The 288358-nt window shown below is 40.9% G+C and overlaps 9 protein-coding genes across 21 annotated transcripts in view; 5 read left to right on the top strand and 4 right to left on the bottom strand.

Moving 5' to 3' along the window:
• Positions 1 to 8279: 8279 nt before the first annotated feature.
• Positions 8280 to 15223, bottom strand: hay (ATP-dependent DNA helicase hay). Its single transcript, XM_071671044.1, has 3 exons — positions 15174 to 15223; positions 13467 to 13602; positions 8280 to 11006 (listed from the first exon to the last, which is right to left on the bottom strand). The coding sequence occupies exons 2-3, from the start codon at positions 13587 to 13589 to the stop codon at positions 8757 to 8759; spliced, it is 2373 nt and encodes a 790-aa protein (XP_071527145.1). The 5' UTR covers positions 13590 to 13602; positions 15174 to 15223; the 3' UTR covers positions 8280 to 8756.
• A 163-nt stretch (positions 15224 to 15386) lies between these two features.
• Positions 15387 to 27537, top strand: LOC139754047 (nischarin-like). The gene is made up of 5 exons (XM_071671045.1): positions 15387 to 15447; positions 19910 to 20179; positions 21306 to 21473; positions 22954 to 23093; positions 25817 to 27537. The coding sequence occupies exons 2-5, from the start codon at positions 19910 to 19912 to the stop codon at positions 26685 to 26687; spliced, it is 1449 nt and encodes a 482-aa protein (XP_071527146.1). The 5' UTR covers positions 15387 to 15447; the 3' UTR covers positions 26688 to 27537.
• Positions 27538 to 50535: 22998 nt separating this feature from the next.
• LOC139754048 (E3 ubiquitin-protein ligase MARCHF8-like) lies at positions 50536 to 144041 on the top strand. 3 transcript variants are annotated; one of them, XM_071671048.1, is made up of 8 exons: positions 50536 to 50831; positions 95679 to 95770; positions 118935 to 119115; positions 127269 to 127400; positions 128369 to 128533; positions 128720 to 129050; positions 136031 to 136109; positions 138745 to 138882. In XM_071671048.1, the coding sequence occupies exons 1-7, from the start codon at positions 50742 to 50744 to the stop codon at positions 136063 to 136065; spliced, it is 1026 nt and encodes a 341-aa protein (XP_071527149.1). In that variant the 5' UTR covers positions 50536 to 50741; the 3' UTR covers positions 136066 to 136109; positions 138745 to 138882. The 3 variants fall into 3 exon arrangements, with proteins under 3 accessions (XP_071527149.1, XP_071527147.1, XP_071527148.1); XM_071671046.1 differs by lacking the exon at positions 136031 to 136109 and having other exon boundaries at positions 138745 to 144041; XM_071671047.1 differs by lacking the exon at positions 136031 to 136109 and having other exon boundaries at positions 128720 to 128843; positions 138745 to 144041.
• l(2)k10201 (lethal (2) k10201) lies at positions 143880 to 150768 on the bottom strand. 3 transcript variants are annotated; one of them, XM_071671050.1, is made up of 4 exons: positions 150619 to 150768; positions 147388 to 147561; positions 146225 to 146426; positions 143880 to 145398 (listed from the first exon to the last, which is right to left on the bottom strand). In XM_071671050.1, exons 2-4 carry the CDS (start codon positions 147540 to 147542, stop codon positions 144892 to 144894), a joined length of 864 nt encoding a protein of 287 aa, XP_071527151.1. In that variant the 5' UTR covers positions 147543 to 147561; positions 150619 to 150768; the 3' UTR covers positions 143880 to 144891. The 3 variants fall into 3 exon arrangements, with proteins under 3 accessions (XP_071527151.1, XP_071527152.1, XP_071527153.1); XM_071671051.1 differs by lacking the exon at positions 150619 to 150768 and adding an exon at positions 150176 to 150464; XM_071671052.1 differs by lacking the exon at positions 150619 to 150768 and adding an exon at positions 149857 to 150131.
• A 2074-nt stretch (positions 150769 to 152842) lies between these two features.
• Positions 152843 to 162550, bottom strand: LOC139754051 (transcription initiation factor TFIID subunit 13-like). 6 transcript variants are annotated; one of them, XM_071671057.1, is made up of 4 exons: positions 162530 to 162550; positions 160929 to 161161; positions 154939 to 155148; positions 152843 to 153683 (listed from the first exon to the last, which is right to left on the bottom strand). In XM_071671057.1, exons 2-4 carry the CDS (start codon positions 160956 to 160958, stop codon positions 153510 to 153512), a joined length of 414 nt encoding a protein of 137 aa, XP_071527158.1. In that variant the 5' UTR covers positions 160959 to 161161; positions 162530 to 162550; the 3' UTR covers positions 152843 to 153509. The 6 variants fall into 6 exon arrangements, with proteins under 6 accessions (XP_071527158.1, XP_071527161.1, XP_071527160.1 ...); XM_071671060.1 differs by having other exon boundaries at positions 154939 to 155124; positions 162530 to 162549; XM_071671059.1 differs by having other exon boundaries at positions 154939 to 155124; positions 162406 to 162544.
• Positions 162551 to 163029: 479 nt separating this feature from the next.
• Positions 163030 to 173339, top strand: RfC4 (replication factor C subunit RfC4). The gene is made up of 8 exons (XM_071671053.1): positions 163030 to 163159; positions 164663 to 164774; positions 165284 to 165492; positions 166517 to 166673; positions 167355 to 167522; positions 168502 to 168582; positions 170546 to 170659; positions 172025 to 173339. The coding sequence occupies exons 1-8, from the start codon at positions 163068 to 163070 to the stop codon at positions 172133 to 172135; spliced, it is 1044 nt and encodes a 347-aa protein (XP_071527154.1). The 5' UTR covers positions 163030 to 163067; the 3' UTR covers positions 172136 to 173339.
• A 4123-nt stretch (positions 173340 to 177462) lies between these two features.
• On the bottom strand, positions 177463 to 229456 carry dyl (transmembrane protein dusky-like). The gene is made up of 7 exons (XM_071671061.1): positions 229203 to 229456; positions 198260 to 198320; positions 182009 to 182194; positions 181456 to 181541; positions 180625 to 180805; positions 180204 to 180281; positions 177463 to 179899 (listed from the first exon to the last, which is right to left on the bottom strand). Exons 2-7 carry the CDS (start codon positions 198311 to 198313, stop codon positions 178757 to 178759), a joined length of 1728 nt encoding a protein of 575 aa, XP_071527162.1. The 5' UTR covers positions 198314 to 198320; positions 229203 to 229456; the 3' UTR covers positions 177463 to 178756.
• A 38414-nt stretch (positions 229457 to 267870) lies between these two features.
• Positions 267871 to 275253, top strand: LOC139753944 (bone morphogenetic protein 1-like). The gene is made up of 13 exons (XM_071670904.1): positions 267871 to 268272; positions 268672 to 269023; positions 269165 to 269271; positions 269463 to 269559; positions 269899 to 270051; positions 270355 to 270496; positions 271523 to 271644; positions 272345 to 272456; positions 272833 to 272939; positions 273114 to 273248; positions 273396 to 273538; positions 274067 to 274199; positions 274336 to 275253. Exons 1-13 carry the CDS (start codon positions 268222 to 268224, stop codon positions 274488 to 274490), a joined length of 1809 nt encoding a protein of 602 aa, XP_071527005.1. The 5' UTR covers positions 267871 to 268221; the 3' UTR covers positions 274491 to 275253.
• A 3712-nt stretch (positions 275254 to 278965) lies between these two features.
• LOC139754053 (protein Wnt-7b-like) overlaps positions 278966 to 288358 on the top strand; it is a 57610-nt gene continuing 48217 nt past the window's right edge. For 2 of the 4 annotated variants that reach the window (XM_071671062.1, XM_071671065.1), the window contains exon 1: positions 285344 to 285441. The gene's annotated coding sequence lies outside the window, so the exon portion shown is untranslated. Of the gene's footprint in view, positions 279080 to 285332; positions 285442 to 288358 lie in introns of those variants that run through there. The other 2 variants (XM_071671063.1, XM_071671064.1) reach the window with 2 other exon arrangements.

Consider the following 288358-nt stretch of genomic DNA (forward strand, 5'->3'; position numbering starts at 1 on the left):
CGCGTCTCCTGAGAAATTTTGCTTCTCAAGGCGAAACTTTTACGACATATTCGGCATTGTAGATGCAACAGCCGCTCCCCAGTGTCCATGGTTGCCTAATCTTAAACAGGCACGTCATTAAGTCTGAATAATTCCTCTGGATTTCCTCTAGATTATGATTTCAAATAAGAATTACCTAAACATTTCTGGCCAGTTATAACCAATATGGATCATTTTATGGGCAGTTTCATACTTATAACTTGTTATTTTTTAGTGAAAGTAATATCAAAATATTTTCACTTGGTCGTCTAAGGTAAACATATGTGTATGACGTCCACCAAAACAATAACAAAAAATAACCTGCACGTTAGATAGCATTTAAAGATCAAAATGAGACAAATGGTATGAAGGCTATCAACTTTTATCGGCCCATAGATCATTAATGCTGAGGCAACACACACATAAACCTAAGAACAAATACTGAGTGATATAGTAATGGCTGATGAAATCTGTCCTCATCGTAAAATGAACAATGAAAAAATGTCTAATCCGTGAAATGAATCTAAAATCTGTCATCGCCGCGAAAAGAAATAATGAACTTCGTCCTCATCTTGAAATAAATCATGAAACCTCTCGTCGCCATGAGCAAGGGTAAATAAAAACGTCTCTTGCACGCTTAAGAAATCTTTCCCACAACACCGGCACTTCCTTACGGGGAAATTCTTCAGAGACAAGTGTCTGAAAAATATGCAGAGGGTACGTGATCAACGTGGTAGCCGTTAAATTCACATCTTGGGGAAAATTTCGGCTAAGCTGACTTCATATCATGGAATAATGGTTCACTTCCCAAGGTTAAGCGGTGTCTTGTTTGTTTCCCTGCTTATATATAAGTCGCGTTCCCTGGGGTCACAAGCTTTTAAGAGATCACAATATGTAAGTACAGTCTCGACAAAAAAACTCACTCCAAAGGAACTTGAATTTCTCTGTTACTGGAAGTGGCGCAGCCATGGGCAACTGGAGCCTTCAGAAAGGACCTGGACAATATCAGGACACTTTCATGAGAAGTGGTCCTGGAGTAACTATAAATAAATAAAGACATAAATTTGAGTATACATCCCGGTATGCGTGCACTTGTGGGAATGATTTTATACCACCTCATAGAGGGAAAAGTAATTCGAGCAAATTATTTCTCTACAAAGTTGGAATAACTCGAAACCTTCATCTGAATCAGGGAAACGTAAATTATTAGCCTGCCACTTTCTATTAACGTCGCCACTATCCCATGGGTTATAAACAACTTGATCAATTCTGAATAGTGAAATTGCTACGCTAATGGTCCGTGGTCGCACTTTATATTTCGCTGAACAAAGCTTTGCCGCTAAGCTTCACTGAGCTTCTAAAGTTTAGGAAAAAATGCAATATACAGCATAAAGCTGCTAGGCGGACGACGCTCCCAGAAACCTGAGAAGTGATGTGTGTAAAGGTGAGCCGTTGTCTTGGTGAATCTCTCTCTCTCTCTCTCTCTCTCTCTCTCTCTCTCTCTCTCTCTCTCTCTCTCTCTCTCTCTCTCTCTCTCAATATGTTTCAGGAGAGCAAATAAGACTGCCTTTGATATCAATTTAAGCAAAGTTCTTCTTCAGAATAATTGCTAAAAGGCGTAGCAACATGTAATGTGAAACTTCAAAGCTTCGCTTCAAAATACGAAAGTAAATTTGCTAGGTAAAAGTTTTTTACACGATGGATCCAGCACTCTTTTTCCACGGGAAGACAGAACTGCAAGAAGTTAATAGAAAGAAGGAATGGATGGCGTTTAATGAGTGTAATCGTATTAGCGCTTCTTCATGTGAATATCGAACCGTTTGTTGAAAATGAGCAAGGCTGAAGTGAAGGAATACTTCGGTACAGCGCAAAAGAAAACAAGAATACATATAAAACAAGAAAAACAACATTACCTAGGGTAGTTTAGAACTGGTCTACTTTGACTCATATACATGAAAACATGGATGACAAACAGAACCAGACTTGTGTCTACTTTCCTGTCAGTTTCAGCAAGCGAGACAATTTACTTGAAGTGTTCAAGGCTAACAACTCAGTCCCCAACTTATCAAAAGAAAGGAAAAGAAAACCCGAATATACAATTAAGCAGTTTGCGGCAAAGTTCAGTATTGCTTGCATAATTGACATCTTTTTATAGTTAACAGGGCAATATTACAAACCTGACAGAGCAATGTAGAGGGACTTCAAAGTTGAATAAAACTGTGAGGTTAAGAATAACAAATGTTAAGTAAAATATTTACTATAACAGTGATATTCTACTTCCCTTGCGTCACTCTGAAGATTTATCAACTTACCCTATGAAAGAAAATTTGTTGCAGACATTGACATTCCTTCAAATTTTCATTCGGAAGGTCGGACAAAGGAAGAAGAAAATTCCTGGCAAGATAACCGTTCGAATAGGTTAGGTTTCATTCATGATCCTTTTCAGGTGAGATTAGCCAACCTAACAAACCTAACCTAACCTAACGTAATTGATTTTACCCGGAAAAAATAAAATGTAATTCGAAGTTTTAGATTCTTATTTACTTACCTGTTAATCAATTCAATGAACTATCCATTTACTTAATTAGAATCTACATTACTGTACTTGATTTTTCACTTGTAAGTCGACGAATCTAAGAAACAAACATAAGAACGTACACAATTCTAAAAATACAACTAGGACGAAATTATCTTGTTTTTGGTACATCGACAAAGCTTGGTCAAGAGTTATACAGTCTATACAAATGGAAATGTAAGATTTGATCTAACCTGTCGAGGATCTGAGATTTCTAACGTTACCTGAAAACTTTAACAGATGAACTGGAAAATACGCTTGTTAAACTGCCTTATTCATATTCTCTCAATGTCATTTACGATTTATTTCTCTCTTTAAGCCATCATTCTTCTTGATAGAAGTATCTCCTATATATATATATATATATATATATATATATATATATATATATATATATATATATATATATATATATATATATATATATATTGAGTGTACATCCTTGAGGTCGACAGGTCTGGACACTAATCAACCAGCCAACTACCGAAGCATTACCCTCAAGTCGAGTGGTTATCACACACAAAATATAACGGAGACATATCAACCATTCATTATTAGGCGTCAATCTAATTTAAAACAAGAAATCACAAAAACGTACACTGTTTTTGCCACCGGAGGTACTGGACCCAACTACTTAATAATCTGTATCTACTGATGGTCATTAAATACAACATAAATACAAGTACATAATGGCAGACTATATATATATATAAGACTTACCATTATTTACTTACCCGTATTTACGGTGTCCTGATTTACAAGCAAGGCGACTGACTCTCACATGAAAACACTTGCTATTGCACTAGGTAAAGTACCACTGCGCTGTGTAAGAAAACATGTATCGATAGTCTTTTTTCTGATTTCATTCAAGGGCCAAAAAGTCAAATCACAGCCATAACAAACATTTCTGGTGGGAGTTTTGTTATAGAAACATTCGAAGATATAGCGCGACGTGATGGTATCAATGGTATGGAAAGTTACGAACACAAAACATATTGCCCTCTTTTGTTATTTTGCTTTTGCAAAATATATTAGCCAATTGATAACGATATATCACCCTGACGAGTGATATTATACTTTTATTGTTATGTTTTATTTACCTTCATTCGTATACGTAAAAGTATGTTCTACTTTTTAGTTTACATTTCGTTACACTGGCTAGTGCATCGCTCTCCCAGTCCTTTGATAAATAAGGATGAAATTCAATTCAAGTTGTAAGATTTAAAGACGTGTCAAGTATTAGGTGAATGAAGTGCACATTACTACAGGGCTACTCTCTCTCTCTCTCTCTCTCTCTCTCTCTCTCGTACTTGCCAGTAACTATTTTATCAGTTCTTTTTCTTCTTTCTATCGGTTATGTTCTACGTGAAACTACAAATAAGAATTAATCAATCAGATTCGTCAGCTTCGGTTAGGAAGTGGATGGGGAATGAGTATAACGACCTACTAGGCCGACCGTCGCCAGTGAACGTCACACCCAGGGTAGCCGTCACACTTACGGGTTGCCGTCACACTTGGCAGGCCGTCACAGATTCTCAGACTTTCGGAAATTCATTCATTCATGTATCTGTGACAGTTTCCCCTCCGTATTCAATATCCATAGTCAGTGATATCCTTCTCCCTTTGCAGTCAACAAATTCCCTCCAATAGTCCTTAGAATGTAAATTTTAAATATCGTTTCCAATATGTATCGAAGAAATGCCTGCCGGGGATGCATGCAAATGACAATGATTACAGAAACACTCAATACTTGGTAATTATACCGTAATTTACATATATATAACTGACAATTATATTAATGAAAATTGTCATTATTTCCTTTATTGTATGTGTCGGCGAAAAGGTCCTTCGCATTCCAGCAGAAACTAAAGATTATTTCTAAATTCTAGTGATTTTTACTTATATGATCGCGAAAGCGATGTTCATTTCTGACATCCTTGTCCTCCTCACCTGCCTGACGTTCACTTTGACTATGGGAAGTAATCACGTCGAATGTCCACAAAAATTCGTCCTCCTAAGGTAACACGTCCGAATTTTACAATGGATGTGACTAGGATGACGTATGGAAAAAGCAGACAGACAGACGAAAATTCCTTGTAACGCCGTGACGAGAGTAATACTGTTCCTTATATAAGACAAACACTTTAAACCTTATGAATATTGGGAATGAAGATATTGGAAAGTGATGGGATTTATCTGGTCTCGAATGCGTGTTGTAATTGCTTCCAAAATACTGTCAGCTTTCCATGTGTGATTTACATGTTGACCTGAATTGACGTTGACACTGAGAGCGAAGGTGGACGTGTTAATTAATCCATGAAATCCCAGAAGAGGCAAATTATAAATTGATTCCCGAGTGTCAATATTTAGAGAACTATATGGTATGAAACATTTCATATATACGTCAAAATCTTGGAGTAAACGCCATACGTTTTGTAGTTTGAAGGGCTTTATTGTATGATGCGGATTCTGGCCTAATGACCTTTAGCTGGTGATTCATAATGGAAAAACATACATAAACACATACAAACTTATAATCGGGTACACCATCTTTACATCTGGTACATCTTTACATCTGGTATGTGTATAAACTTCAAAAGAGTTTTAAGTATACGAAGGAAAACTTAATTTTTTTCAGTATTCACTTGGGTTTGAATTCTGAACGAGGAAATTATTAACTACGAAATAAATTATTTGCGAGTTTATTCCATCTCGTGATTATAAAGAACTATGTTTAAAAGATGGAAAGAAACTGGAGCAATAAACTTCAAAGAGCGTTTAATTAGGCAACATTTTAATCTGTGACATTTTCCCAGCAGGCTTGCTGGCACACGGACTTACACGCTAATTACACCTTTTGGTCGACAAACTCCCAAACACTGTACATTATTTGCGCAGGTTCTGATCTCATCCAATGGCGATATGGTTGAAGAATCACTCCAATAAAATGATCCTTCAAACTTCACATTTTGAGGATATGGAATGACAAAGTTATTCCATATTCCTCATTCGTAAGGCAAGAAAAATAAATAGCAACGGCAACATGTTACCATCGGCAAGAAGGTACTCACCCACTTCCTTGTACCTAGATCTAATCCAGTTAAAGAGATTCACCATTTCTGAAATGTTTAAAGGACTGGTTAATTTACCTGTCAGAGGAAGTGGACGACGAGAGGAAGAAAATATTCCTTTCATCATACATTTACTAGCGCAACAGTAATTTTCCATCGATTTTCAGGTCATATGAAGCATTAGCTTTTCATCTGATCAAACCAAAACACACGTAAGCTAACTTTAGCTAATCTAACTTCACTGACCCAAATTAAAACCTCGTGCAAATTGTCCCATCGTGCTGCCATTTGCCTCCGATGAACACGTCATGTTTTCCTTTTATAAAATCAGAGAGGGAGAGAAGCATTCTTTCCTTACATCAAACTGCTTGTTTGTGCCTGTGTCACTTGGAGGAGCCAGCGAGAGGAAGACTATATTAGGGAGAATGTAGGGATGAGGGCCGGGCCGTGGCCGTCACCTGGCGCAAAACAAAGAGTGGCCCATCCACTCGTATACACGTATATATACATGAACGCCCATATACATATATGTATCAACATATACATACACATACACAGACATATACATATAAACACATGTATATATTCACACTTGCTTGCCTTCATCCATTTCTGTCGCTCCCTGCCCCACAGGAAACTATCGCTGCCCCTTGCTTCAGCGAGGTGGCACCAGGAAACAGACAAAGAAAGGCCACATTTGTTCACAATGTCTCTTTCTGTTACGCGTAATGCACCCAAACCACAGCTCCCTATCTAGGGCCCACAGACCTTTCCATGATTTACACCAGACGCTTCACATACCCTGGTTCAGTCCATTGACATCACGTCGACCCCGGTATACCACATCGTTCCAATTCACTCTATTCCTTGCGCGCCTCTCGCCCTCCTGTATGTTCAGCTCCATCGCTCAAAATCTTTTTCGCTCCATCCTTCCACCTCCAAGGGGGTAAGAGATGTGTGGTTGAGAGAACGCACCCGTCCTACATTCGGGTGTCACTTGTTTACCAAATACCGTCCTAGCAACGCTTTTCGTTGTATATCAAATGACATTTCTATCTTGTATCTCCCCTGATGATGTGATTACACGAAAGTACACTTAGGAACTTGTGTTTCATTTCCCCGTGGACTTATACGAATATATATATATATATATATATATATATATATATATATATATATATATATATATATATATATATATATATTTTTTTTTTTTTTTTTCATACTATTCGCTATTTCCCGCGATAGCGAGGTAGCGTTAAGAACAGAGGACTGGGCCTTTGAGGGAATATCCTCACCTGGCCCTCTTCTCTGTTCCTTCTTTTGGAAAAAAAAAAAAAAAAAAAAAAAATATATATATATATATATATATTTTTTTTTTCTTTGTCGCTGTCTCCCGCGTTTGCGAGGTAGCGCAAGGAAACAGACGAAAGAAATGGCCCAACCCACCCCCATACACATGTATATACATACGTCCACACACGCAAATATACATACCTACACAGCTTTCCATGGTTTACCCCATGATTATATATATATATATATATATATATATATATATATATATATATATATATATAATCAGCAAAACAAATGTACAACAAAACTTGTGAAAGGAAGATACCTATTGCTTGAGGAAATTTACATCCTCAATGAGATGAATGAACCTAATCATATTCATAAGGTCTTTATGAAGAGAAACTGCTCTGCCTTTATTTCATATTCAACAAACCATCTACATTTTTAAAGTTTTTGACTCCTAAAATCATATCAACCCCTTGTAAAGTTCCATCAACCCCTGGGATCTATTACAACTACTTTGGGAACCTTAATTACTTTGCATTCCCATATGTTGAACTTTAATGGCAATACATCTGAATAGTCTTGAATTCAGGAGTCCCTTTTTGAAGTGGTGCTTTTATTGTCATTCCTAATTTCTTTCAATCACATGAAAACATTCTGGGGGTTAATCCAATCCTTAACATAGCTGTTGTATTACCAGTCTCAATCCTACAGTCAATGGATTTTCACACACTATCTTTCCATTACATGACCATGTAACTGGTTCTATAAACAAGGAATGAAGATTGAAAGATACACTATATCCAAACTTTTATTGCAATATATATATATATCCCTGGGGATAGGGGAGAAAGAATACTTCCCACGTATTCCCTGCGTGTCGTAGAAGGCGACTAAAAGGGAAGGGAGCGGGGGGCTGGAAATCCTCCCCTCTCATTTTTTTAATTTTCCAAAAGAAGGAACAGAGAAGGGGGCCAGGTGAGGATATTTCCTTAAAGGCCCAGTCCTCTGTTCTTAACGCTACCTCGCTAATGTGGGAAATGGCGAAAAGTATGAAAGAAAGAAAAAAAAATATATATATATATATATATATATATATATATATATATATATATATATATATATATATATATACAAATCAAAGACCCTCTCCCTCTCTTTCAAGTATCATTATACAACAAAAAGACCCTTTACTGGGTCTTCTTCAGCTACTAGACCTGTGATCCTGCCAGAAGGATGTGATTATTTTCCACAGAATAAAAGAAGCCCCAAATATGGAATTCTTGGGACAGGAAGGGAAGGTAAAGACAGAATTTACTGTTAACAGTATTAAAATATTTGACTGCAGTAAAATATTCTTTTTTATAAGTGACATTTACAATACATTGAGAATATATACATATATATAAATATATAAAGGTAGGACCATACATAAAAATATCATATTATGCACACTTGCAGTAACTAGCCTCATGGCATATGCAAATGGATAACAGAAGGACCAAACAGAAAACACTACATACTTATTTGTGTTCTTCAGGTGATTTGTTATCATAAAAGTATAATGCTTCACAGCATAACAGGTACTTTCTTGCCATAATGTCTTCCATAATGTTAACAAAATAGTCTTAAGAAATCAATATTAAATAAATAATAACTGGCATAGTATGCCAAGTATTATAAACAGAAACCAAACATATCTTTAAAATGTATGAAGAAAATCTTACACAACACAAATATCACCTAAAAACATAGATAAATGTCAACAAATGCATGCCAATGCATTTTCTTCATGACCTGAACTTTTTGAAGAGATAATGCTGATGATCTTTTTTTGATCCCTTTCTCTTTTCTCCATATATTGAATCATCTGCACCAGACATGGAACTCATGTTACCCATTCGACGCTGTGAGCCAGAACCTCCTCGCTCGCTAGAAACACCTTCCTCATATAAGTCAGCCTCAGAAGCGGCTAAGATTTGCTCCAAGAGCTGTACTTTCTCTTCACGTGAGGTATAGTGAAGCTGTTCCTCCTCCATGCCTATCATCTGAGCTGGGGTAATTACCTGGTATGCATAACCTTGGTTAATAAGGAAACTCTGTCTCTTACGTGAGTACCCCATTTCTCGAGTGTCTTGAGAAAGAAGAGCATAGAAAAAGGCATTAAACTCCTCTGCAACGGCACTCTTCTTAGCTCTGAGAATACGGCCTAATCTCTGAGCTTCCTGGCGACGAGATCCACCCTGAGAGGATATTTCAATCAAAACATTTGCCTCTGGAATGTCAAAGGAAGTGTCTGCTACTCGACTAAAAAAGATTGTGTTAACTTTTGGATTTAATTTGAAGTTCTGAATGATAGTCATTCTCTCCTTCTGTCCAGTCTTTCCACAAATATAAGGCTTTTGCATGGTTTTGGCATAATGAATCAATGCAAAAACCTCATCGATAAAAACAATTATCTTGTCATTACGGTTCTCATGATACTTAATGAGAAATTCACAAGTTCTAAATTTGTTAGGATTCATAGCACAAAGTAGCTTAATTTTCTGATCTGAAACCTTTCCCATAAGATACTCTCTGTAAAATTCAGGGGTCATTGGGCACCATACCTCAGCACACTGTACCTTTGCAATGAATCCCTCTTTCTGTAACTCTAGCCAATTTGCTTCATACAATTTAGGACCAATTAAGAAATTGAGGTCAGCAATCTTATCATCCTCCCTTACAAGTGTTGCAGTTAATCCTAGTTTACAGTGTGACTGAACAATAGTAAGAACTCTTCTAAACATCTTTGCTGGTATAGTATGCACCTCATCCAAAACCATTATACCCCATTCTTGTTCCTTTAGCCAGTTCATGGTTTGCTCTGCTTCATAAGCTCGCTTCTGGTTGTGAGAAATCATAGCATATGTTGTCACTAAAATACTTGCATTGAAAGGTTTATCTTTGGCATCAGAGGTGAATCTGCAAATCATATCATCTGTGGCTGTGGACCACATCTTAAACTGTTGTTTCCACTGTTCTACTGACACACCAGAATTGCAAAGAACAATAGCTTTTTTATTAACTGTACAACAAGCTGTGACGCCAACTAAACTTTTTCCAGCACCACATGGTAGTACAATTATGCCTGATCTAGCACGACCATTTCCAAACATTTTCCGTAAACTCTTTTCCTGATAAGGCCTTAACACTGCTGAAGGCTTGAGATCAATTTTAATATCCTCATTCACTGTATCATTCTTGAAATCATATTCTGCTAATAAAGGAAAGTCTAGACCTATGCAAGACTTTTGCAACAATTCAATTTTGTCTTGATTTACCTCAAAGGAAAGTGTCTTTAGATTTTTCTCCTCCTCTTCCTCTTCATCTGCTTTGTCAATTTTATCATAAAAGTCAGTTATATCTTCTGGCACATTTTTTTCTTCCTTATTTTCTCCATTTGGGGTGTCTGCTTCAGTTTTCTTTTCAGACTTCTGGTCCTCTGTGACACCTGCCATTTGAGCTTGATGACTTGTGAACATGATGGCTTGAGATTTCTGTTTCTCTGTACTCACTATCCCTTCATTAGGACTTAGCATACACTCCTGAATTGTTGGGTGTTTGATGAGCTTTTGAATGACATCTGGGAAGTCACTTTCAACATAATAACGATTTTTCTTCAAGACCAACTTAACCTTACCATATGAGAGTGTACAACTTTGTATAAATTGGCAAATGCCAGAGGGTAAAGATGTCTTACATAGTCTCTTCAGATATTCAATAATGTCATGAGTCTGTAAACCAACACTAACTGCAGCATACAGTGAGTATGCAGTCAATTTATATTCATGTATGTGCTCTGGTCGACAAACAGGTTCAGCTATAGTAATCAGGAAATCTTTTGCATGTTTATACACTGGAGAGAAAGATTCTAGAAAGATGTGGCCATTAGTAGCTATCCAAAGGGGGCGAGACTCATGATCTTCCCTCAGTTCCATTTCAGCTCGATAATCAAAAGCTCCAAAGTGATCTTTTGGAGTTATCAAATCTCCACGTTCCTGAAAAAATAAATGCAAGAGCATATATATTTTAACCTGATTCAACTAAACAGATAAATTCAGATAGTAACAAAAAAGAAGCTTATTATGAGAAACAACCAAGATACTAAAGAGAAATAGAAACAGCTATGCATTACACTGACTTCAAGAATATGTAGATGTTCATGAGAAAACCAAGACAGAAACACGCACATATATAAGTTATCTCTAACTTCCTACCAGTTTGTGCTATGATAATGCTGCTACAGAAAACCAAAAATATTCTTCTATGGTAGTTGCAATGCCAAAGGCAACTGAAAACCATAATCATGGTCATTTCATATGTACCAAACACACACACACACACACACACACCCATTCATCTTTTTCCTTGTGCTACCTAGCTGTCGCGGGAAACAGCAGTTAAGTATAATAAATAAATATACATATACATTTATTATACTTAATCGCCGTCTCCCGCGTTAGCGAGGTAGCGCAAGGAAACAGACGAAAGAATGACTCAACCCACTCACATACACATGTATATACATAAATGCTCACACACGCACATATACACACCTATACATTTCCTTGGGGATAGGGGAGAAACAATACTTCCTACATATTCCCTGCGTGTCATAGAAGGTGTCTAAAAGGGTAGGTAGAGGGAGGGCTGGAAATCCTCCCCTCCCGTTTTACTTTTTCCAAAAGAAGGAACAGACAAGGGGGCCAAGTGAGGATATTCCCTCAAAGGCTCAGTCCTCTGTTCTTAACGCTACCTTGCTAACACGGGAAATGGCGAATAGTATGAAAAAATATTTCGACGTATACATACATATACATGCACAGACATATACATATATACACATGTACATATTCATACTTGCTGCCTTCATCCATTCCCGTTGCCACCCTGCCACACATGAAATGGCACACACCCTTCCCCCCTTTAAGGTAGCGCTAGGAAAAGACAAAACAGGCCACATTCGTTCACACTCAGTCTCCAGCTGTCATGTGTAATGCACCAAAACCACAGACACCTTTCACATCCAAGCCCCACAGACCTTTCCATGGTTTACTCCAGATGTTTCACATGCCCTGGTTCAGTCCATAGACAGCACATGATAACATTCTCTCCTTCCATTCACCCTTCATCGCTCCCTAAACCTTTGCCCCCTCCCCCACCCTGTGACTCACTTCCGCTTCCATGGTTCCATTCGCTGCAAAGTCCACTCCCAGATATCTAAAACACTTCTCTTCCTCCAATTATTCTCCATTCAAACTTACATTCCAATTTACTTGTCCTTCAACCCTATTGAACCTAATAACTTTGCTCTTATTCACATTTTCTCTCAACTTACTCTTTTCACACTTTTCCAAACTCAGTCACCAACTTCTGCATTTCCTCAATGGAATCAGCCACCAGAGCTGTATCATTGGCGAACAACAACTGACTCACTTCCCAGGCCCTCTCATCCCCAACAGACTGCAAACTCACCCCTCTCTCCAAAACTCTTGCATTTACCTCCCTAACGATCCCATCCATAAACATATTAAATAACCATGGAGACATCACACACCGCTGCCAAAAAACAACCTACACTGGGAACCAATCACTTTCCTCTCTTCCTACTTATGCACATGCCTTATACCCTCGGTAAAACTTTTCACTGATCCTAGAAGTTTACCTCCAACACTATATACTCTTAAGACTTTCCACAAAGCATCTCTGTCAACTCTGTCATATGCCCTCTCCAGATCCATACATGCTACATAAAAATCAATCTGTTCTTCTAAGTATTTCTCACAAACATTCTACAAAGCAAAAACCTGATCCACACATCCTCTACCACTTCTGAAACCCCACTGCTCTTCCCCAATCTGATGTTCTGTACATGCCTTCACCCCCTCAATCAATACCCTCCCATATAATTTCCCAGGAATACTCAACAAACTTATGCCCCTGCAGTTTGAACACTCATCTTTATCCCCTTTGCCTTTGCACAATGGCACTATGCATGCATTCTGTCAATCTTCAGGCACTTCACCATGATCCATACATACAATGAATATCCTTACCAATCAAACCATTCTTCCTAACCCTCTCACTTTGCACACCACCCTGACCAAAGCACCCTACATCTGCCACTCAATCATTAAACACATTCAACAAACCTTTAAAATACCCACCCCATCTCCTTCTAACTCCATCACTAACTGTTATTACTTGACCACCGTTTCCTGCCTCAGTTGGGTAGCAACAGGAACACACGAAGAAAGGCCATATCTACTCATATACATTCTCTAGCTGTCATGTGTCATGCACCAAAACCACAGCTCCTTATCCACAGCAATGCCCCACAGAACTTTCCATGGCTTACCAGGAAGCCTCACCTCTGGATCATCACGTTCATATTAAGCCTTGTACTAACATGTAACAATTGAAATGATTATTTCAACTACATCAGTTCTTTTACTAACCTCAACATTTTGTTTTGATGCTTGTGGGACACCTTCTAGTTCCAAGTTTTCTTCTTCATCAGAGAAGCCATCTTCTCTCCGGCGCTTTTTTCCTTTATCATAAAATTTGTGTCTTTTACCCATGATTCCAGCAAGACTGAAATATCAAAACATCATTGTCATAAACATTCACAACTGTCAAACTCTAAGAAGTGGGATTTACACCTGCAGACCTCTAGTAACAATAAAAGTTCCTAACCTCTGGTAATAATATAAGTTCTTATCCCTGTCTCATTACTCCCTACAAAACTGTTGACCCTTTCATCTCTCCCACAGAAAACAGGAACCTTCCACACAAAGAATATCCTGACAATGGGAATAATTTCAGGGGTTTATATCTCACCAAGATGATCTCCAAATCACCAGTTGAAAACACACCTACACAAACCTTTAGATATGCCCCTATGTAGCCAACTGTTTCTTTAAGGAAAAAAAATAATGAAAACTAAAAACTGCTGAAAAATGCAGGCCATGGATAAGAAAAGATGAAACCTTATAGCAATATAAATAATATGTTAGGGATGGTCAATGCAGAACATTAATTAAATCATATTTCATATAAGTAAATAAATCTAAATCTGCCAGAGTATTGTTTCTGATATCTTCTACCATTTCAACTTCTAAGTAAGAAAACCTGTCAACAGAAGTGAAAATCATATGAGAATAACCAACAGAAAAGTATCATTATCAGTATAACATATTCCCTAACAAAGAGAAAATTTAGATACAACTGGGTATATTCTAAGATGGATTTTTCATATACTGTATCCGATGAATTCCATATAATATCCACAAAATTCTGTTCCAATTTAATATATATCTGATGTCACTGCAAATTATAGCTTGGAATGTTACCGGATAGAAAAATGCTTTACTTGAAAATCTTATGACATCACAGTACTACAATGTTTCATGAGGAACATCTGAATGATCTATCATTCGTTTTTATCATGAATTCTATACGAAAAAACAATCTAGGGAAACCAAATTTACAAGCCGAGACTGAAGAGCAAAAATAATGTTGAAATCTGTATGCTGTATAAGGACTGCTGTTACTTCAAGTGATGTTTGTATTCCTAAAGCACAACAGTACATATTCTTATGTGTTTAAGGTAAAAGTATCTTACAAGGTCAAGAACATTCATCATGCGGCAATTATGAAGCCTAAGGGCAGGAGAATAATGAAAAATATCAGGTATATTTCCATTTTACTGTACCACCGAAAGTTAGGGTTACACCGACCATTACAAGGATTTTCCAAAGGTTTCCTGGTTTTCATAGCCCTCCCTACTATGATATTACTTAAATAATTTCATCTGATACAACCCTTGAACACGAAGTTATGACCCTTCAGCACGATGGTACGACTCAAGCACGACGTTACAAATTATAATGGCCTAAACTTCAAACGTAAGATATCAAAATTGCACGCAATAGGTCAATATCACAATTACTTGACTAAAATGATGAAACCAGTTCCACACAATTATGGAACGCAAGGCATATTAAGACTGCAGGAGGACCTTGACTGAAAATCAATTATAAAAAGCCTTGGTAGAGCGGACAACATAACCATAGATCAATGATTCATACATTTAGGAGGCTTTGGTTTTCTAATATACAAATTTCTTTGATGAAACAAGGAGAGAAATTTTGTAAACAACTAACCTTCCAACAACTCACATACACAGTGACGTCACTTCGATTTCGTTAAGTATATCTGGGTCTGTATATATGTATGTACAGTTCTCTATATATTAAGATAAAAATATAATTAAATTGTATCAAACTAAATATCTGAAAATAAATAAGACACTCTTATTAATATCAAACATTAGAAAATAAATCTAATTTCTTATGTAGAATCGTAAGTTTGTTTACTTCACTTCCACCTAATGAGGATCATAAAATAGACGAATATTATCTACATAATTATTACCAGGTAATTACTTTTAGAGTTGTTTAAGGCGCTTAATACTATGGTAGTCATGTGTGGAAACTGCTATCGAGATATATTGTTGAAGATGTGATTATATTTCTAAACAAGGCTCCACACCTACTATATCATCATTTTTATAAATAGCCATGGGAAGTAATTTATAACGTTAAAACTCAAACAGATGTGAAGAAAGGTTGTGAAACACAGGAAAAGTGAGAGAATGAACTAAAGGAAATACGAAATACCCAATCGGATAAACCTCTTAACCAGTAGGGCATAGCTTGGACCACACCTCATTGAATATTGTGACATTCATAGATTTGTGCTTTCGTTATCACCAATTTCCTGTAAGTTAACATATGATAGATACAAAATTACTTAATCATCAAAATTCATTATACCACCTTAAAGGATTAAGGACAACGCCAGTGACTGAAACCAAATTGTAAGGGGAAGTGGTATAGGTCTGTCTTAGATCTGCATTGCTAGTGTACATTTGGATGTGGCATGATGTTCATCTGAAGTGCTAGTGTAGCTTTTAGGGAATGCATTAACAGAGCACTAACCTGAGCATTACATTTATCGAATATTATTGATTGAATAGACAGTGACGAGGATTATGCATATTAGGAAAAACTTGGTGCCATTCAAAGTAGGAAATACACATGCAAAACATCAACAGAAACTATAAAAAGTCTGTCAAAATAATTGTCGAAGTATTCGAATATAGATTGATATATCTTGGCTGTTTGGGGGGTATGTGAGTTGTAAATAGGCTCCATTGATTTCTTACAAGTTTACTACTTACCTTTACATTAATTAACACCACATATTCCCTCATATGCCATCATTGCCCTATAGATTATCTTTCAGTAAGGTATAATTTTCAGATTCTTACTTTGCACCGGTATTTTTATCCTCAGAACACCACAATGGCATTGCAGAACACTTATCACCCTATACCCAGAGCTCATAGTGGTGCAGAGTTATACCAGACTCTTGCTCTCTTACTGAATTATGAGACTGAAAGAACTTAGTTTGGTTTGGATCATTTAACTGGCTGTTATTATGTCAACAGAGGCCTTGGACACTTTTACCACATTTAAGATTTTGAAGTCCAGTGTATGTCAGTGACATTGCTTTTTCATTTCTTCTTTTGTTCCACAATTTAACTAGTCTGTAAATTGAAGTCTAAGTGGATCATTCTATTATATCTTTGTAAGAGTATTTACATGTATATATGTTTATTGGTGATTGTTGATTGTTGATTTGCTGTACTTCTCTTCCTCTTATTCTACTGTAATCTTATTAGACAAATCTAAATGCAGAAGGCTTGAAAGCTAGGGAGAATGTCAGGTTACCCATAATGAATTTCTTACACAAATGACAACCAACCTATGCTTCTGCCATGCTACAATTATGTAGCAGCATCTGTTTGAGGTGATGGTGAGAAAGGAATCCATATGATTGAATGAACAACTGGTACAAAGCTCTGACATTTGTAACTGAAGGCTAAAAAGCAAAAGCAGAGCACCACAAAGAAAATGACATTTGTGCAGAGAAACAAGATTTCCTCTGATGCCTTATTTTATGATTATTTTGTAGTATCAAAATTTTGAACAACAAACCCAAATGGTAAGTAATGTATATAAAGTTAGTTACTCATACAGCAAGCAAACATGAATGAGAGGGCCTGGGAAGTGAGTCAATTATTGTTTGCCAGTGATACAGTACTGGTGGCCGATTCGAGTGAGATACTGCAGAAGTTCGTGACTGAGTTTGGAAAAGTGTGTGAAAGGAGAAAACTGAGAGTAAATTTGAATAAGAGCAAGGTTATTAGGTTCAGCAGGGTTGAGGGTCAAGTTAGTTGGCATGTAAGTTTGAATGGAGAAAATTGGAGGAAATGAAGTGTTTTCGATGTCTGGGAGTGGACTTGGCAGCAAATGGAACTGTGGAAGCAGAAGTGAATTATAGGGTGGGGGAGGGGGCAAAGGTTCTGGGAGTGAAGAAGAATGTGTGGAAAGAAAGTTATTTTGGAATGGAAAAATGGGTATGTTTGAAGGAATAGTAGCTCCAACCATATTATATGGTTGTGAGGCATGGGCTATAGATAGGGTTGTATGGAGGAGGGAGGGCGTGTTGTAAGTGAAGTGTTTAAGGACAGCATATATGGTGTGAGATGGTTTGATCAAGTAAGTAATGAAAGGGTAAGAGAACGTGTAGTAATATAGAGAGTGTGGTTGAGAGAGCAGAAGAGGATGTGTGGAAATGTTTTGGACATATGGAGAGAATAAGTGAGGAAAGGTTTAGAAAGATGATGTATGTGTCAGAGGTGGAGCGAACAGAGAGAAGCTGGAGACCAAATTGGAAATGGAAGGATGCAGTGAAAAGATTTTGAGTGATTGGGGCGTGAACATGCATAAGGGTAAAGGCATGCATAGAATAGAGTGAATTGGAACACAGTGGTATACTGGGGTTGATGCGCTGTCAGTTGACTGAACCAGGGCATGTGAAACATCTTGGGTAAACCATGGAAAGGTCTGTGAGGCCTGGATGTGGATAGGGAGCTTATGTATATGTGCATGTATGGGTGTTTATGTATATATGCATATATGAGTGGATGGGCCATTCTTCGTTTGTTTCCTGGTGCTACCTCGCTGACACGGGAAACAGTGATTAGGTATGATAGATAAGTAAATAGGTAAATAAATAAACAATGTTATATGGTTGCGAGGCATGGGCTATAGATAGGGTTGTGCAGAGGAAGGTGGATGTGATGGAAATGAGATGTTTGAGGACAATATGTGGTGTGAGGTGATTTAATCGAGTATGTAATGAAAGGATAAGAGTGATGTGTGGTAGAAAAAAAAAAGTGTGGTTGAGAGAACAGAAGAGGGTGTATTGAAATGGTTTGGTCACTTGGAGATAATGAGTGAGGAAAGATTGACAAAGAGGATATGTGTCAGAGGTGGAGGGGACGAGGAGAAGTGGGAGACCAAATTGGTGGTGGAAGGATGGAGTGAAAAAGATTTTGAGCATTTGGGGCCTGAACATACAGTGGGGTGAAAGGCGTGCAAGGAATAGAGTGAATTGGAATGATGTGGTATACCGGGGTCGATGTGCTGTCAGTGGATTGAACCAGGGCATGTGAAGTGTCTGGGGTAAACGATGGAAAGTTTTGTGAGGCCTGGATGTGGAAAGGGAGCTGTGGTTTCAGTGCATTATGCATGACAGCTAGAGACTGAGTGTGAACGAATGTGGCCTTTGTCTTTTCCTAGCGCTACCTCGCGTGCGTGCGCAGGGAGAGGGGTGCCATTCTATGTGTGGCGGGGTGGCGACGGGAATGGATGAAGGCAGCATGTATGAATATGTACATGTGTATGTATACATTGAAATGTATAGGTATGTATATGTGCGTGTGTGGGCGTTTATGTATATACATGTGTATGTGGGTGGGTTGAGCCATTCTTTCGTCTATTTCCTTGTTCTACCTCACTAAAGTGGGAGACAGTGACAAAGTATGATATATAAATAAATAATTAAATATATATTTAAATATATATATATATATATACATTATCTCGGAAAGCAAAAATGGGTATGTTTGAAGGAATAGTGGTTCCAACAATGTTGTATGGTTGCGAGGCGTGGGCTATGGATAGAGTTGTGCGCAGGAGGATGGATGTGCTGGAAATGAGATGTTTGAGGACAATGTGTGGTGTGAGGTGGTTTGATCGAGTAAGTAACGTAAGGGTAAGAGAGATGTGTGGAAATAAAAAGAGCGTGGTTGAGAGAGCAGAAGAGGGTGTTTTGAAATGGTTTGGGTACATGGAGAGAATGAGTGAGGAAAGATTGACCAAGAAGATATATGTGTCTGAGGTGGAGGGAACGAGGAGAAGAGGGAGACCAAATTGGAGGTGGAAAGATGGAGTGAAAAAGATTTTGTGTGATCGGGGCCTGAACATGCAGGAGGGTGAAAGGAGGGCAAGGAAGAGAGTGAATTGGAGCGATGTGGTATACCGGGGTTGACGTGCTGTCAGTGGATTGAATCAAGGCATGTGAAGCGTCTGGGGTAAACCATGGAAAGCTGTGTAGGTATGTATATTTGCGTGTGTGGACGTATGTATATACATGTGTGTGGTGAGGTGGCGATGGGAATGAATAAAGGCAGACAGTGTGAATTGTGTGCATGGGTATATATGTATGCGTCTGTGTGTGTATATATATGTGTACATTGAGATGTATAGGTATGTATATTTGCGTGTGTGGACGTGTATGTATATACATTGTGTATGGGGCTGGGTTGGGCCATTTCTTTCGTCTGTTTCCTTGCACTACCTCGCAAACGCGGGAGACAGCGACAAAGCAAAATAAATAAATAATAAAATATATATATATATGTATATGTAGGCCCTATCCCCCTTTTGTTCAAAGTACTATTTTAAAGCAATGTAAATCTCTACAGATGGCATCAGTGAGTCGTGAGCATTATGTGGAAGCAAGTATTCGAAGCACAGAACAGGTAGATGGTGTCACACTGTATAACATTATACTGAAAGTGGGCCCTGTTCAATGGTCTGTCAAGCAGCGTTATAATGCCTTCTCAGAGCTTCATGACAAATTAGTAAGCAATCATGGAATTGCACGTGACCTTCTTCCCCCAAAGAAAATTATAGGAAACAAGGACCCTGCTTTTATAGAGAGAAGAAGAGTTGATTTAGAACTCTACTTACAGGTTTGTAATATATACACAGCTGTTATATATGTAGTGAAGTAGGTGGCAAAAGAAACTAACTTTTACTGAAGACCAACACTGGAAGATGACTAAAAAGGAGTGAACTAGGTTGATAGTATCTGTTATGCTACCAGTTTATCAGAAATGTACTTTGTCCTTTGCATCTGCTAACATATCCCATGTCTGGCTAAAGTACACAGAAACCACTGTACATGAAAGACTTAGATTTTGATAACTTTACGATATGCTTTTTTAGATGCATTAGTTCCAGATTGGCATGACAGGTGTAAGACTATATGAGATATTGCCACTGAGATCAAATGGTGCTTTTAGTTTTATTAGAGGTAACAGAATGAATATCCGGGGCATGAAACTGTTTAATACATTGCCTGCAGTTAGAAACACTGTAAACTATGTAGTGGAAACATAACAAATTGCATAGTTGTTTATAAAGTATAGCAGACTAGCCATGTTGAGGTGGCTATGTGGACCTCCAATGGTTGATTGGCCTTCAGTTACCTTAGTTAGCAGAAGAGCAAGATGGCAACTTGGTCAAAGACCAAGCTATGGAAGACCTACAAAATTATTGTAAGGTATATGAAAGGTAAGGTACAGTAATATAGGGTATGACCTTAGTCAATTTTTGAAATGTTTCCACCAGGAACTACCAAATTATAGTTTGATATTAGGATTCTTTTTCTCAGTTTATTACCATTAATTACATTTTTATTTTATACCTGTTAATGTCATGTTAAATGCTGCTTAGGAAATCTTATGGTGTGAGGGTAGTAAGTCTTCCCAAAGGACTTGAGTATCCTTGCCCTTTGCCATTTTTAGAGTGGTAGGGACCCTAGTTCTGCTATAATGAAGCCCGCAGAAGGTGCATATAGCTATGAAGCTGATCTTTTCCCATAGAAATGGATTTAGTGATAATTGAATGAATAGATAGATATCCAGTCTGTAGTCAGCAGAGTTCAGCTAATAATGAGACTGGAGGTGTATTGAAATGTAGATAAGTTCATTAAGTAGGTAGTGCAGACTCATAACAATACTGTATTTGTAGTGTAATGTATAAGTGAGTATGAATTTGTGTTTTGCTTATGACCTTTTCCATGATTTCTTTCAGACCATCATTAACTTTATGCATCATGCACTGCCTCGAGAATTGGCAGAATTTTTGAGCTTTCACCATTATGAACTTACACACCTGCTTCAGTCCTTAGCTAGACACTTCTTCCATGAAGGTGATCAACTTTTGCAAGATGACCAACCAGTCTGCTTCACACCATTACAGGTATGCTGTGTACTTTACACTGTACAAATTTCATTTCTTAAACTAAAAGCAAAATTAACTGATTGACATTTAACAACTGCACAGGCATACAGAATTTTAAGCATTGATGTTTTGATTGTTTACATAAGTATAAGGGTAATCATTGACAGGTGCACATGAAAGATATCAGTGTAGAAAGGGACTATGTGACATCGATATATGTATACTTGTTAGTATTATATAACCCCAGGATCCCTTTTAAAAGGCTCCTGTAGTACTCTAAGCAGGAGCAGGGAAATGACTGATAAATTTGGAGCAAGATGGTCCTCAGTGAGACTATCCATGAGTGTTATTGGTATGAATAATTTGTAGATAGATTCAGTAATTGGTATGTCTAGAGAAAAATGTACAAGGATTAATTGACATTAGACAGATCAGTTGTCAAATGCCTCCTGTAGAATGATATCTTAAAGAAAATAGCAAATCTTAGATTCCTTTACCTCGAACACGAGTAAGAGATGGGTAAAACTCCTTCCTTCTCCTTTACTGATAGCTGACTTACGATAGAACTATTTCTTGGTTTTTGCAAGCAGATGATATGTTTTTCACTAAATGAGAGTCATATGGAATGATAGCCTCTTTGCTGAAGAATTTAGGAGGATGTGAATGAAAGTAGAAGGTTAGTTTTTGAAAGGGAAGGGAGGTTAGATGGTATGAACAGATTACATGATGAATAACTAGTTGTTGTAAATGAATATTTGGGAGTAAAGCCTAATGATGATAAGTCATGCAAGGGACAAGAAGTGGAGTATTGAAAGCTGTGGTACTTGGAAAAATTTTCAGCATAAAGTGTGCAAGAAGCTTGGAAGAAGCCCATATTCCATTGCTGATGTAAGGCTGTGAAACCTAAGGGTATATACATGAGGATAAATAGAAAATAAGAGCAGTAGAAATGGATAATTTGTGTTGTGTATTTCAAATAACAGATATAATGAAAAATATGTTTGTTTTGTGTAACATTATTAGTGTACAGGTCCATGTTTCACTTAAACACACTGTGCATGGGTAGAGTATATGTGTGTGTTAATGTAGGAACTTTATGAACCTGATCCACTCCATAAGATTGGGAATGGAGTAATAATTTATTTATTCATAAGTACTCCAGGACCATTTTTTGATGAGAGAGTTTTGGTGCTCTGATAAGATATGATTATAGATAAAGCTAGAGTTTTTAAAATAATTCATGTTGGTAGGAGAGAAACAATACTAACCATTTAACACCTGAATGTTGTTGAAGGCAATTAAGAAGGGCCAGAAATCCTCCACTTCTTTATTACCAGTGTCCTAAAGTAGGAACAGAAGGAGCAAAGCCAGAATTTTTCCTTAAAGGCTCAATTACTGTCTCACTGAGGTGAGAAGGGTGAGCACATTTATGGTGGAAAAGAAAATTTTGGTATTGGAATTCATGGGTTTTCTTTACATCACATTTTTTATTCCACAGCTTCATGCCATTTCATACCGACTCAAGCATCCTCTTCCCACGAATGTGGCATCAGAGCAAGAAACAGATTTCAGTCATGTGGTTGACTTTGCCTCTCATGTTCGACATTTGGTCATTGAGGGGAGCAATCAATCTTACAGGTACATACACAAAATTGCCATTCCTTATCTTAGACATTTTTTTCACAGGTTTCTCCATCTTTGTAAGTGTGAGTTTTGTGATTTAAGCACCCATCTTAAATAACTAATTTTAGCAGTTTCTTTTTATATACAGACATTCGTCTTATAAACTGGCCTGAAATTTGAATTCCCACTTGAGATACTGTCAGGGGTTTTCAAACTTTGTTAATTAATTCATTTTATATACTGTAGATGTAATATGCTGTTTCCGGCTATAGAACATAATGACCAATGTAGAATCATATCCATATGTAATTGGTCATGGCTAATCTTCTCAAATTCCTTTATATTTAATCTCCATATGCTCCCGAGTTTTAAAGAAATTCGTAACTTACTAGTTTGGTAAATGTCCATTGATATTATAGACAAATTCGTCAGTAAGCTTGATTTCCTAAAGGATCAACAAAACTTCCATTTCCATATATTACTTATAAGAAAGTTAACTCTTAAATGCTGGAAGGTGTACACAGCTGTCTTTCAGGTGAGCTACAGGAGTCGTAATAGTAGCCTTCATCTTTGCAGACATTTTTTAAGCTGTGCTCCAGTTTTATGACACTTATATGGTTAACCACGGTGATAGATACTGCCTTGGTGTTTGCCTTATGTGGGTAGCATACAAAGTGACTTGGTGATACCTCAGACTCTGATACACATCATCCTCCACCATTTATCCATCATTTCTGTGGGGGATTTCCATGTTAACTTCATCATTATACCATGGCCATATGGAATATGCTAGCTCACTTTTTTTGTAAATGTCTTTCACTTTTACATGAGTCTCTTTTATTTCTTAATATGGAACAGAAAATTTGAATGCTGCACACCTTTCAAAAACCCTTCTTTCACCACTACCTTAGGAATCTACTTGTTAACTTCAGCTATATACCACAGGCATACAAAATGTGAAAGGTCACGTTTTTGTACATATCCTTTACATTTACATGTAATTTTTTCATTAGATGATAGGAAACAGAAAACTTTGAATGCTGCACACCCTTCAAAATCTTTCTCCACTATTTCCCCATTTCCCTGGGGGATCTGTTCATGTGTTCCTGGTGCTACATTGCAAACAACAAACAAGTATGAAAGACTATTAAAAGTGTCTCTAATCCTTTTTAGCATTTTTGAAATGCTGATGTTTCATCACATAGCTTTGTGTGATGATGCAAGTTAAGTTTGTGAACTAAGAATTGGAGTGAGTGCTGTGGGTGGATAGGCACCACCATATAAAAGGAGGGTAAAGATAAAGAAAAGAATGTTTTGGAAGAGTGTGGTAAATTTATAGTAACCCTTTTTTTGAGTCAGCCTGTGGTGGAAATTTCCCCCTGTCACTGGCTGTTGACTCATGTCCTGTAGATTTAGCCCCATCATTAGCCAATGATGCTCTATGTGTTATCGAGAAAGGTTATTAGTAATCTTTATTTGATTATGTGTAGAAGGAGGCCTTGGAGAATAATTGAGGGTACATGCTGTACAAAGCATCTTGCCCACCAATTTTGGAAGATATATCTCTCTCTTCATGTAGGCTGAGTGGGGTTGTCAAGGGATGTGCAGCATCCTGTGCTCCCAGCATCTCATAGCTTGCAGATTCTGGATGACACATTATGCTGCTTGACTAGCAGATCAGTATATAAAGGACATGAATGTGGAAATAAGAAATACAAGCTTGCTCCTGCAATATGGTTGAAGTCATAAGTAGATTGAGTGGTAATGCTGAATGGAAGAATTATAGAGGCATTAATATATTTAGCACATGAGGAAGGATATTGGATTTGATAAGTGACAGAGAGGCAGAATGACTACAAGCCATAAAGTGAAAGATGATTAGGGTGGAGGGGATGTTGTATTGTTTATGGGATGTCTACATGAGAATGATCCTGGAGAAAGTGTAGAATAGATAAATTTGGTGGTGGGAGGAAAAGGGAAATAATTGTTAACATTTTACTGTATAACATACATTTCAGGCCAGTTGATTATTTTCCAAAGAAAATCAGGAATTATGCCTTCCTTAATTTTCCCTATGTAAATTTTGATATACAGTATTTTACCTGCATGTTGCCCCAAGAGTATAGCCTTAGGGTTTTCAATCATTCTCACTAGTTTCACAGATTAAGTGCAGGCTTTAAAAGATCTCTGCATATTTTCTAACCTTTTGTCTTTACCAGCTTTAATTATAGAAAAATGGAAGATATTGAATTATAAAGTTAAATATGTATTACTTTAAGCAGTCAGAGACTGAACATGCAGGAGGATGAAGAGTCATGCATGGAATAGAGTGAATTGGACTGGTGTGGCATCTTAAGGTCAACCTGCTGTCAGTTTACTGAGACAGGGCATGTGAAAAAGCCTGTTGGGTCTAATTGTAGATAGGGAGCTATGGTTTTGGTGCATTACATGTGACAGCTAGAGAATGGATGTGTGGATGCAGCCTTTCTTCATCTGTTCCTGGCACTGCCTTACTAATGAGGGAAACAGCAATCAAGGATGAAAAATTACTTGGCTTTATGTTACATTAATAATGTAAAAGTGAATATAATGTAAGTGCAGATGAAGAAAAGAATCATCTTTAGGAGATGCAGCACTCCTATCTAGAGACTCTTCTGTGAACAACCAAGCCAACCAGTATGTTAGCTGTTGTAATTTTAATTGTTCTCAATGTAAGATGAACTCTTGTATTTTTGCAGGACAAGTAACATCATCCAAAATAATCTCTCCTACACTCTGAACACATTCAAGAATGTTGAAATCTTAACAGTGAAGAATGCCAATGTCTCTCAAATTGGTCATCTTGGAGCAGTCAGAAGAACTACCAAATCATTGAATGTGAAGAACAGTGGCATGGTACAGATGTCTGACATACTACTTTGTGATGCAATTTACAAGGAAACTGTTGAAGGTATTGATCCCCATAAATGGCTCCTGCTTACTGATGTTGATGTCAGTTGCAATCAGATTACACAAATTGATGACTCAGTTACTTTGGCACCTAATATTGAAAAGTTAAACATAAGCTGTAATAAGTTATCATCAGTGCAGAGCTTAACAAAGCTTCCACATTTGATATCTCTTAACCTATCCAATAATCTCTTCAATACCTTGGAGAATATGCACACGAAGCTTGGAAATGTAATTGAATTAGATCTATCACAAAATAATCTTTCTTCTCTGAAAGGTCTTAGTAAGCTTTACTCTTTAGCATCATTGAATGTTTCAACTAACAACTTATGTGAAATCTCAGAGGTCACTCATATATCACATCTCCCTTGCCTAGAAACACTTATTATTACAGGCAATCCTGTTGCAACAGTAGTAGATTATCGCACCAAAGTACTTGAGCTTTTTGGTCAGAGAGCCTCAGAGATTTGTTTGGACAATGAATTACCAACACAGAGAGAGTTAGAATTTGTTGCAGTCCTCCAAGCCATCAGGGCATCAAGGGAGGGGCGTGTACCTACCCTCAGTATATCTAATCCACTTCTTGTCACCACAACCACTCTTTCTTTTAACCGCCCAGATATTGCCACGGCTGTCAGTGAAACTCCTAGTAATGAATGAGAATTATCGGATCATTTGTTTGTGAGAGTTTATTTATCAGCACGAAAGATCCTGTGGTTTCTTACAAACAAAGCCTTACTCTTTCACACAATTTTGTACAAAGGTTATCATTTTTACCTCACATTTATTTTCTATATAAGCTCAGTATTCCTTAATGATATTAACAGTTGAGACACAAATAACTGTGAGGTCATAACCTGAACAGATGATTAACCCCTTTCACTGTGGCAGACTTGTTATCCAAAGTCCACTCCGTGTGCAGGATACTTTACAAATATTTTGAAGAAAAATATCTTGAATAACTTGTTATTATGAGCAACTAGAACATCATTTTCTGAATGAAATGATATACAGCTCTGTCTTGAAGACATTGGTTATGTGTGCTACATGACCGTTACATTTAACTTATGCTGCACTGCTGCCAGGCATGTGAGGTACTCTTGAGAGAAATTTTAGGCATACATAGTGAGATGTGTAGAAATTTTGAAAGTGGTTTTGTCACAATATATGATTGCTAAGGTTTTTCATTGGTAACATCCGTTATCTTGGAAGAGTGTCAAAGGTTCACAAATTATTTCATACTGTAGAGGTAAGAATGTCACAGCTTCACAAATAATTACAAACTATGTATTTTTTTTTCATACTATTCGCCATCTCCCGCGTTAGCGAGGTAGCGTTAAGAACAGAGGACTGGGCCTTTGAGGGAATATCCTCACTTGGCCCCCTTCCTTGTTTCTTCTTTTGGAAAATTAAAAAAACGAGAGGGGAGGATTTCCAGCCCCCCGCTCCCTCCCCTTTTAGTCGCCTTCTACGACACGCAGGGAATACGTGGGAAGTATTCTTAATCCCCTATCCCCAGGGATATATATATATATATATATATATATATATATATATATATATATATATATATATATATATATATATATATATATATGTATATATTTCTGATGCCTGTTCCCTTCTAGAACTCCCTCAAGGGAGTAGCCACAGCAATGGTCTCCATAACTAGTGAATTACAAACTTAAGGGCATAGATTTTTTGTAGGTTTCCTTGCCATACTTCACATAAAACAGCATGTGTATTGAAAAAAAAACTTTTAAGTTGTGATGTCTAGAAACAGTGCATGGATGCCACTACAAGTTTGAATGGCTCCATATATATACCCCAGCTGCAGTGAATAGAAAAAGAAACAAAGAGGCTTTTGTGCTGTAAGTGAATAGAGAATTTTTTTTTTTTAGGGCTTAAATGCTGAGCGGCAGTGGACAGAAAAGAATTATTGGGGTATATACTTGAATGCTCAAGCCACAGTGAAAGGGGTAGATGCCAAACTTTAATATTTCTCCTTATACAGAAATATTTTGGGACTGAAACCTTTAGCTGAAAAAAACAAGTTGATTACAGTTTATATCTACTGTAGTACAATCCAGATAATGGATAGAAAGTACTCCTCATGAAAAAGGCTTTGGATGTGAAATAGCCAAGACTTTTTTTTTTCAACTGGATATGTAGATGATTATCATTGCAGTGAGTTATCTCATTGCTTTTCTGTGATTAAAAAATGCTTATAGGAATCAGATAACTTTTCTGTCGGAATGATTCATTTCTTTACTGTTCAGCTTTAATAATTGTTTTGGTATCTATTTATGCTGATTTTTGTGTTGATGGTGTGAATGAGTATTTCTAATCACGAAAAGGGCTAGATGTGATAAGTGCATAATTTATTTATTGTACATACAGAACTAAGAATTTTATATATTTTGCCTATTTCTAACAAACTTGATCAATATTCATCTGCCGTAAGCTTTTAAGCATGAGTATCTTTGAATTTCATACTTATTTTTACATAGGATTATAGACATTATAACTAGTATCAAAACATTATATGAAAGAAATAGGAATATTGAATATGTGGGAAATCAGCCTTGTATATTTTGATTACAGCATTCTCCAAACTACCTTTGCATCACATATTTCTACATTGTAAGAGTGGTTAAAAAATCCTCTCATTACAGTGTATTGGTTAAGTGATTCTGTGCATTCAGATCCTAACTGATCCCCTTCTCAAGTTGACAACCAATTAATTCTTTTTCCTGTGTCATTGGTCTTCCACTTCCTCTTTACCCACTCTACTCTTTTTTTTATTATATAATTCCAGGATCCCATTAATGGGACTCCTATAGCTTCAAGGCTGTGTTGCAATCAGTATCAGGTAAAAGAAGAACTCTTTGAGAGTGAGAAGGTTCTCGACAAGATTGTACTCCTTTTTGTAAATTTACGATGACATGACCTTGCCAAAGGTGACTTTAGTGTAACTACATGCAGTTAGTCTGGGAAGTATTTTTCTCTTTTCATCCAAATATACTTTTTACTTATTCTTTTTACATTATGGATTATTTGAAATCCCATCTATGAAATTATTTAGTCTGCCATATCTTGCTCATATTTCTTTAGTCCTTTCTCTGTTAGATCTCATAGCTCTACATCCAGCTCTTAGAATATATTTTCCTTTTGCCTACATCCAACTAAATCTCTTCATGAAACAGTTCTGTGTTTAACCCTTTGAAAACAATCAGTACATCCCTCAGTGTTGCCCTCGAGACAACAGTATTTTCAGGTCTTCAAGAATAATTGAAAATATATCAGTCTTGTCTGTGAAAATGAAATATCAAACAAGTTAAAAAATGGAAGGGAAATTTACTGTATTTGTTTTTGTGCAGAGATTTAAATTTGGTGCTTCACACGCACATGGCTTATTGCATGTTGTTGATTTTTGCAGACTCAACCATCATCGTATTGCATGTTGACTTTTGCAGATTCAACCATCTTCATCTCATCACCACCTGAGTTGATCACTGTTACACACAGAACTTTTCCCAGTGCTAACAGTTCACCCTCCGCAGTGCTAAAGGTTCACCATCCACCAAATCATTACTACCTTAGTTAATACCCAAAGATAGTTACTAATTAGCCACTAATTAACATAGGGTATTTAAGTGCACATGCCATGGCTTTACCTTCCCCCCACATATTATACGAGTAACTTTTTCCATCACTTTCCATGTAAATTTATGTCATGGGACAAAATGCAGAACCTGCAGTAATTGGTAGGTACTTTCATAAAGGCAAATGCTATGATGATCATTGTTGAAAAATTAAAATAAGCTGTATCTCATCTTCAAACAGTCCTTGCCTTACGTACAAATTTATATTATTTCCTTCCTTATTTCCTCTAAAGTCTCAGCTTTTACTCCATCTTTGACTTCCCTTAGATATCTCAGGCATCATTCAATCATTAATTCATTTCCAGGATGTTTACATTGTTGAATCCTCTCCATCCATATCAGATATGCAGTTTTCACATTCCAGATGCCTCATGCATAACCACTTACCTTTATTTGTATTCAGATTCATCTTATTTTTACTCTTCTGAATTCCATTGTTATACCCTGGAAATCTTTTTTCAGCTCCTTTCAAAGCCACAAAGCAGAAACTCCACATCAATGATCACTCATTATCTCTGAATTCATCTGTATGTCCGTCCATCATGTCTGTTTTCCAGGTTCCCTTTGGTGGTAAAGTATTTTACAAAGAGGTTTTCTCGGATTGATGCAATCAAACTTTTCCACAGTTATCAGCAGTTCCCATCAACCCATCTTCAGCTCTTTTTCAGTAATTATTAAACCATCATCTGTAAGTTTATCTGTAATCCATCTCACTTTATCATCATGAAAAATACTGAATAGCAACTGTGATAAAACTTATTCCCCTTTTATCCTTATCGCTTAGTTATCTCTTTGTTATACTTTCTGTACCCTGCATTACTTCAATTAGGTTTTCCCCAGTTTTATTAATTCTTATGACATTTTGTAATCCTATATTATCTGCTTCAAAAACATTTGCATCCAAAATTAACTTGGATGGAAAGTTGTACCATAATTTGGAAAGATATACCATCTGATTAAAGTACAACAGTAACTCATCACGGAGCAACTAGTTAAAGTTTTTTTTGAAGACCAACATAGTGATTAAACCCCTTCCCCTGGAGGGTCATGTCTTGTTCACAGTCACATTACCATCTGTTGTTTCAGTTGTTGGTCTGCCAGAAAGCTAAGTAGCTTGTGTTGAATAGATCAAAACTGCTGAATGCATAGTTGCTAGCTGCAAGCAGTTGATGGAGAGCAATTTTTACTGATTTGAGATTGACCACGATGTCTAAAGGAAATTAAATTGCCTTGATTTTAGTGATAAGTTCAGCTTTTTAGTGATATTGTTATGCGCTCAGTCATACAGCAATGAAGGGAAGCCTTAAGGTGATGGCATATATAAAATCATGAAGACTCTGAAGCTGAAAATAAAATCAGCCAGTGCATACACCACCTCATTTGTTCTTGGCTCAAAGACTGGAATCTCAGTAGAGCATAAGCAGTAGTAAGTAATGAAATTATCCATGATTTCGATTTTGATGTAAGTGTAGAGGTTATGCTTCTTCATCAGTCACACATTTCCAGTGATCAGGGAGGTTTGTCATCAAAAAGTGATGAGCATATTGTGTACAGTATAATGTATGTTCCAATCTGGATTTCCTATGTATGTTATAGATTAACTTCATTGAGAGGAAGAGTGTGAATCTAGTTTTCTTAAAAAAAAAAAAAAAAGATTAAGCATGTGTATATCAGAGAGGATACCGGGTTCACCCAACAGATATTAACCAATTTTGCCGGATATCTGATTTGAATATTTGTATTAATGTATCTGATCCATAATTGGGACTGTGCTATATAAAGATACATGTATGGGGTCAAGAGATGTGGATAAACATTTGCATATGTGTTGATATTGCCTACTTCCCTTAGATTGAGCTGTTTGCTATTGATCAGCACAGGAAATTAATTTAGATTGGATATTTGTTTTTGTAGTCTTACAGTGTACGTTTCAAAGATACATGCATGTTTCACCTACTGACTTCTTGGTGAGCTAACTATAACTGAAATGGTAGTTGGCATGCTTGGCTGTAAAAGGCACATGATCCTTGATGTGATAGGAGTGTGATTATTTATGTGGGTTTTCTGTATGGTATGAAGGGCTGTTTCAAATAAAGCAACTGTGAGGTTGACTTGGGTAGGTTTCATTAGTTTAACTTAATGAGATATGGTCCAGCTGTTCAGCAATGTGAATAAGGAAGTGACTTTTTGTTATATCTAGTTAATGTGCGGAAACAAAGCCTCAACTGTGGACTAAAGCTTTGCAGTGTGATAAGGGCTGCATGCAAACTCTCTTTTTCCTTATTCAGAATCATCATTGTCATCATTCCTGCTGTGAGCTTCAGGTCCTGACAACCACATCCTTCCTGAAATCCTTTTTAGCTGATCTTTCACTGTACTATTAGTGATTTTTTTTCCTGTCTTTTTACAACTATTGTTCCACTGCCATCTTTACCACGAAGCTATCAACTGTTTTGTTGCCAAGATTGGTGACCAATGTGTTTTGTACATTCCATTCATGAATTATATGGGATTGCTGTCTTTGTTCAGGATATGCACTTTTGGTAACTTTTGTTTTTCATTATTACATAAACTAAAGTATGATGATATATTGATGACAAAATAATTGGCCATCTTTTATATAACAAGAGAATGTGTAGGGGTTATACAGTAGTTACATATATAGGTAACAGAATAATGTAGAAGATTATTTTCTGTATATACGGTAAATGATTTCCTGTATTAGACTAATGTGAGCTACCAATGGATGCCTTTTGTTATTTACTGGATGTCAGTTATCCAAAACTTTACTCAAAATCAAGAAAAGAATTGACTAGTATTTCGTTGCTAAATGTTAAATATACTTATTTGGCATGATGCAGCTAGCAACCACCTCTAGCAGAATGCCTGCTCTCAGTAAACTCATATCCAAGGCTTTATAAATGCATTTGTTTTGATTCTGAAAATTTTTTTTAGTCCAGGAAGCATGCAAATAGGTGTTTTATGTTACATCATAAGTGCCTTAAGTTTAGCTCAAACTAATCAGAAATGCAGTCAACCAGGTAAATAGGCCATAACTAGAAAAAAAATCCTTTAGTGAGTATCAGTTTGGATTGTTTTTCCTACCCTTGTTGCAACTATATTTGGGCTTGTGCTGCTGTAGTACATTGATATGATTTTGCATTACTTAGTACCTTGATTATTTTGCTTGTTCAGTGTTTAGTAGGGCAGAGAGAGGTTGGAAATTGGTAACCTTGGTGAACCATTTAACCTATTTGTTGAGGACAAAGAAGACTTGGTTTACAAAAGAAAAAAGAATCCAGACATAATACAAAATTGACAGAATGACTTTATGTTACTCTTTCAACTAGGTCTTATATTTAAGTCAGTCTTAAATGCCCAACAGTAACTGCTTATGGTACTAGCAAAGAAAAGGAAGGGCCAGAGTGGAGCATATTAGCATAAGTATTAGACAGTGTCCTAGTAATACTTGTTACTGATGTGGTTTTGCAGCCTACTTGTGATAAAGTGTGCTTGTATGTCTCTTTGAGGAAGAAGCCATTTTGATATTGATCCACTCCCATATTTTTTGGATAGATTGATGAAGAATTTATATTTGTTATAAAATTGCATCATAGGTGCAAATTGTTAATACAAGGCACCATTTTTAAGGACACTGGTTTTAAGAATAAAGGTAACATATTACCTTTCACATTATCATATTTCAGTTTGTAGCAAAAATGTTGTGGGCTCTCCACCCTAAATCTAAACCCTGGTCTCATTTATCTTTGAATCCAATCCTATTCTCATGTGGTGTGCATGCACCTTTTGTGCAGTCTTGAACTGGGCATGAGAACTTGAGCCAAGTGAGGAGCACTGGAAATAATTTGATCTCCAAGATTCCCTGGCTATGTCTCATTAAATTTAGATAGCACCAGAGTATTGAATACTGATGTGGTATTCTATCATGCTTCTTTTAATTAAGAAGTACTTTGTGTTGCATACTTAACGTGTCCTTTGATAATATATGTTGCTCTAAAATCTCATGAGAAGGTTAAAGTTTGTTTGACAATTAGCAGTTTCTTCATCATAATTATTTGACAGATAGCAGTGTCTTCAACAGCTCAGGGAATTATTTCAGTAACATTAGATTTATGGGATATGAAGTTCATTTCTCTAAGTAATTTTCTTTACTATATTAGTATCCTGTGATTTGTTTCAGTGCCTCTGTTCCCCACTTGATGTTAATGTTATGACGTGATGATTAAGAATGGTGAAATCATTGGTAAAGAGAGGCTTCTCCAGTGAAAAGACTTTCCATCTTTCCTGTCAAAGAGAGTATCTGTTACATTCAGGAGGCAGTAGTTTAGTAACTCAAATCTGTTCAGTGCAGAAAAGCAGCTTTGTTAAGGGATTATTTTTGTGCACTGTGACATGATGTGAGGTACTACTAAACAGCATTTGACTGTTGGGCTGTATAATGATTGTTCTAGCTTGGCAATCTGTTTTACGCTTCCACCTTTAATCATGCTCCTTGGACATGACCAGGGCAGCAGTTTGGTAGTTCATATCTCGACTCAATATGGGAACTACCCATCTCCCTCTTTTTACTTGTTATTATCACACATATATTTTTCAACAATATAAAGAGCTGTGATAAATCTGTAGTATTGGCTATAGAGATTAGCCCCATGACAATAACCTATAAAATTCTATGGTTAAGACTAGAAGTTTAGCAACATGCTTCTGTGTTAAGCGCTCCCAAAGCAGAAGAGAAAGCATTTGGTTTTTTCATTTGAATAACCAAGAGAGCACTTTCTGATTATTCTTATATTGCAGAAACTTATTTCATTTGCATTTAGAATACTTCGAATAAAGATAACCAGATTGGTCTGCACATACTTGAATTTAAGTAATATTTAGAGCATAAGGTGAAAGATTGAAAGAACTGTAAATGAGCAAATGATGGTAGAAAAAAATTATGAAAGGATTGTTTCATTTGAGGCTTGACCACAATGAGAGTTTCTTTCCATGACTGAGCTTATGACAGAAAGGGCAATATTTAAAGAATGATTGAGATGGCATTCAAGCAGAGATCATTAGCTGCATATACAATCTGTGTAATGCATACAAGTACCTATATACTTGTGTATAGTTTGAATTTTTAAGACCAAATTTTTAGACAGAAAATTAGCATGTAATAGTATTGTTAGATTGAAATCTGTGCATGATGGAAAGGGCTAGGACCAACTTCTAGCTTCAGACACGAGAAATATTTACCAGTTACTGTCAGTAAACATGGAAATGTAAAATAAACAAGAAAGATGCTATTGGGCTATTTTTGGTAGGGTTGAGGGAGAGAGTACCAGCTGTTTGGTCTTTTTCGGAGGGAGAGTCACACAAATACCTTTATTGGTATTTGTTTGGTGTCTTATGTATTTTCAAAAATGAACACTTGTAAATTAAAAGGACTATAACATTGTATTATATACAGACTTGTCATATTTCTGGAAAGTAAGAAGCAAGACAATAAGAGTATAAACAATTTCAATGTAATTTCAATTTAAGATAATATTAAAGGCTGCTTAGGAAGGGCCAATGCAAAGGCAAAGCCTCTGCAACTAGGGCTTTGCCATATCAGTTAGACTTTTTGTTAGTTTTTTGAATAATTTTCAGTTAAAAACTGTAACACCGTAAGTATATTTTACCTTAACTGTGCCTGAATGAATAATTCTCAGAAATAAATAGTAGTTTTGCTGAAACATGATGTATTTCAGTGTAAAATAGGATATAATACATAACGAAAACAAAAGGCTTAACCTAACCCTCTGATGTTCAGATGTTACTCTCCTTTTTAATAGCTTTTGGTTAAAATACTATTATATTACAATGATACTCTATTCGTACTGTGCTTGATAGAATTCATTCAAGGAAATGTAACATTTTTGCCAAAATGACATATGTATTACAATGGAAAATGGAATGAAATCATGATGAAAACAATTGACTCGCTCTCTTTGTTGTTCAAAAGATGTTACAGTAATCACTTTTTGAATTATTTTCAGCTAAAAAACCTGCATTACAATAATATTCCATCCTAATTAACTTGAATAGATGAATGGAAATATACAATATTTTTGCTGAAACTGCCCGTGTTTTAATGTAAAGTGCCATAATAATAAGTGGTAAACAATTTGCCTTCAGCACTTAGTGTTTCAGGCTCATCAAACCTTGGTTTACAGGCAGTATTTTGTAGTGAGGATTTTCTGAAATGAGTTTTATATGCCATAAGATATGTTTTTTTATCGCCCTAATTTGTTGCTCCATTACCTTCAAAAACTTGGGTCGACATATATGTGAGGCATATCATAAATTAATGACTTTTTGTCCAAAGATCAAGGGTCGACCTATACATGAGGTAGACTTATAGACGATTATATATGGTATATGTGATTTGCTTGTCATGCATTGAGATTATGATGGACTGTGAAGGCTGTTCCTCAAGGTTGACTCATAGACAAGGAGATACTGTATATATGATTTGCTTGTCTTGCATTGGGATTATGATGGACTGTGGAAGCTGTTTATAAGTCATTATGAGTTACGTTGTTATATTTATTTTAATGAATATTACGTTAATGTTGGTAACTGGCACTGCTTTGTGCATGCAGGATCCATTAGATATCTTGTTGGTAATGTTGTTAATGAACAATTACAAAGGTTTATGTAAGATGTATTGCTTTGAACAGTTGGCATTTACATATCAAACACAAGTGGAATACATATATCAGAATATGTAGTATGTGCTGAGTCAATCTTAGTTACTGAGATCCAAAAATGATTAGATTTAAAGGAAAATTGGGAACCTCTAGCTTTGACTGTGATTCATTATACTCATGTAATATTAATGAGTTATAGGGATTAAGTATAAATGTATTGTGAAATGAAATGATTATTAGATGAAGTAAATTTTTACATACGATAATTCAAAGAGAGATGAAAAGGTATTCATTTAAGATGCTTAAGTTTGAGAGAACCAAAGTTTTCATATGGACTTAAAAAAGAAATTGATACTTGATACTTTGTTACAACTTCATTGAAATAGTCCTTCCTCATTTGTTATTTATTTGTTTGATTTTTAAGATGTTTTAGTATAAACAGGTTGTAAGCAAGGTGCTATACTCTTGATTTAGGGCAAGGATGCTGACTTCCCATAGTAAGTAATAAGGTGAATGTGGGTTGGAGTGAAAATCCCTCAGCTTATGTAATAAGTAATGCTCAGTCGTACAGAAGTAGAAGCAATCTTTGTAGAATTCTGCTGGAGATCTGATCTTCAGAAGTTGTTTAATATTGTGATGTGACTGATCCTCAAAAGTTCTCTTGTAACAGAGCATGGATCAGGAATTTTTACCTCATACTATAAATTACATGAAAAGTGAAGCATATGTATGTTGTTTGAGCCACTGGACTTCTCACTCTTTTGAAATGCAGCCATAGCATTTTGAATGATTTATGCATTAGGGTTCAGCTTAAGATTTGATCCAAGATCTGTGGATAATGTTTTAGACTATTATTGGGTAGCAGTCTTCTAGGCAAAAAGGTTGCCCTTTTCTAAGGCCGTAACGGTAACCATTTCTAGGCAATCTTGCCTTCTTAATAGTGAATGACCATCTTCAGCTTTAGTAGGATTTTCCATTCTGCCATCAAAATGGTAAACTTTTCTTGAAGGATATTCCTGTTATGTACTGTTGAATACAGATTATATATTTTTACTCAATAAGGCATCTCATGCACTTGAAGCATAACCATACCGTGTTTTCTCCACATGCTAGCTGTTATGTATTGTACTGGTACCAAAGCCTGCCATCCTGTAAGACTTGGCTGTGAGTGGTAGGCTCTGGTTTTACCTCATTATACATAACAGGTAGAGATTGTTTTTGTGCAAATGAGGCTGTTTGATTATTTCTAATGCTACTTTGCTAAATCAGGAGAGGCAGTTAGGTTCAAGAAAAATAAAGACTTTTTACTTGAAAATATTAGCACCTCTTAATACTTTTTCTTGGTTATGTAAATTATAAGTGCTTGAAATGTTTAATTTTTAAGTATAATAAGTACAACTCAGATTTTATGTTGTGAAATGTGTCATATGGATATTAGCCATTTGGATGTACTGTAATAGTAGTTTCTAAGATCATGCCATCATTTTGCCATTATATCATTGTGCACGTATTTACAGTGCAAGGCTTAGTGTAAGTTTGAAGTTCCATTTTGTAGCTTGTATCCTATTTTTCGTTAGTGAAGTGGCACCAACTCGAGGAGAGAGATGTTGGTCACAGGCAAAATGCGAATGTGTGACTTTTACATTAGGACACAAGAAACACATTTAATCACTTCCAGATTTAATTAGTATCAAATATATATGAATACATCATGCACACTGTTTTACCAAAGTCATCTCAGATAGGAAAGTATTGCTTGTTAGCTTTATTCTGCAGTGTTAAGGATATTGTTTTTACAAAAGTCTTCTCACATGGGAAACTCTTGCTTATTAGCTTTTCTCTGCAGTATGAGTAGATTGCTGATGTTTATTGCATTTTCATGAAAGTGTAAGCTTCTAAAGCATTATATCTTCTTCATGGGTCTCTTTCTGCATTTCTTGACAGTCTTCTGTGGTTGTATTTTCACTGTGGTTTTACTGAAGAATGAGTAAATTTTTTAAGATTCTATGCACTTTCAGAACTGATGGCATTTTCATTGCTCTTTTTCTTTCTGTTCTTGAGATGCCTCTTCTAGTGACATTTATATAAAATGCAAGAAGAAGGCAGCTGTTTTACCTCCGTTGGAGGTGAACTATCGAGTAGAATCCATCAGTACTATTGGGTCTCTGACTCTTATTTGTCAATAAGTAAAGTTAACTAGAGTGCTTGGAGAACATTCTTCTCGGAACACCACACTTTAAATCAGAAAAAAGACTTGTTAGATTTAGAAATTTGATATGACTTGAGGATATTTGCCTAGTTTTTCAGATCATACAGATCATTGATCAAGAGGTTTTTGTTACTTAGACTGAAACTTTTATTAGAAGTACCCTTGTCCCTGTCCATCCTTATATATTCAACCTGCTGAATATCATAATTTCCTGCTTGTTATAAGCCCATGTACTGTTTTCTTCACTTCAGCATTGGTTTGCATCACTTACTCTCTTTCCTAATTTGTTTATTTTGATCTATAATGGCTACAATTTGTGTTACAACTGTCTTGCACAGTAAGAAATTTGAAAGAACCTAATCAGCTTTATAAAACCACTCATTGTTTTAGGAACAATTAATGTGCATACAAATATATGATCTTATGATTAGGTATTCCAACATCATTATTTTCATGGCTAGTCGCATATTCACAAGTATGTGAATATATATAGCAAAACAAATTATTCAAGTGTTGTGTTTGAACATAAGTGAATGTTTAGTTATATCATGACCGAAATCAATGATTGTCACAGTTTTACAGTACTGAAAACATTCCTACTGATTATCTGATGAAATCAACGATTGTCACAGTTTTACAGTACTGAAAACATTCCTACTGATTATATGATGACTGTAAACTCACTTTTGCTTCATATCACACTTGTTACACTTAGATATCCATGTATAGTATGGTAGGTATGAATTTATAATTTTCATCAACTCATCTGTTTGTGGTGCTCACCTTGTACAAGCATTTGTTGTCAAATACTTTTTTCACTGTAAGTGTCTGTGGTTAAGTTTTAACTTATTATTAGGACAGTAATTAATTATGTACACTATTATAATTGTGTATTCTACTTTATATTAGCAGTTTAGATAACTGTATTTGAATATAATGTATCTATCAATGCTGGAAGTGTAAACAGACTAGTGTGAGTGTAGGTTACATTCAATGTATGAATATTTTACAAGCTTTTCCTCTATAAAGTAGATTCGTACAGAAAAAGATAGAGTGCTGAAGTAGGATAAAGATATGAAAGATGCTGTAAGTCCTGTAAGTGTGAGTGGATATAAAAAACAGTGAAAGGAAGTAGTGATCTGAGTGTTGTAACACATAAGTTGTGGGGATATCCATTAACAGTGGTTTTAGGCAAAGGCATGGATCATTGTATTTTGTTTTGGAAAACAATTGTGGATATAGACTGAAGGATCTCATCTTTAGAAAACTGTCTGCAAAAATTTAGAGCATTTTTTCCCTAATTTGATTTTGCCATAAGGTCTACACAGAAGTTTCTAAGATAACTTTAAGGTGTTTCCGGTAGATGTTTAACTGATATTAAAAATCTAGTTGGTGAGTACTGTATAAGCCTCCAACTTGGAAATGGATCCATTTGTAGGAGGCTTTAGAACTAGGATGATTAGATAATGCAGTAAGATGACCTTTTATACTAATGCAAATCAGCTCTAAACAACAAACGTGATTTATGGAATCTCATTATGCATCAAGTTACGTAATATCTTATTCCATATAATAAATTGATCTTTTAACATATATTGTGAAAGCCACAATTAGTAAACTGACCATTATTTTTCTTCAGTTTCTCTGCAATCTGTTATGGCCAGTGAGTATTTTCTTTTGGTAACAAAAAATATACTGCTTATGGTTTTGAAAATAAAATATTTAGCACAAGAAACTATATAATACTTGTTTAGGAATTATCTTGTATAAGTGTATGGGATTTACTTTGCCTACAGCTGTGATACATTACTCTGTGTAGGACTGCTCTGTATATATAGTAGGCATGTCATTATGAATTATTCAGTATATAGCTTCTTTTATATTCAAATAGCCTATCAAAATGGCTGATCACAGCCATGAACGATCGTGTGTCATGCCAAATCCAAAGTTGCCTGGGGATCTGACTGTGTTCCGGATCAACTATGGGTAACCCATAAGTTAGGGTGGGTATGGAAAAATTACTTACAACTGTTGCTTCCATGTTTTTCAGAGTGTATAGGAGGTCCTGAGGATTGTCCAACAACCTTAACCTTTATATATAAACCAAAAATAATGTTTCTATAAGCAGTTAAAGTGAGCAAGTAATACTGTATCAGAATGTCATTAAGACCCTTAATTGTTTTCAATTTTCATTTCACCTTTGAAATGAATTTTATGTGTAAGTAATGTAACAAGAAATTAATATATTAACTTTTTATACCATTAGGTAGATGATATATTTACGAGCCACACGAATGCTACTGATTAACTTTAAGATACGGGTTTTGTTTGTTGTTGTTCCCTTGAATTTGTAGCTTATACATTTGTATACGTGCAATTCATATGATCATAAGCTTATCAGGCTGTTTTTGGGGAAAGAGGATATTTGTGTCAGAAGTGGAGGGAACAAGGAGAACAGGGAGACCAAATTAGAGATGAAAAGAAGGAGTGAAAAGTATTGCGAGGGATCGGGGCCTGAACATGTAGACGAGTGAAAGATGTGCATGAGATAGAGTAAATTGATACAGTGTGGTATACTGGGGTCAGAGTGCTGTCAGTGGACAAAACTAGGGCATGTGAAGTGTCTGGGATAAACCATCGGAAGGTCTGGAAGCCCTGGTTATGGACAGGTGCATTATACATGACAGCTAGAGAAAGGATGTAAGTGGATGCAGCTTCCTTCTTGTGTTCCTGATGCTACCTTGCTAATGCAGGTAATGGCAATCAAATATGAAAAAAAAAATTTTTAGACAATTTTTCTTGCCCAAATACTTATGTAGAACTAAACATTCCATTAGACTATACCAAGTAACTCACACTTAGAAGTTTGCATAATAAGTATTATTATACACAGAAGTTCATGATAAATCAAGGTATAATGAACCTTTTGGTATCTTTAGTGTGCATGATGATGTAGGAATGTGGACAAATGATAAGTGTGCTGCAATTGCACTGGAGACCATCTTTAGATAAATGATGTAAGGTTTTACCGAGTGACTGCATGTTAATGTCTTCAGTGACTATCATACTGACAGAAATATCAATTATGATTTAAGATGAATTGTCTGTTTTAGCTTATCTTCATTGTCAGTACTCCTATAAGTAATTGTTTCTTAGTATTTTGTATTGCTAGTGTCTGATCTGATTAGTTACATGTCTTGGGTTAATTCTGATCTGATTAGTTACATGTCTTGGGTTAATTCTGATCTGATTAGTTACATGTCTTGGCAATTAACCCAAGTATTTACATAATCACTTTTTGTAGAAGTTAGGTTTATATACAAAATTGATATTGGCTGAGCCCATAATTTATAAATGAAACTGCATAATAGTCACTTCCTTATAATTAATCTCATTTTGTATGCCATGAAGTTAGAGTATTTATTGAATATACGAATGTGAGTAAAAGATATATTATTATATTGTATTTCATTTCAGAAAACCTTGTACTGTCGTATGCATATAATGTACTGAGTTTGTCACTGATCTACAGTTGTTGATTTGTACATAATTTTTTTACACTTAACTAGGAACTTGATGACAAGATGGATTCAAGTGTTTTCATATAGTTTTGAATAACTTTAGCAAATCATTGGCATACTTTGCAGGATTTTCACCCATCTGGAAAATCCGCTCTCTCATCCAAAGATCCCTGGAGTATGAAATTATGCATTAATTCGAGAAACTCACAGGAATTTAAGTGTGTCTCAAAGATAAGCACATGGGTACTTTAATATATTTATAGACTTGCTGAACTTAGATGGGGGTAGCAATTGGCAGGATAAGTTGAGAGGCTGAGAACCTAACTTTGAAAGTTTTCCCATTGATGACATTTGAAAGATCAAGTAGATTACATGTAGTAGATTGACTTAATACTGAAACACAACTACATTCCGTGTATCTAAACTGGAATAACTAAAACTAGAATTGTAAAAGTAACTGAATTATTGGGTATGTCAATGGTATGAGATGTATGAAAAAAATTTGATACAGGAAGTTTTTGTTTATAACAATGGCTCTAAAAACATTCTACTATTTAGGAAAACAAGATGCATAATATGAAGATTAACAATTTTACTATGAGATACTGTAATTCCCTTAAAACATTATTTGAAAGAAGTAAAATTTCATATTTAGATTAAAAATATATGCGTAATAGATTTTTCTTCGGGAAGCAGTGATATACCAAAAAAGTACGAAGAGGATTGACTGGAAATGCCGTATCTAGGTGTAGTTATAGATTTGCAACAAGTTTCACCGAAATATCTAAACATTTATTTGGCAGATCTATCCGGAAACATGCACCTATGCAAAACACTAGCGTGCAAATTTCTCTTTCATCATTTTAGGTAAGATGAGAGGGCTTCTCCATTCGTATAAACCAGTAAGAAACTGACGGTAACGATGGCAACTGTAAGGATTGTGTCTTGGATAATGAGTCTACACGATAATCTAATGTACCTGCAATTGATGTAATCATGATCCAGAGGGAAAGTAGAACATAATGGCCCTTTCTGCTCAGCATTATGTCGGACGAAATGAGGTATATTCCCTCTGTAAAATCTAACCATAAATTACTTATGCCCTCCCAAAATCTATGTAATTATGCTGCAGAATAGTCAAATTGTCCTGTCAAACTTTACCTTACAATTGCAATGAGTAATTTCCAATACGTTATGCATCATTTATATTTTTTCCGTTATGAATAAAGAATGGCACTATCTGAAGAACAGTTCTTTATGTAAAGATATGTGACCACTGTCAAGTTATATTTACCCATAACCCTGCTGCTTACACAAATATGATGATAAGACCTAACTAGTTGATGAGCAAACTACCGTTCTCGACCGCTAGGCTCCATCCATCCTACCAACCCTACATCGCTTGCCTCTCTATCATTAAGCTCCAACGTCTGTACATGTGAGGTGATACAAGTTTTGCGCTTAAATACTTTGACTTGATCTATAGGCACAGTGTGAGTGTGTGTTCCTAGAATTGTCTTTTAACATTGAAAAATAAGGTGATGACTTTTCGGTTGGTGGTTATAACCTGACACTGACGGCTTTAATATCATTGGCAATTTATAGGCCCATAGCACAAATAACCAACCACCCGAAGGGTAGAGATCCTGACCTTAACCTTGAACTCCTGATAGCAATCTAATCAAAGAACATGCGTATATGCAGGGTGACAGGTTGGACTTCAAATGAAGTCTTTATAAGAGTGTAATATCAGTGTGTACATCCACAGTGTCTAACTTTCCGCCAACGGTGAATGGATCTTATGAACTCCTGTCTCGCTGGTAGTAGTATGTCACCATTTTCACATTATTGTTTTGCTGTCATGTGATCTTTAGAAATTTTGTTGCTTACTTCTAATAGTTCTTATGATCATGCTATTTCATTATGCAAATTATATGGACAATGTCCCCAGCTAACTCTGATCTATCAAGATTTTCATGTTATGAATCACAATGATTCTCACTGATTATGTTACCGTGTATTTCTAGAGATCTAGTGTTGACTTTTGCCACAAAACCTCGAATTCAGGATGTTAGGTGACAGGTTACTACAGTGTTGATGCATCAGCACATTTCTGTAAAAGCCCACATTGAAGATATGCTTAATTCTAAATGATTCCATTTTAGTGGTTCAGTTGGTTAAGAGTAGATAAGAGATAATAGTAGAGATGGGGATATTTTCTGCAACCTTGGTCACTACATATGTGTATATATCTTTCTTTCTTTCAAACTATTCGCCATTTCCCGCATTAGCAAGGTAGCGTTAAGAACAGAGGACTGGGCCTCTGAGGGAATATCCTCACCTGGCCCCCTTCTCTGTTCCTTCTTTTGGAAAATTAAAAAAAAAAAAAAAAAAGAGGAGGATTTCCAGCCCCCGCTCCCTCCCCTTTTAGTCGCCTTCTACGACACGCAGGGAATACGTGGGAAGTATTCTTTCTCCCCTATCCCCAGGGATAATATATATATATATATATATATATATATATATATATATATATATATATATATATATATATATATATATACACGCCCTCTGATTCCACAGGACCTCCCTCCTTGTCCTCACTGTTTTAGTACCTTCCAAAATAGGACTGACAACATTTTCTATTATCTCTTAAAGATCCCTCCTCCTGTGATGTATCAGAATTTACTTCTGAAAATGTGTTGAAGTACATACGCTCTTTCTTTCAGAATTCATAGTGCCAAGTGACATAGCAAATTAAGGAAGTAATACCAGGGCAGCTGAAAAAGGAAAGTGAAACTCGAGGAGGTGATATGTTACACAGTTCCATTAAGGTTAGTGAGTTTGGTATAACCATTGAAATCTGTTGATAATTTGCCCATTTAACTTATACAAAAAAATTTCAAACCAATTCTGACACTGAAAAAGCCATATAATCTCTGAAAGTGCACTTTCAAGTAGTTTTCTATAGGAAACTGACAACATAGTGAACACGTATTTTGATAAGGTAGGGCGACAACACCACTATTTCTTTTACGTCGCTGTAGCAAGAGTTACGACGTTCACATAGCCACTATCGCTTACATAACACCAGCTCTCATTGTTGTACATTTCTATTGTTACTGTTCTAATAACACAGTGCCCATATATATATATATATATATATATATATATATATATATATATATATATATATATATATATATATATATATATATATATAGCTTAACAAATAGCAATTCCGTGTCCCCAAACAGGTATGTACACATACACACTCGATTCTGTCATTTATCGTTCACCATTTTCTACCACAGGGATGTAATTTGTTCAGTGTTCTGACTTAATGCATTCTTCTGCTGCCAGACCCGAATATCACTAATTGCGTCTCAGCCACGTACCTTTCCTGTATATCAACTGACTGCTTTAAGTCATATCTCATGTTTGTATCTCCCCTGACGTTGTGATCATTACACGAAGTGCGTATGGGAACTTATTGTATTTCATTTTCTTGGTATTTTGCATATACTAGATCACGCGCACCACTGCGACCTCTTGCGATATATATATATATATATATATATATATATATATATATATATATATATATATATATATATATATATATATATATATTATACTTAACCGCCGTCTCCCGCGTTAGCAAGGTAGCGCAAGGAAACAGATGAGGAATGGCCTAACCCACCTACACACACAAATATATATATACATATATATATTATATATATATATATATATATATATATATATATATATATATATATATGTATATATATATATATATATATACCCGTCGAAACCCCGCTATACATGAAACTCCCCCCCCCCCCCCCCCCCCCGCGCGAGGTAGCGCCAGGAAAAGACAAAGGCCACATTCGCTTACACTCAGTCTCTCGCTGTCATGTGTAATGCACCGAAACCACAGCTCCCTTTCCACATGCAGGCCCCACAAAAGTTTCCATGGTTTACCCCAGACGCTTCACATGCCCTGGTTCAATCCATTGACAGCACGTCGACCCCGGTATACCACATCGTTCCAATTCACTCTATTTCTTGCACGCCTTTCACTCTCTTCTATGTTCAGGACCCGATCGCTCAAAATCTTTTTCACCCTATCCTTCCACCTTCAGTTTGGCCTCTCACTTCTCGTTCCCTCCACCTCTGACACGTATATCCTCTTTGACAATCATCATTCATTCTCTCCATTTGGCCAAACCATTTCAATACACCCTTTTCTCATCTACACTCTTTTTATTACCACACACCTCTCTTACCCTTTCATTTCTTACTCGATCAAACTACCTCACACCACATATTGTCCTCAAACTTTTGATTTCCAACACATCCACCCTCCTCCGCACCGAGTATGAGAAAGTATGAGGTGCACATATGTATATATGTATATGTCTGTGTATGTATATGTATCTATACGTTGAAATGTATAGGTATGATTATGTGCGTGTGTGGGCGTTTAAGTATATACATACATGTGTATGTGGGTGGGTTGGGCCATTTTTTCGTGTTTCCTTGCGCTACCTCTCAAACGCGGGAGACAGCGAATAAGTATAATGAAAACATAATATATATATATATATATATATATATATATATATATATATATATATATATATATATATATATATCATGCGTACAGACGCGAATGTTTAACATTCTTTGTTCTTCATAATACGATCCACTCACAGAGTTATCTCGTGTTTGTGAGCTAGAAGGTACCTTCGGTGCTTCAAGTTCAAAGGGGTAAATGAAAAGGTTAAGGTAGACATGTTAACACCGACATGAATCACAGCGCATGATGCCGCGGCTGGCCGGTACCTTCTTCCAGTTAAAACTATCGTACAGTGTCCATACGAAGCAAACTATTTCCTCACTTTACCTCACCTGGCTAACAATATTCCCTCCTATTAATGATAGAAATTCTGGAGACATGCTCAGTGGCTTGTGTGAGAACGAAAACCACACGTAACTGTACGTTAGTGTCTATATTTTTTCGATCAGTTACTTATTTTTTCTGAAAATCCGGTAAAAGTCCCTATTGTGAAACCTGTAAACTCCACAAGCAATGAGTTTACTTATATACTTTGCCAAATGTCAACAAACAAGAACAGATTTTATATTTACACTCTCTTCTCTCCCTCCCTCCACCCCGACCAATGCAGTATCCCGTGGTATAACTCTGCTGCCTTGGCTTTCTTTTCTGTTTTCCCTTTAACCAAGCTTGAGCCTACTATTCATTTTCATTTTTAGAAGACAAGATGCAGGTCTATGCTAGTGATATTTTTCAGTCTTTCTCACTCCTTGTTACTGTGATATTGTAAATGACTTTTCGAACCGCTTTGTCAGTAGCCTTGGAACTTTGTGTCTCCCAATCTCCAACTTTACGTTGCCAATAGCATTATGGAAGCAAGTTGATAAAGCTCCTAAGGTTTCCGAAGATAACAGCGTTGCCAGTAGTACGTATCAGACCTTGGGGAGGCGGGATGGGGGGATATCATAAGAGAATGATGCCATAAATCTTTGTTTTTCTCTGTTCTCGACTCTAGAAACACTGGCCACATGGTATGTCATTGTCTGCGCAAGGCCACACAGCCCTGGAACCATTGTCGTCACGCCTTAGTAAAAATATTTCCTAGTAATCCCCCTTCCCCCTCCCCCCCCCCCAACTCCTGGATTACATAAGAGCCTGCACAAGGATGACGTGTGAAAACGCGACTGACGCAACTTAAGGCCATTCATGTTTTTTTTTCTTTACTACTTCTTGAGGGTTGTGTGCCATAGTGAATATGTAAACATCCACACATGCTTCAGAGGGATTGATTCTTTGTTAATGATTTATGATGTGTTGTTGAAGCTTCATCCCCCTAAGTACGACGGTACGACCTTAAGACACGGCGGTATGACCTTTGAGCATGTTTTTACGACTCTTGAATACAGTGACGCTCGATGGTAAGATCTTTGACCTCGGTGGTATGACCTTTGAGGTCGACGATAGGGAGAACGACGGTACCACTGTTGAACACATCGGTACGACCCTTGAAGAATGAAGGCACGACCCTTGACCTCGACGGTAAGACCCTTAGTTTGAACATAACTACGACCTTTAGGTATGATTGTTAAAGGTCAGGCCACCACATCCAAGGGTCGTATGGTCGTGTTCAAGGGGTTAAATTCCACGAATTTAATTAGTAAATCTACGAAGAAAAATTAATAAAAACTTAACATGGGTGGTTGCATGTGACACATCTCTCCTAAGAATTTTCTCAACATTATAACTGAACCTAATACTGGCGTTGGCCTTGAACTGCTTACGTATGCTGTACGCAGTCAATTAGGATCAAATAAATCAAGTGAATTTTTAGGTATAATCGTTCCAGTGTTAAACAATAGGATGAATTTTGGCTTTGCTATTAAAAGAATAGTTGACAGAAATTGGTAGTTTGTCACCTTACCGCTGGATGCGGAGGGAAGGAGGAGCCTAAGTTAGGTATTCGATGCGGAGGGATAGAAAGGATCCAAGGGCGACCAAGGACAAGGATAGATGGGGTTGAGGGAGCCTAGGAGACAGAGGACGTCTGGGAAGAATAGAGAATACAGACAGAGGTAACTGAGGGCTAAGACCTAGTTAGGAGAGGTTAGATTAGGTCCTCAGGGCGGGCCGTTTCAGTGACGCTTCCCTGAAGGGGGTTAAGAAAGTGTTACCCAACAAGGTAAGACACGACTGGTATCTGTGTTTCAGATAGGCTCTATAATTGATTTGGAGTTAGATGAAAATAAGAGAAGTAAAGCCAGTCTCTGGTACTTTACAAATATTGGATGACAGTGACATCAACAAGTGAGGGCAGACGGGACGCCATTCCAAAGGCTGGACTTTGGTGGCACACGATCATTGAGATCCTCAGCAACCCTGCTGCTGCTGATGCTCATCTTTTTCATAACGATTGATCGGGTATTAAGCCAAGACGATGCCGCTGATACTGAAACACATTAACGTGTGAGTGGCTTCAGCGAATGCGACTGAGAAAGATGATATAGAATGGACGATATTAGGATTATATCATAGTGGATTTTTTGAGATAGCTTCAGGTTTTTTTCATTTGGGTTTTCGTTATGTTAAAATAAGTTCGGTTAGGTTAGGTTAGTTTGGCTTAGGGTTTGTTTAAGTTTCAAGTCTCTCCTCAGCGTAAAGTCGTATGTAGAATTATAGAGAAGCCTTCACATCATATGCAGTTAAGACTTTGACCATTAGTGCACCAATTTGATGTGTGAACTCATGCAAATTCTGTAGTTCTCTTGGTTACATATTTCATGATATTGTGAAAATTGGTTATCAGAAATAAACCAAATATCAAAAAATGGATTATGTGTCTTGATGTTTCGTAAATCTTGAAAAATGATGTCCTGGTAACCGAAATTATAGATTACCTGCATAAATGAAAGGGCATCAGAGGAGCGAGGAAATGTATATAACGTATTTGTGGCAAACATTCAGCATCAAAGCTTTGGTCCGTCAGCTCGTCTGAGGAAATGGAAACCGGCGGGAAACTTGAACTTCCTGTCAGCTATTGGGCAATCCAGCTGAGCAGAAGACGAGGAATGCTGAGCTTGTAACCAACTAACAGTTGTTCTTGTATCTTATTTATCTTTGGAAATGACGAACAATAACTTCCGCACGACGTAAATGAACATAGTGTCCATGTATAATGAATAGGACACGTGATATGCAGAAAAGCAAACTAAATTGATTACTCTTTGATTGCACCAGCTCACTGCTGCTTACAGGAGACGGCGAGAAATGAAATGATAATTATATTCAACACTACTTAAAGCTTCATAATTCCCTTCAGAATAATCATATATTAAAGAATAAATACGCTTTATAATTTCTTTCAGACATGAATGAACAGTTGATCGTTACAACGTTGTTTTGTCTACGAAAAAGTGTAAACATTATTATCATATTTCATAATTGATAACGTTCGACAACTGAAATTCAAACTGAAATTCAAATTCGCATAATGCGTCATAAATCCCAGGGAAATGGTGTTCATTTCACTGACACTAGCTATTTCCGTATAACATTCTTCATATAATTTGACAGTATCTTTAAAATCTTGAATCGAGACATCATGTGGTGAAAAGATGTGTCTGCTTTGGAGACTAAGAATTACTTAATTCGTATGATATTCGTCTCCTATTTAAACTGTTGCGTGAGGGAATGACCCAGAATACGTATCCACATGTGTGTATATCTCTCCAGCCATCTATGTACGTCTCCATCGTATTATGTGGAGGGAGTTGTGTGGGCGGGAGGGAGGTTGGGGAAGGCTGGCGGGTCTGGGAGGTTGGGGAAGGCTGGCGGGTCTGCCAGCCAGCTGGGTGGGTTGCCATAGCGAGGCGGGCGCTGGTGTCGCGCGCGGGAGCCTCCAGTGATCAATAGACAAGTGCTTCGGTGTGTCGTGTAGCGCGCGGCATGTGTGGCTCCGTCGGGCGGCCGCTGGTTGTGGTGACGGTGTGCTGGTGACCCCCCCCCCAACAGTGACCTAGGATGTGTGTGTGGTGAGGTGGTTGAGGCCAGGCGGCCGAGGATGACCCTGTCGGAGCTGGGTGTGTGTGTCTCCTCAGCGGCCAACAGCAAGCGCACCGCGTCCGCTCCACTCCCACCCGTCCACACTCAGGTAAGGCGGGTCTACCGTCCCAAGCACTCTTACACGCCCCGGGGGAGAGTCCCTCTCTCTCACTCTCCGTCCCACACTCACCCACACCACACTCATCCTCTCTATCACACACACACACACACACACACACACACACACACACACACACACCTCCATTACTAAGTGAAATACCATTTAGTGAATAGAAATTGCTTGTGCACATTCGTCAGAATCAAATGGTTCGTTGCTTTGACGTCAGACGAAGAGCTTGGAGCTTGGAGCTCTGGACAAAATTATATATAAGAAATTTACGAAGTACGTATATGTCAAACTTCCGTTTACGTTGTAGAAAGATACGTAAGGTTTTACAAGCGTGTCTCAAACTAGTGTTGCTACATTCACAGTGACAATATGTAGACATTTCATTGTTCATATACATTAAAAAAAAATTTAACCTAACAAAGGTCACCGTTTCATGCCGCAAAGATCAGATCGTGGTTATACATAACGATATCCTAGAGTGATTTAAAAGTATTTTGCTTTTGGTAATTTCAGAGTCACGCATTATGCAAAGGATCCCTTAAAATCCATGTGAAGGCTAGATTACAAATGTATCTGCTCAACCTAGTGTTCACTCAGGGAGCCTACTAAGCCATCAACATATATTATTCGCAAGTATTTTGACACATTACAAATGCGTCTACGCAATCTACCACACATAGCTACCTGTATCTAGGCTACAATGCCCCATTCACCACGTAAAGCCACTGCATGACCACACAAAGAAACTAACTTTTAAGAGCACAAAAACAACCCTGCGTATTAGGCAAAGCCGCCTGGAGTTATCACAAAGGCACCTCCACATATCCCGAAATCACGTTAGTTATCATACAGAACCACATTCATCTATCACAGAGCCACACCCATCTATCACAAAGCCATAATCAGTTATCACTAAGCCTTATCCAGATACCAGACAAAGCCACATCCTGTTATCATAGCCGATTTCAGTAGTTACATAGCAATTATCTCATAAAGCTACGTTCATTTATCACATAACCATGCCCGGGTATCACTCGAAGCCGAGACTAATTATCATACAAAGCCTTGTCCAGTTATTACACAGAGCCACTTCCAGTTATCGCATAACCATGTCCCATTATCACACAAAGCCATAACCAGTTATCTCAAAAAGACATCCGTAGATCACAAAGTCATACTCAGTAACTAGACGAGGCTGTCCTCATCCTCACTACATGAAAAATGAAGTATAAGGAACACATCATAAAGTTGCCTACAGTTACCACACGAAACAAACTACATGAAATCTCGCAAAACGGTTCACACTTCCAAAACCATCTCCACTTACCACACAAAGCCGCCTTGATATACCAACACAAGACCTCTTAATCTACCGCACAAAACCATCTCCACTTACCACACAAAGCCATTTAGCCTTACCCTCCACCCAAGCATCTGTTTACACCTTAAACACCCAACAGTCGTCTACATAACAACAAAACTACCTACACATGGCTTCCACCTCCATCTAAACTCTCTTTTCACAATGCCGTTTGTCCTGTTGATCTAAGATGTTTTAGGTTCAGCATAATCATTTCTACACCTTTACCCCACAGCGCCAGTTTCATATAAGCAGAGTGTTGCAACCACACACACGCACACTGCAAAACAATATCCACCCACGTCAACTCACCGAACACTATCCGTGCCCACGTCAGTAAAAGGTGACGGCCTGTATGCGCTATAAGTAAAGCTGTTGGCGTAACGCAAAACAACGACACTACACAAATCCAGTCACGTGTCGGAATTATTCACCAACACATAAACCCGGCCACACTGTCTTCGCAAAGTCTATCCACACCAACCAAACTACTCCACACTAAATGAATGAAACGTTCATAAAACAGAAATCCACCCATACACACCATACGAATCCACTCTCATCGCAGACCTATCTATGCTACACAAATCTAACCACTCCCCAGGAGGAAGAAACCCATCTACACCACAGAAACTCGAAGTACAACGCACAAATCTAACTGCACACGAAGCCTTCCACACCCCGTACACTTATCCACTCCACACAAACCCATGAGAGAGAGAGAGAGAGAGAGAGAGAGAGAGAGAGAGAGAGAGAGAGAGAGAGAGAGAGAGAGAGAGAGAGAGAGAGAGAGGCGAGGCGAGCAGTTACTGCGAAATTTTGCCCAAAGACAGAGACAGGGCTTAGTGCGTTGCGCTCACCGCGGGAGAGGCGTGCGTTGCAGAGTCCTGTGTGTTGTCAGGTGCCACGTATGAGATGGAGAGATTGTGTTTATGGACTGAATGCCAGTAGCCCATATGTGGATGAGCTAGAAATAGAAGACAGCAACATAGACACAAGGAGTGATACTTGAAGGGGACTGAAGTGCGCAGCCCAGTCACTAAGCCCTTCCGATACGCCCAAGTGGGCGCAGTACCGCTAACATTCTTCCCTGGTTGGTGGTGGCTGCTCATTGAGAGTCAGGCCTAATGACCTTCCTCATTGGTCGCTGGACGTTATACTCAACAAGGTGTATGTCTGAGGGAGAGCGATACTATTTTGAAGTCCGGAGTGTGTTTACTCTCAGGTGTTTCTCAACCGACTGCAGTTCTTTTATCATAATGCATTGACCGCCAGCAGAGCACGAACAAAACGAAATATTGAAGAGAATTCGAAGTGAAACAATATCAGGCAATTAACTTTGTGGCTGAAGTAGAAAACGACGAGATTTTTACTGTAAGACGGTCAACTTACCTGCGTTGGTGGATTTATCTCGTTGTTTATTGGAAATAAACTGAAATTAAGTCAAAATACCTGCTAGAGAAAAAAACTATTTTTTTCAGTCGTAATTAATATTTAATATACTGTAGTGTAGTACGTGACAAGTGAATTAAGTCATGCTAGACGCGAATTAATTAAAATGGGGCACAATTTTTCTCTGGGAATTTAGTGGAGTTCGTTTCTCCACAGCGCATTATTAGACAAAATCTGATTTTAGAATTCTTTTTTATAAGAATAAGGAAAAAATAAAGATTCATTGATTACAAACCTGTTAGTAGTTAAAAGATATTTAAACAAGTATGATCATTATATATATATATATATATATATATATATATATATATATATATATATATATATATATATATATATATATCTTTCTTTTCTTTCATACTATTCGCCATTTCCCGCATTAGCGAGGTAGCGTTAAGAACAGAGGACTGGGCCTTTTAGGGAATATCCTCACCAGGCCCCCTTCTCTGTTCCTTCTTTTGAAAAAAAAAAAAAAAAAAAAAAAAAAAAAAAAAATATATATATATATATATATATATATATATATATATATATATATATATATATATATATATATAATGAAATGATGTTATTTTTCCTTAGAATTTTAGAGGGAACTAGAAATGTATGATATTTGTTTCCTTCAAGATTGAACAATGTATATCAGTAATGATGCTTAAAGAGTGTATCGCTTGGCTTTCCTAGATGAGAAGACGCGTGTGACAAGTCTTGGCTTGATCATCCCAGGAACATAAGATCAAACGTATATGTAAAGAAAGAAAAAGAAAACGTTGGAATATTTATTCTCTTATGCCTTTGTTGTCAGAGATTTACGTAGTTTATTTGAAGTGAACCCATAAGAAAAAGAGAAAAGCATGAAAAAATGTCAGTTTACATACAGATTTGAATGCTGAAAAGTCTTTTTTTTTCTCTCTTTATTGGTAGTGAGTGAGGCTGGACATTATTTCCTTGAGGATGTGGTGGAGGTGAGGCGGCACACAGGCTACACGCCTCACCTCCTGCAAACGTCACTTCCTTTCCCCAGGCTCCGGTTCCTAATGACGTGTGGGTATGCATTGTCATGGCCCCTGGTCAAAACTGTCCTCGCCCATCCCCAACCCTCCCATTAAGGTTGGTAATTCGGCACCCAACAGTTGGTTGAGCGCATTTACACGCACGCATCTGCTGCTACTGGCGTTGTGGGATACCATTATCATATTTTCGGGCGTAATTATATCGGGAGAACCTCGCGTCCCGTCGCAAGATTACTCTACTGCCTCAAATACGTTAAATTACTCGGGTTATGAAGGTCTGTGGCGAGGTCTTTTTTTGCTTCAGTCGTACCCTAATTTCCTCCTAATTATCTTTAACCCTTTCCTTATCTTCACAAAAGATATCATACCTCCTGATAAGTGTCTTAAAGAGTCTCATCATCCAAGATCGACCCGTCTTCATGGGACTGGGTAGTACAGTGAAACCTGTAGTACAGTACAGTGTCCCCTCGCCCCTACAGCTCTCTGCTGCTGCACCTGCTGTGTATTGACAGCACACCACCAGACGCCATCACTCCGTTGCGATGAAGCTGTGAAACAGCTGGTGTTGTAATGGTTGTCATAGTGAAGTATGGTTTGTGTGCTGTGTATGGTGGTGGGACCAGCTGTGTACGGTAGGGGTACCAGCTGCGTATGTTGGTGCTACCAGCTGGTTATGATGGTGGTACTAACGGTGTATGGTGGCGGTACCATCTGTGTATGATGAGGTAACAGCCGTGTATGATGGTGGTACCAGCAGTATTGCATATATATATATATATATATATATATATATATATATATATATATATATATATATATATATATATATATTGGAAAGGATCACAATTTTGCGCGTGATCAAGATATTCCTATGAGTCCACGTGTTTCATTTTCCCCGTGGACTCATAGGAATATATATATATATATGTATGTGTGTGTGTGTGTGTGTGTGTGTGTGTGTGTGTGTGTGTGTGTGTGTGTGTGTTAGAAGTTAAAGACAGGAACACATGTGGCCTTCAGATGAAGTATGGACGGCTGCATGTGCATGACCGAGAATGCATTTATATGCTCCGGATTATACATGCACAAATATTTACATACACATGTGAAGCACCTGCTCACATCTGAAACACGTACGTACTGCCACACACGCAAACCATGTTGGCATACACAAAACCAAACACACACACACACACACACACACACACACACACACACACACACACACATACACAAGCTCATACAGAAGGAAACAGGGCAAGACATGCATACAGGAACATAGACTTTAGGAAAACCTTGTGTGGGGAAACACATGTAGTCACACATGGAGACACCCACACACGTGCACTCACACTAACGTGCCTCAGGGCCCAGTCCTGAGTCCTTACTTATACTGAAGTCCGGGTGTGACTTGCTAGATGGACCGGACTTACACACGTGAATGTTTGCGGACGATGCTAAAATCAAGAGGGAAGAGAAAAACAGTGAGGAAGACTGCGTCAGTTTTCACAAGGAAACGATACATGGCTGAGGCTGACGACATTCAAGTTGATTAAGTGCAGGAAGTAAGCTGTGGGAATCTGTGTGTGTGTGATGGACATCGTTCTCGAGTTCATACCTAACGTGTTGCCAGGGGCCCCACTTTACGAGGACTGTAAATGAGCCAAAGTTTCTGTTGGCAATTTTTTATAATTGCATTCATGTTCATGGATGAGGAAATATCCAGCAAGCTATTCACATTCTGCAATAGACCAAAATTAGCATATGCTTTTCAGGTTTGATCGGTGCACCGTAAGAAACACAAAGAATTGATAGAGAAGGTTCAGAGGAGAACAGTAAACATAGTACCAGAATTAAGAGAGCTGAGTTACAGGGAAAGGCTAGAAGCTTTAAATTTGCACACCATGGAAGAGAGTAGAGTGAGGGGTGACCAGATCACAGTCTTCAAGAATTTTGAAGTAGACTGATGACGTAGACTGTACAGTTCTTTGAAAGATGAAGGGATAGGGCAACTAAAGGACATGACACGAAATTAAGGAGGACATTTAAACGATTTAAAAATGTCCCTCTGTAGTTAGAGTAGTGGATGAATAGATTTAACAATAAGGGTGCAGTAAACGTGGACAACATACAGAAGTTTGTAAAGTATAATAGGAGGATGCTTAAGTGATGGGACCCCACGGGAATAAAACTCCCTCCTCGTGCAATGAAAATGGGCAATTACGCGTCACTTTAAAAGTACTATGGAAGTACACGGGATAAATACACGCTCAAGACATAGTTCCAAGAATGTGATTTTTCTCTCATTATGTACAAACAAATGTGTGTGCTCATAAATACATAGGGGTAAAGATATAATACATATATTCAAGGTTGTGAGAATGGGCAATGAGTGTTGAACTCTTCCCACAACACAGTTACATGTAAACATGTATTCATGAAACTCGTGAATTGTAAGTTTTCGATAATTTGTCTAAAATCTTGGTAAGCATCCGGTAAATCTTGATTTCTTAAAGTCTAAAACTGTTGGTTCTTGACAGGTAAGGAATGAGGCGCAGTCATGCCAAGGTTGGGAAATACCGCACTGGCATCTGACGGTGGAGCCATTTTTAAATTACTGATTTCTTTCCAACGCTAATTTATAGAATCTGATTGCTTAAAGGCTTGTTTTGATACATTTCCATCTTAAACGACTGTCGAGAAGTTCACCCTTAGCTTTCTACAGATTAGATACGAATTTCATCAAGCGATCGGTAAAAGGATCGTATGGTAATATTAGATTTTTTTTTTATTTTTGGCAACACTTATGATGACGTCATCCGAGTGTTTACAGAAACAGCTGATTTGTCAGTCGGATTTGAACGTGTTTCTTTCTCCTCACTGTAGTTGTTAGTGGTACGACTTTATATATTTGTGGTGTTTGTGGATATTTCCTGTAGCGTTGCGCATGGTGAGGAATGTCCCTTACTCTAGGTACATTCTTTTAATGGAGAACAGATAAGTTCTGCCAGGTTTATGCCATGGCCGACTGTTTTGAATGACTCCAGATATAGAAGTTTTAAGATCTTATTCTCATTATTTTACCTTGGCTTTTACGGTTTGGTTTCCTTCTGAAGTTTACCCATCCATTTGGAACTTTCACAGGACTGAACAAATACTCAAGACTGAACATTTGCCAACAGATATGTAGGATTACAGTGAGAACTGAACTTTATCCCAAGGTTTAATAAGTTTCTCAAGCATGGAAGTTCGTCAAAGATCTTAAGTTTATCTCTGTATCGAAATAACTCTTCCATTTTTTAGTGTTTGTGTTCCCACTTCCCTCCAGTAGAGAACACATCACTGTTTTGTCATTAGAGATTACGTTGCTAAAGACGCAAGTCACAGCTAATGTTTATAGCACAGGTTGTTATTTGTGCCTTTACATAACTAGCATATAGACTATCTTGTGGCCAATAATGGAGGAACTCATAGTTTGTGGCTATTAATAGCCTAGAATATAGTTTGTATTTATTTATAGCGTAAACTTACAGCTTGTGAGTTTAGCGTAGTAACTTCTGTGGCTGTCTGTAGCGTAACATATAGCTTGTGGCTATTTATGGCGTAGCATTTAGCTTGAGACTATTAATGGCGTGGCATATCTATGGCCCATGTAAAATACAGTTTGTGGTAATTAATGACGTGACATAGAGCTTGCTGGAAGTCACAACATAGCATATAGCTTGCTGCTGTTTATAGCATACCACAGATGCCCTCGGGTTATTTGGTCGTTTCGGCTTTGGGTCATTAAGGGTCAAATTGTCAACAACGGACAGTTATTGAACACCTATTAATAATATGTTCAAGATAATTCTAAGACGGTACATGTTCTCTGTTGTATGAACTGCTCATGATGTGGGTCCAGCATGAATGTAGCTGCTAAGTCCCTGAGACACTTCAAAATAGGAAGTGTGAAAAAGAAAAGATCTTTGCTATTTGACTTTGCGTTCGTGGTTAAACTGAAAAAAAAAAATTGCATTTCCCTTTATATGCTTTTCTTTCGTATCATATATACAGAATTTTGCCCAGACTTTTATGATGATTTTATCCACTCAGGTGATGTTGCGGCTCACACACACACACACACACACACTCACACACACACACAAAACAGTTCCATCAAGAGTCAATCAATAATTACAGAAAAACAGTTGAAAACACAAGACAAACTTGGCGAAGATCGATCATTGCCATGCGTCGCTAGAAGTCTGGCTGCGGGCAGATGAGCTGGAAAGATAATAAAATTCTTTTAAGATAATTATGGTAAGTGGAGGGTCACTTTCTCCACGTGGGGGTTAGTGGTCAATTATTGGGAGAGGAGTAGTGGCTCTCTGCCTCTGGGGAGACGGAGGGAGCGGGAAAGAGAGTCATTATGGTGAGGAATTCGCTTCCTCGTTACACCGGCTGACCTGTTGCCATCTGGGGTAATCCTTCTGCATGACCATACGACACGTCACCACCACGACGTGACTCCAGGAGCACTCCATGTGTGACCTTACACCTGGATCATATATATATATATATATATATATATATATATATATATATATATATATATATATATATATATATATATACAGTGGCATGCTATACTTGATTATATATGTTTGTTACAACCTCTCGTCCATTCCATCTGCTGCAAGAAACCCGTCCTGTTTACCGTGGTCAGGATCCGTCACACACGGGCTCAGCTGTATGGATGGACTGGTTCAGCCACCCTCTCTCACCCGACCTGGCCCCTCGTGACACACGTCAATCCCGACGCCTGACACCAGGAAATAAACAGCTCCCAAACATCGACGCCTGTGGCAGTAGGTGACGTAAAACTGCCAACTTGTTGATCTGAGCAAATGCCAGGGTCAAGTACGGTGACCCGAGCTGACCCCTCACCCGACACCTCAGCTGTATCCCACCTCGTTACCTGTGTGTTGCCATCTCTGTACCTTCTCGTGACCTTACTTTGACCCTACATTGGATTCACCGACACCTCCATCGTTGAGACTCGAACCGTTGCTGTCATATTGAAAGGCAGACACTCTGTCAGCCAGGCCACCAGATGTCACATCTCTGGAGACCTAGGCCAGTAACCTGACACCCATTCGTCCTATTAGGCATCCTGGGGAGGGGGGAGGTGGGGGTCTTAGGTGGGGACGGTCATTCCCCAGCAACTTTGTACCTGGTGCAGCGGCTGGTGCAGCGGACCTGGGAATGTTGGAGGATATGTAGACGTTGTTGATACGTACTTATTTCATGACTGTTTTTCAGTCGTCTGCGCCGCCAAGCCAGTGAGACTCGTAAGCTATTGCTACTGATGGGTGGGTGTGGGAGGGACTGGACCCATTTGAAATCCACGATGCTAAATACAAATTTAGTGGTCACTTATAAGCAGCTCTTCCATTTGTGCTAAATTTCTGGTCTGGTTGGTAGCGTGCCAGCTGTTCCTCGTGTGAACGGATGTTCGATTCATGTTGTTGGGTTTGTGTATTATATATATATATATATATATATATATATATATATATATATATATATATATATATATATATATATATACAAGCAGATGTACCCGTCCTTTGTTCAATATATAAACTTTTCAAATAAGACTAGATCAGAGCTGGATGCCATGATGAATAGAACAAAAAATCCTGACTTTCATTTAATATTTTCATATTGGTAACATAGCTAGATATCGACCAGAACAGTTGACTGAGCCTTAGAGAATAAAAGATCCTCATTTGACTCTTTCCATCTGCTTTCCCACCCTCTTAGTCACCTACTATATATCGCTGGAGACAGGGGAGAAAAAATACTTCCCACGTATTCCCTGCGTGTCGTAGAAGGCGACTAAAAGGGGAGGGAGCGGGGGGCTGGAAATCCTCCCCTCTCGTTTTTAATTTTCCAAAAGAAGGAACAGAGAAGGAGCCTAAGGAGGATATTCCCTTTAAGGCTCAGACCTCTGTTCTTAACGCTACCTCGCTAACGCGGGAAATGGCGAATATATATATATATATATATATATATATATATATATATATATTTTTTTTTTTTTTTTTTTATACTTTGTCGCTGTCTCCCGCGTTTGCGAGGTAGCGCAAGGAAACAGACGAAAGAAATGGCCCAACCCCCCCCCCCCCATACACATGCACATACACACATCCAGACACGCAAATATACATACCTACACAGCTTTCCATGGTTTACCCCAGACGCTTCACATGCCTTGATTCAATCCACTGACAGCACGTCAACCCCTGTATACCACATGACTCCAATTCACTCTATTTCTTGCCCTCCTTTCACCCTCCTGCATGTTCAGGCCCCGATCACACAAAATCTTTTTCACTCCATCTTTCCACCTCCAATTTGGTCTCCCTCTTCTCCTCGTTCCCTCCACCTCCGACACATATATCCTCTTGGTCAATCTCTCCTCACTCATTCTCTCCATGTGCCCAAACCATTTCAAAACACCCTCTTCTGCTCTCTCGACCACGCTCTTTTTATTTCCACACATCTCTCTTACCCTTACGTTACTTACTCGATCAAACCACCTCACACCACACATTGTCCTCAAACATCTCATTTCCAGCACATCCATCCTCCTGCGCACATCTCTATCCATAGCCCACGCCTCGCAACCATACAGCATTGTTGGAACCACTATTCCCTCAAACATACCCATTTTTGCTTTCCGAGATAATGTTCTCGACTTCCACACATTTTTCAAGGCTCCCAAAATTTTCGCCCCCTCCCCCACCCTATGATCCACTTCCGCTTCCATGGTTCCATCCGCTGACAGATCCACTCCCAGATATCTAAAACACTTCACTTCCTCCAGTTTTTCTCCATTCAAACTCACCTCCCAATTGACTTGACCCTCACCCCTACTGTACCTAATAACCTTGCTCTTATTCACATTTACTCTCAACTTTCTTCTTCCACACACTTTACCAAACTCAGTCACCAGCTTCTGCAGTTTCTCACATGAATCAGCCACCAGCGCTGTATCATCAGCGAACAACAATTGACTCACTTCCCAAGCTCTCTCATCCCCAACAGACTTCATACTTGCCCCTCTTTCCAGGACTCTTGCATATATATATATATATATATATATATATATATATATATATATATATATATATTTATATATATATATATATATATATATATATATATATATATTCTATTTGTTTGTTCAATACTCATGTGAAATGATTTGAAAATAATTTATGTTCTTTGTTCTCTGCGAGCAATATGGTCGCCTTTGCTGGTTAGAACTTACGTTGTGTACAGTCCAGCGCAACACGTCCTCGGGGTTGCTAGAAGCCACCACCCACCCAGACGAAAAAAGAAATGTTGCTCAATTCGTCCTTAAGGAACTAAGTAACGGTAAACTGCACAGGTTTAAAGGGGAGGGGGCTTTAAAATGTGGGTTGCCCCTTCGTACCGGGTGTTTGGCAATGTTTACAGTGACGTAGCAGACGACACACACCACTGCGGCTGTCGCTGCCGCTCGACTTCTTGCTTCACTTTATATTTAGTTCCTCACGTGAACACACGAACACTGAATTATTTATACACGTAGCCTTGGCTGCATGATAAATCTCAAGCAGCAATATATGGGTTTTTGTGGTTAATTACGTGTGCAGTAGAGGATTTAATACCCTTAAAGATGGCGTCATTAGCAAGGCTCACGTAAGAGGTTGGAATCTAAATGTCATAACGCGGTCAGTGATATTTGAGACTGATATTTAGTCGAGCGAAAGTTCAAGGTAAAGATTTTCTTTTTATATTTTACCTTGCAGAAGTCCAGGGTAGATTGATGTCTTATTTATCGGCTAAAGTTCACCCAAAGCTGTATCTTTAATTTGTGTAGATAATAACTATGGAGGAGATTGTCCGGTGCATGTGTTGTGTAAACGAGAGAAGGTAGATTGCTTGAGTAAACAACGAGAAGACACGATTTATCATTTACTGGACGAATTTTAAGTCAGGTCTGATTTGTCATGATTGGAAAATCTAGTATAGCACGTCTTCGCTGATGCCAGTAGGGTACACTGTGAGCCACACCTTTGCTCTCTCTCTCTCTCTCTCTCTCTCTCTCTCTCTCTCTCTCTCTCTCTCTCTCTCTCTCTCTCTCTCTCTCTCTCTCTCTTACACACACACACACACACACACACACACACAGAGGCATGTATATATATTTTTCATATTTCGTACTTGATCGCCGTTTCCATCGATATCAAGGAAGCGCCAGGAACAAGTAAAAAAAAAAAAAGAAAGCCACATTTGCTTACATGCATTATCTGGTCACCGCAACCAGAGCTCCTCATCCAGAACCAGGCCCCACAGACCCTACCATGGTTTATCATATATATATATATATATATATATATATATATATATATATATATATATATATATATATATATATATATATATATATATATATCATGCTAAGCCACGCCAAGGCTGGTATAGTATAAAGATTAGCATCACTCAAAGAGCTGTGATCAAGTAAGTGGGAGGTAAAGCTCTTTAGAATTAAACCGGATTTTTATTTTTAGATAAAGTAAGCCAGCATTACGTTACGCGGTGTTAGTTTTAGTTTGTTTTCTTGGACCCATGTTGTCGGAAATAGACTGCTGGGTGATGCATCTGATGTTTATACTGGTCGAGGCAAGAAAGCGGGGTGGGAGAAATTGTTGTACCAGGCCCCGCGAAAACGCATTGCCAGCAGTGTTTGCCTCCCTCCCAGCTATGACCAGCTTTTGTTTTTTCTTTTATGCAACACTATATTTTTTTTTTTTTTAGAGGGCTTTTCTAATTCATTTTCTAGCAGATACAACTGAATATCTCATACTGTGGATATTTCTTTTTTTTGTTTTAATTGTGGATAAGCGTGTAGTTGCTTCATACGCTATTTTTTCTTTTTTTTTTTATTATAGGGAGGGAAGGAACCATGGTGGAGAGGTTTTATTTAGCATCCACGTAATACGAGGATTAATGTTCGATTCCACTGTGCTCAAGGTAGAGGTGGGAGGAGATCATTACTTGTACATATGTATAGATAATTTTCGTATTTCTCCTGTTGGGTATGTCTATACAATGAAGAATGTTTCCCTAGGGAATGATGAGCGCCTGTGGCCGGTACATTCATGATGGAATGTTATCATGAGAATGTAGCTAGAATGTGTGATTATTTAATCAAAGATCTGGGAGTGTTGTGGCTTCGTGGGGAGCCAGGTGACCAGCAAGCACTTTTCTTTTTCTTTACCTTGGAGGCTCCAGTCACGGACATGCGTCCACATCAAGGCCGGGTATTGATTGGAATATTGAAATTTGCTCTTGGGTTTATTTCGCTGCTCCTTTTCTTTCTATGGTATCTCTCTCTCTCTCTCTCTCTCTCTCTCTCTCTCTCTCTCTCTCTATATATATATATATATATATATATATATATATATATATATATATATATGTTTGTGTGTGTGTGTGTGTGTGTGTGTGCGCGTTATTCACATTCACTTATACTGTGTCCGCAAACGCTTACGGATACATACAGAAATATACTGACATACACCCAGACATATGCAAACACGCACATAAACACTTACATAGAGGCACACGTAGATGAACTTAATATTTAAGGGATGTCTTAATTATTTCCTTAATTCTCGGCACCAAATTGGGTTTAGAAAAACTTTCTCCTCTTGATGGACGCAGTACCAACACTTACCCTCCATTGCCTCACGTAAGCACCGCTCAAGTCAGTCAGCCGAGGGGACGGGCAATCAGTCGTTGAGGGAGATAGAGAGTGGAGCGAGTTGATGGACGGTGGCGGGAATCTCTGACGTTCAGGATGGCGTAGATGGCGTCTGTTTGGACAAGGTTTAGCTGAGTGGAGATGAGCCTTTGATTAGGGTGACAAGTGTTGTCATATACTCAAAGGGGGGTTAAGTCGCTAGGATTGGATTCGATTCCTCTCCGCCTATAGGTAAGTCCTCATCATCTATTCCATGTGTCCAGTATGTGTTCAGTATATATATTATATGTCGTTTAGATTAGTATTGGGGTGTGTACGTCAAACGTCTGATATATGAATTGCATTAATTGTCGTAGGATTGTTGGTTAATTGGTGATTTGGGCATAAGGCTTATCAGCTGCCAGGGTTATTAAGGCCGCCAGTGTTATCCCTAACAAATTTTTGAATACCATATTTAGGTGTTCAGTAGAATTATATTGCCATACTGTATTCTCACTTCATATATGGCCATTTTCCCCGTGGACTCATAGGAATATATATATATATATATATATATATATATATATATATATATATATATATATATATATATATATATATATATATATATATCTTTTCTTTCTTTCAAACTATTCGCCATTTCCCGCGTTAGCAAGGTAGCGTTAAGAACAGAGGACTGGGCCTCTGGGGGAATATCCTCACCTGGCCCCCTTCTCTGTTCCTTCTTTTGGAAAGTTAAAAAAAAAAAAAAAAACAAGAGGGGAGGATTTCCAGCCCCCCGCTCCCTCCCCTTTTAGTCGCCTTCTACGACACGCAGGGAATACGTGGGAAGTATTCTTTCTCCCCTATATATAAAGGTTAACGAACTTCCGTGATCTGCACTCATATATTATTTATATTGCAAACGTGAGAGTGAACTGTAATCAATAATGAATACACAACTTGCGATTTTTTCATATATTTTAGTCTTTCCTTAACATATGGCGATTTTTTTTTTTCAATCTTTAACGATTTTGTTACACATCATCAGAAAGTATATATGATTATCGGTGATCCCTTATGTTTAGTGGAGTAGATTGTTTTTTTAGTAGTTTTATTTTTCATACATTAGATTATAGGAACTTCGTAGTAGCTTTGATGCTAGAGAAAGTATGAAAAAAAGTGCCATTTCGAAAAGATTACTTCTGAAAAGTATTGGTCTCAGGATAAGACGAGAAACAATGAAGACAAAACCTTCTGGAATTTGTAACGTTTGCCTTGATGAGGTTGCCAGTTAGTGTACAGATGACGGGAGTTATGAAGTCTTATCCTTCGTTTCGTCTTCATTTCTCGCAAATCCCTGTGATGTTTGCCGTTTTCAGAAAGCAAGAAATAGACAACGAGAAAGATATCGGGAAGGAAACGAGATTGGCTGAGCAGGAGAATACAAATAGAGAAAATGTGATGTAGGACGAGAATAATATGAAGCGAGAAAATGGGATGCGAGGACCATGAGAAAACTGGTGGGGGGGTGTGCCCGGGGTCGGCACCAGCTTGGCAACCAGTGACATTTAGCGAACAACGGGTTCGACTTCCTCGACCTTGCACTGCGCTGTTCTCCTCAAGATGTCTCGCTGACAAAGAGAATGATTTTAAATCTGAAATTGCGTTGCTGAACTTATCCTGTATCAGATCTCTTACATCAGATGGAATTCAATAGCCAGATTCCGTGTTTGACTTTTGATTTTTTTTTTTCTTTTTTGCCTGGAATATTTTTCCGTGAATTTAAAGTTTTTGATAGAATTTGAAACTTTCATATTGTTTTCAGGGATGAATCCTTTAAATTTCGTGAATCTAGTATTTCTTGAATGTTTAATTCTGAATTGCTTAGTAAATCCAAAGATTATTTTTTATAATCTAGATCATATCTGAGCATTTTAAGAATTTGTGATTGGAATTTCAGGCTTCTATACACGGTGTTTCGATAATTACATAACTGTGGTTACTATCATAATTCGTAATTATTGCCTCATATTTCATCTTTGTTCCTGCCTTTGTTGTTGTTGTTGGGAGGGGGGAGTCCTATTCATGAGGTAAGCAGACTCATGAGAGGCGTGGAATGATGAGGGAAATGGTAGCCAGGTAGACACGTCTCTTGGGCTGTTAAGGAACTGGCTTGATCCAGTCGTTTACCTTACCTACACGACGGCACGACCCTTGATCACGACGGCACGACCCTTGATCACGACGGCACGACCCTTGATCACGACGGCACGACCCTTGATCACGACGGTACGACCCTTGATCACGACGGCACGACCTTAAAGTACGACTAACACGATCCATGAACACGACAGTTGGGCCATTGCGGTATGATGGACTGGCCTTTGACCTAAGTCGAGCCATCGTGGTCACAGGTCGTATATTCGTGCTTATCACAGGGTTAGAGTGTGCGGGTCATGACGACTTGTTTCGTTCCCTGATACTGATGGTTGCTCCTGAGTCGAAGCCTCCCCGCGGGCTGTTGCGTGATCTCAGGAGGTTATAGATATAGACGCTGGCTCCCAATATGGCAACAGATGTTTGGTATGCAAATGTCAGCTGAGTATCGGAAAGCTCATGGATTGGAGGAGAGTCGGTGTTTACCATAGTCCACGGATGCAGGCGGAGGGAGATAGGGACATCCTATCCTGGCACTGAGAGGCGGGAAATACACAGGAGTCGTAAAATCCTTCGAAGGGGCCTAGACTTAAGGCCGTGAACGACCGTCAGTGGAGATTTGAATTTTGGTGACGCAGCGAGGACGGGAGAGGGAGGACCCAAGCGGCGAACACGTCCGGCGATCGAATTTACCAGCGTTGCTAGGTGGGAGGGCTAAATTCATCAGTGCACATCTAAAGGTTAAGGGACACTGAGGGAAGGAGTGAGGCCGGTATAGTCAGCTGTATCAGCCGTTGCCACACGGTGTGGCATGAGGGAAACCGTGGATGACACAGTCCACGAATAGTGGCACGTCTCTGACCGGAGGCTGGCACAGGAAAGGTGTTTTTGCATCAAGACTACCAGATGCCAGCGACCCCATTTCCTGACAACAGCATCTGTCCTACATATCATTACACATTGCACACATGTTCATGCCTCCTCACCGTGTGTGTTTAGGTGTTTGCGTGTACTTGTGCACGTGTGTGTCTCATGTTGATATTGTTCATTTTTGTGGGTATTGTTGATGCCACACAAATTGCGTCGTAAATCACAGTCAGAAGTTAAAGTCTTTACTATCCAAACAACGTTTGTTGCTGGATGAGTTGTGAACAGGTTGTATCTGTGGTTGTAACAACCCGCAGCTAGGGAGTGACTGTATCTGTGTTACAGACTAAATCCTACATTCGCTGTAAAACTGTAGCCTTGGGATAAAGAAAAAACATAGTTTATTTCATAGTTATTTGCCAGAATTGTTTTGAAATGTATCCAATGTGTTTTAAGGTTAGGCTATTCTTAACCCTTCCATGAGGACGACATTACGACCTTTGAACACGACGTAACGACCTTTAGGCACTGTTGTGAGCACGACCGGTACGATATTTGAACATGACGTTACGACCTGTGAGTATGACGGGACGACAATTGGAGCACAAGAGAACGACACGAGCACGGCGCTACGACCTTTGAACACGACGATAATACGACGCTTGAAAACGATATTTCTACCGTTTGAATACTACAGTACGATATGTGACCACAACAGGTACGACCGTCGGGTATGATGGCGTCGCCTTGGGTCGTGCTGTCGAGGGTAGTGGTAGCCACGGGGTCTCCCCATCTTCATACCGTCGTGGGAAGGTCGGGAGGAGGAGGAGGAGGAGAGTGGAGACTAGATTTACCACCACAGGAAAGACGAGGCGAGACGACTGATCATGAGATGTGGCGATGGGAGGGTTGGGGGGTGAGGGGGAGAGAGAGGTAGGGGGAGTCAGACACACCTCCCTCCACCATGAACAACCTCCCCCCCCCCCCCACACCGCCCCCCACACCCCCTCGCCCACCTCAAACCCCTAACGCTCACCCTCCCCTCCTCCTCTCCCCCCGCCTCCGAGGCGCCCTGCCAGATGCTGAAGGTTAGAAATCTATTTGTGCTTGTGGTTGTGGGGGGGATGGGGTGGTGTCCGTGTTTACATGTTTAGGGGACTCGTGCGCTCCTGACTGGGGTACGTGTGTACGTATTTACGAGGGGGGGGGACCCCGATGTATGTCCGGTGTGTACGTGTTTGAGGGGGGAGGACTCGTGTGTACCCTATTTAAGTACCCATTTGTAGAGTACGGGGTAACCAACCGTTCTACGTAGACATGTAGGGCTCAGTGGCTTGAAGTTTACCATCAGGTTATCTTTTAAACATTCAGTATCATTCCTGAGTCTGTTCCAACCATCCACCAGCCTGACACTAACACGGGACGTCTGTACGTCCTTTCTGACCAGCGTCTTGCCTAGCATCATGTTATGGCCTCTGGTCACTGTGGTACGACATCTTAAGATGAACCTTTCACTGTCGACGTTCGTCCAACTGATTTAAAAACTTGAAGGTTGTGATCAGGTCACGCCTCGTCTCTTCTCTCCTCATGGTTGACAAATCTGTAGCCCCACCCCTCCCGCAGCCTCTCACTGTAGCTCAGCTCTCTTAATTCAGGTACCATCTGAGTTCCTCTTCCCTGGACCCTTTGAATTAGATCTTTGTGTTTCTGAAGGTGCGGCGATCAGTCCTCAGACGCAAAATCCAGGTTTGGTCAGAGTTATGAGTAGTGTACCAAACATATCTTTCCCCCAGGCGTTTAAATGCGAGTCTAATATTTGCCAGTAGAGTGTCTGCCTCGCTCATCTCTCCTGATGTGGAGCTCACCCCGGCTCGTGTGACAAGTCTATATAAATGTTTTCCCAACACTGACGAAATCCCTTCCCATGTGTTCCCGTAACGCACCGGCTCTTCAGCGTCCACAGACGAAATGTTTCCCTCCGGCAACTCTCTCTATATATAGTGGCTCCCGTGACGCCATGACGAAGCATCATTACTCCTCCCGACCTTCAGCAGTTCGTCCACTGGATCTGTCTGCAGTGCTGGGCCTCTCCCTTCCTCCCCCATCATCGTATTGCAGTTAGTTCTCTACGCCAGTCTCTCAGTCACATCAGCCCCGAGTGACTGCCTCACCTCATGCCTCGCTCATTTAGATTTCATATTAGTTTCCATGATTCACACACACACACACACACACACACACACACACACACACACACACACACACACACACACACACACACACACATCAACCCATAGGGACTTGCCATGCACTCCTCTCTATCTCTTGGCAGGAACAGAGTGGTATTATCCACTTGCAGTAACTTTGGACGTATCTCTTACCTCATTTACACCGTGGGTCGCCTCTAAGTCGCAAACAACCCACCTTACAGACTCTTCCTTCTGTTAAGGATATAAAAATGAAAAAAAAAAAATAAATGGAGAAAGTGCATAACCCTGCGGCACTTCATATTTATGACACCGTTTTCTGTCGCACAAACACAGCTGCCATTTTGACAACCGCTTGACATTATCGATAGTTGTAAAGTTTTCTGCTGTCCTACTGCGTTTACTTTACCTTCACAATCATCATCATTGTCATCACCGCAGTCTTCCATCACATTCATCATTATCATCACCGCAGTCTTCATTACTGATAACGCGGACACCTTCATTAGAATGTGTAATATCCATATTTGTGTTTGTCGTAACCATGTTTATTTGACTGATGAAAAAAAAAAGAAAAAAGAATTCCCCATCATCATGACCGATAAAGGCAAATAATCATAAAGAATATACGTATATGTATATAATCCTCTTCAAACATCATCACTAGGATCAATAAAACATCTCGACAAGAGCAACGCTGTCTACCAGGAGGGATGGGGCTCCCCCTGGCTGTTGCCTCCGTAACGTCTCCCCCCCTTTTATATATATATATATATATATATATATATATATATATATATATATATATATATGTTAAGTGACGACCTGACCGACCCCACCGACGCGTCAGGTCAAGAGGACCAGGCCATCATCCTACCCAAAGGCCATGCCGTCGTACTCAAGGATCGAACTGTCGTACTTAAGGGTCGTTACTGTCGTACTTATTGGTTGTACTGTCGTACTCATTGGTCGTGCTGCTTCAGATAGTAATAAAGAACTTATAGAAGTATCCTCAACTGAACTTTGAAAACAGGAAGAAAAAATAGAGAAATCTGAAAATGAAATGTGGGATACAGTACATTGGAAACTAAAATCTATTCCATCTCCGTCCTTTGTAGCCAGTGTCCTATTCCATCTCCCTTTTCTGTAGCCTGTGTATCCTATTCCATCGCCGTTTTCTGTAGCCTGTATGTCCTATTCCATCTACATTTTCTGTAGCCTGTGTGTCCTATTCCATCTACGTTTTCTGTACCCAGTGTGTCCTGTTCCATGCCCGCTTCTTCTTACCTCCTCCCCTCCCCTCACGTTTCATTTCAAAATGCCTCTTTTTACGAAGACTTCTTAAAAAAGTGTTATAGAAATCTTCCATCAAGGGGGGAGGCGTGGGAGTCGCCGTTATTGACCAGTACACTTAACGGGCTGCTCGGAATAATGGGAGACGTGGGAGGCAAGACTCCCGCCCCACATACAACTAACGAGAGGACGTGGGAGTCGCTCTACCTACCTTCCTATACACGGCTGACTTGGGCAAGTTTATAATAGTAAACTGAAGACTGACGCGTGCCGTGGACTCATAGGAAAATATATATATATATATATATATATATATATATATATATATGTATATATATATATATATATATATATATATATATATATAATATATATATATATATATATATATATATATATATATATATATATATATATATATATATATATATATATATATATATATATATGTGTGTGTGTGTGTGTATAAGGCTTAAGAAGATGGCAAGAGAGGCTTTCATTTGATGTCAGAGCGAACACACACACACACACACACACACACACACACACACACACACACACACACACACACACACACACACACACACAGAGTTCGTCGAGGGACGCAAGGAGTGAACAGCCAGAGAATATAACGTGAGATTAAGCTGGAAAATAGTAAGAAACTAACGTGTCAAGAAGCGTTATTGTGGTACAAGTGTGGTGGATGAATGGAGTAGAGCGGTTGATGAGACAGTGAGTGTGGACAGCATACACAAGATTAGAATGGTGTATGATAGTGGAGACAGTTCGAGGGATGGGGCCCCCACAAGGACACCCCCCCCCCCTCCCCGTTCAGTAAGAATTAAATGGTTACGTAATCATAATTTCTCTAATAATAGATATATTTCCTTGATGTAAACAAAAGATCTGGGTCAAGGTAAGGTTTTGTGTTTAATACATTCTTCTTGTTTCCCCCTGGGAGGTTGGGGTGGGGGATAGTAATTGTGTGTAATTACCAATCTGAACAGTTCAAGGAGGGAGGGAGATCTACTCTCTCGGAAGAGAGAGAGAGAGAGAGAGAGAGAGAGAGAGAGAGAGAGAGAGAGAGAGAGAGAGAGAGAGAGAGAGAGAGAGAGAGAGAGAGAGGTGTAGTGCAGGACCTTGGGCTGAGCTTGGTGGCAGGTGTTGTGTGAGGGAGATGGGCCAACTGGCCCAAGAGGTTTTGTTGACGTTGGCAAGGCTGGTGTGCTGTGGTGTACTGTACTCCGCTGCACTGTACACTCTCCCTGCCAACACTCCTTATTGATCCCGCTTCCTCACCTCCACCAACCAAAAGATTAACCCGTCTCTCTCTCTCTCTCTCTCTCTCTCTCTCTCTCTCTCTCTCTCTCTCTCTCTCTCTCTCTCTCTCTCTCTCTCTCTCTCTTCTCCACCTCACCCTTGATTCTAATCCCTCCTTTTAATTTCATTGGTAATCCAGTATTTCCATCTCTCCCTCCCGTGTTATTATCCTCCACAGAGGATTATGCCAAGTGTTGAGCGGAAGTAATGAACCTCCTTCAAGCGGTTCACTCTAAAAGTATTTGGACTCAACAGACTTGAGTCTGTAGCGACCACCACAAATGGCTGCCTGGCGTCACATAACTCAGGGGCTTAAGGACAGAAAGCAGCTCGTAAGAAACCTGAAACTTCACAGTCCCTTCCTGTCTACATCTTGGGGTTCTATAGTGTGGGGGGGGGGGGCGGCAGGGTCGTGGGTGTGGCTTACGAGAGGAGTGGGGGCAGGGTCGTGGGTGTGGCTTAGAGGAGTGGGGCAGGGTCGTGGGTGTGGCTTAGAGGAGTAGGGCAGGGTCGTGGGTTTGGCTTAGAGGAGTAGGGCAGGGTCGTGGGTGTGGCTTACGAGAGGAGTGGGGGCAGGGTCGTGGGTGTGGCTTAGATTGACATCTTTTCCTCTTCGTTCTCTGCCGAGGGTGATTTGGTCCCATATTGACCGCCTCCGAGGTGCAGGATGACCGAAGGTTGTCCTGCGGCAGGTTGTTGCTGACCTGGACCTCCTGTAGTGTTAGGGGAAGGGGGAAGGGGGATGTTGGTTAGTGACAGCCTCAGAAAATCACTTAACCAGAGTCGAGTCTCTTATATTCATTTCTATTTTTTCTGCAGTAAAGCATCGATCACAGGTGTGTGTGTGTGTGTGTGTGTGTGTGTGTGTGTGTGTTTACCTCACACCAGGTACACATCGACCAGACCTAAAGGGGAGGATTAACAGATGGGTTGGATGTGAGCCGGCTGCCTTATTCGGGGAGAAGCGAACATAAATCCAAACTGGCATCATCCATCCATCTCTCTCTCTCTCTCTCTCTCTCTCTCTCTCTCTCTCTCTCTCTCTCTCTCTCTGCCCTGGTTAACCCCCCCCTCTCCCCTCTTTATGGACGTCCTGACGCCAGGAGCTCAGTGTCCGATCGCTCGCTGGCCTCATATGACAGGTTAGGTCGCGTGTTGATCAGGTGTTGGTGGTGAGCGTGCTGGTGTAGGGGGTTGGGGGCGGGAGGCGCCACATCCTCCCCTCCCTCTCACTCCGGGGGATCAAAGCCGTGGCCAGGGTGCTCTTTCGGACGTGTGTCGTTTGTGTGTTGGTTTGTATGCAAGTCCATAGTGGAATTTATTCGAATTTATTCCGCGATCATGATATCTGATAAGTCATATTGGTCTGTGATGTTATTTGATATCGCTCATAGTAAGTGATCTGCTATACATATTTAACAAACGATGGTGAATCTCATTGAATTTACATAACATTTCATAGCATTATTCTCCGCATCTGTTGTCTGGTGATATGTGGCATGGATGTCAATATTGAGAGGTCACTACTGTTATGAATCTCCTAAGAGATTGCTGGACTCGTGTGTGTGTGTGTGTGTGTGTGTGTGTGTGTGTGTGTGTGTGTGTACTGCTGCATTTACCCGTGTCCTCATCGCTTAAATCTACAAATTACCATCTTTCGCAAATCCTCTTTGATATACATTTAACCTGATCGGATTACTTAGAGCAAAAATCCCTTCTTTCGCAAATCCTGTTTGAGTTGGTTCTAACACCATCCTATTATTTAGTCCTTCAGGCCTCATTTTGGTGCAATAAAAGGTCGAATCCCTCACAATACGCGTGTGAGTCCTCCCGTCTGTTATACCCTGCTGGACCGTGGGCTCTTGCAAGCAACGGTCTTGCGTATATCATTTTAGTGTTGGAGGAGACGTGATAGGATCATAGTCTCTGCGATTTTAGGATTAGCCGGTCTGGGCTTCCATGTCGTGTGACGAGCCTTTAGGTATTATCAGATAGCTCTACCTATGTGTATTTTCGTGTATCATTGTGTAAGTTTGTTCTCGTCTATTTGTCATATTCCATTTTCTGACACATTTTAATTTTTCTAAGAACTGTGAAACTCGATAATTTTTTTTTTTTTCAATTTTTCGGTTCGTGAGTGACAAAGCGACGTAAATTCTTAAGCATGACCATTTGCCATTGGAACATGTCAGTACTCTCAGTGACCACGACAATACAGCTTTTGAATGCGATATATATATATATATATATATATATATATATATATATATATATATATATATATATATATATATATATATATATATATATATCATTTCTTCATTTAGTTATGTTTCGTTCAAGAAGGGTGGAAGTAACTCTCTTTATTACTTGTTTGTGGTTTTTGGTAAATGCTCAATTATCTTGTGAGTGTCTGCTGGGAGCCTGTGTACAGATCCCTGCAGACACTAACAAGATAATAAGGGCTTTACGAAAAGACCATAAACGAGTAATGGAAAGAATTACTTCCAGGCCCATTGAAGTGGGCAGAACCATGGGTCATGGGTTGAGACCGGGGGCCAGGAGGAGCGACTTCATGAAACTTCTTCCAGATAAGCTGAATTCCAGCTTAGTCCTTCGTAGCGTCATGGTCATGTGAAATTTAGCTTGGAATGGTACAGCCTTATCTATGTCCCAGCTGGCGGTACAGCCTTTCCTCTGCTTCGGGTAGCGTTATACAACCTTCGCTCTGCCTTGGCTTAGCGATAAAGCTCTTGCTCTGCCTTAGCTAGTGATACACACCCGTGCTGTACCTTGGCTTAGCGATACACCCTTTGCTCTGCCTTGTTTTAGCGATGCCACTTTTGCTATACAACTGGAAAGCGATACACGGGTTCAATAACACTGGCGCCGTCTTCAGCCAGTGTTGTTACCTGTGAAAATAATAATATAAAAACCGACGATGATGAATGAACAATAGAGAAAGGGGGAACCGTCATTAGGCCCAGCGTTTGGCGGGAATGCGAAGCCTTGAGAATACCTCGCGCACGATTGTATTTCGATAAATTAAGTTCATGGAGCAATAAATTAGATGTGACAGTGTGATACAAGGGGGTGTTTGTGAAGGGGGGCGTGGTGTGGTCCCGCGCCTTTGTCCGGGCTGATGTCTTTTCTCCCTGCCTCTCCTACACTTGGGTTGCTGGGACACACACACACACACACACACACACACACACACACACGCGCGCGCGCAACCAGAGTTAAGGTGGACATGAGAAAAAGGACATGAGAAAAAGGACAAGTCAATGGATGATATATACCAAATGTCAAACGAGAGACTGCAGGCCTAAAAACATTGTTGATAATGCTGGAGTACGTATATAAGAATGATAGTGAAATCGAAGGAAAAAAATTATATATTATCTTTGATGATCGTATTTAGTTCTAGTTATGGAAAGGAATTTAATGATATGTTCTTGTACTGTAGTCAAGAATCAGGTTAAACGCCCATCCTTCTCTGTAATGGTGTTAGGCATGTTAACAACCCAACAAGCAACCGTTACAATTAACTCTCATAATTCTCTGCTCATTATGGAGGAATCTGTTCTTGAACTTTACTCTTGTATACATATATATGTATAAAAACTTTGTGACTCATTGCAGTCATATTGTTAAGAGTTCAGGATTTAATGTATGTGGCTTTCCAGATTCTCTGTTGTAATATGTGTACGAAAAATACGGCCTAAAGCAGCCTCGGAGTGAAATGGTTATCGCGCCTCTGGCAACACTGCCCCGCCCCGATCTCGCTACTTGGGGGTCGGGGGCTGTGGGTAATTCTCCCCTTCCACCCATCCCCCTCCAAAACCTTCCGAGAGAGGCGGACCCACTGGAAGGCCAGTCATTTGTCCTGGACATTATAACTGGCATTTACCGGAGCGAATCCAGGGGGGATTTCAGGAATGGTAAACATTGTGGACTCTCGAAGTTCTGAGTGTGTTACGTTTTCCGTGCCATTACAGAGACAGATTCGCTCATACGAATTTTTAGTTGTCGCATCAGTATTGCCTTTTTATTTTCAGTATTATTGCAATATTTTTTAGATGGTGTTACTGGAGTGTTTCCTGTAGGAAATCCTGTCTGTCTTAGGTCTTCCTGGGGCTAGATAACGAAGAGGAGATTGAGAACACTATAATACTCAAGACAGCTTAAGTGCGATTGCTGAAATGCACACTGGTAGCTTACTACTGATTTTTTTTCTACCTCTTGAGCACGAAGGGGTGATCCTTGAGCACGAAGTGGTGATCCTTGAGCACGATGGGGTGAACCTTGAGCACGACGGCATGACCGTTGAGCACGACTTCACGACCCATGAGCACGACGGTATGACCCATGAGTCCTTGTGACCTCAAGAGCTAGGTCATGGGCCAGGTTGTCATACCCAAGAGTGGTCTCCTCGTGTTCAGTGGGTTAAGCTTGATTCAAATGGATAGTAAGAGATTAATGCAAATTAATCCCCTCTTAGTGTTACTGTATATACTGACGAATTAAGTGGAATCTGAATGATTAACTCAAATGACGAACGACGTTTGACACAAATGACGAACGACGATTAACACAAATGACGAACGACAGGTATAGTGGTTCCTATACCTACGCCGTGCGACAGCATTAACTGTGGAGGGACGGCAGCAAGCTAAATGACGGCTGTGTGGCACGTAACTGCCTGCCAGGCGTACGTCCACTTAGTTTATATTTTGGTTGCAGGAGGGGAAGAAGAAGAAGGGTTTACGTAAACACCAACACTAATAAGATAATCTACGGACGGGGGAGGTTGGAGGAGCTAAAGAGGGAAGGAGTAAAACTCCAACTGCGTTTTAATTTCGGTTATTTTGCCAGTCGGCCGACACCAGTGGGTCAAGGAATTACCGACAAAATTATTTTCCATTATTTCCAACTTTTAACTTAATTTATCGGCTTTTTGTACCGAAGAAAAGATTTTGTCAATATAGATATTCTTATATTCATCAGTTGTGTTGAGGAAACAGAATACTTCTAATTGCACTCAGTCCACCAGGGTGTGGGGAAGCTCACACTCAACACCTTTCAGAAGTCTAGTTATTTTCTGTTTTTTAAGAGTAAAAACCAATCAACCTTTACCTAACCCGGGGAGGGTGTTTCCTTCGCCTCAACCCGTCCATAGCCAACCTCACTGTTTGTTACCCAGAGATGGTGCAGGAGAAAATAAACATTGGTGGAATGATTCATTTCAGCGAAAGAAACGTCTGACCCACCGTTGCCAACCAGTTGGGGGAAAATAACCACCGCGTCGCAAGGCTGGCTGGTCATGATGCGTCCGAAAAATGGAAAACGAATTAGTGCCCCAAGAAATTCTCTGACCGTTTTCTTTCCCAAGGGATATATTCATGCAAATTCAATCACCGCAGTACATTTCTCTGAGCTAATTTCTTGTTTTAAGGGGGGCTAAAGTAAATAGCGTTTGGTTGGTTGGTTGAGTGGGTCTGTAGGCCTATCAACACCCGGAGTCATTACGGCCATCATCCTTGAGTTACTTTCACCAACCGCAACATCTTTAAGACCTTTTTCAGGTATTTGGGATAATTCTACGTCCGCCAACAGTCGTGTGATGCTTACGGCTCGTTTCTTGTACAAATATCTGCCGCTACTGGCAAGATGGGTGTGTGTCTGTGTGTGTGTGTGTGTGCTATAATGTAATGGGCTCTTCGAAAGATTTGTGTGAAGTATTTAATGTTTGTAATTGTTTCATTACAAAGCGGCCTTGGTGATCAATTGCCTCGCCTACTGCAACGTTGAGACCAGGACACAATTACGTTAGAATGCTGCTGACTCAGCGACGGGCGGTCTGCTTGCTGAGCAGGATGCTGAGTTCAGCGCCTGTCCGATCAACCGAGCGGTTGAAGTGTGATACAGCGACCGCCTTTCGAGATCCTTGTTTTGTAAAGTTATCAGGTCACATGAAGACGACGGTGCGACCCTTGTGTATGATGGCTTGGCTTTTGACCTCACCCCTTGAGGGTTAGGTCAAAGGTCACGCCACCAAAGAATTTGAGAACCTTTTTTTTTTTGGTCGTAAAGTTTTGTATATTCCTTCAAGAAGACAAGAGGGAAATTCCAGTATTATGTCTTACATAAGCTTTTAAGGAGATTGCCTCTTGTTATATAATATTGTAAAATATAGATTAGTATCGTATTCATAGATATTAAATCTTATGAGAACTTCATTTTATGAATGGAATCAGTTTTTATATTTATGTATTTATATTTATATTTATATTAGTTTTTATATTATATATTTACATAAATTTGTCTCGCATAAAGACTTGCATGAAGCTGAATACTAATTTCGTATGGGAAATAAACGTAGAGCGCATAGCGTAGTCTTAGAATGATCTTTCATACCTGAAGGTGTAAGAGGATTATCAGTTGTCGTTTATATCTTGACATTAATGACCAAGATTATGATAAGTTTAGAGCCCAAATAACTGACGACCCTTTACATGTATGATGTTCGCCGGATTCATCTGGCACAGATTTTTGAAACTGTTTGCGTCTTTGAGATAAACTCGTGGTATTTTCATAGGATGAAATTATTCCAGACTTGTATTTACACTTCTGCTTAAGCCAAGTCGGGTGTACCGCCCAACCCCTCTCTCTGTCTGGTAGGGAGTAGGAAGCGACCGACCAGGGAGGTATACTACCTGTTTCGACCAAATGGCGTCCTAGCTACGTCTCTTCGTTGTATATCAACTGACTTGGACATTTCCTTCTTGGGAACTTATCGTGTTTCATTTCCCCGTGGACTCATATATATGGTGAGGTGCCTGAGGATTGGCGGAATGCGTGCATAGTGCCATTGTACAAAGGCAAAGGGGATAAGAGTGAGTGCTCAAATTACAGAGGTATAAGTTTGTTGAGTATTCCTGGTAAATTATATGGGAGGGTATTGATTGAGAGGGTGAAGGCATGTACAGAGCATCAGATTGGGGAAGAGCAGTGCGGTTTCAGAAGTGGTAGAGGATGTGTGGATCAGGTGTTTGCTTTGAAGAATGTATGTGAGAAATACTTAGAAAAGCAAATGGATTTGTATGTAGCATTTATGGATCTGGAGAAGGCATATGATAGAGTTGATAGAGATGCTCTGTGGAAGGTATTAAGATTATATGGTGTGGGAGGCAAGTTGTTAGAAGCAGTGAAAAGTTTTTATCGAGGATGTAAGGCGTGTGTACGTGTAGGAAGAGAGGAAAGTGATTGGTTCTCAGTGAATGTAGGTTTGCGGCAGGGGTGTGTGATGTCTCCATGGTTGTTTAATTTGTTTATGGATGGGGTTGTAAGGGAGGTAAATGCAAGAGTCCTGGAAAGAGGGGCAAGTATGAAGTCTGTTGGGGATGAGAGAGCTTGGGAAGTGAGTCAGTTGTTGTTCGCTGATGATACAGCGCTGGTGGCTGATTCAGGTGAGAAACTGCAGAAGCTGGTGACTGAGTTTGGTAAAGTGTGTGGAAGAAGAAAGTTGAGAGTAAATGTGAATAAGAGCAAGGTTATTAGGTACAGTAGGGGTGAGGGTCAAGTCAATTGGGAGGTGAGTTTGAATGGAGAAAAACTGGAGGAAGTGAAGTGTTTTAGATATCTGGGAGTGGATCTGTCAGCGGATGGAACCATGGAAGCGGAAGTGGATCATAGGGTGGGGGAGGGGGCGAAAATTTTGGGAGCCTTGAAAAATGTGTGGAAGTCGAGAACATTATCTCGGAAAGCAAAAATGGGTATGTTTGAGGGAATAGTGGTTCCAACAATGTTGTATGGTTGCGAGGCGTGGGCTATGGATAGAGATGTGCGCAGGAGGATGGATGTGCTGGAAATGAGATGTTTGAGGACAATGTGTGGTGTGAGGTGGTTTGATCGAGTAAGTAACGTAAGGGTAAGAGAGATGTGTGGAAATAAAAAGAGCGTGGTTGAGAGAGCAGAGGAGGGTGTTTTGAAATGGTTTGGGCACATGGAGAGAATGAGTGAGGAGAGATTGACCAAGAGGATATATGTGTCGGAGGTGGAGGGAACGAGGAGAAGAGGGAGACCAAATTGGAGGTGGAAAGATGGAGTGAAAAAGATTTTGTGTGATCGGGGCCTGAACATGCAGGAGGGTGAAAGGAGGGCAAGAAATAGAGTGAATTGGAGTCATGTGGTATACAGGGGTTGACGTGCTGTCAGTGGATTGAAGCAAGGCATGTGAAGCGTCTGGGGTAAACCATGGAAAGCTGTGTAGGTATGTATATTTGCGTGTGTGGACGTGTGTATGTACATGTGTATGGGGGGGGGGGCCATTTCTTTCGTCTGTTTCCTTGCGCTACCTCGCAAACGCGGGAGACAGCGGCAAAGTATAAAAAAAAAAAAAAAAAAAAAAAAAAAAAAAAATATATATATATATATATATATATATATATATATATATATATATATATATATATATATATATATATATATATATATATATATACACACACACACACACACACACACACACACGGGAACCCATCCACAGTACGGCGAGCTGCCTGTAGTACTATAATACCCGCTTCCATTGGATTCGCAAATCAGCACCAAACCCTGTCGGGTGAGGCATGAACCGGGGAGAAGGAGGGACTACAACAACCAGGGATTCCAGCACATGGATAATACCGAAGCTCTTCATCTGCCATCTGTACCTCAGTGCACCCGAGCCAGCCTGGATGTCCTGGTGATGGCTGCTCACCCACGCCAGCGACGACCATCAGTGGTATTTCTCTTTCTTAATGTCGTGTTTGCACGAGCCAAGTTTGTTCGGCACTTTGAATAATTAAGAGCATCGAACATGCGTGACAGGAGGAAGATGAAGTCTTGCATGCTTGAGAAGAGCATTTGATGAGGGAGGTTATAAAGGCAGTAGCTTGGATACAGGTTTTGTTTTTCGAGTTCGAAGCCAAATATTCCCTACGAATATCAGTGTCATATTTTACTTCAGTGCCCCGTCACTAGGTAGAAAGATCTCATTCTGTCAAGACTAAGTAAGGGTTTGAATCTCATTTGAAAAGTATAGGATGACATTCATCACCCCATTTGAAGATATAGCAAATGCGGCCTGGATGACGCCCATTATGTTGAAGAAAACGGGAATGAACAGAGGTTTACGACCTCTCTCGTCTCCGTTTTCTCCCAGATAATAGACACCGCCGGCGTCGTCGTATCTGCTTGATCTTAAAATGAGGTGTTGAATGTCGTACTGCACTTCCGCTCTGAACAAGCGCCATGATCTCTGTCTGAAGGGAGTGATATTGCAGGTCAATGGTGCGTGGAAACTCATTTTTGAGGGATATTACTGTCTTTGTGTTGCGATGACCGAACGTGGTTTGGAATATGTCTTTATTCTGTGGTAATAAATAGATTGCTAGTACGAGGGTTATAAAGAAATGAGAAACATTGGGGTTGATTAACGCAGAAGTGGGTGAAACAAGTTTAGAAATCAATAAAAATGATGAGAAACATGTTAAGTTTTCCTTCTCAGCCGACATGTACCATATATTCCATTGTTATTTTAAGAACTTGTGATTGTGCAGGTCCGGGGTGTTTTATGCTCTGATTTCGCGTGCGTTTAAACGTGAATTAACTACTTCCGGCTCTTATTCTTAACGTACGGCGGGAAAGAGCAGACGACATTGAGGACAATGCTAAGTGTATCGAGCCGACCAAGCGTACCACGACACGGACGTAGTTCCTGACGCGTGGAACGCTTAGTTGGTACGCAGTATTACCAACCGCTGCGACATACGTACATACCCTCCCGCCACTGGCGTCCCTCTCATACACACATCCAGGAGTTAGGATGTTATGTTATTAAAGTGAAATTATACGTCTATACAGACTTGCGATATATTTTTATGTTATGCAACTAGGGAAAAAAATGTTCCAGATTTTTTAAGCAAAGAACTGGGATTTAATTTTGTCTAAAATTGTTGTATTCGTTCATTACTTCATGTCTTTCATTTCTGTTTAGGGAAGATGGAGTAGTATGGTAATTGATCCTTAGTAGAATGACACTTTACTGAGGACAACACAGAAGTGATCGTCCTCTGGCTATTGTTTTTGTGTGGAAATGTAAAGAGGAGAATACTCAGAACAGTACCCTGTAGGAGAACTATAATTACTCGCATTGTGATAAGCATCATCTCCAGAGTGGGAATATGTCATCTTACAATAGTATACGTAACGCCTGAGGAAAGTGATAAAAGATTGGTGGAAGGTTGCTTGACGTAAACAACCCTACTGACCCTAGCTAGCAGTTGATAGGCCTAAGATCCCCTTACCAGCCAACCACCGTATTATTGTCGTTCCATTGTGCCTCGCCCATATGGTAGACCTGGCGTTAGCTACCTCAAGGCAGGAGACTGGGGGAGTGTTGTAGGTGATGGTGTAGATGGGGGAGTGATGATGTATCAGGGGGAAGGGATGTTGGTGGTGGTCGTAGAGGGGATTAGGACGTATGTGCAATGGTGTTGTACGACATTGACTAACCACAGCTTCTGCTTTTATGCTTGGGAGAGAAAAGAGGGGAGGTGGATCAGAGAGAGAGAGAGAGAGAGAGAGAGAGAGAGAGAGAGAGAGAGAGAGAGAGAGAGAGAGAGAGAGAGAGGCAAGAGGAGGAGGAGGAGGAGGAGGGTTTGGATGCCTAATCGATAGGTGTGTTGGCCACGTTCTACCCGTGGGACATTAATTTTCCCCTTGTATCGACCTTCATGGAGGCCTGATACACCTACACCGATGTACATATACCTCCCACCTACACTCGTGTACGCTGGCTACAACGGCGGCTCCCTTGTACCTACCACCTACACTCATGTACACACTGGCTACAGCAGTGGCTCCCATGTACGTTGACAACAGCGGCTCTCTATTACAGTACACTTCCCAACCAAGTACTACACCAACCAAGTGCCCCTTCCATAGCAGACACCCTAATGTATCACTCTCCGCCTACACCCCACCACAACACTGACCAAAGAATTCTTACCTAACCCATATCACCCATCGTTCGCTGAAGGACCAATCAATACTATTTTATGTATGTCAAAAAAGAGTACTAGATATTTATGTCATCGTTAATAATTGAGGGAACTTTATTTGTCATTGCTTCCTACAATATCTTGTACATAATTAGTAATTTTTTCATAAGATTTTTTTTAGAATCTTTTTTTCTTTCACTAATAAAAGCTTTTACTTTGTCTCTTACATCGAAGCCGAGCGACAGTTTAGAATGATATGAAAGGAAGTGAATGGTATGTGGCGGGAGTCTATACGGTCATATCTTGTCGCTCGAAGATGAATGAAAAAGAGAAGGTGGTTACTGGAGTGTGTTGTGTGATAGTGAGACGCCATAGGGTGGGTGGGAGGCTTGCTACCTCCCACGCCATTGTTCACCTTCGGATTCCCATTAGGAATGAGGGTTTTTTTTTTCCCCACCATGACGGTAGTGGCGCTGTTAACCTGACATATGTGCAATTCCCACATTTTACATTACGGACAATGTGTCTATCACTCGATATATATATATATATATATATATATATATATATATATATATATATATATATATATATATATATATATATATATATATGAGTCCCCTTGGACTCATAGGAATATATATGTATATACATATTCATACACATTCGCCATTTCCGGCATTTGCGAGGTAGCGTTGAGAACAAAGGACTGAGCCTTAGAGGGAATATCCTCACTAGGCCCCCTTCTCTGTTCCTTATTTTTGGAAAACTTAAAAACTGGAGGGGAGGATTTCCAGCCCCCCGCTCCCTCCCCTTCTTAGCCGCCTTCTACGACACGCAGGGAATACGTGGGAAGTATATATATGCGTTACCGGACTCCTCCTGCTTATGGTTACGCCGCGTTTGGAAAGTCACCCTTGGCGAGGCTGTACCATCGCCTGTTGACGAAAGGGAGAATAAGTTTTATCGAGGAAATTCGCACTCCAAAGGAGTACATCATTTCCCTGCTACTGGAAGTAGATCAGCTTTGAAGCTGCAGATAGTCCTTCGGAGAAAGTGGTACTGGTGTTTTATATATATATATATATATATATATATATATATATATATATATATATATATATATATATATATATATATATATGTGTGTGTGTGTGTGTGTGTGTGTGTGTGTGTGTGTGTGTGTATGTATTGTGTCAGTTTACCTTGTTAACTATAGGGAATGAAAAATACATATATATGTAGTTTGTATATTTCATATTTTATACCATTGAACTGTGTGGTGATCGTATGAAGATATATTGCACAAAGGAATAGGTTGGAGGGTTGATACATGTATGCAATAAGGACGTCAATCCCTTCAATCCTCATGACTCAAAGATTTATACGTTCGCATATGTATTTGTAATGAGACTTAGGAGCGTCGTGTCACTCGAAGAAATATATCCTTGAGCTATAGAGATGGCAGAGATTGGCTTAGATACCTAATGTATTACTGAACTTTCTAGTCGATTTAGAGATGAATTACGTCGTCGAATACGTGTTTGGTGTCTATGTGTTATCACTCAGGTACGTGTACGTGTTTCGACAGATAGATGGAGGTAGAGTTGGTGTCTTACTCCACTGAGTGTTGTCTCATGGGTGTTGGTAGAGTTCCAGTTGCGTGGAGGCATCATCCATCTTGATATACTCCACCTATGTAGATGGTTCCATCTAGGATCTACCGCTGTTGATGGTTCTACCCAGGGTCTACCGCAGTAGATGGTTCCACCCAGGGTCTATTGTAGATGGTTCCACCCAGGGTCTACCGCAGTAGATGGTTCCATCCAGGGTCTACCGCAGTAGATGGTTCCATCCAGGGTCTACTTCTGTAGATGGTTCTATCCAGGGTCTACCACTGTAGATGGCTCTATAACAGGATAGGAACCTAAGTGTATGAACTTGAGTATACCCACCTGGCTGTATCCTCTATATTATAACCACTTGAGTATATCCACCTGAGTGCATGTATCCACTCGGCTCTACCCAAGTGGGCGGTATCCTGAATTATACCCACCTTGACTCGTGATCCCGCCCGTTGGACTTGACGAACTTCCTGGGCGTTGCGGAAGAGCCCCATTAGAAGACAGAAGTGACCCTGGATCAGAGAAGAAAGATAACTTACCAGAGTGTCTGGGTGTACGGGGTTGGAAAGGATCCAATAAAATATAAAACTTTTTTCTCCTCAGTCTGGCGTCGGGACCTCTCACCTTTAAGTGGACCAGAACCTGTAATTTTGTTCATAATCGGGGGTTGGGTGTGGGTGTGGTGGAGGGAGGGATTATAAAGGTCTCTTGTGTCTACTGGAACGGTTTTATAGATTAGTGGTGATCAGGCTGGTGGGAGGGGCGTGTTACTTGTTCTTGTAGTCAGTAAATGCCTCAAGGGCAGCAACAGTATATATATATATATATATATATATATATATATATATATATATATATATATATATATATATATGAAGGCCGGATTTTGGCTTTCCTCTACAACTTATTATGACCATTGACTGTTGGAGAATTGGGGAAGTGTTGGAGAATCACTGGACGTGTTGTGTTGGAGTGGTACTTGAGCAGAGCTTGTAATGATTTGGAGGCGAAGCTGTGAGTGTGTATCATATAAGGACAAACCAGAACCCATCACCTTTGGCATTAGTCTCTAGTACTGATAACCTATTTACCACTAGACCTTGAACTTTGACCTCCAAAACCCTGCGCGGCAGGGCCATGTTACACGTTGACCTTGCTTGAGGTCATCCATTACTGAGCTTGGGGTCACAGACAGACAAACAAACGCCATCGAAGGTCCGTCCTGCCACTTGCCTCCTTTGGTGTTCTCTGTAACACGTATCAACTGACAAACTTCAGAAAAACAGTGAACTATTTATCTATTATTTTCACCTGACTCACGAACTGTTATGACTTGCCCAGATGGGGCTTAGGCAACACCATGTAGAGTTTATAGTTCAAGATTCCAATGGGATTAGCTAAACCCACAGTTGAATGTAGTGATTTACGTTAACATTTAACGTGATGGCGCGGATGAGGATGTTGAGGAGTTGGAGGAAGATAAAGACACAAACATTGATGCATCATGACAGCACTGGTCCTCACTGCTGGATTTCATAAAGGGAAATAACACAGGAAAGAAGTACATAACATTCGGCTTACCCGCTGATGCAGACCCAGTGGCAACTGCTGACCTCTCGTGGATAACAAGAGTTCCCAGGTCCTCATGCCTGGCTCCTGAGCAGGAGGAGGTGCAGGACCCATCGCTGGAACTCACCAAGATGATGATTATTTCAGCACCGTGGCACCGAAAGCCTCGTCTGTTGACGGTCTGCTAACGAGTATGGCGGTGCTGGAAATACCCGTGTCTCAAGACCCCGATCCTTCTGTTGTCTTAAGTCAGTAATTTATGGCGCAGACGCCTGCCTTTACCGGAAACCTTTTAGTCTTACCCCCAGAGGATGTGGGGCTCTGGCCAGGGGGGTGTGGGGTTTATGGTCCCTCGTGATCATCCTACCCGCATCGGAAGCTCCTTTGTCGTCATCCTACCCGCACCAGAAGCCCCTTTTGTGGGCTCTTCCAGGGAGTCCAGGAGTGCAGGTGATTATGGATTGTCGATCACGAGGTGAAGACGAGAAGGCTGGCGCATGGACGTAATGCCTTTGTTGTTGACCTATTGGATTGACATACACACACTCACTCACGCACTCAATCACTCACTCACTCACGAAAACTCGCTAACATTAACGAGGGAACAAAATATGGAAAATAAGCCTCTGAAGTTTTCAGAAGTCAGAATGATATTCGCAACTTAATAGTTTAAAAACCAAGATATTGATTAAAGATTCAAACGAATATGTAATAGAGAAAAGAAAGTTAACGTAGATATTTGATATCAGTCCCTCCATTATATATTTACCAGCGTGAATATCTTTAGTGTATTATTAGTTGTTTCCAGATACCAAGGTGATACTCAGTACCGTTAACGCTGTTCCCCCTTTGCCGAGGAGACGAGGACCCTCTGGGGTCCCTGAGCCCACTCGGGTCCACCTGAGTGAGACCCTCCAGTATCGATGTATTGTACCCAGTGAACGCTCTGGGTACCGTCTCCCACAAGAAGGCTTCTCCTCCAGATACTCAAATAAAGTATTTGTTTTAAATCTAACGAGTAAATATTGCCAAATAAGAATTGACGAGGAAGAAAATAAAGGCGCGAAGCCAATTTCCAGAGAAAGAAAACGAAGGCTGCTGCTGCTGCTGCTGCTGCTGCTCCCCCCCTCCCCCCAGCAAAAGGTAAATAAAGCAGAGATGAGCGAGCAATGGAGTGAGGATGAAGCAGCGTTATCAACACCAGCAGAGTGGACGCTCAGGGAGGCTGGTGGAAGGGATTCGTCCGTGGACTCTTCCCTCCACCCCTTAACCCCCCCCCCCCCTTCCCTTGACTGGTTGGTCGTAGGATTGTATCCAACAACCCAAGTGGCTTTGTACGGGGGGAGGGGGGGGGGGGGGGAGTCTCGTAACGCTCTTAGCAACGCGTGGGGGAACTACTCTTTCTTTTTATGCCACAGAATAAAATTCGTCGTTAATAATCTCTCTCTCTCTCTCTCTCTCTCTCTCTCTCTCTCTCTCTCTCTCTCTCTCTCTCTCTCTCTCTCTCTCTCCAAGAAATGCAAGTTAACGAAGTAACAAAATAATGGTAAACAACACAAGGAAATGTGGACATCACCCTTTGTGACGTGTGAGAAATTGCATCACACAAAGTGTCAAAATGTTAACAAGAAACTTTGTTTTTGATTTAGTAAGTTGGTTGAGTGAGATGTGGACCTGTTGGTCCTGTATACCCACACGACATCAGTTGAAATAATTTCTCTGACACGTAAACCAACGCTTTGGTGCAGCTGAATAGAAAACCTAAAATTTGCAAAATGCGAATTGAAGTAATAGTATAGGAACCCCTTCGAAAAGCAGTGATGAAATAAAAACTTGTTTGAGAAGGATGTTAACTATTTCCTCCCCTGCTCAGCACGCTGTCCTACCATTATAAACGCAGCATTGCCATTTAACGCAATCATTCACCATATTTCCCCACCATTTGCTAGCCTCATGGCTCGGGCACGATCCATTTATAATCCCTTAAAGAAGAAACATAAACTAAGAGGCAACTCCCGCCGCTCCTTCATAGGAATTTTATAACGCGTGAAACGATCGAGTTGCCAGTTAGTGTCTACATTATTTACATAATACCTTAATCAGTCGCTACACTCCGCTCTTTTGTTATGGTCAACGCACGGAGGGTAAAAAAGAAAGACAAAAAAAAAAATTGCGTCAAGAATAAAGTAAATGTATTTTTGCATTTTCTTTTACGTTCGAGCTAAAAAGTTTTTCTTGTCTTTTAACATCATCTTTTCGGGTCATATCCTCTGACGTCAATGGGTGATGACCCAAGTGATGTAGGGTCCACATACGGCTTAACTTCCCTTCATTCACGTCAATATGCAAAGTGTACTGGACAATTTTTGTCCTTTTGGGAAGTTTTATATGCTGTGTCCTGTTGGCAAAGAGTTTGCGGGAAATTGTATTAGATAAATGTTCAACTGAAAGATTTTTTTCATGTATCTAAATTTGGAGAAACATTTCCAGTTCATTCAAATGTGTCTTTTTTATGAAAAATATTTTCAAAATTATGTTAAAGTGTCTCTTGTTTTGTTAATGGAAAATGTTTCTTATTAATTTAAGTGAAATATATTTTTTAGATACTTATTTAAGGAAGATATTTTCTGTTAAGCCATGTGAAATTGTTGTCGTATATGATCGGGAATAAATCTGCTGCATTATATCCGGGTAATAGTACCTCTTGTGAGCCATGGTTGTCGGTTGTTATGAAAGGAGATGACTGACGTACTGTGTCACGCAGGGGTGGGTGGTAGCGCGGCTGAAGAAGAGGTTGGGACGGGGGAAACGATAATTTGAAATGGAAGGGGGAAGATGTGTTCAGGAGTGTTGGTGTGAGGATTGTCATGTATGTGAGGGATGGTCTGGAGGTAGGAGCCATTGCTGTGGCCTCACAGTCATTACTGTACCTTTGGTTACATTTCACTTTATGATAATATTTATCATTATTATAGTAATAATAATAATAATAATAATAATAGTAATAATAATAGTGATAATGATAATGATAATAATAATGATAATGATATTTATTATTATTATCATTGGTATTATTATTATCATTATTATTATTATTATTATTATTATTATTATTATTATTATTATTATCATCATCATGCTTGTTTTTCTGGACTCTCTGAGAGGCCTAACCCAGCCAGTCGGGGACATACTGTAAATATGTATACACACATGTAGACAGTCTATGTCATGTTTATTAAACATGTTTGCTTTAAAGCCCTGTTTACACTATGTGTTTGCCTGTCATGTTAAGCTGTTGTGTGCTCGCTCATACTTCCTTCCGAGCCGTTACTTACCTTAATTAGTGCCAGGCTCCTCCTCCTCCTCCTCTTCCATAATGCACAAACCTAATCATTCACTACGTCCATGACGGCTTCTGACCGTTTGACTCTCGCGTTAGTAACTGGTCCCTTATGGGGGGGGTGATATTTACTGCTGGGGGTTGTCATTAGGCACCTTGTTCGCAGTCTGTTACTCGCCAGTTTCTCTCTCTCTCTCTCTCTCTCTCTCTCTCTCTCTCTCTCTCTCTCTCTCTCTCTCTCTCTCTCTCTCTCTCTCTCTCTCCTTTTTTTTTTATATACCTCCAGTTGTTGTCAACCGTAGCAAGTACTCCCTTACCCTCCTGAGAAGGTCCTTCCCCGAAAGTTTTGCCCACACAACGAGGCAGACCCGCCATTAGAAACACCTGACTGACTGACCCCCTCCACCCCTTCCTCCTCGCCACGCTCAAACTGAATAAGGTACGTTCGTGCGCCCGGCCCGCTCACACTTGTCACACACGAAATTCCCTAAGCACACCTGCTGCACGAGACCAGCTCGTAGAATTATATTTTTTGTGCTCTGGGATAACGTTAGTACGTCGTGGCGCGACCAATATCATCCTTCACCGAACACTTCGTATTAAACGTTCTTTACTGCCACCGGTTTAAACAGTGGAAGGCGCTGGACTGAGAGAGAGAGGGAGAGAGAGAGAGAGAGAGAGAGAGAGAGAGAGAGAGAGAGAGAGAGAGAGAGAAAGAGAGAGAGAGAGAGAGAGAGAGAATGTGCGTGAGTGCCTGGGATTAATCTCGGGGTAGAGTATAATATGCGAGGAGAATGTTACATTGAGAGTGGCCATCTTTATCACGGTAATGGACAGAAGGGGAACATGTCTTTATAGTACAAGTTGGTCGATCACCAGTAATAGTCATCCACTGAGACTCTCGATCACGACGGTACGACCCTCGAACACGATGATGGTACGACCGTCGTGCTAAAGGATGGAATGGTTGTGCTCGAGGGACTGAATAGGATTGTTACGTCTATGTTAAATGAATGGACATCAAACACCGAAGGTCATCTCCCATGTTGTCGTAAGAGTCGAGTCCCTAGTGCCAGAGGGATATAACATCCACCTCAGTCACGTAGCCAGGTCCCTGTTGATAGAGTCGGGTCGTAACCATATTCCAAGAAGCTAAACCACTAAGAGGACGAGGCTAAAGTTATTATCTGCTAAGAGCCAGGTCACGGGACTTGAAGGGGAGGGGGTTATGGAGGAGCAGCAAGCAGTTGACGTGCAACATAAAAAGAGAACCAGGTCAATGTACTTTTGAGAGCATATAAGTTGGGTTCTCGTGAGAAGAATTCTTTTCTATGTTTTTGTCATTGTTGCAAGCAGACACGCACCTCCCTCCAAGCACTTACACTCTAATGGATCTTCATTGTCGGTTAGCAGTTGCTAATTGGTAGTTACAGTACTACAGATACAGAACAGCCAATTCTTTCAGTGGCGCGTTATATAACATTTGTCTTGTTACCTACGTTTACTAAAACAAAAAAAAAAGTGGATATGAAAAGAAAATCAAACCTTAATTTGCATATATGAATTAAAACCATAGTTTAAGTAATCTCATAAAACGGGTTAGTCAAGACGCAATTATATAAAAAAAATGATAAAGACAGCGAAAGTGAACCAGTTCTAATGCATTTGCGGCGACACAAAATGTTAAATTTATGATACCTAATTTTCTCTTGACAACTGCAATTATCACCGATGCAACAGGTGAATTGTCAGAGAAGCTGAAAAACCTGGGCAGTTCATGAAATATATAAAAAAAAAATTTATAGTCAAATTTTAGTAGATACTCGGGACTTTTAAAACCTCCATTCGCTATTTTAGGTCTCGAGGACGCAAACATAAAAGGCATTTAAAGTTATCCGACCAACCGTTACGTGGTGATCTGTTTCCTGGCATCTGCTGTTCCCTCCGTCCCACACACACACACACACACACACACCTGACCTCCTGGTCCAAAATTGAAACACGTATTCTTTAGCAGGAAGAAGTGAGTCAATATTTATGAAAAAGTCCTCGAAATTTTTTTTTTTTTCACGAAGGTGCCGGAAAACTCATGCAAAAGCCTCTTCCAATTTTCTACTGTCCACGGAGAATAGCGGGGGAACCTTTGTTGTCATATTTGCCAGTTTTGTACGTTTACTAAAGGAATATATATATATATATATATATATATATATATATATATATATATATATATATATATATATATATATATATATATATATATATATATTTCGTACGTTTCCTTGCGCTACCTCTCTAACGCGGGAAACAGCGACAAAGTATAATAAATAGATAGATAATATATATATATATATATATATATATATATATATATATATATATATATATATATATATATATATATATATATATATATATAGTAATAAAGAGATGTGTTCTTGAGTGCTGGACGTCACTGCCTGGCTGACTGGTTTGAAGCGCCATCGGCTCGTTAGGACGAACCATTATCTCCTTTGTTCCATTGATGAGCGACCTCCCTCGGGTTGACCCACCTCGGCCCCCCCATACTGTGAGCCAAAGATTTTTGGACTCTACACGATCTCGCTAATGACGACTCTTGCCCATTATACACTATTGCCTTAACCATCCCCATAACTTTCACTCAGGTCTCTGGGATTCCTAAAAGTGGACCAAAACATTGAATTTCCATAAATGAGTTTTAAGTTTTGAGCGGCGGGTCCGCTACTGTGAACGTACGAGGTTTCGCCTCGGCGACTGCTGGATGGGTGACTTTATTGAGCCATCGTCTGTGGGTCTGAGGGAACATCCCCATATCATTGGAAGACAAATGAGAATGGGAATATTTCCCTCTCTCTCAAAGAGCCAACGTTTTTAAAATTGCCTTTAAGATTAATGTTACATAAGTCCTAGATTCTCTACTTTATATTTTTTTTATGTACTTGTTGCACTCAGCGTACACGAGAACAAATATTATAAAGTAGATATCTGCTAAATTCAAGAACCAGACGTAAACAAAAGTATAGAGCAAACTTTATGATCGCGTAAAATATTTAATAGGTTCATTTTGTCAGGTTTAATGGCTATTGACCACTAAGTGGTTATTATATCAGAAATTGTCGCCTACGCGTCATATATCACAAAATTATGATAACCAAAAACTTTAGATTAACACAAAAAATTATAGATTTTTCCAAAATAGTTACATAACATTATTTCTTGTAGATGATGTAAATAAAGTCACCCTGACTATGCTAGGACTTGTCTTTTCCTATCCCATATTCAGTAGGAAAAAAATATGAATTTAATTAATGTTCATGAAATTTTAGCACCCATATGGCGCTGTTGCACAAAAAGATATTAATGTATCGTATCTATATCGACCTGTATTGGTTGGTCGGTTACTGTTTAAACCGCTCAACTTGCCAAGGTTATTAAAGTCGTCAGTCTTAAGTTATAACCACTAAATAAAAAACTTAAACCCCGTCTTCAAGTGTTCTAAATAATTTTACGACCACAGACTCACTACATAATATAGTCTTTATAGCTCTAATTACATCATAATTTTTTTTTAGTACATTTCAAAGGAATTTGTTGTAAAAACTATTTACAGATGTTACACAGTAGGATTGATACATAATTTGTATATCTAAAACAATTTATGATGTAGTTTGGATTACTGATTACAGGTTCATAAGTTCATTACATGTATATCTGGGTAGTGTACAAGTATTGTTGATTGACTGTGCATTTCTGTTCATGATAACATTTCAGTGAAGAAAATAAAATTAATGAAAGATGTTAAGTTTGCTGTCAGTTCTTGATATGTATAGAATATGATTACAGTGTTTGTTTCAAATGTTTTCTATGTGGATTTATGAAATAAACATTTATCAAACATATTATCTATCAATAGAGTGTTAGATATTTGCGTTTATAAGCAAGATTTCCCCTGAACAAATCAATGAATTGTTTGTAAGCAAATTGGTTATTTGTTGACGAACCCGTTTATTCTGGTGGTAATCATAGCTGCTGGAGGTGATGATGAACTGCCTTATATACCACTCGACAGGTGTGGGGCGTCTGTTACCTGCCACACTAACTAGATAAGGTATTGGAGGTTCTGCTTTTAGTCTCATGGTATCATTAAAACTTAAGGGGGCAGCACTTTACTTATCATGAGTCTGTTGACAACCTTCGTGTTAAAGGAAGTGAGATTAATTGACAGTCTTGTACAGTGATCCTCTGTAGAAGTGTTATGACTTGTTAAAGATTAGTTAGACCATTTAAGACTTGTAATTATCTGTCTTATAAAGTTTATTTTTTTCCCCTCTTTGTTGTGTAGTTGGAGAATATAAGGTTTCAACCTTTTAACTCTTATTACTTAGATTTGGTTTATGATTGTTTCACAATAGGACAAGTAGATGGTTCACACTAGAGCCTATAACAGAAAGATGGGTTGCAGACCTAACGACCTTCCTCATAGGTCGCTGGCTGTTAAACCCAACAAAGCAACCAGCTCGCCGGAGACAATGATGGGCTACAGTGACAACACAGGGGGTGTTAAATCTATTTTTTTTTTTTTTTTTTATACCTGAAGGTGCTAAAGATTATTCAGTTGGTACTTATTAACTTGATCATGACTGCCTTAACGACCCTTAGTGTTTTAAAATTTCTTTATTAGTTACTTGCTTAACCTTAACTGCCTTAATGGTCTTGGTAATGATGGTAGGCCTAACACATCCCCACCCCCCCAAAAAAATGAAAATGAAATCAATACTCCTGTTAATTGAGGCATTAAGAATATTTCTTTATTACGTCAATCTTGATTTTTTTTTTTATATTACATCGAAGGAAAAGAATGAATAATAGTTATGTACAAGATAATGATACGTCATATTTAAGGGGAAACTCAAATGATTAAAGTAGTTGATTTTCTTTTTTCTGCACCCATAAAGAACGCCATAGATTAAAGTTCGTCCGTCCCTCTCTTACCGTTATTGATGGAGACGGGAATCGTGTTGAAAGGGAGGTGAAGAACTGCGTTGCGTGTGACAGATTAGTCACAATGGCGTGCGTGTAACGGGGTCGTTCCAGTTTGCTGGCGTAAGAAAGATGTTACAATATGTGGCGTGGATGTTTATAAGGACATCGCTGGTAATTGAAAGTAAAGTGTGTTGGAAAGTCTAAAGGGGAATAAAGTGCGTTTAAGCCCCTTCACTACGACGGTGCGATTATTGGGTATGTTGGCACGACCCTCGAGCACGACGGTACGACCCATAGATGTGATGGCATGGTCTATGATCCTGAAGGGTCATATCCAATTGCTTCGTGGTTGAACCGTCATGCTTGAGTCGTACCGTCATACTCAAGGGTCGTACCACTTTGCTTGAATTGTCTGTTTGTGCTGAAGGGTCGTCCCGTCTTCTTGAAAAGGGTAAGAAATGTTCATGGGAGCAATTACATAGTTGTGTGTTTCAAACATTATTTTTTGTTTATAAAACTATTAGCACCAGAACTTTTAAAGTTCTCTGTATGCAGTTGAATTTGTAGTAACGTAAGACAATACTGTTTGTGAAGCCTAAAAGATGTACTGATGGTTTTCAATTGCAAAAATGGTATTGACCAGATCTTGCTATATTGAGGGAAACGGTATTAAAAAAACTGAGGTTGTGTTCAGGAGAGTTGTATGTTGTGCATGAGTGGGATACTGACCATGTATTTAGATGTTGCATAAAGCTATACGATATTAACCGAACGTTTGGTGTGTGTGTTGCAGGAGCTCTATGATGTGAAAAGTGTTCCAGCGCCACCCATGGAGAGATGCGCTTCGAACACCTCCACCTTCTCCTTCAGCCAGGACATCTGCAGGTATGCCACGTAACCCCCGTCAGCTGAAAGAGCTTTGGGTATAGTCAAACACATCTACAGGTATGCCTCACACCCTCCCATACTTGGTTATATTATGCCAAGGACTCAGCATGAAGACTACGGGACGCCGTGACGTCATCAGTAATAACATCTTTTGCCACCGTTTGGAAACAAAAGTGATACGTTGATTTTTTTTTTTCAGATTAGCGTAATAAAATGAAATAGTGTACATTTAAATTTCGGTAAAACTTATAAGGTTAATTGGTGCAAAAAAACTTATGCCATTATACCATTGGTGTTCTTCAAGTAACTAGCTAGCAGGTTAAGCTTAATAAAACATCTCAAAATTTCGTGGCCAAATATATATATATATATATATGTGTGTGTGAGAAGTGTAGACGTAGTAGGGGCATGGTGGAGGTGAGGTAGATGATTGTGGGTCTGGTAGGATGTGATAGACGCTCGCGCGCGTGTGTACGTGTGTGTGTGTGTGTGTGTGTGTGTGTGGAAGAGATGTGGCAAGGGCGTGGTATGAGTGTAGTTGAGACATGGTAGGAGCGTCGTGTGGGTGTGGTAGGGGCGTAGTGTGACTGTGGTAGGGGCGTGGTAGGAACGTGCTGTGGGCGTGGTATGGGCGGGGGTAAAGGGGGCGCGGGGGGGAGGTCGGTGCAGCTGGTATTGATTCCTGCATGGACGTCACACTCCTCCAGCCATCCTCCCTCTCCTGTGTCGCAGCCTCCACGCCCACGCCTCCTCCACACCCATGCCCGCCCCACACTCACACATCCTCCATACCCACGCCTCCGCCACACCCACACCTCCACCACGCCCACACCTTCACCACCCCCACGCCTCAGCCTTGCTCATTCCTCCATCACACTTACGCCCTCGCATCCCCCAACAGCTACGCTTCCACCACGCCCTTTCTTCACCACGCCATCTCCTCTTCCATGCCCACACCTCCTCGACGTCCGTGCCTCCACTCCTCCTCCACGCCCACGCCTTTCCCAAGCCCGCACCTCTCCCTTGCCCACACCCCTCGACACCCACGCCCATGGTTCATGGTGCCTGCTGCTGGCATCTTGAGACTCGGCAAGCTTGCCAAGCCCTTCAGGCGGAGCCTTCACCAGACTGATTGTCATCCTCTCTCTCTCTCTCTCTCTCTCTCTCTCTCTCTCTCTCTCTCTCTCTCTCTCTCTCTCTCTCTCTCTCTCTCTCTCTCTCTCTTTGGCGCCCGTCGCTGAGGGTGCCAGCAGCAGATGCAACTCTCCAAGAGCCATGGTTGGAGGGAGCAGAAGAGAGAGGCCAAGGGAGGTGGGGAAGACGGGAGTGTTAGGATGGCGTTTAGTGAGAGTGAGGAGTGAGGGTAATGGAGAGCTTGTGAGGAGTGAGGGTAATGGAGAGCTTGTGAGGAGTCAGGCTTACCAACGTACACTTACGTTATCATGATAAGTTCAGCAACATCGTTACTCATTTCGTGGCCATACACTTTCCCGGTATACCAATGCCATTAAAGGCACGATAATGACTCACTCCAGAGCGAGTGAACAGCTCGTGTTAAACGGATGAGGAAGTCATGTGCAGCAGCAGGTCAGCCGTGCATGAGAGGCGTGCACCTCTCCCGGAGCTGCCAGAACCCGTCTGTCCTCACAGTACTACGTAGCGCGTGGCGGAACGTCGACTCCGTGGTACGTCTCTTCTGTAGCCACCATTTTCTCTCCCAGGGTTCGTAGGGTCCACAAGCAAATATTTATAAGAATATTTTCGTGTATCGATTGTATGATTTTTAAACTCGACGGGTAACTTAACTGTTTTTTATTGATGAATCGAAAGGTTAAGCTATACCCTAGACGTAATCACTTTAAGTAAACTTAGATAAGTGTCTTACGATGATTCTTAGTGCCATGGAAAGGGAAACGTGTGAGTGTATATATAATTGTCGCGTCGCTGATCCCCGATCTATTGACCACCACGCGCATGTCAAGGTATTAACTCTTAAGATCTGTATAACTAGGCACGAAGTTCACTCTTCATTTTCAGATATTGTTGCCATTTAGGCAACTTTACTAGTTATTGATATACCAACTTTCGTATGAATTACATAGTTTTCACTAGACTTCGTCTTGTCAGATTTGGATATTTACGTAATGTGTCTCTCAGAACGGGGAGAATTCTATAGTATATCCTTAATACGATTATTATTATAGTATATCCTTAATACGATTATTATTATAGTATATCCTTAATACGATTATTATTATAGTGTATCCTTAATACGATTATTATTATTCTCATCAAACCGTGGAAAATGTGATGTTTTCACACCAGTTACTCCATACCTGTCGCTGTGTTGTATTCTTTACGTTTTGGTATATCATGACAAATATTGGTGCGGTCTGAGTGCTGGGAACTTGTGGATTCATATTTAGAGAAGTTATCCCATTACGGGTACCTGAGGGGCGGGTGTCCTCCTGCTCCTCACGCACACCAACAAAACTTATGTAAGTTTTTCCTCGTATCTCGAGAAACTAATAGTGGCACAGGAACCTAAGAAGGAAGAGCCAAAAATTTCGTTATTTCCTATCTTAACTCATCCGTTCTGTATTACTTTCAGTTATTATTGTAAATATTTATGTTATTTCAAGTTTTATAAGAATTTCGCTTATTGTATGTTTGTTTTTCATGCATTTACTAAATACGTGTAATTTTCTGAAGATGAGACATTTATATTAGATTCAATGTACTATAGTAAGAAAACTCTTTTCCTTAGTGTTTTCAAATGTCATGAACAGACAAAATGGCTCTAGATTTAGTATGTATGAATAATATGATGGTGATCTCTCTCCCAGAAAATACCTTGACCTCATATATGCTGACTACCGAGTATGACTTCATAATAGATGTCTGTTTGAATGATTTACACTGATAATGCCACCATCTCATGACACCACTCAAAATGTGTACATGTGACATCCTTTTTTAGTGACACGGTTATTTGAATCATCACGATGTGTAATGCTGGTTTTAACTGAGAGGTTTAACGTTACTCAGAATGTAAAAGGTTGCTTGTTTTATAGGATGACATCATTCAACGGGTTATTTAACACCTCTGTCACGTCTGAGGAGCTGGAGTGTTCGTTCCCACGGGACAATCCACGAAAGCTTTCCCGTAATTCCATGTTTTGTCATGACGTATTTGTCCTGTACAGGGAGGGAGTTCTACTCTCGTGGCGTGTCTTGAACATTTCTCTTACCATACGTCTTAGACTTAGTTGTTCTACACTCGTTGGGGGCCCCCGTCTCTTGTACGTTCACTGTCGTACATCTTAAATTTATGTATGTTGTAAGTATGAACCATGTTCTCAGAGTGTGTGTGTGAGAGAGAGAGAGAGAGAGAGAGAGAGAGAGAGAGAGAGAGAGAGAGAGAGAGAGAGAGAGAGAGAGAGAGAGAGAGAGAGAGAGAGAGATTTAGTCTCTCTCTCTCTCACAGTGTTCTAGGGAGAATTTTCGTACGCCCACAACTTTGAAGAACTAAGTTTTGTTCGCTGACGGCTGCTGCTGCTGCTGTTGCTTGCTGGCAAAGCCGTAAATCTAGCCAGGGAACGTGTGGTATTTGGGCATATGAGAGGATGACACGCGTCCTAGGCTTTTCTTGAAAGTAGGAGCCACGACTAATGGACGTGTAGAGGAGGGTGGTGGTGCTCACATTATTTCAACAACCAGAGTCTTTGAAAAGGGGACCTTGATCGCCATCTTTACCTGATATTTTCTCTCGTTTTATACAGTGGTGCAAACATGGTGGGTTCGTGACGTCACATTCATATTTACGATGGAAACTTCCCAACTCAACACATTATTGTTACTATCAAACAATTGACCCCTTATTAAAGGGCTGACATAGCTTCTAGGCTGCGCTCCACGCAGAAGCAGGGAAATGATAAACTCCTTTTGAGGTTTTTCAACTAGTCGAAAGGGACTTTTTGCTCACAGTGTAATTTCTTGTACACGGAATTCAGTAATATAACTGTTATATATATGTATATATATATATATATATATATATATATATATATATATTTTTTTTTTTTTTTTCTTTTAAACTATTTGCCATTTCCCGCGTTAGCGAGGTAGAGTTAAGAACAGAGGACTGGGCCTTTTTTGGAATATCCTCACCTGGCCCCCTCTGTTCCTTCTTTTGGAAAATTAAAAAAAAAAAAATGAGAGGGGAGGATTTCCAGCACCCCGCTCCCTCCCCTTTTAGTCGCCTTCTACGACACGCAGGGAATACGTGGGAAGTATTCTTAATCCCCTATCCCCAGGGATAATATATATATATATATATATATATATATATATATATATATATATATATATATATATATATATATATATATATATATATATGTAAAATTTTCCAAGTAAAGCCTGAGGTTCATTAGGTTGGTAATGCTATCTCCTTACAGCCGACTTGTTCCATTTTACGTGCATATTGGAGCAGCAAATGATTATCTCGGAATATCTAATTAGGATCCGGTCATTAATGGATTTTTTTTTCTCTCTCTCTCTACCCTCGCTCCCCACCAGGGGGTGGGGGGGGGGGTGGGGAGGGGAGGAGAGGTAGATGGTGTTATTATCGTCTTGGCTGAGAGAGAGAGAGAGAGAGAGAGAGAGAGAGAGAGAGAGAGAGAGAGAGAGAGAGAGAGAGAGAGAGAGAGAGAGAGAGAGAGAGAGCATTTTCTTCACGTAGATAATTGCAAAAAAAAAAAAAAAGAAATGAAGGAACAATGTAGCCATGTTTGTCGTGGTATAGATACATGGAGCGACCACCACGGGGGAACGCACTAACGAACCGGTATTGTTATTCTTTTTTTTCTCTCTCTCTGCACTGTATGGTTGGGGCGGGCGAGACACTGTTTATATCGACGAGCCTTAACGATATCGAAGGTCGATGGAGATTGGCCGTCACGCTTCAAGGAGACTAAGGCTTTGTTTCCGAGAGAGAGAGAGAGAGAGAGAGAGAGAGAGAGAGAGAGAGAGAGAGAGAGAGAGAGAGAGAGAGAGAGCCTGCCTGTATTACCACATGAACACCAAGGCACGACCCTCGAAAATGAAATCACGACTCTCGAGAACGACTGTGTATCGACCTCCCGGATGTGTGATGGTCTATCCTCCAGCCTTAACCTGTAAAGTTCAGGTTATCATAACCAAAGGCTCGTACCGTAGTTGGTTGCCGTACTCAACTGCCGTACCACCGTGTTCAGCTGCCTTACCCATGTATTCAGCGGCCGTACCGCCGTGCTCAGCTGCCGTACCGCTGTGCTCAGCTGCCGTACCGCTGTGCTCAGCTGCCGTACCACCGTGCTCAGCTGCCGTACCGCCGTGCTCAGCTGCCGTACCACCGTTCTCAGCTGCCGTACCGCCGTGCTCAGCTGCCGTACCACCGTTCTCAGCTGCCGTACCACCGTTCTCAGCTGCCGTACCACCGTGCTCAGCTGCCGTACCACCGTGCTCAGCTGCCGTACCGCCGTGCTCAGCTGCCGTACCGCAGTGTTGTAGGGGTTACTGACCTCGATTCTTTGTGTGCCTGACTGGTTTATAATCTCTCAGATCTTAGCATGATGGTGATCCAGACGTGTACACGGATGTGTGCTGTGCGCTACATTTCAAAATATGGAAACAAAATTCCTCTTAAGAAAAAAAAAATAAACTTATAATAAAAACAAAATGAAAAAAGTTTAATAAATACAAATAGTCGAGGGAGTTGATGATGAACTGAATTGACTGATTCTAAATGAGGGTGGGAGGGACGTATGTAGATTGCAAGACCATGTTTTTATTAGAAAGTCTGGCAACTCGTTCCAGTACAGTAATATTTTACAATATTTTGCAGGTTTATGTAATTATATTTTGTGTGAGACACAGCGCTTCGGACATTTTGTTTCATGTATTTTCATAATTTCGACAAAATTCACAAATTTTCATTCTGTCCTGTTGCGTTAGGGAAAGGCGCTATGGCTCTGCAACATCTTTTTAAAAATTCATATTGTTTATAGTAAGAAAATAAGAAAAGCGTTTGTACACTCAGTATCCTGGATAACCAGTTTGAGTTTACGATAATTTTCCAAGAAGGATCGTAAGCACAAATTCTATTTTTCTTCTCTTGAAATTACGTTTCATCATTTGTATTTTATTCTTCAATAACTTTCTTTTTTTTTACTTTAAGATTCATGAAGTCTTGATAATTAGAATGCTTTGGTGCGATGATGTTTAAGATACAAATCCAATTTCAAATTCAAAATCTATATTGATATACAATTAGTACATCACAGGGGACATGCAAGCATGCTACCACATCCACCCAGCAATGACTCAAACGTAAACTTTCTCATGCCAAATACAAAATCTCTTACAAAAAATGAAAATAGACATAATGAAAATTACATGATAATAGACTAATCAGATTGTAAGATATGAGAGATATTTCTAGGAATCAGTTGCCCAAAAGAACATTTTTGGTAATGATTCACCAATAATAAATTCATATTTTTTTTTTATTAAATGAAAACAGGTAAAAATACTTACATTCTCGCTGAGTGTTTTTATTTCATGGGAGTGGAGGGTAGGGGAAGGTGATAGATAGTGGTGGTAGGTGGGGGGAATGGGGTGGGGTGATGGTTCAGGTGGGAGGTGGTAATGGTGAGTGATTGGTGATGGTAAGTGGGCGATGGTTCCAGGTATCAGGCACACTAGACAATAATGGCCGGGATAATTCATTGCTGTCAATAACGTTAGCGGAAATCGTTGATTCGCAGCTAATGCTTTTAATGGCAAGCTTTGCACACCCCCAGGTTGGCTGATGCTGATGTTGCTGCTGCTGTTGTCATGTTGCTGTCTATCTCTGTTTGCAGATGCTGTCCAGTTTTGTTCTGTGCGATTGCTGCTTCCAGATGCCGCTGCTGTTACTGCCTGCTGTTGCTTCCAGGTGCTACTGTTCCTGCCTGCTGTTGTTTCCAGGTGCCGCTGTTCCTGTCTGCTGTTGCTTTCAGGTGCTGCTGTTGCTGCCTGCTGTTGTTTCCAGGTGCCGCTGTTCCTGTCTGCTGTTGCTTCCAGGTGCTGATGCTCCTGTCTGCTGTTGCAGTATTCGGGTGTAATCTCTTGTTCTATTCCTGCTGTCTGTTACCTGTCAGTGTATGGTCCTACTGTCTCTTTGATCGTCCTTTGCTTCTATCTGACGGTAGTAATTTATCAGTGACTACTGTCTGTTGTATAATAGTATTAGAATTTAGAGGAAAGATTAATCTTCATATCTAAAATTCCGGAAATGTTTTTTGCTCAGAAATTTAAGCTTGCATGAATGTAAGGGTGAGCACAACGCTACAGACACCGTAGGCCTTGATATATAGTCTGGTGTGTGTACAACTCCAGTATTATATTCAGCGTGTTTTCGTTGCCCAAATGTTGTTAGGTTAGCGCTAGGCATCAAGTCTGCAGGGGGGAATTTAACTAATGAATTAAGTAACAAAGTGTAGTTTAGTGATATACGTCTTTTTATCTGCCTACACGTGCTTACGTAAAGTATATATATATATATATATATATATATATATATATAGGGCATATTGATTATCATTTAAAATGGATAGCTTTGAATTATTTACGATTGCTACTCCATTAATGTTAATACACCGAATTTACGTATCGGTGTATCGATAAACCATAACATTCATAATAAATTTTAAGATTGTACGTTTTACCATGAGCTTGACGGCCTTAATGTTCCTTGCATTCGATAGCACCACAGCCCAACTAACCAACGAAATATCAACATGTAATTTTATATGATTATCTTGTGTTAAGAAGATTTGAGGCTTAATGATTATTCATCAGGTTGATGACCATTACATTTATATATATATATATATATATATATATATATATATATATATATATATATATATATATATATATATATATATATAATATATATATATATATATATATATATATATATATATATATATATATATATATATATATATATATATATATATATATATATATTATCCCTGGGGATAGGGGAGAAAGAATACTTCCCACGTATTCCCTGCGTGTCGTAGAAGGCGACTAAAAGGGGAGGGAGCAGGGGGGGGAGGGCTGGAAATCCTCCCCTCTCGTTTTTTTTTTCCAAAAGAAGGAACAGAGGGGGCCAGGTGAGGATATTCCAAAAAAGGCCCAGTCCTCTGTTCTTAACGCTACCTCGCTAACGCGGGAAATGGCGATTAGTTTAAAAGAAAGACTATATATATATATATATATATATATATATATATATATATATATATATATATATATATATATATATCATGTGGAATGGTATGAAAACAGTAGACTGGTGGTGTAAACCTACGACAGTCCGAGTCGTCTCCAAATGTCGAATGTGCGAAGAAAACGTTCTTGGTCCTCTGGCCTAGTTGTTCAAGGACGCGTGTGGGCAGGAAATCCGATGACCAAATTGACTTTTCAACATGAGACGTCGCTGGGCCCGCTCTTGTGTAGGGGTTCCTGGCCGACTATTGAACACTCCGTGTAGTCTTTGTAGCAGTCCAAGACCATATATATATATATATATATATATATATATATATATATATATATATATATATATATATATATATATAACGACTCCGGGTGTAGGTGGTTATACAGCGAGTGAGGTCAGCTTTGGCGGGAGTCAGATTTATATATGTAGTCAGTTGACGGAAATTATGTAGCCTCGTCCAGGATTTTCTTACTCCAAAAGAAACCATCATTTCTCTGCTCGTGAAGCTTCGGTGGCCCCGTGAAAGGGGTCTTGGGGTTATGTAATGATAATAATGATAATGAAATACATTATACATATTTTGTGTATCGTTGACGAAGTGGTTGACTTTCACACGTTCCACGAAAAATTAGAACATGTGTTATGTACCCACATTCAGAAACGAGAGATTGATTTTTTTCAATATGTGTGACATGAAATGTAAGGGCATTGCCTTAATGACAAGCTGCAGTCGATAGCCATGACAACTAGCAATAGTCACACGTCATTCAACATGCACTAGATGAATCTATAAGTTGCGTGTGGTGTACGTACGTTACCGCCATAATGTACATGCCATGCCACACGATGACGCTTGGCGACCCCAGTTAGTAGAGTATGCAACTATTTACTGACGAGCCTTGGATAGGTTCATGTCCAGGTGGCTGGAGACAAAACTTCTGTATGAATAATCTGTTAGGAACTTATGACTTTGTTTGGGGTTTGTTAGAGAGTATTTGCGGGTGTTGACTAATAGCAGTGCTTTTGGGAATTTTAGAATAAGGAAGGGGATCGTTAAAGGGTTCTTCAGAGTTTGGTTAAGAAGATGAAAGGGAAAAAATGCAGAACTAGAGTCTTTGACTCAATCCATGATGGTTGATTGGTTATTTGGCCTAAAGGTATATCAGCTGTTGGGGTTATTTAAAGGCCGTCAGTCTCAAATAATAACCACTAACCGAAAATTCTTGAACACTCTCATATATATATATATATATATATATATATATATATATATATATATATATATATTATTTTATTATATTTATTTTGCTTTGTCGCTGTCTCCCGCGTTTGCGAGGTAGCGTTAAGAACAGAGAACTGGGCCTCACCTGGCCCCCTTCTCTGTTCCTTCTTTTGGAAAATTAAATATATATATATATATATATATATATATATATATATATATATATATATTTATTTATTTATACTGCGAACGTGTTACCAGACTCCGCTTGCTCGCGGTTTCACTGCGAGTGTAATGTCATGTTTAATGAGGCTGTATCTTTTTGAATATAGTTTCGTCAAATAACTCTCTCCAAAGGACTTTACATTTCCCTACCATTGGAAGTAGCGCAGCCTTAGGCTGAAAGAGTCTTTAGAAAAGTCCTGGATAAGACCGGACTTCTTTCATAGAAATTGGTCAACTGGTCCTGTGGTAATTATCAACTGATAAATAAATTATATTCTGCGTACCATTTGATATACGATTTTCTTTTCTTGGTAACGATTTAAGGTGAACATTGTCCTCCTTTATTCAGGAGGAATTCCATGTTTATTGTTACGACGTGTCATAAAGCTTGCGTCCGCGGTGGAAATATTACGTTGGTGGCAGCAGCGAGGCTATTGGTCAACACGCTTTGTATTGTTGATGTATAGTGATCAACTACCCGGCCGCTCGTATATTGTGAGCGACCGTTACACACACACACACTAAGGCAAGACACACTAGAATAGACGTGACGTACTTTTATAGATAACATCAGTGTTGTGGATGAATGGCATATAATGATGAGACTGTGAGATAACTCACTTCAGTATTAATACCATGAAAACAGCTAAAATGTTCTATGATTTTAAAGAAAGTTTAAGAGGTGGGGCCCCACCAGTATAAAACTCCCTCCCTTCAAGTGTAGTACTGTACAATTAGGTAATTGCAGTTAAGCAATTATGTTGTATACTGTGGTGTACTGATCCGTCTTTTACAATTCTGGTATCGATCTTTCGTTGAAGTTGGGCCATGGCGACCTCTTTAAGATTATCCCCACCCAGAACTTTGACCATAAAGTCTTCACATATTTCTTCTCGACATTCAAATTGTAGCTCCCTTCCCAGAATGTTTCTGAATGTTTAATGTTTTCCTAGGCAGTAGCCGCAAAACCATTTCGTTTGTCGAGATATGGGGTCAGATTTGAACTATAATGAGAGAGTGTTTGGGGTAAAGTGGAGTCATATGGCACCTGGCCTGATCTGAGCTCTGTTTAAATCCCCTTTAAATCCACTATAGATGGTGATTAGTGTGTACATTGGTGAATGGGAGTGGGGCTCTATCGCACCGTAACGGTGAAGATTGTGACTAAGTGAGGGAGGGAGCAAATCCTGGAGAAGGCGGGCGCTAACGACGGTTGACACAAAACTACCAACAAACCGAATTCCAGACACAACTCCCGCCACCAAGAACAACACATTCGCCCATCACACATCTTATCATTCTACTGCACTGCCGCATTGCCAGGTGATATATACATGTATAAATCAAATCTGTGATGATGTCGTAACGATTAATATTTAGTGATAAGTTTTTTAAAGTGTGCATTCTTGGAGTTGGCAATGTTGCCAACACTGTCATGACAGGAATATACAGTTGGTTTTATATATACGTTTTTTGTGCGTGGAAGATACATTTTGCAGATTTGTTACTGTTAAATAATGTTTGTGTGATTTATTCTGACACTTCATTGGTAAAAAAAAATAGATTTATCATTCTGCTGGACAATATCCATGGTAAGAAGGCTCCTGGGGGAATTGGGGGCAAACCTGAATAATATGGATCTGGAAATGACAATCCATTTGAGGTTAGTATTTTTGCTAGTGTCTAGTGGTCAGCGTTACTGACCATCAGTCGACATGGGCCACCTTGGTGTAGAGTCAACTTGCATGGGTTCGAATCCTTAGCGCGGCATTCGGCCCACACTCAAACCATGTTTATTTCTTCCCCACGAGGCTGCTCGATGAACGGCTACATGGTGTATATGTGTTTGTTTATACAGTAGTAAACACATGGTAAATATATAGGTTAAGAGACGGGGTAAAAACTCACCCATAACTCACAAACAGTAATCACACACACACACACACACACACACCAGCCAAAGCCTGGTGTGTGTGTTTGTGTGTGTGTGTGTGTGGGTGTGGATGTAAAGATTCACCATGTAAAGCCTGGTTCAGGTTCTTGTCAATAACAGCCCGTTTTCTGGGCACAGGTTGGGTGTATGTTCTGTGGGTGCCATTACCGGCTTTGGTCAAGTGTATATCCCCAGATGTGTGTCTATGAGTGCATGGACGCTTTAAACTGTGTGTGTGTGTGTGTGTGTGTGTGTGTGTTATGCAAGATATGATGTGCACCTAAACCAGCTGTTCTTAGATACTTCTACATACCGGTACTGAATACGTTAGTGTTTTAGTTGTAATATTTATGTTTCTAGGCTGTAAGGATGAAGTGTGTAGACTGCGATCGCCAAGTCAGTGGGAGTCCTATGCAATCATTTCCGTATTATTTTCGTTCAAACTACAATGAAAAGAGTGTTAAAGTGATTACAAAAGCAACATATTTAAGGTTTAGTTCTGTAACAATATCTAGGATGTATACTTTAGAAGTTTTTCGGGTGAATCCACACGGGAATGTTGTCAAACAGACGCTTCAAAATCAGTTAACGTGAGGGTAGTGCAACTCGTGTAGTCATGAAGTGTTCGTGTGGTTCCCAAATGACAAAGGCATAATGGCAACTACTTTACTTCCACGTATAATTTGAGGCTATGGACTTACTTCAGAGGGCCTTGTACTACATATTTTGGGTTCTTTAGTTTGTAGGGATAGTAGCCCATCATTATCAAAGAGACTATTTGATAGTAATGCAAATTCCACGTTTGAGAGAATTGTGTGGACTCGTCCGAGAGTGGTCGCTCTCAGGTTGATTGCTGGTGCGTGTTTTGTTGTTGCTTCAGCTGTACGTTCTTCTGTAAACAGTCGTGAGGAAGTGTTGTGTGAAGTGCTGTATTCCAGATTCCTGGTGAAAACATCGGCTAAGGATTGACAGGGATATAACCCGAACATCGTAACACCCAGCAGATGGTAAGAATAACGACATGTAGTGTGAATCATGTGACTAAATTAGCAGCGGGATGGCAAGAGTTATACGGTTAATGGAGAGATGCAAAATGTGTTCAAGGCTTAGCAGTAACGTAGACAAAGAGGAAGATAACTGTGGGTCAAAGTAGCAGGTAATAGAAAAAGAAGAGAGCTAGATGTTGAATAGTACTAGACTGATTTCGTAAGGAGGGACTCAGTTTTCAGTCGCTGTTTTTCCCACAAAAATGGCAGCCATCGATACCTTGATAATCGTGTGGAGTGTGAGGGTGACGACATACCCAACCCACACCAGTAAGTCTTGGTAGGTCTCTCGCTATTGTCATCAGTCTTCGCCCACCCTGTTCTTTGAGCCACACCCACATGGGAGTGGTCGGCGGCAGAATAGCCTACCTTTTGAGATACGTCGTTGTCGTTGCTATGCATCAAGTGACGAAGTTCCTGGACTACTGTCGTTTTTGCCCGGAAGAGTGAATGATTTATTCATTAATGTCACACTTCATTACGAAGTTTGTTACCCTCAACTGCACACACTGGTACTTGGCTGTGGGTGTTTATAGGCGCTTAACTCGAGGTAAACTTGTGTTTAAGGACGTGTATCTGATGTAGAGTTCGTTTGTAGTCTGGGAAGGGAATACAACGTCTCGCACAGAACCCGCGTCGAACTTCTATTTTCCTTCCATAAACGTTAAAGTTTAGGTGAAATAGCTGTATATAATTTGTTAGGTTTCGTTAGATTCCGGAGGAATATCTCGGTCGTGCCCTTCATACTTTTTATCAACTGGTAGGGTGTAAAACGCATCGAACAATATCCGCTGCCTAATGTAAACTTCGAGGAAAACAAGCCAAGGGCAGTGTTGCCGACCTCTGGATCTCTAGCGCTCCCCATTGTTACTCTTTGCACGGCGAATTTAAAAACCTCATATTTTCATGTGTAGATGCATGTGAGAACGATACATTGAATGTGAAGAGAAATAAGATCAGAGGTGATAGAAGATAAAACCTTCAGAAAACTAATTAAGCTGAGCACAAAGTGAATAAAGACCAGGAGTGAATAGAATTCAAGCCGAGCCACGCAGAATTTAAAAACTTTCCCCTCTAAGCGCCACATGAACAGTAAAAGGGTGTAAATTTCCTAGAACCTGTCTTGTCATCATAAAGCTAGTTGTTCCCCTCATCACAGTGGCATCACTCCCACGAACCCATTTATATAATTAATTCCTCAGTGTAAGAGGGAGAATGCTATGTTTTTGGTGTGGTGTAGTGAAGACTTAAGCCTTTTTCTGTTGGTTATTTTCTCAGTTTTACCGTTAATGTCTACGAATAAGGATGAATCCCATACGTCTAGTCACGAACTAAAGCAAGAGACGATCTTACTGAAAACCAAAACAGCAGCTTACCCGTTCGCGGACATCGAATCAAAACAGTTAACTCAAAACAGTGAAGAGGACGATCTAATCACTGTAATGAGGTCTACTGATAAACAGTAGACTGTCTAAACACACAAGGGGAAGTAGATGGCCTAACTATAAAACAGGGTGTCTAATCACAAGAATTACAGCAGCGGGTGATTTGATTGGACAAAGCAGAGCTGCAGGAGAGTTTTACTTGATGCTTCACTGTTCCGTATTTGCGAATATATATGATTTTTGGCATAAAACGTGTGTGTATTTTAGACTATAAAGGCTGGTATCACAAAACCTATAAAAAAGTTTAAATGAATCCTATACATTTGTCATGATGACGAATGATATTGCTGTCATAAACACTGACGAACACCAGTAGAATGCAGACATAGTCCGACATCGTACCTGATGGAATTCACGAACAGATTTGCTGGTTCTGGCGAAGTTGATGACATAATTAGACTGGCATTTGAGGTGTGTATCACCAGCTTATTAGAGATGCAAATGAGATACATGAAGGGGAAATTTACTTAATTAGTTATTATGTGTGTACGTTTCACGTCTCGAAAAATAAATGCATTATTATTCCTCAGCGACTGATTAATATTAATCTCTATAAAGGGGATAAGAGATTATACCGTGTTCGAACTTGGATGGACAATTTTATGGAACATTTTTATATTTTTGACGTTTTCATCGGTAGCAACAGAGGTTTTGAATTCCAAACCAAAGTGGTGTTGAAGGATCATCTTCAGAGATTGAAATGTGTATTAGAGAGAAATTTGTGTATACCCAAGAGTCAGAGTATGCACAAAGATTTGTGAATAAAGCTGTCTCGTTTGCTATAAGAAAACAGGAAGAGGCTGTGTCAAGAAAGCCTTGTGTGTGTTTTAAGATTCGTCTGGTCCAGGGATGCACGGAGTTTTCAGATATGCCATTACCGTCACAAGTCGTGTGTCGCTTCCAGTGTATGGAGGCAGTTTATGTGTAAGTGTGTGTGAAAGTGTAAAGCGTATGATGTGTACAGTACTAAGTGAGATCAAAGAAGATTCGCATGAGGAGGGAGAACAGTGCTTTTATATATATATATATATATATATATATATATATATATATATATATATATATATATATATATATTATCTCGTACTGTATGTGGTTATCAGTCAGGGGAATCGTTTTTGTAAGAAGTGGACCTGTAATATGGGGCGCAGTAGGAACTTCGAATTCGTCTGTTAAAAGAGCTCCGTAGAACCTCACCTACCGATGGCTACTGTGTTAGTGACCTCCATTGATTGTATTGATTCCACTATAAAAAAAGGGGGGGGGGGTTTGGTAACAGTATAGTGAGATTACGTAAGATTATTGTTTGGTAAGGGAGGGTGGGTTGGAAAAACCTCTGGCTGAGTTGTGTGTTCTCTGAAAAGGCGGATATCTCTGACACACACACACACACACACACACACACACACACACAACGAGAGTGCACGTATATGGTCTGATAACTTTCTTGAACACCTGAGAAAGTTGTCCACAGTTTTCGATTCATGGCTGTAACATGACGTTAACTCTTTTTTATTGAATGAAAAATTAGGAATCGATAAATGGATACCTGATTTAGGTTGGTGTATGTTTGCACTCATACACACAGGAGGAAAGACACGGTACGTATATCCAAAGTTAAGAGACGGGGATGGTACGGGTGTAAAGCTCTTCCCGTAACTCACAAATAGTAATCACATACAAAAAAGTATAAAACTCTTTCCTGGTACAGTACAATTCTGTAATTACACTCAGGCGCACACGCACGCCCTCAGTGACGGTAGTAGTCAGCATTTACTGACCATGAGTTAGCACGGACCCGTCCTGGGTCGGAATTCACACCCAGCTCGGTCCTCATTCCTTCAGGCTAGGTCATTGAATGGGTATATATTTACAGTGGTAAGAACCAAAGTAACACGAGTGTAAAACTCGTTCCCATAACACACAGTAAGTAGAAATACAGTTTTGGTGCATTTAGAATTTTTATTTATGGGAGTAATTTGAAACTGATGCAGTTGCATCTCATATATTTTCTTAGGAATGAGTAAACTGAAAAGGCATTTCATGGAAACATGGCACAGCAGTTTGTATTGTGAGGTTCTTGGAATATTTCTGTTCAAATGTGTGTGCGAGTTCAAGGATGTTGCTTTTTCAGGTTAGCAAGTTTTACTACAAATTGTTGCCTTACTGTTTCGTGAGATGGAAGATAGTACACGCTGAACGACTTAGTTACTGGCTATTTTTCATGAGAAGAGGATCACCTGAATTTGCCCCTCCACTTTAAAGATTAGGTTAGGTTGGGTTAAGTTAGGTTTGATTCGAAAGATAAAGATCCAGTAACATACTTCCACAACGCGTAGAGTACCACCTTGTTTGAAAATGTGGTACCAAATGTCGTTATAGAGAGTAACTGCTGTTATTACTCATTTTAGGCCATAATTGGATTTTCAAGCTTGGAAATATGCTAGCAACTTATGATGTTTCTCTAGCGAACGAATCGTTTTGCAAGGGAAATTAGCCATAGATTTTTACTACTTGTAAAAGGTCATCTGAACGTGGCTTCGTCTTTCCCCATGCTTACTGTGTAAGCCTCTAGTTTCAGCACATTCCTACCCGGACACCCACAGCTCCTGGCGCTAATTTCAGGTGGGCACCACATCGTTAAATATTTCACATGGGACATTACAGCAACGGTCGATGAACAAATGTATCAAACAGCACTTCCAGCTCGGATACATTATGCAGCGTCAACATGGCCGCCGACCAACGTGGTGGCGTCGGGACGCCCAACTCCCCCTTAAAGCCAAAACAATGAAACTTAAAATTTTACTTGAATACTTTGATTTTGATTCAGAAATACATATTTCTGTGTTTATCGTCATGATTTTTTATCGTTGAAATGGTTTGATAATGTGGTCAAACTCGGGTATCGGAAAGCTGTCCTTTTTAACGTACGGAGAGAGATGTGTTTACTTGATCGATTGAAACATGGCGTTTTTAGTCCTTCGCTCCGGAAGGTTGAGGCTATGCGCCATATCTGGTTTGCTTGGAATCGTATAATTATGTGTGTGTGTGTGTGTGTGTGTGTGTGTGTGTGTGTGTGTGTGTGTGTGTGTCGAATTGTTATATTTTACTCAATGATTTTGAATCTTTTTCGACCTGTCGGTTTCAGCAGGAAAAACGCCCGACGATTGCAACACGACAAGGATCACACAGTCATTGAAACGGCGAAGTAAGAACTACATGAGCGATGGTGTGAAAGTAACGGACTCTCTGACCCATGGTTGTTCCCGAAGCTTTAGTTTCCAAAACATCTGACTCAGGATTCTTTTTTCTTTTTTCATCATAACCTCTAGCTAGAACACGACGATACGACCCTTACTCGATCTAACCCTTAAGGCGGACTCAAAGGTCACGCCTAATCATACCTAAGGGTCTCACCGTCGCACTCAAGGGATTAAAGTATAATACCCCCGTCCCACGCATTTATGGTCAGCAGTGTTGTGTGCATATTTCATGCGCATGCATTTTCTCTTTACGTGCGAGAATTCCATAGAAAAAATACTGATACAAAATATCAGTCGTCAGTCTTGCTGATGTGAAATGTTTACCCGTACGTAGCCCCGTAGACATTTAGATTGACAGACTGACAGACAAGTAAACGTACACAGTGTTGCCCGCCATCAGACCTACCACTCCTGCATGGACGAGCCAAGGTTAGGCTGGTGTCCGGCGGGCGAAACCTGGATCTGAATCGTGGTGGAGAGGGTGTGGCCTCTTTTCCGGTGAAAGGTTCTGAAATGGATACAATTTGCATTGACCCCATTAACCACCCCCGTGAGCACAAAGGTGCGACACCAGGGTGTGATGACTCCATAGAACTGGTAGGTTTAAGTCGTTGCCATCTTTACCATACTCGAGAGTTATGACCATACTCAGTAGGTTAAGACCATGTGCTGAAGGGATGGAGTCATCTTGCTCAAGGAGTAAAGTTGTACTGAAGGTACACAAAAGTTTAACTTGTTGTATTTAGTAGGTAAAGTCGTCATGCTCAAGGGTAAATTTAAGTCGCCTGTTCCCAAGGGGTTAAGTTGTTCTCGATCGATTGAAGGTGAATGTGAGAGGCGGTTGTAGAAGTCACCAAGGAGGGACAGCCTATCCTAGGATGACACAGTTCTCCAAGGTCGTTCCTTTAGAGATGTCATTACTTCTTATTCAGACATGCACACTCGAATGGTGGCTGCTGGGTCCATCTAGCTATGGTGCAGTCCAAACTGTGAGATCTATTTCCGCATCATAAATACGTTTCTCCCGCGCCTTCACACTGGCGGTGCGATAACGCGTTCCTCCATCACCAGTACCAAATGTCATCAGTTCTCTCATCGTAGCCAGTGTTAATGTGAAAGCTGCTCTTTCAGACTTCGGTGGCAGGGGAGATAGAGTTCCTAAGACGTTGTGAAATTTGCAGTGGTGAGGTACTGACGGGGCGACTGCGGAATGTGACAAGCGCTGTCTAACCTAGCTTAAGTGATAGTTTTTATCACCATCGTCAAGTTTAGGAGGTTTGTGGAAAGCGAGACTATCATACCCAAGGATCATACTGTATTACTCTGTCATACCCAAGGATCGTACTGTATTACTGTCATACTCAAGGATCATACTGTATTACTCTGTCATACCCAAGGATCATACTGTATTACTCTGTCATACCCAAGGATCATAGTGTATTGCTCTGTCATACCCAAGGATCGTACTGTATTGCTGAAGGATATTATCGTTGTACTTATTTAAGGCTGCAGCGTCTTGCTCAGGGAGTTAAAACGTCTCCAGGAATGTTCGCATCAGAATGGGATCAATACACCATTTTTGGATCAAGCGTCATTATTCATATATCATTTCCCGTATGCGCTTTATGTGGAGGAGATGAGAACTACACACAGGTATTTTCTAAGGCTGGTCCTCCGACTATGTTTGAAAATATGTGAAGTCACAAGCGTTCTCCGGAGAATAGATGATGTTGCATTTGGTACGAGGCACAGCTGTTAGTCGGTGTAGCAGCTGTTCTAGTGAAGGTTAGACGAGCTGATTTACATATCGATAACTACTCTGGCCTAATTGAGTAGTGTTTATCGTTACAGTATTTTATGAGATTATTTTTTGTTCGGTATTCTCGGTATGGTCCCTTGCGTCCATGTCTAGCGCAGTCTCCCACAAGCTGGATTTTTTTTTTTTTTTTCGCCCCTAACGTTGCACAAGCAGAAGTATGCCTCGGTCGTGGCCACGTCGATTGAAAGGTAAAATCGTGAGTGCTAAGAATTGTGAAGTGTGACAGCCGACTAACTACATATATACTGAATTTTCACAATGAACCCTCGAGAGGAAGGTGATAAACGAGAATCCAGACCACTGACGGACATAATTCTTGAGAATTTACTGTATTGATAATCATTATTTTTTTCAATGTACTGTAAGATATCCACCCAAATAAACTCCTGTTATGATTGACCGTTAAGATTGCTCTTTCCGATTTCTGTTTTCCATTGGAAGATCTGTTTCTTCGTATATGCACGCTTCACTCATAATTATTTCTGTAAATTCAGTCAGAACCCCTTGGAATTTTGACTGCTCGGCAGAAGTTGACATAAACTTGCGTAAATCTGCCGCCATGCCGCTCGTCTCTCACATGTGTGTGGACGGTTAGCACGCAGCGGGATTGTTCAGCCTGAGACCAGACCTCACGGAGTCTGTGCTGCTGGCGTCCTGCCATTCTCCTCCAGACCCATATTTACGTCCCTCGGTCTGTACTGGCGGATATAAAGCAGATATTCTGGTACGTGAGGCTTCCAGTTGTGCCAGCCATCCACGAGGATCAGAACGCATATTTTTTTTTTCTTTTTTTTGCTAGTAAAACTCGGGATGCAAATACAGGTATGCATGAGTTATGGAAGAGCATAAAGGTGGCCTGCCTTGTGGTATTCCATCAAGAGGTAATATTAGCAGTGCGCTGGTGAAATATATCCTTGGAAAAAGCTAGTGTTGTGTGAGTGGAATACCTGAAAAGCCCAGAGCGAGTGCGAATAAAAGACGTACACGTGTATTCGGTTCGCAGCACGCGATGTGGCCGGAGTCGGGCATGCGTAATCATCGCTGAGATGAATTTGATAGTGTATCTTACCAGCTCTCGAATTCCACGATGAACCTTTCATAGAAAAGAAATGAAATGCCGTTGGAAGAAACTAGGGAGGGAGGTGGAGGCTTAAAGAATTTCAGTTGATCTTGCTTAACTCAGCCAGGTTTACAAGAAAGCTTACACTGCATCCTCTGTTAGGGACAGTATGAAATGTGTTGCGTATTCTCCTGCAGAAATCTCTTGACTTTTTTTTGTTTACAGTTTTAGAAGGAAAAATAACTGATATAAAAGGGTTTTGGTACTACCATGTAGCCTGTCATCAGTAATAATATCGTGAAGACTCGCTCAGTTAGTTGCTGCTTACACGGTGATATTTCCTGGTGAATTACGTATTAGAATATAAATAACTCAATTATATTTCTCCCTCCGGAAAAATTATGTATAAGACCTGTGATCCAGAAGTCACTGAATATTTTAGTTCCTTAGATTCGTAGAATTTATATAGAGTTTTCTCCTTTAAATTGTTACTACACGTAACTTGACTGATACTTACATTCGTGGTATGAAATTTAACCATTACTCCCCTTTAGCACTACTGTTAGGTATCATGGCCTGGCCTTCGACTTTCTCCTTAAAGCTGAGGTCAGAGACCACGTCATCATTACTCGTGCTTCACACGTCATACTGACGTGAGAGGCGTCGTACCGTTGTGATAAGTGGTTAAGTAAAATGAATATTTTTCCATATTTGCTTTCACTTTCAAGGATTGGAAATCAGATATCCAGAGCTTTCTTCATACATGTTTTGTAAACTTTCGGTTTCATTTTCGATATTTCGCTGCAATTCCTTCATCCAGCAGACTTGTTTCCATTTTTACCCTCTCACCTGATTACGTCCGCCATTTGCTTATCCGTGACGCGTGTGCACCTTGAGCAAGCCATTCTTTGCGCGCGCAGTGGAGGCAGTATCTTAGCTCTTCAAGCCTCGCAGCAATATAGGTGTCTCGCTTTGGTCTTTAATCGTCTTACAAGCGTATGTAAACCTCACTGTTGCATCACATCACTCATTCCTCCTCCGAACTTTATTTTATAAACCTCATGGTGGTTTAGATCATAGCAAATCTGCATTATGGTTGCAATCCTTGAGGAAGTTCCAGTGCTACAGTGAGCAAAAGACTGATGAAGGCTGAGAAACGACTTGACACTCGTAGCAATGCAGATATTTCCTTCGTGTTGTTGGGCCTCTAGAGCCTGGGGAGTGTCCTGGGGGTTCATAGGGGTCAGGTGCTCAGAGTTGTCATAGGGTGAAAGGTCACAACTGTTTATTTACTTTCAGCAGTGAATGTAACAGGGGTAACCTGTCTTTTGCATAGATGAGGTAGCTGCTCAAAGGCCAAAGCAGGTCATTGGTCAAAGGAGTTAGGATTTTGGGTCATAACAAGTTATTACTATTACATCTTTGGTCAAAGGTCACTGCAGGTTATTTGCTGCCAGTAGTTACTGGGCTAAGGGATAAGAGACATTAGACTGTCCTGCCTTTGAGAGTGTTAAAATGGGGCACAGGACCATCTTACATTTCCCATGTGAGGATTAGTGGTTTTATTGGTCTTGTTATACATGTGAACCTTCTCCTTACATGAGAATATTTGTTCATGATTTTACAGGTTTTTCTATCGTTCCTATTCGTTGTCCTCTCCTTTTCTTTTGTAATCCTCTCTCTCTTTTTCATATAAAGCCTGGCTTCTGTGAGGAATTCTTACTCTGGCTGGGGCCATTGAGGTAAAAAAGAATCTTAGAGGAGTCACCAGGTCAAGGGTCAGAAGGGGTCAGCTGCTCGCAAGAGCCACATCAGGAAGGAAGTGCCTCGTGTTTTCTCCGTGTGCCAGTGGTGATGGCCCTCATCGTTATGGCGGGATGCGTCAGACACTGTGGCTCCCGCTTCTGCTGAGGACTTTAGCGGCAGCAGCAGCAGCAGCAGCAACAACAACAACAGCAGGGATAGAGCTTTTTGACTGCTTAGTTATGTCTCGTCCCCACCAGTACTTCTGCCTCTACCCCTACTGCGCTGCTGCTGCTACAGTCCTCAGGAGAAGCGGGAGCCACAGTGTCGGACGGTGTTGACACGAGTTCACCTCACCATCGCCACCAACACCTCTGTCCTTATTGGTCGCGCACTTCACCCCCTCTTACCAACTCGAGGCGATTAGTCAGCCTAGCCTTCGTTGTTTCTTGAGCTTTACTTCCTCAGACATGAAAATAACAGGAACAGTGAATTCATTGGCAGTAAACTAAAAATGATTGTTACCAACAGAAGCCATTGATGATAGTACCCGGTTATATCTTTGTGTTGATGTTAGGTTACGTTATATAGACGACACAGTGCACAGTGCGTCTATATGATCAGCTGTCGGTGGTCACGATCGTTTCCGAGATGTAGAAAATATTTGGCCCACGTAAGCGTCGGAATGTGAGGGGTGGAAGATTCCCAGCTTTACATATGTGTAACAGTATTTTCTGCAGAGGACGTTCGACATGGCGGCTTGATAACCAAATTTTTTTTCCAGATAATAATAGGGAAACGCCAGCATAAATAAATGGGATTCATAACTGAATTTTAGTGGGGAATAAGTGTAAACTTTTCTGATATTATTTAGAAAGGAAACACCGAGAAGGAATGTGTTGCTATTTGAGGATTATAAGGTTAACAAATATTTTTGAAGAACAATATGAGTATTCTCCTCTTCCCTTAGGTAAAGAATAGGTTAATTCAAATAGACATTGATATGCGCACTCAACACCCGGTTGGGGTTGGCCGTCCACAGTAATGCAGTGGAGTAAGCGAGCTTCTTTTTCCTTCTCCTTCAGGATATGCCACTGCGAAGGGGACGCGGATACTCCGCTGATCGCCCCCTGCTACTGCTCGGGTTCCCTGCGATACGTCCACCAGTCATGTCTCCAGCAGTGGATCAAGTCCTCGGACACCAAGTCTTGCGAGCTCTGCAAGTTCAATTTCATCATGCACTCCAAGATCAAACCCTTCAACAAGGTGGGTGGTTTCTTCCCCAGTGTTTGCCTGAGCTTGCCTTCCCACGTTGCTCAGTGGTATAAGGAATGTGTTGTTTTGAAGAAGGCATATGCATGACCAGAGTCAATAAGTCATGCACAGGTTAATTCATTGGCGTTTTCACGTAGAACCTCACTAAAACACGCATAGTCCCCAGTCATGAATACACAGAACAGTTCAGTGACTGATTATGTAGAGTGCAACACTTTGCTTCTTTGTAGTCTAGAGCTCATTAAGCCACGTATAGTCTACCCTAGTTCATCTAGCTATGCATAGTCCAGTTTAGTTCATTATGCCATACATAGCCCAGCTTAGTTTATTAAACCCACAGTCCAGCTAAGCTCGATAAATCATGCTTAGTCCAGTGCAGCTCATTAAACCGTGCATAATTCACCTTAGCTCATTAACCCACAAAATTCAGCTTAGTCATGCAAAATCTATCTCATTGACAATGCACTGGTAAACATTACGAATCATGCACCGTCTTGCACGGGTAAGTCATGCATAGTACTACCTATTGGCAGTTTCACATTCCACTACTGTTTCTCATACGTAAAGAGCATGACTTTCTGCCTCGGTCACCAGTCTGGAGACCCAGTCATATATATATATATATATATATATATATATATATATATATATATATATATATATATATGAATGAATGAAAAGTAGAGGTAAAAGCTTAGTCCACACACGCGTGTGAAAAGAAATTTTACGTTGGTTACCATAGCAACAGACCATCACACAAATCCTTTTCGATCTGGGTATCATTTACGTATTTGTTTATTACTCGTATTAATTACCATCCGACTCAATATCACCTGTTCTTGGCGTGTTGACTGTATCATCTGAGAGTCGTTGTTGGTTCTTCAAGCTTGCAGTAAAAGAAAAGGAACGAAGAGTAAGTTAGGCAATGGTTTGGTGTTGATAGGCTGGGACAGCTTGTCATGTGTAGAGTGCTTCTTAGTGTTCAGGGAGGCTCTTAGTGTTTAAGGAGGATCCTAGTGTTCATCTGAATCTAGGGAGGATCTTAGTGCTCATCTGAATCCAGGGAGGATCCTAGTGTTCATCTGAATCCAGGGAGGATCCTAGTGTTCATGTGAATCCTAGTCCTGAGGGAAGATCCTTGTATTCAAATAGGATGCTAGTGTATAAGATCGTAGTGTTCAGGATGGATCTTTGCATGCAAGGTGGATCTTATTATTTGGATTGGAACCTAGGGTTTAGAAAGGATCCAAGAAGTCGTGGGAGTTTAGTGTGTAGGCTCCTAGTATGCAGGGTGAATCTTAGCACGTAGGACGGTACTGGGGGTGAATCACAGTATTAAGGGCGGATCTTATTTCGGTTATATCTTAATATTTAGGATGGATCCTCGTGTTTAGGTTAGATCCTGCAGTTCACGATGGATCCTAATATTTAGGTGGATCCGTGATCCCAACATGTCAGACCGTCTCACCGCACTAAATAGTTTGAACAACTCGTATTGAGCGAGCATAGTGGGAGGCAAAGTGTTTATTTAGGGGGTTTCACTTCGTCCTCACCACATGCCACGCACAAACTTCCCCCATTGGGACATACAGTAGCATTATCAAGCCTAATGTTAACACCAGAGAATTAAATGGACCTCTGTGAAAATGTTCAAATGTTGATTTAAAGATAAAAAAAAAATGCCGTTTAACAAAACTAACCTAGGAAAAGCTTAACAAAATACCTGTGATTATCAGCTTTACAGTTACATAAACGCAGAAATGTGAGTCTGTACTCTTACGGATGAAAAGAGATTTAGGTAACAATAATCTCCAGGAATTTGAGGGATTTAAGTCTGCAGCAATCAGTACGTCAACAAAGCGGAAGGGCGCTAGCGGACTTCGGATTGATCTGGCAGCTGAGCAGGTTGCTATGGGAGTCAACAGCGGCGGCAACATCGATATTACAGCCTTAGCTTAACCCTCAGGCGCCACCAAGCTTTAAATGTTCTCATTCATCGTGATTATTTATCGTTGTTCCCCGTGAACAATGGTCTTTAGAAAAGTATATGGCTGTGAATACGAAGAGCTTGGGTGTATAGAGATGTTCGGTGTTGCCATACGTGGGGTGAAGGTACGATCTTGGAATATGAATGCGGCCGTACGTGTAGAACGGGGAACGCTCTTCGTTGAGAGGCTTTCAGGGGACACTCGACACGGGCTGAGCCTGGACAAGGGCGCCCGAGAGACTCAAGACGACAGTTTCGTAAGAGCTACATCGTCAGGTCGCCAGGAATTGAAGGCTACAGGAACTCTGACTAGAGAGGGTCAGAACTTCAGGACAAAATCATTATAGCCAGAATAGTATAATATATATATATATATATATATATATATATATATATATATATATATATATATATATATTTATTAAACATTACAAATTCTGACCATTTCGTATATGTAGGATAGTTATTGCAGTCGTCAATGAGGAAAATCGAGATCCTATGAGAAGCCATTTTTGAGTGTGCGGTCCAGTTCATAAGAACGCTGATCACTAAGAACATTTTAGATAACCTTGAAAAGGATCGTCGTCAGAAGTACTCATATGTCACATATCACATTATACTTCGAGCAGGCGTGATCCCAGGGGAGTTAGACGAATAGCGCTACACAAATTTACTGGCAGCTGTGGTGCACTAGGTATGCGTGACCAGTGACGACGGACGCCAGTGATTCCTGCGCATGCCTCGGTGATGATAATGAGGAACATGGCGACATTGAAGCAAAGACGTTTCAGCAAAACCCCTAATTATCAAAGTGGATAAATGCATGGTTGCTTTCCCACCTGTTACACGAAAAACGCGATATACGTATTAATGATACGGGGATAAATCTTTAACTTTATATTGTTTTTATATTTATCAGCGTAGTTTCATATTCGAAGATTAACCAAAATGTATTTTAAAGATTCTTTGCATAGACTACCTGGTTGCCTTTCCCTGTATATGAAACCCATATTAGCGGCCTGAAGCTCACTAATGTGTACTCCGAAATTGAGAACATTACTATTACTTTTCTGATAAAATTGTTACTTAGCTGATCCAATAAGGAATTTAAAAGTTAATCCTTTATTCGCTTGAGCATTATATGATTTTATTGTCATGTAGTAATTTCTGGTATTCTTTGTAAGAGCCATGATTTTAGCTCAGTGTATCTTGATAACCAAACTATCTTTATGTACCCAGGGAAACACAGCACAGCTTTTGCTATCAATTTTAATTCTGATCTTAAGAATTTATACATTTTTCTCGGCGCGGAAAGGACGACAGAATGAAAATTTTCAATAACGTAAGATATTGCCCACTTTGGGGTTGGGGAGTTGCGTGGTATTTCATAAACTCTTCTCTATAAATTTGGAGGAAACTGGATATTATTCTCTTGTATAATGTGTTGTGGAAGAGTGTCGAGATTCTGGTTTCAGCATTCCATAAGATTTGTGAATAAAAACGCTAATCCCGTAATGAGATTGTTGATACTGTGTATTAGACGTTGGACGGTGAACTTTCCTAGTTTTTTTTTTATTTTCAAGATGCACTCTTATCACAGCCGTCTGTTATTTTAGATAATAACTTGCACGCTCGGTAATATGATGGCGTGACCTATAATGTGGCAATAAAGGATAGGGTCATACCATCGAACTCAAGGATTGTACCGTTGTGCTGAAGGATTATATGGTTGTGGTCATGGGTTTAGATACTTCGAGAGATATAAGGTACTTTACATCTGTCTCATTCGTCAGACTCGCGTTTCTGGTGTATCTATATGCCTGTTGGATGGTAGACTCATTTTTTGGTATAACTATCTTTGGTTTTCAGCCTCGCCTGAGTTGTATCTATGTACAGTACCTGTACACTGTCTGTGGCATGTATTTGTAATGCCTGTGCATTCTTTTGTCCTTGACCAGTTTGTAACGAGTATAAAGGTCTGTGATATGTCGGTCGGACGTCTGTGGTGAAGGTGTGTCTTCTTCGTTTGTTGATAGTTTGTGGACTCTTTGGACTTCCTTAAAATCGCTCGAATACTGATAATTTGATATTATGTAAAATATATTATCTAAAATAATTTGATGCTGAAGAGAGAGAGAGAGAGAGAGAGAGAGAGAGAGAGAGAGAGAGAGAGAGAGAGAGAGAGAGAGAGAGACTAAGTGGAAATCCCATAGGGGAGCGTGACTCACGTACGATCCATATGTTTCCCGAGATTCTCCAGTTACTGTGAGGTACGTACATGTTGAATAAATCGGGCGGCAGCTTGGCGAAGATCCTTCACAGTCGTCACCTTAACCTCTCTTTCTATCTACCACTTTTATACCCCACCACCACCACCGCTTGCTTCTTTCGAACCCAAAATAGACAACTCGTACCTCAGTCGTACCCTCAGTGTGATCTGACCAACTTCTCTTTTCTTCGGTACGAACTTTAATCCACATTTATGCCAACACTTTTTTCTGCTCACAGCTTTCTAGACCTCAAGCCAACCTCCTCTCCACTGCTGTGACGATGGTATACAAACTCTCTTTTCTGCAATCTTGTCAGGTCTCTGATGTTTTCCAGTCATCTCTCATCCGTCTCTCTCCCTCTCTCATCTCCAACACTTTTTTCTTTCCTCCAACCTTTCATTTCATTGCATTTTCACCTCCAAATCTCAATCCCAACAACGAGGATTCTCCTCCAGACATAGAAGCGTTCATCAAGCGTATGATCCCTAGTTTGCCCAGTACCAGGCATCCTACGGTGTTAAGAACCCTTGTTACCTGTGGCCTCCGCTGCCAACGAGAGAATGGGCTGAAGCAGTTCCAGTACCAGTCTTTCCGAGACCCCTACCTTCTTTATGTGTCAGTAGCTTTGTCCGTCAAGGTTCTGTCCTGTTTCCTACGGTTATATCCTATTTATATACGATTTCCTTTTATCGATATATAATTAAATCAACTCGTGTGTTAACTACTCAACTGTGCATTCCTCCACTTCTTTCAAATCTGCTTTATTTTACCTTGTACGATCTACGTATTGTCTCGTCCTTTAGATTCGCATTTCGACAGCAAATCTCGGTGGAGCAAACGTGATATAGTAAAACTTTACTCTCAGAAAAGCTTGTCACAGCTTTCCCATCTCATATGAAGTGTCCATGATTTCCCCACTCAACACAGTGAACGTAAATGTTAACACTGTAACACCTAATCTGTCATGACCATCTTCCCAAACCATTATTAACAACTTCTTACACTTTTCAGACCAAATGCACAAATGATTGAGTCTGCTTGCTTGTAAGATACTAGAAGTCTGTTTACATGCCGAAGAATCCTCAAAAAAGTTATTCTAACTGTACAAGGGACTGATTTATCCATGCACAGGGTATAGCTTTTGACAGTGTCTGAGAGAAGTTCACGCTCTTCATACGTATGAAATGAATAATTCTAATAAAACTTGACCACTTGTCCTCCGCTACATTGATGGTTTTCTTCCCTTCTGCCTTAGATATTACATTGGTTTCCGTTCCCATGAACTGGCTGCTTGCGAGTCAACGCCATGAACTAAACCGCTTAGTACTCGACAAGACAATGCGTTACATTATTACTGAGGTGGCTGTTGGCTGCTCAAGGATGCACCGTTGTGATATTCTTTTCCCTGCACTGCTAAGCTTTGGGAACTCGTTACCCCTTTATGACATATTAGTCTACGGTGTTTGGACATCATATTTCAGTAAAAAAAATATATAATTATCACCTGTTGTCATTTCCTGTGTAACTGGTAAATAAATTTTAATTATGGATGACAACTCCATGCTACATTTGCTACACCTGACCCCCTGAATTTTAACAAGTGTGTTTGCTTGTTGAATGCCGGAAGGGAGTTCTGTACTCGTCTGGTCCTATTTTTAGAGCTTCACATTGTTTCACACAATCTTTTAAACTTGTTCATCCTGTGCATTTACAGTTTTCGCTCAGCTTATTCCATATATCCACAGCTGTTATCAGAAAAGTATTTCTCGTTCTTTGTATCATGACTTGTTCAGTATCCTGCCAGGTCCTCTCGTCGACTTATCAGTCATGAAATTTAAGAACTGTACAGTTCTTCTCTGATCAAATCCATTTAGAAACGTGTATGTTATTATCGTGTCTCCTCCCTCCTTTCCTTCTGCCAGCTTGGTTAGTTCCTTCGGTGACTTAGTACCATTGCAAACGTGTGGTACAGTCTTTGTTGTGCTCCTCTGGACCTTTTCCAGCTGATCTCTGCCTCCTGTACAGTGGGCTTATCAGACTGGTGCCGGGTACTTTTCGAAACATCACCACGTTCTTTTACTTTTGAAGGCTCTTTAAATACTGACTGGGGGAAAAGGTAATAAAGTGACTTTGAAAATAGCGCAAAATATTATTTCTATCATATATGTCGTGTAACAGGAAGACACCAATATTTATCTCGTTAGAACAGCGAAGCCTGAAGTGGCCAGGCCATTATTAGCATAGCCATTGTGGAAATTATATATATATATATATATATATATATATATATATATTAAGAATATATGATGTGGGAGGAAAGTTGTTAGGAGCAGTGAAAAGTTTTTATCGAGGATGTAAGGCATGTGTACGTGTAGGAAGAGAGGAAAGTGATTGGTTCTCAGTGAATGTAGGTTTGCGGCAGGGGTGTGTGATGTCTCCATGGTTGTTTAATTTGTTTATGGATGGGGTTGTTAGGGAGGTGAATGCAAGAGTTTTGGAAAGAGGGGCAAGTATGAAGTCTGTTGTGGATGAGAGAGCTTGGGAAGTGAGTCAGTTGTTGTTCGCTGATGATACAGCGCTGGTGGCTGATTCATGTGAGAAACTGCAGAAGCTGGTGACTGAGTTTGGTAAAGTGTGTGAAAGAAGAAAGTTAAGAGTAAATGTGAATAAGAGCAAGGTTATTAGGTACAGTAGGGTTGAGGGCCAAGTCAATTGGGAGGTAAGTTTGAATGGAGAAAAACTGGAGGAAGTAAAGTGTTTTAGATATCTGGGAGTGGATCTGGCAGCGGATGGAACCATGGAAGCGGAAGTGGATCATAGGGTGGGGGAGGGGGCGAAAATTCTGGGAGCCTTGAAGAATGTGTGGAAGTCGAGAACATTATCTCGGAAAGCAAAAATGGGTATGTTTGAAGGAATAGTGGTTCCAACAATGTTGTATGGTTGCGAGGCGTGGGCTATGGATAGAGTTGTGCGCAGGAGGGTGGATGTGCTGGAAATGAGATGTTTGAGGACAATGTGTGGTGTGAGGTGGTTTGATCGAGTAAGTAACCTAAGGGTAAGAGAGATGTGTGGAAATAAAAAGAGCGTGGTTGAGAGAGCAGAAGAGGGTGTTTTGAAATGGTTTGGGCGCATGGAGAGAATGAGTGAGGAAAGATTGACCAAGAGGATATATGTGTCGGAGGTGAAGGGAACGAGGAGAAGTGGGAGACCAAATTGGAGGTGGAAAGATGGAGTGAAAAAGATTTTGTGTGATCGGGGCCTGAACATGCAGGAGGGTGAAAGAAGGGCAAGGAATAGAGTGAATTGGATTGATGTGGTATACCGGGGTTGACGTGCTGTCAGTGGATTGAATCATGGCATGTGAAGCGTCTGGGGTAAACCATGGAAAGCTGTGTAGGTATGTATATTTGCGTGTGTGGACGTGTATGTATGTACATGTGTATGGGGGTGGGTTGGGCCATTTCTTTCGTCTGTTTCCTTGCGCCACCTCGCAAACGTGGGAGACAGCGGCAAAAAAAAAAAAAAAAATATATATATATATATATATATATATATATATATATATATATATATATATATATATATATATGAATGCCTAGGGATATGAGTACCTGTGTCTTTTTTAGTACAGTAAAAGTATTTTATCATCTTTGGTATATGTATGTAGCTTGATCTTTTGCAGGACGTTAAATTCTCATTAGTAACACAAGTGAATCCTGAGCTCGTGTAACACTATCATCATATTCTTTTTACTTTGACTTGATTTATGAAACGTACCAGGTACCATCATAACCTCTCACATGCCGTGAAACATTATATTTTCAGCTTTCCGTTCCCTTGCAATCATGTACGTTTGATCCATGCGACGGTGTGGTTGGTTCTTTCAGTGGGAGAAGCTGGACATGTCTGGCATGGAGCGGCGGAAGATTGCATGCTCCGTAACCTTCCATGTAGTGGCTATCACGTGTGTGGTGTGGGCCCTGTACGTCCTCATCGGCCGCACCACCGAGGAGGTGCAGGTGAGTTCCCCTAACACCTTTCTCGAACACTTGTCTTTGGTATCAGTAAGAGTTCTTGGCTCTAGCGTGGATAATTGATTGCTGTATTATGGGCAGGGAAGTTGTGTGTTACCCAGTTTTACTGTGTAGGGAAGGAGAATTACCCAATTGTACAACATGGGGAGGTGTAACTACCTTGTATGGGAATGGAGTACAGTATGATATAATTATACAGTACAGAGAATATTATATACAGTACAGTAGAGGAAAAGAAACTTTACATTAACCGAGCCTTATCCTTCTCAGCAGGCTCAGTAATCTAATTACACTCCTAGAAATGCATGTCTTATCACATCATTACTGATACATTTACTCTTAAAAAATCTGGAATGCTTGGGATCAGACATTACTTAATAATTTGTTTATCCAGATTTCTTGGTGTATTTAGAAAACAAATATCTAACTTTTTGTGCACTAAGTTTCTTGAAGGCTTTCACATCAGTATAGTAGTGTTGTGATCTTTTTCTCATACTGAATATATGGGTATAACAGTATGTGTAAACTGATTAGATATATTAGAGATAAAGGCTTGAAATCACTCTTAACCAGATTTTCTGGATTAGTTTAGTTTTTGGATTACTGATGTTTGGTTTTTTGATGGTGCTTTGCTTTTTTATCACATTGATTTTAAGAGATGGAGATGTATTATACATAATCCAGAGACACTGGTGGTGAAAAATTCTCTTTTGTGAATTAATAGTGTGAAATATTATTTTATACATAATAATTATTCTAATTGAATATATCTTCATGTTCATTACTGTGTAAGCCGACTAATTGGAAATTCTCATTGTTACTTTGATAAAGTTTCTTCAGTGTTTAAATGAGTGTCAGTAGCTTTGACATCTTTTTAATGCTCCATCTTTTTATTTGATGTTCTTGTTATATGTGAAAGTGAAATCCATTTATGCTATCCCTGATCTCACCAGGCAGGCACACTGGAATGGCCATTCTGGACTAAGTTGATTGTAGTTGCAATTGGGTTCACTGGAGGGCTAGTGTTCATGTATGTACAATGTAAAATGTATGTGCAGTTGTGCAAGAGATGGCGTGCCTTCAACAGGGTCATCTACGTCCAAAATGCTCCTGAAAAGGTATGTTTGAAGGTGGTCCACCTTTTAGTTACTTTTTATTTTCCACTACAGCGTATGACTACTCACATGCATGATTAAAGATAGTAAGCTGGATTCTTTTCTTTGATCATTAGCAGTGATTTGAATTAAACAAAAGTCTTCTGTTTAACTCCTCAGTGTATAATCTTTACCCTACACACCATTTAGGTTCCAATGAGTGAGCGTGACCGTGCAGAGTTGCAACGAGGAGCAGCAGAGCAATGTGGTGGTGGATGCGGTGGTGGGAAAGACAACTGCAGCGAATCACATGAGTCTGAGAAGTCGCTCATGGGTGTGTCCATCATCACAGGGGCTGCGACCCATGACCTTACTCCTACTACTACCACTCTTACTACCACATCTTTCAGTACTAACACATCTCTTGCATCCACCACTATCACTTCCACAAATACCTCCACTACAACCACCAGTCCTCCTGGTGCTGTATGGACGGATGCGCCCTCACCGCTTCTAGCTCCACAGCCTGCCTTTACCACAGGTCTCACTACTGCTGCTGTTACAACTTAGGTTTTACTGTGTGCATAAATGATCCTTCTTTACTTCATGCATATGTTTTCTAAGGACTTAAAAACAAATTTTCTCTTGTATCTCCTGATGATTTCTTTTGTCTTTTTATTTCCTTTTTAAAGTATTTTAAGTACTTTTTATCATTTCATGGTTTCATTACCAGCACAAGCAGTTTCCTTTTTATTTTACCAATGTAAATTTCTGTAATATTTAGAAACATATTCAAGTAAAACTTAATATAGTGAAAGTTAAACAAAGTGAAAGCTGTATGATTCATATATCAACAGTTTTCTATAAGAGAATAAAGGATTCAGTTTTTCACATTGTTAACCTCATCTGGATAATCATCACAAACAAAGATAAAACAAATTGGATTTAATAAATGTAAGATAATGCAATAACAGACACAGTATATTGGAATGAGTACTTGGTGACTTACCCTACTTCACAACACTACTTTCCTGTCCCAGGAGCCCCTTCTATGGGGGCTCCTGCACTGTACTGGGAGTTGGCCACATCCACAGGGCATAAATACAGGTGTGGAAATGATGTGTAATTGTGTGAGATGGATACAGGATGATTCAGGGAGTAAGTGTTCAATGTCTGCACAATGACAGTGACAACTTGGGCATTATAGGTCCTGTGATATGTTTACTCTGTTTGTATTGTAGAGCTGAGGGATGTCCAGGATACCGATGAAAAAGTCTCTCTCATAAATGCCTGGGGGAGTGTAATTTTAGATGGGTATGTCTGGTGAGGTTGACTTTAAGACTAGGTTGGGAGGAAGGCTATTTAGTGCTTTTCAGGCTAAAACTAAGAGTATGTAGTAAGGAAGTGTCACATTTGTATGGAGAAGGGTGGGGGGCATGTAAGTATAAATTGCTCAAGTGTTAAAGTAGGAATAAGTTTTTTATTTTTACTTGGCAGTGGTGCGGTTCCTGGTTTTTCCCCAGAGCCCCATTCTCCAAAAGTTTTTGCAGTTCAAAGGCTGCTTTACTTCTCTAGGGGAAGAAGTTTTTCAAAGAGGAGTTGCAGCTATACTTCTTATCTCCAACAGATGATAATACAACTTTGCTGAAGGTGACTTTTCACTTGTAGTATAACCACAGGCAGGTGGAGTCCTGTAGCACACACAAGGAACAGAGTGGGGCCAGGTGAGGATATTCCAAAAAAGGCCCAGTCCTCTGTTCTTAACGCTACCTCGCTAACGCGGGAAATGGCGAATAGTTTAAAAGAAAAGAAAGAATATATATATATTATTTTTTATGATTATACTTAAATCAGTTTCCCGCATCAGTGAGGTAGCACCAGGAAACAGACGATTCATGTAAGAAACTGCAGAAGCTGGTGACTGAGTTTCGTAGAGTGTGTGAAAGAAGAAAGTTAAGAGTAAATGTGAATAAGAGCAAGGTTATTAGGTACAGTAGGGTTGAGAGTCAAGTCAATTGGGAGGTAAGTTTGAATGGAGAAAAGCTGGAGGAAGTGAAGTGTTTTAGATATCTGGGAGTGGATCTGGCAGCGGATGGAACCATGGAAGCGGAAGTGAATCATAGGGTGGGGGAGGGGGCAAAAATTCTGGGAGCCTTGAAGAATGTTTGGAAGTCGAGAACATTATCTTGGAAAGCAAAAATGGGTATGTTTGAAGGAATAGTGGTTCCAACAATGTTGTATGGTTGCGAGGCGTGGGCTATGGATAGAGTTGTGCGCAGGAGGGTGGATGTGCTGGAAATGAGATGTTTGAGGACAATATGTGGTGTGAGGTGGTTTGATCGAGTAAGTAATGTAAGGGTGAGAGAGATGTGTGGAAATAAAAAGAGTGTGGTTGAGAGAGCAGAAGAGGGTGTTTTGAAATGGTTTGGTCACATGGAGAGAATGAGTGGGGAAAGATTGACCAAGAGGATATATGTGTCAGAGGTGGAGGGAATGAGGAGAAGTGGGAGACCATATTGGAGGTGGAAAGATGGAGTGAAAAAGATTTTGAGTGATCGGGGTCTGAACATGTAGGAGGGTGAAAGGCGTGCAAGGAATAGAGTGAATTGGAACGATGTGGTATACCGGGGTCGACGTGCTGTCAATGGATTGAACCAGGGCATGTGAAGCGTCTGGGGTAAACCATGCAAAGTGTGTGGGGCCTGGATGTGGAAAGGGAGCTGTGGTTTCGGTGCATTATTACATAACAGCTAGAGACTGAGTGTGAACGAATGGGGCCTATGGTGTTTTTCCTAGTGCTACCTCGCACACATGAGGGGGAGGGGGTTGTTGTTCCATGTGTGGCGAGGTGGCGATGGGAACAAATAAAGGCAGACAGTATGAATTATGTACATGTGTATATATGTATATGTCTGTGTGTGTGTATATATGTGTACATTGAGATGTATAGGTATGTATATTGTGCATGGGTGGACATGTATGTATATATATGTGTATGTGGGCGAGTTGGGCCATTCTTTCGTGTGTTTCCTTGCGCTACCTCGCTAACGCGGGAGACAGCGACAAAGCAAAATAAAAATAAAATATATAATATATATATATATATATATATATATATATATATATTATTTTTTTATTTTGCTTTGTCGCTGTCTCCCGCGTTTGCGAGGTATATATATATATATATATAGAGTTGATAGAGATGCTCTGTGGAAGGTATTAAGAATATATGGTGTGGGAGGAAAGTTGTTAGAAGCAGTGAAAAGTTTTTATCGAGGATGTAAGGCATGTGTACGTGTAGGAAGAGAGGAAAGTGATTGGTTCTCAGTGAATGTAGGTTTGCGGCAGGGGTGTGTGATGTCTCCATGGTTGTTTAATTTGTTTATGGATGGGGTTGTTAGGGAGGTAAATGCAAGAGTTTTGGAAAGAGGGGCAAGTATGAAGTCTGTTGGGGATGAGAGAGCTTGGGAAGTGAGTTAGTTGTTGTTCACTGATGATACAGCGCTGGTGGCGGATTCATGTGAGAAACTGCAGAAGCTGGTGACTGAGTTTGGTAAAGTGTGTGGAAGAAGAAAGTTAAGAGTAAATGTGAATAAGAGCAAGGTTATTAGGTACAGTAGGGTTGAGGGTCAAGTCAATTGGGAGGTGAGTTTGAATGGAGAAAAACTGGAGGAAGTGAAGTGTTTTAGATATCTGGGAGTGGATCTGGCAGCGGATGGAACCATGGAAGCGGAAGTGGATCATAGGGTGGGGGAGGGGGCGAAAATTCTGGGGGCCTTGAAGAATGTGTGGAAGTCGAGAACATTATCTCGGAAAGCAAAAATGGGTATGTATGAAGGAATAGTGGTTCCAACAATGTTGTATGGTTGCGAGGCGTGGGCTATGGATAGAGTTGTGCGCAGGAGGATGGATGTGCTGGAAATGAGATGTTTGAGGACAATGTGTGGTGTGAGGTGGTTTGATCATGTGAGTAACGTAAGGGTAAGAGAGATGTGTGGAAATAAAAAGAGCATGGTTGAGAGAGCAGAAGAGGGTGTTTTGAAGTGGTTTGGGCACATGGAGAGGATGAGTGAGGAAAGATTGACCAAGAGGATATATGTGTCGGAGGTGGAGGGAACAAGGAGAAGAGGGAGACCAAATTGGAGGTGGAAAGATGGAGTGAAAAAGATTTTGTGTGATCGGGGCCTGAACATGCAGGAGGGTGAAAGGAGGGCAAGGAATAGAGTGAATTGGAGCGATGTGGTATACCGGGGTTGACGTGCTGTCAGTGGATTGAATCAAGGCATGTGAAGCGTCTGGGGTAAGCCATGGAAAGCTGTGTAGGTATGTATATTTGCGTGTGTGGACGTATGTATATACATGTGTATGGGGGGGGTTGGGCCATTTCTTTCGTCTGTTTCCTTGCGCTACCTCGCAAACGCGGGAGACAGCGACAAAGTATAATAAAAAAATAATATATATATATATATATATATATATATGTATATATACATATACACACATAAATGCCCATATGCATACATATGCACATGTACATATTCATACTTGCTTGCCTTCAATCCATTCCTGGTGCCACCCTGCCCCACAGGAAACGGCACTGATGCCCCCTGCTTCAGCCCATGCCTAGCAACCATATAATATTGTTGGAATTACTATCCCTTCAAACATTCCCATTTTTGTTCTTGGAAATAACGTTCTTTCCACACATTCTTCATCACGTGTGTGTAGGTGTTACAGGACACCACCTACTTGAGGTTACACTGCAAGTGAAGTCACCTTTGGTGAGGTATCATTGGGAGTATAGGTTCATCAAAGAGTTTCACACTCCAAAGAAGACATTATTTCCCTGCTATTCGAGGTAGTGCAGCCTTGAGCTGGAGGAGCCTTTAGAAATGTCTTGGGGTAATTACGCTCACACAAAATATAGTGCATACAAATGTGCACTTTCATAGAACACACAGTGCCCTACAACAGCTGTTAGAGGGCATTGTAGGATATATGTATATGTGTATGCGTATTATGACAAAAAAAAAAGAATTTTTCAATCTTTTATGCATAAGTTGGCATTATGCATATACTTTGAGCATTTAGACAGTTTTAATGTGAAAATGCTAGTTTATAAGAAAAATGCATTTTTATTTATGAAATATTTTAAAGCCATCATTCTTCTTTGATCAAGCTATCAACTTTTATTGAATTTTCACATAAAGTCATGAGATTTTATTATATTTTTTTTTTTTTCATAGATTTATTTTAGAGATCATTTTGGTGCTGTCATATCTTGTTCAGAATAAATTTTGTTTGTTGATTACTTTCGAAATACACAGTGTCGGTTTTCAAAGATTTGACCAATCTCTGCATGGCTATTGGTGTTGCCAAAAGATGGTTTTGGAAATTCTCAGGTTATTTTCTGTTTTGCTCATATTTTCAGTTTTCATCTACACAAGTAATAGAATGTTTCTTGGGAGATTATTATATCCTTAATATACCATTATCATATTCTTCTGTGTGTTTCAGACAACTCTTAATCAGAGTGTGCTGATGTGAATGAAATGGTATCAATAGAAGAAAGTAAATATATTAGTAAATCTGCATTACTGAACATAATTATTACAGTCTAAAAGATGACATTTATGCTCTAATCTGTCTAGAATAAACAGGATCTTTAATGAGCTATCAGTCAGTTTTACTTCTCTTTTATTGGGCCAGATATTTTTATTTTACAAGTTTTCACTTTAATTTTCATGCTTTCTAAAAAATTTACCAAATACTAACCCTTTCTAGAAAACAAAAAAATTATATTTGAAATATGGAGGACTGTATTTGTGAATGCAGCAATATTTCCATACCCAGAAGAGTTATTGTCAGAATTTCCCAAATGCATGTACAAAAGTAACATTATCTTCATCCTTTTAGTTCACTTTTCTAATACCCCTCCCTTTTTTTTCAACAAATCTGTAATTTAAACCATCCTCAAATAAGGTTGACAGTGTGAAAAGACTCCCTATTTTAAAGAGTTTTCCATCAAATAGTGACCGAAAAAAAATTGATAGAAAATTAGATTATGGAAATTGATGGCATTCAGAATTTAGAGAGCTAACAATGTGTACCATTACCTAAATTACAGTAGGTGGACATTTCCAACATGATTCAGGCATCCCAAATGCCAGTTCCTTGTATGTACCTATGGATGATGTTGCAGGTCCTTAGGAGAATCAAAGATGACTGCATAATTGTAGAATCCTTTTGGTTCACATGCTAATGAAAGGAGAGAGACAAACATATTAACTCTTACAAATGCGACTCCTTGGGAGTGCCAGATGGGAGAATATGCCTGCACTTAGTTTTCTTTTGATATTTCACTGGATTTTTTCACCATATTAAAATTTCTAAATTATTGTATTTATGTAACTCTGTAGTAATAAAGAAATTTAGAATAATGGTAAAGATTGAAAAAACAAACTATAAATCAATCTGCATAGGACCTGAAACTGGTGTACCTTCATATTTCTATTTGAATTGTTCATATAGCTTGGTTTCATGGTGTTGTCATTTAGTTTTGGTTAAAGTCTATCAAGAGCAGCAGCAGATTCTGATCCAATAGAAATAAAAGCATTCAGTAGGCATTAAGAACAGGATGGAATGATATGGATAACAATTACTACATTATGTATTTGTACTGAGAGATATGGTAAATTTTGAGTACGAGGTTTGTGGTAAGTTAAATACTGGAATACAAAGATTTTCTTGTTCTAGAAATAAAATAAAGGCATTAGTGGACATTTCGCTGAGAGGCCTTGAATAGTTGCTTACCCATTTCACCAATAAGTCTTGTGGACCTAGTGTCAACTGTATTGTTTTCATTGTAAAGGCCATTATCCTTCAGAAATTAATTATGGAGATCATGGAGTGAACCTCCAGGCACAGGGAGTTAGAGGGATGACCACATTCTCGGGTTGCTGGGTACACACTCTGATTGTGTGGCAGATGAAATGGAATAATTAAAGGCCTTAGGATTGTTTCAAAATGTAAATGTGCATATGGCACCATGTTTTACTTGCTAGAGCTTGCCATACTCGTATTTTAGTATTTTACATGTTCTTAGGGACCCCCTGATGTATGATGGGCAGATTGCTACACTTTAAAATGTAACCCGTTTAGCAGAAGAAGAAAGACACTAGAATTTGTAGCATCATTGATATATATAATTCTTGATATTTTAACTTATTTGGACAGTTGAGAGGGGAGTTAGGTTTCTTAGTAAAGTGTAAAGCTATTGATAATTTATCTCTGTACATTAGAATCTTAATACTTATGATTTATATGAAGCAGAAAAGTTTCAGATCCATCTACAAATATATTTGATTTTAAAAGGGTCCTTACTCTATTTTTTCCATTGTTGTTTTACCTTTCATTGTTATTCATGTGTTTTTATTAAACTTTCTATTATTTGCAACATTACATTTTACTGTTTTATGATTTTGCATGATCTGATTGCTAATATTTGCATACTGACTGCAGTGAAAGCTAGATATGATCTCCCTGGTACTCCCTAATGCCAATGCATTGTATCTGAAGCCTAAGTCTGGATTGTGATCAGGTGTGTGGCTTGAGTTTTTGTTCTTGTTATCCATGTTTGTCTGTTCACAAAATATCCTTTCCACAATATGCACCCACTTTGATCATGCATGCCTGTTTGTTCAAGCCACCATATAAACCCCAGCATGTTCCAGAAACATGATGATATTAAAGTTTAGCATAATTCATAGTCACATGTTTGGTCAGCAGAATTTTGGATAAGTGATGTAGTGACATGAATTTGGATGGTGTTGCAGAAAATCTTTTTAAAAGTTTATCTATTGTTGTAATCTTTGTTATTTATATTATAAATACTTAGACTAAGCACAATTATTATGAAGAACATGAAGTAGAATTTATCTTTGATATGACAGATTTTGCATGATTGTTATTGCTGTGTTTTTTGCATCACTTGCCAGTTCCTGTAATGAAGTATTATTGAAAAAAGATTTGTCACCATAATGAATAGCTGTTGACATGTCAGATAATCTTAAACTGTCAGTCAGTGACTTCAAATGAAATTTCAGGTTTTAGATGTGTGCGTGGAATAGTGATGCACTACACTTAGGACAGTTGTTTATTTCTCTTACTAACTGATTTGTAAAACCATATCAGTAGAAGCTGGTCTCACAGAATACTTTTTGTTGAAAAGTATCCTGATGAACTACATCTTTAGAGAAGATTTTACATATTTTCTCTTAAAAAATAGACATCTCTCTCATGCCAGAAGGATCAAAGTGCATACTGCCTTGCAGCTTTTACACTTTTTTTTTTGTGCCATCTGGCTGGCTGGTGACCCAAATACTATGAGATTCATCACTTGTATGATAATAACAGTTAATATGAATGATTTATTGCCTTTCACACAGTAGTAGTAGTAGAAATATTTTTTTATTTCCTTGACATTTCCTGCTTGGCAAGGTAGCACTAGGAATGGACAAAGAATGGTCTCATTTGGTCACATCTACTCTCTAGCTGTCATACATTATTTGCTGAAACCAGAGCCTCCCAATCCAAACATGATAATGATAGTAATAGCAATAATTATGATGATAATAATAATAATAATAATAATTATTATTTTATTTTATTTTGCTTTGTCGCTGTCTCCCGCATTTGTGAGGTAGCACAAGGAGACAGACGAAAGAAATGGCCCAACCCACCCCCATACACATGTATATACATACACGTCCACACACTCAAAAATACATACCTATACATCTCAATGTACACATATATATACACACACAGACATATACATATATACACATGTACATAATTCATACTGTCTGCTTTTATTTATTCCCATAATAATAATGTCTAATGATGATAATACTGTAATGCCATAATAATACTGTGATTAACTCAACAGTATGTTTTAGTGGCATGGCATTACAAATATACATTGTCAGAAGCTAAATCGAACTGTTTCACTTTGTAGAACACTTAAAACCAACTGAAGTTCAGTTTATATCCAAATTAAGCTTCTTAAAAGTGGGAAGGGATTTGGATAAGATATTAATAAAACAGAAAATCATTATGAAAATGAGAACATATGAAAACCTAATGAGATTCTCTTAACAGCTCAGATTTACTGTATTTTCAGTGTTATAGTTCAAGAAGCAAGGGAAACCCTTAATACTACTACTATTAATGATGATAACATAAGTAATTTTAATTAGAGATGCAGCTTTGAAATTAGATGTATATCATGTTTTGAATTTCAAATTATCTGCCGTGTCAACAGCTGTGGTCATCTGTCGCCTTGCAGTATACATCAGATTAAAGTCAATAACAGCAAAAATAGTATTGTATGTGGGTAGGAGTATGATGAGGAGTGACTCATAAATGCGACATGCAAATTACATGTTCTTGGTTGTAGAAATCCCATTTATGTACCATTTTAGTTTTGTATCCTAATATCTGTATCGTAAATATTTGATTTTTGTATTCTGATATCTATAAGTGTTGGTTGACATTTCATTTTTAATTAACATTATTGTGTTTATTTTGTGTGATTTGCACCTGAAGACAAAGATACCACTGTGTGGCATTTACCTCACTCAAGAGGTATTGAATTGCTGCGAGTTATCAAAATAGCTTGTTTGTTATGTTTACAGTTGTAGGAATTATTGGCCATTTCTGTTTTTTCATATCTGTTAATGACAATGAAAACACTACAAAACAGTTAAAAATATATTGGCTTCAGGAGAAACAAAAAATAATGTACAATAAAAAACAACAGCATAAGAACAAGTATAGAAAGAAAAATATACAGGTAAAAGTAAAACAATGAATAAATAAATGAATAATAAAAAACAGGACAACAGAACTCTGCCATACCAGGGCTTGACTGACCTTCTGTTTTGTATTTGGGGTGGGCGAAAGCAGGGACCTGGAATGCTAAAGCCATGTATGTGCAAACTACCCCTGTGCAGAGTGAATTGTGTGTGAAAAAATAAACCAATGAAGATCGAATCCATGCATGGAAATGGCATGTTAGTAATAAGCTATATATGCAGCTTTTAATTTTGTGTGGCTTTCATGAAAAAAAATATTGATTTTGAAAATGAAGCATGTTATAAAGTGTTAAGTAATCAGTTTCAGTACTATAACAGCAATTTTACAGTTTGACATGAAGTATTATTTCTTTGCAGGTGTTCTGTCTGGGATGCGACGCTCAAGAACTACACCCCATCAGGCTACTGCATTTATTTCCAAAGGACCTCATGATTCTAGGCCTGCAACTAGAGATGCACGTCCAGCATTTGAGACTGCATTTGTCTATGAAGCAAGGTGTAACCATGGAAGTATGGAGGAACTTTCCAGTCAAGCACTGGCCCAAAATGAAATGCAGCCATTCAGAAAATCTAGTTCTCATAGTGTGTGCTTAGAGAAAGGTGTTGACCGTAATTTGGTAGGAGGTGGAATAACTCATCAGGAACTCCTTTCTGACAACAATGGACACATTCGTGATACTCATTCTACTGTGAACAATCGGAGAGGGGACATCCCAAGAGTGGAGCCTCGAATGATCCACACACCAAGTCTTAGCCAGCAGTGCAGGACTGAGAGTGGTGTAGATGCCCATGAAGTGGAGACACTTCATCTTGATAACATGTGATACTCAACACTTACCGTTGAACTTCTTTGATAAATGGCTTCTGTTAGTATTGAGCATCCATGGTATTAGATACTGTACATGGTGTTTTCATATTCAGACCAAATTGTGGTCAACAGTATCCTGCATCAGAAAACACAGCAAATTATGTGAAATTTTGACTACTATCTTTGGGGCTTCACCATTTCAAACATTGTAGCATGTCATGGCTGGTACCATATGAAAGTCAAACATCTCAGAACTTCATCATTTTGTAATCAACTTATCATTTGAAATCATTTAACAGTCATCAAAACTTTCAGGGTATTAATTATTTAATGTAGCAAAATTATGAAATTATTTAGGGATGTATTCTCAATAATTTTATTGATATGTATATTTTCTTTGAGCATGTGTCTTTAGTCTGAAAAATGTTAAGTAGTGACTGTATTTGGAATGTTATTGAGGGTTGTCAGTACAATTACATGAAGTATGAATTAAAAATCCATTAAAGGTAAACAGTGCAGAGTGCACAAAAGATTACATGGCTCATGTATACCATAATCCATTTACAGAATACGACAGGAACTGATCAAATTTGTGATGTTGATTCCTTAAAGTGATGAATCTATTTGTCATCTTTTCTAATATCATCTGCTCTCCACATCATCAATTTTTGTATATTTTTTTTTAATGTATATGTTCTTGCAGCTCTTATAATTACAAGGAGCCAAGATCAAGACTGAGTGTTCAAGTAACAGGGCTTAGTCATCTTAACATACAGCTTACAAAAAATGGAAATCTTAAAAACTTGACAGGTACCTACATTAGCTGAGTTGCTGAACCTAAATGGTATTATAAATTTTGTGTATGTAAATAACAAATGTGGCTGGCCTCTGCTGTTTTGATTTTTACAGTATTACAGTTTATACTTAGCATGGTATTATCTGTGGGTGGATTTCATTAATTCAAACATATTGTTATTACAAGCAGATTATGTTGCAAAGATACTAAACCCTGTTTTTAGACATTCTTGACAAAGACAATTCCTAAACATGGTGGATTATCTAAGAAGGTCTGTACTTACATGCTGCCATTGAATACCAAACCGATTGAACTGTAGATATGTGTTTAGTTATAATTATTCAACATTATATTTAGCTTGAAAGCCTGATTAACTGTAGGAAACTATGAATGAAATCATGGCCCCAAATAGGTAATTTACTCATGTGACAACAAATAAGTGCAGCTCTAATTTGACCTTCCGAAGTCTTCATTAGACTTGCCTACCATGTGCTTGACTAGTTGTGATATTCCCATTATGATGTGTACTGTATATAGTTTGACACAAGGGAAGTGAAATTTTATACTTGAGAAGTAGAGAGATGTATTTATTATTATTTCTACAAATGATGTATCCGCCCAAGCAGTGATCTTGTTCTGTATATTCACTGTTGTCACTGTGTTTGGGAAACCTGGGGGCTTGTGTTTCTATAGGAAAATGAAAGATTTCATAGGACCCAAATCCCATTTCATAAGACTTGTGGCACCAAAACAATGAAAATTTATGAAATCATTCTGGTAACTTCACACACACTTAAGGGTAGCAATAATAACTGTTTTGCGTGAATGGGAAATTAACAATGCTTTTTCCATGCAGTACTGAATCAACTTTTCATGATTTTAATATCATAAAATAACTTAAGTACCATAAAGTACCTTGCATCTGTTATTTGCAAAAGAAGAAACTGGTTGGACAGTGTTATGATTTTCTTGGGTTTAATAAGAGACTGATTGATTTTGTTAAATATATATGGTCAGTTGACAAAATGGGCAACCTTTCAACTAGCATTGAAATATCTGGCTTTGCAACACTTTCCAAATGTACGAACAAAGACAGTAAACAGAAAAGCTTTATCAGTATTAATAACTGTAACTTGTGATAGATAGAACTTTTATATAAGCAATATTATGAAAAGAGCAACATCTATATTTACATCCTTGAACCCCATTATAAAAACTTTTACCTTTTTACAACCAGGAGACATGGACAGTAGATATCAACTTGTCACAAACTTAATCTAATGATATATCAGGAAATAATGAAAATCAAAAGTCCAATTACAGTATGTTCAGGTACAGTACTGAAAGCTAATTGTTCTGGTGTAATGGTAATGACATCTTATGGGTAAACAGGAGCCATTTTCTAATGACTGTGAGCTCTAACTTGGTGAGTTGCTTTTCTTAAACATTGGGCATAAGAATTTCATGCTATTAATTTCAATCAGTTTTACATTGTGGTTATATGTAGGCAGCATGTGGAACTACACACACTGGTGCTGAGCACAAATGTTAAACACAAAAACAACTAAGTTATTGTGAAATCTGATAGAAAAGTATTTGTAATGAAACATGTTTAATAATGACTAGTGTAATACATTCAATAAATATTTTTATGAAAAATTTTACTCCAGGAAAACAAGAGGTACATTATGCTTGATATTACTGGTAGACTCAAAGGGAAAACATTTGATAGATATTAAAGTGAAGATATTGATGTCAATCTCCAGGGTTACATCTTGGATGCAAAAAACTGAGCAACAAAATATTGGAGTTAAATCATAAGTGTTAAATTGGTCTGCAGTGTTATGTAATCTGATACAATACCTAAACTGTTGTAATGGATGAGTGTGTGCTAACATAACTGTGTCTTTTATGCATGTTATTGTATTAACCGCACAAACAAGTATAAAATGAATGGAATTGTACACCTTGTCAAAATTATGTGAATGGAAAAGTTGTCAGACTTCAAGTTGTAGCTGGTGATTTCAACAAATAACTAAGTTCAGTAGGCTGGTTTAAAAACTAAGCACTAAGAGCATCAAGAGGTGCAGTGTCCACAAAAATCCTTGGTATACCTTCCCATACATTTTCAAATGTATTGTCGCTCTTAAATTTTGTTACTTTGTTATTTCCTTTGGCCTTGATTACCATCTGCAGAAGTCTAGGCATGAAATTGGCAAGATCCATGTTTTGGGTTCATAGAGTCTTGATCTGAATGAGGAGAGGCACTGATGAGGTGTTGCAGGAAGCAGCTCCCTGATTGTGCATTCAAAGTGTCCAGTGCCCCTAGAAATTTTAAGTGTATCCACATTTTCTTGTCCCAGGTGAGAATTTGGGCTTTCTCCTCCTTATAAAAGGTAAGAGCTAACCATCTTGAAGCAAAGGTAGAAGAAATAAGTGCCCAGAAGCAAAATTTCTGTAATGAAGTGGCAGCCTGGAAGAGTAAACGTTATTCCTTCAAAATAATCTGAGGCAAGTTGCCGTTGCTCACACCATTAAAAACACTAGTCTTAGCAACCATATGTTGATTATTTCACCCTGAGAGCATCATATGCTTGTATCGCAATAAACCTTAGCCATGTATTGCCTTTGAAAATATACGGGGAACGGACAAGGCTTTTTGTGGACACTGTACTGATGAGAGTATTCACACCTGATATCTTTCAGTTTTAATCACTGGTTACATAAAACTGTGATAATATCATTTATACATAACATATACTGTCATATCTAGAGCTTTTGAACATTCGGTTATTACAGTCTTTCTTGTGTAAAGTTAAATATCTAGTACAGTAGAAATGAAAAATCTACATTCTCTTGCCCATCACATTGCTAGAGAAAATTTCTCATGATGCATTTGTTAGTACCTTTTTAAGAGCAATAATGAAATATGAAAATAACAAGATGAAGAAAATATGGAGTGTCAAAAACACTGAGCAAAGAAAATTGGAGCCAAAAAACAAAGAAATTTTTACGTTTATACTGAAAAACAATTCATACTGAAATGGGAAAAATTCAGATTTAGTATGAAATATGAAAGGAATTTATTAATTGATAAGTACTTCAGTAATAAAAACGATGAAATGACTAACCCCTTGGTACATAAGGTTTGATGGGTTCCAAAGCCAAGAAACCATGGTAGAAAAATGAATGGCAAGATACTAGAAATGGCAAAGAGATCCAGAAATATTGCTGCTGTTACATTTAAAAGCTGGACAATAATTGCTGGCCTGAGGAGCAAGTGAACAACTTATCACCAAGAGTCAATGCAGGGTATATGTATATGTGTAAAATACTAGTCATTGCTAACTGGATCTAATGTCATGGTTAATATTGCTGAAAGGTCTCTCTACTCTATATAGTGAGACACTGAATTAAAAAGTATAAATTTCTGTTATTATGTTGTAATATCTTCAGTTTTCACAGGCAAAAATTTAAAACATGCTAAAAATCGTAAAATTATTTATGAATTAAAATGTAGAAAAGTAATTTTATCACTGAAAGCTTTAAGAACTACCCTAGATCTGACAGTAAACAGAGCTTGAAAATCTCTAAATTTCATTTAGTAGAAATACAAAAATTGAGACAAGTACTTGCTTTGGCTGCTATGCTTAAGACGTGGCAATGTAGAATCACAGATTGCTATGTCCAAGAATTTGTTACCCATTTTTATAACGTCATAAATAAACAATTATACAAATTCACTGGTGTCCTAACATTTTTCATTTATATTGTTTTTATGAAATGTAGTTGAAGTCGGCCATCCTTGCTAAGACACCATTAAGGCTTAACCTTGATAATCAAATTCTATAGTCCCAAGCTGTGTTCTTGAATGTCTTCTTAGTCTTACTCCTCACAAAAACTCCTACACTATTCTTGTATCAAGTTTGAGATCAATTTGTATATATTTTCATTTCATAACATGTATCATACCTGTTGTTAGCTATTCTGTGCATCCTATACATATAGATACCTCTTTGAATACATGTTAAAATAAAGGCCATTTGTAAATTTGAATTTTTTCACATTACCCTTCAAGACAGTAAAAAATTAACTACTGCTCTTCAAATTATACACACACACAGGAAAAAGTAGCATATGTTTTTCAAATGAGTTGGAAGTTTTAAGACAAAAGTCCTGTGGAAAACAGTAAAATGACAATACAAACTAAAAACTTGTGTCTTACTTATAGATTATCTGGAGGTTCTTTTGATGAAAATACAAGATACCATACTCAAGCATTTACAGTAACACAAAATACAACCAAAAATGAAAATGATCAACAAATGTAATTCCGAGTCGAAAAACCCATACACTATCACCATCTTATCATGAATCTGGGATACACAGGTACAAGTAATAATGTAGCAGCCATTTTCTTTAGTACTGAAATTCTGAACATTTAACTATTATGTTTAGCAAGAAACCTTAAGGGTCTCTGTATATTTCAAAGCTGGGTTGCTAAACATCACCTTGCATAGGTTGTAGAATTTTGTTCAATCTCTGAATGTTAATATGTTATTGAGTCTCCTCATTCAGGGCCTGTACTGTTATGACTAGCAAAGTATATTGATTCTTTGAAAAATAACAATCAGCTTCAAAGCTATGATGAGCATCTAAACAGGCAATGCAGAAAAAGATGTTTACTATTCTCTTTTAGGATGGACAAAACAATCATCAGGTCAAGCCAAAGAACCCATCTAATTGTAAAGTCTGTTGTAAACTTCTTTCACAAGTACTACAACAGCAATCACAAGACCTATAACCTCTGCAACTAATACTTATCCTATGACTCTCAGTCTAATTTCTTCCACCTTAGTTTTGATACTATAATTATATATAACTAAAAGAAAAACAACTGTCATAGAACTGTTGATTCTTTAACAAGTGCCTCTTCTAAGTCTTTCATACTAACTTCTTCAATACTAGTTCTGGCACTATTGGATGGGCGCATCCTCTGGTGCCAGTGAATAGTATCCCCTCTATTACAACCTCTTCTGCCCCTAATCCTTCTATTAAAGCCACGGGGTACTCCGGCACCAAATGATACAGAATTTGGAATTTTGTGAGTGATTCTTTTCCTTGAACTAGTATCAGTATTAGCATAATCTTTATCATCAGCTGGAACACAGTCAGGTAATACCATGCTTGTAGGATTCACATCTACAGGAACCATGACTTCACATTCCATAGCAGATAACTCCTCTTCCTTCTGGCCTTTTCCACGTCCTTTTCTGCTCTTCCCTAATTTCCTCCATGCCAAGTTGAATCGATAGTCTGCTGGGAAACTATGTTTTTCAATACAGTGAGTTTTCCTCTCAGCTGGATAACTGAACTTCTCAGGGCAAGTTTCCAATAGGCACTGATACTGTGTGGGAGTGAAATCAAATAACAAATCAGTTAAGATTTACAATTCTATTCTGCTCCCTCTAATGTATTATCCTAAAACTATCATCCACACTTCACCAACCTCACCTACATTAATCATTACATTCTTTATAATATGAATCATCAGAGTCTGATACTGTAACCTAGAATAATTTCTTAATATCTACGTACAACTCAACACAATGAGAGATTTTCATCACAGCATGAAAATCGAAAGGAAAAATAAATTGCCTCATATATCCTGTTCATCCATCATCACTCCACAACAAATAACTTAAAAATCAGTCTGTCTTCACTTTGCATGGTTCATTTTTAACACAGAATTCACTTTGAATGAATAAATGCATGGCTACTCTGATATGAAATTTCTTCCTTCAGTGACCTTTCTTTAAATTAAATACACCTATCCCCAAAATAATGGAATGATTACTTTCCTGGAAAGTTGGCTATTAGCAAATTCCAGAGAGAAACTCATTCTCTCAGACTTACATCATAACTGGAGATGCTATCCTATAAAAAATCTAGTCCCCAATACATAAAAACAAACTGAAGAATGCTGAAATCCCTTTTTAAACCCATTTATAACTTTGGATTTATAATGTCAAAGAATATGATTCTCTTTGCCCAATATATAAACAAATACTAAAACTAAGGCACAAAAATCACACCAGACACTCAATGGGAAATATTAAGATCATTATCCATACATAATTGATACACTGGGCAAGGGACAATAAAGTGTGTGATGACCCCCCTGACCATACCTATGGTTAGACAAAACAAAGATCTCTGCACTTAAAACTCACCATGGGCTTTCTCTCTGCCATAAGTTGAAATAAAGTGTCATGAACTTCTAAAAGGTGGAGGTCCAGCAGGTGGTTAGAGGCAAAAGTATGCTTGCAAGTACCACATATGTGGCTGTGACAAGTACGCTGGTGCCCTGCATGCTCTGCTACTGTTGTGAAAGATTTGTTACACCCAACCACATTGCAAGTTATTGCCTCAATCCTGTAGGAAATGTGCACTTTTTGAGTATTAGTAAATCAGTCTGTAACTAATGTCTATAAAAGCATTCAAGTATTCTAATTTCAAGGATCTATTATAACAATACAAGAAAATATTTACTGACATACTTGGATCAAAGTATCATTCCCTAAAACATTACTTACAATGCCCTCACCAATTACTTGTCACTGTGCAACTTCGAGTGTTAAATGTTAGCTATCAAAAGGTGATGATAAGGGTACTTACTAAGAATTCTAGCAGCTACTTTCACTGATAAACAAGTGAAACAGTTCCCTTCTGTAAATCTATCTATTCATTAGAAGCAGTTGTCTTTGTCAAACTCATCAATTTATCTATGCAGCAACTTTAATGTACCACTATCCTGTTATATTCTTTTTTTATACACCTGTGTTTCCATGCACCCTTAACAATTCTTTTGAATAATTTTGAATATACTGGACCCCAAATTTTGGAACTTTACAGATTTTAGAAAGATTAATCTTTGATATTCTACATAGCTGTATGTACTACAGTATCTGTTACTCTAACATCTATATCATTTTCCATTCACAGTTTTATTCTCATGCCTACCCTTGTAACACATCATAAGCATTCAAACCTCTTAGAGCATATAGTAAATTACAAACAAATGTGAAGCACTGTTATGAGTAAACTTGCTGGAAAAATACTTACAGAAGCTCCAAGCTTTCAACTGCATTTCAAGCAATTTTCTAGGATACAGAGTCAATATCAATACTGACTTTGTATCCCTGAAATATGGTCGAAAGCTTAGAGCTTCTGTGACTTTTCCAGCATGTTTACTCAAACCTATTAGAGCAACATGATACTCAGAATTTATCTAATATTATTCAATACTTTTGGTTCTACTAAATGTTTTCCCCTGACAGCTCTCCAAATATCTTCATATTCAGTAAATTTAAAATGCACTTCCATTAAATAGTACCTGTCATGTAAGAAGTCCTCTTCATCAATGTCAACACAAGGAACCTTTCTCAAAGGATGGCAGACATTGAGTCCTTCTACAAATAGTGGATCATCCCATGAGCGATGCTGCACTCCAAGTGAAACCAGATAGCTCCATGAATCACTTGTCCACATACTGAATTTACTGGTTTCACTATGAAAAATAAACAGGAGTACAGTTTTATAAATCACCAACCAATAAGCACTAATAAGTAAATATTAGTAGAACAATCAATAACATTATTCATAACATGTATTTACTGTTAAAGAATGAGCTGAATGAGATCTGCTTGATTTAATATACTTTATATGAATACTATAACGCAACTATAATGTTAACTTACAATACATAAAGCAAAGTAAGACTTCGTTCTCATCAGCTAATACCACACACACCAGATGTTAATTACAAAGAGATTACAAAAAGATTTCTGCAAATCTTCAATAAATACTTTAAATTACTTTGCATCCAGAATTAAAAAGGTGATAAAGGAAAACTCTTAAGTCTTGTCTTTGAGGGTATTACACGAGGGGACTCAAAATGCATTATGAAACTAAGTCCCATCTTTGAGGATATTAGAATGGGGGACTCAAAATCCATTATAAAATGTGACAGTGAATGCAATATCAGCATAAAAGATCAGCAGTACTTAATCGTTCTCAGTTTAACAACAAATAAATAATAACTCGATATCCAAATGAAAAATATGAAGTCATACATAATCATTTATTTTGGTCCAGTTGAAGCACACTAGCATACATTAAACATCGTTTCATAAATACTTTAGCACTGTATAAATCCTTACTCTTATCATGAATATCAAATAAAGAGCTATGGAAAATTTATTGAATACAGTGTGGCAATTCCTTCAAATCTTCCTACATATAATATTCATATTTTGTATCCAGAAAAAATACATTAACTCTGATAATCTATATCATTATATACATCAGACAAAAAGGACTCACTTTACAATCTCCTTAAGGTTATCAAAGTATCTGTGAACCATTTCAATATTTTCTCCATCAATTGTGTGTCATCATTATATACACCTAAAATTCCTTTTCAAGCATAAGCCATTTGTACACAAGCTTTAGTTTAATGTGCCTCTCTTGCAAAATCTATGACAATATTGCTTAAAGCAAACTGGATATCTATTCCTTGGGGAGGGTATATCACCAAATGCAGCCACTTTGATATCTAACACTATAAGTTCCAAATACTTGTAAAATCTGTTACAGGATAACAACAGCTCTATAACTACTATACATGTGTCTTCCAAATAAGATGTGTGGGTTCAGATATGTTCAGGTATTCAATTAAGAAAGATACCAAAAACATAACTGTGAAATACAACTGTGTTCTGCACTGGCATCGTTTTATATGAAGAACACGATAAAAATGACCTTCAAAGTGTGACTGTTATCATTTTCTCTTTCTTCTTCAGCACTATATAACTTGATAACAGGAAGAGCTTTGAAGATCAGGGAAAATGTGGAGGTCATTTAAAGTCAATAAAGCCCTTCTACTATCAACAGAATCTATGAAAACCTTCCCCTAGGGGGCAGAGACTTACTGTCATTTTCATTGTCATAAGTGAAACATATCAATATTATCATTGCCTGCCTTCCCCACATGATGAGCTGTATGCATTCAAAAAGATTTTTTTCTTCTGCATTCTCATCAGAAAGCTTGTGATAAAAGCTTCTCTCTTTGTATGCTATTTTCTGTATGATGAAATATTTCAGTAGAAGCTATTCATGAACTTTCAGATGGAAACATTAAAAAACTTCTTACTTTTAATGCACTTAGCTGTGTGTACATGGATGAAAACAGATCTTAAATGTTTTTTTAAATAAGACAGAAAATATCTAATTGTCACCTGAGTAGAAAACTCCCAAAAAGAATAATAATAAAAAACTATGAACACATCATCTATCTTTTCTTACAGGTCGAAATTTACCTGTATGTTTAATATATTGTTTTTAAAATATGCATTCATTACTACTTTTACATTATCCCCACATTTTGCCAAATCTTCATAGCCCTTCCCAATACTGAGTTACATTAAGTCATACAACGACAACAACAACAACAACAAAAATGATCCTAATCATCACACACTTATGGTGTTATTATATATTCTCCATAAAGCACACCACCAAAACAAAGCAAAGTTACTGATATTCCTATGTTTGATGTAAAATTCCAATTTTGGGGATACATCAAAACTAACCGGAATATAATTGAATCTATTTTGTATTTAGAGTGTTCTCTGTAAAGAATATACTAAAACTGGCAGATCATGATATGGATCATTAACCCATACCTGATGAAAGTATTAGTCAACAGTGGGGAGGGCTATGAAGATAAAGGAATAAATGATGCTAATAAATGTAAAGGTATGGGAAATACCTTTATAATTTAGTGGAAATATGAAAACCTCACCTGACACACCCTCTGCTGCTAAGAAGTTAGACTGATTTCTGGCAATGTACCACACAGCACATTTGGGTCCCATTGGCGTCCTCAGGCCTTAGGTTTCAGCCTATGAAACCTATTATGTAATCTTCCTCAAAGTGAATCAAACTCGAGTCTCTGAGCATTATATCACCTTCCAGAACTTAGTGGCATGTCCGTGCCTGGTTCGGCCATTAAATATATAGTTCTGAGTAGGATATGACATCTAAGGGTAACTATGTGCAAATGCTAAAACTGTGGTCAACTACTGTCAAATTCTCTGAAAATGACATTGTATTCAGCTCACCTTGAGTAAGACTGACGTCAGAAAGCATCAGAACATTTATTGGTCAACAAAATGAACTTTGAACCACCGGTACCAACTATCTCGCAAACAAGCGCCTGACTAACTGATATAGAAACAGCCGGAACAAGTGGGTATATGATATTATATCTACTGGTCGGCAAATTAATGTCTAAACCAACGATAACGCTAAGGTACTGACTCCTTGGCACCAGTATTAAGTTATTATGCAGACTGGTAGGCAAAATGGTGTTTGAACTAGTCAAAGTTTATTTTGCTGACTAGTCAACATAACTAAAATTGGATAAATATGCAGTTTAGGGACAGAAGGGAACCAGTGTTTACTAACTTCAAAAATCGTTTGAAATAAAGGAGATAACATTCCAAGTTTTCACTTCAGAACAGCTCATATATGCCATAACATAAAAACTAACTGGAATACTTACGCTAATAAGACAGGCACGTAAGATCTTTCTGTAACTGTTTTCTTTTTATATTATGTGCAGGTTCTACCCTTTTTGATGTTTGTTTACAGAGGACCAACTCAACACTCACCCTGGCCAGCAAACCAACCGATAGACTCACAAACATCAGCAGCGTATTTGATTATCAGCGAATACACATAATAAAACCATCTACAATCAGACTTAGACTATATATATACATATATATAGTGGGCCTTTCATTCATTGAGGGAGATTGTGGCTTTACAATGATCTTAAACACAAGGAAAATGAGTCTAATAATTTTTGGTTGATGGTTATTACCTGACAATGTCGGGTGACTAAAGCCAAAATAACCAACCAGCTATTGACTGAACTATTAACAATTACCATTTACAGCAGCTGTACAAACGTTTAAACATCCCTGATTAATACTAAAACCATCTGTTGAGACATTGAAAAATACATAACTACTACTAAAAGCAGCTATTCAAACGAACATAGAACATCTGTGGAAACTACGAACCATCCATATCTACTACTAAAATAGCCTTAGAAACTTTGAACCATCAATATTTACAACTTAAAGCTGGTTTTAAAATGTCGAACCATCTATAATTACGACTTGAGCTACAATGAAACTACACTAAATAGTTGAACCATCTATATCTACTACTAACGCCAGCTGTACAAACGTTCAACTCTTCATAACTTCTACTATAACCATCTTTGCAGATGTTTAATCGTCATTACTTACTACTAAAAGGAGCTATGCAAACGAACCATCCATATCTATTTCTAAAAGCAGCATTACAGATGCTGAACCATCCATAATTGCTACAAGCAGCAGCTGTATATGTCTGTGTATGTATATGTATGTATACATTGAAATGTCTGTGTATGTATATGTGAGTGTGTGGGCTTTTATGTATATACATATGTATGTGGGTGGGATGGGCCATTCTTTTGTCTGTTTCGTTGCGCTACCTCACTAACCGGCACACAGCGACTAAGTATAATAAAAATTATAATAATAAAAAAAATATATATATATATATATATATATATATATATATATATATTTTTTTTTTTTTTTTTTTTCCAAAAGGAGGAACAGAGAATTGGGCCAGGTGAGGGTATTCCCTCAAAGGCCCAGTCCTCTGTTCTTAATGCTACCTCGCTAACGCGGGAAATGGCGAATAGTTTAAAAGAAAAGAAAAATATATATATATATATATATATATATATATATATATATATATATATATATATATATATATATACTTTTTCTTTCTTTCAAACTATTCGCCACTTCCCGCATTAGCGAGGTAGCGTTAAGAACAGATGACTGGGCCTTTGAGGGACTACCCTCACCTGGCCCAAGTGATTGATATAAAACAGATTCCAGTAAAATCCAGGACTGCATTATCAATATATCACATTTTTGTGACAGATACATTACCTTTATCTGGGTGCAAAGTCATTAAAATTTCAATGGTAATGAACAGGCAAAACAAATGGCTAAGGTGACCGTACAACTTGAAGAGGGAATGTATTAAAGGGTCCCTTGAGATCTGTAGCCCTGTATCTCTTTGTAAAGAAATCTAGTGAAAGTTGACCAAACTGAGTATCTCAAAAAAAAATACATGCCTACCATAAGTGATTTCAGTTGAGCTGATCAATAGTGAATCAATACTGTATGCCAGTAAATATTTCCCATTGTAATTATGCATTTATACTCATTGTAATAATACATTTTTCTCAGACTTGATCACAATTTCTCGCATAGTGAGGTACAGAGGAACACTCAAAGAAATGCCACATTTGCTCACATCCTTTCTCAAGCTGTCATGTGCAATGCATGAAAATCACAGACCCTTAACCAAAAGCAGCCCAAAAATCTTTCCATGGTATGTTCAGTCTATTGACAGCATGTTGACCACTGTATACCACACTGTCCCAGTTCACACTATTCCATGCATGCCTTTCACCTTCCTTCATGTCCAGGCCACAATCACTGAAAATCTTTTTAACTCCAACCTACCATCTCCCCTTCTCCTTGTCCCAACCACTTCTGACAAATATATCCTGTGTTAACTTCTCCTCACTCATTCTCTCCACATGTCCATATGATTTCAACACACTCTGTTTAACTCTTTTTATTACTTTTACTTGTAACTATAAATTACAAATAAAGGAACTGCTATTAGGTTAAAGATACACATGATTTTAGGTACTTACATCGTGTGCTATTAAGTCCAAAGCTCCACAGTGTTCAGAAAGTACACAGGGGCAATGGGCTTAATTATATATTACATACCATACATTCAGTTGAATAAATACTGCTGGATTTATTAATTCTATTTTCAGAATGGCCACAAATATATGCATATAAACTGCACATGCATGAGATCACAAAATCTATATCAGATGTCATGACATATAGAAAAAATACCTGACCAAATCTAACTAGAATTAACATACTCTAGTACGGGTGACAAAATGTTTTGTTAAATTTGGTTGGAATCCCTATGGTCTTTGAACTCATCGCCATAAAAGAAGCATTTGACCATTAATTTCTTATTTACAGTTTTCATATTGGCATAAGGCTGTGTCTAACATTGCCATTATCATCAGTGGGGTAATCAAAGGGAGAAAAATTTCCAATCAATGTCCCATTTTTCAGTAAGTGCTATTTACTTTATGGGCCACACTTCACTATGACCAAACTGTTTCAAGTATTTGTATCAAAATGACAACTTTCTCTTCTGTGTAGAAAGACAAATGTGAAAAAGTAGATTTCATTTTTTCAAGTAAACCTCAATAATCCAACAAAGAAAGTAATTATGATATTATGGTAATTGAAAATGCATACTAGTCTCTCACAGTGTGTTCTAAACTCCTGCATATTTTACTTCATCAAAAGCCTTCCTAGCCTTCTTCAGTTCTTCATTCATGTTGAGAAGGTCATGAACTCTTGCATACTTTCTCTTGTCTTTTCTTACTAAATACATTACATCCTCGACTTGAACTCTTCCTGATCGACCAACTTCCATTGCTCGCTGAGTCTGCAAGGATAAATAAGAATACCAAAAGAGCATGGTTGAGAGAACAGAAGAGGGTGTGTTGAAATGGTTTGGACATATGGAGAGAATGAGAGGACAGATTGACAAAGAGGATATATGTGTCAGAGGTGTAGGGAACAAGGAGAAGCAGGAGACCAAACTGGAGATTGATGGATGGAGTGAAGAATATTTTGAACGATCAAGGCCTGAACATACAGGAGGGTGAGAGGCGTGCCATGAAGAGTGAATTGGAATGATGTGGTATACCATGGTTGACGTGTTGTCAACGGATTGAACCAAGGCATGTGAAACATCTGGAGTAAACAAAACATGGAAATGTTTGTGGTGCCTGGATACAGATAGGGAGCTGTAGTTTCAGTGCATCACACATGACAGCTAGAGACTGAGTGTGAACAAATGTGGCCTCTTTTTTCTGTTTTCCTGGTGATCAAGTATAATATATACTATGTATAATATACTAAAATTTATGTTTTCTAAACATCAAGACATTACATTTCCTTAAATCTATACTTTAGACAGCTTACAAAATTATGTTTTCTCAAATGTGTGATAAACACAGAAGTCTCACATAAATGTGAAGATACAAATTTACTTTTACCTTAACATTACAAAACTATGTTTCTAGTTCAACAACCATCATTATCTTTCATGCTTCACTTTACTATATTGGACATAGGATGAGGATGCATGAGTAATTTAAGAGCCAACTCCACAGAACTGGGAGTAGATTTAATGAAGAATGTATCTATATGTTACTGAGTAAGGAAGATTTTACCAACATGATATGGTTAACACCATAAATGCAGCACTTTAAAAGTACAGTACTGAAACCTCGGCACTTTGAAAGCAGGATCCTCCAGAAAGTGGACATTTTGAAAATCTGTTGGTGTTCAGGTTATGACTGGGTTACAAGAAAAGAAAATATCTCATTCTAGGTTCTGGATATGTTGTCCGAAAGGTGCAATTAATGGTGCACGAATTTTCTTCCAAAAACCCAGAAAACATCACACTCCAAACAGTTCAGGTTTGGGAGGATACATGTTTTTCTCCATTGACTGGAACACACTCCACTTCTGATGCCCATGAACACCAGTTAGTCTAGGTATGGGAGAATACACAGTTACTGTCTTACATAATGCACATATAATCAAAATTAAACCTTGGGCTACCCCAGCCATTTACATAAAACTTCAAAGAAAAATATCAAAAAATAAGAATTATGATAAGGTATTCGTACCATCTGAGTTATAAATTCAATGACAAGATCCTCCAGAAGATCAACACTCTCTGTGTATGGATTCTGATCATCTCCAAATCCATACATCATGCACCGAAGTTCCTTGGAAAAGAGTCTTTTGCGTCCTCCTGTTCCAGAAGAAATGGTTGCCTCTGCCTGAGTCTCCCCAGTCTCTTCCTCTTCATACTGAAAGAAATCGTCGCCATCATTCTGCGAGGAGGGGGAGGGGGGGACAGATACAAGAGAGGGACATTGGGAATAAGAGGAAAGAATAGGATGCATTAAATTTTAAAAAAGCAAGAAAAAGATGAGAATGTATGGTGTGCATGGGAAATGAAGATGTTAGAATTGTACAGATGAGAGAAGCATAAACATAAAGTTGTAAACATATGAAAGGTGTGTGTTTAAATATAGATTCCATGAAGTAACAATATTTATGGAACAATATTATAAAATGTGCAATAGTAAAGGATAAAAGAGCAAAAAAGGATTAAAATGCAGTTATTTGAATTAATTCGAAAAACAGCAGTACGTAAAAATTATAAGATCAAGATTGGCAAATTATTCACAAGAAATTGATGGCATTTCAGGATTGTGAAAGTTAGCAAGATGAAATATTTCAATTCAGAACAAACCCACAATACACAAAGAAGTGTAATGTAAATGTACAATGAGAGGGTAAGAAAGATTAAGCATTGTATGGTAAGGCAAACCAAAGCCAAATTGTAAAAATGGATAGCACAAGGCCATGATAAAAAATAAGTTAAAGGTACGGAATTAACAATCAATCCCACAACATGAAGAAGGTTAAGGGATGTATAAAAAGAAGTGGTTTTTATATGCGAAATATATTTTTCAAGGACGAAATTTGAAACTCAGACAGTAAATAAGGAGCCACATTGGTAGTAGATCATAAACAGAATTCAGACAGGTTCATTGGGACAAGGGTTATTATATACATAAAAAAAATTTAAATCCATAATGTTGCAAAACAAAACATTTTAGGGACCCAAATCATGTGACCACACAAAGACACATTATCAAGATCAGGATAATATTTCAAGTATGAGTAGCAAGTAGCATATCAAGAACACATTTCAACATTTACAGGAATAAATATATGTATAATAAATTCCATCAGGATATACATGCAGGAAGGTAACATTATGAAAAGCATATGAAAACAATTTACAAAGTAACTTTGCAAAAGTATTACAAAGTGTTAGTGTATTTGCAAATGTTCATAAAAGCAGAAAGATTTTGAAAGCAAACAATATCAAATATAGAGATTATGTTAATTGCCATTATGACAAACAAGCATTATCAGAATGAAGTCATTCGCAGTTAGTTAATAAAATGCATAAGCCCCAGAAATCGGCAGGGATACCAAAGAATTGAAAGTAAGGGGAAAAGAAGGAACACGGGACAAGGAAAGAGAGAAAACAAAATAATTAGAACCAAATGTAACAAAAGTTGCATGCATAATTGGTAATAAGATAACACTTACAGAAAAATCACTAATCAAACTACAGGTATTTTTGTACTTTGAATCAAGGTTATTTTGTCTTGCACAACTAGAGAGAATTTAACAAAACAAACTTTGGTATTCCAGTAATCTACTCCAATCCATGGTGTAAATTACTGTCAATTTTGGAAGAGAAGAAACTATTAATACTGATTTTGATAATTCTGTGTTGATGATGGACACTCCTTACTAAACTCTAACCAAAGACGGGATGCATACCGAGGGATGCAACTGGACTTGACATGAAATGAGCATGGGCCCACAAACCAAGTTCCAAAATCCAGTGAAACAGCAGTCATCACTCTCCGCTCATTCCAGTTACCAAGTATATGTTTGAATGCTGCATAACTAACAACGAGGTAACAATGACAGGCTAATGTCTGAATGCATGATAACTAACAAAGAGATAACAATAACAAAAGAGCCAGGTTCTCCACCAGACATAACAAATACTATCCAAACAAGGCTGATTTTCAGCAATGATGGGAGTGTATAGAACACAAACACATTTAATGTTAAAACAGGTGTATGTGTAAGACATACTCAATGAAATCTCAAGTCTTTCTTCTCCACAATAACTTCACAGTAGCAGTAATACCAAATCCATCTTGACAAACAAATGAAGGCTGTATCACCTGAGAGAGAGCAGATAGTGCTAGAGGCCCATGAGAGAAAAAAGCCTACCTAACAATAGGTATAAAATAAGAGAAAGAATTACTGAAGTTTTGTTGTAAAGTTGAAATTAGGGGGAAAGATATAAAAAGATGATGCGATAAAGATATGTTGTGTGGAAACATCCTCAAAAAGGTGCATCGATAAAAGTATTTTTGGAAGGCAAAATCAAGAAATACCTATGGATGATATGTGGTGTTAAGGATGGTTGTTCGTGCAAGAATGACAGTGTCAGAAAGTGTGGTGGTAAACATAATCTGACTGAGAGGGACAACATGATTATGCTGAAATGGTTCAGGCATGTGGAGAGGGTGAGCAATTATATATTCACGCATGACAAATACCTATGATCAGACAACTTCGAAAATCATGCAACCGCTCAGCCCCTACTTTGGCAGATTTGATATATGAGAGTCTACATGGTTATATCTCAAAGGTACAAAGAGAGATAGAATGTAGAAGGGACAAAGGGCTCGAAATTTTCAGATGATGATGCCAGAGGAATGACTAGGGATCAGATGCAATGAAAGTATCTTATATATAGAGGTGGTTTGAAAGAAGACTTTAGTATCACATGACTTAATTCCATGGGGAAAGAAAAAAAGAGTATTCACATAAGCATGAAAATTCAGTTTCAAGTGAACACACTGGTCATGCGTTGATGATTTTCATGAGTTATGAGATTGGATGCATATGATCAACCTCACAGAACTGGGAATGAATCTTAGTAATAACAGAAAGATAAATAAATAAGATTAAAGGAGAAGTAGGGTTAGTTCCCTATAAAGTTTTTCTAAATTCACCAAACAGTAGTGACTGATATCATTAAAATATTTTTCTTTTAATATGATGAAGTCCATATGGAATTCACTGAATACATATGATTTTCCCCACTAACAATCTAGTCATGAATGGAATAAACTCTGCTCACAAAACACCTTAGATTATCCCAGAATATGGATGCCACAAATAGACACCACGATCACAATGACTATGGATTTTACAAGAGAATGTTTACATGCATCTGTAAAAACATAAATGCCAATTTGATTACTAATACTGGGCTTTCATTTTGTAGGATTAACTACAAGTTTGTCTCTTACCAGCCACTGAAGTCGAAAGAAAAACTTTCATACTTGATTTAGCCTAAAATGAAGATGCTACAGCTGGCGAGACTATAGATACAGGAAGATAGACACAACCATGCAGACACAGGAATACCTAAGTGTTCATAACTGTTGAAATTTCTAATTGACAAGCTCAAGAACATGCCAAAACAATGCATCAAAGCTACAGATTAGGCATTCTTCTTTTTCAAAGACAAGTTCAGAGAAATGGCTCTTTTACAACACAACTTACAAACTACAGACAAGTTCATAGAGGAAATGGCTACTGTATACCACAAATTATACACTAACCAACAGATTACCCTCCATTAAAAATATAGTGCCCAACCCACTTCCTGATGACAATACAGCTCAATTTTCTCATTCTAACTAATGCAAACCAAAATATTATCTTAAACTCCAAGCCTCACAATTAAGTTTGTTCACCACAACAGTGAAATACTATCTTTTTAAGCTGAATGAAAGTGTTCTTTTACCTACAGAATGAGAATGAACCATATAAATGTAAATTTAGCCACATAAAATCCTTGGTCAAGCTGCAATCCCATGCTCTCATTGATAAAATTGGTTAATGTTGCTATCATGCAGATACCAACTTTTATTTTTCCACATTGTAATAGTAAAATAATCATCATTTCACTTTCATTCTGCTGCAGTCAATACAGTCTATGTATACTTTGTCAGTAACAATTACAGAAATATATGTTTAAGCAGAAACTGGTGATTGCGATAACATCGACAGACACTCCCTTGTACACTATAGGGTAACTTAGAATGATTATTCTGTAAAATAATCAGCAGTCATATCACACCTCCCCCAACCCCTATCCAGAATTCAACCTTGATACCATGAAGGAATCTCATAGGTAGTAGTATGTACAGAGTGGTTGCTCAGACGGAGATACAAGTACATTCTGAGAGGTTAGAGGGTTAATGTATAAAATCTCAAGATGGAGGTAATAAAAAATCCATAGTAGAGAAACCAGATCAAGCTCACCATCAATTACTACAAAAAGCACTACTGCTGAGGCTAATTCCTTGTCACTAATCATGACAATGCAGTAAAATCCCCACATTACTACACTCATTTCACTGATGACTTACAAATCCAATAAAAGTCCCATTCATAGGGAGAACACAACAAATAAAAACAAAGTACGTATATTAAAACTTTGTAATCAAATTTATATGTATTTAGCACTAAACATATAATCATAAAATCATTATCAGTGACTTTATAGCCTTCATCAAGTCTAAAACCACTTCACAAGAGATTTCACAGCCATCTACAGGTAAACATTTTGCAGTGGTAAAGAAACAAAGCCTTGAAAAAGTACTGATAGAATGGTAATTGCAGGAAGTCAAAATCATACAAGGAATATCATTAAGCATAAATATGATAGAATCTTAATTCATAACAAATCAAAATTAATTTCTTGCATCTAATACTGTAAGTCTAAATAGTTTCCAACTTGAAAAATTGCTGACAAATCAAAATTGAAAGTACACATTTTGCACATTAAAGAAAATAACATTAGATCATCAAACATTCATAAATCTACACAACACTGACAACCTATTCTGTGCAGGATGCAACTTTTACTGGTATGCTGTTCTGCGTGGGAAACAGTTTTTGTCATTTCAAATTTGCTGCTTTTAACCTTTAGATGCCAAGAGTGATCATATCTATACATGTAAATACAATATGTGTAAAAAATTTACATTCTATCAGTTCAAAGAATGTAAACAAGTTTACCATTCCCATGCCCTTGTCGCGGTTGAGGATGTGACTGTCTCTACAAGGTAGAAATTGTACTTCATTTTGTTGTCATTTGATTACTTTATTGTTTCATGACTGTTAAAGTGTATTATACAAATTCTAAAAATCATTTTGCCAAAATGCAGCCTTAATAGTTTTAGGTTCCTTGAGCTAAACCATGGGAAGGGGTAGGGGTACTAGATGCTACGTAATGAGGTTTACAGTAAAACGAAAAAAAATCAAAACAGAATATACTTTGAAGTTAAACTTCTATTATATATACTAACAGATGAGGGTTTAAAGACAGGTATCACTAAGGGAAATAAGAGGTGAATTAAATTTTAGAAATACAATTATGAAGAAACTTTTGTTCAAAATACTTTTATTTCCTTAATTACATTTACGCCAACAAAAGATGTTATCCAGATCTAATCTAAACAGTCTCATCAAAAAAGTTAGAATCCATCCGAGATATATGGGGACTGAATTTTCCATCCACATAGTCCTTCATGCCCTAAGACTTTAAACCCCTTTTCCACCTTGTGACTCACTTCAGTACCCTTGGTTCCATCTCCTGCCACATCCACTAACAGGTATCTACAGCACTCCACCTCCAGGTCCTACCCACTTACAACACACTCAAACCATACTGTAACACCCCAATGCTGTGCCTTATTGCCCTACTTTTGTTTACATTTACTTTCATGATCAATATCTGTTTGATATGATACAGAAACAAGAATAAATCAGAAGACCCTATTTATCGCAGCATTTCTTCTTCATACATATTCTCCCTTGTCTCTATACCTTAAAGTAATAATACCATTGGCACTAGATCATCAACAATAAAAAATTAAATCCTCGATAAAAGATGTACTAATAACCTTATCATTTGTAGTTAACATACCTGATCAAAACCATCATCAACAGCAGCCATGTCTTTTTCTCTTCCTTACAATACTTATGAATCTGTCCAAAGAACTCCACTATTTATACAAACTCCTTAAGCAGCACTAGGTTATTATCTTGTCAGCTCATTCAAATTTTAACTCTACTGTACTTGCATTATTGATAAAAAGGACTGCAAACATTAGGGAGCTTTAATTTTCTCCCATGCTGCTAATCACCATTAGCCAACACCTGAAAATGGTACAAAATATCAGTTTTATTCTCCCATCCTCTTAGGTATATGTACTATGCACTAAATATATACAAAAATAAAAGATAAAAATAAGAGATAAATTAATCTGGACCTACTTTTTTAATAACAATTTCATTCAAAGAAATCTTTGTGAGCAATGAATAATAGAATGATAAAATAATTTGTATCCCCAAAGCAAACCCTTATTCTTTTCTGAAGGCTTTTTAATGACAACGCCAAATGTGGATTTGCAACCTAAACTTATGACACATCAATCTGAAAATATCATATTTATAAAAGAGACCCCATAATGGCAGTAAAAGGGGACTTCTCATTTCAACGTTTTGAACTTACGACACTTCAAATCTAAGGTACATTGTATTATCATGCATCAACTTACAACAAACTGGAAAAAGCGAAAAAAAAATCTGTATATTTTACATACATAAAAATATTTTCTTTGCATAATAAATCTTATCATCATAATCTGTCATGATCATATTCTTATAATGGTTATCGTAATTTTAACTCAGCAATATACCATTCAGTTTGTATCCCATCAACTGGCAAAATATGTTTGCATGTGTTCACTGCATCCATAGTAAATGTATTTCGATATATCTTGAAAAACGTTGACCAATTTACCATTTCAGATAACCACCTGTTTAGAAGTTGAAAATGTTTTTTTGGATCGTTTTTGATGTTTTGTATGGCTCTGACCTTCATATCTACCGCAGATCACTACGTTTTGAGATATCCCTCCCCTTTATCCAATGTTAATGGGAGATCTCCAGTGGGAACTGGGGATGTTGGGGGAAGGGTAGAAAATCATAAAAAGGGTGATTTGCTAGAGAAATGAAGGTCAGAATCGTTCAAAAGACATCGGAAAAAGAGGAAATACAATTTCAACTAAACCAAACCTAACCTAACCAGGTACTGGGTGTCCGAAACTATACTAATACTAAAATAATGATACTCATGGGAGCACAGTATTGTAAGTGGAATCAAAGTAGTATGGTAGTCCAAATCAGCATCTTACTGGTGGATGCTATACATGACTGTCCGTATATAATAAATCAATAATAACCTGAGGGAAATGTATTCAACTGATTTGGTATCACTGATGGTCCGAGTAAATGAGTGATCAGCTTAGTAAATTTTACTCAACCCTCACACACAAGTCTACAACACCCATACACATCAGTATCACATTTAGTTCATTTTTGGTCACTTAAAACCGTACCTAACATAAAAGACTGTCATGGAATTACGCTTTACAACCAACACAACAATCTAATTGAGAAACTTTCCGAAAACACGAAACATTATAACTACTACGATGCTTTGCCAATGCTAATATTGTTTACATTGAGAGCTCAAATGAGGGTCTGTCACAAGTTCACAACTGTCCACAATTGGTATCTGGAAAATGTAAAATCGTTGCATTAAACCTATTATATATTTTACAAAAAAGTCTTTTGATATCAAGGAATATTTTCAACTCATATGAATTTACTCGTTTTAAAATCTTATACTTTGTTTTAGAATGCCGTGACTTCTTTTGAGGTCTACTTTTAAATTGAACGATATGTCTAACTAATGCCTTTTGTTTAGAAAAAAAATAGGCAGACAGATAAATACCATTATATCTAATATGTTAGATAAACTTTACATAAGCATAAATTCTTTTCACTATCATAAGGTCTTTCCATTTAGATCATACTTAATGGAGGATATATTAATAAAGATTATCATTAGATATACTAATAGTATGCATAAAGTACTTGTGTCTATGAAATATATATGTCTTGTCTTGTTGTTATACTTTATCATATATGGGCAAAGTATCGGTAGCATTAGCCAAATTTTATATGTTTCCCGCCAAGTCAAATTGTAAACATAAACATGGAAGCACCTGAGAGCAGCATGGAGGTGGACCCTCCCCAAAACTCTAGTCAGAGTGGACCTTCAGGCACTAAAACTTCACACGTACCCTGGTAAATAATAAAGCAAACATCATATTAGGTAGTTTTGTCATTATCATTCTATGGGTGTAAATGTTAAGGAGTGTATGGATTGTCAATACAATCAGTCCTGCATTACAATAGGATAACTGTAAACGAATCGAGGGAATAATTTCAGATAATTTATTTAGTAATTTCCTTTCTATAGTGTTCATAACATTTTCTTATGGGATGAAGAAAGTGGTATTATTGAATTTCAAGCACTTTCTAGTGCTGATTACTGGGAGCGGAATTTGATTTGGAGCTGTGTATATCATGGAAATTAATTTTTTTCAAGTAGAACGTTAGTGGTGTGGGCTGTGTAGATAAGAAAATATAGAAATTAAAATTTGATGAAATAGGTAAACACTGAAACCTGTGAAAACCTCATCTGAAGCTTTCAGATAAAAAGATGTGTTATGGTCCTTCTTCAGACGAATTACTGAGCACTGTGTGAGATTGTGTAGACGGAATTCATACACCATGTTCCCTCACAAAGTACATGAGAATCAACACAGAAAAGTGACTGCTAAGGTTGTTAGGTTTTTTTTATGCCCAGAGATGTTTTACAGATTTACTTTTTCTAACCAGATTTTTTTTTTTTGGATGTTCATGGCTTTCCCTAATGTCAGCCTATCCGTTATCGTAGAAAAAACAGTACCCTTAACCATGCTATGCTCTTCAAAATCAATGATAAAGTCTGGAATATAATGATACAAGTTTCCACTGTTTGTATCAATTCGGATGGTGGTGCTAAACTGAAAGCTTACCATTTTAATGCAGAGCTATGAGTTGCTCCAAACATTTTACCTCTTCAGACATTGAATTTTACCCCATTCTAATCATTTATATAGGTGTCGGGCTTTAACATAACCTGTGTGACTTAAGTTACAAAGTGTTAAGATGATATTGAATTCATTATTTTTGTAGACTTTACGGAGCAGTGTATTGTCATAGTACACAGCAAGGAGATTGATTATACCCAGTAAAATGATAGCATGCTTGTTGCAGGGTTTTGGGTAACATTGCTTGAAGAAATGGTGACCATATGATTTCTAAACATTAGACGAACTATATTGATAATAAGATTTATCGTGCATTTGCATTGTGTTTATATTTTGAATGTTACAAAATGGCACATTATGATACTGAGTCCATGTAAGACCTTGATGAATATTAGAATGGGTATTGTAAGTACTATATTTGATATTCCTAAAACTTTCATGGTAGACTGTAAAAACATTGTATTACCATAGGAAAAATTTCTCCTTTTGGACGATTGCTACCCTTGTCAAAAAAATGTTTTTTGGGTTTTACTTCCTTTTACTATAGTGTTACAATCAGGAATGGTATATTACATAGAGAATCTCATTGACCACAATATCTAACTAATGGAGGCTCTTGCGTTGGGCATAAACGAGTTTTCATTATGCCACAATAGGAATTAACACCAGGTTTCAGTCATTATTTGATTTCTGAATAGGGCTATACTTGCAGGATTGAAAAATATCGTCCAACAACTTTTCCTGAGATTGTTGGTAATGAAGAGACTGTGGCAAGATTGGAAGTTTTTGCTAAACAAGGCAATGTTCCTAACATCATTATAGCAGTAAGTATATGATGAGATTTTGGAGTTTTCTCAAGAATTATCTGACTTCACATAGTTATCAAATTTTTTCTTCTTTGTTGTTCAGTGTCTCTTCAGGTAGAAAAAGAAATGTGCAGAATTTATTGATTAGGCTTAACTGTTAGTTCTATCCCTAACTTTTCCTAACATTCAGACTCATGAGGCAGTTAATAGCATTACTGGAAGCCAGAGGCACTATGCTGAATTTTATGATTATGACAAAAACTAACTCAGTGGACTGAACCAGGGCATGTGGAGCATTTGGGGGTAAACCATGGAAAGGTCTACGAGGCCTGGTTGTGGAAAGGGAGATGTGTTTTGTATTCCCTGTTACTTGTCAGATGAAACAGTTCTTTCATCTACACAGTAATTGAAACATACTGTCTAGCAGACTTTCTTGGGCATAAGGCATGGAGTTTCAGAGTACCACATACCATCATTAAACAGAAGTGTCATACTAGTCTGTCACAGCAACTTTTCTTTCCTTTCAGGGTCCTCCTGGTGTGGGCAAGACAACCACCATTTTATGCTTAGCTCGTGCCCTTCTGGGCCCTAACTTCAAAGAAGGTGTAATGGAATTGAATGCCTCAAACGACCGTGGTATTGATGTTGTACGCAATAAAATTAAGATTTTTGCTCAGCAGAAAGTAACCCTCCCAAAAGGAAGGCATAAAATCATTATTCTAGATGAAGCAGACAGGTAAATTATCATTAGCATGTGGTTTTTATGGATTTTCCATATTAAATGGCCTAAGTAATTGTTTAAAACATTTTCATTGATGTACCATGTATGTAGGCTGATTTCTTCCAAGTTTTTACTTGTCTATAAAGTGATAAAACATAAGAATGTGTTCATTTTCTATGTGATTATCATCTATTCTTTTTTTTTTTACTGATAGTGTATCTTAGTGCAATTATTTTTATGCAAGCTTTGAAATTATACAAACCGGTCTTTTAACAGTTTTCCTCTCCTGCCCTAGATCCCATGGTATTTCAGTTGGCAAAACTCAAAGAAACGTTTTAGTCTGCTGTCCAGCTTCTCTTGGGTGAAACAAAGTTTCAACCCACTTTATGAGATTAAAGCATTGCTTCTTGAAATGAGGACCCACTGTATATCAGGTTTTAATTCCTTTTCTTGGATGTAGATAAGGCCCCATAAGGTAGTAGTCCTCTCCCTTATGGTTTTCCCTTAACCTCGTCTATCTGTTATACAGGCTTTTCCTTTTCCTTTGCTGTTAGCATTTACAACTTCTTTGCTTACATTTTTTCAAACATTTCATTTGTCCAACTTTTTGTTATGCCCTTCAGTTTAATTAAAAAAACTGGTGTCTCTTACCGTTGTCATTTATTTGTCAAACTTTTTGATATGCCCTTCAGTTTAATTCATAGAGCTGGTACCTCTTACTGTTGTCATATAGCTGGTCTCTCTTACCATCATCATGGCTCTTAAGAAACTTCAAGTTGGTTATCATGTTCTCTTTAATGTAATTTACTTTCCTCTATTGTGGCATCCAAAGAGCAGGTAACTCTTACCATTGTAATATAGCGGGTCTCTGTTACCATCATCATGGTTCTTAAAAACTTTAAGTTGGTTATCATGTTCTCTTTAACGTAATTTCCTTTCCTTTATTGTAGCGTCCTAGGATAAATGTGACTGATGAATTCTTGCAGTGTGAAGGTACAGCAAAAGATCTTTGTTAATTTCTTTGCATCTTTCTTTTCAGTATGACAGATGGTGCCCAACAAGCTCTGAGAAGAACTATGGAACTTTATTCTAATACCACTCGCTTTGCATTAGCTTGCAACTCTTCAGAAAAAATTATAGAGCCAATCCAGTCACGATGTGCAATGCTTAGATATTCTAAGCTCACTGACTCTCAGGTATGCTTATACTGTCATATTATATTACTCTGAGAGGCAGTAGAATTTAGGTACGAAAACTTGTGTTGTGATGAAGCTTTACATTTCTGAAATACCTGTTTTTTTATTTTCATAGTTTACAGATGCCCTGAGTCTTAGAAATTATCTTCTTAAAAATGACTTAGTTAATAAGTATCATTTCTCGAGATCATGGAAAATAACAGTCTTTTACTGTAAGATTTTCAGAGACAGACATTTCACAAGTCCAAGGGCATGCATCCTAGGATTCTATAACAGCCTAATTTCTGAAGATTTTCTTTGGTCCTTGGTATTTTCTTTACCAACTGAACCATCAGGTTCTATGAAAATGGTTATTTTTATATTCCCTGCTATGAAGCAGAGGGGCATGATGGTATTTCCATTTGTGTGTTCTGTGTAATGCCTAGCAGCTATAGATTAGGAAAAAATAATTATTGTTCAAAACTTGGATTGTTCAAAACTTGCATTAAGAACATGTTTTAAAGATAAAAAATTTACAGATAATTCAATGTTAGCATTCTGAATGTTTTATGAATCAGCTGCAGGGAAGCTGTTAATGGGCGGTAATAGATGCACATGATCTTCAGGGCTTAAATACCTGTTGTGAAATGGCTGTTGAAGTTATTCGTTTGACAAGGTTTTGATAATACAGTTCTTTCTTAGGTGCTTGCTAAAATTCTGCAAGTATGTTCAAAGGAAGATTTAAGCTACACAGAGGATGGTCTTGAAGCAATAATATTTACAGCTCAAGGTGACATGCGACAAGCACTTAACAACCTCCAGTCCACTGCACAAGGTTTTGGTCATGTATCATCAGAACATGTGTTTAAGGTATGGCTTCCAGTAAATGTGAGTGGGTTATGTATGTCAACTCTGGGTTTGATAAGTCTCTTGACTTAAGTTTACATATCTAGGAAACAGATAGATTTATTATTTGTTTAATTTTACAAATAAATGAAAAGTAAAGGCATTAACTTGCTCTACCTTGCTGGTGATTTGTTTGATGAGAAAAGGCACATAATGAATGAGATCAAAAACTAATTTTTTGAAAATATGTTTAATAATGGTCATTGTTTGTTTTATTTTCTGACCTTCAGAAATATGCACTTAAATGGTAGACAGGACAGATTAATGAAATATACCAAGTTAGTATTTTGATATAGTGTATCTGAGATGTTATCTTTTATTTATCGTTTTGCTGTTCCTTTCATGTGTTTATTTGAAATATTCCAAGATGCCAACTAAATTTGTTAATTAGTTGTACTTACTGTATCGTGGCTGTTCTCTGATAATCATCCTTTGCAGTGTCCTTTGCTCACATTCTAGCAATTTTTTGGCATTCTTTCCTTTATTATTATATTTACTGTATACAACATTAGTGATACACTGGGTAGAATCTTAGTAAATGTAGAAAGAAGAATGCAATTTTTTTATGTGCAACTAGGAACATATAATGTTGAGAGAATGTCTTCCTTATAAGGGATGTGCTTCATGTATGCCTTTTGCCATACGAGAAAGATAGTTAGCCTTAGGGAAGCCTGTGGCATCCTAGGATGATTGTGACTGATAAATTCTTGCAGTGTGAAGTTACAGCAACAGATCTTTGTTAATTTCTTTGCATCTTTCTATTCAGTATGACAGATGTTGCCCAACAAGCTCTGAGAACTATGGAACTTTATTCTAATACCATCTTGTGGAGCTAGAATACTTTTGCTCATTTAGATAGATTGTTTACTTTTAAATGGGGAACTGTAAGCTAAATATAAGTGAACTCTAACAGTATCAAAGCCAGCCTAAACTTTCTTTTCAGGTGTGTGATGAGCCACACCCCATTTTGATCAAAGAAATGATTCAGCATTGCGTTAAAACAAACTTCGATGATGCATACAAGGTAATTCATACTCCCTGGGGGGACTTATGTATAAGCACTTTCACACATACATACGTGACAAGCACACAGACGGAGTATCCCCCTTAGTATTCCCCACCAGATATCCCAGTAGGATTTTGGAAATTTTTGCCTAAATTCCCCTTAAAAAGTTGACCCTTCCCATGTACAAGTTGTTATAGATGGATCATTCATTTAAACTACTGCTTTTTGTAGTACATCGATGTAAATTTTACACTGGAATTATTGATTAATTGAGGATTTCCTGAACTGAATTATTGTAATTTTTGTAGAAGTGAGAATTTAATAAGTAGAATAAAGCTAATACATTAGATTTTATTCAGCAAAATTAGTAAAACTTGTGTGGAGATTGATTTCGCTTTGAGAATTGTTATGTTTAACCAAATTTGAATATTTGTTTACTGTATAATAGCAGTATAATCTAATTGTATAAATGTGAAATGAGCTTTTTTAAAAGATTGCAACGGCATCAATGATTTTTTTTGTCAAAATAATATAGTATGGTGTTTGGCCTTAAACTGATCATTTGTTAACTGGCTTACTACCCATCTATGAGCATCTCCCTCCAATATTCCTTTTGAGTGGGGACAATATCTTCCATCTAAAATTCCATTTGGGAAACTGATAAGCACATGAGTGTCAGAGATTGAGCACTGCGATGTAAAATGCACTCCTCATTCCCCTTGAATAGTAACATTGCAACATACACACAAAGAGATGGGGGCCTCATGAATCTAGAACTCACTCCCTGTACTGTCTAAATGGATAATTGCACTCAAATCTCATTATCGCTCCATTCCCAGTTCTTTGGGTTAGATCAAATGCACATCACCCTGCGCCCCAATTTTCTTTTACCATAAGATATTTTTTGATAATTATGGAAAAATAAATCAACTTTTTGTGTTAAAATTTTGCCATGGTAGGCGTGTTGTGCAAAATAGATAACTACTGTGTGTGACAATTTGATGCAGTGTTAAACCATAAATTAAATTCTTAATGTGGCACTTCTGAAATCACATTTATGTTGTCATCACTTTTGTATTCATAATCTTATTACCCTTAACTTCATTTTCTTCCTCAATTCTGTGTTCAGCCATTGTGTTATCAATGCACTGATGTCTTATTTCTGTTGTAAAAAATACTCTGCTACCTCCATAGCCTTCCTCCGTAACACAATAGTATTCTTAACACATTCTTTGATCCCTCGAATAACTAAACCATAAACCTCTTTTAGTCTAAGGACTTTTTCATGCTGATTTTCTTGAATGTGATCTCAATACCTTTGTGATGTTGAACATTGCCATTTATGTTTATCTATCTATCTATCAATCTTACCTTTACTCCCATTTATACGGGATGGATCAAGTGCATACAGCCTCACATTTTTCCATACACATCCTTAGGTTTTGTCCTGTATGCTTTATTCAATAGAAATTACCACACTAATACAAGCAAATCATAATTTTTCTTTCCTTCCAACTGTCTATAATAATGTTACCATGTCACCTTGAGAAATTCTATTAGGAGAAGAGCCTTGATTGTACCCTGCTTGATTGATTTGTTAGTTGAGATTAATGCATTCATTCACAAATTTTTGATGCACAAAAATGACTTATTATACTTGATTTACAAGCTTTTCCCATGGCTTCCTTGTTTGTAATACCTCTAGCCCAAAATAATTCACTTCTTCCATATGCCCATGTCTCCCTGTTGTTGAACTATCACTTGTACTACAGTATATCTTAATCATAAACTTACCATCTCCCATGCACCCTATAATGTTTCATGTAAATACATGCTTTCTTGAAATTTCTTTTATTGCAATTTTTGCAGTTTTCAGTTGGAATGTGAAAACCATATTTTTGCATAGGAATGATTTTCAAACATTTTCTTTCTTCATTTCATATTTGACTTGGAATTTTTTCTTTTTTTTTTCTTTCTTTAGATCCTAGCACACCTGTGGAAATTGGGTTATGCTGCAGAGGATATAATCAGCAATATCTTCAGAGTCTGCAAGAATACAAACATGGCTGAATTTCTGAAGTTAGAGTTTATCAAGGTAAGCCTAAATGTAACTCGCATATATTTTCAAAGCTGAGATGGGATTAGGATGGTCTTGATTTATGAATGGTAATACTCTATAGAATTAGCCAGATGAGTCAATTAAGATGTAACAGAAAGATATCACTTTAGTGATAGAGGAGTGTTCGGTATTATGTATTTAATACATGTTAAGACTGAGTTGAACTTCAAATCACAAAATTCTTGTGCTTAAGATTTTCATTGTATTGCATTAGAGAATTCTTATCAGTGAAGTAGGGTATTGTTGTAGGGTATATATCTGTTTGTTGATGAATTTTGCTATCATTTGCATATTTTTTTGACCTGATGTATGATAACTGTTGCTATTTTTGGAGACAAAGCTGTTTGTTGATGAAAACTTATTCATAGTGTGATACATAGGATATGATAAAGGGGAACCTTTGTTGTGTTCAAGCCTTATAATTTTGCCCCTTTGTTTCTAGTATAATTATTTCAGGAAGAATGCAGCCCAATGAGACCTATGTTATTGTAAATGGCAGTTTTGATTACAACTTGTCAAATGACCTAGTTCCACCCATATCATCATTTACCATTGATTCTTGTACACCTTAGGATTGTATTTCATATCTTTAAGAAATTTTATTGGATGCAGTTGTGTAATGATAATGGTCTCTATCCATCTTTGATGCCTGTTCCTTCATGGGACTCCCTCAAGGGGGCTGCCGCTGCAAAAGAGCCTCCATTACTGATGAACTCTATAGTCAATTCTTAGCCTGTAGAGCCTCACCTTTAACAGGTTACTGGCAGAAAGCAACTCTTATCACAGTCTCTCCTGTGGCTTCTACCTTATGTTCCAACCAACTACTTGTACCTAATGTGTCTACCTATTTTTCTTGCCAAATGTTCCAACTTACTACTTCTAACTAATGTTCCTTCCCACTACTTCTACCTGATGCTCCTTCCTAAGGTTCCTGCCTGCTACTTCTATTTATTGCTTCTACCATTTTGCTAAAAGGCAATGCTAGCACAAAAGGCTCACCACAGGAAAATGTAGTGACAAAGAATGAGTTGTGCGAGTTAAGTGTTCTCAAGTGTTGTGTGTAACAATGAGAGATGGTATGTTTGTGGACAGAATGCCATTAGTCCATGTGTGGGTGAGGCAGAAAGAAAAAAAACAGTTACCCAAGTCAGACGAGTGCAATTTGCCATTGAAGTGCTGGTTTTTGATACCCAGACAGGTAGTACTTTGGCTTCATTGATATATTCTTTTTGTGCAGTGTTGAATTGACAAACTGAATATACTCAAGTCATTTAGGAATCACTGGCCATACAAGTAAATGGAGCATATCCCTTTTCTTACAGTATTTTCTTGTTTTTACAGGAGATTGGATATACTCATTTACGTATTGTGCAAGGGACATCCACTCTTCTCCAGTTATCAGGACTCTTGGCTCGATTGTGTTCCAAGTCTCTTGAACCACCCAAAATATAAGGTCATCCATGAGTATCCTGTATCAGAATAAATTTCTTTTATGATGTTTATTGTTGAAGAAATTCTTGTGCACTGTTGTGAGTGAAGTATGAAGTATCCTTCTGCAATATAGAGCTTGGATTTTATCTATATATGAACTTAGAAATTAGTAATTGGGGAGATCCCAAGCCATAAGTTAATTGCAACTTGGAACACTGTGAATAATTTGTAAGTGACTGGGATTTTATACCATTAAACTTGTTCATGCAATCTGACTTTAATTTTATGGCATTCGCAGAGTTCAGAAAGGTTTCAGGGAGTTTACAGCCTTAAGAGAAGAGTATCAAGCATTGTGTTCACCATTGTGAAAATCATCATCCCAACCCAAACTAGCCTAAGTCACATCTGGTCTCATTGTTTGGGAATATTGACATACCCTTGTATTATAGCTTGTTTTTTAAACTATTTTAGACTTTGATGAAAAGTAATCAAGAAATGGATGCATTTGATAATTTACTTATTGATGCAATTTAGGTTTTAATGCATGGTGAATTATTTGGCGAGCTGACAGACTTAAAAATTATCACATGTTATTGTCTCTGTGACTGAACCTCACTGATGTTCTGTTGTTTAATACATGATGAGCACATACTGCCAACTAGAGTACATTGTCATGTAAGGTACAAGAACAAAGGTTTGTATATGTTATTGTCATACAGATTATTTGAACATGATTTTTGTATGTGCTTCTCACATTCCCATGCAATTTTGATATTTGAAAATATAGTTTCAAATTCACCATTATAACAAAACATTCTCTCCATGAAATGTGTTTGCTGTAGAGTACAACTTGGTGAATTAGATACATATAGATCCATTTTCAGATGGTGAAATTAAAAACAAATATTACTTCATGTTTCTGCATTTTACATGAAGGGAAATGTTTATGCCAAAACACGAGATATTTTTGTACATAAGAGGAACGAGTGTTTTAATGTCATTGTAACTTTGTCAAGTGTCTAAGAAAATCTCTGGTGGTGTCATGTGGTGGTATATGGTAACTCAAGTTGCATACAATAAGATTCTGCATGGATTACAATACTCAAAATTAGGGCAGCAGATGACTAGATTCGTGTGAAACTGATCAGAAATGTTTTTGAGATTCATACTGCTGAGCTTTGTACACGTTAATGGCTCAATATTTTCTAATAAAGTATTTATTTAAGGTTGTTTATGTTTCCAACTAGTACATGTCACTTGTTAATTCACCTAGCCCAAGTCCAGCTGAGCTCTTGGCATAACTTAGAACCTTAACTTGTCCACCTACTTTTCATATTCTAATCATCTTTGGAATACTGGGCCAGCTTGAACTAAACTTGGTAAGGATGGCCCTTCGGTGGTGCCTTGGCATTTTAGTATCAGATGACCCTGACCACCATCCATGATGGCCACCATTACTATAAATAGTCCATATCTTAACTTTTAATGCTTCATTCCTTTGAAAACCACCTGGCTAACTTGAAACAAACTTAGCAGGGATGGTCATTTGATGGTTTTTTAAATTGTGTTGACCCAAGCCACCATGCAAGTTGGCTATAGCAATTGAAAACAATTGTCTTTAGTTTTTCACATTTCAAGTCTTCATTGAAACTACTGAATCTGAACCAAACCTGGCTTTCTTCATCTGAACATAGCCTTGCAACCAAAATGAACTTTCCAATTTTCCTTCATTTATTTCCCAGTTCCTAGTTACATGCACCCTGGTGTACTAGGGGTTATCTACCTGTCAGGTGCACCATCAACCTGACCATTATCTCTATATTTTAAAGTTAAAGCATGGCAAATCTTTTCCATTTCAGCAAAACATGTTTTATCTCAGAGAATGGATATCTCCCATCCATATCCTGCATATTGTTGAAAGTCTTTAAATTAGTTATGTCTTTAAATGGACCAGGAGCCAAAAGATTTCTCCTCGATGGTTCAGTCGTATGTTTCTAACTTTACCTGGAGTGAGAAAGGTGTGTGGGAACAGAAAATAATCACACAACTAACTAGCAAATAAACCACCAATTGGTGGAACATACAATTACCAAACAACTAGAATGTGCTGTACTTTAGTCAAAAGAAACCCACAGTATTTGAACACAGAGCAACCAGAACATACAGGGCAAAAATTAGAACGAATTAGACAAGAAAGGGAACTTATAGCGACTGATCATAGGCAATTAGAGCATACAGTAATGGAAGAAGGAATTACTAGAACAATTCTGGTCAAAGAAACAAGATAGTATAACAAAATGGCACGTCTCCCAGTCGGAAATCATCGCTCTAATAGCCTTGGAAACATGACAGAAATTGGTGCAGTATTGGATACATGCATACAGTAAACAGCTTAACTCCCTTCATGTAAATATTTGTCGATAAAAAACAGATGTAGTGGTGTTCCTAAAATTATAGTAGTATTGATTATTATATTTTGCCCTATGACGTAAGCTCAATAATGAATTTCAAATGGTGACAAATTACCCAGTCCTACATGTAAGTACACATTGAAGAACACGGTTTGGTAATTACTACCATTCTATGAGGATCACGTTTCTTTGATATATATATATATATATTTTTTTTTTTTTTTTTATACCTCGTCGCTGTCTCCCGCGGTTGCGAGGTAGCGCAAGGAAACAGACGAAAGAAATGGCCCAACCCCCCCCCCATACACATGTACATACACACGTCCACACACGCAAATATACATACCTACACAGCTTTCCATGGTTTACCCCGGACGCTTCACATGCCTTGATTCAATCCACTGACAGCACGTCAACCCCTGTATACCACATCGCTCCAATTCACTCTATTCCTTGCCCTCCTTTCACCCTCCTGCATGTTCAGGCCCCGATCACACAAAATCCTTTTCACTCCATCTTTCCACCTCCAATTTGGTCTCCCTCTTCTCCTCGTTCCCTCCACCTCCGACACATATATCCTCTTGGTCAATCTTTCCTCACTCATTCTCTCCATGTGCCCAAACCATTTCAAAACACCCTCTTCTGCTCTCTCAACCACGCTCTTTTTATTTCCACACATCTCTCTTACCCTTACGTTACTTACTCGATCAAACCACCTCACACCACACATTGTCCTCAAACATCTCATTTCCAGCACATCCATCCTCCTGCGCACAACTCTATCCATAGCCCACGCCTCGCAACCATACAACATTGTTGGAACCACTATTCCTTCAAACATACCCATTTTTGCTTTCCGAGATAATGTTCTCGACTTCCACACATTTTTCAAGGCTCCCAAAATTTTCGCCCCCTCCCCCACCCTATGATCCACTTCCGCTTCCATGGTTCCATCCGCTGACAGATCCACTCCCAGATATCTAAAACACTTCACTTCCTCCAGTTTTTCTCCATTCAAACTCACCTCCCAATTGACTTGACCCTCAACCCTACTGTACCTAATAACCTTGCTCTTATTCACATTTACTCTTAACTTTCTTCTTCCACACACTTTACCAAACTCAGTCACCAGCTTCTGCAGTTTCTCACATGAATCCGCCACCAGCGCTGTATCATCAGCGAACAACAACTGACTCACTTCCCAAGCTCTCTCATCCCCAACAGACTTCATACTTGCCCCTCTTTCCAAGACTCTTGCATTTACCTCCCTAACAACCCCATCCATAAACAAATTAAACAACCATGGAGACATCACACACCCCTGCCGCAAACCTACATTCACTGAGAACCAATCACTTTCCTCTCATCCTACACGTACACATGCCTTACATCCTCGATAAAAACTTTTCACTGCTTCTAACAACTTGCCTCCCACACCATATATTCTTAATACCTTCCACAGAGCATCTCTATCAACTCTATCATATGCCTTCTCCAGATCCATAAATGCTACATACAAATCCATTTGCTTTTCTAAGTATTTCTCACATACATTCTTCAAAGCAAACACCTGATCCACACATCCTCTACCACTTCTGAAACCACACTGCTCTTCCCCAATCTGATGCTCTGTACCTGCCTTCACCCTCTCAATCAATACCCTCCCATATAATTTACCAGGAATACTCAACAAACTTATACCTCTGTAATTTGAGCACTCACTCTTATCCCCTTTGCCTTTGTACAATGGCACTATGCATGCATTCCGCCAATATATATATATATATATATATATATATATATATATATATATATATATATATATATATATATATATATATAAATATATATATAGAAAGAGAATTCCATCACTGATATATGGTGTATTTCATGCGTTACATAGTTGAGTGTAGCAGAAGTCATGAACTTCCTATCTATGGATAACTTCAGACACTCACAATATAAAGAAAATGAAACACCGTACTTCACCATCACGAAGCCAACCTACAGCTGAAGTACAGAGACAAATGCAATGAAAGAATCAAAATACAAACTTACGTGCTCAAGCTCGACTAATCCCAAAGTAGCAGTCGACAGGAGAGATTTCACAAACCTAGGCTTTAACTGAGCAGGAGTAACTAATGCACAATTCAGTGTTGCTGGCTTGCTGCCCTTACTGGCAATGATTTTGAGGTCTGAGCCACAAGAGAGTCCATTGGTGAGAAGGATTTCTAGTCGTCCAATAAGAGAGGTTTGTGAGAAACAAGCCTATTTCTGGCAGAACAAACAACCTAAATGCTAGTTAAAACGTCTTTTCACTTTTTCTTGTGTGTGTTGCTATACAGATGTCAACTTGAAGTAATAATTTACAAATAACTGAAGATCAGAGAGGACTGTATACTCAGTTCCAAAGCAACTCTGGAAGTGGTGGGAAGAGGTTGGAAGCAGTGAGTCAGGGTCCTGACTAGGATTAGACAGATAGCAGATATGATTTGAGATTTTTTTTTGTTTCGTTTACTGAAGACACACCGTTGGTAATTCTAGATTATACTGATGATGGATGATAATTTGAGCTTCAGGCCTATACCACCATGGTCTTTCAGGCTGACAACTTTGTTGTAACCATCAATTGAAAATGTTTGAACACCTTCAGAAGTGCATGGTCATTTCATGACAATCTTTATATGTGTGCATGGTTCTTGACCGAAGATATGTAAATTTGCAAGTGTTACAGCCTTTGCCTAGCTTTAAACGAGTCAAACTTAGTTATGTAAGCGAGCATTCATATCTTTATTCAGTTAATAGAGATGCATTCTCAATGGTACATTCAATGCGTTTTTAAGCAGATCAAAATAGGTAATCCGTTTTGATATGTTACTTAGACTTGTATTTTAGTATGGTATGTGAATATCAAAAATAGGAGGAGAATAACATCCATTTTATTTTTTATTACTTTATTACAGATTTACAAATAAATATTACATTGAACTAATAAATATGCTTAAATATTTACAATAAATAATAGAATAAAATACCCACAGGAAGTCTCGCCGACGCAGGAGAAACTTCACCAGACACAGGGTGAAGGCAAGTTGATTGACTGCTTTATTATGAAGTATCAAAACAATGAATCGGAAAATAACAACACGTACACACACTCATACAGTGACACACACACACACAAACACACACACACACATACAAATGCTACATACTAATGCTCCTTAAAAATGCCAGATGTAGCTCATTTACTACGCTTACTGACACACACACACACACACATACACACCTACTACTTGCCGAGCTAAGTGCACAAGGAAGGAATGATAAGTGCAGGTGTATCGAGCAAGATGAAGGTCACAGGGCTGTACACGACGTGTCTCTACGGGTGATGGAAAGGCAACTTTCCTCATTGGCTTTTGTATGTCTGCGTGCCAAGTCTGCTAATCCTTGTGCTGAACAGATCATAAATAGTATGGAACAAGACCAGCTGATTCCAGTTAATAACAACATTTCATTGTAAAAAAATAAACGAACAAATAAATACACGAAGAGAAACAAGACCCTCCCCTCCCCCAACCAGTCCGTCATGAAGAGCTGGAGGGATTACGTCGTCGACGGGACGGATCTCCACGGAGAATGCGCCCAAAGAGGGCACCACCGTCTTCCATAGCCTCACTCTGGGCTTGCTACCGTCACCAGGGGTGATGTGCATTACCCCGTGGCCTGGTAGATAGTCTGGGCTTTGGTAACTTGGATGTAAAGCTTGAGTTGGCGAGACGAAGAGACAGTCGAAGTTCCTGTACCGTTAAGCGTACGGCGGGAACAGTGTCTTCACAGCACACATGTATTCTGAAGGTGACAAAATACTGTCATGGGAGAATTTCCTTTACTAGAGTCGTGGGCTGAGTGAGTGTTCGGAAGGGGACACGGAAGGAGGGAGAGTTAAAAGCAGAAGTCAGTTACTGATGAACAAAAATAATGAGTTAAAGAAACAGTTGTGTGAGAATGTAGATGAACTAACAAAGTTTCAGAGGCCGTCACCACCCTTGCCTGGCCCACCGTCACCCACGCCTGTCGGAGCGTGAGTGGCGGTAGCCAAGGCGTCAGCAACAAGGCTGACGGGAGAGGAACACGTGAGGGAGAGGGCGTGGGCAGACCAGCGCCCTGGTGTTTGGGGCGTCGGGGCGGCGGTATGGCACAAGTGCACAGTTCGAAGTTGTCGAGTGGCTCAATTACTGGCCGACACCTTGACGAACTCGGGATTGTCGTAGCCCTGCACGAAGGTGGTGACGCCGCCCTTAGCGTTGAAGGTTCGCACGCGAGTGTAGAGGAAGCATGCCACGAGGCAGGCGATGGTCAACACCAGCAGTAGCATGACAAGACCTGCGGCGAATCCTGCCGCAGACATGCAGATGTTAGACGCATCTTCAAGCAGCTCCGACACCACAACCGTCTCGTTGGCGGAATTTAGATTAAAGGCGACGTCTCCAGGAGCCACGACCTGGATGACACGAGAGGTGGATACATCAGTCATCTCCTGAGCAGCTCGGCGGTACACGTGAAGGATAGCCGAGCGACGCACTCGACCTTCTTCCACATCTTCATCTGCGACCTCCGACTCTTCAGGATTCAGAGATCGGGGTCGACCAGCGCTGTCTATGAGAGCCCCTTGGCGATTGACTTGTGGGTAGCTTCCTTTGCCTGCAGGGGCTGGCAAGTTAACGCTGGAGGATGAGATTGGGAAGGCAACTGGGACGGGGATGGGGTTTTTGCCTTCCTCATCATCCAGGGGAATGCCATCACCCTCACCTGACTTGCGCAGGGCCGACTGTGGTGGGGCAACGTCTTCCGCGTCAGCTGTCAGGGCTGAGCTGGTGGGGCGACGTGGGTCGGGATGGGCAGCGATGGTTTTAACAGTTTTGCTGGCGGCTGCATGGTAGCCCAAGTCACCACCGTCACAATGTGGTTCCGGGCAGCTGTAGCGGCACACTTGGATCACACACTGGAAGTGGACGTTCATACTGTCGGGGAATTTAAACGCCTGGAAGTAGGCGTACGACACCACCGAGGCAGATGAGCCAAAGTTCTTGACCTTTTGGAAGCGTCCCATGATCTTGGGTCGGGTGACGCAGCCACGCTCGTCCACCAGCTGTATGGGCGCCCTCTTGCCGTCATGAGCCACACAGTTACGTACCATCATGTCGAACTTGTTCTCATCGTCCTTGATGGCTAGAACCATAGTCATCGTCTGGCCGATCTTGACGATGCCCGACACCTCGGAGGCCCAGGGACCCTTGCCAACCTGGATCTGCATCCAACACTGCAGGTTGTCACCCAGGAAGTTGGCAGTGACAGCGTTCAGCATGTCAACCTGTTGATGAGAAGGTACTCTGGTTAAAATCCTGTCATGAAGAAAATTACATCGTTCTCATAATTCATGATCATCGGTAAGGAGACATTGGAGTGAACTATGAAACTAAATCTAATATTCCCTCATATGGTGGTGAGGGGAGGGCGTCCCTCATATAGTGATGAGGGGAGGGCGTCCCTCATATGGTGGTGAGGGGAGGGCGTCCCTCATATAGTGATGAGGGGAGGGCGTCCCTCATATAGTGATGAGGGGAGGGCGTCCCTCGTATATCGGTGAAGGAGAGGCGGCGTTCCATGGTACTCACCTGGAAGGGCCTGAAGGTGACAGACTTCTCGTAGTAGTCGTACCAGGTACAGCGGAGCTTCCTGGCAGCGTCCCACACCTGCCGGGGTCATGAGGTCATCAGTCAAGGTACTTATCATACAAAGGCTTCAACACTGTCAATGTGTATTGCACAGTTTACATACTTGGGCTACCATGGCGTGCGCCATTTTGAGTTATGTGATTCATGGCTAAAGGAAATGATTGAAAATGAAGATTTGACTCAATAATTTCAATTTTAAAGAACGTATGTAAAAGAAGCGTGAAGGATTCATCGGCAAGCTGATCCCTTATTTCCCATTACACAAACACGTTCCTCAAACTTCTCTCTCTCTCTCTCTCTCTCTCTCTCTCTCTCTCTCTCTCTCTCTCTCTCTCTCTCTCTCTCTCTCTCCAGTACCCACCTCCTGTACTAGCGGGTCGAACTGGATGATGACAGTGTTCTCGATGTATGTCCCGGTGGGCGTGGGCTGGCCGTAGTTGGCATTACTGGCGGTGGAGGTCATACCGCAGCTGTTGAGGTAGATGTCGAACTGAGCCTGGAGTCGGCCCGTCCCGGGCTGAACGTGCACACAGTTGGGGTCGCTGCATCGGGGAAAGAAAGACAGACGATTAATAAAAAAAAAAAATCGATGGCAAGGAATTATCCTCTTCGTAAGAGTGAAAAAAAGAAATAAATCTGATATAAAACGAAGTAAACTGAATTGGTACTTAAGCAAATATGAAATAGAGACTTGGACGAAAATGTTTATGGTTTTCAAATGAAAGGGTAAAAGGCTGTTGTAAATGACTTGGAGATAGCAATCTGGACGTCATAACAACAGTATAAAACTTTAGCCAATGAGAGGGACACAAATGTTCATCGAAGCATCGTGGAAAGAATAGGAGAAAATCAGTTCATGGGCTGGAGCAGCGGGGATCTAAGCCACCGTGATAAAAAGCATAATCTAATTCATATCAAAAAGTTAACGTACAGTATGAAAAAAATATCAGATATCAGTAGAAAACAGAATTGAACGGTAACACGTAAAGTATAGGCTAACCTTTACAAGTGATGTCTATGTCAACTAACACGTTGATAACAGTAAGAATTTAAAAAAAATAACGTAAACCTAACATAAACAAGATATGAGGATGGAGAAAATGAAAATGATATAAACAGGACAGTCAATACCATACAAGGATAGAAACATTTAATTTGACGAGTGGGTGAGGGAGTGACAGGGGGGACTCACCTATAGTAACCTTTGCTGAAGATCATCCCGTAGAAGGGCCGGTCGAACTCCACGGACACACGCATGAAGGACTTCTCACACTGTACCTGTGGTCAAACTTCAGTTAATGATTCAAATTCATTAACGATCATCGTAAATTATACATTATATACAGCAAACTACGGTGCATCTGATGGCTATTGCCTTACAAGGCAAATAATAGGATTATACTGCTAGCGAATTTACTTGAAATTCATATTCATATTTTCTTTGTATTGCTGATCGATCTCTTCTCAACCAACAACAATAGCAAGGTTACGTGGTCAGGTCGTAAAGGTCAAATGGTCGAGGTCACAGAAGAGTCTGACTCTAAGGGGTTAGCTGGTTTCAAGTAAAAGGTGGTTAGGTTCAGATATGAATGGGGTCACATAGTTAGGGACTAACTGGTTGGCTAAGATGGAGTGAATGATAATCAGAATTTCAAAGCCAGGTGGAACTTTTATATTTCGCCAATGGATGACATGAACAAAGATAAGCAATATGTTTCCTAGAAGAAAATGTGCGTAATACATACCTGGAGGTTCTTGATTGTATTCATATCAGGCTGGGCGAGGGGCCATGGATCGCTGGGGCCCGTTGGTAGGGGCCCCGGAACTCCTAGTGGAGGACCCCCTAGCGGGGGCGCATAAATATCTCCTCCGCGGTGTTCAACTGGTAGCGAGGCAGAGTCCAAGGCGTTTTGGTCGTCGTACGTCTGGCCCTGTGAACGACACACAAAGCTTAGCGACGACACTAACGAAAATAAGAATTTAAATGCAGAACATAAAACCTAACGCACAGTGTATACGATCAACATAAACTTTTTTTTTTTTTTTTGCCGAATAAACTATATCGCAATAATGCAACTCTATAGAAAACGCGAACTTTCTAATGCGTTCTAGTTTCCTCTTGTTTGTCTTTGGTTGGCTATTACGACATTCCTCGTACCGTAACATTCTAATGAGGATCCCTCGAACATAGTAATTTGGTAATGGACTAAGAATACAATAATTAGCTAAATGGATCTCCCAAACAGTATGGAGATCATAATATGGCAACAGCAGGTCACAATATGGCAACAGCGGGATGAGAGCTGGTGATTATGGCTGGCGGTTGGGGGCCAGGCAGGTGATGGGGGCCAGTGGGTCAACTTGTGGACCCCCCACGACTCCACCCACTTGTCCCCTTACCCCGCCCACTCTCACCATGGGGTACGCCCCTATCACTGATCGACCCTGTTCAGTTTTCTCGACCATCCAAGTCAAAAGCGTCCATCTACGATCACCTGGCATTCACATTCATGGTGTATATATGTGGATGGATATTCTCCTCACTGAAGACTAGAATAGCATAGCATCCTTCTAGCCTGAGTTCTGGTGCGGTGACCATTCCACTGCTCTGGTTTCGTGCAACGTCCTGTCGTGAGAGTAAGTTTCACTGCCGTAAACTACAATAAGCTCAGTCGAATATTTTTTCCGTGAATATATCTTATCATTGATATATTCCCTCCCATGGAAAGTCTCGGATCACAGGAATATAACTGTCCCCACCATACTGGCATATCTAATCTAGCAGCATAAGGTGAAAGCCCCTCCTTCGTGTCAGTGGAGCCTAGCACGTAAAGGACATGTTTATTTACATCTTTATATGCATGGAAGTTTTAGAAATGTCTGCCAAGGTGGCACAATCCTGCGTCATTTAGCCGTGGGAAATATTTTCAGGGAAGGGAAACCCAGAATCATAAAAGAAGAAGAAATTCTTTTATAAATAGAGGGACGTACATATGTCTGCCCTCCGGTGCCGTGCATACCGGAACAGCAGCAAACTGTGCCGTGCCCAAGCCAGCGGGTCGTACACCGCTTCAGCAACAAGTCTGTAATGGCGTTCTCTGCATTGAATTTCTCGCATCACTTCCTGTGGCTGGAAATATACACAATAGCTAGGAAGGTCGACAACTCCAAACCAACAATGAAGGTCTCTTTAACTGCAAGCCAAGGAAACCTGATGATCAGTAGGATATGTGTGGAAGCGTTTTTTTTTTTATTAGTGACATACTGACTGACATTATCACAGTCATCTGTCATACAAAGAGGAAGTCAAACCTCAAGATGTGGTCAGGTTACGAGAACGAGGAAGCCTGGGTAACAGACAGTTCAGTCAGATGCACAAATGCGGAACCAGTTATATGAAAGCCAAGAGTTTGAGAGGAAGTGGAGTGCTGTTGCGAGACGCCAATGAATACTAAGCAATCTCATTGGCCCAACAGCAGCAGGACATCGCCTTATGATCACTGAAACTATAATATTCTTCTCGAGTGTCAACACTATGGCAGTCTTGAACGAAAGAACCATATAAACTTCAGTGTCCTCAGGCCGGCCAAGCTACGCTTCGCTGCGCTTGGCCTAGTCAACCTCTCTTTACCAGCCTTGTGTATATTTGATTTGCTCATCCCAGTAATTCACTCGCACACGAGCGTAAAATCTTTTTTCTATTTACTTCCGGGGGTCTGCATGTTAACACAGCGTTACTCTTGTATGCGGGGGAAAATGTTTATATCAATGTTTTGAAGTCCCGAATCTTCAGTTAGTTGAAGATTTAGACAATGTGGGTTCTACGTTCTCGCTTGATCATGAATATTTCGATTCTTTTTCACTTTTTCAGCGGCAAAATGTGTGTTGATGATATACTGTTCTCAATGTTCTTGATGTATCGAAAACAATTTCTTTTGTCTTACACTATAAAAATCAATGGGCATTATTCATACTCTTCCAGCATATATACATAGATTTTCCCAGATATAAAACGTTCACTATATATATATATATATATATATATATATATATATATATATATATATATATATATATATATATATATATATATATTCCCAGATGTAAAACGTCTAGCATAGATATACATTACATACGTTTTCCCAGGTATAAAACGTTTGAGCCGACCTTTTCCTGTGTGAGGTACAGACAGTAGAAGATGACCTTTAGGGTATCAGACGAAGTGGCACCTTAACCCACTCCGATTTATATCAAAATAATTACAGCCTAACTACATAGGTCACAGAAAACGTAAAGTAGAGGTATTCACAGAAAACGTACAGTTGTGGTTACGATAAAACATAAAATCACGGGTGATTATGGATATGAAAAAACATGAGGACACAGGAAGTTGTGGCGTTACCGAAAATGGGAGTAGAAGTAGAGAGAAAAAAATTGCGTCATAAAGAATGGGAAATTAAAATAACGACAGCCCAAAGTGCTTGAATTATATAGAAAATGATGACATGGAAGAGACATAACATTGGAAATGGTAGAAATGAATAGTTATGGAAAATAAGGAATGGAGGTTAAAGAAAGCGGGAAATTTCTGTTGTGATAATACAAGAGGTGGAGACGACTTGAAGGATGCGTTACAGAATTCATTTCTCTTGTGTTCTGCTATATTTTGGAGGCCGAAATTCGCTCAATTCTAAATGTGAATTAATCCCTCTCTCTCAGTCTAAAATCCTACATACGCAGTACGATATAAAAATGAAGTCAGATACAACAAATACTTGATACAGTAGTACTGTATCTAAAGGAATTCACAGATATAAAATTTCATTTAAAGAAAATGTAACAAAATAGGTCGGACGCATATTTCTATTTATGAATTTATGTTCCCAATTTCACAGAAAACGATGAGAGGATGAAATGGATACCTGGTATGGCTAATTATATATATATATATATATATATATATATATATATATATATATATATATATATATATATATATATATATATATATATATACCGTTAATGAAATGACCTTTATTAAGGCCTCAGTTGCCCGTACCGTCTCAGCAAACATAAAGAAAAATCTACCCAATTTGAAAGAAATCCCGTTGACCCCCTTTTCCCCCAAGGAAAACGGAACACCACCTCTGTACCCACTCATGGCCCACAGACGGCGAGGGGGGCAACCCGCCCATCTATGTAAAACCAACCCATTAGTCGCGTCAGCTTGGAAAATCGACCCAGAAAGCTATCATTACGGCTGAGTGTGGAGAACCCAGGGGATATGACACGCTGCCTTCAGTTATAATGAAAGAAAACGGCATTCCACACTAACTATAGTTCATTTGACGCGTCAAGTGTCGAGGTGTAATGAGTTGCCTGGCGGAACTGAGGAGTGAGTGGAGTGTGTGTGAGTGTGTGAGGAAGTGGACCACCACTCCCAAGCAGACAATGAGTGTGTGCCACATACCAAACTGCATCGACCTCCCCACATGAGTGTGTGGTGTGTGTGTGTGTGTGTGTGTTGGTTCCTTACTACTCCTACCACTATCACTACCACCATCAGTGCCACTACTCTCACCACAACCTTCATCATCACAACCAATGCCACTTCTATTACCACTACTACTACTATTACCACCAGACTATCACCATTACTACTACCACCACTACTACCAACACCACCATTGCAACTACTACCACTACTACCAACACCACCATTACAACTACCACCTCTTCTACCAACACCATCCTTTCTGACAACTCTTACAGCTCTTCACCATGAAGACATATCGAAACACATCTTCCTCACAGAAACGTGAGGGAGAGATGTGAGTATTTTCTCACGGTGTTTACTAGAATTGTGACACATCCTCAGGTTAACAGCTCACTGTCAGGTCGTTAATATGCAATACGAACGAGGCTGTGGGATACAGGTTGGAATTTTGTTAATGAAAATCATTGCCTTATGAAGCTCAGCCCCTTCAGTAGTGAGGTACAATCCTTGGGCACAATGGTACGTCTCTTGATCAAGACGGTACGACCCATGAGCACGACGGTGCGACCCTTGATCACGACGGTACGACTGTTATGTGTGATAGCCTGACCCCTAAGAGTCAGGTCAAAGGCTAGGTCATCATATCCCCATATCCCTCACGTTCTCCCCACAAAAATTTTTTCCCTCTCCCCTCACGGTTCGTTCCGTGCCCCAAGATGTAATATACAACACCACTACGGAGGAATCCTCCCCATACGTACCCCCCCCCCCCTCACACCGGAGCTGCTCCGGAGCTTCGAGCTACAGCACCGTCGTCTCGGACCCCAGTACCGGAACGTCACCGGTTCCGCTGTTGGGTAAGGAACAGGAAACACAAGTCGAGCACAACAGGGATTTACAGAATGAAGGAACAGGTCTGTTCTCGTCAACAGAAAGACAGGAAGAGAGAAACGGTGAGTATACGAGGGTGGAAGATGAATTAGAATAGAAGGAATTGCAAAGACGATATGAAAATAAAGAGAGATTCTAACAGGCAATGAAGATCTGCACATGTAGATCAAATCAGCCATATTTATGAAGGACTAGAAAGTAGAAAATGATCTTGGAAGATGGTGAAGGAAGAAGACAAGGTGAACTAGGCCGTCCAGAAACCTGTAGAGGTTGTATGAAAGCCGGTGAAACTCCTCGGTGTTAAACATCAGACCAGTACTGGGTATCTCAGGCGAACCACCCGGCCTGGGTGCAGCCAGCAAGCCTGCCTGCCTCACACTTGGCAGCCGAGTCAGAACAGGAGCTACCAGCCCTCCTCTACCAGGGCGAGGTGCCGTAGCCAACGCGTTGATGTCTAATCTCGAACGCTGTGTACCTCTTGAACCCCGCAGCACGTGTAGGGAGGCTCCAACCCCACCAAGACGGGTTAGCTCACATCCTTGCCGAAGAGCATCGTAAGGACAAGGATCCAAGCATGACCTGTGTAGGTCAGGGGATTCCTGGTGGGTCAGGGATCCCTGAAGTCCCTGGCTCTTGTTCATTTTCAAAGTAAACACAACCGTAATCTGTCCTCATCAGTGCCTGCAAACTACTGACGTAACATGTAGTACGAGTCTACTTCTAAACGCCTTCCAACACAACAAGGTTATACTACTACACTATACTCTTTATTCCGTAAAAGAATGAACAATTTCCCATATATATATATATATATATATATATATATATATATATATATATATATATATATATATATATATATATATATATGAAGACCTAAGAAGCTCAGTGGAGGAAGAAACAAAGAGCCTTGGCCCAGTAACCCGCGCTGGGGGATTGGGTCAGGCCAGAGGCTCGCGCGCTAGCGTGCTCGGCCACCCGTCCGCCTGGGAAACTTGCACCCAAACACTGTACTTACCCAGAGATTAATTGTTTTTTCACGATATACTGTGGCGCTCCTGCTGTTACACTCTTCCTGTAGTGACATACCAGTACACTGATACAGCTGTAATGTCCACTTATATATATATATATATATATATATATATATATATATATATATATATATATATATATATATATATATATATATATATATATAGTGTATCTGATAATTTCCTAAAGAGTTGTAGTGGAAGGTACGATCACAACAATCGAATTTCCGCTTACCCTTATCGTTTACGACAAGACGAAAGAATTTATTCTTATGATGAATGAAACACGAAGTTCCTACCAAGAAAGGAAGAAAGAAAGAGAGAAAAAGAAAGAAGTGAAGACGTGGTTCTGGTGGATGAATTGAGAAGCGGCCGACGACCCCCGCGTCTAAGGGGGTGGAGGGAAAGGCTCTGTTGCTTGCTTGTTTGGGACATTTTTTATTTTGTGCTTGCTTTAAGACCTTATTGTTGCTCATTGTGGGCTTTGTTTGGGGCTGGTTTGGGGGTCGTCATTAAGGGCTTTATTGGGAACTTGTTTGATGAGCCATGACAATGTTGGTCGAGTCTTGTTAGTTACGTTTGTAACTGACCTAACCCTTATGGGTCATGTTCAAGACCAGGTTATTATACCTAGGGGTCACACCAACCTACTCAAGGGTCGTAGTGTCTCGCTCAAGGGGTTAACTAGAGTTGACCAGTAAGTGGTTGTATGTTGTGTTAGATCAGTTGTAGGTTGTGGTAGAGCAGTCGTATGTTGTGGTAGAGCAGTTGTAGGTTGTGGTAGAGCAGTCGTATTGTTGTGTTAGAGCAATTGTAGGTTATAGTAGAGCAGTCGTAAGTTGTGGTAGAGCAGTTGTAGGTTGTGGTAGAGCAGTCGTAGGTTGTGGTAGAGCAGTCGTAGGTTGTGGTAGAGCAGTTGTAGGTTGTGGTTGAGCAGATGTAAAGAAAAGGATGCAGGTGTGCGGGCTGACACACATACCCCCTCCTGCGAATACATATGTTGTTCACACACACACACACACACACACACACACACACACACACACACACATGCAGGCAACTAACACATGAGAGCGGGGCCCCGTAACAAGCAGGTCAGACAGATCATGTAATCCAAATGACTCCATTCGCCTACGGGTACACACAGAAGTACATATCAACACTGTCAGAATGTTTAGGCTAATCAAAACATTCTAGTTGACCAGAGATTACCTTACAGGGTTACATTATCTAAAGTAATTAGATTATTTTAATCTAACCAGAACTCACCCTGCGTGATTACATTGTTACCAGGAATGGATCCACAAGGGATGGGTCACCTCCCAAGATTGGTGGATCAGGTCTTAGAAAACGAGGACTTGGCACTAACGAGACAATTAAACCGTTGGTCCACAATTAAGACGTCAAGATGGAAGCGACATTATTAGTCTACTTTCTTTTTTTTTTCTACAGTATTCCACTTTTTTTTTTCAATGTGGACCAGTGTCTTTCTTTCCTAGGGGGAAATCCACTGGAAGTTAGAGAGAGCTTGTGGAAGGTAAACGTGTGTGTGTGTGTGTGTGTGTGTGTGTGTGTGTGTGTGTGTGTGTGTGTGAGAGAGAGAGAGAGCATGAACTCCCTCTCTCCCTCGTAACTCACCCCTCCCACCGTGCAGCATCAAGGCGGGACCCTACGCTACCAGCCTCCTCCCTCTCACCCGCCACACATCCCTACGATTGCCACACACCATTGTGCTGACGACCCCGGGTGGTGGTGGTGGTGGTGGTGGAAAGAGAGGCACGACCCAAGCGATCTAGGTCACACGGAGTTCGGTCAACAGCTTGTTGTTGGAGTGGCGGATACATGCGGGTGTGTGCGGGCGGCTGGGGGGAAGATGGAGACTATACTAGTGTGATATTGGTGGATAATGACACATAGACGGAGAGGAGGAGTTTAACAGTAGAGATGTAGTAGGGGTCGTAGAGAGGGAAGACCTCTTGAGCACCAGGATATTACCCCGTTCGTGCACTTCGATACGACCTTTGGGTATGCCAATCTGGCCTTCGACCTGTACCTTTACATGGTCATGTCAAGGGCCACCAGGCCTTTTATATTCAAGGGTCATACTACAGAGCTCAAAAGGTCGTAACGTCGTGCTCATGGAGTTAACAACAAGACATTCTAAAATAATCAATAGAAAGCGATTGATCAGACGGTCTTAATCAGATAATCAATAGAAAGCGATTGATCAGACGGTCTTAATCAGATAATCAATAGAAAACGGATCCTATTATATCAAACGTCCTATTACCAATAGTGAAACTCTCTGATTAGAGATGATGTCTGCTAATCAGGCAGCTCCTTAGATCTTACTGTCTAGATAGGCAGACATATCTAGTGAGAAACAGGTGATTAAAATGCACAGCCAACGAGCTTCGAGACGACGTCCGGATACTGGTAGACCGGAGCTAAGGATGACCGGAGCGCCACTGGTGGGGAAACGGAGTGCTCAAAGGAACTCTCCTGCAATGGGGTCCTCATGGAATACCTATTCATCCTGCACATCACAATGGCACAGGGAACATGGCAGTCGCGCTCTTGTGTGAGGATAGAGGAATATTAATGAAAAAAAAAGTATATACATTTCTTTCATTGAAAGCTGTGAAGAGTTAAAAGTCTCAGAGGGAATGAATAGTTTTCTCTTCTTCCAATATCTATGAGAACCACGAGAGCTGTGCCTTGCTCCACGAGCAAATAGGACCCGACATCATCCCGTCACAGCAGCTGGGTCATGATGACACATACAACTGCTCGTAACACTGACGGAGTCTTGATTCGGGTGAGGGATACGACGCGGGATGAACACCCAGGTCAGGTGTGTACGCGACTTTTGTTACGGCCGGAACAACACGGGATCCCAGGTCAGGTGTGACGCGACTTTTGTTACGGCCAGAACAACACGGGATCCCAGGTCAGCTGTGACGCGACCTTGTTACGGCTAGAGGCTTAGAAGGCAACCCCGGGTCAGCTCTGGCGCTACCTTGTTACGGGCAGAAGAGCGGGGTAGAGACCCGGTCAGGCGTGACGCCACCGGTTAGGACGTATCAAGATCCACATATAAACCCGACATAAAGTAACAGTGAACAGACGAAGTGCTACGTCTGGAAGAAACCGTGGAGAGAGAGAGAGAGAGAGAGAGAGAGAGAGAGAGAGAGAGAGAGAGAGAGAGAGAGAGAGAGAGAGAGAAGAGAAAGCTTCGGGGAGAGGCAGGGTGGGTGGGGTGAGGGAGAGAACAAGGGTGAAAGGTCTCATACATCCCTTCCTCCCACCCCACCATCTCCTTCCCTCCTCCTCCTCCCTCCTCATAGGGAGAGATCCCTCCCCTCTCCACCAACCCCGCCCTCCCTCACATGTCCACTACAGGAGAGCACTATAATGCTATATAAAGTCCTCTGCCTCATTGCCACTAAGGCAGAAATTCGAACGTCTTTCCATTACGAGGGACGACCTAAGTTACGTCAGTTTGGATGTGCTCAAGAGATCTTTATTTCCCGGAGTTACTATTCTGTCTTACAAAATTAAGATTTTCGTCCACTACTTCGTGAATATCTATATGAACCTTTCCATTTTATTTTCAGGAATAAAACCATATGTTCTGGAAGATACTTCATGGTACCATTCAACTTTATATAGCGATAATTCATGCAAATCGACACATTAAACCGGTCAAAAAGAAAATGTGATCTACGCAAGGTTCACTACAAGAAATTCGGCAATATTTCCAAAAGTCCACAATCCCCTCCAACGGAATTTACGATGAGAAATGTAAGAAATGTCTCGGCCATAGCTATTTGCGACCCCCACGTACTTCTACCACAACTACTACTACTACTACTACTACTACTGCTACTACTACGACCACTGACACAACTATTTCTAGTAACACATTTCTCTCTGCCACCATCACCACATCAGGGGAAAAGTAGGTGGATGGCATGGCTGGAGGACGGGAATGAGGAGTGGAGGTTTCCCTTGGGAAGGTGTACGGGTAATGGGAAGTGATCAACCAAACTTCTCACGAAGTCTCATTACCAAGCTCTCTCATCAAGCTGAATTATTAGATCGTATCAAGCTGGCCATTCACGATAAGCACCAAGCTGGCCACCCACGATAAGCACCAAGCTGGCTACCCACAATAACCAAACATGATAAAAGAAAATGGCTCTAAATTTTCTCTTAATGTATTAAGGGGGAAACTATGACAACAATCAAGTATACACTCGCTCTGTCATGAAAGTGTAGGATCATGGATAATATCATTCACTCAACACGCAGGGAAGAAATCCAACAAGATCCGACATGATCTATCAGTGAAATCTACGTCGGAGAGAGAGAGAGGAGAAATCGAGAACCGGAGATAGTTTCAGAGAGATAGATAGATAGATGAATAGATAGATCGATAGATGAATAGATAAATAGATAGAGATAGATAGATAGATAGATGAACAGATAGATAGATAGATAAATAGATAAAAATATATATATAGATAGATAGAGAGAGAGGTGGTCACGATAGATAAGACCAGGGTGTCATGTGGCCCTCCGCGTTCATCAGCCCATGACATGGCTGTACTCGGCCCTGCTCACGTGAACCATCATGATGACGGGTAAGTGGGTGAAAGCTCGTATGTGTTATATTTCAGTTGTCACACTCGGGAGGTAATGGTGTGAACGGTAGCAAAACTGTTTGATTACAGCGCTACCATATGCTAGTGAAAGGCGGGAGAGAAAGTATATAATACGTACGTAACAGACGGACGGACAGACGGGGAGAGAGAGAGAGAGAGAGAGAGAGAGAGAGAGAGAGAGAGAGAGAGAGGGTAGTGGCACCACTGAGCCAATCGAGAAACTTCAAACAAATAAATACTAATAAAATAATAATAATAATAATAATAATGATAATAATAATAATAATAATAATAACAATAATAATAATAATGATAATAATGATAATAATTATAATAAAACGAAAAAGGAAATTTAAGTCAGACATGTTCAGTTCGAGGTAAATACACGCAAGCGGTCGACGGATGACGACATTTGCGCGGCCGGTGTTATGTGGAACCGTTGAAGTACAATTTTACCAGAATTATTTGTTTTTTCCCCTAACTAACGTCATATAGATGAACCATATCAATTCATATGAGTCTTAAAGTTACAGTAAACATTATATATAACCAAGTGACCCGGGCACTAAAGAATAGTAATATCTCTACATTTATCTATCATTCCTGCTATCTTTATCCCCTTGCTGTATCTACCATCTTGGCAAGCCTCGTTTGCAACATCCCTGAGTCCAATGTGAAGCGAGGAAAAGAAAAAAATTATCTTAACCAAAAGAAAAAAAAGAAAAAAAAATCATTTTATACACTATATTTTCAAGAATTAGATTTGGTTGCTACATCCACTCTGTCAGCGACTGAACCATCCATCCATCCATCCATCCATGCATTCATCCGTCAAATTGTCAGCGACTGAACCATCCATCCATCAAGTATGTATAATAATGTATAGACTGTGACAGCAGCTGTGGCAGCAGCAGCAGCTGGTAGGTGAGTGGGCGGAGTCAAGTGACGTATCTATGTTAGCGATTTCTATAAACGCTTCGTCATCATTCACAACTTTGTGGGCCAAAACAACGGAATTTTGCACTGCCAGCGTCCCTCCTTCCCCTGCTCCTCCAGGAACTCCCTCACCTCGACACAATTTCAAACCGTCTCGTAATTTTGTTGACTTTTAAGGGAAAATGGATTTTGTGTAACTTACTTCTAAGATTTTTTGTTGAATTAGTTCAAGTCCCCGTTCACACCAATTCGAAGTTCCTTAGATAAGTCATGAAAAAGTATCTAGAGATATTCTTATCTAAGATGAAAGATATCTGGGAATCTAGGGATGGAACTGCTCTATAATAACCGTAGGATTGATTAAGGAAAATTCTTGAGGGAAGGAACTCAAGTGACCATAGGAGATTTCAATGATACAAAAATAGTTATCTTACGTGAGTCGGTACCTGAGTTGCATGCAGGAAGCGGGTGGGGAAGCCATGGTGATGGGGTATCGATGGTGGAGTGGAGCCTAGCGGCTGTGGGTGTATGGTGTGTGGTAGGTAGGACGCTACAGATGGTCGAGTGTCTCCTAGCCTTGTGTACTCGCAACCCCTCCCCCAGCATCACCCATACAACTCCCACCCACCACAACTACGATAAAGCTCAATCCGCCTTACCATTAAGAGAATTTCCAACCATAAAATCAGCGCAAGAAGGAAAAAAAAATAGGTATATCATTCTGCAAAATAAGATCATTTGAATATGAGAATATTGATGACTAGAAATCAGAGAAACCCTTGGGGAAATATCGAAAACATCGGTAAAACTGACGAAACTCACGAATCACCTGCCTTATTCACGAATCATCAGACTGTCTTATACAACTCCGTGTCTACTGTGTTTACTATACAACACATCATTTCATTAGTACGATTTGACCAATACTTTCATGTTTATACCAACACGATTCTCAGTTACAAATACAAAAAACTGAAGATCTAACTGGTCATTAAGACTAGGATGATCACAACAGTTCGGACCCTTCAGGGTCTGTTTGTCTCGTATGGTGTTGGAGGCAACCCTAAAATCTCTAGGATTTTGAGTGCAACGCGCCCGATGGCTTGACCCCCCAGAGTTCATGACGGTACGACCCCTCGGTGTGATGGTCTGGCCTCTGACCTGATCCGTATGGGTTAGGTCAAAGGCCAGCAGGCCATCATATCCAAAGGCTGTAGTCATCGCGCTCAAGGATCGTACCGTTATTCTCAACGGGGGAAGAGAGAGAGAGAGAGAGAGAGAGAGAGAGAGAGAGAGAGAGAGAGAGAGAGAGAGAGAGAGAGAGAGAGAGATTCCGTGCGAGAATGAATGATGAAACGTCATAACTGTTCACGGTAGATATAAAAGCATACACACATATGTACACATACAGACATAGACATACATAGATATACGCAAACCCCTACACAAATATATACATATAAACAAGCTGATACAGACGCCCACAAACACTCACAAAAGCACACACGCACACACATACATGCATACAGCTATATACATAAGAGTAATCAATAGTAACACTAACCACATCAATGGTTGCTAACCTAGCAACAGTTGTCATCCCTTAACAGCAGACTCAATAGAACCTCAACCCGAACAAGAGTTGACCAGAGCATAACTCCACGAACCAGACCATGAACACCCGAGGTAAGTCGAGCAACGAACAGGAAAGGACCAAAGAACCATCGTGTGCCCTTAGGGACGCCGCTGCGGGAGGCCGGGGGTGCGCGCGCGCGCGCAGGCGCGAATGTGGGGGCAGCGGTAACCCGGACAGTTAGACCTCCACCACCAGATGGCCAAGCCACCAGCACCCACATCTTACCTCCCCCTTGGCTATTATATGCCTGTTATGTATTTATTTGTGCAATTATTGAAGCATGAGGACGGGACGGAGGGGGTGGGGGGAAGAATCGTCAAGTCCTCAGTCAGCCAGCCAGGCAGGCCGTTAAGACTGCTCAAGCAGCGGGATCGCCTGCAGGAGGAAGGTAACGTGGCCTACTCACCTTGCAGAGACACAGGAGTGAAATATGTTTACTGATTTTAAATGGAACATATTTTTTCCCTTTGCATTTCCTACAGATCTTCTGCTCTGTATGACACTAAGTAACATGGAGCAATAAATCCAAGTAAATTGAATATATATATATATATATATATATATATATATATATATATATATATATATATATATATATATATGGAGCTGGACCAAGCTTTAGGAGGACCTAATAAATACGGAACGTCCTCTGCAGTAATGTGGATGGAGCAGTAGGTAGTAAGGAGCCTCTCTCTCTCTCCCTCCCTCTAACACTGAGGAATTCTATTCATCGACTCTGACGCACTTTAACGGATCGTATTGTTGATCCCGTCAGCTCTCAAGAGGCTGGCTTCCCTATTAGACGTTGCCTGGTGAGTGTGGGCTTCCTTGCGGTCGAGAATGGACAATAATATGTGGTGAAGTGTTTCTACGTAATTCTCTGACACAACAGTTTTTCTTCTTGTTTTCTTATGTGATACAAGTTTCTTGAGAGAGATAGAGAACAGTAATGCTAGTTCTCGTACCAACTTCGTAACTAGTAAGACTACTAGTAATTTTGTAACTAACACAACTAAAAGCATCATAACTATACAAATAGTAGCACTGCAACTAGCAAATTATCATCCAAGACTTTCATATCTTCTGAAGAAGAAGAAGAAGAAGGAGCAACGTATAAACCAGTCTTGGTTCTGCTCTTGAAATGTAAGCCAAAATATGAGACTGTGTTAGTTAGGAAACAGTAGACGTCTGAGCCCACAGCTTATATAAGACTATCGTACATGGAGCATTTACATCACGTCTGCCTAGACAAGGACCGCTGCTGCACATGAAATTTATTCCTGTTACGAAAACAAGAACAATATTATAACTTAAGATAAAGCCCTAAAACACTGTAGCCTCTTAATGTAACGTTTGTGAATGATTTAGTAGAAACTCTTTTCTCTGTCCCTTTGCCCCTCATAAATCATTTACTATTCCTTCCCATTTATTCAAGTATAAACTAAATACAATAATTTGGCCTATAATTCCAAAACTACAAACGCCTATGATTCGCGATCGAATGATGGAAAGCGACTGTGATAATTCCTGTAGAGTTTTATTATAGGAGTAAGGTAAATGAACGTCAACATGACCGCAAAGGCGTCTGAGTGGAGAGGACCAAAGTGTAAACATGCCTTGGCCAGCGTCGGTAGGCCCAAGGGTACAAAGGAAGGGTCTGGGGGGAAAACTGTAAGAAAGAAAGTGAGAGAGAAAGAAATGGTATCACGAACACAAAGGTCCTCGTCCACAACATCGTGACCAAGGGGAACCCCTTAACATGAAGTGAAATTTGATCCCAACGTCCAGATAGGTTTTCTCACAGGAACACTTCATTCGTTAGCTTTCTCTACTCTTTTTTTTTTTTCTAATGTGGAACAGGATCTCTTTCTCTTTCTTTCTCCTCTCATGGATAGGCTCTCGTCAGAGGCAGCGAACCAACCAGGCGGGTGAGAGGCGGTCATTAAGCATCGTAGTAGAACTGAACGAGGTCATACGCGCAGAGCGAGCAGTGACGGACCTATGCTTTCAGTAAACTGACGTGGAGGCACATTGTTCTATCACTATCTATATCTGCTACGTCATACAATCATTTAAAAGTTTTTATCTTTAATTCTATACCTTCAAGAACGATCATACAGTTCTGCAACTATTTCCAAATACTAATCTTAACAATGTTTTCAAAACGTCATGGGTATAAACACTCTTAAATACTGCACCATCAAGGGATCTGAATACAACGGAAATAATCAAGAAGAGTTCGAGGTCTGTCTTCACGAGGTGAGACAATAGAACCCTTGCTCCACCCATCTGCCACAAGGACCCAGGGAGAAAGCTACACGCGTCTTCGCGACATTCTCTAAACCTCTACTAATAATCAACATCTCCCCAGCACACCCTAGGCCACCTTCCCTCCCTTCCCCATCACACAATAAGCCACCTCCCCCTCCCCCATACTTACAATGTAAGTAACTTTCCCCCACACTTACCTTATAAGTCACCTATCTCCCATCCCTTCACACTTACATTGTAACACACCTCCTCTTCTACATCCTAAGTTACTTATCTTCTCCCTTATCCAAGAAGCCATCTGCCTTCACCCTAGTCAGCAGACATCAACGACCCCAGCCTCCCGCCTTCGCGTCGGGCGGATGCTCCCAACACCGCCAGTGTCCGTCAGGACTTCGAAGTCTCGCGAAAAGCAAGAAGGGTCGAAGTTCACAAGGGCGACACCCATGGAATGCTGACGAAGGGAGAGTATGCATGTAGTACGTGGGTACTCTCCCTCCGCTGACATTCTGGGAGAGAGAGAGAGAGAGAGAGAGAGAGAGAGAGAGAGAGAGAGAGAGAGAGAGAGAGAGAGAGAGAGAGAGAGAGAGAGGGGGCGGATCATCACCCACCAGACACCCTCAGCATCAACAATGGGTTCCGGGTGACGAGTGAAAGTTTTCTCCCCGACACAGAGAGAGAGAGGCGATGGGTGTGACGTCACCACACATTCAGGAGGACCCGGATGTCATGGAAGGTCACAAGGAGGAGAAAATGAGAGGTTCCTCAGGTCTTCTCCAACACGCCCGGAGAAAGGAGGGCTCATAAGGTGTCCTGAAAGCTTTCTTTCAACCCTTCAACCTTCTCGACCGTAAACCTCTCATCAAACAGTTCGGTAAAATGAGGTAAAAACAACATATATATGTGGAGGCTGCAAGGAACACTGACGCCCCCATGTGACATGACAGAAGTATCTCCGTCCTCAGTGTGTGTGTGTGCGTGTGTGTGTGTGTGTAGTTGTGGAGAGTGTGGTGGTTCTCACCTGTGTGATGACTGTGGTTTTCACCGGTGTGATGACTGGTTCTTACCTGTGTGATGGCTGCAAGGCTGGCCAGCAGAAGGAACGCCCTGGTCGATATCATCTCGCTCCTGAGAAAGAAAAAATAATACGAGTCAGTTACTGAATCCTTCACACACACACACACAAACATCAACTTCCACTACGGGATATGGTAGTGCTTTCAGTCATAAAACTCCCCCACACATATCAAATTACGGGTACATGAGAGTTCAGGAAACTGTAAGCTGTTAATGTAAACATATATATTCACAAACATTTCATTATTTACGATGTTTGTAAAGTACGGTTATAACAGTACAGATGTTTGAGTTATCTAATACCTTACCAAACAAATTGCAACGGGTCATAAATTCACCTCACGCACAACATGTGCTCACCTCGTGGCTTTAGGTAAGTGTACAATGATAAGATATGTTTCCATGTACTAAGGAAATAATCATCACTTGGGTATAGTATAAACTATATTAGTTATTTTACATCATCAAGTTGTGAGCCGACTTTTTGGTCATACTCATATATACTCATATATATATACTCTATATATATATATATATATATATATATATATATATATATATATATATATATATATATATATATATATATATATCATTACTTGACAGAATTGAGTCGGAAGCGGTCAGACTTATCATTTTTCTCAGGTTAAGTTCCAAACTTGACCCCCTTGCCCTACGCCGCAATGTTGGTTCACATTCCCCTCTTCTATAGGTATCATTTTGGTTTTTGTTCCCGAAGGCTGACTGCTTGCGTGCCCGCACCACTTGCTAGACCAAGGAAAGCTGCTGCGTCACATGATTACTGTGGGGCCGCTGGCAACTCGAAGATGAGCCGTTTTGATAACTGTGTCTTTCCCTACACGTAGAATTTTTGGAACTCGCTACCCTCTCATGTCCTTACAGATAACTAAAACCTGGCGCATTTTGAGGCAAGTTTTTCATTTCCTCCAAAATTCGTAATTTCTTGTCTGTTCTTGTTTCCATGCCACTAACCTGAAGAGACACAAGAACTTTCGTGAACCCAGCAACACCGACGCTAGCAGACGGCACCTCAGAGCTGGAGCCAACAGCAGATGTACTCCCTCTCCCTCGCCCCTCAGGATTTACAGCCTGACAGGCGCAGAGGTGAAGTAACAGCTGGAGCAGCACACACAGCTGTAGCGCTATACACAGTAGCAACAGCAACAGGTGGTGGCGGCACCAGCCTCCCTCCCTCCCCCTTGATCATGACCCGTCACGCTCCACAGCAGTACAAACCTCCCAAACGTCGTCCCTTCCACCGCCACCGACTTTCTCCGCAGACACATCCTACGACAGCCTCACACACACACAGTCTCTGTGCCTCACGCTGGTGACTTCCAGAGAATCACCCCTTGATACACACACACACACACACACACACACACACACACACCAACCAACCAAATCAACCACCTCCTCAGCCACCGGATCATACCTCACCACACGGAAGAAGAACCAACAGGAATGATGCCTTACAGCCAAGGTCACGCATGATGGTGGCTTTCCAAATGAAGGAAAAGGCTAGAACGGAGTGCTGTCCTCATTGGCTGGACCACAGTAGTTACACTGTTCTCACAACTTAGTGGGCTAAAAAACTGTATATATATATATATATATATATATATATATATATATATATATATATATATATATATATATATATATATATATATATATAAGCATTTTAGAGTCTCTATTGAATCACATTCCTTGAGTCGCTAAAGACCTGTCAACATGTTACACTGCCGAAAATCGTGTCTTAGAACACTTCTGATCTACGAATTCGTCAAAATGATCGTTTCAAATCTACGAACTCTTCAAACGAATCCTTCAGTTCTACGAATTTCCTAAACGAACTCATTAGATTTACCACCGCCTCCAACGAACCCTTTAGGTCTACGAACCCATCAGTTATACGAACTCCTCAAACGAAGCCTTCAGTTCTACAGACTACTAAAAAATAACAAAGACCTATATAAGTAAACCCTTGAAATATAATCATCAGAACTTTCCGTTTGTCTGGCAGACAGCTGCACAAACACACACACACACACACACACACATAGGGCCGACCGTCCCCTTCAACCTACTGCTTCGACAGATCTCCATTGGTCGTGTGATCGAAGTTGCGGGTAACTGTGAACGGAAAATAATTCTCCGCGCTAACTGCAAACAGAAAGACGAAACCACTCAGTCCTCCGGCGACCACTAAACCGTTCAATCTCAACTCCTGCCCTTTGTCAGTTAGGACATTGATGGCAGTTTAACCCATTCGTGAACTCTGCCGTGCCTATTATGACTGACTCTTGTCCAATTTCTCCACCATAGTTGTATCATGTTAAGACCTAATTACAATGACTTTCGTGTCTAATGACAGTTAGTATGTAAAGTTCTATTACAGCTTTGTTAATACCCTATTACAGTTAACCCGTCAGGACTCAATTGCACCTATGCTAATAAGTGTTTATCCCTGGGGATAGGGGAGAAAGAATACTTCCCACGTATTCCCTGCGTGTCGTAGAAGGAACAGAAGGGGGCCAATGAGGATTTTCCCTCTAAGGCTGGGTCATCTAATTCGGGAAGTGGTGGATATGTATGAAAAAAATATATACGAGAAAATACAGACTGCTTTTCACCCCAAACAAAATTATTGGATGTAGCACAAAGAACGGTTTGTGGACGAACAAGCAGACGGAGGTGGAGCGCGGGGAGGACATCTGGCGAGTGTAGCCAGCACCGCCACACACGCAACACCACCACAAGAACTGTGGAGAAAGCAAGACGGGGACGACCACAGACAGGAAGACAGATATATATATATATATATATATATATATATATATATATATATATATATATATATATAAAGATAGATAAGGAGAAAGACAGATATAGACACAGATAGATAAAAAACAGACAAATAGATAAGACATTAAGACAATATGTTCGTGAACTGAATCCGTGGGTTGAAGTATTGGCGAAAGAAGGCAATAGATTCTGGTTCATGGAGAAACATCCCAGAAGACATTATGAGAGGATGACGGTATTATAATCAAAGTTCTCCCTCTCTTTTTTAAAAGCTCTTTTCTCCGTGCTTCTCTCCCTCAGGAGAACCAGGGATACACATGAATGATATCTAGGTTCTTTGAATTGCTTTTTCCGAACGCGTGAATGAGCGTAGCGCCAAATTTGGTGGTGTGATCAAATCCTTACAGCTCGCTGTACGTGAGGGAGACCACTGGTGTGTGTGTGTGTGTGTGTGTGTGTGTGTGTGTGGAGAAAGCGACCTGTGGCGACGTGATCGATACCTGATACCTGTGGTGACCTGGGGACGTTGGTAATACCAGGTCATGCAAGACGGTTCTCCTGGGTGGTACATACCCACACAACACAGATGATGGGGGTCGGGAAAACGAGAGAAAGGTGGATGATGTATAGGAGTGTGTGGTCTTAACCTCAGCACAGACGCGTCCATGACAGATATATCGTCGATCTTCTAAGACATTTCAGTAGCAGATGTGAGACGCCATCTCGAAACACAAGTAACACTTATTACTGAAGGCTTTCATCTCAAAGATGCACGAGTTGTGAATAACTCAAAAGCGCTGCTGTGTCGAGGTGACATCTTCAGTAGAGGTGAGGGACATTTTCACCAGCGCGTGACCCAAGCTGTGCATCTTAGTGGGGACATGACCGAAATGTAAAGTCGTTCCGGCAACGACTAATGCGGAAACAAAGGTTCAGTATCGCTACCTATTGCTTATTACACACGAAACGACATACCCAAATATGTGAATATCATCTCAAACGCGACTTCTTATTACGACCAATGCATAATTTCGTGGCTGTAGCCTCTTTCGTCTTCATCACGAAGCTGATGATATACACAACGCTGTGTAAAAGATAGTGTAAATATGTGGACGGTAAAAAAAAGTCGTGAATCAGTTCTTCAGATTTGTAAGCAGGTTTGGCTTTACTGTTATTCTCTGTTGCAGTTATGCGAGCGAGGGAGGCATCCTCACTCGTTGCCAGCTGACGCCACGGCATCTGTAACTGCGTGTCCGTATGTCCAACCTGTACCTGTGTCAACCATGTGTTTCATCCTGTAAGTCCAACATGTACCTATGTCCCCCTTGATTGTCCAGATTATGTACATGAGCGTCCACGCCTAGTGCGTCCACTTACATGGGTCTATTCTGTTCATTCCGTGTGTCTTATCATGGATAGAAATTGCTGACTTGCAAACACACAGGTCCCGAGGGTATAACAGAGGTCATGGGGGTGTAGTAGAGGTCCTGAGAGTGTAGCAGAGATCCTAAGAGTGTAGTCGAGGTCATGAGGGTGTAGTAGAAGTCCTGGAAGGGTAAGAGAGGTCCTGGGAGTGTAGTAGAGGTCATGTGAGTGTAGTAGAGGTCCTGAGAGTGTAGGAAAAGCACCCACGGTGCTGAGCCCTGGAGGCAATGATGGCTTCGGTCCGCTAGACCTGTATACTGGGGAGGTCGACGGAGTCCGCTGGCCAACTGCTCCACTCTGGGGAAATGACTCCACTCTAATGCTTGCTAGTTGTGGTCGCTGTGGTCGGTGTGCGCCGAAGCCATGATGTGTGTTGCGTCGGGGGACGAATACTGTCGTCCACGGACAGCCAGCACGACCAAGTCCCGTGCCAGATGGACGCTTCAGGCGAAGGACAGGCAGCGAACGAGTTGACCTTTTAGACTAAGGTCACACGTGTTCCCATAGCACTTTTCCTCTCTGACCACCGTTCAGGACGACCATGGAACGAGCTCACCCTCTAGACCAAGGGAAGGACGAAATCCTCGACAAGAATCGGCTTTAAAGGCATTCCAACACCATTAAAGTAGCGAGAACCTTCTATCTGCTCTAACTTGGTGAATTTTAGGCAGTTTTGGGAATGTTCAGACCCTGATACCCTAACTGTGATGTACACATACATAAGTACAAAAGACATGGAGCTCTGGGAAACCTTCTTAATAATAAAAAAAGAAATAATAATAATAATAATAATAACGATAATAATAATTATAATAATGATTATAATAAAAATAATAGTAATGATAACAATAATAACAGTAATGATATATCGATGATAATAATAAGTAATAATAATAATAATAATAATGATAATAATAATAATAATATAATAATAATAATAATGATAATAATGATAATGATAATAATTGTTATTACTAATATAATCATGATCATCCTCACGTGTGTATTATTATTACAATAATCTTGATTATGTTTAGCACCAGCTGCCACAGCGGTCCACCAGCTGTTCCAGCGGCGCACCGCAAGATAATGCGAGACGCCTAACCTGGCTGGGGTAACAAGTAACGGAAAAGCTTTAACGAAACCATCCAGACCAACCGAGCGAGCCAGGCGGCCCTATCGCTGCCTTGGTGCCGTCTGGTTTGTTGCTACTGCCCCTTTCCCTCCACCCGCCTCCCTGGTCCTCTATCCATCAACATTCAAGTGAGCAAACTAAGTGATAAGACTCTTTTCTTATAAGTTATACAGAGACATGCAGGCGGAACTTATAATAAAGTGGTGACCTAATACCTTAAGCTACCGTTTTCTGTGCAGTGGTCTACGCCTCATACCGAAGCAGCCACAGTCGATGTCATGTTATCTGGGTCTTAAAGGATGAATCTAGAATGGTTCTGCCCAATCATACATACGTAATGCATTACTGATACACAATTTCTCATAGTCTTATTCACTTAAAGAAATACAATACCCATTATGTATGTGATTACTTGAATCTTGCTCGGTTGTAATTCAATTAAGTTCTTGTTAGTCGAATGTCCCTTGATATTTCTTGCTTTGTTATAATCTACGTAAACTTAATGTTGAGGTAAGGATGATCAATATCAATTTTCCAAGTTCAGATCTTGAGGTCGTGCCATTTGTTAACACGAGCCTCCGTCTTGGGATGAATAATGTCATGCAAGACCAGTACGAGTCGACGTATTGGGCAAGACGGGGCGCTCCATGAGTTCAAGGGAAGTGGAGAGGCGGTGAGAATACCTGGTTAGGGTGGGTGGAGCAGGGGGAGGGTGGTGGTGAGTCAGACAGATGATAGTTTAGAGTAGATGAAGAGGTAGGATAACAAGTTTGAGGAGATATTGTTTATGAAGACAATGGATGATAGGGGAGGGATGGTGTACAGAGATGGTGACAGGGTGGATAAGGTGACAGGGGTACGAGCACATAGATGGGTTAGGGCAAGTGGCACAGGTAAGGCAAGGGTAGGATAGCCTCGTCCCACACAGGAGCAAGAACCATGGGAGTACAGGAGGTGGGTAGGGTAGCACAGGGCGCCTCTGGCCTGGTGACCCCAACACACCTAGTAAACTGTAGCGCGGCAGCCGCCATGACCCTCCCCCGGAAACAATTTTTGTTGTTTATTGCAAAAAAAATATGAACACTTACAAATCTATGTTTATTCCAATCGTTACTAACCCTCCAATATCATTCATCATCAGCTGCAATAGTTTATAAGCTAAAACATACTCTGTCTATCGTAAGAGTAAATAATGATTAAGAGAAGTAAGTTGCGATGTTGGGAAGCAATATTTGGCAACTCAAGGACGTTTCTGTGTTCCCGTGACCTGCCGCTAGAGGCGCCACCCACCCACCCAGCGGCCGGCCGACCACCGTCAATTTACTGAATGGCTCTGTGATCTTCCGGCCCTTCTGTTTCCTCGCCTGGTGCACGGCGCTTTAGGGCATGGAGGAGGAGGAGGAGGTGGCGGTATGGGAGGAAGCCAGCGATGTTATACAGGTGCACGGAAAGATGGGGGTCATGGTAGTTTCATGGTATGGGAGAGGAGTCGAGGTTGTTTTCGGTGAGGTTCATGGTAATGAGGTGGTATGGGAGAGACGAGGGGAGTTATGGTTGTTAGGTGGCACGGAAGTAAGGTTCATTGTGGTACGGTAATAGGCATTGAGGAAAACACAGAGTTAGCCAAAACGACACCAGTTTCTTCCCTCCTGACCTTAATACCACAACATGGCTGTTCTTCGACACACTCATCGTTTGCCAGCGTCGATGTCTCTTGTTTTTCTGCTTCAGTTACCAACCTGATAATGGCAGATAAGTGGGCACTTATCTCCCCATCATCTTCCCACCTACTCCTTCCAGTCTGCATACACCCACACCTCTCCTCGACCATGGCATACACGAGCAGATATAATAGTCTCCCTGAGTTCCTCTCTCCTCCTCGTAATCTCCACCCAGGATCTCCATACTATTTTTCTTTTAAGATCCAGCAGCACAACGCCAGGAGGTCATCAGAGGTCAGAGGAGGTCAGTTGGTTACCTTCCGTGACCTGTTATGACCCCCTCTCTGCCCAGTCTTCACCCACTCCTTCACGTAAATTACATTTACTTATAATTCATCGTCTCGGTTTTTACGACAGTGTTACCAGAACACTAAGAAAGATCACCTCACACTATTTGAGTCCTAAGTCTTGCGGTCTTCGCAGCCACATACGCCATGGTAGTCACACTTCGTACATATCATATGAACATTTCCACCTTGCCAGTAGCCGCTGCTTCCGACACGTATAATTGACACAGCACTTTCTCAAGCGTGGAGGAACATCATGAAATCTGATATTATGACACGTACAGGTGTGGCAGGATGGCACGTGCAGTTGTCATGAGGTTTCACGTAATTTTCTGACCCAATATTGTTTTTATCACGCCAGTTTTGTCATGCGTGCTAAGTTGTTATCATCAGACACAAGTCTCTCATAAAGTCCCTTAATATATTCTCCCGCGTACGATACGACGCGGGCCACCAGCGGTTTATGACACGCGCGCTAGTGTCATACGGTTCACGCTGTTTCTGACACACTCAGGTAATGCCATGGGGGTTTCCGGCATTGTTTCAGACACGCACCGGTGTGTCATTCCGCTCCAACGCTCCTCCTAGCATACCCAAGCACTGCCATAGACCAACCATGCAGTATGGGGCACTATATCGCAACCCTCACAGCACTCGGTCTGGCCTCCACAGACATGTCACTTGGGTGACGCACGCGACCTGGTACCCCTAGACAGGAAGGTGGGAGAGGGCGAGGGAGGAGGGAGGAAGGGGAGGGGGGTCACAGGCCGCTGGAGTTCGGCGAGTCAGGAGGAGGAGGAGGAGGGGAGGGGGGTGATGGGGCCAGGGCGCTCCGTTCCCAGGGCCAAGCGTAGCGAAGCGTCACCCCGGACAACTTCCCCTACACACGGGGAGATGGCACAACCACATCTCTCTCTCTCTCTCTCTCTCTCTCTCTCTCTCTCTCTCTCTCTCTCTCTCTCTCTCTCTCTCTCTCTCTCTCTCTCTCTCTCTCTCTCTCTTCACTAGTATAGTAATTCTATCGAGAAACAAGCGAAGTACGAGGTCACACCACCACTTATGTACTCACCACACCTCACGTCACCACCAGATGCTAGGGGCAGAACCACTAACCTGTGAATAAAGAGAAAATAATGATGATTTCTGACAGTGAAATGGTGTTAAGGGTTGAGTTATTTGATTATCTTTGATGCTATCATTCCCTATCTACACACACACACACACACACACACACACACACACACACACACACAAACAAACACAAACAGTGGGAGTTTCCTAACGTGTTTATAAAATGTTGGTTCCAGCAATACAGGAGAAAATATGTTGCAAATATGAACAATTTAAGGTTGAGGAAATGGTCCCAGTTTTTTTCCACATGTTTCGTGTGGCCTTAACCACCTAAACATGCTTAGCTCCTCACTAACAGCCATCGTGTGGTTTCAGAGACGAGAAACTAGACTTCCATCACAACAAGAAAGGTGGGCAATGGTGCTTATGGTCGATGGTGAAGACTGTGACATTACTGGCCAACACCATCACAGTGGACCCGCCTGTTCCTGTACATGCCTGACGAACGGATCCCACGCGCCAACACTCCGCCACACACAACACAACAACCGTACTGACAATAACAGTAGAATTGCGATAACACCAGCGTCCTGCGAGACATGGAGTGACAGCAGGTCTTCCTGATAAGATGATATGGTTCCCACGTTAACCAGGACGACGCCACCTTCCTCCACCGTCGCCGTTCACGTCTCTCCACCATGACAAGCAAAGCCCCTCACGCACGACAGTAGCACAGCGCATGATGGCTCGCATCACAATTATTATCACCACATCTTTGCACGTATATATATATATATATATATATATATATATATATATATATATATATATATATATATATATATAGGTAAGATGATATATATATATATATATATATATATATATATATATATATATATATATATATATATATATATATATATATTGAGGTAAGATGATATAACATCCTTCAAACATCCTCGTATTTAATACATTGTTTCAGCGACACTCACTCCGCCAAGCGATTCAAAGCCTTCATTCATGAGCGCGATGGTCATGCAAGGTCAAGGTAAGAGACAGAGGCAGAGGCTAACCAGCGTCACTGCCGTCGCCCCGCTGACCCCCATTCATCGCGGCCATGGCCAAGGACAGCTAACGGCCCGCCCCGCCCCGCCCCGCCCCGCCGTGCGGAGCCTAGCACAGGATACGCTCCGCCATGATTGTTTACATTTCCTGTTGAAGAATCCTTAAGAGATTTTCTTTTCTTCTGTCAATAAAGATACTTTATATTAATGATAAGATCGTTTACCTGTATTGTTTGAAGACAACGAGTGTCAGAGGTTTGTAAAATTATAGTTTTATTCTTGATAAATGGAAGCTTCGCTTTCAATTGTCATTCTCTCACTCACATCTCCCTCACCCCTCCTCACCCCCGTCCGAACCAGTACTGACAACCCGGATGTCCCCCCATTTCCAGACTTTACAACCAGTTTCATTAACTTTAATACTCTGACGTTATTCTATGACTGATTTTCCACTTAGGATACACCAGAATGGAGAACTCAAAATGGGTGACGCGTATATAAAAAAAAAAAAAGGAAAATCAATTTTACATTAGTTTCCCTTGGCGTTTGAGTCCACCATTATCTCCATTCTGTATAACGGTTTATTCTTTGTGAAGCGTTTAAACCCTGGGTACACGTGTGATTTAAGTTCCACGAAGGTACTAAACCTCATAACTTGCTGTCGGTTCCAGGAGCTGACCTAGCGTCGATGGTACAACTTGTTACCTACCAGTTTTTAACTTCTCCAAGTTATTGTTCTTCATCTGAAGCCAACCACAGTGGACGGTAAGCTCCTGGTCACACCTGTCTAACTGTCAATTTCTCTTGCTCTCAACTCTTCCCGCTCCTGCGAGTGAGAGACCCAGCACACAGCTTACCTACCTACTCTCCCCAACTTACCCCCCCCAACTCAAATCTCACCATCCAACTTTGCCTAGTCCATTAAACTGTTACGTTCCGCGTCCTGTGTTTAGCCTTTACGACACCCATTACAGTCTCCCGCCGTCGGAGTACCTCATAACCGCTGCTATACCCTTCCTAGATGCTGTGCAGGTGTGTAGAGGTGATGTCTTCGTATCTCTGCTTACACCAGATTACAGTGCTGTGTCCCACAATCATGACATGTCTTGTCAAATTTACTGTCCCTCCTGTGCAACTATTTCTGCCCCACTCTGCTGTCCACTATCTCTCTGCTGCCCACTGCCCCACTCTGTTGCCCACTGCTCCGCTCTGCTGCACACTGCCCCACTCTGCTGCCCACTGCCCCATTCTGCTGCCCACTGCCCTATTCTGCTGCTCATTACCCCACTCCACTACCCACTGCTTCACTCTGTTGCCCACTGCATCACTCTGCTGCCCAATGCTCCACTCTGTTGCCCACAGCCCCGTTCTGCTGCCCACTGCCCCATTCTGCTACCCACTGCCCCACTCTGCTGCTCATTACCCCACCCCACTGCCCACTGCCCCACTCTGTTGCCCACTGCCTCACTCTGTTGCCCACTGCCCCACTCTGCTGCCCACTGCCCTTGGCGGGACGAGGCCAGCAAGCCCTTGGCAGGCAGCCAGGCGGGAGGTCACGTCGCCCACTGACCTAGTAAACGTATTTCTCAGTCTCCTTGTTGTGTTGGTGATGTTGTTGTTGTTGTTGTTGTTGTTGTTGTTGTTGTTGCTGTTATTGTTGTTGGTGGTGATGATGATGTTATGTTGGTGGTGATGATGATGTTATGTTGGTGGTGATGATGATGTTATGTTGGTGGTGATGATGATGTTATGTTGGTGGTGATGATGATGTTATGTTGGTGGTGATGATGATGTTGTCGTTGGCGGTGGTGGTAATGTTGTTGTTTTTGTTGTTGTTGTTGGTGGTGGTGGTGGTGATGCTGTTGTAGTTGGTGGAGATGGTACTGGAGATGTTGTTGTAGTTAGTGATGGTGCTCTTGTTGCTGCTTGTTGGAGAGGATGTTCTTGTTCTTTTGTTGGAGGTGATTGTGTTCTTGTTTGTGGTGATGATGTTGTTGGCGTTAAAGTTGCTGTTGTTGTTGGAGATGCCTTATTGCTGTTGGTGGTAGTAATGACGTAAGCGCAACGTCTATTGCTGGAGAAGCGGATGCACGACCCTCCCCCAGCAGCGGATGTACTACCCCTGGTAGTAAGAGGATGACCCCCCACCCCCTTGTAGGATGCCCCCAGTAGCCAGCGCACGATCCTCTCGGTAGCGAGCGTGCTGCCTCCTCCCATCATCATCCCCCCCTCCTCCTCCCCCAGTAGCGAGTGTTCGATCCCCTGGTTGCTCGTAAATGGACGACCCCCAGTAGCGAGCGAGTGTGTACTGCCCTCTAGTGGCGGTAGCGGAACCAGGACGCTGGCGAAAACAGCCCGGGAGGCACAGCTTGGGTCTGGAAAGACAGAGAGAGAGAGAGAGAGAGAGAGAGAGAGAGAGAGAGAGAGAGAGAGAGAGAGAGAGAGAGAGAGAGAGCTGCCATGATCATTGCTCTTCTCTAGTAGTGACCTCACACTTATGTTATGTGACAAACATCACTGACTCATCAACGAACAGACTCGTGGTGAGTCACGTGAGTAAAGTCATGTTTTCTTGGCCAATGGGACCACGAATTATGACTGACACACATCCTCGATTACGTAAGCAATGCAAACGCTTGAACCCGAACTTACGACCCTTGACCTCAACGAGACAATTCGAGGGTATGATAGCGTCTAACCTCAAGGGTCAAATTAAACGTCACATCATTTCTACCTTCAGGTTGTGTCACGTTATATATATAAATGCCGAATTATCGCATAATTGTCGAACAGTTGTGGCCAGAGAGTTGGAAATATACCATCCTATCCCCAAAAGTCATTTATCAATATCACTTTATATATCACCATGCTTAAAAAAAACAGAAAATTAATGTGATAAATGATTTAAAGATATAACCTATTTTTTCTCCCATAATGATATCAAACAAGCAAATTCTGTATCTATTCTGGAGGCTGGAAATTCTACCCTGTCTCAAAAGAACTTCTTTCTGTCGAAGCAGAAGGTGGCGGGAGACGTGTTTCCTACAGCTTGTAGAAGGTTCCGTTAGGTGAGGGTGGGCGGCGGGGGTCTGATGGGGGGGATCAAGGAGAAGGTAGAAAGTAGCTATGTATCTTTAACATGGCTACCTCAGTGCTAAAAGGCTATATGTGTGTGTAGGGGATGGATGCAGTTCCTCAAGAAATTATTGTAATATATATATATATATATATATATATATATATATATATATATATATATATATATATATATATATATATATATATATATGTGTGTGTGTGTGTGTGTGTGTGTGTGTGTGTGTGTGTGTGTGTGTGTGTGCAAAGCTGTGAATATTTGCATGGTATTAAAGCCTAGGACTGACTACACTATATTCCTTTGAATGTAAACATTAGATATGAAACTAGCCAAAGCTCATCTTCTGGGGTGGGTGGAAGAGAGAGAGAGAGAGAGAGAGAGAGAGAGAGAGAGAGAGAGAGAGAGAGAGAGAGAGAGAGAGAGAGAGAGAGAGAGAGAGAGAGAGGTGGGGGGGTGTAGGAGGAAGGAAGTTGAAGGATTCGAGAGATGTTTGTTGAAAAGGCCTTGCGAATATCGAGAAGATGAGAAGAAAAAGATAAAGACAATTCAAAGTGAGGTGATCTGTTGAAGGACGCATCCCTGGAGACTGTATTGTCTCACCAGGTTTTGGCATTCCATACTGTCGTCACTCACCAGGATCTACAAAACTGTTTAGAAAATCTATGTTGACATTATACTGTAGCAATCATGATTTATAAATTTCTTCAAAAGCAGACATAATAGTAGTGGTAGCAGTAGTAGTAGAAGTAGTAGTAGTAGCAGTAATAGAATACCGATAATAATAACAATAATGATGATAATGATAATGATAATACAGAAACATTTACCAATACGATATTTACATTTCTTTTCATATAATCGTATCTAAGATTAGTGTTCAGTTGTTCGGAAAGCAGGATCCTTCATACTTCCAAGTTTCACTCATTCAACATATATTTCTCAAGGTCTGTCTATATCAATACCTATCAACTCACTTACTTATAATGCTTCTCCTAACTATCCAACTATCTATCTACCCATTTATCCATCCTTGTCACTGTGGTTATAATCTTGGGCATCCAAAGGTATTAAAGAGATTTGTGCTCTGGCAATACTGGCCAGCAAAACTTGTTGGCCAGTCGGGAGGTTTGTGGTTTGGGTGGGCGTCGACCCAGGAGCCAGACAATGAAAGGGTAGCCCGCACAACATCGCCAGTACACTGGCCCTTAAATTAACGACATGCCTTCTGTATTTTCCCCCCAGCATGTAAGACTGCCCACCTCCTCATTAGCAGGGCACCATTGTGGCTAAGACTTTGGGAGTCGATACCAAAGCCTAGGTCGGTTGCGATGGTGCACTGGGCCGTGGATATGGTCAGTGGCATGGTAGGGGTGAGGGCTGTACCTTATCTAAAGTTTCTCTGATTATGTGAGAGATGTTGGCCACGAGACGGGAACTGGGATGGTGATGGGGGAGCGTGTGTGTAGGGGGGGTGGAAGAGATGGTGCTGGGGAGCTTTGATGGAAGGGGTGATGCTAGATCATCAATTGTATAGGAGTGTGGAGAATGGTGGGGTCGTCACAATAGGAACTGTGAGGGAAAGAGTTGTAGAAAAGTGTAGAAGTGTATGTGAGTTGTGAAGGGTCTAAGGAGTGTGTGTGTGTGTGTGTGTGTGTGTGTGTGTGTGTGTGTGTGTGTGTGTGTGTGTGTGTGTGTGTGTGTGACGTGAAGGCCTGAAGAGTCGTGAGCAAATGTATATTGTGGTGAAGCGTCGCAGACGTGGAGGAATGTGGTGGTGGTAGCAAGAAATGTGGAAGTTGTGGCGGGTTGTGGCAGTTGTATTTATGTTTCGTTATCTTAGGGAAACTACTGGAGTTCTCGTAGGTCATGGAGGGACGTGGGGCACTGTGGGGAAACAAGGATATCTTAAGAAGGACGTGAGAGAGGAATAGTTCAACTGAGGTGGGGTCAGCACCGAGAGATCATTACGAGTGACTGCAAATATCTACGAGGGTCTGTCAATCAAAGCATAATAAATCTTCACACGAAGTATTCAGAGTATGATAAATGTTCACACAAAGTATTCACGAAGTATTCAGAGTATGATAAATCTTCACACGAAGTATTCAAATCTTCACACACAAAATATCCAAGAGCGTTACTTCGTGTGGGAGTCACCTCAATTCATGAATGTCTAATTAAAGACTTGATGGAACAATAAACACGCGTGCTGGTCCATGAACCCCGGGGTGAGCGAGGTAGCCAAGCAATATTGGACCGACCCAGGGCGCGTGACGCACGCTAACTGGGCCAGCGAGAGGGGCTCCCCCTCTCCCGTACCCCGGAACCCCCAGGCCAAGAGCGTCAACCCCCACCCCCTTCCCCGACCCCCCCTGAGAAGTTGTGAGGGAGATACATGAGGGACTGTAGACAGTGTATCCGGTATACCTCATCCTGATATACTTTATTCCTTTTTTTTTTTTTGGCACATACAAAATACTCATATATATATACTGACATCAGACAGGCAGATGCGTAAACAAGAAATGGCCCAGAGAGTGCAAGACTCCCTCCCTGTGACTGTATACAGTTAATCGTACAGGCTGGGACCCCACAAGTACGTAATTACACACACACACACACACACACACACAACGGGCCTGCGTAGTGTAATGGTTAGCGTTACTGATCATGAGACAGCACAGCTGGCATTACTTCGAACCCTGGGCGTGGCAGTCAGCCCACAGCCAGCTTGGATGTTCATCCTACCCTCGGGGCTGGTCGATAAATGAGTACCTGGCTTAGATGTGTATGTGTGTGTGTGTGTGTGTGTGTGTTGTGTGTACACGCAAATTTTTTATATGCAAATAAACAGAAAACTAACAATGACTCAAAAAAGTGAAGACAATTATAATTTCCCATAAATTCTCTGTCTTCGAGATGTAAGAAGAAGTCTCTCTCTTAACACCTGATCTGTTTTCAAATCATCACAAACAGAAAACGGTAAATGCAGTCAAAACGTATACATTTCAAATCAACGTTGCTGACCTGAAGAATGCACTCATATTCTTGTGGTTGGTGGATACAGGTGGATGCTAACGGCTTTAATGACATTGGCAGTTGATAACACTAGAACCCAAATATCCCCGTAGCAAAGGAACCCTCATGCCCAGCTTTAACCGTTAAAAACATTAACGGCAACTTTATCCGTGTAGCAAGATTTACTTAATCCGTGGACAGAAAACAGGAACTGAATATGGACTGTGTTTGAGCCTACTCAATTTTCTTTTCGGACTTATAGGGAAGTTAGGTGCAGGCAAAGGTGTTTTCTTTCCGGGTTTTTGAGGCGGTTAGGTGCAGGCAAAGGTGTTTTGTGTTTTTAGCAATGTGAACCTACAGATATATCAGGCGTGAGACTATCATAATATACTGTGTGTAATATTTCCCCATCACTGCAAATCTCTAGTGAGAAAGATCGATGCTGAATTTATAGCATTTTATCTTGATCAGAGGAATAATAATCTCGTCTATCAAATCTCAGAATATGATCTGAAATGCAAAAATGTTTGCTGTACAAAAGAACTTTGCTAAGATATCAATCATGTATGAAAGATATGTAAGGAGATAGGCTGGATTTACGTTGGTTGGAATGTTTAGCTCAATGTAGGATCACAGCCAAGGGAGTACGTATTCACTGAGTGCTATTCTGAGTGAGGTTAGGATCTTATTTACTATAGGTAAGTGACTGGGAGATCGACCATGTGGGGCAGACAATACTAGCTGCAACATAAGAACTTATACGAAGGTTAACTGGTGACACGTCCTGCCTTCCTCGAACAGCATTGTGATTGAACTATATTCTTTTGTCTTTCATTCTTCCTTCAAGTTTACACCTCAGGAGTCAGCAGATCTACACACACACTCACACACACACACACACACACACACACACACACACACACACACACACACACAACACACACACACACCTGCAAATCCCTGATTAATTTCTTCAATCTTCTACTCTCATTCCATTGTTCAAGATGACCTCACTGGGCCATGTCGGTCACTCTATAAGAAACACAACCAATCCTTCATACTTAACCTACCCACAGGTGCTGAACTAACCCACAAGGGTTCCATCCAACAACCTATGGGTTCTCAAACCCACTCACTGAAGCTCACGTCAGCTGACCCACTCTCTCTCTACTTACTCTCTCTACTCCTGCTGCTGCCACCATCATCTACACACTGATCGTCTACAGCCTCCCTTTTATTTAGTAATATAATCAAAATCAAATCAAGAAGCCTTGTTTTATAGGTATTTGGGCAAGGAGTCAATAAGGCCGTTAATATCAAGTCCTTAACATATTAGTAAATTCTTAACACCTTCTTCAAGTATAATTCTAAGACCATACGCGCTCACACTGTATGACCTTTGTTCAAATAGTGAGGTGAAAATTGAATGACGAAAAGAAAAAAAAAAAAGAAATCTTGGTACTGTCTTATTTCAAATCCGTCTCTTCCATCAAATAAGAACACAAGTTTCGTGCATATCACAAGAGTGTAAAGATCACTATATGGCGTTGAAATTCTTATGTTTCAGGCATCACAAGGCAATGTGGCTTACCTCTTTCTTCCACACTAGGGGGGGGGGGGGGGGCGCTACGACAAATAAGTTGTTTACACCTTGAACCTTCCCTGGCCCCGGGTTTTCTGGGCACACTACACAACACTTCACTGAATGGGCACAGTTATACGAGTTATCAACACTGATCACCTCTGTTCCACTACACCATCGCATATAAGTGTTTCTTATTCCTCCACAAAATTAAGGTCTTTGTAAGGTGGTCGGGACCGTGGAAAGTGGGTTGTTTAGGTGGGACACTACGAGGAGTAGGGGGGGGGGAGGAGGGGTAAATAGGTAGTTGGACGTGTGTGGGTGTGTGTGTGTGTGGGGGCGGGTTGCTGGCTGGCTGTGCGTTCGACACGGAGCCAGCGACCAGACTGTGGCCGCCTGGATGCCTCACCTGCTACCGACGGTCGGGCCCAGGGGGGGTTTGGGGCTGGGGGAGGAGTGCCTCAAGGTGGGGGAGGGGGGAGGGAAGAGGGGAGGAGGAACAACTTGCTTCACTACCCCGCCCCCACCTCTCCTCACCCCCTGCTGTGCCACCGCCTCTCTGGTTCCCTACATCCATGCCTCCCGCACCTACTGCCTCTCTCTCTCTCTCTCTCTCTCTCTCTCTCTCTCTCTCTCTCTCTCTCTCTCTCTCTCTTGTCAAGGAGTGTAGGTGTACGGTGCGGCACCTTATATGTACCGGGCTAGGCCGTGCTGTCATAAGATACAGTGTCAAGCTGTCATATAACCTCGTTCCACTGCATCAAGACCGCCATAAGCTTCTCCACCTCCCCCTGTCATGTAGTCGTGTCATGCGCTACCCTGCCACTGTCATACGTTCATGCCCCCCCCCACCTCCCCCTCCTGCCATACGTTCCCTCCTTAACATGTATCAATATACTGCACTGCCACTATCATACGCTCAGGTCCATTCCTGTCATACACACCTCCCTTACCCATGTCATGCATTCATGCCATTCGCTGGTGTCTGCAGAAAATCATATAGACACAAGTTGCAAATGATGATGATGATAGCAAAAGCACAACCTTGAAATGTTAGATAAAAGAAAACGTATCAAAAATTTAAATAACTGATAAAAGCTCTAATGAACTCCGAGGTTCAGACGGAATAAATAAAGATGAAAGCGAAGTATCTGAAAGATAATGAAGCATATTAAGGTGTGAAGTACTGACGGAGGAATATGAATAACACTGAGATGATGTGTTGGGCTGAGGATATCGCTTAGTGTAAAGTGAAGACTTGTGTAGAGTGTACTGAAGGTAGGTGTAGTGAAGCGATACACCCAGGCACCTGGCGCGGGCTACAAGCACTCCACACCCAGGCACCTGGCGCACGCTACAAGCACGGCACACATACACTACCACCAGATCTGGAATGGGATGCCCTGTATCCACCGCCAGCACCACACACTGTGTGGATCTATAAACACCATAGACTTATATCTGGTGGAGGTTATACTTTAACCATCGCACCGAACTTCACGAAGTTATGAAGAACGCTTCATAATGTGAAGAGCGTGTCTTTACTTCATGATTTGATTTAGATGGTTAAAAACATATGCCTTCTATTGCTCGGAGTTGGATGCGCTACTCTCAAACAGCAGCAGTGTGGAATGTAAAGCCTGGGCGATGATACAGACACAACCTCCAGCCTACAACCCTCTGATGATTCAGATTAATCTTTAATCAAAAGGAAAATGCTGCAATACCTGTCAACAATACTGAACATTGAAAATGTCGTGAAGACAGCCCTTGATTAAGACAGGAGACCTGAGGAAGGTGTTATATGTAAATATGATGACTTATGGTCCTTGACAAGTCTTCAGGGCTCCTACGACCACTCGTAGGGCCATAGCTGAAATACGGACGAGGTCACGGAGCTCAACTACGGACGAGGTCACGGATAAGGTCAATGCCACTTGGAGGAATTCTTTCGAGAGATTTCACAGACGACCGAGCCTCGCTGCTGGCCAGCAGGTCTTCTGTTACCTGTTTGTTCTGTGTATTTACTGATCGTATTTACTTATCCGATGGCCACTCATGCTGGACAACAGCCCGGACAGAACTAGATAAAGAAACGTTCGACTCGCATGAACTCCCCAAAGTTAGTGGCTTCCCTCTGCGTGTGTCAGTTCTTGGCCCTTGAGGCGGTACACTCCTCAAGTTCCTTCCCCATGAGTGCCTCAACGCTTGACCTTCACCACCAAGACACTTCACGTTGGATCTATTTCGCCTTAAAGCTGAACCCATCAAGGTCCCTTACAGCTTCGTGTGATCTGTTTCGACAAACATTTCCAATGACACTGATGAATGTCATACATCCACCGTAACGACCGTTACCATCGTAACAAGAGGCGAGAGAGTCAGCTAACTGGTCATTAGCACAGTGGACTGGCGAAGCACTTCATCATTAGAACAGCTGAATGTCTGATGACCAGAACAGTTTCACAGTCGGCCAATTAAACAATTACCTGACATATCGTTCAGTGGCACGGCTGAATGGTTGGCTGGTGAAAGAGGTCATCGGCGGAGTATCTTATTTCTCCAACACCTGATTAGAAAACAGCCTGACGTATGAAATGACGATATGCAAAAAAATTTTCACTCAAGAAACAGCTTACTGTGACACAGTTGGCTAACTGCCATCCGGTGATTAGAAATAATTCATCTAAAATTCTGGCTATTACTGAAATGTAATAGATCGTAAATACACCTGATACGTACGGAATGCACCATAAATACACCTGTCACCCTGGAAATGCACCACACGTACACCTGGCACCCTGGAAATGCACCACACATACACCTGGCACCCTGGAAATGCACCACACGTACACCTGGCACCCTGCAAATGCACCACACGTACACCTGGTACCCTGGAAAAGCACCAAACATTCTTAACAGCATCAGTTGAGCCACTGTATTGACTTGTGGCAAGCGACCCTCTCGGTAACACTAACATGCACCAGCGGCAGTAGTTCGAGACAGGTGGCGTGTGTGTACCTAGAGTGTGGTAGAGGAGGCGTGGGAGGCACGCCCTAGCACCACCACCACCACCACCACCACACGGCTGACCTTGCCCCTCGACACCCACTGGCCATCCTCCTCCTCCTCCTCTCCTTCCCCTCCCTCCCTCCCTCACCCCGACCCAAGCGACACTACACCCAGAAGCTTCGACAAACCTGCCCTCTCACGTTTTCTTTCTCGGGTTGTTTTTGAGGACCGGATTATCTTCTTTTTTCCTCCCTCTGGTTATGGAGTAAGGGGATGACCAATGGGGAGTGGAGGAAGGGGGAGATAGAAGAAGGAAGTAGCGTGGTGGGGGTGAAGGAAGTAAGGAAGAAATCCCACGAAACTGGTCTTTGTGACCGACTTGTGCATGACGGACGCATGACCAGTGTGACAAGCCCACGGATCTCACCTTTATATATATATATATATATATATATATATATATATATATATATATATATATATATATATATATATATATATATATCACCCTCTCGATCTGTTTTGGTTACGCATTGTACACAACACGTACACACAACACACACGCTCACATGCACCAGAGTGCAAACATGCACTCAAGAGACACTCGGCCGACCTGTGCCAGTAACGGCACACGCTAAAGACCCGGCTGTCATTGACAAGAGCGCATGACAGTCATGAACGAGACCAATCTCTTCACACAAACATGCTCTCATGACTGTAACATTTAAGGTCAGTAGTGACGAGGTCGCCCCAGTCACTGGAGGTCAGTAATACTGCAGTTGCCCCCGCTTTGAGGAAGGTCGAGGTTCAGTCTTATCAAACCATCAGTTACTGTCTGTAATTTAAGGTCATTAACGCTAATGGCCTACTTTTATTTCAAGCCAGAACTGCTCCATAAGGCCAATGGCAGTAAAGTCACGCCATCGCCAATATAGACAGCAAGAATAAGGTAAGTTTATCTGAGCGTCGGTGTGACCATAGAAATCGAGGATCATACAAACTACTCCTGAAACTAAGTTCAGTAGGCTTGAAGACCATATCTCGGGTCAACGAACGTACGGTGAGAACAAGGTGATAACCCTTATCGTTAAGGTCAGCGAGACCATGGCAGGTGTGAAGGTCGAGCTTTTGAGTTCCACGCGCGCAGTCAAGTGTTGAGAACGAGGCGGTTTCTCATTCTTGTCGAGCGCGCGGGGTCGGCCATGCAGGTGGTGGCATGGACGCGAGCGGTCGAGACACCGTCCACCGCGGAATATGGGTCGTCATTGCCAGATGCCACCAGCCTAGCCACACACACACACACACACACACACTCCGCTACACAATTACCAACCATGATTTCAAGTGTTTTCTTCTTTTTTTTTTCGTCTTCACAGAAACGAGTTACGGACGTGCCGACAGAGTTCATCAGGATCCATTTGAGATGTATTTTGCAGGAAAATGACCCATTTTTCGGTGCTGGAGTCCAGAGGAAGGAGGGAATTGTGAAGAGGACTTGATATTGCAGCAAGAAAACAAACGCTGAAACCAAATGGATGTTTCCACTTTTCTTTTTCCGTATATTCTAAGTGAAATTTTGACGTCCGACCAAAATTCCACATTTCTTGTTTCTTATTAATCCTAATCGAACTGATTCTAAAATAGAATCTCGTAATATGTCTGTCACAGGAAACTTTCTATATCTTCGAAGACTTTCTATCATCTATATGTCGGATCAGTTCATAACGTTTTCTACAGTAAAACGTGTTTGAGAATGGACGAGCCACAGGGGTCGTCTGAGCAGACCGGAAACGTTGGTGGAATATAGGCAAACTAGTGTTTGAGGAGTAAAGAAAGTCACCTCATTATGTGCGGTGAGAGCTGCCTTCTGTGTCGGCCGGTGGCAGATACTGACGGACTCCTACCACCGCTCCAGCCCCAACATACACAAAGCGTAATGGCTACGACTTCCCTCCCCACTCAATGGCCAACCTACAGCGGCGTGCAAGGCTACATACAATCCCCCCACGCTAACATCATATGACATTACTCCACCCGGGACTTGAAATCATCACGCAACGCACTATGCTGCCGCGATTAAACGCTACATTATCATACCACATAAACTATAAAGCTACGCTTTGGTGTTCTCTCCTACACGCTACGTCGTCACGCTATCTACTCCAGTCCCCAGCTTTGGACGAGATGTGATAGCTGGCTGGACAAACACCTACAATCAGACAACACAACCTTACGGGTCAATAAAGTTGTGATTTGATGTACTATTTTCGTACGAGAAGTTTTTTGTTTTGAGGTGACTTTTATGTCTGTAAGCCATATCTAACCATCTATATCGCTAATTCATATCCAAATAGGGGTTAAACTTGTCTGTTTACTAAGATGCAAAATCTTATTCTTCCAGTGGTGATGATAATGTAGTTATCGTTTCGTATAGATGCGATAGGGATTTGTCTCCATAAACGGTCAAGTTGCGCAATGAAATCCTGTTGACGCTATTCGTAGTATGCGTATGTAACGCACGGAACTAAAATCGATTGCCGGAGTCATTGAAACCCCCGTATATTTGATTATAGATCTCACTTAGATAAGTCTCCCATTCTAATTAGAATTCTATCCTGTCATAACATATATCCTCTGAAATGTGAGGAAACTTATGAATTTCAAAGAATATCATTGAAAAAACGTAGACTTCAATGACAAACTAGAGTACAATAGATTGACTGAGAAACACGGGTACTTACTGTGATAGTCTTTGAAGTACTTTCACAACAAGAGTTTCAGTTCCTCAAGATTTTCGAGAAATCAGACAGCATTTAAAAACCAGTCGAACGGGTGGGCAAAGATCCCCCCTGCTCGTGTTGGCCCGGTCAGTAAGACAACTTGGAAATCTCAGCAGACTGGCTAGGGCCAAGACAGCTGTCAATTACGTGAAGTTAATGACGGACCATTTATAAAATCATGGCCAAAGACATCGCGAGATTATACGTGATCTCTGGATTTTCCTTTATACTCGGAGAATGAGTTTGAGAGGTGTAATTTGTCGTTAATGGCCTGACTAATGATTGATGGTGGGTAGGCCTAAAGTCCAAACATAATGACTGTCATACAGGCATTCATAGTATGGATGGCCATGGAAACAATCATGAACACTTGAGGCAAAAAGTGTACAATTTTTCGATTGGTGGCTACACATGATGTTGATGGTCTTAATGACCCTGAGATTTTAAAGGCTTGAAACCCAGATAACCCGCCGTGCCACAGACTCCAGGCTCATTAACCCATGGGTACTGACAGCCGTTAGATCCATCAAGGCCAAACATGAACAACGCAAAATCGACAGCGTGCAGTAAAAGACTAGTGAAAGACAACCATTTTCGGATGGTGTGAAAATGCACCGGCGAACTCCATTAATTTTTTCTATTTTCTTTATTGTCATAGAAAACTAAAGTATTTCTTATTTCATTGCCCAACGATTATCTTGAATCCATTACTTGTAGCATTAGAGACGATCAGTCAATTAGAATCTAAGCATTTAACGAAAATCCGATGGGATTTAGTATCATCTTTACTTAAAAGACTTTCTGAGCATCAGACTCATAGTATACGGAGTCATGTGGAAGGTAGGGGAGGAGGTAGGGAGTCCCTGACCAAGCCTAACCTCTTCCCTCGTGTGCCGCGGGCGGAGCTGCTGGGTTATGTGACCTCCAGGTTCAAGGTTCACTCAAGAAACAGGTCATTGCGTAGATGAAGCCTCGCTGTCCAGTGGTGATTAACCTAGTATTCTCTCCCTCCTCCCCCCTAAACCTGCTGGGAACTTTCTGACTTAGTGACTATAAAACCTGATTCTTACCCGCAACCTCTAATTACCTTACGAGTTTATTGATGTATATTTAGGAACATCACGAAACAAAAAGTAAAAAAGAAAAGGTAAACTTGAGCTAATAACCACTCCGGTAAACTGAACGTAAGAAATTGTATGTAACAACAAAAACAAACGTTTGAACAAACAAGACTCACTTTGAATCACCACCTCCGGCTGTTGCACGGTTTAACACCCTTACCTGAAATAACAGAGAGAAGTACAGTTAATGACAATGAGCACAAGAATGCGAAATAAAAGTGGTTGTGTGTACGTGGTGTGTGTGTGTGTGTGTGGGAGGGAGGAGATGGAGCGACGAAAGCATTCTGTACGTGAGGTAAGGACGGTGGATCCAATGAACTGCTTAGTCTTGCGTATGAAGAATTACCTACGGACGGTCATGACCATTGCAAAGAAACAGTCACACGTTTATATATATAGTTATGTGGCCCCGGGACTCCATTTACGGAGGGTTGAGATTGCGCTCCAAGCGGGAAAAGGTGTAAGTCTGTTACACACACATATGTGCGTGTGTGTGTGTGTGTGTGTGTGTGTGTGTGTGTGGTGAATCTTTGAATGCAGAACTATTTCTTGAGTATTACGCCCAAGCGCTATACAATCATTCTCTATTGTAGTACACTCGACCTAATGAACCTGTCTCATGCACTCACCTCATAAGGTAGATCGACTCACGCACACACACAAAAAAAAAAAGCCCAGATAATAGCAAAGTTACCCATAGAAAAATACGCCATAGAAAACAATGAGAAGAAATCGAGCAGCCGTGCGTGACACTCATTTTGGGCGAGATTTTGCAGCGGTCACTTACTATTTACAAGAGAAAATTGGACACTTTTTTATGCAAGTTACAATAACTGGGACAAATAACTTTCTTCTCAGTTATGTTACTATAAGTGGACGTGGTTTTTGTTTTTACTGGTACAGGCGGAAACACCAGCGAGATATCCGGTCCGGCTGACCTAGTCCCCAGAGTAAGCCATCTTCAGGTCCGGTCCAAGAAGAGCCTTGTGCTGGACCACTGGAAAGGGCCAGTCCTTAGACCAAACACCCCGCAGAGCAAGTGCAGTACAAGTCAAAGGCCTATACCTAAGTCCAGTCCTCAGACCAGTTGCTAGACCAGTCCCTGGATTACTTCCAACGTGTCTGGGAAGCAAGAATGGTAGTCATCTCCAAGAACGTTAGTTATGATGTCAGAAATAAAGGGATTTAGACTGTGGTGCTGAGAATGGTGACCTGTGGTGATAGGTGGTGGTGGTGGTCATTTATTTTTACACATGTGGATGGTAAGTGTGGCTTCAGGGTTGACAGCCTCTCCTCCACCTTGTGGTGCCCTCGTGATAATGTGGGTGGCTGAGACATCATCATGGCTATGGTTCTGGATGGTGTAGTGTCATACAACATGAATGTCTGCACCGTACACTGGGCCGACTGGGGCAGAGGGCGTGGATTCACACACGCACTAATCTCATCCGCCCGGCCAGCCGTGGGTCACAGTGGCATTGAGTATAATGACTAAAGTCAACGTTGTCAAGGGATTAAGCCATCAAACTCAAGATGTTCAGTCATTTTATAGAAGCTAAGGATGAATTATCATGACTCGTGTTCTAAACTCATCGAACTCAAGATGTTCAGTCATTTTATAGAAGCTAAGGATGAATGATCATAACTGGTGTTCGAAACTCTAATTTTCGCATGAACACGCGACGTAGACAAGTAGAGGTAGCGTTAGAACATCTATAGCAAACTTCCGGCACCTTGGTAGTGACCAGGTAGGACCCCTCGCCTCTCCTCTCCCTCTCCTCCTCCCCCACCTACAGCTGGCCGGTGCACCAGGCGTCCGATGGCACCGATGTGGCGACGGACGACCAACCTACCTAACTACCTAACCCCCCACACCCTCCACTCCCTCCCTCCCTCCCTCTCCCGCGGCCCCATTACATAGCAGCTCTGACTTTACCTGACGACCAACGGTGGTGTTCGTTCACGACACCAGCAGCATTACCAGGAACACCAGTACCTCCATCACCACTACTACCTACCATCATCACCACTACCTACCATCATCACCACTACCTACCATCACCACCGCTACCTACCATCACCACCGCTACCTACCATCATCACCACTACCTACCATTACCACCACTACCTACCATCACCATCACAACCTACCATCATCACCACCACTACTTCCAACATTACCACCACTACCTACCATCACCACCGCTACCTACCATCATCATAACTACAACCACCCAACACCACCACGACCCGTCACCATAACTCCCATGAATTACCATGACCCACCACCATCATCATCATCATCATCATCATCATCATCATCATCATCATCGCCACAACCGTCACCATAACCTCAGCTCCCACCATTGCCCGGCCACGGGTAATCACCCACAAGTAAATGATTATGGTAATTATCTTCTAGACCTCGAGAGGGGGATGGCTTGGAGAAGGGGGTTGGGTGAGAGAGAGAGAGAGGGTGGGGGAATGGTTGGAGGAAAGGTGGGTTTCCCAGTCACCGAATTCGCATTCCAGCAACGAGCCTGAACTACTCAGCAAACGAGGCAGGATGACAAGCAAGAAGAGGTGCGCGCGCGTTGGCGATTTCAACGTCCGCAAAAGTAGTAATCCAGAATGGGCGCTTTCAACGCCCATGCAAATCGTGATGCCATCCTCTTTTTTTTTTTTTAACGTCATGATCATTATTGATAGTACTACGGCGGCGTCCCATGGGTTGGCTACTTCGAACTTGCGTCAATAATTGTAACAACAGATGACTTGATAGATTCCGAATGTCACTTAAAGTTACGTTCTTGCGCCGTCATTGGACACCACGGTCGCAAATCCAGACCAATCTAAGTGTCGCGCGCGATTCCAATGCCTCCATGTCGGATAGAAACTCCGGAATAAAAAAAGAAATGAAAAAAAACTAACTCATCTTTAGAAAACTGGAGTGAGCGAGACCGGACGACGTTTTCTACCCAACCAACCAGTCTGTTGGGGTCAGTCAGCCTCCCGGCCCCACAGCCTCCCCTGTGGCCAGCCTCTCCCCCAGTAGCTAACCCCAGGTCGTAATCTTCACTCAGTACGAACGTCAGCATTCAAGATGTCTTGCGATGCAATTGCTAATTCGTTTCTTCAAAATAGACGAACAAATCAGGGTTTACTATCTATAAATCAACGATCATTCATTTCACAAATGATTAATTTCACGGTGGGCCAGTAACGTTTACCACATGACCTAACCTCACATGATCAGAACACGACTCATGTATATCAAGATACATAATAATAAGACGAGGAACTCATCAATATGTACGTGGTGACGTCATTATGTGGCTGATCAATCATGTGAGATCATCAAAAAGTCATGATAAACTTGACAAGTCACGTGATATTATTACCGAACGACGTCACATGTGTACGATTTCTTGTTTTGAGTTACCTGCGTAATAGAATGTGTGTGTGTGTGTGTGTGTGTGTGTGTGTGTGTGTGTGTGTGTGTAAAGAACAGTGGTCAATGATACAAAACCCAGCATAAACCAACAGTCATTCCCCTGTATCCAGCCTGAGAGGTAGATATGGAACGGTATTACTCGAAAGTAAGAAAACATAAATCGCAACCAAAGGAAACAGAGCCATTAAGAGTAATGATATACGGACCAATTTCGTGCACATTTCCTAGTATCGCTGCTTTGGAGAACGAATGCGAGACCCTGTGTGTCTGGGCGGTCATGAACTCCCCCTACCGTGGGAGTAAAGACGAGGGAAAGAAAGGTGAGATGGGTTGTCTGGGGGTCGGATGACCTGAACACCTTACGGGAGGGTTGGTAGCTAACCTCCGGCAGCGCCATCTTCATGGTCTAGTGCCCTTCTGGTGCTCCGCCGGCCGGGGGCGCTGCCACGCGTTGCTCTGATTATATGGGTAACTGGGGAAGCCTCAAGATATACACACACCCTTCTATACCCCCTCCAACCTGTGGTTAAGGGAGCACCAGGTTCATAGCCGGAGCCCCTCCGCTCACAGTAGGGGAGGAGGGAGGGAGAGGGGAGTATTTTGAACGGGTCATCATGAATGTCTCGGGAAAGTTAAGTCTCACCATTAGCTAATAGTATGAGTGGGTATGGGACTCATGGGGGGATAAACCAACGCTACAAAAGATCTATTGTCTGAAAAACATTATTCAAGCGCTAGAGAGCCGCTAGAAGTAACGTAGTCTATCATCTAAAAAAAACACGAAGGATTACAAGGGGTTTGAGCCTATCATCTAACAAAACACGAAGGATTACATGGGGTTTGAGCCTATCGAAAGAGCTTCATTGTACTCTTGGTCTAGGGGGTCACAGAGACGGTATTTTTTTCCCCACCATCCATCACACGATCGTGGGTAACTCCTTCATCCACGTTCTCACTGGAATTATATGTAGCTGGTCGCTGCAATAGAGAAAGAGATCTGACCTTCTCATCCACAGACCTGCTAAACTGCCATAGAGTCTCAGTGGAGCTTAATACCCATGAAGAAAATGTTATAATTATTTTCCCTTGAATGTGGTTTGAAGTCACGAAAGATTTGAGTAAGTTCCCCTGTATTTATCATTTTCTTTTGTGCATTTCCTTGTTTTCCTTTATATAGTCTTCTTCAGTAGTATAGAATGATGTGGAAAACATCGTTGTTCTCGGCTGCAATGGATGTTCATTTTTGTAAATGACAGACGTACACATCAGATGGGGGAGGTTTTGCCTGTGAGAGAGAGAGAGAGAGAGAGAGAGAGAGAGAGAGAGAGAGAGAGAGAGAGAGAGAGAGAGAATCATGTGAGTAAGGCAGCGCCTAAGTAAACATCCTTTACCACAGAACTTCCCGACACTGAAGTATTATTCATCTGTCTTACACGGGAAACTCGAACTTAATTGTGAAATCGTGCTCGTCTGCCAAAGTGTCGACCCAACACGAATAAGTGGTTCAGTAATCATCGTAGTAATATACCACATGTGACTAAGATTTCTCACAATTACCCATTCTAAACCAAACCTTTCGGAACTGAATCAATATAGATTCATTAAATCAAACAAGAATTCATTAGATGAAACTTGTAAACTTGTTTGTTGGTTGGTTATTTTGGTTTTAGGCCATTGAACTACCAGGGTTGACATGTCGTTAGAGTCGAGCTACCTCCAACAAGCGAAGTTTACAACATCCGTTTCAGCTGTTCGGGACAGACCTAAGACGATACACTAATAATTTGTAGTTTTATCGATACATTTTCATGCTTTTGAAGTAACGCGTACCTAACAGACACTTAATGAATATTAAGAATTCATTTTTCTTGCATATATAGTCATTTCAAGATTAAATTATCCTATTAGGAACGAGACGGAAAAATTCCTGAAACAAATATCCAATGTGAGGATCTCGTTTTCTTTCACGTCTTCCCAGGCAGTTCGAGGTCGGCTTCACCGCGTGTCCGTGTGTCTGTCTAGTGGTTGTGACCCACCCCACCAGGCCTCCCACCACAGCTGGCCTGGTGATCTAGAACCGAGCCAGTGTGACAATGATGACCATCTCAGTTAACTTTTTTCATGCTCTCTCTCTCTCTCTCTCTCTTTCTCTCTCTCTCTCTCTCTCTCTCTCTCTCTCTCTCTCTCTCTCTCTATATATATATATATATATATATATATATATATATATATATATATATGTATATATATATATATATATATATATATATATATATATATATATATATATATATGACGTTTGCTCTTTATTTCTTTAGCGACTTAACCTTAAGAATAGCTAACTAAGCCCTTGAGCAAATATACTCCCAGCTCCTTTCGAAGTTCCTACTTATGAACGGTAATAATACAGAAGGAGGGAGTTTCCAGTCGCTGCCCAACCGCACACACTCCTCTTCGTCGCCTTTTTACAAGCGGGAAATTCGTGGGTTTAACTCTGTCTCCCCAACCCCTGAAGATGAAGAACTAAAGTAAAAATAAGAGAGAGGAACGCTACATGATAGATGAGGGTGATTATACAAGGAATGGAATGCCTGAGGACGATATGTATTGTGAGGCGAACTGATCTTGTAAGGAATGGAACAGTAAGAGCGAGGTCTGTTGGTACGTGACATCTGCGGTAACTTTGAGGGTTGATATACTGTCAGGGTACATGGAGAGGATGAGCGAAGAGAGACAGATTAAGAGGATCTAAGTGTCAGATTGGAGGGTGGAAGGAGGGGGAGGGTCGAGATGGGTGGATAGAGTGGAGGAAGCTTTGAAGCATCGGGGCATGAGCATTCAGGAAGGCGAGAGGCGTGCATGGGATAGAATTAATTGGATCAATGTGATTATGAGGAGCGACGTGCTGTCAGTGGGTTTCTGGACACATGAAGTGGTGTAGATAAACTTGAAGTAGTTTGTGGGGTTTGGCTGTGGATGGTGGGCACCAGTTTCAGTACATCATACACAATAGCCAGAGTGGATTTGTGAAAGAGCCCGTTGCCTGTTTGCTTCTAACACAGTAGCAAGAGGATACAACTTACACACACACACACACACACACACACACACACACACATATACTGGTTCGAGTATATGGTTTTCACTGTTTTTCATCAGTGTTCATGTTTACCATAAACAATGATCATCTCAAAAATGTGAAAATCTTTGATTTTGTTTACCAAAGGTCTCACATACCCACAATCCATTTTGTCCATCATGTATTTCGCACGAGAATAAAATCAACACCTTGTCGTTTAATACCATACACTCACACATATAGAATCGAGACACTTACCTTATAATAAGCTTAACACTTTTCCACGACAATATAGAAAATCAAATTCACTTATTTTTTCCAAATAGTCACTTTGGATTATCCACGCGAGTCACTAGCGCGGGTTCAGAGAAGGAGCAACACCCTCACACCAGCAGAGTTCACCAGGCACTACACTGCGGCCCCCGGCTACACCACGACTATATACCACGACGCTCTAGGATCCCCCGCGGAGGACGTGCCTTCCCTTCCCTTCACCACGCGCTGGATCACTAAAGGAGCCGGACCTCCGACGGGAACTATCGCGTTCTTTCCCGCCGCCCGCTCTCACCTCGCGTTCATTGGCTGGAGATGGCCACTGTGTATGGCGGTCCGCGGCCGTGATTGGCGGAGGGGGCTTGGGCCCGGGCTCGCTGGCTGTAAACAGTTGGCACATATCGCGCCGCGCTAGTGTAACTCTCTCTTTTAACTGGCTATTTCCTCTTCTGAAACTTGGGAAATGATGACAAGTTATGCTCTGGTCAGTACCTAATGTGTCGGCTGGGTCACATATTACGCCGGGAGATGTACGTAACTTTAAGGCGTTTCCTGTGCCCTCCTCAAGCAGTCTTCCCACACAACCCGGGCTCATGCGTGAGAGACTTTCTAAGACCCCACGCAACTTTCTTCTGCATGAAGAACCAACATAATCATATTGCTGGTGATATATACGTCTTTTACGTGTAACTAACGAAGCATATATCTGTTCCTAGTGATGCACGACATGCTAGACATATTATCTGTAAAGAGAATCGAGTGATCATTAAGCTACGAAAATCATATGTAGGTTAACGTAGATTCATACCCACTACCACATCCTCTTGCCTCCTTCGCCCCCTTCCCCACCTGTCAAGTTCAGCCCACCTGCCCATGATATCCCGCCTGTAGCAACGACCTTACCTGTTCTACGGACGGTCCCGTGATCCTTCCTTTGTGTGGCTGGTGTACCCTACACTTGAGGGTCAGTTGGCGTCATCAAATCTCACACGAGTGATCCCTGAAACCAACAGTCTAGTCCATTTTGCACATTTAAAGTGAGCTCTGTCTAAGACAAAGGGGAAGCCAGGTGGACTGATTGTATCTGGACTGCCAGAAAGCATTTGACACTCTAGTGCATAGGAGACCGATTAAGATGCTGTATCACCAGCCAGATATAAGGAAGAGGTTCCTTCGATGGACACAATATCATCTTAATGGAAGGGAACAAAAGACACGTGTCAAAGGAGTCTTCAAATTGGTGGCGCTCACCAGTGGCGTACCGCAGGGTTCTATCCTAGAACCGTTACTCTTCTTGATCTCTGTGAATAATCAGCCACAGGGTGTAGACTCCTATCTAGATATGTTTGCAGATAACGCATAGATCATGAAGGAAGTGATAAGCGAGGAGATTGCATCAGCTTGCAATGGAACTTAAACAGACTGAAAAAGTTGCCTGATACAGGGTTGATAAAATTCAAGACGAAATGAAATGAAGATGGGAGTCGACAACGTCTTTAAAACTGTATCCAAAGTCCCTCACTGAACAAATGGTGAAGGACACATTCCGTCATCTGGTAGATATCAGAAAAGCTTTCAAATATCACATGAAAATGATCAGCTTCTTTGGTTAATACTCCCATACCATATATCCTCAAAAGAGACCCTTTAGTACCACTTTCCTGTGCAATGCTTCCACGTTCTCAAAGATATCCTTGGTAAGACTCAAGGATGAAATTAAACCACTGGACATATCACGTAAGCTCCTTGTGTATACTTGGGTGTATAACCCGGAAATACAGTATACAACGACTACGATGTATCCTGTGTTAGATCCCGGTGCTATACGCCTAAGAGAACCTTCCTGTTAAACCACAGAAAAAAAAAGACCCCCTTTCCCCCGTACACTCCCAAACGAGACTCTTCTGTTGCCCCACCCAGACAGAGCATTGCTTCTATACATCCCCGGAGAATACCCCTTTCTTGTCCCCACTCCTGCGTTATGATCAAGACCAGTGACAGGGGAAGACTTGATTATCATAAGAACAATTTGGGATTCCATCTCTTCATCCTTCCGGAGTTCACAAATAGATGTGGGAGGATGGCTCTTTTGTGAGGGTATACAAGAAGGGTATTATTTACGGGGAGGCAGAATTCACTGTCTGTCTGGTTGAGTTCACAGGGGGTCTTATATAGGAAGGTACTGTGGTCTTTTATGAGGTCTATCAGCTGAGAACCCTCACCTCACCCGCAATAAGTGCCCCCAGGGGATATCCCTGGGTATACCCCCAGGTAATAGCTCTCAAACTTCCCTTACATAAGACCCCCCTCGTAAACCACCAGGTGTTACGTCTCCAGGAAAGACCTTTCCAGTACAGACCCCGAGAGAGGAGGCCTCAGGTGACAGAACCTTGCGGATGACCTCAGGGTAAGGCCCCTAAGTTATGGGCTTCTCCCAGTGAAAGTCCTCCTCCTTCAGGAACCTCCTTCGTTCCTAGACGCGTCCCATCCCTTCGCCTCAAAGCTGCACAGCAAATACACAAAAGCGGAAGGTACAGCTGGACCATCAAAGTTATGCCCTTCTCGACCCCACACATCCAACTTTCTTCTTCTGAAGGTGTCATGAGTGAAAGATTTACCGCATTGATTTACACAGTAATATCGTAAGTAATTGGGTGTAGCCTATAATTCATAGTTACAGTTAATGATAACTGAAAATGTGCTATTACGACAAGTCTCCGTTTTCTCTTCTCGATAGGAATTGAAACGCATTCAAACGCGGGACTCGCATAAACAGTAGATGATCAATGGTGAGTCAGTAAAGACACGCGAGGTGATCGGCGAAACAATACGTAAAGAAAACGAAGCTAACCCACATGTTCTCGTCACATCCGGCAAGCCGCGTGACACACTTCCGCCAGCCAATCAGCAGACGACAAACGGGCGGGAGATTTAAACGTCCCACAGAACAGAATTCTTGTCTGGTGACGCAGGGATCCGAGTCGCTAATTACTCGTGTTAATTGCCGTCGTTCACCAACCCTCATTTATCCTTTTATCTACATAATTTCTAAGTGTTGTGAAGAACCTATATTCGTTTTCTTTACCGTTAGGTTTTCTTCGTGATTAATTACACAACTGGTGCGTATTATTCATGTGACAAGGACAACAGTGATCGTGTCATTAACATTCTAGAGTACTGATGTATTCTAACCTGTGTTTGACTGAGCAAAGTCGATCCAGGAACCAAGTGGAGAAAGAAAATCTTACAAAACTGGAAATTCTTGATGATTTGATGAGCACTGATATTTGACGTTCTGTTTTAAGCTTAGCCAACCCGACTGTCATTTAGATGGCATTTGTTTCCAAGTGGCAGTGTACACAGAGGTGATTGATGGCTGGAGGGACGGGTTTTTGAAATTGAAGAATTTGACAGAAGTTTGTTGGGGAGTTTTTCGTAGTGGAGGAAGAATGAAAATGAGAGGCGGGAGGAGAAGGTAATTGCTCGTCAACCTAAGTGCTCCATTGTCAATCAAAATATTGAAGGAGGTTGATGTTCTACATGATGCTAAACTGGTCGATTGATTGGGTATTTGGGCTTCAGATCTATCACCTGCCAGGATTATTAAGACCGTCAACCTCAAAGCATAACCACCAAACGAAAAATCGTGAATAAAAAACCTTCTTCAGATGATCAACATAGTTCTCTAAGACCATACACGCTCATTCCCTTGGTAAAAAGGGGAAAGAGACTCGCCATAATGTAACACTGACTCGCATATCTGATGGCAGATGTTCTCACTATGGGGCAAGTAATGGCAGACGGTCAGGCCAGACCAGAGCGAGGCAGCAGCTCCTCTCTGCCCACACATAACCCACCAAGGGACGGACCGACTCTGTTACCCACACTTAAATGGCTTCACTACATTAGTCTTTATCTCTGCGTCATTACTAGTTAAAGTAGATTATAAAGATACAGTCATCATTTCCGTCAAGGATGGCAACTTACGACATGCCTAGCAACTTTTGGTACTGGGGAAACTGTCCGACAACGCAGATTTCGATACCTTTTGGGGGGCTTTTAGGGAGGCCATTTCTCTCTCTCTCTCTCTCTCTCTCTCTCTCTCTCTCTCTCTCTCTCTCTCTCTCTCTCTCTCTCTCACACACACACACACACACACACACACATGCATCCAACGATCTCTAACTAGAGAAACATTCTTTTTTTTTCAACGCAGTAGCTCTCCCTCCTCCCCAGATAATCTCACCACTTTTTTTTTTCTTTGACTTGAGCAAAACATTTCCTTTCTCTCTGCTTACTTGAAAGCTGAAAGCTGGTGCTGACGTCACGTTCTCCCACAGGTGCCTAGATCTGGACCATCTGTGTAAAGCCTTCTCAGGATGGGGGGGGGGGGGTGAAAGCCTCTCTCGTTTCTGCTTCTTCTTGAACGAGTGGAATGTATCATACATTTACGAAAATTGTTTGGTGTGGGTAAAAGTTTAAATTACTATCCACTTGTGATGGTTGCCACTTGCGTAGTGTTGGCGGGCGTAGGAAAATTGATTTTTTTTCCTAAATTCTTTTTCTATTTATTAGCTGGTCGTAAAGTCTGGGGGCTAGTGGAGAACAGCTAGGCCAGAGGAGGTGAAGTGGGAAGAGAAAATTGTTGTAGAGTTTAAGGATGTAGTGTGTGTGTGTGTGTGTGTGTGTGTGTGTGTGTTTTAGTATAAGTGGCTTGTTTGCACTTTTTTCATTATACGTGAACACAGCGGGTCTGGTTGGCGGGCGTAGGACAACATCTAGTAAATTCTGATCACCACAAAGTCTGTGTCCTGGTGTGGCTTCGACTCCCCGGGATGTGCAGGTGGCCATTGTGGGTTTGCTGAATTTTCACTTGCGTGCGACGGTTCTACTTTCGTCTTTGCGTCTAATTCTTCTTTTGTGGGTGAGATTACTACATTTTGGTTCTCGGTTTCTATTCGTCTGTGTGCAACTGTTGTCTCTCTAATTTGCCTCTCTCTCTCTCTCTCTCTCTCTCTCTCTCTCTCTCTCTCTCTCTCTCTCTCTCTCTCTCTCATAAACATATAAGTAATACGATTGTCCAACTCAGAGGCGCAGTTAAGGGGGTTTTGTGACTAGGTTAGGCGATAGATAGATTAGATTGGTTAACTTGGTTAGGTGATAGCGAGGTTAGGATGATTATTAAGTCAGGCTAATTCACTAGGTGAGGTTAGTGACTAAGTAACTTTCGTGATTAGATTAGGCTGAAAAAAAAGAGTTAGGTTAATGACTAGGATAAGTGACGAGGTTAATTACGTGACTAGGTTATTTACGTGAGTAGGTTTTGAGTGCACGTGATCACCAGGACACCGTTGGTGGCTGTAGAGCCTCTTGCTCCTCTCTCACCTTCAGCCACGCCGGATCAAGGTTAAGGCCTTCTCAGATTCTCTTTTTTTTTTTCTTAACCCAACGAACGGTTCGTCCAAGTCAGACTTGCTCATCAGGTCTGGCCATGATTCAACCAGTCCGAGTTAACACAGGATACGCGGGGAATCCTCACCATTGACCCACTACACTCTTTCTGAACTCATATTTTTTTTTTCTCTATCCTCTTTTGTTACGTTTACGTAACCCGTCATGGGCTAAGAAAAATCCCTCATCGCGCCCAGGCCATAAATAAAAACGAGCCGATAAAGATAAAGAAACTGAGACTTTCTAAGTCCTCAATAAAACAAAAAAGGTGCGAAAAAAGTAAAGAAAGGTGTGGACTTTCTTCCTGCCTCCGGTCTTCTGCTGCCCCATTTTTATTGAGGAAGAGAAAAACATAAAGTTATGACTTTGACTACATAGGATTAAGAGAAAGGTATGGCATGACTACATAGGACTAAAATGTTCTTTTTGATTCTCGATATCATCACTTTCATACTTCTTGTCTTAAGAGTTTCGTTTTGATGAAGAGTTTGACCCTAACTGTGGATACGAGCAAATATAAGGTTGTAGGGATGATACGTATATGATCTAAGGGATGATTTAAGTAATCCTCTCCCTATTGGGGCCCTGAAAGAGTGAAAACTTTCTTCCCATATTCTGAAATAGGCAATTAAACATACACTTACACACGCACAAGCACAAACAAATTAATCGTATGGAAAAATACGTATGTGGACGCATGTTTATGGAAAAGGAAGTAGGCAAAGAAACACATGCGCAGACCCGTGCGCACACGAGAATATATGCAAGTAGAATCACACACGTGCATACACGTGCACAAAAACATAAACTCTACAAACATCACACCAACGTACACAAAAATACTTGGACACTGCGAAAAAGTGTGATTGCATATTTGCCCAAAGGGAGCGTAGGGATGATATGGGTAATATAAAGGGCGCAGGAATGGGTATAAGCAAGTATATGGGGTGTAGGCATGGATATAACCAAGAACAAGGGATATAGAGATGGATCTAAACAAGCTTAAGGGGTGTATGGATGATGTGGGAAGCATACACGGCGCAGGGATGGGCTTAAGCAAGTATAAGGGGTGTAGGGATGATATAACAAGTATAAGGAGAGTAGGAATGAGTATAAACAAGTATAAGGGGTGTAGGGATAGGTATAAACAATTATAAGAGAGGCAAAGTGTATGTTTTGGATCCGTAAGTCAGATATCCAGGCAGAAGGTGAGGTATACTACAGCGCGCGTGATCGGCCTACAACACCCAAGATGCAAAGGCCAGTTTCCTTCTGGCACCCGAGGGCCATCACCTGTTGGTACTCGAAGGGCCACTCCTCTTCATTCCGGCACCAGAGGGCCGCGCCCCTGTTGATACTCGAGAACTAGGCTACTTTTGTTGCACGAGGGAACCATCCTCTGATAACTGACGACACTGATGGTATGATTTTAGATCGCTTTTGTTAATAGATATTCTAGGTCTGTGTTCTGATGGGCACGCATTCGCTAAGTCTGTGTTCTGATGGGACGCTTTCTTTAGATCTGATGAGACCATTTGTCAAGGCAAAATAGAGAGTACTTGCGAACTTTTTTCTTTTTTGGAGGGCTAATCTTAAGGTCAGAAATATCTGGAACGGTAGATTTTATGCTTCATGCATCATAGCTTTGTCTTCCCACGACATTCATAGAGAACCTGATCTTATGCTTTGAAGGAAGGAGGTGTCTTGATGAATCTCGACCTTGGTAGAATCTTAGTATTCATGTCTCAAACATTCGACCTTCTCATACCCAAGATGAACGCAACGGGATGCTCACGATCGTCTCACTGACGTAAGTTGACCTGGATTACGTCAGGCTCGTATATACCTTAAAACCTCGTATGAAGCAATGGCCTTGTGTCAGACTGAAATCAAAGAAAAATTACCATTTCATCAGTCAGTTAAACGATGTTCATTTATCATAAACAAGTCCCTATTTCACGTGTGGGTTGGTGGATGGGTTGATATGGGTGTGGACACAGGTGGCCGACGGGCGGATCACACGGTCTGGCCTCCGCAAGGGTTGTGGGTACACCAGCTGGCCTGCTCTGGCTGCTGGCCTCACCACCACACGCTTGCGGGTCTGGGACCGACGCGTCGTCGTCAATCCGGTAATTCCCGCTTCCGTCTTTTTATATACTTCTTGTCGAAGTATTTCGAGCCTGAGAATCTACCTCAGGTTAACGGGAGAATGTGCCGCAGTCAAGACAGACACTGGTAAAAACTGGAAACTTATGTACATACTACGAGTTTGGATGTGGCCCTTGTAGATGGTGTTCTACACTTCTACAATATTAGTGATGTATCTTCGCTTCAGTAACGTCATCGTTGGCGGTACGTGGAGACAACACACTGGAATGGGCGCGTGCTCAGGCCTTTCCCTAACGAGGTATATGGATACCACGTAACCATAGTGTGGGCGTGGTATACATACGTGACCATGGTGTGGGCGTGGTATACATACGTGACCATGGTGTGGGCGTGGTACACATACGTAACCATGGTGTGGGTGTGATATACATAAGTGACCATGGTGTGGGCGTGGTACACATTACGTAACCATGGTGTGGGAGTGATATACATGAGTGACCATGGTGTGGGCGTGGATGCATTACCTAACCATGGTGTGCGCGTGGCCAACAAGAATACCCCCCACCCACCACAGAGTCAGCTGGTGATCTTGATACAGGTTTTCCTCATTTTCTTTCTCTGTTCAGTTGTATGTTGTCACCCTCATCACATTCGCAATAATTCTCCTCCTCCTCCTCCTCCTCCTCCTCCCTCCGCCGGGCCTTCCTCCCCCCGCCTCCCCCCCCCTATTCTACCCTCTCGAACTTCATGACCCAAGGTCGTGACCTTGGCCTGAGACAGCTCGCGCTTGGGATACAGCTTTCCTAACTAGCTTGTGCTGAGGGTAACAGCTTGTTCTGCCAGTACAGCTTTTAAGTAGGTAGTTAGGCTGGGGGTAGAGTAGGTCGTCACGACCGACATGCAAGCAATTATCGCAGGTCTAATGTTAGGGGGAAGTGAGTTAAGTAACCTGGAAGTAGCGAAGGAAAGGCGTTCCACAAGGTCAACTGTTGGATCCCGGGATACTGAAGTGACCTTGACCGCTATAAAGCGAACAACATTGTAGCCAGACACGAAGGCAGAGCAGGTGTGGCTCTGGGAGATCTTCACCTTGATAGCATGATAAGTTCGCTCTCTTGCAGTGTTGGTAACATTGTGAGAGACAAATTGCCTGTTTAGTCATCTAGTTTATCCATATAATGTCTTTCTCTTGCTTCTTTCATTTCTTTCTCTCCTTACAAATGACCTGTCTTTTTACCTGTCTATAAGACTCATACGAAACTGTAATTTTCCTACAATTGTCTTCTTTTTTTATTACGAGGTTAAAAATTCTGCTATTTCTTCCCGACTCCAGCAATCCATGTACACAAAAATCTTGACCAGATATTCTTGGAACATATATCCTCCTCTTACATCACCTGTCTCATATTTCCACATTTACCAAACATCTATCTTCTTATAATACATTACTTTATTAATATATTCAATATTCACCGAAGTCCACTGTTAGAAAAGACTAAATATATCATAGTTCCGTGTAGTAAATCCAAAGTTCATAACCTGACGGACCCGAAGCACGTGTCACACGCAGAACGACTCGCTCCGGCTTCAAATGAAGCAGTTGAACCTTTAACTAGGTCGCTGACACACATTTATCAAGCAGTAGGCACGTCCGTGGCTGGCCGGCGTGAGCCATCTTTCAGAGTGGTCAATCAAGGTGTTTATGGTCTCATTGTGAATAAGAACAGCAATTACATTATGGAAGGCGAGAGAATCTTGGTTATGAAGGTTAGATTAACAGGTGTTTAGCAATGATGATGATGATGATTATGATATATATATATATATATATATATATATATATATATATGTGTGTGTGTGTGTGTACTTTTTTGAGGGTATGAACTGTCATTTCTTGAATATTAGCCACGAAACATGACGATTCGACCCTTGAGTACGACGGAACGGCCGTTAAGCATAATAGGCTGTCATCTAACCCTTGAAGGTCGAGTCAGAGGCCCCAAGCATTAGACCCAGGGACCAAACCGTCGCCGTCCTCAAGAACTGTACCGTTCTGCTTAAGAACCTTACCGTCGTGCTCAAGAACTGTACCATTGTGCTCAAGGACCGTACCGTCGTGCTCAAGAACCGTACCGTCGTGCTCAGGAACCGTACCGTGGTGCTCAAGTACCGTACCGTCGTGCTCAAGAGCCGTACCGTCGTGCTCAGAGCCGTACCGTCGTGCTCAAGAGCCGTACCGTCGTGCTCAAGAGCCGTACCGTCGTGAAATGTACCGTCGTGCTCAAATGTCTAAACCCCAAGTCAGTCCCCACTACTGGTAGAATGTGTCACATGTCCAGCCCCGGAGCAATGTAATGTCTTCCTGTATTTACAATATCATTTATCTCAACGTTTTCTCGGTTCCTCCTTTCTCCCTCTTGGTTGCTCAAGCTAACTTGATGGGGTGAAAAATATCCTCCTCATATCTCATTGATTTTACTTTTATTTCTTAAAGCAATCAGTTATAGTGACGCATCATCATCATGCAAAATTATTTCAAATGTGATATCTTTTGCTTTGTTTTTTTTGCCATCGAAATGAAAAAAAAAGTCTTAAGATACAAAATGTATATTCTGAGTGACTCCTTAATTCAAACGAGTTCCTTTGGCTCGTGTTGTGAACGAGGAACACTTGATATCTGTCTGTACAATAGTTTCTCTAGGCAGCAGCCGTCTGCCGGCCGGACTCCTTGTCTGGCGTGTCACTCCGCTGCCGGGCATATGATAAATCCCAAATAATCTTTCTGGTTTCATTATCTTTTTATTTTTTTTTCTATCAGTGAACATTGACCATTTCATGACGTTTCCTGTGAATCCACAGATTACCTGTCAGGCTGACATGAGACCACCCAGACGCTTTGATAGGGTGTGTGTGTGTGTGGGGGAAGCCAAGCAACACACAGACATGACACTTTAATGTTGATTAAGGGAACAGCTGAATGGACGGTGGCATGCGCTTAACATCTTTTTTTTTTCCCCCCATCTGTGTATCTATAATTGCCGAGAGAGAGAGAGAGAGAGAGAGAGAGAGAGAGAGAGAGAGAGAGAGAGAGAGAGAGAGAGAGAGAGCTGGTGGGAGGGAGGGATGCGTGGTGGTGGTGAAGGGGGGGTGGGGTGGGGGAGACTAGGAGGGGAGGGGGGTTACCGGTCAGTGGCTTATTGGCAAGTTGACAGCTTGAGCCAGGCTTTCCCAGCCTCACACCCCACCACCTCCCTCACATCTGGGTTACCAGGCCAGCACGGCTCCCTCTGCTGGTGGTGGTGTGGTGGTTTTGAAGTGGGGTGTGGTGATGGTTGTGGTAGGGTGGTGGTGGAGTGATGCAGTGGTGTGGTTGTGGTAGTGATGATGATATGGTAATATTGTGGTGTTTTGTGTCATAGTAATGAGACTATTTACTATAGTGGTAGTAGTTATGGTGGTGGTGGTGGTAGTCATAGACGTGGTATAGGTAGTTTGATGTAGTGGTGACACAGTGGTGTTGTTCGCGTGTTTGTGGCGCGTATGTAACTGTAGTTGGGTCTTAAGGATGATTGTGGCGATACTAATGATGTATACCATAGCAATTGAGTTGTTATCTAAGGTAAAGTCTTTGAGTTTTCGTAATGACGCAACTTGATTACGTCAATACTTGAAGTAGATCTAAATGTGTCACAAATTGACCAAAGGATATCTTTCTTTTTTTTATAATCAAACCAACCGGTTACTGGAATGATCCAAACCTTCAACTGAAGCAGTGGTATTACGCTTTTCGAGACAGTTTCACCTTCTTTGAATGGAGTACACATTGCTTTCAAGTTATTTAGAGGTTAGAGCAATCTGTATGGCAATTCAAACTGATGCGGACAGTAATACACTTCAACACCTCAGGTTCCCGAAGGCATATGCATGTGTTCCAATTCCATGGCTGCCTTGTGTATTTCAATCACGTTTTCACTAAAATATATATCATTCGCATTACGACTTACGATATTAATTCCTAGTTACTGATATCTTCACTACAAAAGATATCAACTTCAGTCGCAGTTATCTTGACTACAAATAAGTGAACCGATTTATTATTTCTCGTTACTAAAATCCCTACTGGGGAATAATATGACTCCCCTTATCCTTTCTTGAGCCATAGACACAGTGGAAGAACTTATGATCGTCGAAATATCTTTATCTTAACTACAGAACAAGATAAGTGTATACACTTCCTTACTCCCAAATCTTCACTTCAACTTTAATATCTGTTGACCTTTGCTATACGTGTCAGGTCTGAGACCATGTTAACGCAATTTCCCATCATGGACATCTATGTTGGCTTCTACGCTTCTCTTCTTTAAAATATTTGGTCTCACGCGTCTCCCTAATAGTTTCCAGTGTTACAGTATCGATGAAAACACCGTTGAGGAAACAGCGACGTATCCAACGGTGTAAGAGAGTTCGTAAGGTCAAGCCACAGGTGTCTAGAGGTGGGACGTTGTCGCTATATGCGAACCCACTCCCAGGACACAACGTACCGCCCAGGTATGCCCACCTCCGCGCCCACCACTTGCAAGACACGAACAGCTTCGAAGCTGAAGTCAACAATCACTGGTGCATGATTTTCATGGACTCCGGCTCTTGCTCGTCATACATGTCTTACTAGCAGGCAAGACAGCTTGGCTTGATAAACAGGATTGATCGACTTGAACAAACAATGATACGTTTTTGGACGGGGAAAGTGTACGCCTCTATGGGATTGGTCAAAAACGTCCTGATAAACATTAGATTACAATCTGCATTTCTACTCGGATTTCCGAATCGTTCCAACGAAGTACTTCAGCAACAAATGGCGCTCAACTTGTTTCCTGGGTCACGAAACGTTGGCACGGAACCAAATCATTCAGAAACTCATTGGAACACAATCCATCATATATTTCAAGGACGTGAACGTTCTTGACCAACTGCCACCCAGAGATAGCGGGCCCTGCCAGAGCCAGATGTGTTTCAATGCACACGTCGGGAAGAAGTTGGCAGAGCCAGCAATGAGCGTGCGGGTCAACACGGGTCAACATAAATCTTACATATCTGAGAAGTGTGTGCGCACCGTGTCCACGGCGGCAAGACATTGCAAGAAGATCGAAAGCTTAAAGATTAATGTGGATCGATTCCGCTCCTTGTCTACCGCCGTAGCGACGCATAAAGACGATTCGCAGGACATAACACTCGGTCGTTCGATACTCGGGCAGTATGGCGCAGTTATTGACTACCAATAGGAGTTAATTGCCTTTATGGTCAATAGAAGAACGTATAGGATTATGATGGAATGAGGAGGTGAGCCTTATGGTGATGGTGACAGTCAGGTAGAATGATACTGTGACCTCGTTTGACCACCTCTACAGTCGTTATAACACAGAAAAAGTTCATTATTATCATCTTCTTCGTTTTATCTTATATTCAAATCCTCAAGATATTCTCTTCATAGACTCATAACTTTCACTATGTTTTTAGAAAGTATTTATTGATATTTCTTTTTCCAGTTCTTCCTCTCGTGTCATTGTTGACACGATGATTGCTGTGGAAAACCATTGGTTTCGAACGTGTAGTGATGATGTGTGTGTGATGAGGGAGAAGAGAAAATGTGATTGTCGAGGATGACGTAAATTTAGGTTTATTAAGGGCGTAGGTTTTCTTTTTTCTTTTTTTTTAGAGGCGTGTCTCCCTTCATGATGGTGAGTGAAAGTGAACACCATGGTGATAGTGAAGATGATGGTGACTGGCAGACGTAAGGCCCAAATAACCAACCAATCAACGAGCATGAGACGAGGACCATTCATACAGTGAGAACAAATAATCTTGAAGTACATATCTTCACTACCCAAGGAGTTGCTCATGATTTCTGTGCATGATGGTTAGGACTTGATAGTTGATTACCTTATCAAATGACCCTGGCAGTCAGTCAGTAACGATAGGGGTTTAGACAGGAGCAAAAGACTGCAAAACCTGGTGCAGAAGGAACAGCAATGAAAGCAGGAACAGCAACAGCAAAAGATGAAGCAAGGATCAGTAAGAGCCAAGCAGTCAGCTCCGCCGCCGGAGGGGAGGTAGAAAGCGTAACAAGCAGTTATCTGGGCCGTCACACACACACACAGAGCGTCACGGTGGCTACCACCACCACCATCAGCCGGGCTAGAGTAATTCTATGTGACGCTAATTCACTTTCACTCACCGACAGGCTTGTGGAGGAGGAGATGGGGGTAAAGGGTGTTACGGGAGGGGATGGGAAGGAGGAGGGGGGATGGTAAAGGGCGATACGGGAGGGGAGTGGATGGGAGGAGGAACGCCTCTAGAGCGAAAGACCAATAAACATCTCATTTCTACCGTCTGACATCTATTAAGTACCGTCTTGGACGGTTTTGGCGTACCGCTGAAGGTACAAGCGTACCTCGCCGTTGGGGTAGCGCTTGCCTTAAAGAACCCTTCTGAAGGAAGTCAGCCCTCAAGGGCCTCCACACTGTATAGGAGGAATCGGAGTGGTCGTCAAAAACGAAGGACTGACTACAAAGAAAGTCTCGTCAGTAGAGGGTTACAATAGCTAATGATTCACGTGATTCCGAGATGGATTCATGACTTCGAATCAATGCCAAAACGTGTGGAGATCCCATTCCCCCTGTATGATGATGATATGACGTGAATGACAATTCATGACACGCAAGGCATGGAAGACTGTCAGAGAACTGCATGGAAGAGGCAATTACTGGAATCTTTTTTTTGCGTGAATCTTTACCATTTTGTTTCAGTTTCATAATACAATTATTGTGTCCTGAAGCAGCGTTACGATCTTCGTTCACTATTTAGGTTCTGGTTGTTTGTGTGGGCTTCAGGCCTGAAAAAGATCATATTTCATGTAAGGTACAGAACATTACAGAGAAAATACAGACAAAAAAATATGAAATTTTTATTGCCGGCCGTGTTACTCTACCGGATCACACAGGATCCGCTCCTAAGAAAGAGTTCGGCAGCCCAAGGCTGCGCTACTTTCAACAGCAGGGAAATGTGGATTCCTTCAGAGTGAGAAGAAGTTCTTTAACGAGACTGTTACTCCCACAGTCTCGCCACAGGTGTCCCAGTCCTCTGTTCTTAACGCTACCTCGCTAACGCGGGAAATGGCGAATAGTATGAAAGATTATATATATATATATATATATATATATATATATATATATATATATATATATATATATATATATATATATAAGTTAATCGTACATGAACCAACTAGAGAGAGACGCGCCATACTATAACTTTCTAATCAGCCAATTATCTGGGTCGTTGTGTGGCGTCACTGGCCAGGAACCATTGCACCAGCCTAATCTACAATCCCACTCAGTTCAGAGGCCATTAAGAGGCATTTATTATACATATTACCTGTACCATGAGCTTTACGGTAGCACACACCATCAGAAAAGTATTTTTATGCTCGTTCAGGGGGCATTAAGTCTGACGTCACTGATACATCACGATATGTCAGCCAATCATATGGGTGAATTTTAAGATTGCATGATACGTGGACGTTATACATATTTGTGGGGATACGCGATCATCATACATACTACTCACGTGAGTCACCATGAGTCAGCCCGGGGTCGCACTCGTAGGGGTTCGAATCCTAAGAGTGGGAGTCGGCCCACACCCAACGCAGGTGTTTATCCTCCCCCTCGGGGATAGTCGATAAATGACTTAGGTTGGTGTGTGTGTGTGTGTGTCTGTGTGTGTGTGTGTGTGTGTGTGTGTGTGTGTGTGTGTGTGTGTGTGTTCATATACAAAGGTAGATGACGGGGCAATACGAGTGTAAAACTCTCTCCTCAACACGCAAACAATAGTGAGAAATGATATTCACACACACACACACACACACACACACACACACACACACACACACGCAGATGTGTTAATGTTTACGTAAACCCAAATATATCCGGGTAAATCAGCTTTCTACTCGTGTTTATTGAGATGACGTTAATCTCAGAATATTTATGTTTAGCAGTGATGATGCAGTATTTGATTTATGTCTGTTTTTCTGTTGTTTTTGAATATATTCATATTTCATTGTGCTCAAAGGGTCGAACCGTCGTGCACGAGTCACCTAAGATCATATCAGACTGGCCTAACAAACGGGAAAAAAAGATTCATGCCAGCTTCGCTGTGTTTACAGTGGCTGCTTCACATCCGCCTGGGTCCGCCCCGGTATCCGGGAGAAGGAGGCATTCTTTCTTATCCGCTGGAGCGACGCGAGTGAAAGTTATGGTGAGTGAGGCAAATGATCCTTTCACAGGAATTCTTTCCTGATGATCCGTCGCACACATTGCTCATAACGGGTACGTTACGACAGAAACCTGTCTATGCTCTTTGTATTCACGTAATATTGCAATCCAGTTTTACATTCTTGTTAGTCAGCTAATCAGCGACATTCGAGACGCAATTGCTGTCGAGACATTTGTTGCCTAATCGCTTGGCCTTGTAAGATACAGTTAATGCAGTTTATTTCATTCTCATTTACATACAATGCATATAGAAGTGATACACTGCAGTTGACCGTCTGTAGCGTAATTCAAATTAATGATGTAATTAGTAAAGCTATTATTGATAAGGTACTGATCTAAAATACTTATACGAGATTTATAATTGAAATTCATCTCGATCTCTGCAGCGCAACGACATTTTTAACTTTAGACGCGACGGTATGACCTTTGGATATGAATGGTGATGGGCCACATGCATCGTGAGTGAGTATGTGATCTGAGAATTAGCTCTGACACCTGAAGAAGGCGTTAAAGACACGCCGTTAGGTGGATGTACCTTACTCCTTTGAAGAACTTAATGGCCCTGGCAGGTTACAGACCCCAAACACCCAACCGACTGTGGATAGCATGGTGTTAGATGCTATCTATCAGGATCGGGTCAAAAATCAGGCCGTCTGTACCCAAGATTTGTACCGTCATGTATAAGGAAGGAGTCAATGTTCCCTAAAGCAGCAGATCTCTCCTGCGATATGCAAGGAAGTACAAACTCGCACCTATGCGTCCGTGCGTCCGTCCGTGACTGTAATCGACACCAGAACATATCCGGCAGGAGGCGCGTCTCCCCCCTCCTCCGTAGACCTGCAGCTTCTGTGCTTGTTTACGTCCGCTGCTTCACATCCTGGACTCGGTGGGGAGAACGACCACCACCACCACCACCACCTCACCACTGTGGGGTAAGTCCAGTGAAAGTAAACATTCCCCAATGATCCCCGGATCCTACTTAGGACTGAAATGGCCACCACCACACCCCTCACACCCTCCTCCCGCCCCTTACATGACCATTCTACAAAATATTCTAGATATTCCCGTCTCCAGGAGGGCTCTGGTATCATTAGCGTCCGGGATCCATATACGTACACGCCCCTTGGGAAGGCCCGCCCAGTGAAAGTCTAATTTGCCAGAGGTATTAGCCTAAGGCCATGGTAACGTCGCTCATCGATCTTATCTCCTCCCTCGACAAGGACGCCTCCCGGAGCTGTTCCACAGCCGCGGGCACAACAGGCCGCAGGAATAGCTGTGGTGGAAGCCCACCGTGTGAGCCAAGATGTGGTGCTCCTCAACACCTTATGATGGTGACTCCCGGGGGGAAAAAATACAGACAGCACTTTGGGACGAATTTCTCTCGTCCATCATGTCTGTCAGACCTTGTTCTATCCCTACCCATCCATCTATCTATCTATTCAACTCTCGCTCAATCTATCAATCCAGTTGGTCTTTCTATCAACTATTACATAATTAATTCTAATCCCAAGCGTCATGGGTTTAATCAGGCATACATAAAGTCCTCGAAATCAAGACGACATTGTTCGCTGATTCGAAAGTAAAACAGATAAAGACAAAAAACAATAGAATCATGCCTGAAGTCTCTCTCTCTCTCTCTCTCTCTCTCTCTCTCTCTCTCTCTCTCTCTCTCTCTCTCTCTCTCTCTCTCTCTCTCTCACTCGAGCACGACAAAGACAGTGACGCAGTTGGGGGAAAGGTGTCCGCCGTCCGGGCCGTGCTGTCAGGTGGTGGGAGATCAGGTGATACAGACAAACCCACAGTGCAAGAAAAAGATCGGGGAAAAGGGAAGAACAGAGACGCTGGTGAAAGTCGCTGCCACGGAGCAAAGCACTTGTGCGGAGGCTAATAAAAGACGACACCACGAACCGAGTCGCCACCACCAAGAAATAAAAGAAAATCTAGTGAATAATCTTGGGGAAGTGGGAAAGAAATCGACATGTGAGCGTCATTATACACCCTACGTACACCAAGGGAGCTAAGAAAGGGGGTTTCTAATTTACTGAAGCATTGCTCTCACAAGAAACAAAAGTAAGAAAGTCCAGAGGAATGCTTGAGGAGCAGTCAAGATCATAGAAAAAGACTTTTGATTGATGTAGTTCGTTGTGTATGTGTGTGTGTGTGTGTGTGTGTGTGTGTGTGTGTGTGTGTGTGTGTGTGTGTCCACCCGCCTGTGTTATGTTCAGAAAGCGTGGATGATCCTTGCGTTTCTTACTTGCAAATTGATGTTCAAAGTAAAGTAGAAAGTTGAAGGTGGTTAGTGTTGAACAAGGCTAGGAACGGGAGAGAAATTATCAAGTTGTATGAAAAGTAGAAAGAAAATGGGTAAAGGATAGAGATGTGGAGTTGAGGATTGGGACAGTGGGGGATTATCAATAATAGAAAACCTGTTATTGAAAAAAAAGAGAATGTAAAATGGAGGTACTAAGGTGAGATCATGAAGTGTTAATAACCTGGTGACCTCGACCTGATGACCCCCACAACCTCTTGACCCCGACCTGATGGCTATATCTCACCTTCAGCTTGGCCTCTCTGGCTCCATCTCAAGTCATGACCCAACACCTGACTTAGGAATCGGTCCGAAACCGTTCGGTCTCAGACCCGACTGAAGTCATGATTCATAACCCGATGTAAAACCTGAAACTTACAACAAACCTTGACATCGAATCTGAAGCCGAGACAGATACCGAAGCAGAGGTTCATCTCATTATTTACCTCAGAAACCGATACAAGAAAAGGAGGAAAAAATATTTCTACAAGACCAGTAGACCAGACCAGACCAGACCAGAGACCAATTTCAAGACCCAACGGACGACCTGACTCAAAATACCTGATCTCAGAGACCCCGGGATCGAAAAACTGGTCATATGACACCGAAGCTTCATTCCGAAGCAGTGACTCGAAACGCGATCGACTCCTAACCCGACCCCCGACACCCGCCCTCAAGAGAACGGACATGGAACTCGTGCGTAAAAGAGAAAGTACGGGAGTAGGAGGGGAGCAGACGCTGTGTTTGACGTCATTTCCGGTTAACTGATACTCCGGGAGAATGGTAGAATTAAAATAGAATTTAAACTGTACAGAGAAAGCAAAAGTGTGAATGTACAATCCACGACTCTCACCACCACGAATCAGTTCCGGATCGTGCAAGGAATGAAATAATCACATACCTCACACAAACAGCCAGCAGCAAGAAGAGGCAAAATAGAAAGTAGGAACATTTCGAAATAGGAAAATCAGAAATGAAAATCAATGAAAATTAAATATTATTAATCAATTTCACATTTCAAGAGATTCCCTAACCTCAACTTTATCAAATATATATATATATATATATATATATATATATATATATATATATATATATATATATATATATATATATATATATTCCCTAACCTGAGCCAGATACGCATCTTATCGACCAACACCTAAGGTTGGATGAACAGCTGGGTTGACTGTGGACCGACCGCCTGCCCAACCTATGTGATGGACGTACAACCGAATACATACGCAAAGTCTGAGCTGCAGGACGACAGATTGGGTCCTACCAGTTAACCTAACCATCTCATACACTAGTCCACATGTTCTGGCGTGGACGAGACATTACAGGCGCAAGACAAACTTGGGTGTCTTGAGACAAACTTGGGTGCCTTGAGACAAACTTGGGTGCCTTGAGACAAACTTGAGTGCCTTGAGACAAACTTGAGTGCCTTGAGACAAACCTGGGTGTCTTGAGACAAACCTGGGTGTCTTGAGACAAACCTGGGTGTCTTGAGACAAACCTGGGTGTCTTGAGACAAACTTGGGTGTCTTGAGACAAACCTGGGTGTCTTGAGACAAACTTGGGTGTCTTGAGACAAACCTGGGTGTCTTGAGACAAACTTGGGTGTCTTGAGACAAACTTGGGTGTCTTGAGACAAACTTGGGTGTCTTGAGACAAACTTGGGTGTCTTGAGACAAACTTGGGTGTCTTGAGACAAACTTGGGTGCCTTGAGACAAACTTGGGTGTCTTGAGACAAACTTGGGTGCCTTGAGACAAACTTGGGTGTATTGAGACAAACTTGGGTGTCTTGAGACAAACTTGGGTGTCTTGAGACAAACTTGGGTGTCTTGAGACAAACTTGGGTGTCTTGAGACAAACTTGGGTGTCTTGAGACAAACTTGGGTGTCTTGAGACAAACTTGGGTGTCTTGAGACAAACTTGGGTGTCTTGAGACAAACTTGGGTGTATTGAGACAAACTTGGGTGTATTGAGACAAACTTGGGTGTCTTGAGACAAACTTGGGTGCCTTGAGACAAACTTGGACGTCTTGAGACAGACTTGGGTGTCTTGAGACAACCTCGGGTGTTTTGAGACAAACTAGGATGTATTAATGTAATATAGGCCAACACATCTCACTATCTAACAAGGTCAAACCAGCTAACCAGGGTTCATCATCATATCTGCACTTAGGATAATTCGTCTGTTTCACAACAAACAACTCGGTTGTTAGATTTCTCAACCGTAACGATGCGTCCCTTGGGTACGATGGTACGACCGTTGGCACAGTATGAATGACCTGGTCTTTGACCTAACTTCTATATATACTAGTGATAATGATGATAATGATAATGACGATAATAATGATGATAATAAGGATGATAATGATGATGATAATGATGATAATGATAATGACGATAATAATGATGATAATAAGGATGATAATGATGATGATAATGATGATAATAATGAAAATGACAATGATGATGACAGTGATAATAATGATAATGATAATGATGATGATAATGATGATAATAATGATAATGATAATGATGATGATAATAATGATAATAATGATAATGATAATGATGATGATAATGATAATAATGATAATGATAATGATGATGATAATGATAATAATGATAATGATAATGATGATGATAATGATAATAATGATAATGATAATGATGATGATAATGATAATAATGATAATGATAATGATGATGATAATGATAATAATGATAATGATAATGATGATGATAATGATAATAATGATAATGATAATGATGATGATAATAATGATAATAATGATAATGATAATGATGATGATAATGATAATAATGATAATGATAATGATGATGATAATAATGATAATGATAATGATAATGATGATGATAATGATGATAATGATAATGATAATAATGATAATGATAATTAGCAAAACCTTTATAAATCATGTACCGAACACTACATGTTATTCCAAGTTGCTTTTTTGAATATGTATCCTCCCTGTTCCTTGTAACATCATACGAAATGTATATATATAGAACACAATTTGCATACATGACTTTCCAAAACTACAAAGAAAAAAGAGAAAACTGGAGGAGGTGGAGAGGAGCAAGAGCGGGCGGCCCCCGGGGCACGGCCGCCACCCGCTGACCCACAACGCCTCTGTTCCCGCCAGTTCTGGGCACGCCATGACGTCATGCACTTTCTCCCGCGCCCTGGGCAACTTTCCCCGGTGAGTTGAGAGGGCGCGCGGGTGTCCAGGGGCGTGGTGGTGGTGGTGGACCCTGAGTGACGTGCTGTAACATCAACGGTAATGACGGGGTGGTATTGGTGTAAGGAGCCTGGAGGTGTGTTAGGTGGAGTGGAGATGCCGGAACCCGACGACAGAATGGAGGTTAGGGAGCCGGGCGGCGTGACGTGCGCGGCCGTTGTCACCCGCGCGGTGAGCAGATAGATTGACTGGCATCAGTTACCCGCTCTGCCTGGGGTGAAGGTCCTCATATCTAACGATCAGTTCAGAGTTTTCTCAGGCATCTCCATTGCTCAAGTCATAGGACTGTGGTCTGATAATGGCTGTTACGACTTTGGCAATAGTCACTGGGCAGTTGAGTGGTCTAATTCGAGTGGCGACGACATGGCGAAGGAGGGACGAGTGGTGAGCCGTATGTTCAAGACCTGGAGAAGATGTTCAAACTTTACCGATTGGTGATTATGACTTGAATATGAGTGCCTCAACAACCCCTGGCAGCCATTAGGCCAAAAGCCCAACCAGATGGGGTTAAGCAACTCGAAGAGGATTTAACTTTGAATTTTCGGCGGATCAAATCGTCGTATTCGTAAGAGAACACTTTTATCTTTCGTTTGGTTTCGTATGTCACCAGAGAATGAACACAAGGGTCTATGATTTCGTATTGAGGAGACGAAGCTGGCCAAGATTTTGACATTATTCACACGAATGATAGTGCAACATTCACTATAGCATCATTCATCATGAAGTCGTTGTTCTCTTCAGACTTCGTCAAAGTCACCTCACTATCTGCCTTCAACTAAATGGCACACGAGTTCGAGTAGATGAGGACTGGGATCGTCTGGCTGGCTGGCTGGATGGAACTCACGTGTACCTGGGTTCGATACCAGGTGTCGGTCCCAGGTAACGGAGGGTGGTGGGGGCGGAGGTAACAGAATTTACCAGCGTCTGTTGTCCTCTTACCGTAACCTCTCGTTTGGGAGTGTTGGTCACGCCGCCCTCTGGGAGATGCACCTTCGAGATGGATTGTGCTATTCTCTCTTGATTATCTAGCTAGTATAATAATGATAATAATAATTTTCCATTATTTCCAGTTCAATATCTGTGGTCAATGAATCCAATCTGGACCTGCGACAAAGCAAAATAAATAAATAAAATAATAATAATGATAATAATAATTATGATAATGATAATGATGATAATAATAATAATAATAATAAGAATAATAATAATAATAATAATAATAATGATGATAATAATAATTATGATAATGATAATGATGATAATAATAATAATAATAATAATAATAATAATAATAATAATAATAATGATGATAATAATAATAATAATAATAATAATAATAATAATGTTCTCTGTTAGCAGAGAACCTACGAGTCTGGTATATTTTCTAATAGTTAAGATGAAGATGGCAAGAACACAATTTCCTCCAGTAAAACCTTAAAAAGTACTGTTGTCTTTATCTCAAAATTCTAGCCAGATTTTCACAATTTTCTGCTTCACTTACAAGTCTCCATTTTTACCTACGTCCTTCAGATATCTGCTCCAATATGTGTGGAGAAATCCAGACAATATTGAATGTCACGTTGAAAAAAAACATCCAAATCTAGTATAATGGAAAATGATGTTTTGCTTTCTGTCATTGACAAAATACCTCTATTTTCTTTGGTTGAAATATTTGCTTTTCCATTATTTCCAGTTCAATATCTGTGGTCACCGAACCCAATCTGGACCTACGCTCCTCAGAGTCCATCTCCCCCAGACTCATTCGCTGGAGCGGGAATTGTGGTTTTCTAAAATTGACCTTACTTAAGTGAGCTTCAGCTGCTGAACTTTACTTTTAAAGGTATGTGATGTTCTTTGATTATGGTAGTTTGCAATAATTTTCCTTCTATAAAGATTATTTAGCGAATGTATCATATCATATCCTTAATAGAATATACATATATACCTTATATAAACCTTAGTGTACCTGTTAGAAGTGAGCTATGGGAAGAAATAAATCACCTATCAAGTTTTGATGATAAAAATCGTATTTGAAATCATGAATCAAACTTGAGGGATTTACGTATTGACTTAACCTCTATACGTGTTGAATATGCAGCTTATATCTTATAAGTGATTATTATTTCTCGTTGTTAAAGAAAATAAGATTAATTGTGCTATGACTTCTTTTCTTTAAATCTGATCAAACTCCAAATCATTAGCTTTCTTCTCTATTTTTCAAGTGTAAATATTCATTTTTTAATTTGATATTTCTTCTGAGTTTGCTGACTGGTTTATAGTGTGTTGACGTTTGTAGATATTCACCTTATGTCTGAGCATTCTTTAAATGGAAGGAAATCACAAGTATTCCATTCCTTTTTTCTTCTAAGAAAGCCCGAGAATGATTTATTGGTGAAACTCAGAAGACAAAAATATATTAGAAAATGTAGATGTTTCTCTTTTTGGTGAGGGTGGAGTTGGGTGGTGCCTATTTAGACGCTGTATCTCAACCCTTTGTATGTATTCGTCCACAGTGAAACCTGCCTTCCTCTGTCTGAATGACCTTTTTAACCATCATGCATTTATATATTTCCAAGATGTGACCCGATTTCTCCTCTTCACTAGTTCAAATCATCTTAGCATCCAAGGTAAGATTACATACCTTACCTACCCCGAGACTTGGGTTTTACTGGAGGAAACAGAATACATATGATGGTGTGAGCTGCTCTCTTAGGAGTATCGAAGTAAGGTCTTCTGATATCGTATTCGACAGAGAGAATGCTCGTTGATCATCACGTTGTCGAACATTGTCTGTGTCTTTCCTCATTGAAAACTATTCACGTCTCGACCGGTAGGTTAACTTCGAGGAAATTCTGTTTAGAGGTTTTCTTAATTTCCAATTGGCTGGTTGGTTGGTTGGTTGGGACTTAGGCCTATCAACTGCCAGGGTCATTAAGGCCGTCAACGTAAGTTACATCCACCAACCGACAAATCTTTTAACACCTTCTTCAGGTGTTAAAGATAATTCCAAGACCACATACACTCTCACTATGCATATGGCCCATTGAGGTCTTCTTAATTTCCAATGACGTTTTGAGGTATATAAACCTTGGCATACTGAGGACTTATCTCACTAGCTGCTGAGAATCATACGAAGGTTGGGACACCTCAGCGGTCAGTCCATGGAGTTGGGTGAGACAGATCTATAGGATCTTGTCTTCACAGACCGGATGAGTGGTTTCTAAACCACTTGGGTATGACGGTAGGACCCATAAAAGCACGACGGTGCGACCTTCGAAGTCAACGGTATGATACTTCAGCATAAGGTCACGGGTGCGATGGCCTGGTCGTTAACTGATACACGGTACTCCAGGGTCGTGTCTTTTGTGCTCAAGGTCATCAGTCGTTTCCTCGTAGACAAGGGAGGGGTGGAGGGGGGTTAGAATGACGTATGCATCTTATCAGTGGGTATATATATAGATCTTACATCAAATGAAAATATATGGATATACATAGATTAGATAGTCTTCCTTTTAGATTTTCCTTCATATTTCCTCCACCCCCATCACCAGTACCATCTCCACCACCATCTCAACCATCACCACCACCACCACCACCACTCCGGCAACCAGTTCTGCAGCATCATGGGAGGTGCGGCCACCACCAGAGAGATATGTGGGTCAAGGCGCCTTGCCCCGAGAGCCTCAGTACTACATCCTCCCTGAGGCACGGTGCCCCAGAACTACCCCTCCCCCAGGCTTCTGTTTCTCACACAACCACCTCCTTCAGGCATGGTGCGCCGCCCCGCCCCACCCCGAGCCCCTGGTATTAACCTTCCCACAGACAGGTGCCCACCAGAACTCCCCAAGGCACAGTGCCCTAAGAACTCCTCTTCCTTAACCACCACACACACACACACACACACACACACACACACACACACACACACACACACAACGTCTTCAAGATTCCCAAGGACGTGGCAGGCCAATTGGACCCAGGCGGCTTGTGGCTCCTCTCTCGTGTTCGTGCTCGTGTTGTGTGTGTGTGTGTGTGTGTGTGTGTGTGTGTGTGTGTGTGTGTGCACTATCCGGGGAGGATGTTCTTCATTCATGGGACCCTGTCTCTTGAAGACTCTCTACTAACATGCAACTATTCAAACTTCTGCATTCTCGCACACATTCGCAGTCTGATCACTTCCTTTTCATTCATTCGTCTGTCACTCGCATACTGTATAAGTATTTCTTTCATATGTTCCTTCATATCGTGCCTCGGCACCACCGGACTCCGCCCGCGAGAGGTGGCACTGCGTGAGAGAAGTTACTCTCAGCGAGGCTGCTTCACTGTGACTACAGCGTCGTCAAAAAACTCACTTTAAAGGAGCTCACATTACCCTACTACTGAAAGTAACGCAACCATGGGCTGAAGTAACCTTTAGAAGAAAAAGAAAAAGTCCTGGGTAACACCAGGACTCTGTCGTAGAAAATGGACCTTGGTGTAATCAAAAGCAATGTTGTCTGTATCATCCGGGGTCCGGTCCTCTCGATTTCCACTCATGATGAACTTTCTACATGAAGCAAAGTGTTTCTCGGGGTCACTCCAGGCGACGCATCGTGGAGCATTTTACTTATGGAGCATCACAGAACGTGTCATCGTTTGTTGACAAAAAGGTGAACAAGAAATACGAATAATGGAACACACACACACACACACTCTCACACACACACACACACACACACACACACACACACACACACACACACACACACACACACACACACACGGGGGTGATCCAACCCCTCATAACCAGACTTCGATGAGGACCTCACACAGTCTTCTCTCTCATGAATCATGTGGAAAGCCTAAACCGTATCCTTCGTCCTCCCAAGGACACCACTCGCGGCACGTCGTCACTCCAGTACTCCATCCGACGCCTTGGAAGAACGTAGTCACTCTCACCGAGTGAGTAATGAGTCTTCGGCCACAACTCCGTCTGCCATGCTCTCCTGCCAACATAGCTTAAGACTTGACCTTATTATTACTGTCCTTCAGGGGACAACCTCGTCATAGACCATCAGATTTTTTTCTACCTTTCTCATTTACTTCAACGACCCTCTAGAGGTTCTTATACTAGATTTTGTCAGTGAATATTCACTGGTTTGTCTTTGGCCATATTCAAATATTCATAAAGACGGTATGTGAATGGGCTCTAGGACCAGCCTAGGCTTCGTTCCCTTTTGGTCGTTTGAGCTAACTGATAACACTCTGGACACGGTAGAAGAAGCAGCTGGAGGCCCAGGCAGCGAGACACACAGCCTTAGCAAGCAAACCCATCGCCAGATTTTGAGACAGAAAGGGAGAGGCGGAGCGTTGGGTCGTCTCACAGTAGAAGAGGAACAGCGAGAGCTAATGACGTTCCGATGGACATGTCTCTTACATTCCAGGTTTCTCTCTCCTGGGCCAGACCCCCTGACCGCCACTGTGTCAACAAGAGGAACCGTGACCACCGACACAAATGGGAAAATCTAACCTACTTCCACTCAAGACGTTGGGTCCATTCAGGCCACAGGGTCGGCCCCTTTACTAGTGCCAACACCTGACTTGAAACACACGTAAAGGACAACTACTGACGAAGGAGACGCATCCATCATCACATAAAGTTGCTGGAGGCGGAGGTGAGTTGTGGTACCGAGATGATTTCAATCACCTCTCGTCTCTCCCAAGAATATACAGATCAACTGGCCACGACTCGACCTCACTTCCTGCCCTCTCGCCTGCCTCCTCCTCTCACTAAGGGCAGGTGTGACCCCAGCCCACAGGAAGAGCAGGGAAAAGAATGGTGATTAAAAGTGGCGGAGTCTTACCCATGATAACCTCAATGACATTCTTATTGGATGAACCGATTTAGATCCCAAAGTAATCCGTTCCAAGCTTCGAAATCTCCATCAATGACATTTCCCAACAAATCTACTCTCAAGAACCTCTTAAATAAGCGAGGGAGAGAGCATGATCTCTCGGGACCACCAACCTGATTTACCACACAGCTTTGCAATGTTTCTCTAACTCAAACGTATGGCTCTGTGCAATGCTGCCTATTAGCTAATCAGTCGCTGGCATTACAGATGGATAGTATATGTTAATCCCTTACATACGACGGCTTGTGCACAACGATATAGTCCTTGAGCACGGCGGTACAACCGGTACGACCCTTGAGGACGACGGTACAACGGGTACGACCCTTGAGCACGACATTACAACCGGTACGACCCTTGAGCACGACGGTACAACCGGTACGACCCTTGAGCACGACGGTACAACCGGTACGACCCTTGAGCACGACGGTACAACCGGTACGACCCTTGAGCACGACGGTACAACCGGTACGACCCTTGAGCACGGCGGTACAACCGGTACGACCCTTGAGCACGACGGTACAACCGGTACGACCCTTGAGCACGACGGTACAACCGGTACGACCCTTGAGCACGACGGTACAACCGGTACGACCCTTGAGCACGACGGTACAACCGGTACGACCCTTGAGCACGACGGTACAACCGGTACGACCCTTGAGCACGACGGTACAACCGGTACGACCCTTGAGCACGACGGTACAACCGGTACGACCCTTGAGCACGACGGTACAACCGGTACGACCCTTGAGCACGGCGGTACAACCGGTACGACCCTTGAGCACGACGGTACAACCGGTACGACCCTTGGGTATGATAACCTAGCCTTTGACCTGATCGTTAAGGTCAGGCGTCGTGACTGTATATGAATGTTGTGGTTCAGTCAGTCAGTTTCCTTAGGCTCACCTGCTCACCTTCTGCTGGTTGCTACCTACAATAAGGATCATCACGTCAAAGACAATCATTACTGTCTATAAAACCGCTTCAGCGACGTGTAAACTTTAGAAAAAAAAAAATGAATACGTTTTGAATGTAGATATTGATGGCTTTCGTGATGTGAGATGATTCTCTCTCTCTCTCTCTCTCTCTCTCTCTCTCTCTCTCTCTCTCTCTCTCTCTCTCTCTCTCTCTCTCTCTCTCTAAAAAACGTTTGTGAGCCGACGGTTTTCGAGAAATCGTTCCCCGTCATCATGTTCATCTATTTCTCGATCCGCCTCTCATCTTCTCTCTCGATGAATATTGTAAATAATGATGAGAGAGAGAGAGGGTGAGTGGTCGCCCTACTCCCCCGTGGCTGGGTTCATGAGGAGGACAAAGTGCTCCCCCAGGGTGAGTGCTGAACCCACCCGGATTTAAGCAAAAATCCAGCTGAGTTTAGAAAGCTGGTGCGGGTGGCCTGCTAGCTAACGCCGCCCTTGGGCACCGGGTGTGCGACACTTCAGTGTAAAAATGATTCCAGTTGTGTAATGACACTTAGACGAGAGGGCCATCGACTCTACACACACACACACACACACACACACACACACACACACACACACACACACACACACACACACACACACATACACACACACACACACACACACACACACGGGTCTTTACGTTACGGTGGATGATGATCTGACCATGAGTCAGCATGGGTGAGTTCGAATCCTGAGCGTAGTAGTCAGCCCACAGCTAATTCTGGATGTTCATCCTCCCGTTGGTACAGGTCGATAAATGGGTACCTGGCTGGTGTGTGTGTGTGTGTGTGTGTGTGTGTGTGTGTGTGTGTGTGTGTGTGTGTGTTGCGGCAGGGGTGTGGCCAGAGGGTGAAGAGGCAGGATGTGGTCAGTAGGTGTAGAGGCAGGGTGTGGCCAGAGGGTGTACAGGCAGGGTGTGGCCAGAGGGTGTACAGGCAGGGTGTGGCCAAGGTGCAGAGGCACGATGTGGTCAGAGGGTGTAGAGGAAGGGTGTGGGAGCCAAAGGGTGTAGGAGCCAGAGCCAGAGGGAGGGTGTTGGCGGAAGGTAACCCAAGCCAGGAGATAAACTCGATCACCGTTGGAGAGATGGCAAGGGAGAGGGGGAGGAGGAGGAGGGCAGGGGGATGGGGAGGTGATGGTGGAGGGATAGTGGGAGAGTGGGAGGAGGCCATATGATCATCATCCTCCAAGCCCAACTGCGCACAGAGAGAGAGAGAGAGAGAGAGAGAGAGAGAGAGAGAGAGAGAGAGAGAGAGAGAGAGAGAGAGAGAGAGAGAGGGAGGAGGGACGCTATGGACACTGAAATGTAGGTCACTCGAGGATATCATAGCTGGTATGGCGCGGGGAGGGGGAGATGACCATCGGTGCTATGAGGAGGGCACGAAGACCTGGAAGGAGAGAGGAAGAGAGGAGGGAGGGAGGGAGGGAGACGGAGGGTGAGGTAGGGAGGGAGACGGAGGGAGGGAGGGAGGGACACGTCGGTTGGAAAGGGAAATAAGCAGATCAAGTGAGGGAGGCAGGACACAGGATGGGGAGGAGCGTTGGCGAGGCAGATGTAGGTCACCTGGGGTGGTGCAGGAGCCGTGTGTACACACACACACACACACAGAGCAAGATATACAGATATAGAATGACAAGACTATACTTCTATGTCTCTGCTGTATGTGGATATACAGATATAGAATGACAAGACTATACTTCTATGTCTCTGCTGTATGTGGATATACAGATATAGAATGACAAGACTATACTTCTATGTCTCTGCTGTATGTGGATATACAGATATAGAATGACAAGACTATACTTCTATGTTTCTGCTGTATGTGGATATACGTACATGTGCGATTGTGTATGTACATACTTGTGTGTTTGAGTACATATACGTGTTTGTGATTACCGTTTGTCTGTTACGGGGAGAGGGGCTTTACACTGTGTTGCCCCAACTCTTTATCACGTATATATACCACGTCTTAACCTTACTTATACGTACGTATACACACCCAAACTTACGCCAAGTACCCATTCGTAGGCCAGTCTTAGTAGGGGGAGGATGAATAGTAGGGTTGGTTGAGTCATCGGTGGCCCTCTCCAGGATTCGAACCTTGGACTGTGCGAGTTCGTAGGTCGCTGCGCTAAACCACAACACTAAGGAGCCTCAGAATCCTACATTCTGCCTGGCGTATCCTCCACGTAAGCCTGAGCAAGGGATCTGTGCACTAGTACAAGAAGCAGGTATGCTTGTAAAAGCTACACCAGGTAACACGTGACACAAATACCAGTTACAAATACTAGTTACAAAGATACCAGGTAGTAAACAGACCAGGTACCAGATAGTAAACAGAACAGGTACCAGATAGTAAACAGAACACGTACCAGGTAGTAAAGAGAACAGGTACCAGGTAGTAAACAGAACAGGTACCAGGTAGTAAACAGAACACGTACCAGGTAGTAAAGAGAACAGGTACCAGGTAGTAAACAGAACAGGTACCAGGTAATAAAGAGAATAGGTACAAGGTAGTAAAGAGAATAGGTACCAGGTAGTAAACAGAACAGGTACCAAGTAATAAACAGAACAGGTACCAGGTAGTAAACAGAACAGGTACCAAGTAATAAACAGAACAGGTACCAGGTAGTAAACACAACAGGCACCAGGTAGAAAAGAGAATAGGCACCAGTTAGTAAACACAACAGGTACCAGGTCGTAAACAGAACAGGTACCAGGTAGTAAACAGAACAAGTACCTGATATCGTAGGTCAAAACTATCACACGGAAAACAGATACCACAAATGAAAACAGTTTCAGAGGTCAATATATTCTTGCCTGTAGCTAAATTACGACACATTCACCGACTGTAACTTCCTTAGAAAGCTGATGGCATTAAATGCTGTTACGAGTTCATACCAGAATGACATATACGACTGACATTAACACAGTCAATAGATTTATGTTATGTTTCTGATATTTCTTTTTTCTTCATTCTTTGTCTTTGTCTTTCATTACATGTGTAATATCTGACGAAAGTTCCCTTCTTTCAGTCCGGTTGAAATCCCCTTTCAGCCTGAGCTCTTTCAGCATGACTGAAGCTTCGTTTCGATCTGGTAGTAACTCCCTCTGAGTTTGAGATCCTTCAGTCTGATTGAGGTCCTCCTTCATAGGAATATATATATATATATATATATATATATATATATATATATATATATATATATATATATATATATATATATATATATATATATATATATATATATTCCTATGAGTCCACGGGGAAAATGAAACACGATAAGTCCCAAGTGCACTTTCGTGTCATAATCACATCATCAGGGGAGACACAAGAGAGAAATATAAGTCAGTTGATATACATCGAAGAGACGAAGCTGGGACGCCAATTCCACGTGGCGGAGCTGGAGGGTGTGCGACGTGGTAACATGGGCCTCCCGGATCTGCTTTCACTTTTCGAAGGGTCGATTGACCTATATTCGGCAGCACACCCGAGAGGAGGCGTCACACGGCCGGTCGGAGGGGAGGGCGCGGCAGGCAGGCAGGAGGGGGGTCGTTGAGCGGCAATGGGAGGGTGACAGAGGCGGAGGTGGGGAGCGGTGGTCTTCAGCCCCACCCCAACCCAGTGGTGTTGTTTGGGGGAAGGAAACTGGTTGGAAAGACCAGCAAATACCCAGGTCTTTGTTTGTGTGTGTGTGTGTGTGTGTGTGTGTGTGTGTGTGTGTGTGTGTGTGTGTGTGTGTGTGTGTGTTCATATACATCTGCACATACATTCGTGTACACATATGTATTATACATATTTCAGTGTCAGAACGTACACACGTACGCACATACTCTGAGTTACGAGACGAGAGGTGAAGCCTTACGTATAGTCTGCCCACAACATAAGAAAGAAGACCACAGCAGACATGATGACTTCATCACAGCAGACATGATGACTGCATATTCGTTTCCAAGCGACCCTGACAACGTCAACCTAAGGTAGTTCTATGATGCTGGGATGAGAGGCAGAACCAGAGGCCACAACTGGCGATGAGACAAGAGAAGTATTACAGAGGAACGTCAGGAAACTGAGACAGCCAATGGGAAATTAAAAACGCTTTGTGGCGCAAGACACAAAGAGATGAGGTGAGGGGGGCGCCGGCCAACGGGTGTTACGTTCTCCAACCAACCCTCCCTCCCCCTCAGTCACCCACCCTCCTTCCATGAAGAGATATGTAGGTATCAGCTGACCCCAGCGAAGTCTTCGAGTAGTCAGCCATAACATAATCACCAGCAAAGACATCAGCCTTAGTGAGAAGCCTCAGTGGTCTGAAGACTTCCTCGGTGACCTTCGTCAGTCTGTACGCTTCCTAGGGGGTCGTCTTCATTTCCTGTGGCGATCCCAAAGACACAGGTGAGATCGTTGTGTTTCTTCATCCTACCGACGGTTCCCTGAGGGATGAAGCACTGCCTCGATGGAGGGAAGAGTCCGTCGACGAATATGACGTTAGGATCATCGTAGGCAACTGCTCCACACGACCACGTCGCGTCCCAAAACACCAGTGGCAGTCTCCGGGACTGGACCACCGTGTCTACCAAGTCACCATCTACCGAGTCAGGACTGCAGTCATACACATCAGCGTGGCTTCCCAGCATAACTCACCCTTTGCTGCCTCACTAGATCTCAGTCTCCTCCATATATATATATATATATATATATATATATATATATATATATATATATATATATATATATATATATATATATATATATTCCTAAATTCCTCAATTCGCTGGTGTCTTGCATCTCCATCCATGATGTCATACCCCCCTGTTCCCCCAGTATCCCTTCCCCTTGTACTAACCCCTATAGCAACCTCCTCCCCCCCACCTTTCCCCCCAACACCACACCCAACTACACCATTCAGCCAAGAAGGATGTCCTGGAACTTTCTCTACAATTATGGTTGACGTAGGAGTCTGTGTTTGTGTGTGTGTGTGTGGGTCTTGTCCCAAAGTGGGTGATGCTCTCTCTCTCTCTCTCTCTCTCTCTCTCTCTCTCTCTCTCTCTCTCTCTCTCTCTCTCTCTCTCTCTCTCTCTCTCTCTCTCTCTCTCTCTCTCTCTCATTCCGTCCCAGCGGCCACGAAACAAACGTTGGAAGACACGTACGTATGTCACTGGACAAAGCTCGAACCACTGGCAATGTCCTTTGAGGTACCTGGTTCAGCGATAGATGGGGGGAGGAGGGGTAGGACTGGGCACTGAAAAGGAGAGCGTAAGGAGAGGGAGGGAGGGGGAGGGAGGGAGGACGTGGGAGAGGGAGGTGAGAGGGGAGGGAGGGTAGGAGCACGTGAGAGGGAGAGTGGCTCCACGTGGCTTTCATATTCCCTTCCCACACCCTCCCTGTCGGCGTCCTGAACGGCTGAGGAGATCGTTGTGTGAGGGTGAGGCAGCGGGGACACGGCCGCTGGCGGGAGTTGGGGCGTGGGATGCACTCTTGGACGGGCTGGTGCTTGTGCAAAGAAGAGAAGCTCTGGGAAAGTGTGTGTGTGTGTGTGTGTGTGTGTGTGTGTGTGTGTGTGTGTGAGTGTGTGTACTTACCTACGAGTACTTACGGAGAGAAGTTGCCGTGGACTGAGGCTAGCGCGTAGCACTCACCACAGGAAGTGTACCTTACGAGTACCAACATCCCAACGCAGGGTTCCAGTACTTTGTCTAAAACAGTGTGGGTCGATCCTATTATGACACATGTATTGCTCTCAAGTTGGGGGTAACGTAAAAAAAAATATATTTATATTTCTTTGGTGATATTTCCATTTTGTCATGGAAACATGGCTACCAACAGAAGAATGAAATCATCTAGCCACCAGCCACATACTTCCTTGCATTATGTTTACAATTTGCAAGATTTTACTTTAGTTTACCTTGGAATGACAACGTAAGATCATATCATTTCCAGTGGTTGAGTACATGGAGGAAATGCAAAGAATAAACAGTAAATATGTACTAACTGGAGCTGGTTTTTATCAATTCTCTTGTTATCAAGCCTGAAAATGTGAACGGAAAATATAGCTAAGACCAGTAAAGGCCCTCGTCCCGTTATGATAATAGCCGTGTCAACAGTTACATACATACCAGGTCAGTGGGGTAATGTAGTTTGTATCACAGCAGATACTTTGGTGAACTGTGTGTGTGTCTCTCCCTCCAGGGTAGGTGGCCTTCTCCTGTAGCTGTTCCGTGTCCTGCCCACACTGTCATTCATCTGCCTTTAAGCAATTATCAAGACGTTCCTCCTGTCTTCAAGCAATACTTGATAGTCTTTAATGGGTGCTTTAAATCACTGTAACTGCCTCAAGAAAAATGTGGTAATGCTGGATGATTGTCAGTAACTCTGTCAATCTCTCCTGAAGGTGGAATGATGATTGGAAAATGGCTGATGTTTTTATGCCCCAGCGTCGTTATGAGATTTTGATAAGACTTATGTGCCATCAGGTCGTGTGAGGCAACCAGTCAAGTCGGTCAGCCAATGAGCCAGTTATCAATACATTTCTACAGACCGAATTAAGAATGCAAGATGCATTCGAACTATTTTGCTTTACCCTCTGCAATGTCTAGGTTATGCTGGCCATCCCTGTGTGCTGCCCAAGGGTGTACTTCCTCGATATATCTTACTGGAGGGGGGCAGGGGGGCGTGGGGGACTTGCCAGAGACATACAGCCTCTGGTCACTTTCCTGTGGCGTAATGCTTGGGGCACTTCCCGAGAATAAATCACTGTATTGCCTACTGGTCATGCGGTAGGAAAGTACACCTCATTAATAGTCCTCTATAGGCTACTGTCCAAGTACCTCTCTAAGACACTGTCGGGGACGGTCATCTAATCCTTTCCAGAAATGTGTCTTCAGGACACACACAGATCTGGCGCCTGGTTGCTGCCAACGTGAAGGAGACAAGCTCTCCTTCCTTCCTTCACTCGGTCACAACTCTTCCTTGAACACTGGGTCTCGACGGAGAAAGTTGTAAACCCTCCTGTTGTTGTCTGGTCAGGAACTCCTCATCAGATTAAGATGTGTTTATAGTTAACTTTATCTTTCCAACGAGGTGTGACATGTAGGGTCCCGGATCCAGCCTTTTTCGTTCTAAAACGTAATGTTCGTTATAACATTAACTTGTTCTTCGTGAATGTAAGATTGTTATCTTTCTTTCTTTTTCTCACTTCAGTCAGTTTTTGGTGTGTGTGTGTGTGTGTGTGTGTGTGTGTGTGTGTGTGTTGTGTGACGTCATCGTCGCCTTGCGTCATTAACGCTACAGATCTGGAAATATTCCAGCGACGTCTCGGGTCCAGGAGTAGCAAGGCGTCCCTGCTGGCCTTGCCCAAGACGCGTGGCTCAGGTGCTCCCATAACGTCAGGTTGTCGTGTTGTGTGTGTGTGTGTGTGTGTGTGTGTGTGTGAGACCCATCCATGTGCGGTGCCCTGGATCACATCCACCTGACGTGCCCTGGGTCACATTCACCTGACATGCCCTGGGTCACATTCCTCTCCAGCAGTGTTTGATTTTGAAGCATAAATACCCGTCTCTTTTTGTTTTCTCCTTAAACGAGATTTATCCAGAAATGTAATCAAATTATGATGACTTGTGTGACGATGATGATCAATGTTATGAAGGTAATCCACATCGTTTTCTGTAAGTCTTTTATTTTTTGTCTTCAGAAATTATAGACGAAAACAAAAGTCGTTCCTTCTCTCGCTCCTTTCCCTTTAGCGTTGCGTCAGCTGAGCGCCCTTGCTTCACACACCGTGACACGCGCGTGCAGCTCACGCGCCCAGCCTCGGTCAAAATAAGGCAACAACCTTGCATTTAATGATGCAGTAATTACACTTTCCCAACATGAACACTGAGCTGTAATTGGCTCGGATTTCGAAGAAGGGAGGAGGGCGAAGGGGGAGGTGGTGCGTTACGGTGCGTGACGGAGGTGTTTAGAGTTGGTGAAAGTGCGTGGTATTGCACGGTCGTTAGAGTGTGTGATGAGGCAGACTACATCTTTTTCAGATTATTGATAAAAAAGAATTGAAAATAACTCAATATTCTCAACAACATTATACAATTACACACTAAACCGAATATTTTCTTAATTCACGCATTCAGATATTCTTAAACAACCATCTAACAGTTGTGTAGATAATTGCAAACTAGAAATCTATTCTAATGGAAGGGCGGTGGCATGAATTAGTATCTGTACGGGTAGGCAGCCATGACCGACGCATGAGTTGATGATCAGAACCAGACATGAACACATGACCATGCAGCGCGATGCATGACATCGTCCCAGAATACAGTTTACATGATTAAGACGATCAGATATGCAATCAAAGTGACTACTATGAGAGCCAGGAAATCTATAGATACCGATAATAGGATATGGCAGTTATCTTTTATAATCTATCTCTCTTGCTCACCGAATTTCCACTCATTAACCCCCTCCAGAAATATAGAATCCTAAACCCCTCCCATTCTCACAACCCGTTCAGCCAGTCAGCACTCCTGCAAACCCTGCAAGAAAACCCTTCCAGTTGTCTTCATCGCTCAGAAACCCCTCCCAGAGGCTTCCTCTCTCAGGCCTCCCCCCTACAACCGACACTCAGGAAAGGTATGTTCTTCATCAAGTGGTGTGAGACGACTATGATCATTGATCTTCAGCATATGATCACGAATGCCTACATTAGGAAGGCGTTCGATAAGAACGCCCGTTCGAACGTAACTCTCACCTTCCCAGAGTTTGATAACGCTCACCCACTCCTCCTGACACGATAGACAGTATATCTCTAAGGGTCTGAGGGACATGTGTGGTGGAGATATATCACTAGCTCACATCCGTCAACCTTAACGAGGGGCGGAGGGGCATCGTGTGAGGGTTGGAGGGGCATCGTGCGAGGGGCGGGAGGGCATCGTGCTAGGGGCGGAGGTGGCATCGTGCGAGGGGCGGAGGTGGCATTGTGCGAGGGGCGGAGGGGCATCGTGCGAGGGGCGGAGGTGGCATTGTGCGAGGGGCGGAGGGGCATCGTGCGAGGGGCGGAGGTGGCATCGTGCGAGGGGCGTATAGGCATGAGCGAGGGTGGAGGGGCATCGTGATGTTAGGCTGAGTTAGGCGTTCGCTGCTGGAGGTGTTGTCCTTCAGGAGACCTTGTGTACGTGTAGTGGTTGGGATGTGGTGAGATATCCCGTGGGCAGGCCAGGGTTATTTGCTCTCTCTCTCTCTCTCTCTCTCTCTCTCTCTCTCTCTCTCTCTCTCTCTCTCTCTCTCTCTCTCTCTCTCTCTCTCTCTCTCTCTCTTACACACACACACACACACACATAACCACAGATGTATACGCTTGATGTACCGCGTGTATACCATGCGGATCTAACATTCCGAGGGGAAAAAATATGGGCTTGTGCAAGAAGGGAATTGACCAGAGAGAGAGAGAGAGAGAGAGAGAGAGAGAGAGAGAGAGAGCCCTCTCACTGGCATGACACACACGGTCATGTTGCAATCCTGAACACAGAGCAGCATCGAACAAGACTTTAGCAATACAGTTTCTTTGCATGTGTATAAGGTCACGTATACAAGACTGAGTGTTATTGGCTCTGAAGCTCATGACGTCATACAGATAGCCTGATTCTGATTGGCTGTACAGATCGTGAAATGACGCCCTCAAGCCCTGGTTGGTGCCTGGTGGTGGTTGCTGACACTGACGTAAGATTGACAAGTCAAAGAACAAAGGACATGACAGAAGCAGTGAGAATGGTAATGGTTACTGGAGTTGATAATTGCATTATTCCATCTTTATTGATTCATTGCGACTCATGGAACAAGACTGTAGCATTAGTAGTGGTCAGAGCAGCAAGGACAGAACAGCCAGAACAGCTCCGGTGTTACAGGTAACTGTGGGGGTGTGATGACTTTACGGAAGGATGAACAGCTAGGATGGTTGAGAGCCGATTGTCCAGTTCTGGTTTCGAGCACGAGTGGAGCCGTGCATGGCCCATAGTCAGCAACTCTAATAAGTCTACCACAGAAACTATATATGTGTGTGTGTGTGTGTGTGTGTGTGTGTGTGTGTGTGTGTGTGTAATGGTTATATTTCACAAACATTTTACAAAGAAAGGAAAAAATGAGCAACTCAGTTGACCCAGGAAGCTCCCGCAGTTCGGCAACACGAGGTGTGCTCCACCCTACATGTAATTAATGATTAATCACTGCGATCTAAACACACTTCCTGTACGTCGCCCGCCAGGTGTCTCTTAATCAGAGTGACCAAACACCTGCGTCTCCTTCTTCCGTGTGTGACTCGCATATATACACGACCACTCAGCTCCCTGAGGCTCTGGCGTTGGCGTCCAAGGGCAGGTGACTAAGTCGACGCGACACCCGGCCGAGCTCTCTGGCTGAGTTCGATGATACGACGTCGAGTTCGATGATACGACGTCCAGGAGTTAAGGGTTCTGGGTCTTTGGAAAGCGTCGGCCGTAGCCAGATTGAAGAGGGACAGCATCTTGAGAGAACATCTCTCTCTTTCTTCATCTTAGGAAAGCCAGAAAGATAATGGTGATAATAGAATCTCAGATTTGGGCTTGAAGTTGTGTATTTGAGGACGTGTGAAGCAGGGGAAGGAGTAGCTTGTAGGAGGAGACGTCAGGAGCCGTAGGGTCAACGAGATGGTACAGAGGCTGGTGTTGGTGTGGGTCGTACTGGCTTCTGTCTCACAGGTGAGCTGTCTTAATGAGTTACCCAATTCATCTGCTGTTTCAGCTCTGAAATTAGTAATCGATTTTCCTCTCCTTCTTTTAAGTCATTTGAGATACTTGTTGGGTTCGTAGTGTCACATATATATATCTATACCTCGGCGCTGGACGATTACTCACACCCCTAGAGGGATTCCGTAAGAAAGAGTGTGGCAGTGATATCGGAGTGCATGGCTCAGTCACCGAGCAGTAGTCTATCAGCTTATGACCAATGTCAATAGATAGAAAATATTTTATTCTCACATGCACTTAGTATACGAGCAAGAGAGGTAAGTCAATGTTCAGTACAGTATCTACAGCTGAGATGAGGGTCTTAACGTGTGATGGGCGGGTGAGTTTACGCGTCTCGTGTCGTCTCTCCAGACTTGGGCCCGGGCGGGGAAGCATTACTCGCTCCCCTATTGGTACGACGAGCTCCTTGACGCCCTTGCGAGGCCTGTAGCGGAGGGCCACGAGGAGGACCGCCTCCTCACCAACAACACCGCAGAGAGCGGAGGAGGTCGAGGAGGAGGAGGAGGAGGAGGAGGAGGACGAGGAGGTCATCCTTTAAGAGACGCCTCCACTGCTGCCGTTACCATTGGCGGTGGTACTCAAAGCAAGACCTCTGTACCCCCGCCAGAGCCAACCACGACCACAGCAGCTGCCACAACCACCTTCAGAGCAGCAACCATAACTCCGACCACCATTGCCACAGTCACCGAGCCTTCGACAGTGAGTAAGTACCAACAGCAGCAGAAGTAAGTATACAGTTAGCCCTCCAAACCATTGTATTCAAGAGGCCAGAGTGTCAGATATATCTACTGACAAAGAACGGTAGTTCTAGGCGATTAGTGAGTGTGTCCTCCTGTGTTTGCAGACTGCGGAGCCGTGGTCGATGGCGAGGTGGCGAGCCAGGGGGTCCTCACCACGCCGGGCTACCCGCAGCAATACGAACCTGGGCTCTCCTGCGCCTGGACCATCCGAGTTAGTGCTTCTCAGCCTTACGTCTGGTAGAAATTCTCTCTCTCTCTCTCTCTCTCTCTCTCTCTCTCTCTCTCTCTCTCTCTCTCTCTCTCTCTCTCTCTCTCTCTCTCTCTCTTACATGACTTATAGTAACAATAGATGCTATTGTACTGGAATGACGTCTGAGGGCAGCTCTTGTTTACCTCCCTCAGGGCGGGAAAGGGAAGCGCGTTCGTCTTGCGTTTGACGACTTCGAAGTGACGCAGACCGTCGGATGCAACGGCGACTACCTGCTGGTGTCACCCACAGGTCAGTGGCTAGGTGACCCCACAGGTGTCAGGTCAGTGTCCAGATGACCGTATTAGATTACAGGTCAATACCACATATTCCACCACTTAAGTCACAAGCACCTTGGTCAACATTACGAGCCTCAGGTCATCACTGCTGGTCAGAGATCACCCCCACACTTACCAGGTCAACATGACATAACCCCACAGGTCTCCCTTCAGTGTCTTCCCCGACCACAAACCTGACTTCACATTATCTAATTTGAAAACAGAACCTGATGAAGAAATCCTGCAGCGACCCCTCTTGCTTCTGTGATTGTGTCAGTATCTCTCACTCTCACTCGCTCTCCTACTTCCACAGGCTTCCCCAACGACACCAGCGCCGTCCACATGTGCGGCACGGACATCCCTGGGGAGTTCTTGAGCGACAAGGACACACTGTACGTGGAGTTTAGATCCAGTCCTGACGGTGACACCTGTCGGGGGTTCTCCGCCAGGTACTCGCTCGAGGAAGGTAAGTATATAAGGATGCCTCACCCTCTCACTTCTTTCTTTTCCTTTCTTCTTGAATTTCTCTCTTCCCTTTTCTCCTTCTTGTAATGAGACAGTTCTTGCACCTCATGAACAGTCTTTTTCTATCTATCTGTCTCTTGTACTTACATTTATCTTTTACCCTTTCTATTCTAATTAGTCTTTTGATATATATATTCTTCTTTCCAAAAGTCCTTGCCTAACATAATTGATTTTGAATGTTTATAAAGAATGTGACATGTATGCTTCACATCAATAGATACAGTTGGTATATGACTTTCAACAGTCGTGGTGACGTGTGGCGACGAGGTATCCTTCCTGGAGTTCGATTTCGAGAACCCAGAATACCCACACCAAACCAAGAATGAAACGGGTCACTGTCAACTGACCATATCCCATGATTGTGAGGTCCCCATCTGCCAAGTAAGGTACGTCCCATAGATAATAGAAATATTATAGTTAGCCCTTAAATTACTTTTCTCTGATGAAGAAGATAAGCTGTTTTCTTTGATACTAGAATCTGTATGGGTAACTACAGAAAATAACTACCTATTTGACTTGTGCTTGTATTTATCAGGAACAAAAGGGGGAAGGTTCAAAATACATATGTGGATGTAATTCATGAATAAAAAAACTGTACACACATCAGAATTTTTCAACCAATTCACTTTTTCAACATACTTTTTCCAGTGCCATTTCGACAACAAGAGATTAAAAAAAAGATCTGCGACTTACTCAGGTCTTCATTCGCTATAAATCATCAGGGAATAAAGTACTACTTCAGCCGTCAATGATACACAAAGGAAGTTGTACAGTTTTGTGTTATCCTCAGAGTTCTACGTGTGTCTTGCTTATTTTGCCATTCTATAAATTTGTTTTGCTTATAACTTCCGGTGAAAATCGACCCATAGATTAATTAATCAATCGACGCAAAATAAGTATTATGCCTCACAAATCGTAAACTGTTACCGACCATTAAATTCATGGACGATATTATATGTGCATAAGCAACAAAAACTCATTGAATATTGTATGATCACTAATACTTCTATTCTTTTTTTTTTTTTTGTCTTTTGAGATAGTTTTTTTCTCCTCGTCATCATATAATCTAATATCGCTGCCATCAAACTTCATACTCTAAAAGAAAAAAGAATAACAGAACTCTGAAAAGCTGTCAAGGCTTAACCAACAAGATAGATATGATAAATGATATTTCCATGAAGGCAACCATTCAGAGACTGTACATTCGAGATAGCATATATTCAAGAAAGTAGACAAATGGAAACATATACCCAAAAAAGACACATTTAATGGTAAAATAGGACAAAACGAAAAAGAAATCTGAAACATACAGAAAACGGGACAATACGTATACATACGAGAATGTAAATAGATAAACATGTTATGGTGTCGTCATGTGTGAGTGAGTGAACCAGTTTCTTCGGACATTCCAGGGTAGACTTCCTGGAGCTGGAGCTACAGCCACCCGAGTATGGCAACTGTGACAGCGACCAGTTCATGGTGAGATCCAATGAGCCGGTGCCCGTCGTCTGCGGCAGCAACAGCGGCCAACACAGTGAGTCAATATTGCCAGCACCGACCGACGACGCTCGCTGACCGTATGTTGCCTTAAGGGAGGGACGCCAGACAGAACAGACATATTGGCGCTTGGGTCAACCAGGTTCTTGGATGACCAGATTTTGAATCCTTCCCGTCTCACAGGCGTAGGGGATATTTTGTAACTGACATGATATGATGAAAAGTAAAATTTAGTATTATTTAATGATAATCATAAGACCCATCATAAAAAGGAACTTGATTATTTTACTAATAGTTTAGTCTTGACCTATATTCTCAAGTTTGTATTGACCTATTGCCCTTTTTCTCTATTTCTCAATTCATCAGTTTTACTGTCTTGATTCCAAGTTCATCAAACTCCTTCATTACGTGTTTCTGATATACAAAGAATTATGAACCTAATCTTTAACGTCATACATGAAGGCGTCATATACATACTTAAGAAATATAGAATAAGTAACCAACGGAAAAATATATATCAATTCTCCTATGGCTGTAAATATCAGACCTTCATTTATCTCTTCTAATATCATCTAAGTAGCTGAATCAATTTTCCAGTTCTCTTGGTCATTGATAATTATTTCAAACGAATATTCGCTTTTCTTCTGTCTCTTCTCCTGGGCTGTTTGATTGGTTGGTTGGTTGGTTGGTTGATGCTGGTGGTGGTGGTGATGACGTCGTCCTTGGCGCCTGCGCAGTGTACGTGGATGTGACGGGCCGGGCCAGCACTAGCCTGCACGTCCTCACCTCCCCGATCTTCCCGAAGCCTGTGGGTCACATCACGGACCCTGACACAGGCGAGACCTTCCCGTGAGCATCTTTTATGTCTTGTTGTAGCACTGGAAGAGAGAGAGAGAGAGAGAGAGAGAGAGAGAGAGAGAGAGAGAGAGAGAGAGAGAGAGAGAGAGAGACTTCCCTTACTTTACGAGCATTTACTATGATATTTTGCCAAAAAGGCAGGGCCATAGCGCGTAGCGCTCACCGGAGGATAATCTTCTCTTTGCTGTCTGTATTTAGTCTCCTCACTCAGTGTAATAGTGTGTGTGTGTGTGTGTGTGTGTGTGTGTGTGTGTGTGTGTGTGTAGGATACTTGTAAAACTCCCTTAAAAATCCTACAGAGTTTTTGTAGGGACCTGTAAAGTGCCTCACTTGACTCCCTCCACCTCTCCACCTATCCATCCACTAGGCTCGAGTGGAGGTACGAGGTGGAGGACAACCGGAGGTGGAAGGTCCGAGTGAACCAGATCCCTTGTGACTGTGGCTATGACCACCTCAAGACCTCCAGCCCCAGGGGTGAGTAGCCCAGCGTCAGGTGGGACAGACCCACAGAGGGTGGTGGTGTATTTGCCTAGGAATCTATAGGGTGATCTTTGGTTTTGAATATTCGTGTTGGGTTCAAATATTCGTTTTAGGTACCTGATTCACTTGACTCACCCATCAACATACACCACACCTCTCCTCCTCCAGCACCCACTGGCTGCCTGCAGTACCACGTTGGCGTCCGGGAGACGGTGAGGAGCTTCAACTTCGACGGCAACAAACTGGACTTCGACCCTTGCTGGAACGGCACTGAGAGAGACTGCGGCAGGCGGGTCTGGACCGGTGAGAGGTGGTCATAACATGGGGGGTCACTAATGTGGGTTACAACTAGATAGTCACAACAAGGGGATCACAACTATGAGGTCACCTCAGGGGTTTTATTCTAGGCTTACTATGACTAATGACCCGGTACTTGGTTATCTTTGGCAGGTCACCTGAACAACCTGGACTACCATGTGTGTGTGCGGGTGGCTGAGGGTTACTGTGGCATCATGTACACCCCCACAGGCCGGGAGTCCTTCCTCCTCACAGGGGAGGCAAGCTACAACGGCTCCCACGAGAGGCTGAACCTCGTGAGTACCTGTGGCATTACTTATTCGTAATTACCTCTGTGGATTGAACGGGGAGGGTGTGTGTTGAGGGAGGGATCAGTCACTTGTTAGGTCTGTTCCACTGGATGAAGTCGGGTAGATGTGTACACCTCGTGTGTCATGAGGCAGTGACCAAATGTGTGGATCACACGTTTGGCATCTGATGTTGTCAGTGTTCACGAGCTGGTGTGTTGTTATCTGGTCCTGGTGTTGGGTAGTTCCACCGCAAATATAAGTTCTCTGCTTCATCATGAACTTCGGTTGAGGAGGAACTTAGACCGGGTGAAAAATTTTCATAATGTTCACATTGATTTCTTGTGATGTCCCACGTGTTATTCATTATCTTCCTGCCTGAATATTCTGCCACATTCTTCATCACTTAAGGAGACACCACTTATTGTTTTTGCCTCGTATTCCCCAAAGAAACCGTAATGTTATTTCCTTTTTATCTTTCTATCCTCCCCACTCATCTATTGGCCGTTCATGACCTTATTTTTTCTGGCCACATAGTTTGGGTCAGGTGGCTGCCAGTCCGACTACGTTCTGGTGCCCAAGAGTCGTACCCCCGGCGACAACGACCCCTGGAGCCACGACAGGTTCTGTGGCATGGCGCTCGGCAACTACGTCGAGGGACCGATCGTTAGTGAGTCGCTTCGAACAATTCGTTACCGAAAATATCATGAATTAAGCTCTATTACAAGCATTCTATTGGCCATAGATGTAATCCTTCATGAGATCATGATGCTCTCATTAAGCTAACTGTTCCCTCCACTTCACAGGCTACTCGACGCCCTTCTACATGCAGGTGAAGACGGACGCTGACGAGTTTTCGAGCAGCGCCGACCTGGAGAACCGAGGCTTCGAACTCGAATTCACGCAGCTCCCCTGCTCCGGGCCTTACCTTTTCAACTCCGACCAGAAGTTCAGCGGCTGAACTTACTCCTGACCACCGTCTCTGCCTGTACCTCCTGCGTCACCACAAACCAACCAACCTCACCACCTTCAACCAGACGACCTGTCGTACCGCAGTTAGACGAATCATGCTCTCTCTGCAACCCCATCCGAGCTGCTAGCCCGCCTTTACCATCACGTAGTCCAGAAATAAGAAGACATCCCTAAAAAGACGGATTAATCCGACATAAGATTTCGCCGCGGTATATGGCTGGATTGAAGTGTTGATCTCTGAGACCAAAGACGACAGCAACTTCAGCTCCGCTGCCGCTGTGAGAGGCTGGCTATGCACGACACGCTGGCCAGCCAGCTGTCACCTCTAACCACAGATAAGGAATCCACAATAATCCTACTGTTTGACCAAATCTACTGATATCCACTGAATCGATAGTAAGAACTATTATTACATCTAGTGTCGTTGAGGTAGTTAGAGGGGTAGAATTAGTAGTTACGGCCTTATTCTTAGTTAAGAGGTGTTACAATATATATATATCAAGATATGTTTCCTAGAATTTCATTTACTTGGGATGTCTATATATGTTTTCCGCATTATGATATCATTTCAGATATTATTTCCTAGTTGAGTTTATGTTCATTTATATTTTCCATTATTTTGTTTTTGCACAACAGTTTCAACACCAGGTTCTCTGAGACGTCCCTTCTTTACCCTTATTTAATCCCAGTGATTTGAAAAGATCAAAAGAATTTTTATTTTGTCTTGGTGTGAGATTAAAATCACAGAAAGCCTATGCATAATGCATGTGAAATATTCATTAAAGTACGTCCAAAATTTTCTGTAAATAATTATGTGGTAACAGTGTGAAGAAAACGAGGTTGTTACCTATACCACTTAGTGTGTGTGTATATATATATATATATATATATATATATATATATATATATATATATATTGTCTTCAGTAATCAGATATAAACATTATATACTGTCAGGCTGCATCACCATGAAATTCCATGATACAATACGAATCAATTGTTAATCTTAACATGTACTGTTATCTGAGGCTGAGTGAAAAGAAAATCTTTCACTTTGGCCAAACGAGGAAGGATGAAATGCCTGAACATTACCTGAAATATATACCTCTGCTTCGTCGCTTGCACAGATTTCACGATACAACACCATCAACGAATCGTCAGTTCGTGGCAATGATTTTTGAAGAGGCAAGAAGAACACTGGGAACCAGAGGAGAACGATGATCATGTGTTCACGCAAGCCACAACGTAACAACGGGAGAGGAATGTCCATAGAGTTATTATTAAGCCTGTGTCGAATCTCTGGTCTGATGGTCCTGATGTGAGGTACGTCCTACAGTGAGGATGTTTACAGGTGTAGACTACATAGATGATGTTGTTGACTTCGATCAGTGTAACCTAGATTGACCAAACATCATGTTGAGTTTCCCTTCTTCCTCCGTCACTTGAATCTAAAACACTCCCTCCTCCCCGCTTATCCCCACAGCCTTTCCTCCCCAAACTAATTCCCCGTCATCATCTCTTCCTTCTCCACCTCCTCCCCAAGCCAACCATCCCAACACCACCATCCCCCACCTTCCTTCCTTAACTCCCTAACAGCAAAAGCTCCTCCCCAATCCTCCTCCTCCTGTCAGTCAACCAACCATCTGGCACAACACAGTAGGCGACCCCCAAACCAGATTTTCCTGAGAGGCGGTAACACGAAGCCTTTGAGGAGGTGAGCGGATCAGGGTTAACATCTAAACATGACGGTGTCACAGGAGTTGCACCTGACCTTCCTCAGGTTTCAAGCTTGATGTCATAGTTCTCGACAGGTTTTGAGATAAGATGGTCTCTGTTTATCGCCTTTTACTCTCCTTCCGAGGGAAATATTGTTGGCCTTTTAGATGCCCGTGTTTATCTGGTCTTGTGAGTATCCTCTGAATGTCGTCTAAGATCTGGTTGACGTTGGTCAAAGATTCGACACTGAGATTGTTTCGACCCCAGTCTCATTCGGAATGAGTCAAAGCACTTGGTCTGTGTTCGGACTGAGAAACACGAGTATCTAAGGTTGCCGAGGCGGCTCGACAGCCCAGTCAGACATGAAGACACGACCAGAGACGCGACGGGCTGCTGCTGCTGCTGCTGCTGCTGCAGTGGAGGATTTTGTTTTACAGGTAACTGATAAAGGTCAGGCGAGGTTATCTGGGTCCACACACACACACACACACACACACACACACACACACACGTCATATTTTGGAAGAACTGATATCCATGATAAGAGTGTAACACAGTGTGTAAAGTTACATATATGACTAAGAAAGTGACTGACGAGGAAAGAGTGAGAGAGAGAGAGTTCCATCGAGTGACCCTTTTTATACCACTCCATAGTTTACACTAAGACGATTTTGCTCCAGTTATTTCATGAAGGTTCGACCCTGGAGCACAGTGGTACGACCCTTGTCCTTCACAAATCGATCCAAGATATATGAGCTATTATCGTATCAAACTGTACAGAACAACTAGAAACTCGAACCACTGCTTCAGTATGGTTCATTATCCCATGAACTCGATTTGTTCTTCTCCAAAAAGGTTTCAAAGTCTCGATTTATCATCGACAGTGTTATGTTACAACGCATTAAGACAACATCTTGATTCAGATATTAATTCAATGCTAAAATTATTATTCCGTGGGGGAATTAAGAGCTGTGTTACTAGATCTTAGCTCTGTAATACAACGAAAGTTATATTACATGCATTATAAATCAGGACCACCCAGTGGCGATGTTGTTGCTGGATTGGAGTTCTGATCTTCCTCACTTTTGATTTATCAATCTATCACACTATCTCCACCACCAACTACCTATACTTCGCATCCTGTTCATCCTTCCCTCATTCATACAGCGATAGATGCATTTCAGCTTAAGTGTATGAATTCAAACCATTCCTTCACGCTTGCGATGCCCGACCAAACTCATATGAGGTTCGGTGTAACGAGGTGGAACGGGTGGGGATAAGCCCCGCCCTCTCTACGTTGCTGACCAATTGCGTTTGAGATTTATTATAGATGCCAAGTCAAAATATGCCTAGATATATTATACATGAATACACTACGAAATGAAAATTTTGGATACAGAAAAGAGTACGGTTCTCTAAGTTTTATCGGTTATTTTCATTTCCTTCGTGGAAAGATCCTGTCTTAGAAGCTGGGCATAGTTAGCCAAGACAAATAAGCAACGGAATACGTTGAGTCATGTACTCTAACGTATCACAGCCTCTCTCACATCTTGGCAGAGGCATCTTCCGAACAGCCAATCACAACACGGTTTATAAACAAAGTAGGACCTCTAGTAATGAATGAATGCCGAGGAGATGAAAAGAAAAAAGAACATTGGAAGTCTAAATGCAACAATTATCGTTTACCTTTTTAATTACACGGTAGTTTGTCTGGGTGAAGACTCACCACAAAGCAGATGGGACGAGTTTTTCTCTTCAGCGCCGTCGCAACAAAGGAGGAAATAGGGTGTATTCATATCTTATAATTGGACTATAAGAAATTGCTCTTTGAATAGCCATTGACGATCGTAGCAGTGTTCTATTCAAGTTGCAGATGTAATTACGAATAAACTATTAGTTTATCAATTATGGCTGACGCAAGGTTGGGTCTCAGAACACGGCCAGCAATCGGCGTCGCTTCTCCAATTGATAATGACTACAAGCGAGGCGGCTCAAGACATATTCGATTGTAAGAATACGGATTTTGTAATCAGTCATTTACTCTCGGTGAATTGAAGCGTTCTCAGTGGTTTTTTTTTTTATATATCCTAATAACAACGGAAAATGAAAATCGAATACTTTGTACTCTATGGCATCAAAGTCCTGTTTTCATTGGATAATCGTGAGGGCTTTACTTTGCCATTCAATGACTGGACGGTTGTTCCCACCGATGCTAACAGCAGGACGGAACCGTGTGTATATATAACCCAGCCGCAAATGGTACTTTTAGAGAAATAGTTTAGGAGGTGGCAGCAAACTTTGTAACCGTAAGAGATACAATAAACGCTGGACATAGACAGAGACGGGAGGAAATGAGGTGTGGGTCTTGTGGTAGACATACAATGTTGCCACCAGCACTAACTTAGTAAGATTCCGGCCTGGCAATACTGTTTCGATCACTGGTTCCCTCCGGTTGGTGACGGACGAACCTCCTCAGGGAGGAGGTGTGAGTACAGATCGTCGCTGGTGTAGATGAGTAAAGGTGAGTCCAAAGACAAATTCATGGTGTCTGCGTTTGTCTTGTGTTGGTGAATGAGGATGTGAACGGATGAGGATGATAATCAGTTCATACAAACACTCACCCCTCGCAAAAAGAAATATATAAAACGACAAATCTAGAAACATGTAAGATGTATGTATATTGATCATTTCTAACAGCAATTTATCTATGAAAGTAACTTTTCATAACTGTATTTCCTCTGAAATCGTCAGGACGTCTTCAGTAAAACGATGGAACGGCTGAAGCGCCTTCAGGAAGCTGGAAGAAAGAAGCGGACAACGAAGCTGCGGGAGATCGAATGACCGAAGTGTCGGAGGTGGTCAGGTTAGTTTTATCTCTCTTATCTCATGGCTTGTGTTACGTGGCTGGCGGCAGCCCTTATGCTGGGGTGCGGTAGGCAACCCTTAGTCCTCCTCCTCCACATACTAATTACACGTGTCTGCATTACACGTAGTTTGGTTGTCTCGAGTTCCAACAAGCGAAGAGTTAGTCACTGGTGGTTGTGGTTCAGTCGCTGTTTAGCAGTGCGATGGGTTCGTGTCTCGATGATCCGAGCGACTTCGAACACACTGTGAAGCTTCGTGAGTTGTGTGATAGAGAAAACAGCAGGTCCACGGGTCCCTTTCTAATGTGTACTTTTCACGTCATCAAAAAAAAAGTGTTGCGTAGGGGGGGGGGGGGGGTGGTCCATCACACAATGCATCCGCGTGTGGGTTCGAATCCCACGACCTAGTTTAATCTCTAAGGGTCATTGTAAATTTCTGAAGTATCTTCGTGATAATATTAGAGGGAAATAAATTCAAACATCCTCTTGTAGTGACAATGGTTGGCCCAGTTTATGTTGCCTCTCGCTCACCCAAATTGATATCTTCAAAAGTCCTCCCCCCCCCCCCCCTTTCCCTTCAAGATTTATACTCTCTGTGTTCATCACTAGTTAAACCTGGTTGGTAGTGACGACGGCGTCATAGCGAGAACACGCCTTCGACTCCCTCCCTCCCTCCCCAACCGACCCCTTGCGCCACACAACCCAGATATACTACTCCAGAACACGAAGCAACCTCCGCCTTTAGCATGTACCTTGTCCAGTATGTTGGCGAAGTATATTGAGCATATCCCGCCTGAATATGGTCGGAGAGGGGGAGGTCAGATCTCATAGGATCTTCACTATATTACTTCATCTCTGAATACATGCTGAAGGCATTTGTAATACTGAAGTTATAGTGTACGTAACTCACGTCTCCTTGTCGAAGGGGTTGGGGTATTCTAGTGTGGAGTTAAGGTCGTGGGATTTAGTGAGTTATAAGATGATCGTACATAATGGGTTCTTAGTGCTAGGAGGAAGAGAGGGTTTAGTACCTATGTTTGGAGGGGCAGGACAACACCTTCAGGAGATTACGTCTCATGCTCTTGAGTGCATCTTAGGCTCCCACTCAAGGGATGTGACTTGCCATTCGAGGCGTCTTTGTTCCGCGTCCAGGGAGATGTAGCCTTTCCTGTGAAGGGCTAAACCCTTGAGTACGATGGTGAGGCCACGAGCACGACAGTACGACTCTTGAGTACGATGACCTGTTCTTTGTCACTCCATCGTGCTAAAGGGTTATACCGTAGTGCTCAAGAGTCGTACAGCAATGCTCATGGGGTCGTACCGTCGTGCTCAAGAGTCGTACAGTAATGCTCATGGGGTCGTACCGTCGTGCTCAAGAGTCGTACAGTAATACTCATGGGGTCGAGCTGCCTACTGAAGAGAATGATGACTTAGGTTGGGAAGGCAACGTCTCCTCCGTTAGAGTAATGGGCCGTCCACACAACACGATCATCACTAGCACGACGAAAGACATAACTAACTTACGCTTGGATGAACCTCGTCAAAGGAAACTAACAGTTATGGTGAACGTACAGAAGGACGTGTATATATATATATATATATATATATATATATATATATATATATATATATATATATATATATATATATATATACAAGGAACAGATTTGAGACATCATTAGAGCATGTCCAGAGGAGGGAAAGTGATGTACAGTCTTCATGCAACATCGTAAGGCTGTTTGCCTGTTTATCACACTGCAGGTAGCCGTATATATAGACTCATAGGAATATATTTATATATATTAGCCGCTCCACGGATCGTAAGATGAACTACATTCCAGTGATTTAACAAGATTCCTTGCGTCTCTAAGCGTCATATAAGATCGTGTAACCATCTTAACGTCACAGAGGACCCAATACCCTATTCATCGGAGGACCTTCCATCCACCTTGTGGTCAGCCACACGACATAACGTGTAACTTTACCGTGAGGGACTTTATTAATGACTCTGTATGCATGGCTTGTGTCTCCTGATGCCTGTAACAGTGTTGTGGGCACTTTCAAACCACCACATGCCTCTCGAACAACACGAAGGGTCATTTCAATAGCACTATGAACCCCTCTCAAGAGTTCAGACGTGTTCATCATAGTATTGATGTTCTTAAAGCACATTACTATATGGGTAATGGTGCTCCTCATTTGTCACGGGTTATACAAGAAATATCATGTTCCCAGTTCTTAACAGTCGTTTAGGAGACATAGTATAAGGTAGGACATCTGAAGGACCCTGTTGTCGACAGCATATGTGAACCTGAGCTTATGTGTGTGTGTGTGTGTGTGTGTGTGTGTGTGTGGGAGCAGAGACATGATACACATACACAAGCTTAAGGAACGGGAGAAGACCAGTACGAAACTCTCTCTCTCTCTCTCTCTCTCTCTCTCTCTCTCTCTCTCTCTCTCTCTCTCTCTCTCTCTCTCTCTCTCTCTCTCTCTCTCTCTTCGCAACACTCAAATAAGTAATCACAGTGATGTAGGTGGAGGAGGGAGGCCTGAACACACTCTGGGGGACCAGTTGACAAGAAGGATGTTCCCTCTACAGACGGAGGGTCCTGTGAATGCCAATGGCTCCGTCGATGGTAATAAAGGATACGCTGGACGCACACGAGTCCTGTAGGATGTAATAAGGATACTCATCACATACCACAGGCCGAGGGAACCTAGCAGGGGTGACTGAGAGAGTTAAGGGTCACTTGGTAATAAGATGAATGTCCCTTTGAGTATGTGTGTATACACGTGTGATTACCATTAATGTGTTGTGGGAAAAGAGTTTTACACTTGTGTTGCTCCTTCGCTTAACCTTGTATGTATCATTGCTTATGTTCATACATATACAAACACACCCAGGTTTGTGCCAGGTACGTTTCTTTGTATGTGTTTCCATGTATGCATGTATAGATGTGTGTGTGTGTGTGTGTGTGTGTGTGTGTGTGTGTGTGTGTGTATGTGTGTGTGTGTGTGTGTGTGTGTGTGAAGTCTTAAATTTTCAAAGCGTTTAAACCCTTACTCCCTCAGCGATCAAGTCATTCTACGCTCCACCATAAAACTAGTTTCTAACATATTCCACTTGCCCAAAATGCCATGTTCCCTTAAGTCGTTAAGTACTAATTGTTGTTTACACAACTACCATGCGTTATTTCCCTAACTACCATGCGTTATTTACATAAGTACCATTTGTGATATTTACTTCAACGCCATTCATTGTTTTCGGAACTACCATGCGGCATTTACTTAAGTACCATCCGTTATTTAAGTACTGTGCGTTCGTAATAAGACTACCATGAGTTGTTTGCTTAAATGCCATTTGTTACTCACTTAAGAACCATTCGTTGTTTGTTTGATACCATTGTTATTTACTTCAGTGCTTCATCATCTCACCCCGCACCTTACCCTCCTCTGACGTGAGCAAATGTGACACTGAGTCTCTTCGTGGCGTCTCCTTCCGTTCCTGGACCCATCTTCGAAGCACTTTGATCCGCTTCGTCTAACATCGTTTCGTTCCCTTGTAGACGATAAGATCAGATAGTATTGTTAGAGAGTCTTGTTCTGTTTTTCTTTCGTTTTTCATCACCAAGTGGCCTTTCAGTTCTCAGTTTCAGCATCAAAAACTTACCTCTATAAGGATAATAATGTATGATAATTCTTTGAAATTACCTTTTATCTTTTCTATGTTGAAGGCTCTAATCACGGATAAAAGTCCATACCAAGACTGGGCCTTAATTGGAATAAAAAAAGAATTCTGAAGCGAATGATATCGTCAGCATTTATAGAGATCACTTAATCTTGTCCTTCTTCTGCTACTTGTCTCTCGTTGTCTTGTTTTGCATGTCAGTCTCTCTGGATCCTCGAGTCTATCCTAGTGACAGCGAAGTGGATTCTCTTCTGTCGAATATCTCTTCTCGCTGTTTATTTACCGATTTATTTCCTGGAGGTTCTGATCGTTTTCCGATCTCATCCAATGGGATGAACACCCTCGAAGACTCTTGGAAGTTGAGGAGGATTTGGGATCGGGTTTGGCATTTATTTCTTTACGTTTTTAGTGTTGATAATATGACTCGTTTTGTCTGCAGATCTAATTTACCTCCGTTAAGCTTATAAGTACACCACAGGAGGAGAAATTTACACTGTTTTTTCAGACATTTTTTTTAAACGTCTGATCTTCGAGGCCTTTTTTTTGTGCTTATTTTGTTACAATGTATTTGATGATTACTCTTCCTTGACGTCTTTGTGAGAGATGTTCACAGTCATCATCAACAAACTGGTTGGGAAAACTTAAAGATTGTTCTCAAGTCTCTCCTATTCTTCTCTCTTCCATTGTGGACAGTGTTATTTTGCCAATTGCCTGTCAATTGTAACTCAGCTCACTCAAGCTTGGTGCCATCTTATTCGTCCTCCTCTGGACTTCCTCCAGCAGATCTTTACGTGTCTTTTAAGTGTGGTTACCAGTCTTGAGAAAGATATATTGGAATTTGGGTTTAACCTGTCATTACGCAGGTCCACCACCACCCCTCCCCCACGCCCAACTCCCACGTCCCCAATGCTGGGTTATCTGCGGGCGGGAGTGGGCGGTGGGTGGGTGGGTTACAGGTGGAGGGGCGGCAGTGGGCGGTGCGGTGGGTGGCGGGCGGCAGCATCGGCCGTCACAATGGCCTCTCGCCAGACCCTGAACGTCCACACCGCGGCCCACTGTCTGCCAGGCCACACACCGCTGCCACCTCTCCTCCTGCCTCCCTTACCTGCTCTCTCTCTCTCTCTCTCTCTCTCTCTCTCTCTCTCTCTCTCTCTCTCTCTCTCTCGATCCTTCTTTCCCTCCCTACTTACACACTGTCGTATCTTCTCCCTTCCTTCCTTCCCTCGTTTTCCAATCATGTATTCCTCGCTGAGTCTCTTTGTCTTTCTGTCTCTCCTCCTTCTAATCCCGTTCTCTTATTTCCCTCTTTCCTCTTCATACCTCACTCGCTTTATATCCTATTTCTTCTCTCCCTCCTCACTTGCGTGTTTCTCTTTGTCCTTTTCTCTTGTTCCTCTAATCCGTCTTCCATCTCTTGTCTTCAGTCTCTGCTTCTTTTACTCCTCATTTCATATTGATCATCATTTCTCTCCATTTTCATTTTATCATCTATTGTTCATACTCTGTTTTCCACTGCATTTTTTTTCATTTCAATTTTCGAAGTTCTGTAGTTATCAAGGATTTCTCTGTTTTGGTCAACATTCCTCATTTTTATCATCCTATTTCGTTTCTCGATACTTCGTCTAATCTTCGCCTTTACATTTCCCCTGCACTGTATGCTTCTCTCTTTATCTCCTTTAGTGATATTTTTCTATGTATTTTTTATTCCTTATTTGGTGTCTGGTGTTCATATAACTCTTCTTCTTTATCATTATTTCTCAGGAGCGTTTATTCGTCTTCGTTATCCCATGATCCTCAACATATTTTCTCCCTCCTCTTTGTCATTTCCTTCTATTTTAACATATTTTTCTTCTTATTTTTTTCAACAGGAAATTGGTTGTTATGACTCATTGTACTCGACTCATTCCTCTTCTTTATAATCATTGATATCGCCTCCGTGTTCTGGTGTTTGTTATGGTGTTTCAAAGTCTTTTTTAAATGGTAGTTTGTACACTTAATTTCATCCTCGTCGACTGGTTTTTCCCTGTTCATTGCCTTCGTCTTTATGTCTATTGTCTATCACTGAAAGTTGCAGTTGCAAGCTTTAGCGTGTAGATTGTACCCTGGTCTCCACCCTATTTCACACTCCTTTGGAATCCTCTGTTGCCATTGTCGTGATCCTGCCTTCCTGCTGTATTCTCTTCTTCCCTGACATTCGTTTTTTTTTTCCCTTTCTCTTCTTCTTTTGTTCCTCACTTGCCTTTATTTCTTTGTGTCTTTCATTATTTCATTTTCCACCTTCTACCCGTACCTCAAACAGTCCCCCATACTCTAATATCTGCATTTCTTTCCTCCCATCTTCTTTCACCTTTGTACTAGTATCAACCTACTTGCTATTTTTCCCTCGATCTTCGTCTGTGTCTCCTCTTTCTTTCTATCCTTTTTCCCCCCCGCCTCCATTGCCATCCCTCTGCCCTCCGGTGGGAACCCAGCCTCTCCCACCGCGGGTCATCGGCGGTGTGTGGCAACCCCGGGACCCGGGCCAGTGTATCTGTGGGCTTGGGACATCATTAGCAACATAACGTGAAACCGATCCGTCCAGTGTCGGCGTGTTTGTCTCAGTGTCCGACCTCGCTCGCGCCCGTCGGTACGTGTGTTGTCCGTCTGCCACCGACCCGACGGCCATGGTCGTCGGTACGTTGTGTGTGTGCCTGTATATTTACCATGTTTATAGGTTACGACTGTCTGTGAATTTCCTCCGATATGCACGTTGTGAGTGCGATGCAGTTTTGGGGGAGTCTTCTGGTTGGTATTTTGTGAAGAAAACGGAGCCATATTGGTCATTTTATGTAGATATATTTAAAAGGCTCTGAGTTCCGTAAATTTTATGGATACTGGAAAAATAGAAATAAAGATGGTTAATCATTTTTGTACGAAAGATCTTAGTGTTTAGATAGAGTTTGACTGGTATTTTGAGGACATTTCTTAATACTTCTCAAGTTTCCAAACGGACGATTTTTGGGAAAATAGGTGATGTTAACGAGGCGATTTACAACTTTGAGAAACCACACCAGTGCTTCTTATATTGACTCGTACGAATGATCTGGCAGACGACGACACTAAAGAAAAGTGAGTGAGTAAGAAACACCCACAATCGAGTCAACTGAGAACCTGACAATATTGTGTCTCTCAGGAAACGTCTGTGTTCTGTTTGTGTCCAGTTAAAGAACAGAGCAACTGTTCGTTGGTTCATGTCTCCAGATACATTGCTGTGTTTACCGCCTGTAACTGAAAGCCCAGAAAGATTAAGCTGTTTCTTAGAGCGTTAAACTGCTTTGTGGAAATCAGACGTACACACATTCCCATGTCCTGATGCAAGCTGGGACGCTTTGCAAGCAGTGAGGGGACAGTAATCAGGAGTGTGAGTCGTCCATAATGACTGAAACTTATAGAAATAGGACAGGAAAAAAATAGTAGGAGTGGGGGAAACAGTCTATGAAAGACAGAAACAATAAAAATAACGTCTTAAACAACACTCCAGCAGCCAGCAGCAGCAGAAGTGGCTGTCGCTCCTTGAGGCGATACGGTCCAGTCGCGCGCGCGCCCCCAGCGTCCGACCCCAGCCAACCGCCCTACAGGTAACCACTTGAACAGATCTCCTCCCCCTTCCTGCCGCCGCCGCTTCCTCCCACTAGCCTTCCTCAAGAACCACAGTCCTCGCATGAGCTCTTTGCCTCAACTGTGGTATATCTACGGTGGATGGTTCGTGGAGCAGGACATCGCTCGAAAAGATAATGCGCATTTCCGCTCATTCACTGGTATATGGTCGATCATGATTCGTCTGGGCAGAAGCAATCTTTTAGACACTCGAGGAAATGTAGCTGAAGAAACAATCTTATGAGGTCATCTTGGAGAATATAGGCTTGAGAACGAGTAGATAATGCTACGATGGTTCAGATAATCATAAGTGAATATGTTATGGTAAGGACACATTACCAGCGACACTGTATATACAGCACTAACGGTAAATATAAAGATTGTAATCAGATTAATATTACTGATAATGATGAAAATATTGTAATCATGATAGGTATTAGGTATGAAGTTTGAGGGAAGTATTATCATTATCATTAAAGACACGTGATAATAATAAGAGTAATAATGATAATATTGATAATAATGATAATAAAAAGGATAACAAAAATAATTATAATAATAATGATAATAATAATAATAATAATGATAATAGTAATAATAATAATGATAATAATAATAATGATAATAACAATGATAATAATAATGATATAGTAATAATGATGATGATAATGATAATAATAATAATAATGATGATAATGATAATAATAATAATAATAATAATAATAATAATAATAATAATAATAATAATAATATTATTATAATAATAATAGTCATAATTGATTATCACGTTGATCTATAATAGATAAATGACGGCAGCTCCTACGAAAATTGATATAATGCAGATGAAAACCCGAAGTTGTTGAGCAAAGAATGAGAGAAAGTGGTCTTTGACTTGAAACATTGTGTAGCGTGCGTTTATCCTCATAACTTGCCCTCCTGCTACCATACACACCTGAGGATGTCGGGTTCAGTATTGCTGGAGATCGGTTTTCGTGATGGTTATGGTAAAAAAGAAAACTTTATTTTCATCTAAAAATGATTATGGAACTCGACGCGGAACTAATGACCGACTTAAAATAAATGCATTAGAATATCTTCTCAGTAAATCTAAGGCAAAGCAGCGCATATGAGGTCGTTATGAATAAGTTGGCCTGAAACATAATCGCTAAAGACAAACATGTCCTAATTATCTTTACGCGAAATAAATACCGTAAATTAGCGTTTTTAAAAAGTCTTTGATCTTCATTCAAATCATTCCTTAAAAAAAGTCCCTGATATACTTAAAACTATATTCATTTTCTAATTAAACCTAGATTCCTACTAAACCTAAAAAGCTGGTCAATTATGGTATCGGATCCCGTCAGGCCACCGCTCACCCAGATCACTGGGAATTTCAACGAAGCCTCAGGTAGTGAGCTTGATCCTCCTTATACCTTCGTGGAACTTCATCCCAGACCTGACATACTGTACATGTCTTTTAATCACCGAACCAAAGATGAAGAACAACATGGTAAACAGAGTCCTACTCTAGCTTATAAGGAATCAGAACTCAAACGATATATTACGAACTTATAGAAAGTTATTTAGATTTTCGATATCATAGGTTCAAAAACTTTATCCAGAGAAATATATAAGAAACATTAGACTGCAAACTAAGTTGTGATATCAAATATGAACGTTGAAACTTACAGTGGATTATATCACCTTTGAGGAAAGTAATATATTAACTCGATTTTCACGCGACCAAATAATAATTACAGCGCAACAAATAGATGGAAGGATCTGTGTAGCCTACTACGGTCGCATGGGCTTTCCTCGTTTTAAGGGTTTCCGTTGGATTGCTTAAGACTTGGATTACGTTCATTGCTAGGTCACACAGCATCCGATAGGCCAATACTTCCTGCTGATATTGTTTGGTCATAAGTAACTCAAGTAGAGGTAGTGTCTATATTTG

The sequence above is a fragment of the Panulirus ornatus genome, chromosome 16 (genome assembly GCF_036320965.1).
Source record: "Panulirus ornatus isolate Po-2019 chromosome 16, ASM3632096v1, whole genome shotgun sequence".
Lineage (NCBI taxonomy): Eukaryota > Metazoa > Arthropoda > Malacostraca > Decapoda > Palinuridae > Panulirus > Panulirus ornatus.

Coding starts and splice junctions, on each gene's coding strand:
- hay (XM_071671044.1), bottom strand. CDS start 13,589: ATGGGTAAAAGACACAAATTTTATGATAAAGGAAAAAAGCGCCGGAGA. Junction 11,007..13,466: donor CATCAAAACAAAATGTTGAG/GTTAGTAAAAGA, acceptor TTATTTTTTCAG/GAACGTGGAGATTTGATAAC.
- LOC139754047 (XM_071671045.1), top strand. CDS start 19,910: ATGGCATCAGTGAGTCGTGAGCATTATGTGGAAGCAAGTATTCGAAGC. Junction 20,180..21,305: donor ATTTAGAACTCTACTTACAG/GTTTGTAATATA, acceptor GATTTCTTTCAG/ACCATCATTAACTTTATGCA. Junction 23,094..25,816: donor GGGAGCAATCAATCTTACAG/GTACATACACAA, acceptor GTATTTTTGCAG/GACAAGTAACATCATCCAAA.
- LOC139754048 (XM_071671046.1), top strand. CDS start 50,742: ATGACCCTGTCGGAGCTGGGTGTGTGTGTCTCCTCAGCGGCCAACAGC. Junction 127,401..128,368: donor GCACCACCGAGGAGGTGCAG/GTGAGTTCCCCT, acceptor TGATCTCACCAG/GCAGGCACACTGGAATGGCC. Junction 129,051..138,744: donor ACAGCCTGCCTTTACCACAG/GTCTCACTACTG, acceptor ATTTCTTTGCAG/GTGTTCTGTCTGGGATGCGA.
- LOC139754051 (XM_071671057.1), bottom strand. CDS start 160,958: ATGGCTGCTGTTGATGATGGTTTTGATCAG. Junction 155,149..160,928: donor TTGATGATGGTTTTGATCAG/GTATGTTAACTA, acceptor CCCTCCTCGCAG/AATGATGGCGACGATTTCTT. Junction 153,684..154,938: donor TTGAATTTATAACTCAGATG/GTACGAATACCT, acceptor TTATCCTTGCAG/ACTCAGCGAGCAATGGAAGT.
- RfC4 (XM_071671053.1), top strand. CDS start 163,068: ATGGAAGCACCTGAGAGCAGCATGGAGGTGGACCCTCCCCAAAACTCT. Junction 163,160..164,662: donor AAAACTTCACACGTACCCTG/GTAAATAATAAA, acceptor CTATACTTGCAG/GATTGAAAAATATCGTCCAA. Junction 165,493..166,516: donor ATTCTAGATGAAGCAGACAG/GTAAATTATCAT, acceptor CTTTCTTTTCAG/TATGACAGATGGTGCCCAAC.
- dyl (XM_071671061.1), bottom strand. CDS start 198,313: ATGATATCGACCAGGGCGTTCCTTCTGCTGGCCAGCCTTGCAGCCATC. Junction 182,195..198,259: donor GCCTTGCAGCCATCACACAG/GTAAGAACCAGT, acceptor TGTCGTTCACAG/GGCCAGACGTACGACGACCA. Junction 179,900..180,203: donor TCACCTTCAGGCCCTTCCAG/GTGAGTACCATG, acceptor TCTCATCAACAG/GTTGACATGCTGAACGCTGT.
- LOC139753944 (XM_071670904.1), top strand. CDS start 268,222: ATGGTACAGAGGCTGGTGTTGGTGTGGGTCGTACTGGCTTCTGTCTCA. Junction 270,497..271,522: donor GTCCCCATCTGCCAAGTAAG/GTACGTCCCATA, acceptor CGGACATTCCAG/GGTAGACTTCCTGGAGCTGG. Junction 272,457..272,832: donor GACACAGGCGAGACCTTCCC/GTGAGCATCTTT, acceptor TCCATCCACTAG/GCTCGAGTGGAGGTACGAGG.